Raw genomic sequence first — 288,358 nt, 5'->3', positions numbered from 1 at the left:
GCTGCGGGGTTTCAGTTTTGTTACATAACCTCTCTGTGCCTCAGTTTCATCACCTGTAAAATGGAGCTATTAATAGAATCTTCCTTGTAGGGTTATTATGAGGATTAAATAAGAGCATACATTAGAACAGTTCCTGGCACATAGGAAGCACTCAACAAATATCAGCGATTGCTGTTGATGTTACTTTTATGATCATCCCTTACTACCTCTGTAGGCAGAACCACCTGGGAGAACCACATCATCACAGTAGTGTTTCTGGGTGAGTGTGGGGTGTGCACATGGGAATGAATCCAGTGTTTAAAGACACCAGCCAAGAAAGCCTGTTGCCCCATTTCTATGGTATGGGGCAGGTTTTACCATGGGGCCAGGATAGCGTGAGTCTGGTGTGGAAAGCTTCTTTCATTCTGGTCAGATGAACACTGTTTGTGCATCTTTTTGCCTCTCTCCTCTGCTTTTCTTTCCTTTTTAATAAATCAAACATTCAAGACAGTCTTTCTGAATGGAAAATCATTGTTTCTCCTTCAGGTCTCAATCTGTCTCTGTTATGACCAGGCTGCATTGATTGTAACATTTTCCTCTGGAGGGACTGTCTTACCTTCTTCACTTCCTAGTTTGTGATGGGCACTATTGCCCCCCAACATTTACTATCTTTCATTCTGACAAATCTTTTGCCCACAAAAAAATTTTGAAAATCTGTAGAATTATCCAAAGAATTCAATTGAGATATTTCACAGGTTCTTCATAGTCTGGTTCAATAGTCTGTCTTCAGAATTTGGTGAAGGCAATTTGCCCTGAGGTTTAGTATTATTGTTTATTCCTACTTAAAATGGAATGAGGGAGAGATCATCCATAATGACTTATTTCTAAGGAGACTTGGAAATATAGGGTCATTATTATGTACAACTCTGCTAGAGCTTAGGCTGATCATGGGCCATTATAGCATAATTGCTCAAGGAATCACAGTTGAGATTAGCAAAAGCAATGGAGCAACACCAATCATAGGAGCTTTAATTATTTTTCTAATGGCATTTTTCATCATTTTTTAAAACTGTCCTTATAAATAAATAAAATGATCCAGTTAACTGTATCCAAGGGACACTTCAAGCCATTTCAGATTCCCATACCAATTGCAGAAAACGAATCTGCTTTCTCTGAAATGCCATCCCAACATAAATATAGTTGATCAGGCCAAAGATTCCTGGCTAATACTGGAAGAAACCTTTCTATGTGTCAAATACTTCATATGTATTGCAGCATTAAGTTTGTACAACAAACCTTTGAGCTAGGTATTATGTGAATAAGGCAAAGGTCCATTAACTTATCCAAGTACCAGAACTAGGAAGAGATAGAGTTGGGGTTTAGGGATTTTCTTGAGCCCATAATTTAATCTTAAAGGCAGAAACCACTCTAGACACTTCAAGTAGAGAGAGATTTAGTACACAGAATTAAGTCACAAAATTGTCAAGAGGGCTGGAGAAGCAAAGGAGAGGTCATGGTATGATCCACAGATGAGAACTATAGGAAATCACTGCCCACCCCAGAGCCTGCACTTTTCTGTTCCATGCCCCTCAGCCCCTGTGCTGCCCAGGTGGCTGCTGCAGGAGGCCATAAGCCTCCACTGCTGCCTTCATGGGTGTGCAGCCATCTGCTTGTGCCACTGCTGCCAGGACTGAATGAAGAAGTTCATTCCTCCCTGTCTGCCCCTAAATGCCCAAGCATTGTCCCATGGGAAGAGCCCAAACCAGATCTCTGCTAAGAAGAAGGTCTGGAAAATGTAGTTTACACACTTTCAACCTTTGTGGTACAGAGGGCTATGGGGATGATGGATAGAATTCAGGGTACGCATGATCTGAGATGGGGAAAATAATAACATCACCATTTTCCCTAACAACTTGCTGAAATTTAGCATATATTTCAATTATACTATAGGTCACTACTCACAGAAGAATTAACAGTATTATGACATTTTTACCCATAGAAGTTACAGGTAGGCATTAATAAACATATATTGTGGGGGAAAGAAAGAGAGATCAGATTATCGTGTGTCCATATAGCAGTTGATACTTATTCACATTTCATATGGGCAACTTGCCAGACAGGAGAAAGTACTTCCCATGTTAAAAAAGATTAATTATCTTGTTTTGCTGTAATAGGAGTTCCAGAAAAAATTAAAACTGACAATGGACCAGGATACTGTAGTAAAGCATTCCAAAAATTCTTAAATTAGTGGAAAATTACACATACAAGAGGAATTCCCTATAATTCCCAAGGACAGGCCATACTTGAAAGAACTAATAGAACACTCAAAACTCAATTGGTTAAACAAAAAGAAGGGGGAGACAGTAAGGAGTGTACCACTCCTCAGATGCAACTTAATCTGGCACTCTATACTTTAAATTTTTAAGCATTTATAGAAATCAGACTACTACCTCTGCAGAACAACATCTTACTGGTAAAAAGAACAGTCCACATGAAGGAAAACTGATCTGGTGGAAAGACAACAAAAATAAAACATGGGAAATAGGGAAGGTGGTAATGTTGGGGAGAGGTTTTGCTTGTGTTTCACCAGTAGAAAATCAGCTTCTGTTTGGATACCCACTAGACATTTGAAGTTCTACAATGAACCCATCAGAGATGCAAAGAAAAGTGCCTCCGCGGAGATGGAAACACCGCAATTGAGCACCATCGACTCGCAAGATGAACAAAATGGAGTTTCTTATGTCTACTTCTTTATACATAGACACAGTAACAGTCTGATCTCTCTTTCTTTCCCCCACAATATATATTACTATATCACAAATTTATTACTTTATACATTTTCATAGCCAATATCATTGGTTTCCTAAGAAACCTATTTTATTTTAGCCTTTTAAAAACATTACTCTCAAAGAGGTCCATGGGCTTCGCCAGATGCTGAAAGGTCTGTGGCACAGAAACATTAATTACCCTGGGTCTAGTAGGACAGGGCTGATTCTGAGAGCCAATACACAGAATCTGAGAGCTGAACCCCTGGCTGTCAGACTTCAGAATCTGTGCTTTAATCATCCCACTCTACTGGACTTAGAGAGTTAGAGTTATCCTTTTAGGTTTTCTGGATGCCACACAAGAAAAACAAAAACAAAAACAAAAAAAGAGAATATTCCCAGCTTGCTTAGCATTGACACAGCCTTGGAGAATCCTCAGTGAACACCAGAGAAGTAGTGTTTTCCATCCAGAAGATCAGTCCTTTTGCAAGGGGTGGGGTGGGTATCACCTTTCATCATCTTTGAAGAATTTCACTCTACTTTCCCACACATTGCCTTTTCATTTTCAAGGTGCCTATTGCATGACTTAATTAAGCCATCTCAGAACAACATAACTGACTCCTTTTTTCATCAGACACAGTAATGATATGCAAAAAGATTAAATATTAGATGTGCTTGGAAAAAGAAATAAAGGTGTTTTCCCAAGACTTTTACATTAAATATCCAACTCAAAATGCGTGAGTGTAGTATTTTATTTTCTGACAGGGCTCCCATCTGTGAGTATGGCTAAAAATTTGGATAATCAGTTGTCCTCATGCATCTGAGAATGACAGTGCTGGAAGAAACCTCATTTAACAGACAAAGAAACCAAGAGAAATATTGTGTAGTCATTAAGAGTTCAACTGTAGATGCAAATGGACTTGAGTTTGAAGTCGTATCTTTTTATACTGTTTCTGTGACAATGGGCCCAAACCCTGACTGGAGAGTCACTTAACCATGGGTTCATCATCTATGAAGTAGGGGGATGTTACTTGTCGACATATTTTCTTTTTAAATAATAAATAAGATAAAACATGTGAGATGACTAGCACACGCAATGAATATTATTAGCACAAACAGAGACAAGACTATTCAAGGTCATGGGATGCTACAGAGCCAGGTCTAAAACCATGGATTCTGGGTCTTTCTGAAGGTTCTTTTCTGCCCAAAGACCTTCTATGTGGCTGCTTTTTTTTTTTCTTCTAGAACTTAGCTGAGTAGCTGGTAAACTCCTTGGACCCTTTCCATCTTGTACCCAAAGAAGGAAATAAAAATAGCATGTTTATATAATTGGCAGAGTCCCCATAAGCAACACTTGCTTTTTCCATCACCAGAAAATGAATGAATAATACTGGACCAGCCAAAGACAGATGTCAACGGAGCTTTTAATATTATACCTGCTAGTAACCTGAATTTTGGACTCGAAGCTCCCTCTGATAAATTGGCTCTTCTTTTTTCACATCTCTGTCATCCATTTGCAGCACATGCTTAGCCAAGTCTTCTGTTCAAATCGTAATCATCTTTGGCAAACTCATTTCCAGGTGATTCAATAGACTTCTGAGAGATGACATGTTCCAAAGTTGTCCTGTCATTCACACAAGGCACCCTACTCCTCCCACTTGGGTACACTGACTCAGAGGAGAGCATCTCAGACAAGGTCCATGTCCACAAGAATCTCACGGTACAGAGAAGAGTACATGCAGTGTGCACGCAAACAGGTTGCCAAAGGATAAACACAGGATTCTAGTGGAATATATTGCAGCAGGTCTAATCTTAATGGAAGAGGCAGTCAGGGAAGGCTACCTGGAGGAAGCCGCTTATACTGAGGAGTAGTCTAACAGGTAAAGAAAAGGAAGAAGACACTTAAACCTGGGAGGCAGAGGTTGTGGTTAGCCAAGATCGTGCCACTGCACTCCAGCCTGGGCGACAGAGCGAGACTCTGTCTCAAAAAAAAAAACAAAAAAGAAAGAAAGAAAGAAAAAAGAAAAAGAAAAAGAAAAGAAAAAGAAGAAGAAATTCCAGATCAGGAAACAGCATATTCCAAGGCCTGGAGGTAAAAGAAGCAGAGGGTTTGAGAAACTAAAAAATATTTTTTTAAAAAATCAACTATGGCAAGAGCATAGAGACTGAGGAGAAATTGCCAGAAATGAGGTGCAGAAGTAGGTAGAAGTGAGGTCCAAAGGATGTTAGCTAAGCAGTGTGGATTTTTTCCTGAGGGAAAAGGAGTGCTATCATCAGGCTTCATGCAAATAAAAATGTCAACCTTGAGAGGAATAGAGTGCTGGGGAGAGGAGGAGCTTCAAACTTGGGCCGGTTTGGATTGGAAGGCCAACCCAACAGAGCACTTGGATGTTCATGACGGAGTCAGTCTCCCCTCCTCCTTAACTCTCAATTCTCTTCTTCCATCTACTGACCTCTAATGGTTTCAAATGGTTAACTAAGGTCCTCAGCACATCAGCTCCCTCCTTCCCTAGCATCTTCAATGATTCCCTGTTACATGCCAAATGCGTTGGCATGCTTGGCAGATGAGACCCTCATCTACCTGGTCCCACCCTCTTTTTGAGCCTCATTTTGGCTCATGAATCCTGTGCTCTTACTGAACTGGTCCCCTGTTATTTTTTTGCCTCCATGACTTTATTCCTGTACTATCTTGCCTAGAATAAATGCCAATGCTCCCAACTCTACTTGGGCCATTCTTTTTTTTTTTTTTTTTTTTTGAGAGGGAGTCTTGCTTTGTCGCCCAGGCTGGAGTGCAGTGGCGCGATCTCGGCTCACTGCAAGCTCCACCTCCCGGGTTCACGCCATTCTCCTGCCTCAGCCTCCCGAGTAGCTGGGACTACAGGCGCCCACTACCACGCCCGGCTAATTTTTTGTATTTTTAGTAGAGACAGGGTTTCACCGTGTTAGCCAGGATGGTCTCGATCTCCTGACCTCGTGATCCGCCCGCCTCGGCCTCCGAAAGTGCTGGGATTACAGGCGTGAGCCACCGCGCCCGGCCTACTTGGGCCATTCTTATCCATCGTTTAAGACTAGCTCAATGTCCATCTTCTATGAAGTATGTATCTATCTTTCTCTGAACCTTCATAAGCATACATCTGAACCTCTCCTGTAGCATGTATCTCATATTATCTTGTATATTTATTTACATCCTGATTTTTTGCCCCCTGGTAAATAGTCAATTCGTTTATACAAATGTCATTTCCTTTGGCTCAGGGCCATTTGGGATTCTCCCCAAGACTTTGGACAGACAACCTTCCCCACCAGTTTGAAATTTAAGTTCTAGGCCGGGCGCGGTGGCTCACGCCTGTAATCCCAGCACTTTGGGAGGCCGAGGTGGGCGGATCACGAGGTCAGGAGATCGAGACCACGGTGAAACTCCGTCTCTACTAAAAATACAAAAAATTAGCCGGGCGCAGTGGCGGGCGCCTGTAGTCCCAGCTACTCGGGAGGCTGAGGCAGGAGAATGGCGTGAACCCGGGAGGCGGAGCTTGCGGTGAGCCGAGATTGCACCACTGCACTCCAGCCTGGGCGACAGAGCCAGACTCCGTCTCAAAAAAAAAAAGAAATTTAAGTTCTGTGAGGTTCTGAGACTGGTGGACACTCGATAAACTCTTTCATCTTGGATTTTAAGTTGTTTTCTTTTTCTTTTAATGTCCTGAAACCCCCAAAAAGTTGTTTCATATTACACTGAAAGGGAGCCAGTTTTCTCCAGAATGAAAGGGCCATCCTTGTAGGCCTCTGGCATAGCTGAGAAAGCAGTGATGAGTGCCCACTAGCTGCTGGATTCTGTGGGAAACATAGTGAGGGCCTTTCAAGAAATTGCTGGGCTGGGCCTGGAGCTGGAATGGCCTCACTACAAATTTATTAGCCAGTGAGATTGAGCCATACAGGAAAACAACAGCATTCCCACTGATGGTGCCTCCAGTAGACTCCCAGCTGGAGGCTTTGACCAGAGTTGGGGCTAGATTTCTACTGAGCCATCCACTTAGTCTTGCACAAGCTCTTGCTCGCTAAAGGCAGGAAAGCAAGTCAGGATTTGTTGATTCATCCTAGGGTGTCAACTATTCCAGTTTGCCTGGGATTTAGGACTTTGGGGAACTTTCAGTGCTAAATGCAGTAAAATTACAGACAGACCAAGATGAGCTGATCACCCTAGCTCCACCTAATACAAATGCACCACTCTGTGCTGGGCCCCAGTCTAGGCATCAAAGACATGGAGATGGAAAGGACAAAGTTACTGCCCTTGAGAATTTTACAACATAGTGGAAAAGAGAAACATGTAAACAAAATAAATCCTGGGACCCCCATGCAGGCCTGTCTTGATTAAGTGGTGAGTTCAAAGAAATAAGTCCAATGACTAAAAGTAATTAAAACATAATTCTAATCTCCATTTATATCTTTCAGAAAATATCAAAGGGGATTCAGTTCATTACTCACATTCTTTTTTATTTTTTAATCTATCTCTCTCTCCCAACTTGTGCCCAAGGCTCTAGGGCTGTCCTTGTACCTAACTCTGTCCCCAAGCCTTCTTTGGCACCCTACCTATAAAAGATCTTCTTCCTTCTCTCATCCCTGAACATGCAACATTATTTTCCTACCACAAGTGCCTGCTAGAACCAAGCCTACTCCCGGACCATTCTGGGAAGGCTGGGGAGCCCAGCAACTCCATGGCCCAGTCCTCCCTCTCTGCCCAGAGAGGAACCCCTGGGAAGCATAGTCCTTTCTCACTGTGACTGTGTTTCTTGCAAGAGATTTTCATTGAAAGAAACACCTCGTTTCACCACACAAGTAGATCATTTCAAACTGCTCTGCTAAGTGCCATGACGAGGATAATGTCCCGTGCCCAAGGAGGTGTATAGCCACAGAGGTGGACGCTCAGCTCAGGAATAAGCAGACACTTGGTTGCAGGAATCGAAGTGGTCTCTGTTTTATAGACTTGGGCTTTCTCACTGTCCCAGGCCCACAGGAGCTCTAACTGTGGAGGAGGGGATTTTAAGGCTCCGTCCATGCAACCCACAAGCAAATAAGTTTGAAAACAAGGTGAAATGCACAAACCAAGCCCATGGTGTTCTGTTTTCTGAACCACCATTGAAGAAAAATAGTTTCTTAAAAAGAAATAAGGGGCAGGGGTAGCTAGGTCTGCAGGGGATCATGTATTTGATCACAGAAATGTGGATTAATTCTGTCCCTGAAGGAATACAAGACTTGCCACAGTAAATGCTAGCAACATTTTGGCTAGGGATGTGGGGCCTTCTGCATTATATTTATACCTCCTCACGGCCCTTGCCATTTTCATTTATAGAACATCATTATGATCATGAGGCTGCATAGACTAATATGGAGCCAGAATGCCTGGGTTTGAATCCACTTGCTAGCTGTGGGGTTCTTGAACAAATTATTTCACCTCTCTGTGCCTCAGTTTCTACCTACAGAAAACAAAGACAATCCAATTACCTACCTCATAAGTTTGCTTAGAAGATTAAATGAGGTAATATCTGCAAAGTGCTTAGAAAAGTGCCTGATACATAGTAAGAATCACATAAGTGTTTGTTAGATGACTGTATCATGTTAGGTACTGTCTAATTTGCACTTACTTTATGCCAAGCACTATTCTCACCAAAGTTTCAAAAGGCAGGCAGTTTAAAATCATTTCTGGCCTATAGCCAGGGAAACTGAGACTCAGGAAAGTAACTCACCAGATCACATGGTTGATAAATGTCATAGTCAGGAGGTAAATCCAGGTGTGTCTGGCGTCAAAGCCCATGCCCTTGGCTCTTTTGCCATCCTGGCCTCTCAACCCAAGTTTTGGAGAACTGTATCTTGGAAAGTTTGTCTAAGACCTCACTTAGTACCTACCTCCCCATAAAGTCCCTCAGATATCTGGGGCTGTGTCTTGTAAGAACCTCTGGTGCTGCAGATTGTCTGAGTTGGCCCCAGACATGGGACTGACTAACCTACATCTGGTTCCTTTCAGGCAGGGTCTCAGGCCAGATCCTTGTAAATCAAAAATAAAATTCAAAGTGTCCCTACAACCATCTGAATGGACACCCTCCTTGGCCAGGGCACTTTAAAATTTAACCTGAAAGACTGGTTCAAGCCATGACAGGAAGTGGGGGTCAGACATGCCTCATTATACCCCTCCAACTCGAACATCAACACAGACTGACAAGAAACATTTACAATCTATTCTGTCTGAATCCTGCTACCTGGAGGCTTCATCAGCATGATAAAACTTTGGTCTCCACAACCTCTTTTCACAATCCAGATGTTTATTTGTATTGATAACTCTTTCAACCAGTTGCCAATTAGAAAAATTTTAAATCTACCTATAACCTGGATATCTTTTTCCCCTTGCCCCCCACCCAACTGCTTCAAGTTGTCCCACCTTTCTGGACTGAACCAATGTATACTTAAATGTATTTGACTGATGTCTCATGTCTCCCTAAAATGTACAAAACCAAGCCACACCCTAACCACCATGGGCACATGTTCTCAGGGTCTCCTGAGGGCTGTGTCATGGGCCATGGTCACTGATATTTGGCTCAGAATAAGTCTCTTCAAATGCTTTACAGAGTTTGACTCTTTTCTATGACACCCTGTTGCCTAATAATCAGCCTAAGCCCTTATTGGAGTATCCACACGGAGCCAGCAGTGTCATTTCTCCTGAGGCAGTCTGCTGTCTTCCAGCTATGCTTCCTATTGCTCGCAAGAGGCCTCCCTGGTAAAGCACTCTCTGTCTTCACTGCAAAGTGACCAGGACAGTCTTAGGTCCTCAGAGCCTGTCCTCCATCTGGCCAGCCCTCCTCCCAAGAGGAGGGATGCCACCTTTGACTCTAAAGGCAGCTCCAAGGAAAGGCTCGGGCCCAAATAGAGGACAAGATGATGCCCCAGCTCACAGCTGTGTCTAAGGATCCACAAAAAGAATAGTAAATGTAATAATGAAGGTAGTGGTCATTATAATTGAAATAGGAACCCACATAAATTATAGGAATAACGGATTCTAGGGTGCTATTCTAAGCAATTTACACACATATATACTCCAGATACCCATTGCCACTCCCCCTATGTGTCCGGATAAACAAAGGACTGTCCAGATAAACAAAGGTCTTGTCATCTTCTCAGGCTCTACCCGGAAAGTTAAGTGCAGATACCCTCTGCTTCAGGTGGTCCCCAAACCTACCTGGATATGCTGTCCATTGCCTCACACATCCTTCCTAGAACTCAGCCTTGAGACCGTGGGACTGTTTCTAAGGTGCTCATTTCTACTGCCTTCCCTCCAACTGTCTTCCACCAGCCCAGGAAGCATTTTATGGAGCATAAAAATTTGGAAAATAAAATATTTAAATATAAAATAAAATATTTTTTAATGCTCCAAATTTTCCAAAGTTTTATGGGGGCGGAAAAAAATCTCTGACTGATATTATATTCTCTAGACCCTTATTCCCTCAAGGCAAAGACTTTTGGAGTCCCAAATTCCTAACCTCTTAGAATCCTAAGAGTCCTAATAGTTCTTAATCCTAATAGTTCTTTCAAACTATTGTCTGCAGTTTGAGTTTTCAAATATATTTTGAAACTCAAAAGCCAAGACTTGACTCTTACATCTTTCTGTGTTCTGCTGTAACAACACTTCCCTGAGGCAAAGAATGCCTAAAGGTCTGGTTTGAACAGGGAATGTTCCACAGGACATAAAAAAAGAAAAAAGTAGGAACTCAGAGTAGTAAACACATGGAAAGCGTATCCCACTTCCTCTGTTAACTTGTCTGATTTTCCGACAGACCCAGCTCTCTGAAAGCAATTATTTTGTTTCAATAATGCTTACTATCTGTACAATGAATGTAAGCTGGAAATGTAAACTGAATAAGTTACAAAATCTATAAATTTAGAAAGGAGAGCTTTATTTCTAATGGAGGGTACCACAACCTGCAGGTGGGAAATGGACCCTCCAGTTGAAACCTAAAAGAAAGAGCCTCGAGGGAGGGAAGGAGGAGGCAGGAATTTATGGTTAATGTGTTGGCTAAGTATATATATTTCAGCAGGTTATAGGAGGAGATGAATATCCATGACGGGGAGGCACACAAATGCATAGTAAGCTAACATGTATGTTACATGCATCCCGTGTTTGCTTTGGGGTGGAGACTGAACATTTCAATGTATTACAATTAGACCCTATACATTAAAAGGTGAAGCCAAAGATGCAAAGACCCTCAGTGCACAGCCTCCATAGACTGGCCAGAACTACTCCACTGCCAGTGGTCTCCTGTCAGGAAGAAACGTGGTCAGTTGCTGTTTTGAAACTGCAAAAGGGAGAGGCATTGTCAGGCAACTGGTTGAAATCAGTGGTGGAGCAAGTCTTTCAAAAGGCTAGTTTCTGTTTAACCTTAGGAAAGAAAGCTTAATGGCAGTTAGCTTAATGGCAGTTACCGAGGCGTGTCCAACCTCCCAATCAGTCGTGGCCAAGAACTCAGTTTTTTAAGGTTTCTCTGAAATCCCCTAGGTGGAGAGGACGGGCATTCAGTTGGTTGAGGGGCTTGAGATTTTATTTTTATTTCTTGGAAATAAATGAAATGATTGACTTCTGCTCACAGTGTTTTGAATTTCAAGGAATAAACAATACAATTTATGATTAAATGGAGTTTTAGTCAATATTACAAAGGGCACAAATCTCCCTGGAAAAGCTGTCAGAATGGTGAAGCCAATAGAATAATTATCCTTGATTCTTCTGTGTAACTTTTTTTTAAAAGCATTTATTAAGCAGTTACTATGGGTCAGGCACTGTCCAATGCTTTCCATACATTATCTCATTTAATTCCCATCTTAGAGAGGAAAAAATCGAATGGTTCAGGCTATAATATCCCTAGTATTTGGGGCCCACTTGTCTCATGATGAGATTGGAGGACTCTCCTCCTCCATAGAGTGGCCGCCACACTCAAAGACTTGTCACTTCAGGTAGTGCAAGACATAGGACATGAGAAGTCAGAGTAGCTGAGCATCTTTCCTGGCATCTGTGGCACTGACTCCATTAAATCTGAAAGCTAAAAAATCTGGGAACATATTTATCATTTTATTTCATGTTTTGTATGATCAACTCTTGCACTGAGATAAATTCATGGAAGTTAATTTGGGGAAACTGGTAATAATTTCAGGAAGGCTCTTGGAAATCTCATATTACATTTGCCCTGAGGCTCATAATTTGACTTTCAATCAACACAGCTGAAATACGTGGCATGAAAATTTTATAGCAAAAGAAAATGTGTGTACCGGGAGGTAACCTCCTTTTTGAGTTAACTATTTACTTTTAGAGAGCAATATTGCAACATAAATCACAGGTACATTGTTCCTAGATTCTGGCTGGAGTATGGAGATGACTGTGCTCTCTAAAGCCAAATGTAGTCATTTATTCAGATTCATACTAAAGTGATTGCTGTCCAGCTATCATGTCAAATTGGAAACTAAGGAAGAGGCAATTTGGTGCAAGGAAGTAACTGCTAGACTTAGTCAAAAACCTGAAGCTCAAGCCAGGACTCTCTCCCTCCTCACTTGCAAGGTCAAACCTGTCTTCTCAATTCTCTCCTCGACCCTGCCTTGGTCCTCACATGGTTGCTGTGAGGATCAAATCCACTGGTGCGTGTGAAAGAATGTTGTGTACTATAAAACACCATGCCCATGTGAAAGGAGAGAAGGCACCCCGACTGCCAGGCATATGCTTCCTGCCCCTCCTGCAGAAATGATGAGATTAACAGCCAGCACTTCCATGGTGCCTTCCACATACCAGCACTGCTCTGAGTGGTTACAAGTGGTAACTCTCTGAAGCCTCAAACAACCCACTGTAGAAGGTACTATTATTACTCCCATCTTAAAGATAAGGAAACTGAATCGTGGACACACTAAGTAATTTGCCCAAAATAGTAAACTGTAAAGCTGGGATTCTAACCCAGGCCCTCTGCTACAGAATCTTGGCTCTTCATGTCCTTGGTAAGGATGACTTCCATTCACCTCCAGCCTCCCCTCAGACATCTGTAACCTCTGATCTATTGTAAAACCATACTGCTTTGAGTCATTAAACAGCTGAAAGAAGTACATCACTCCAGAACCGGTCTCCCTTGGGATTTGGCGCCACTACCCCACTTAGAACTTTATTTACAGGTCCTATAGAGGTATAACTTCTGCTGCTGGTCCACTCTCTTCTCTCTGGGGTCATGCAGAGCAAGATGAGTCCCATCCACATGGGTACAGTCATGCTGAAGATAATCCTCAAATCCTCTGTGAGCCTTTCAAAGACTCAACTTTTTACCTCATGGGATGTTCCTAGGATTTTTCCAGATGTTCACTAACTGCCTCTGTGTTTCCTTGATTTTGTCACCTGGGAATGGGCTGTCTATGGTTAGACAAACAACCACAAAGGCAGTCTATCTATGACAGAGTCCAGGACTGCCATTTCCTGTAGCCAGGACTGTATACCACGCACCACCAGCACACCTAAAAATCATGCTCAATTTCACATACTGATGTATCCATTTGAGTTTAACTTTCTTCAGACCTGGTGTTTGAAGGCTGTAAGATATGGATGCCCAATTAGGAAAGTAGAGAACAACTTTCCTAATAGAGGAAGGCTCAGCTAACTTCCATCACTGAGAGGTTGATGATTATTTTTTAAATTATTCTCCCTCCTCATCCCCTGTAACCTCCTTGATTCTTCTCTTCTCCTTCCTTTAGACCCCGTTTTATCTTCTCTAGTCGTTTAATCAACTCATTTATTCAACAAATATTCATGGAGACTTCACTAAATAACTGGACACCCAGCTGATCCACTCCAGAAATCGAGGTCAGAAGACATTAGAAATGTTTAAGAGTTCTGAAGAAGGTGAAAATTCACTATATGTTATTGAATGCTTTGCAGAATTTGCATAGATCTAATTTATCCAGGCATATCCTGTGCTTATCATAGGTGTGATACTACTTTCACTTATAGTAAGAGCTCAATAAGTGCTTGCTAAATTTAAATAAAGGTACACATATGTATGATGTATATATATATACAATGATTTGTAATATTTCCAAACTCTTGTTTCAAAGACAGCAATGGAGACATTTACCCACCTTACTTTGTGGATCCTATATTTATGTTTTCATCTTGAACTTCTCTAAGAGAGAAACAGTTTATTTTCAAAGAAATGTTTAAGTAATTAAAATTATTTGCTAATCTTCTCAAGAACATCTTTTATTCTGGCTTAGCTGTTGACTTTAGGGAAATGCTGGGTATGAATGGATTTGTTTTAATAATAATTCCTTTAGATTAAGTGGTTTCTTCAATTTCCTTTGCATTCATAACATTTTTCTTTGTTGACAAATTAACCCTCAGCCAAGGAAAAAAAGTGGAATTGTTAAGTCAATTTATACTCTTAAAAAGTTATTGAAAAGTAAATCATTCTTTTAGGTTTTAATACAGCTTTCTTCTCCGTTGATGTACTGTATCCCTTATCTATCACTGCATCACACACCATCCTAAAACTAATGACTTAAAACAACAGCCATTGCTCCCAGTTATGTAAGTTGTCTGGGCTCAGTGTGGATGGCTTGTGTTTGCTCCGCATGGGGTCAACTGAGACAAACACAGTTAGCAATAGAAGATCCAAAAGAACCTCATTCACAGGTCTGGGAGCTTGCTGCTGACAGCGGGCTGTGGTGCTTCAATTCTCCTCCAAATGGTCTCCCTCTCCAAGTGGTCTCTCTGAAGCAGGATTGCCTAGATTTCTTTACATAGGGGATGAGTTTTGACAGCAAGGGCTGAATCCACAAGGCCTCCTAAGGCCTGGTCTGACAATTTCAGAACATCACTTCTACTTCATTCTCTTGGTCAAAGCAAGTCCCAGGATCAGTCCAGATTCAGGCGGTAGGGAAATAGACTTCACCCCTCAATGGGTGAACAGCAAAGCCACATTGGAAAAGGGTATAGACAAAAGAAGGCATAATTCATTCATTGCTATCCCCAATGGATGTAATTACTTGGATAAGGATAAGAGGCATTCTCCCCTCCAAATCCGGGTGAAAGGTGATCTGGAGAGCTTCACAAGCCAGAGTCTGCCTATCAGAACTCAAGGATCCAGTCAATTATATCAATGGATGTAATTACTTAGATGAGGATAAGAGGCACCCCCACCCCCTCCAAATCCTGGTGAGAGACAATCTACAGAGCTTCACAAGCCAGAGTCTGCCTATCAGAACTCAAGGATCCAGGCAAGGAGGACTGGAGAAGGCACTCCTTGAGGCACACCCTGAGTCTAGTGAGCAATGCTGGTGAAAGCAAGGACTTTCATTCAAAGCCCAGTGCATGGGCTTGGCAGCCTGACACAGCTGGATACAAATCCAAGTTTTTCTACTTCTAGTTTTGGGCAAGTTCTCAACCTCTCTGAGCCTTTTGTTCTCAAGCCCAAAAAGGGGGAAATACAGTATTAACAGTATTAGTGAAAACTATTAGCCTCACCAAGGCTTTGGTGAGAATTAACTAAAGCATTTCAGGTAAAGTGCTCAGCACCATACCTGATCAGGGGTGAGTGGTCCCTATTTCATCTGGAGTGGAGGTTTCTTCCTCTGACGAAAATCCTCCTCCTATCTTGAAGAAACCTGGTGTTAGAAGACAGGCTGGGCACTTCTTGGTCTAGAGAAGCAAGAGTGAGATTCAAAATACGTAATAGCCTGTGTAGCCCTGGACCAGCCAGTCAGAACTGAAGGCAGTACTAGGGCTGGTGGCAAGGGGGGAGCCTGAGCCCTCCTGCCATGCTGAGCATTAACCCTCAGTTGCTGGATTTGGGGGAAGTCCAGGAGATCCCAGGGGACAGGTCGGGGCAGGCTGGGTGGCAGAGAGCCTGTGAAAGGCTTGGAGCAATATCGATTTACCAATAGAGATATTTCAGTTTTATAATCCCAAATATGGCCATACATGTGTGGACCAGTGAGAACAATAACCTCACCTGCGAGCAAGAAGCAACAAGGCCTTGTGCATGTAATTTAAGTAGTGCAGCCACCCTGGAAGAGAGGAGCCAAAATCTCAACCCTCCTGTCTGAAAGAGTGATATTTAAAGAACAATTGATAATCAATGATTATTCAAACAAGGGAAAAAGAATACAATCCTGCAATGTCGTAAGCTCCCCACACCCTGCAGATGATAGCCTAAAAACTAGCATTTATGCCACTAGAATGGCATAAAACTGCAGTCAAGAAACAAGTGAAAACAGGCATCAAAGGGAGCTGGTGAGGAGTGTCCAAAGGCTCCGATATGGATAAAACTTAGGAAGCGCAAACACGAAGTACCAGAAGCCAGGTCAAGCTGAGGAGGTAGAGCTCTTTAAACTGAGTAAATGAACAGGGAAGGAAGATTCCTTGGGAAAGAGTCACACGATCGCTGCTTGGTCCAAAGATCTGTGCTTACATATGTGGAGGCCCAGACAAGTGAAACCTGAAACCACCCCTGCCTTTGAGGAGCTCCAGTGCATGGTGAGCAGAAAGCTGGCTGCCCCAGCCTTAAGTTGGGGTGTCCAGGGAGGTTGAAGGGTAGCCTCCAGTTAGGAAGGGCAGGATGGAGGACATGAAGGTGCTCTTGTCAAGAATATAGGAAGTGTGTGAGGGAGTCCGCCCTGGCTAGACCTTGACACCCTGGGTGATCAGGGCAGCTTGTCCAGCAATTAATTCACCGAGTGTCAGGGGTGAAAGTCTCCTAAGCCTACCCCATAAAGTTTATTCCCCAAGCCTAGCAGTGAAGGCCTTCCACAATTTGGCTTCCATTGATTTTACCAGCAACATCCCCCCAAAAGTGGAAATTCATGGAATAGAGAAAGGAACAGCACATACTCTAGGGAGTACTTATGAGGAGTAAGAAAGTTAATATCTGTGTGAAGCACTAACACAGAGCCTGGTCCACAGTCTGCACTTGATAAATGTTGTGACTGTTTCTACTGTCATGTGCAGTTGGGCAGTTGTACACTGCTCAAAGTTGCTCATTCCCTTCAAGTCATGTTCTCATGAGGTGTGTCTGCCCCTGGAGGTACCATTTTCTGATTTCCCAAAGCCACTGTATAGGCTAGCAAAGCTCTAGTTACATCATAAGGTTTTGTAAGAATTAACTGAGATTATGATTATTATGCACTAAGTACAGTGTTTGACAAGGATGGTGTTCAATAAATGTCCATCATCATTACTTTACTGTTGTTATTGTTAACGATGTTTGATCTCTAACCTTCCCCCACCAAAAAGTAACCCCTTCTTGTCAAACCAGTTTGCCCATTGCCTGCTAAACATGGAGTGCACATTGCCCCTCTGAGTTTTTGCTCAGCCTGTCTAGTGCATCCTCTAACTTCCTTTTGGAGTAGTTTAAAGCTTTCCCATGCTCCAAATCTCTCCTCAGTTCCTGCATGCTCTGTAAATCCTTCTCTGACAACACTTGCCTTCCTCTTTTGAACCCTAGAGTATTGATTGTCAGCATAATTCACTTGGCAATTAAGCGGGCTGTGCCTCATCACAGTTCCCTTATTGTAGTTGAACTGACTATGCCCACCTGTGTGTGCACCTGCCTTGCTGTTTTTGTATGACCCTCCTCCCAACACCTAGCCCAGTATCTGGCGCCTAGAAGCGGTGAGGTGGATTTATTTGGAGAATCACATGAGATGTGGTAGTGACTTCTGATTAAGAGCAAATTGCCTGTTGAAAGTTCTGGGGTGATTGTGAAGAAACCTGGAGTAAAAAGAGAATTCACATATTCATTGATTAAAATATCCACTTCAGGGTGCTTGCATGGGCAGAGTCCGAGTGGTGGCTCATGCCTGTGTGTTGCTCACTTTCCAGGCTGCTGCAAAATGAAATGCAGTGTCCCGTTGAGCCCCTATGAACTTCACAGTGCAGCTCTGAGGAGCTGTTTGTGAGCCAAGGGACCACAGGAGCCTGAGGCCTGACTTAGTGATCCTTTTGAAATTGGAGAAAGATGAACTCTTGCTTCGCAGCTTGTGCCCCTCTCCCTCCCATGGAATAAGCCTGTACTGACTTCTGACAAAGTACAGAAGAGAACATAGGGCCAAGATAAATGAGTTCCAGACCCCGACCTGCAGGGAAGATGTGTGCATGTGAATAGTAGATTTTTGCTCAGCCAGCACAAAGCACCAGAGCTCCACCTGCATCAGCTGCCAAATGTCAATGAGGGCACCGAGGAGAAAGATGGTCCAGGTGGACCACCTCCTCCACACCTATCCCTTTCACCAACAAATCATTCCCCACCTCCAAACTCAATTGCAACTCCTTCTGAAGCTTTTTCTGGATTTTCCAACCTCAGGAACCACGCCCTTGTTCAGATCATTCAGCACTTTCGGTCAATTCCAAACTGTCTCACAAAGTATCGTGCAAGGATGCCGCAAAAATCCCACCAAGGTTTGCTTCTAATTTCATAAGATGCTGGAGTGAATGTGAGCCTGAACATGCCACCAGACCTTCCAAATATTTGTGTTCATGGAAGTAGCCACATTGATCAACTGTATCATTATAAATGAGTAGTATAAATAGAAATGTAAGATCAATCTGTATCAACACATGGTCACTTTTGTAATTGTTTTAAAATGTGTGAGCTCTTGTTTGGAAATGAGTCCCACTGCTAAAAACAAAACAAAACAAAATACAAGTTTGAAAAACACTGCTTTCTATCATGCATCTGATAATTAACTTTAATGTCCTCAAGAACTGCTGGCACTCTTGTCCAGTATTTTCAATATATGATGACAATAGTATTAATTATTAATTGTGGTAGGTTTTTTTAATATTTTAAAATTTTAACTTTTTAATTGTTTTAATATAGGGGAATTGAGTTCAGTTCTAGAAGCAGCAAGGAACTGAAGCTGTACGCTCTGCTGTTTTGAGAGAGGAGTTCTGTCTTTTCTACCTCCTCTAATTTGAGAAATTGAGCCTGTTAACTTTAGAGGAGTGTGTATAGAAGGTGGGAAAAGTGTTGACATCATTTTCTAAGCTTCTACACAGATGATGCCCATCTGCTCTGTTCCCCTAATCCATCCTAACACTGATAGAATCAGTAATCCCAGAGAGGTCGCTGATGTTTCACCTTCGCAGCTGAGATAGTACTTTTGAATCAAGCAGGTGTTACAGATCTCCTCCTCCTAGGGAGCTTGCAGTATTTTACCCAGTTTGTGGAGTTCCATTTGAGGATTGCTGGGGGTTGTGGACCATCCAGAGTTCTTTCCATGGTAAAGATCAAGCATCGTGGGTTGCCATGATCTATTGTCAGGTACGTTTCAAATCATTAAGAAGTTGTTTTAGTAAGCGTTAAATTACCAGAAGGTAATTTAGTATTGAGGATAAGCACATTCTGGAATTAGACTGATTTTTATTCCTGGTTTCTACACTGACTGCTGCATGACCTTGGGAAAGTGACTTCACCTCTTTGAGCTTCAGTTTCACTTGTTAAAAAAAAAGATAATATTAATACCTGCCTGTTAGGAATTATGAAGATTAAATAGGACAATAGACACAAAGCACTCAGAGTATCTGGCATTCAATAAATGTTATCTATTATTTTTAATTAGTAATGTTTATAAATTGTTTACTTTTATAAAGTCAAATTAACAAGGCTTTACTTTCATAACCCACATTCTAAAATGCTTTCTACAATGATAGGGAAAGGTTGGGGTTGTAGTTAGGCAGGGGAAATTGTTCACAATCTTGGAATACCAGTTAGAATCTGTGCACACACAAACATCATTCATCATGTGCTGTTGGTGGATGGGGAGAGTCAGACACGCTCCTCTGGGTAAATCCAGAGGCATTGCTTCAGAAGGAATTCTCAAGGTATAGCAGTGATTTTCTTTCTTCCTGCCTGCCTGCCTCTTTTCCATTCTTCCTTCTTTCCTTCCATCTTTTTTTAAAGTATAAGGACTCAGAGATCATGTCTAGAGTTCAAAGATGCCAAGATGCTCAGTAGTAAGAAGATATAAACCTTGGAATCAGATTAGATATAGGTCAGAGCCTAGTTGAACCACAAATTATGTGATGGCAGGCAAGTTACTTAAATTTCATCAGTCTCATTTTTCTCTTCTGTAAATGGGACATGTAATATACTCCTTTGTGAACTGTTATCAGGATTAAGTTAAAAGATGCAGCACATAAGCTGGGGTTTTTTTTTTTCCTACATGACACTAAGCAAAATAACCTCTGAACATTGATTTCCTCATGAACTTGAGGATTAAAATCATCTCTTGGGGTTTTAAAATACTTTTATTGAGTCTAGTTGATATATGATAAACTGCATCTGCCTAAAGTGTATGATTTCATAAGTTTTGACATGTATACACTCATGAGCCATCTTTACAATCAAGAAAATAAACCTGCATACATCAGTTCCCCCAAAGCTACCTCCTGCATCTTTCTCTTACCTCTCCCCGCCACTCACCTATGAATTCAGGCAACCTTTGATTTAGTTTCTGTCACTTTACATTAGTTGAATTTCCTAGAATTTTAGATAAATGCAATCATACGGTTTGTATGTTTGTCTGATTTTTTTCACTCAGCATAACTATTTTGAGACATCTTAATGTATATCCATAGTTGATCATTTGTATTGCTGAGTAGTACTCTATTGTGTGGATATAGCACAGTATATTTCTCTTTTTGCCTGTTGATAGATATTTGGGTCATTTCCACTTTGAGGCTATTCCAATAAAGCTGCTTTACACATTTGAATTCAAGCTTTTATATGTATATACGTTTATTCTTGTCATGTAAATTCTACTGCTGAGAGCAGAATGGCTGAGTCATATAGTGTAGGTGATGTTTAACATTTGAAGATGCTACCAGTTTTCCCAAGTGGTTGTACCATTTTACATTCCTACCAACAGTGTTTGAGAGTTTCAGACCCTCCCCATCCTCACCAACGTTTGATATGGTCGGTCTTTTTAATTTTAGCCAATTATAATCAGTGTATAGTGGTACCTCATCTTGGTCTTTATTTTCACTTCCCTAACAATTCATCATGTTGATCATCTTTTCAAGTGCTTATTTTGCCATCCATATAGCTTCTTCATCAGAGCATATGATCAAGTCTTTTGCTGTATTTTCTTATTTTTGAGTTTTCAGAGTTCTTTATATAGTCTGGATATAAGCTCTTTATCAGACACAGGCTTTGTAAATATTTTTTTCTCAGATGCTTTCATTCTCTTACGGTGTTTTTCAGAGAGCAGGAGTTTCCATTTTGATGAAGTCCAGTTTATCAATATTTTTATTTTATGGCGTATGCTTTTGGTGTTATATCTAAGTCATGTTTGCTTAATCCAAGGTCATAAAGATTTTTATCTATATTTTATTCCATAAGTTTCATAGATTTAGATTTATATTTAGGTCTGTAATGCATTTTGAGTTAATTTTTGCATGTGTGAGTTAGGACCAAAGTTGTTTTACTTGTTTGTTTTTGTTTTGTTTTGTTGCATATGGACATCCAATTGTTCCAACACTATTTGTTGAAAAGACTGCTGTTTCTTCACAAAATTATCTTTGCATCTGTGTCAGAAATCAGTTCTCCATCTGTGTGTGGGTGTATTTCTGGAGTCTCTATTCTGCTCCATTTTTCTATGTGTCTATCTTTTCATTGATACCATACTAGTTCTATAGTAAGTCTTGAAATCCGTAGTATATATTCCACTGGATTTTCTACAAAGATAATAATGTTATCTCTAAATAAAGACAGCTGTACTTTTTCTCCAGTATACATACTTTCATTTCTTTTTCTTGCCTGTTTGCACTGGCTAGAATATCTAGTACAATATTGAAAAGATATGATACAAGCATGCATCCTTGTCTTGTTCCTGACATTAGGGAGAAAGCTTTCAGTCTTTCATCATCAAGTATTTTCTGGTTGAAGGTTTTTTTTGTTTTTTTGTTTTTTTTTCAGACAGAGCCTCACTCTTGTCACCCAGGCTGGAGTGCAGTGGTGTGATCTCGGCTCACTGCAACCTCCACCTCCCGGGTTCAAGCAGTTCTGCCTCAGCCTCCCGAGTAGCTGGGATTACAGGCACACACCACTATGCCTGGCAAATTTTAAGGCTGGAGGGCTTTTTGCAGATACCTTTTCAATTGAGAAAGTTGTGTTCTATTTCTACTTTGAGGAAAGCTTTTGTCAGAACAGATTTTGGATTTTGTCAAATACTTTTTCTCATATATTAGGTTGTTTATGCTTTTTCAGTTTTGGTTTGTGAATATAATGAATGACATTAATTTTTTAACATTAAGCCAACTTTGAATTCCTGGGATAAAACCAACATAATCATGATGTATTACTCTTTTTATATATTATGGGGTAACAATTTGCTAAAATTTTGTTTGAAATGGTTACATGTATATTCATAAGTAGTTTTTCTTCCTTATAATGACCTTCTTTGGTTTTGCTCTCAGATTAAAGCTGGCCTCATAAAACTTCTTAGAAAGTGTTCCCTTTTGCTTTCTGAAAGAGTTTGTGTAAAACTGGTAATGTTTTTTCTAAAACTTCTGGTAGAATTCATCAGAAAGACATTGAACTTTGATTTTTATTTATATTAAAGTTTTAACTTAAAAATTTAGTATCCTAGGTAGTGGTATTCAAGTTATCTGTTTCTTCTTGAATGAACCTTGGTAATTTCAACACTCGACTTTCTTGTTGAATGAATGTGGGTAATTTAAACATTCAACTTTCGAAGAAATTGTCCACTTCATCTAAGTTGTGAAGTTTATAGGCACAAAGTTATTAATACTATTCCTGTATTTGACTTTTAATAGCTGTAGATTCTGTAGTGATGTCACCTCTCTTATTCCTGATACTGACAATTTGTTTTCTTCTTCCCACTACCATAAGTGTGGCTACAAATATAATATTCTTTATCTTCTCAAAAAACAAGCTTTTTATTTCACTATAATTTTTCTCTATTACTTTTTTCAGTTGCAGTGACTTCTGCTTTGAAATTTATTATTTTCTTTTTTCCTCATACATTAATTTGATCTTCTTTTTCTGTTTTTTTCAAGATGGCAGCTGAGGTCATTGATTTGTAATTTTTCTTTTTTTCTAATATAGTGTTTTAGTGATATAAATAGCATTAAATTTATTTAGCAGAATCTCACAAATTATAACACATTATGTTTTCATTTAATTCATTTCAAATACTTTCTAATTTCTCTTTTGGTCTTTGCCTAATTCATGTGTTATTTAGAAGTGTGTTAGTTTCCAACCATTTTAGTATCTTCCAGAGATTTTTCCATAATCAATTTCTAATTTAATTCCATTGTGATCCTTGGAATACTTTTAAATTTACTGAGACTTGTTTTATGGCCTAGGTATATAGTTTATCTTTGTAAATGTTTCTGTGTGCACTTGAAAAAGGATGTGTATTCCATTGATGTTGAGAGACTAGCTGTATAAATATCAATTAAGTCATGTTTGTTGGGTGTTGATCAAGGCTACTATATTCTTGATGATTTGTTGCCTATTTGTTCTATTGATTACTGAGTGAGGCTAGTAAAATTCTGACTATACTTATCATTTTGTCTATTCCCCTTTGCAGTTCTATCAGTTTTTGCTTCACCTATTTTGAAGCTGTGTTATAGGTAAATAAACATTTAGGATTGTTATGTCTTCTGGATGCGTTGACCTCGTTATCATTATAAAACTACCTTCTTTATTCCAGTTAATATTTCTTACTCTGAAATATATTTTGTCTGAAATGCTAATTTCAGAGTGAAAAATATTAACTCTGTCAATTTTGTACACCAAATGGAATTTATCCTAAGATGCCTCAAAAATGCTTCCTTAGTCTCGCTAAATGTACATAATTTTCAGATGGTTTTGTTCTATTGTTTAGACTTTCCTAAGAGTTTTAGAGCACACTAAAGTAACATTAAAGCAAAAAGGAGAAAGAAAAAGAGAAGGAAAAGAAGGGAGAAGACAAAGAAGAAAAAAGAGAAAAGGAGGAAGACGAGAAGTGGGAGGAGGAGGAAAAGAAAAGCCCAAATGTTCAGGCTTTATGACTTCATTCAGATCTTGGCTTTACAAACATAGCTTCAGAATACCCCTGCAATCATTCTTGGTCCCTTTTCACAAGTCTGCATTCAGTCCTTTAGAATTGCTGAGGATGAGTCTTCAGATGCACCAGGATAGCTAACGTAAGAAAAGACTTTTAAAAATGCCTTTATTGTGGTAAGTCATCATGCAGACTGGTATGGAAATGACAGAGCTAGATCTAAAAGAGAGCAGAAATAATTATGTTTCTAAATTGTATAATTTTTCTGTGTCCTTTCTGAGCAAGAGGAACAAAGTTATAAATAAAAGAGGCCTCTAAAAGGGTTTCATGAAGAATCCATTCCTGTCTGCTGGTAGAGACAACAGCTAAACTTGGGCAAAACAACATGATTTTGGCAAAGCATTGAATCCTGCAACAGGCAGAATAGATACAGATGGCAGACAGTGGCTTCTTGTGACACTGTTGATGCAGAGAGGCCTCCTCCTGCCACAAAGTCACAGAAATGCTTGGTAAAACATTCTTCACAAAATATAAAATTCAAAGCTAAATATAAAGAAAAGAAAAGGAAATCCCCAAATGCCAGAAACAAACAGGCAGAGCAGAAGGGGAAGCTACTGCCAGAGTCACACAAGACACAGCCATTGTAGAGATACAATATCGCACAGGACATGGCCTCCACAGGAACATGGGTTCACATGAGACACCTCCATCACAGGGATATAGAATCCCTGCTGTATAGTATTCCGTGATGTACTTAATTTATTTGACTGTTCTCCAGTTGATAGATATTTGGGATATTTCTGGTCCTTATTAACACAGACATTTCTGCTATGAAAAGTCTTAAACAACCCTCCTGGTACACAAAATCAATCGTTTGTTTAGATTATATGTCTAGGAGTGAAATTGCTAGGTCATAATGTACTATAAGTTGTTTATGAAATGTGATATTTTCATGCTATTAACTGATGGATGAAACATAGTATTTATTGTGCTTTTTAATTTGTAATTGTTTGATTACTAATGAGATTAATCATCATTTCATATGTGTATTGGCCATCTGAGGTCTCCCTTCTGTGAAATACCAATTTATACCTTTTGTTCATTTTTATGTTGATTCTTTTGAGAGAGTTATCTATTCTAGGTAATAATTCTTTTTCAGAGACAAGTATCATAAATATCTTCTCTCATTTTCTTGGTGTTTATAACCTTATTTTTAACAGTTTTAATTGTTTAATTTTACTGTAGTCAGATGGAACAACCTTTTCTTTGTAGTTTGGAGTTTTTGCTACTATTTTAAAATATACTTTTCTACTTCAAGATCATAACCTATTTTTCTGTTTTGTCTCCTAAAGTGTTATGGTTTGAACTTTTCACCTTAACTTTTGGTTGGATTTTTGGAAGGAATCCAAGTATATATACTTAATATGTAAATGGCCCCAGTACCATTTATTGAAAAGCTCACCCTTTCCTCCACTGATCTGCAATTACAACTTCATCTGAAATTCAGTTCCCATGTATGTGAAATCTATTTCTGTTAAGATCCATTGGCCTATTTTTTATCCATCTATTAATACCTCACTACTTATCTCTTAGCTTTAAAATAAATCTTGATATCTGTTAGACCAATCCCCTCCATCATATTTCTTTCTTTGAGATGTTTTGAGGAGATTTATTTCTTTGACATCATCAGCCTTTTACTATTCTGCACAAATTTTAGAATTAACTGAATTCCCAAAGCCAAGCAAAACACAGTTCTTACACACAAAGACACACACAGAAATCTGCTTTTTATATTAAGTTTAGTAAGAAAGATAATGAAAGAAAATGCTAATAGAAAGGTGGTGTGATACTATTAAAGTATACTATAACAAAATGTATTTTTAGGGATAAAATAGGGTCTTAATGTTGAAAGAAAAAAATTCACCAGAAACAGATAACAGTCCTGATCCAATACAAATGCAACTACACAGTTTCAAAATATATAAGGGAAATTAGAACTGAGAGAATAAATTGATGAGACAATCACTGTGGGATATTTTAACACTTTTCTCTAGGAAACTGATAAATCAAGCCAGCAAAAAAATGTAAGGCAATAAAAGATTTGAACAAAATAAACAATATTGATCTAGCAGACATATTGAACAAGTAGAGTAAACATTCTTTCCAAGCACACATGGATAATTCGCAAAAATTGACAATGTTCTGGACCATAAAAGAAGCTTTAACCAAGCAACTGTTACCAAACACTGAACTCTCTAACTACAAGGCAATAAAATTAGAAATCAATGGCCAAATGACAGCTTTTAAAAATATATACTTGTCACTCTCAGAATTTCTCACGGCTTGCCAAGCTCTTGGAAAGAGACCCAGGAGATGACCCTTCCCCTAAGAATAAATAAAATACTTAACAATGTAGGCTGGGGAGCCAAGTGGACCCCAATGGGGATGCCAGTTCCATTACTTACTTACTGGCTGTGGGACCGTGGATAAGTGAGTGGTTTTCAGTGGCACTGTGTGCTCACATTTAGAATGGAAAATGCCTTTCTCACAGGGCTGTGTGAGGGGTAAATGAGATAATACATAGCTCTTGGCATAAAGCATGGCCACACAGAAATATCTAATATTTGGAGGTGTTTTAGGTCTTATTTTTATTTAGTTTTTTAATTTAATTTTGTTTCATTATTATGATCATATTAACATTTGTTTCTCAGCACCACAAAGTGAATATCTCTTAGGTTTTCTTTCCTAGCACATGGCATCCTTTTCAAATCTCAATTGCTAATTCCATTTCAAAGACAACATTGCAGTAGAAGTGGCCAAGCAAAGTAACTCTCTTTGAGTTTCTTACACTTGGTTTCTTTAGATCTTCATGACCCCAAGGAGATTCCTTTTTCAATTTCCCTGCTTAAAACATTTAAAGAGGTAATTCAGATTTGGCCACCTTTTACCAAAGGGATGAACTAATGATTTTTTAGTTTCTTGCTTGAAATCCTTTTTTTTTTTTTTTTCCTGAAACAGAGTCTTGCTCTGTTGCCCAGGCTGGAGTGCAGTGGCACAATCTTGGCTCACTGCAACCTGTGCCTCCAGGGTTCAAGCAATTCTCGTGCTTCAGCCTCCCAAGTAGTAGGGACTACAGGTGTGTGCCACCATGCCTGGCTAATTTTTGTATTTTTAATACAGACGGGGTTTCACCATGTTGGCCAGTCTGGTCTCTAACTCCTGAACCCAAGTGATTCACCTCCCTCGGTCTCCCAAAGTGCTGGGATTACAGGCATAAGCCATTGTGCCCAGCCTGAAATCCTTTGAAGTCTCTTGTGGATGGGTGCGGAGCTGTGGATGCGTGGAGTGCTGATGAACTAGCGACAAAGTGACTTGGGTTAGAAATCCAGCCATGCCTCATTGAGTTGCCTGCTGACCCTAAAGAAGGCTAACAGGGCAAGCCTCTTTTTGCCAGAGAAATGCTGAATACCACTAGGGGGCAAAGGAATGTGAAATGGCTTTTCCCTGTGCTGGCTGAGGCATCAGCTCCTCCTCTCCTACTGTGGCCCTCACACTGTTTTGTGCTCCCTTCATATCATGGCATAAAAATGTAAAGGGAGAAAGACAAAGAGGTGCTTTATGGAGCAAAGTTCAAAAAGATGGAAAGTGTTGCATACAATCAAATTAGCAGGAATTATGGAGGAGGGATAGCATCCAGGGAACTTGAAAAGGGCACAGATCATGAATGCACCATAGGACTTATCCAGGCACCTCTGGCAATAATGCCAAAGACACAGGGGTGAAGCGTCCAAACAGATGCCACAGAGGAAAACAGTTAAAATATAACATGCATGTTCACATAACAAAATATAGTTTTCCTGGTCAAAATCATATCCTCACTGATTTGGTGATGTGGGAGGAAAGCTTGTGATAAAATGATAACTAAAAAAACACTGTAAGTTGACAGTGGGATCTGATCACTGTTTCCTTCTTTATTTCATTCCGTATCTGTCTCATTTTATTCCATAACGATGTGCTACTTCTAGCGTCATAGGCTGAAGTCAAACTATGAAGGGTTGTGACTGTCAAGGTTAGACACCGGAATGGTCTGTGGTTCAGTCTCCTCTATAGGATCATGAACTCACTAGGGAGAGAGGTTGTGTCTCATTTTTGTCTTTGTATCCCAAGTGCCTATCACAGGATCTGGGCTTAGAGAATGCTCAGAGAATGTCTGCCCAAGAGAACAAATGATTATACGAATATATGAGTGAAGGAAGAACTGAAGAAGACCTTGAATTTGCTGAGCGAAAAGGTTCATAAGCAAGAGAACATTATAAAGAGAAACATGTTGTTATATATAAAGTTTCAGTGCCACAAAAGAAATAGCACTCGAATATAAAATTTTCTTTTTAAGGCCGGATGAGGTGGCTCACGCCTGTAATCCCAGCACTTTGGGAGGCTGAGGCGGGTGGATCACAAGGTCAGGAGATCGAGACCATCCTGGCTAACACGGACTCTACTAAAAATACAAAAAATTAGCTGGGTGTGGTGGCGGGTGCCAGTAATCCCAGCTACTCGGGAGGCTGAGGCAGGAAAATGGCCTGAACCTGGGAGGCAAGCTTGCAGTGAGCCGAGACTGAGCCACTGCACTCCAGCCTGGGCTACACAGCAAGACTCTTGTCTCAAAAAAAAAAAAAAAAACTTTTTCATTCTTAGCAAGGCAAGGTACTTCTGTAGAAGGGTGAACCCTTACAGAGGGAGCAATGGTGAGCGCACACTTGGACAAGGGAGGGGAACGGGTTCTTATCCCTGACGCTTGTGCCCCCCACCCCCCGCTTCCCGCTGTTGTGTGGTTCCCCTATTGGCTAGGGTTAGACCGCACAGGCTAAACTAATTCCAATTGGCTAATTTAAAGAGAGTGAGGGGGTGAGTGGTTTGGCGGGAAAAATGATTATGACAGAGCAGGTAATGAGTCAGGGTGGAGTAGGTAATCGGAATCAGTCAGGGTGGAGCAGGTGATTGAAATGAGTCAGGGTGGAGCAGGTAATCAAAGAAGATTGCTTTATGAGGAAGTTAAGTTTAAAAGTAGAAGGTAAAGAATTGAACATACTGACATATTCTTTGAAAAGAAATTTAGAACTCATATCTAACAACGTAAACAAGATGTTAGACAAGCACCACTGGTGGGATGTGACCAAAGAGCCCTTCACGTTTTCCTCCCACTGTTCCTCTGATTTTTTCCCTTTTACAGCCTTATTGAAGTATAATTGACCTAAACTGTACATAATTTAAATCAAACAATTTCACAAGTTTTGATATATATACACCCCCATTTAACCATTGCCACAACAAACATAATAAACATACCCATCACCCCCCAAAAAAAATTTTCTCGCCGTGGCCTCTAACAGGCTTGGTGATGGAGCTCCGTGTGGAGTTTATCCAGGAGTGCTCTCAGGAGCACCACCTGTGCAGGAGTGAGGGCAGCAGGCCTGGAGAGAGGGAAGAGGGATTGAACTGCGAAGCATGTACAACAGAGGCCCTGAGCTGGCCCAGCCCATTTGGAACACTGTAGCTGGCATTGCCTTTCAGAGTTGCCCCACATTGAGACAAAGGGGTACAGCCTTTGTATCCCCAAGTCCATTAGTCATGGGATAGGGACATTCCCCTAGGGGGACCTAAACCCTGGCAGATCCCTTTGGCCCAAGGCAATTCCTGGAGAGGGACTCAGCTGTGAGCTTCCGCAGGTGCCACTGCAGCAGCTGTGGACATAAGAACCTGCATCCTGTAGAGTGTCTGTGTGGGCCACCACAGCATCCTCCTCCAGTGATCATGTAAAGGGGTCCAGCAGTAGATGGGCCTCATCCTGGCCCTCATGGAGTGGGGAAATCAACAGCTTCTCTTTATAAAAAAGCATCCAGTCCAATCAAACCAAAGTTTATGCCTACATTGTGCGATGCACTACACTTTATGTTCCTCACCTCATTACCACAACCACCCAATAATGCCCCAGTGCAGCAGATGAGGCATTGAGGCACAGAGAGGCCACGTAATCACCCAAGGTCACATCATTAGTGAGCTTAGACCCAACAATCAAAACTCCAGGCAGCCTGGTCCTACGCTACATTTTCAGCCACTACAATCTGCTGCCTCTCTGAGCTTGCATTTCCACTCACATCCTTGTATTCTATTTTATATTGGGTATGTTATCTTTTAAAAGGTACTGTTTTTGCACGTTATATTTAAAATGTGAAGATTGGCAGTGTAGCACACACTGCTTTTATAAATCATTCAATGCCTGTATTAGAAATTACCAAAGTAACATTTGCAAAGTTATGTGGTATTTTGTCACTACATTAGGAAAAGCTATCATTATAGCTTACAATTGTTGATGGAATTAAAACACCATCCTACGATTAGTCAGACTCAAAGAAGTTAGAAATGGGAAACATATATGTACGTGTATGTGTGTGTGTATGTGTGTTACATAAACATATATAATACATATATGTGTGTGTGTGTGTGCACACTCCACCAGAAAGAAGAACTTAAAAGCCAAGATACAGAATCCCATTTCTTATTAATCAGGAAAGGGTCATCTTTTCCTGAATTAACCTAGGAACTGAGAGATGCCAACCTTGAGCTATGCAGATACTCTGATCAAACTCATTATCTATTGTATCTGACAGAATTCACTTAGGGAAGCAAAACCACTAAAGCAGATTAGATATACTAAGAGATGCATTATAGGGATTTGACTTTACACAATTGGTGTAGCTGGTTAAATAGTCTATATGAAGCTATGCCACCTGTTTCTGGTACTGAAGTCAGCAGTTCTCAGCCAAGGCCATTAGGAAGAGAAGATGGATATGAAATGGGGGAAGGAAAAAAGGGAACCTGTGAGGATGAGCTAAAAAGGACTGGTACCCATTGCCTCCAAGCCTTCTATTTCAATGGAGGTGTCCTGCAGTGGAAGCTGGCACCCTCCATCACAGAACTAAGCACACACCTGGTCCAAGAGTCAGAGAAGTGGCAGGCAAAAATGCAGCAGGAGCTGGAGGTGAGCCAGCAGATCAGCTGCTGTATAGGACAGCATGCCATGGGGTGCAACAACACTGCGTGACCTGCCCTGAGCTTCTGGGCATCTGGAATCTGGCTGCTGCTTCACTTCCATTGCTACATCTCCTGTGAAATGCCTCTTGTGGCCCAACTGACTTAGAATTCCACAGGGAAAGGAAATCTGGGCAATGCAGTTTTAGCTAAGTTGACAAATACAAAGGTATCACATCTATTCCTGAGGGCAGATCTAGCACAAGAGGGAAGTGACCAGATGTCCTGCCTAAGAAAATGTCACCTCAGATCTGCTCAAAGCAGCCATTGATATCATATAGGAAAAGACTTAGGATTTTTCCAACAAAATGGTGATCATTTACTAAGTACCTGACACTACGTTCACTGCTTTACATTCATTAACCCAGTTAACTGTTAAGGGTGGTACTAATGATTAGGTCCCCTCTTTTACAAGTAACTGCACTGAAGCTTAGAGACATTCATTGGCTTACTCAAAGCCACACAGTAAGCTGCAAATCTGAGACTGATTCCAGAGTTCCTATCTGTCACCAGTTTTCTCTGCTGTTAGTGATAAAATGATAAATTTTAAAATAGTAAATAAATAAGAGGTGTAATTTTTTTTTTAATTCCAAAACCTAAGTGCTCCTGTGGCACTAGCCACAGAAAATCTTCTCAATCATCATCACATTTTATGAGAATGTGAGATGAGCCAGACTCTTCGTTGCATTAGTGTAGCCCCACTTTTTCCTGGGTAGACACTGAGAGAGAGTCCAAGACCCACAGAGAATTAGATCTAGAAGGGAATCAATAGACGTTCTACCCTCACAAATGAGGAAGGAGTAGGGAAGAGAAAAATACTAAAAGCCCAGAAAGAAATTGAGAGAAGAGAACGACTGGCTTGAAAAAAGGAAATGTTGTGGCCAGCAAACACATGAAAAAAAAGGCTGACATCACTGATCATTAGAGAAATGCAAATCCAAACCACAATGAGCCAGTCAGAATGGCTATTATTAAAAAGTCAAAAAACCACAGATGCTGACATGGTTGCCAAGAAAAAAGAACACTTTCACATTGTTGGTGGGGGTATAAATTAGTTCAACCATTGTGGAAGACAGTGTGGTGATTGCTCAGAGACCTAGAGGCAGAAATATCATTTGACCCAGCAATCCCATTACTGGGTATAAACCCAAAGGAATATAAATCATTCTATATAACGATACATGCACATGTATGTTCATTGCAGCACTGTTCACAATAGCAAAGACATGGAATCAACCCAAATGTGCATCAGTGATAGACCGGATAAAGAAAATGTGGTACATATACACCATGGAATATTATGCAGCCATAAAAAGAATAAGATCACGTCCTTTCAGGGACATGGATGGAGCTGGAAGCCACTATCCTCAGCAAACTAATGCAGGAACATAAAACCAAACACCTGGCCGGGCACGGTGGCTCACACCTGTAATCCCAGCACTTTGGGAGGCTGAGGCAGGTGGATCATGAGGTCAGGAGATCAAGACCATCCTGACCAACATTGTGGAAGCCCCTCTCTACTAAAATACAAAAAGTTAGCTGGGAGTGGTTTTACGCACCTGTAGTCCCAGCTACTCAGGAGGCTGAGGCAGGGGAATCGCTTGGACCTGGGAGGCAGATGTTGCAGTGAGCCGAGATCATGCCACTGCACTCCAGCCTGGCGACAGAGCAAGACTCTGTCTCAAAAAACAAACAAAAACAAAAACAAACCCAAACATCTCATATTTTTGTCACGCATATCCTTGTGAAGAGACCACCAAACAGGCTTTGTGTGAGCAATAAAGCTTTTTAATCACCTGGGTGCAAGCAGACTCAGTCCAAAAAAAGAGTCATTGAAGGGAGATAGGGGTGGGGCAGTTTTATAGTATTTGGGTAAGTAGTGGAAAATTACAGTCAAAGGGGGTTTTTCTCTTGTGGGCAGGGGCGGGGGGAGGGTGTCACAATGTGCTCAGTGGGGAAGTTCTGAGACTCATTTTCTAGGAGAAGGAATGTCACAAGGTTAATTGATCAGTTGAGGTGGGGCAGAAACAAATCACAATGGAGGAATGTCATCAGTTAAGGCAGGAACTGACCATTTTCACTTCTTTTGTGGTTCTTCAGTTGCCTCAGGCCATCTGGATGAATACTTGCAGGCTTGGGCTCAAAGGCCTGACGATTTTCACTTATAAGTGTGAACTGAACAATGAGAACACATGGACACAGGGAGGAAAACAACACACACTAGGGCCTGTTGAGGGAGGATTGCTGTGGGAGGGAGAGCATCAGGAAGAATAGCTAATGGATGCTGGGCTTAATACCTAGGTGATGGGATGATGTGTGCAGCAAACCACCATGGTACATGTTTACCTGTGTAACAAACCTGCACATCCTGCACATGTACCCCAGAGCTTAAAATAAAAGTTAAAGGGAAAAAAATTAAAAAAATAAAAATCATAGGCTGGAATTAAAAAAAAAGAAAAGGAAAAGGAAATGTTCTTCAGAACAAAGGTGGGAAGAAAAAAGGTGTGTGAGCAGAAGAAAAGTACACATGCATTGTCAAAAAAAAATTGTCTAGAATCATGAGCAGATAAAATGAAAGTTAGGAATTTTACTGAAGGCCAGACACAAGTCTCACATCTCTTCAGTCAAACCTCTGTAAATGTGTATTGTCATGACCAAGAGGGCCTTAACATTCCCCCATTTCCTAAACCTTAGACAGGCTTTTTCCTGATTCTATTGCCCTCCTTCCCTTTTCTTAGAGCATTTACTTTAGAAAACTTGTATTTGTAGATCCTTTCTCTGCTCCTTTGAGATGTAAATCTTTTTGAAAGCTTCTTACCAGTTTTACAACCCTAGAATGTCTTTCTCAAGGACCCGGAAGCCATCTCTTTGAAATGTAAATACTCCCCTACTTACTAGGTTTTCTTTAGGATTTTTTGACTTCACTACAGTGGGAAAGCAATATGCATTCAGAAGAAACCATATTTCAGTACCCATGCAACCACTCTGCTTTTCACTTTCAGCACAGTATGCAACAAATTACATCAAATAGTCAACATTTTATTATAAAATAGGCTTTGTGTTAGATGATTTTGCCCAACTGTCGGCTAATGTAAGTGTTCTCAGCACATTTAAGGTAGGCTGGTCTAAGCTGTGATGTTCTGTATGTTAGGGGTATTACATGCATAATAATATTGTCTGTTATATTTAAATTTCTTCAGCTGTCCCAAAATATCTTTTGTTGCTTTTTATTTTCTAATCCAGTAGCCATTTAAGGTTCATATGCTTTCTGGATTGTTCTGCCTCTTTTGTCACTTTAAACCTAGGCAAGTCTGCATGTTTTTGTGTATTGTCTGTTTTTTTATGACACTGACTTTTAGAAAGACTTCAGGCCTATAGAATAAATCAGATTCTAGATACATCTGTTATTTTTCTCACTAGATTCAAGTTTCCCAATAACTACATAATACATATTCTTTTCAAATACACTTGGAGCATGCATGATGATAGGCCATCTGTGGAACCATAAAACAACTATCAAAAATGTCAAAATCTCCCAGCACTTTGGGAGGCCGAGGCGGGTGGATCACGAGGTCAGGAGATCGAGACCATCCTGGCTAACACGGTGAAACCCCGTCTCTACTAAAAATACTAAAAATTAGCCGGGCGTGGTGGCGGGCGCCTGTGGTCCCAGCTACTCGGGAGGCTGAAGCAGGAGAATGGCGTGAGCCCAGGAGGCGGAGCTTGCAGTGAGCCGAGATCGCGCCACTGCACTCCAGCCTGGGCGACAGAGCGAGACTCCGTCTCAAAAAAAAAAAAAAAAAAAAATGTCAAAATCATGCAAAGTTCCTCAGAAGTTGGTTATGATGCTATATTGAAGATTTTGTGAATATGGTGGAAAAAGGAATTAGTAATGACCCAACAAAGGTTGTTAAGACCTGCTTTACTGGATGCTGCTGGGGTGGCCTCTCTGATAACTGCAGCAGAAGTTGCAGTCACACAAATTCCTAAAGAAGAGACAGGCCTTGGAATGGGTGCAATGGGTGCAATGGGAGGTGGATGGGAGGTGGCATGTTCTAATTCCCAGAATAGGGCTTTACCGTTATTAATGAACTGTGGCAGGAAGCCCAAGGCAGTGTGCCTCACCAATAGCTTCAGAGAAGTCGGTTGGAGAAAATGAAGAAAAGGCTGGCTGACGTTTAAGAAATCACTGTAACCATCAGTTACTGGTTTCAGTTGACAAAATATATAATGGCTTACCACTGTCGTTGTCCATGCCTACAGATAATTTATTTTGTCTTTTTGAATAAAAAGACATTTGTACATCCCTGAAAAAAAGAAGTCAAAGGATTAAAATCTTATGGAGGATGTTCTCTGACTATATCAGTATTAAATTAGAAATTAATAATAATGGCTGAGCGCAATGGCTCACGGCTGTAATCCCAGCACTTTGGGAGGCCGAGGTGGGCAGATCAAGATGTCAGGAGTTTGAGATCAGCCTGACCAACATGAAGCCCCATCTCTACTAAAAATACAAAAATTATCTGGGCATGGTGGTGCATGCCTTTAATCCCAGCTACTCAGGAGGCTGAGGCAGGAGAATTGCTTGAGCCTGGGAGGCGGAAGTTGCAGTGAGCTGAGATCAAGCCACTGCATGCCAGACTGGGCAACAGAGTGAGACTCCGTCTCTCTCTCTCTCTCTCTCTCCATATGTGTATATATATTATATATATTATATATTATATATATTATATATTATATATATTATATTATATATTATATATTATATATATTATATTATATATTATATATTATATATTATATATATTATATATTATATATTATATATTATATATTATATATATTATATAGTATATAGTATATATTATATATATTATATAGTATATAGTATATAGTATATCTTATATATATTATATAGTATATAGTATATATTATATATATTATATAGTATATAGTATATAGTATATAGTATATATTATATATATTATATATACTATATTATATATATTATATGGTATATATTATATATATTATATAGTATATATACTATATAATATATTATGTATATATAATATATAATATATTATATAGTATATATTATATATAATATATTATATAGTATATATTATGTATTATGTATATTATATATTATATATATTATATATTATATAGTATATAGTATATATATTATATATTATATATATTATATAATATATATTATATATTATATATGTTATATATTATATATTATTTATATTATATATTATGTATATTATATATTATATATATTATATATTATATATATTATATATATATAAAATAAGGTATCTAGAAAATCTCCAGATATTTAGAAATTAAGCAACATATATAAATAATCCAGAGGAGGTCAAAGAAGTTACAATAAAAAAAGTAGGAAATAAACTGAATGATATTGAAAACATTTCAAAATTTGTGACATGCAGCCACGCATTGCTTAAAGGAAAATTTGTAACTTTGATATAGTCAAAAAGAAGGAAATGCTCAAGTCAGTGAGCTAAGCTACAAGTTAAACTCAAAGTAAATGTAAAGAAGAAAATAACAAATATGAGTAGAAATTAGTTAAGGTGTGGAATATCAAATATGTCCATTGTAAAAGTACATTTTTCTATTTCCCCCACCTGAAACAAAAGAGAGAAAAACAGCAGTAAAAAATTACTTTAAAAATTAATCAAATTGATAAACATTCACTGAAACTAATCACAGAGAAAAAGTAAAGACACAAATTACTAATATTATGAATAAAAAGGGTGCCCAACTAAAATAATCTACTTATGCTAGGAGGATGATAAGATAATGTTATGAAGATATGTCTATTGTAAAAGTATACTTTTCTTTTTACCCCCAAATAATCTCTGGGGGGATACTTTCAGACCACATAAATATCCTGTTCTGCAACCTTTCACCCAATGGTTTTGGCATTCACTGACCATTCTTGTTTGAATCAATTATTACATTAGTGTTGAAAATGCTAATTTTATAATTGTATTATTCCATGTACGTTTATCAGCTAGCATTATTTTATTAAAAGAGCCTTTCTCTTGGCTCTCATCTTATTGTTATGAATTCAGTTTTTACTCAATGTGTTGTAATCAATTATCATCATTCTTTTTGATGTGTAACTTGTCCCAAGACAGCTTTTGTATTTTTCTTTTTAATGAACCCATTAGTCTCTGTGCACTTACTTACTTGCCTTTTGACGTGAGATTTTTCAGTCTTACCTTGTAAATTCCCTGCTCTGGGTCTGGAAATAGTCATTTTTCTAAGGAGTACTTTAGTAGTGAGTGGTATTTAGCAATCCAGATCTAAGTGCCAATTGTGCTTGCTGCAATTAAAGTGGCTTTGCTTAGACGTCCTTTCAGCAGACAGAGCTAGGAAGTTTGCAGGTATGTCTGTGTTGTCTATCTCTCCATCTATCTATGTATGCAAATCTCATCCTTAACCCTCTGGTTGAAACACAACCCTATGTAGTTTGTCCTCACCTATGAAAGTAAAAACCTTGCTTCACCAAAACATCAGTATATTTACACATTTATTTTATCCTATTAAACACACAGTTTTAGATGTATACCACCAATGCCACTACCAAGAACAAACCTGCTAAGTAGATGTCAGTAGTTATTTGTGTTTCTTTCTGACTTTATAATATATTCTATTGGGCATGCACAGTCAAAGCCCTGTGCTCAAAAGTTACTTGACTCAATTATTTTCTCTGTGTGATTGTTATCAACTGGATATGCAGTCGAGTTTGTTTTTGTTTTCTGTTGCCAAGCTTAGTGGCTGTCTTTTCATCTTTGTATTATATTTTTGAATATTTAAAATATTTACATGGTCCAAAATTAAAATTATATGAAAATGTCTGCTAAGAGAAATCTCATCTATTCCTCTACCCTCTATATTGTCTTTACACACCCTGTAAGTAAATATTTTCATTAATTGCTGGTTTATATTTTCTGTTTCATTTTCTAAGAATAAGCAATTTCCCCTTGTTTCTCACATGATCAATAGCCTATTATGTCCACTCCATTGAGATCTGCTTTATTTCATTAAACAATATATCCTGGATTCACAGAGAGCTTCCTTATCCTTCCTTCTGAGCTGTATTATACACCATGGTGTGGAGTACAATATTTAATTAGACCATTCTCCTTTGGGTGATCATTTAGACTGACTGTAATGTTTTGTTATCACAAAGGATTTCTTAATGAATAACCTTGCACATATGCTGTTTCATATTTGTGAAGGTGTGTCTTCAGGGAACATTTCTGGAAGTGGGCTTCCTTGGTCAAAAGATTAGTGCATATATAGTTTTGTTAGATAACTGTCAAATCCCTTGCAGAGGGATTATATTCTTTTGCATTCCCAATAGAGTATGAAAGTATCTAAATTTGCACAACCTTGACAAGTGTGTTATCTAAATTTTGAACTTTTTGCCAATCTGATAGATGAGAAATGGTCTCTTCCTAATGTTCTAATTTGTATTTTACTATGATTAAGGCTGAATATTTTTTCTGTATTTAAGAGCCATTCCAATGTCTTTTGTGAACTATTTGGGCGGCTTTTTCCGTGTTATATCCTATTTTGCAGTTTTCTCTTGATTTTAAAAAAAGCCTTTATTTCTTGGAAAAAATAGTCTTTTATCATAAGAGAAGTATCCTGCTGTATCATTGGTCTTTTGACTTTGCATGTGGTGCTTTGTCATGTAAAAATATTTTTATTATTTTTATGTAATTAATATTATCAATCTTTTCTTTTGATATTTCTAGATTTTGGATTATAGTTTGAAGGTTTCTCCATGCCCAGTTCAAGAAAGAAATCACTCCTGTTTTCTTCTATGACTTACTTGGGTTATTTTTTTACACTTGGTTGTCTGATTCATTTGGAGTTTGTTCTGGTGATTGGTACAAGACATGAAACTACTTTTTTTCCAAATGAGTATCCAGTTGTCCTAACATCATTTACTTTTAAGCCATTTTTTCCAAAACAGATGGAATTTGAGGCCTGGAATTTGTTCTATGTGTGATGGATGAGCTGAGATGCCAAACAGGGAGCAATGGGCCAATCCACAGATTGGCAGTGACAAGAAACCACTGTTACCTCTAGGCTAAAGTATCCAAGGGAGGAAAAAAATGTTCCTGAAGTCCTGGGTTTGGGCCCAGCAAGCAAATGCTAAAATCATGGTAGTCTATCCAATGAGATCTGAAGCCATAGAGCTCCAGCGGCTTAGCTACCTATGGAGAAAGGTGTAGAGATGCCTCCTTTCCTTCTGCCCACCAATCTCCCACTAACGATTCCCATTGGCAAAACCCAGATGGAAGCCAACTGATAAGGGAGCCTGAGAAATGCATCCTAGAGTTTAGCCTCCTGGCAAAATGTGACAGAGATGTGTGGAAAAGAGAGGGGACTTCTCTCAGGGCAAAGGACCAGCAGAACACTCAACAAAAAATGTAAAAAGAGCCAGGCGCCACGGCTCACACCTGTAATCCCAGCAGTTTGGGAGACCAAGGTGGGTGGATCACCTGAGGTCAGGAGCTTGAGACCAGTTTGGCCAATATGGCAAAATCCCTCCTCTACTAAAAATATGAAAATTAGCCAGGTGTGGTGGCAGGTGACCGTAATCCCAGCTACTCAGGAGGCCGATGCAGGAGAATTGCTTGAACCCAGAAGGCAGAGTTTGCAGTGAGCCGAGATCACACCACTGCACTCCAGCCTGGGCAACAGAGTGAGACTCCATCTCAAGAAAAAAAAAAAAAAAAAAAAGGGAAGAAGAATGTTCTTTATCTTCTCATTATAGGAAATTCTCAGAAGATATCATGCAACTCATTAACACTTTAGTAGACAAATATCTCTAAGTGAATAAGAAAGGTATATATTGGTTTAAATATAGACTGTAATACAGTCTTCCCATTAGTTCCAACCATCTCTCCTGGAGATAATCTGAATCTGTAAGACTTTTATTATGTGTATTTGTTTGATGAAGGATTGAGGAAACCAAGAGTGTAGAGATAAGCTAGGAAGTTTTTTAAAAAATAGAATTAGTTCTGCAGAAACCAGAGCATCCAAAAGACTAAGACTCAAATCAAACTAAAAACAATTGTATGAAAAAATTTCAAATTTGTTTAAAAACAATTAAAGAAAATCAAATAAAATTGAAACAAACAAAAAAAATAATGAGCCATATACAGTGAAGGCAGGAGGGCAGGAGTTTAGATAATCAGGAAAAAAAAAAAACAAAATTTTCTCTTTTACCCTTGGTGATTTCTTTTTTTTTTTTTTTTTTTCAGATTGAGTCTCACTCTGTTGCCCAGGCTGGAGCACAGTGGCGTGATCTTGGCTCACTGCAACCTCCAGGGTTCAAGGGAACCTGTAAAGGAAACCAGTAGCTTATCTGTACCAGTGGCATATCTGTATAATCTCTTAGAAAATCAAGGGTTCAAAATCAAACACCTTGCTAGTTTGCGATTCAGTGATTCAAGAATGAATTCTGCAGCTGGAGGACTCTCTAGGCCCTTCAGTGTTCCACTTACTTTTTCTGCTCTTATTCCCTCTCTTCTTCTACATGCCAGCGTCCTCTTCTGCACTGGATGGTATCACGATTTTCAGGAAGGAGAGTCAAAAAGGGAAACAAGTCAGCTCAAGCAAAAACATCCTGGTGCACAGGAGGACGAGATAAATAATGATAGTATGTGGGACACCATTAGTCATTGTCATTCTGCATGCTCCAGCACCAATAAAACCATCTTAACCAAACACCCTTGGATAATTGGTTCCCATGACTAATACATAGCCACTGATCCAGAGCCTAAGGAGTGTGAATGATAAACAATAAACCTGCTTGGGATAACGTGATTGATTGTAATTCCATTTGAAATAAATGTAACAAACAGCAATGAGCCATCTAGTTAACCATGCAGCACAACTTAATTGTTAAGGTTGTTCATTTCATTACACAGTGTCCTTTCCCAGAAAAAGAAAAAAACAAAATCTGCTCCTTGGATGAGGAATCATTGTTCTTTACCTGGTCAGAGGGTTTCCACTGATCACTTGGCTTGTTTTGTTTTACTCCAGCTACTAGAAAACGTGGAGGCTGTCTATAGCCTGTAGGTAGGACTAAGAAAATATGGGTTGGCTTAAATCAAGCAATTTTATGTCCCTCTCCCTATTATTGATCTATTCTTTTTCGCCCATTTCCAATTTGTTTTGTATTTTCTACATTCCTATAAGACCATCTGCTGCAGGTTGAGTAATCTGGAAACAGATGCAGAGATGGAGTTTATAGTTCAAGTTGTTTATTTGTAATTATCACTGAGGAAGAGAAAAGGGAGGAAGTGGGATTGGGCAGAAGAAGAAGGCAGGCCTGATCAAAATTTTGTCAACCTAACAGGGCACTGTGAAGTAACCATTGATCATTAAGAGTGCCTATGTCAAGCCAAAATGCCCAGCATACACACCCTTCACTCAGTCACCGACACAGGCTGTCTCAGCAAGAATGGGACCTCAGGCAAGCTGAGTCTCTGAGCTGAGGTAGGATCTGAAGTTGCTGAACTACGGAGATGATCTGCGATGCAATTACCTTCACTGAGCAGCAGGTCCTTCCTCGCGGGGGAAGCTGGGAGGTACATCAGAGTCTACCACAGTCCCCTTCTTTTAGGCTTAGAACCATGTTTCTATATGGGATAGAAGATCAGATCCTCCAGATGTCTGGTGAGCCTCTCATCCTGAAGAGAGACTTAGAAGAGAGACGTTGGTGAGATAAACACCTAATACTCATTATCTCCTTTTTTCCCTAGGCATTTTAAGTTCCATTAACCCTCAGCTTCCACTTCTACTGGCCTGGCTGCCTTCTTGTTAGTCTGACTCAGACCTTCAGCCCTAAGGACCTGAGTCACTGGCCACCATGCTCCTTGGCTGCAGTCACTCGGCCAATCAATTTACAGTCAAAATTGGGAAAGGGAGTACTAAGTTAGGACCAAGTGGATGGGTTAAGTTCTACACAAATTCCTCTCTGCCTCTATTGTGCAATAACACCACCTCCTCTTAATGATTGGAGTCAATTACCCTGCCAAGATAGTGACTTCTTCTTGCTTTTGGTCCCTGTAAACAAGGAGATCAAAGTACCCAAGTGAAAACTAAAGCTTGTAATTCAATGGGACTTTTGCTATGTCCTCTTGGGAAAGTGTTATCCTCTTTGAAGACCAGGACTGTTAATCTAGCAGAACCCAGAATTACAGGGAAAGAAATCACAACGACCCTCAGTGAGTCATTGAGAGTGATAGTAAGCGAGCCCACTACTGTTTTCACTCTTTAATTCCTGTGTCCATGTAGTCTTCCTTCAGGGACACAGCACCATATAAAGATCATTTATATGATCCAAATACTGAATTTTAGATAATGGCAATCTGTCTGTGTAGAGTATTACCTCTGAACCTCCAATGCTCTATCAGGCTAGTAGTTTCTGAGCAGAGTATATGATATGACCAGTGAATTATCTGGTTATAGACTCACTCATGAACTTCCTTTGCTATAAAGTGCATCCCTTGGTCTGGTGCAATATTATGCAGGATCCCATGCCAGTGAATCAAATACTCGATAAACTTTTGGATACTGGTGCTGGCTGAGGTCATCTGTACAGGAAAGGGAAACTCATACTCAGAATGCATGTCCATTCCTGTGAGACACGTGAAATTAACCACTAACCCTTGCAGGACGAAATGAGCCCAGCGTCGTAAACCTGCCATCTAGAGGCCAGTTGTTCTTCCTGAGTGAGTAATGGTGTCATATTAACATTGGTCTCTGTTGCTGACATGTTAAATATTCAGCAGCGACCATAGCTAGATAAGCCTTGGTAAGTGGGAGTCCAGGTTATTTGAGCCATGCAAATCCTTCATCATTGCTGCTGTCATTTATGTATCCATTTGGCCAGCATTGGTGTGGCTGATGACAGGCCGGCTGATGTTGGCTGGGTAGGTCACTTTGTCTACTCGGTTATGTCACTTCCGTGACATATGCTATCTGGTGGGCACCAATATGTGATACAAAGATCATCACAATTTCTATCCATTCACGTATGTCTATCCGCATGCCTCTACTTCACTTTCTAGTCACCAGTGTTCCATTCTTTCTCCCTCCAGGTTCATGACCAGGTGGGCAGGCCATTCATCACTGTCCATGAGTTTGTATGAATTTAACCTCAAGTTAGCTCTCCTTCTGTGAAAGGAAATAAGCAGGTCCATCTCTCTGCCTTGGGAGTTTTTCCTGGTCTTTCAAAGCCATCTCTGAATGAGATTGATTGAATGAGATTTGAATACCTGCCATTCATTTTGACTTGTACCCAAATACTAAGCCAACCTATCTATACGCCAAACTCAGGGTTTTTGTACTCCTTTACCTGGTGTAGTAAATTCTCCAAATAGCCATACATATGAGTTGAGGAAGGTATGCTGGTGCCACAGTGGTGGGTGCCACGTGGACTGGAGCCTCCTGTTCATGCTCAAGCTTGCTTGGGTTTTCTGGTCTACCCAAGCCTCCGTCCTAGATATACCACTTTCATTTTATAACTAATTGTGCCTGGGCTTAGCTGACCTTATAACATAGTGTATCTGACAGGACCCAGCTCATAATGGACAGTTCTAGACATATAGTCACTTGGTTTCTCATGGTCAGGTGATCCATCTCTACTTGGATCCAGTAGTATGCCAGAAGTTGTTGCAAATGGTGCATAATTCTCCACTTCAAATGGATGGCCGTGCTCCAGAACCTCAAGGCCCACATGTGATTCTCTCACTAGTACTTGACAAAACTATGACTGACATCTTTGCCTACCACTGACAATCCTTTGGGGAGTGACTGAAGAAAGTATTACCATGTAAAGAAGCTAGGGTTCTTTCTCCTAGGAATTGGTCTACCTCTTCAATCCGTTCCAGGTTTGAAAACAAGATCAGATCCACAAACTGGCAAGGAATGATGACTTTTCTAATAGACTATATTTTTAGAGCAATTTTGGGGTCACAGTGAAGTTTAACAGAAAATACAGAGAGCTCCCACATACCCCCAATCCCCACACATATAGTCTCCTCCTGTTATAAACACCACACACTGGAGTGGTACATTTGTTACAATCACTGAATCTACACTGACAAATCATTACCACCCAAAGTCCATAGTTTACATTAGAGTTTATATTAACGTGTTGTACACTCTACAGGTTTTGACAAATGTGTAATGCTATGTATCCATTCTTTTTTTTTTTTTTTTTTAATTTTCTTTGAGATGGAATCTCGTTCTGTTGCCCAGGCTGGAGTGCAATGGCATGACCTGGGCTCATTGCAACCTCTGCCTCCCGGGTTCAAGCGATTCTCCTGCCTCAGCCTCCCGAGTAGCTGGGATTACAGGCACGTGCCACCGTGTGCGGCTAATTTTTGTATTTTTAGTAGAGACTGGGTTTCGCCATGTTGGTCAGGATGGTCTCAATCTCCTGACCTCATGATCTGCCCACCTCAGCTTCCCAAAGTGCTGGGATTAAAGGTGTGAGCCACTGCGCCTGGCCTGTATCCACTTTTAATTATAGTATCATATAGAGCAGTTTTACTGCCCTAAAAATCCTCTGTGATGTGCCTATTAATTTCTCCCTTCCCCTAACTGCTAGCAACCACTGATATTTTTACTATCTGCATAGCTCTCCCCTTTCCAGAATGTCATATGGTTGGAATCATACAGTATACAGCCTTTTCAGATTGGCCTTTTCATTTAGTAATACATATTTATGGTGTGGAATTACAACTTTTTATCAGAATGACATCCTCAGCCTGCCAGTCATCCTTTCCTGATTTTTCTATAGGCACAAACTGAATAATATCCTAGTCAGTTGCCTCTTTTTGTCCCTAGGGATGCTATATTCTATTAACCATTTTCATAACTCTGAGAGTCATGTTTCCTTACCCTCCAATCTTGCTCGTCATTACAATAATTGCAACAGTCTGGTTTAGGATGTTCAAGCACCTCCACCTGGCCTCTATTTTTTCAGGGTTCTCTCATGCCCATTGTTACCAGTGAGTAAGTTCTGTAACAGACTATCCCACCATCAACCTTGGCTTAAAGAGAAGAACCATGAATGAAAATTTCAGTGATCCTGGTGGACATTTAGTCAGTGCATTTATGATGCCTTTGGTAAAAAGATGTGTCCTCTGGGCCCCATGAACATGATCACCTCAGGGACCTTCTAGCCAAACGGGATATATTGATTCTAGCATCCTCACATCTATAAACTTTTCATTTCTTTCCTTCATCTTTTGCCATGAAAATTATGTCACTCCAGCTTTGTGTGATGTGAACTATTCCTTTTTTATGTTTCCAGAGACCATTCTAGGAGTAAGTTCACACCATCCCCCAGAACCATGCCAAGATGTGAAATCCTACAATTGAAGAGAACATTACCAAGTCAATAAACTCTTCACCATCTAATTTTTATTACAGGGCCCCTTGGTCAAGCATCCTCAGAATCCCATTCCAAATATACTCCCCTGGCTTTTTCCAATACATGTTGGCTAGTTCCTATAGCATTTTTGGGAAATTGTCCCTTTCCTGACTTAATCAGGTTTAGAACATCCTCTGCTATATTATGGCTCTATGGATATTAATGTCAACTCAGACCCTGAGTACAACTTAACCTTAGTTACAGGCCTTGTGGGCAGGAAGGAATGTGGTATAGGCTCTGGGCAGGCATGTGTACCTCATGGGGATGAGACCTATACAATGTATTCCACGAGGTGACAGCTGCTAGCTCTTAATATGGATGGATGGACCATGTCTTCAGGCTCAGAGGGTTCAGATGTACAGTTGACCCTTGAACAACACAGATTCTAACTATGTGGGTCCACTTATATGTATTAGAGATTTTCTTCAACAAAACATAGCTCAAAAATACAGTATTCAGAGGATGTGAAGCCCACATATATGAAGGGCTGACTTCCTATATGCAGGTTCCATGGAGATGACTGCAGGATTTGAGTATGAACAGGTTTTGTATATTTGGGGGTCTTAAAACCAATCACTATAGTGATTGAGGGTCAACTGGGAGACAAAATTTTCTGAGACATCATGTAGATATCTCTATCTCTTTAGAGTTCTGGACTTTCTTAAACATGGTGATAATCTGACATGACAGACCATCCTTAGTTGGCCATTTGGTTATCTGTGAAATTCAGTCACTCTGAATATGATTTCTCAGGCTGAGACTTTGACTTTCTATATTCTCCCAACAGAGTTTTTAAGAGCTCCTTTGCAACCAAGATGTCCTCCAGCTTTTACACCTGGAATTCTATTGCCTATTACGCATCTTCAGCTACTCATCTTTCTGCTGAATATCGGTGGCATTTAATGATAGCTATCCAAAGCCATTGTGCTTGTCATTATTATTTCTCTGGTGAGTTTCAAATGCATATTTTCCACTTACCAATGCATTCTCTTCCACAAGCATAACATCCCAATTCACCACAGGTGAAAACTTAACTGGACCATCACCTTGTTTCATGGGCCATCTGTGCTCCATTTATGACCAGTGATAGGGTCAGCGCCAACTACGTGGTGGCAATCCAGCTCAAACATCCCATTTTATCACCTAGTTTCTCAATCCATTCCTGATATCAATTAATACAGGTTAGGTTTTCCAGAAGTAGACACTGATATAGAGTTTAAGGTGGAAAATATTTATTAAGGATCAACATTTTTAAAAGGAAAAGGGAGGAAGCAGTATTGGGGAGAGGAAGAAATCAAGCTATGATAATGTGGGCAATATAGCAGCAAGCCCTGGAAAGAGTATTGCACGTAAGCATGTTCCTGAAATGGTCTGTATTCTCTCACCTTGCTCAGTCACAAAATATAGTCTATCCTGCAAAGGGTGTGGCCCTGGGAAAGGTGGCTCTTTGTACCTGAGGCAGACCCTGAAGGATATGGCAGCTGGAGGCTATCCACTGACTGCCATTCCTGCACACTTCTTTCATTGAAGGAGGATTTCCATTCTGACCACACCATCTTAAATCTTTTTTTAAAGGCAGGATACACATGTCTTAGTCTGTTTTCTGCTGCTGTAATAGAATACCACAGACTAGGTAATCTATAAAGAAAAGAGATTTATTTGGCTAATAATTCTGAAGGCTGTGAAGTCCAAGATCAAGGACCACATCTGGTGAGGGATTTTTTACTGTGTCATAACAGGGCAGAAGGCACCACATGCAAAGGATCGTCCCTTGGTGAAAGGCAAAAGAGTAAGCTTGAGAGACAGAGAAGGAAGCTGGACTCCCACAGTAACCCACTCCCAGCATAAAGGTGTTAATCCATTTATGAAGGTGAAGCTCTCATAAACGAATCACCTCTTAAAGGTCCCACCTTTTAATACTATTACAATGATAATTAAATTTCAACATGAGTTTTGGAGGAGACATTTAAACAATAGCAATCAATAAATATTTCATATGGGTTTCAGTTTGCTTTTGTAAGAAACCTTTAATAGGTTACAAGCCAATTATAGCTTACATAAATCCCGTAAAAGCATAACCATTGAAATCTGCAGTTATAGCCCAAACTGAAAGATGAATAATTTTTCATAAAACACATAAATAGGAATAGAATTAAATTGGCATCATTCTTATCATCACTTTGAGACATAGTGCTATTTCCAGTCACTCCCTGTTTGTAAATAAAAACACAATTTTTCATTACTTGAGAACAGTCTACAGCACAAAATTTTTCCCCAGATTTTGTGCTCACTCTAAAGAAGCTTTACAGTGATGCTGTCATTAATCAAAATGAGAGAGATCTACTTTTTAAGTGGGTTCAGTATAGTGGCTTCTAGCAATTTCAGCCAGAATTTTTCTATGGAAACTGATTTACATTAATTCCTTAAATCTAATGCCTAAGAAGTCTGCTCAATATATTTCTATCTAGGAGAAAGACCCAGACCTGACTAATAACCACACAAAGTTGCATAGACTTAAGGAACATTCTGAGAGGGGAAAAAAGGGAGAATGAGTCTCCTAAAAGATTCATTTATTTGAAATAAACCTTCATATTCATGGCTTTGGTTTCTAAAACAACCTAGTCATTCAATAGACAATAACAGTGTGTCCCAAAAGTGTGATTTATGAATCATCTGCATCAGAATCACTTTAAGTTCTTAAGGAGATAAAGTGCTTATTTTTCTAGGGAACGAGAAATTTGTATGTTTATATTTTTAACAGGCTAGTTAGGCGATACTGGAGCACACAAAGTCTGAGAACCACAGATCAATAGTATGTTCACTGTTCAGTCACAGGGTGAGTTGTTAAGCAATAGTGAAAGCTGACATAGGCTGAGCTCTATGTGCCAGGCTCTGCTGTAAGCTCTTCATGTGTGTTGTCTCATTTTATCTTCGCTATAATTCTACAAGTGAGAAACTGTTGTTACTTTCATCTCACAGGTGATAAAACTTAGGGACACACTTGGGGAATAGGAAATTTGGAATTAAAACACAGAAAATTTGACTAGAAGCTGTACACACTCTTAACCACTAAATTCTACTGTGAGCCTATGTCGGGTTGAGACTGGTAGATGCAAAACTCAAGTCCTTATGCAGGAAATTTAGACATCCTCTAGTCCAAAAGCTGAGCATCTTCTGAACTTTCACTGTTGATAGTGAAGTCCTAATTACTTCTGTGTTTTATATATTGAAAATGATAATTTGATATGGATGCAACATTTTTTCAGATTACAAGTATTTGCCCCATTGAACCAAATATCTGTGTATGATATGCTCTGGAAATGATAAAGTACTCTAATTATAAGGATCCCGAAGATTGGATCCTTTGCAAAATGTCATCTTATCACTTTTGAAGAGCTGTCTGGCCTGACTCTGACTTGTCTTCAATTAATGAATACATCTATAAAACAATTAGCTCATTTCTTTTCTCTCTCATACATATATATATGTGTGTGTGTGTATGAGAGATATAAAAAAAATTTATATATACATTTGGCTGTCATACCATCATTGGCACAACTTTCTGAAATATGGTTTAATTTTTTAATGAGCTTATCAATACTGAAAACAAGGACATTATTCATGTCAGAGTTTTATGAAAGTACACTCTTGGCTGTTTATTAAAAACAGAATATAATGAGACTTCAATTCCATCATTAACTAAAAGCCATAAACCAGTATTCTTTTAAAAGTATTGTATAATTAAGAGTTACCTCATTCTACACTACTTCACTAATCATGATGAGGATCCCAATCAAAAGGATATTATCACTTGTCAGAGATAATCTTCTAACTTTGTGGTTGTGTAAGACACTTTTATTGGCTTCTCATTTATATTTTGTTCCACACTTCATGGCAATACTAAAGAGCTCTTAATTCATTAGCATTTTATTCAAATGCATTAAATCTACTTGTTTCTGATTCTAATAAAAAATAAAATTTCTGTATCCTTCAAGCCTGTAATTTTTTTTAAAGAAAGCCTTGATATTAGAAAATTTATTTTTAGAATGGTATTTTATCCAATGAAACATAATTATTAATATTGAAAAACTTGCGTGGAGGCTTATAAGAATAAAATGTATTTGTTGCCAGTCTTTTTGGAGGGTTTTGTTGTTGTTGTTTGTTTGCTTGCTTTTCAAGACAGGATTTCACTCTGTCACCCAGGCTGGAGTGCAGTGGCATGATCTCAGCTCACTGCAACCTCAGCCTCCTGGGTTCAAGTGATCCTTATTCCTCAGCCTCCCAAGTAGCTGGGACTACAGGTTCATACCACCGTGCCCACAACTAGAGAACTACCTTAACTTCTATTGAGCAAGCAGAGGAGAAAGAACATTCAAACTGGGTCGAGTATTGTGGCTCATGCCTGTAATCCCACCCCTTTGTGAAGTCGAGGCAGGAGGCTAGCTTTAGCCAAGGATTTAGACACCAGCCTAGGCAACATAGTGGGACAAGGTCTCTACTAAAAAATTAAAAATTAGCCAGGTCTGATGGTCTGTGCCTGTATTCCCAGCCGCTATGGAGGGTGAGGCAAGAGGATCACTTGAGCCTGGGAGGTCAAGGCTACAGTGATCCGTGATTGTACCACTGTGAGACCCTGTCTCAAATTTTTAAAAAATTAAAACGAACTTTCAAACTTATCATGCACACCTTAAATGCCAGCTCTTCGGAGTTATTCGTACATGATTTTTCAATTAATTATCACCACGACAATTGGTAAAAGGCATTATAAACCCTATTATTACCAACCATTCACATATGAGAAGACTGAGGTTCAATAGGTTAAGTGTTATGTCTAAGGTCACACAGTTAATAAGTGAATCAAAATCCCAAGGTCTTTTCCCACATATCATGTTATCTTCAGAGAAAATACTAGTAGCATATTAATAAACCAATGCAATCTCATTTGGATGTAAAACTAGAATGGTCATGTGTACAATACACTATAAGCAACTCCTTAGCCCTAAGTATTGCATGTGCACACAGCAACAGTTTTACAGAGTGTCAGCTATTAAGCTGTGAGTTGATTTCAGAAAATAACCACTCTGATTTATTGGTAATTAACCCAGGTAGATTGTAGAAGCAACTGTGGTTTTTCATACACAGGCAATATTTCAGTTAAGACGGTTTCTTTCCAATGATGTCATTAAAGTACCTCAGTGTTTAAGAATCATAGACCATTTGGTAACATAGCAATTGGTGAGCGTGGGAACTGTTGGGGAAATGGTATTTTGGATTGAGAATTTCGTTTCAAAAAATGGAAAGTTGCAAACGAAAGCTAACCCTTTTAGTCTTGTTACTAATGTGAGACTTGTTCTACACCACTGACCTCTTCCTGATCCTAGATAATGCTAAAAGATCATGAACCAAAATAGTAAAGTTGGAAGATACATCACTCACAGAAGACAAAGTGTGGTGTGGTGATGAGACTTACGGAAGAAAACTACTTCTATCGCTCTTTAGGCTTCTCTGGTTTTAGTTTTCTTCTTAACCCCCTCCCTCTGTAAACACACAGACACAACAGGTAGGAAACCAGCTCATTCCTCATTCCTCATTTGTTTAAACCAATGAATATTCTGCCTCAGAAGTCAGAACATGCTGCCTTATATAACGAGGTGTGTGTGTGTGTGCGTGTGTGTGTGTGTGTGTGTGTGTGTGTGTGTGTGTGATGTGCTATTCTGGGGCAGAGGAAAGAGCAGGTAGAAATCCTGAGGAGCTATGGTAGGAAGAAAGAGTTGCTACCTCCCTTTCAAGCTACGTCGGGGAGAGGGGGTGGGGACTATACCAACCCATCACCACGCCGCATGCCACTCTCACACAGATGCTTCTCCGTCATGTTCTCTGGGAAATTTCCCCCCGATTAGGAAAAGGACGGTAACACGGTTCTGCCTCGGAAGGCGAGTTTTTACCATTGCAACACAAAGAACAGCGGAGCGCGCTTTCACATCGTTGCAACTCAACTCACTTGACCAGCTCTATACTTCAGCACCACGGAGAGCGGTACATCCTTGGCTACCACCCATGGGGAGCCAGCTTCTGGCGACTCAGCACCGGATTCCGGTCATCTAGAGGAGGAACAAGCCTGCGTATTACACCCTCAATGTAAGCAGCTATGACGGTTCCTTCATACTGATTTTTTTTCCAGTAGAGGTTGTGTTCTCGCTAAAATATGGAATTGAACTTTTATTTATCAGCCTTCTTCCTCCAGTGCACTGCTTAGATTTTTAGATGGATCTGAGATCTTTCTTATTTGTTGAGTTGGTAGAAGAAATTTTTTTTCTTTTATTGAATGTCTAAGTTTTCAAAGCCATTTAGAAACGGACAACTCATGTCGGTAGCCTATTCCTTTTGTGCTAGAGTAATATAGTTTTATTCCTAGATGAGTGTATAGGTGTTGTCTCTTCTTTCCCTTCACTACTGACAGCTTTCTAATGTATTTATGTGGTTGTATTTATCATAATATAAATATAGGGGTGAGAGAAGGGAGAGGGTTATATTCTAATAAGTAGCCACTGTTAAAGAACTACAGGTGGCAAGAAAGAGATTGTCATTTTTCTTTTCTTCTTGTTGAAAATATGGTCTGAGCTATATATCTCCTTTAGACATCCATTTCAAAATAACAAATATGCTCCTAATGAAAGAGGTGTAATCTAGGCAGAGCTTTGAAACTCTCATAATCTCCCCTTTAAGTTTGAAGTTGTAAATTCATTTACCTATGATTGAGCAGACACAACCAAAATGCTATTGCTATTAATTGTAATTTAGAGGCGTAATGATTCAGGGTAGACTCAGAAAAGGCAATAATGATTGACCCTGTCTGGTGGCACTCAGTGAATTTTTGCCTCAGAATGCCACCTGCTGGTGGGTCTTATTTCTGAAGCACCGAGTACACATCAAATTTATGAATGAATTCACATTAAATCCAGAATATTCATTATGGACGTGATGCAAACCCAATCTCCAAGATCTTTTTAACAATGACATTGATTCAATTATTTAAAAGCTTACCAAACTTCTATGTCACAATTACCCTTTCATAAATATTTATTTCCAAAAACACTTGCTCCTAAACTTAGGGGCATGTAGACTAGATAACTCCTTTAGGCAGTAATTAACCCAGAAAAAAATCAGAACTATGTGGAGCCTCATTGAGGCTAATTGCAGAATGCATGTGGTATCTTGGATGAGAGCTACCAGGAGCTCTTGCTTAGTAAAAGCAATCAACATTTCCCTCCATATAAATATTAAGCATGTTACTTTTTTTCAGTATTGTCATTTCATAATATAAGGGCCTCTCTTTCTTTCTCGGTAGTAGATGTTTATTTCAGACTCTTATCATAGAGGTCAGTGAAATCATCAAAAGGTTACACATATCTATTTTATTTCAAGAAAAATCTTTTTTAAAAATAAAGCTATCAAAACTTGTTTCAGCTCCACCTGGGGCTATACACAATGAGATACAGACATCCAGTTTCATAACTTCCAACTTCCAAATAGGAAAATAAGGATTTTAAAAGTAAAAAGAAAAATAGAAGCACATACAAAGCACTAGTTATATTTGGATAGGTGGTACCTAGGGCAGTTTGAAAAAACTGAGGATAACTTCTTCTCTAAATTATGTTACTTGGTAGAAAATAAATTACTAATAGAAACACTTATTAACATTCAGGAACACTAGATAATATTTTTATTCCAAGATGCAATGGAAAAACCATCCCACATTAGTAGAATTATTTGGAAAGTATATCTTAATATAAAACATTTTAATGAGTAAAAGAAGGATACTTTGCTTGTTTCCTGTAGGATTTAACTGGTAAAATGTATGAACTCGTGTATACCATGGGGTGTTAGGTATATATCTTTTTTCTTTTATTTAAAGTATATATGTTGTACAAGCAAATTATTATCAGTAGCTTAGGTGGGAACTTAAATGCCTTAAACCCGCAATTAATATATTTGTAATAAGTTAAATAGAGCTAATAATATCCAATTTCACTAGAGCACTTACAACGCAATGATAAATAGTTTACGTTCACTATCTCACCTCAATTTCAACAGAAAAAGGAAGGTGATACTTAGAAATAAGTTGGATGCCTTTGGAAATATGTAAAAATTTTCAGGAGTAGTGTGAAGAAGTGAGAATGTCTCAATTTTCTGCCTCAGTCACCAAGGGACATCATATGCCCTCTGATATTAGCTGCTTCATCTAGCAACTTATGGGCCATAATTTATAGTGGAGCTAATTAGAAACTGATTTTACTTAAGAATTCATACCTTATTTTAAATGTTGCCAGTCATAAGTAGGAAATAACAGTTATAGAATTATATGGCTCCTGCATTTTGTGAGAAGGAAGATGCTGGTAAACACCAACAGCTTCAAGGTACTGATCTTCTTAAATGACCAACCCAGATTCAAATATTTAGGAATGAATTAAGTTGATTGACCAAGCACCATATGCCAGGCATCAGGAGTACAGGGCACCAGGTGCATATGCCATATACACGAGTATTCCCTACCCTCAAGGATCTTGAACTCTAATGGAAAAAGTTATAGCCTAAAGAAACTCAGAAAAACAAAAAACAAAACAGAACCAAAAAACAGAAAGACAAAAAGAAGATGGCTGGCAGTGGCATACTAGCCAAAAGCACAAACTTTCAAAGCAGACAGACTAGATCCTTAATAGTGAGTCCACCACTGACACATTGTGTAGCTTCGGAAAAGTGGTTAATTAATTTGACCATCACTTCATCATCTGTTAAATGGGAATGACAATAGCACCTAAACCATGTAATAGTTTGTGAGAACTTAAAATGATAATGCATGTTCTCAAATGTGTCATGTTCGCTATACATTTCTAATCATTTTTGCTTAATGATTTATGTACTTACCTCTTTTTTTATATGTTTATATTTACAATTCATTCATCATTACATTGCCATTTGTCTTTACAGGCTGGCATTATTGTGTTGAGTACCTATAATGTTAAATTTCTCTTTATATCTTATTTGAAAAATAAATGAATAAATAAATATAAATGACAATGCACATAAATTACTCATCATGGTGGCTGGCACGTGGTTAATGTGAAACAAATGTTAATCACTGTGATTAAATAGTCATTCAGGAAAATAGCTAACCTTATCAGAAGATAATTTATTTAAAACAGTAATTTATGTAAAGCACTTAGGACAGCGTCTACATGGTAAATGTGTAATATATGTTAAATATAACTATTGTATAGTCATTTAGAAAAATAGCTAAGCTGAGTATATCAATGTACAGTAAAATGTGAGTCAATTCTAATAATTGTGTACTTAAGTGCATTGATAGGTAAGATTTTGATCATTATTGTCATGAACATTTGTATAAAGTGTTATGGTATCCAGGGCATTTGGTAGACATTATTTAATCTTCACTGTGCTCCTGAGGAACATGAGGAATGGGCTTTATTACTCCCTTTATTTTGGCAAGAGAACTGTGGTTTAGGAGAAGACTCCAAATGACTATTTCATCACTGTTGCTCTAGACTAATACTCAGAATATGTACTCTTGGGAGAAGATGCACAGATCAAAGCTGGGTTTTCCTGGGTGTTTGATCTGACTCCTAGATTCTGTTTGGTTCTATATCCAGTTGGGGAATATTACAGGCTGAATTGATTTTAAGCTTGGATAATTTCCATAGAGAATTTTGATGCATGTAGCATTTTAGAAAAGAGACAACAAATATCTCTAAAAAAACATTTTGATTAAGTGGCCTTTTCTTCTTCAGTAATTAACCACAATTTCTGTCTCCAAAAGGCTTTATGGCCATGGTCATCTGCAGCTGGACTTAGGGCACAAGATTTATACTTTTCATGGGTCAATGACATCTGGCTTCCTTCAGACTGGCTGATGCATCTGTAAGAGCAGCTTGATAAAAATAACAACTGAAGGATCAAGAGGGAGTTTAATAATCAATCCTCCTCTCATATATGGTTTTGTTTCCACTGGAATCCTTCTTCCAAATGACATCAAATGTTAATTGTATGCATTTCTGGAAAATGTAAAACAAAGTATCTTAATTGGGGTATTTAATCACACATTATCTCAATAATATATGCAAATAATGTATTTGCATTCAAAGTTCATTTTTAAGAAAAATACTAAAATAAAGGCAATCAAATGCCAACTGCATTTTAGGGAGATTCATTTTGCTTATCATTGGCCCTAAAACTGTGATAAGATCTCCAGAGTTCAGCAGGGCAGCACATCTGATTCATGAGTGTAAGCTTTGGCCACCAACTATTGTGAGACATGTGACTTTATCTTTCTGACACAGCATCTTTTGTGGATTCTTTCCAACCCATGTGATATGTATAGCTAAAACATGAATATCTGTGATATCAAAATTAAATAGCAAGGATATGGTGGCTGAATATATTCACAAGTGCATAAATGTCTAAAAAGCATCATTAGAGGGATATTAGGGTAAGAGGGAGTCAGAGCTAATAAAAAGGCCACAGTGAGGTTAAAAGGCCTCCATCAATATCTGCATCAATTCTCATGGCTTCATAGTCTATTGTGAAGCCCCTCGCATTGGAAGCAATTTCACTGAGCAGCACATGCCATTATCTGCTTATATGCATACATGACTCTAAGGCTCATAAGATTTCATTTTTAATGCTAAATTCTGCTAGGAAAGGAACAGAATTGATGATTTTGTGAGCATCCAAATGTTTTTCAAGGCTGAGGTTTTAAAGGCTGCGAAAGAGTCTTGTTTATTTCTTACTACATCTGGGTGTCTGCTTTCAAGGTCATTCAGAAAAATGCATGTCAAATGGTGAGGACATTTTAACGTCTGCCAAGTACTAGCTATACACATATTTTTTTTTGATAAAACATAATTATTGTAGAAACATCAATATTTATATGATGCCCTACCATTGTGCAGAAATTATTTGTCCAAAGTCTTAGGACCTAAGATTTAGTCTTTTCACTTGACCTACCAGAGTTTCTTCACCTAAAAGATGAGAATGCTAATACTTTGCTTTTTATGTTTTGTTTTGTTTTGTTTTGTTTTGTAATGAGTGGAATTAACAAACAATGCTTGAATATCCTTTAAGTTTGTAGGCTGCAGTGTCTATGATATTCACAGGGACTCTGAATTTAGATTGAGTACTTACGTGTTCCTTGGGAAATATTTCTCTGCTATGACTTGGTTCAGTAGTCATTAAATTTCCTTTGAGTTAATCTCTCCATGGCTTGTTGCTGTGTAATAGTTGGGTACCCTTGACCTTGTAGTCTGACCTATCCTCCCTCTTGAGCAGACCTCTAATGGAAAAGTGCCGTGGAATCAAGCTGTATTGCTGGCTTCTTCTCGGACAGCTGCTGTTTTGTATCTGACACACTGCTCAGATGCTCTTGAGTGTAAACTGCTTTTTCTCAGGTTGAGTTGTGATGGCTAAGAATAAAAAAAAGTGTTTCTGAGAGAAGTAGAAGGCTATCGTAGGACAGGCTGAGTATTTCCATGAAAAAGATTATTATTAGTCTTCTTTGGGCTCATCTTCTACGTGTGTGTGTGTGTGTGTGTGTGTGTGTGTGCCCAGATGACAGGCCTTGAAACTGAGTTCATTACATCTCCTGAAACAAAGCCTCTTGGGAATACAAATAGGGTAACTGCTTAGCTTTCGACTCAGTAACTTTCTCTTTCTGAAAACCCTATAATAATAAGTGCCTGCACACCATTTGTGAATCTTTCTCTCCTGTAAAGGTTTTTCTGGGACTCCTAATCCACAGTCTGCCTTTGGTACCATTGAGCAGACTGTCTCTGGAATGATGGCATTGTTGAAAGGAATGGGCTCAGAAGGATCTCATGAATTTGAATTCTGACAGTCTTTTCCCCAGCAATCTTTTATCAAAGTGCACTTGAAAAAAGTGGATGGTGGTTCAGATGCTCTTCCTAAAGGTGTACAGAGCTCTCTATTAGGATTTATCACCCACAGTTGCCTTTTGAGGGAGTTGCCGATAATTATTCTTTTTATTTTGTGCAGAAAGAAGTTGCTCCATATATAATTTAGGAGCTTTTTCCCAAGGGAAGTGTGACTCAGCTCCAGGCAGGATTAGAGTACCAAGATCTGATCTGCATTCTTTGTTTTATACCAGACATACGGCCCCCAAGGAGCTAAAACCAAAAAGGTTTGAGCAGGTCGAAAGGTACAATGAGCAGAAAACTAAATGGAGTCCCCAATTTAAACATTCACAAGGCTAATTGCATAACTTTTTAAAAATCTCAAAAAATTGGATTTAATTTTAAAGCCTTTCTCTGTGATCATTTTTGTTTGACTATTTTTAAAAATGGCTAAAGTGAAATACTGAGTATTGTTTATGCATGAAGACATAACAAATAAAAAAAAGACAAATCTCTGGGACCATGTAAAATAGTTAAAAACAAATATCCAAGTACTTACTCTTTAAAACAGATACACTCTTGTTAAAATTTATGCCATTCTAATATTCTCTGAATAATGTGAGTGGAGGTAGAGTAGGAAAGAAAAATAGAAAATACAGGTAGAACCAATTGGAGAATCAAAAAAGTTTAAGATGTCCAAGTTGGTAGAGGCTTAGGAAACACCTGGTCCAGCCCCTCTATTTCATAGTTATCTGAGATCTAGAAGCTGGGACCTGCTCAAGCTCTCAAGGCTAGCTGGAGATGGCATATCCCTGACTTGAGCTCAAATTACACAGTAGCTGTTATTGTCTCTAGTTTGCTGTTTCAACACTTTGGCAATGTAAGTTTGAGTAACTTACATTGTCCAAGACTGGCAAATGATGGAGCCCGGATTCCTACTCTAAACCTTCTAACTTCAAAGTCTGTCTTCCAGCCCCCCTACTCTTAGTATCTTCATGTGAGGATGAGGAGAATAATAGCACCTTCCTCATAGATTTGATGCAAGAATTACACAAGTTAATATATGTGAAGCTCTTAGTATAATACGTGGCATATATTAGGTGCTTAATAAATGTTAACTGCTATTATTAGTAGCATTAGTATTAAGCTCTACACTAGGCCACACTGGGAAACAGCAATAAGTAAGAAGGGGACCCAGCATGTAAGTTGAGCTATTTCTTCCATCCATATAAAAATCCAGGCTCAATCTTAAGAAGCTAAGGCTGAATTCTCTCAGAAGGGTTGCTTCAGTGGCCATCAGAAAGTGGCAGGATTCTAGTCCTGCTCCCTGCCACATCTTGCCCTTTAATAGGTGCCTAGGTTGTGTGTGGACCACAAAGCACTGTCCCCATAAAGAACAGCACAGAATGTAGAAACAGACACGTGTGATATGCATGCATGCATGCATATTGCTGCAGTTTTGCCATGGTGCAGGAGCTCATTCGGGGGAGACATCTGAACCGAAGGCAGCCATATTTGTGATGGCCAACTCTATGGCACAGCCCTTGGAGAGCTGGGCATAAAAAGAGGCAAGAGGGAACAGAATAAAACCTACATTGACTTATACTTTCTACTTACAAATTACTTCATTTAATCCTCCTACAGACTCTGCAGCACATGTAAGTTATCCGCATTGTACAGGTGGGAAAACTAAAGCACAGAGGGGTTTAGTGGCTCTCTCGACTTTATACAAACGGAAATAAAACCAATAGCCTCCTGCCTGCTTCAGCCATACCACCACCCTACGCCCCAGCCTCCAACTCTTATTAGGGTCCTTCTAAATCCATTTTTCAGCTCTGCCACCCCGTCTCCACCCAAGGCGTATAGAGGCAGACAACTGAGTCATATTCTACCACTTGAAAGAAATAGTACAGGTAACCCAGTGTGTCTGAATCTTGATGATTAAGACAATGATTTGTAAGATTGCACAATTCCTCATAAGATTCCAAGCATGATATTCTTTGTGTATCTCAAGCATTTTTGTGTGCTCTACTGCTAGGGAATCCGCAGGAAAGTAACAGGGCATCTTTGCCTTGTCCCATAGGTTGAGGAACAGCACCTTCAAAAACATGCAGCGCCGGCACACAACGCTGAGGGAGAAGGGCCGTCGCCAGGCCATCCGGGGTCCCGCCTACATGTTCAACGAGAAGGGCACCAGTCTGACGCCCGAGGAGGAGCGCTTCCTGGACTCGGCTGAGTATGGCAACATCCCGGTGGTCCGGAAAATGCTGGAGGAGTCCAAGACCCTTAACTTCAACTGTGTGGACTACATGGGGCAGAACGCTCTGCAGCTGGCCGTGGGCAACGAGCACCTAGAGGTCACGGAGCTGCTGCTGAAGAAGGAGAACCTGGCACGGGTGGGGGACGCGCTGCTGCTGGCCATCAGCAAGGGCTATGTGCGCATCGTGGAGGCCATCCTCAACCACCCGGCCTTCGCGCAGGGCCAGCGCCTGACGCTCAGCCCGCTGGAACAGGAGCTGCGCGACGACGACTTCTATGCCTACGACGAGGACGGCACGCGCTTCTCCCACGACATCACGCCCATCATCCTGGCGGCGCACTGCCAGGAGTATGAGATCGTGCACATCCTGCTGCTCAAGGGCGCCCGCATCGAGCGGCCCCACGACTACTTCTGCAAGTGCAATGAGTGCACCGAGAAACAGCGGAAAGACTCCTTCAGCCATTCGCGCTCGCGCATGAACGCCTACAAAGGACTGGCAAGTGCTGCCTACTTGTCCCTGTCCAGCGAAGACCCAGTCCTCACCGCCCTGGAGCTCAGCAACGAGTTAGCCAGACTAGCCAACATTGAGACTGAATTTAAGGTAACTCTCCCACTCAGCACCCTGCAGGCAGGTTGCCCAAGGGGCTCTTCCACGTGTGTCCAGTGTGAAATGGGTTGTCTTCAAATCTAAGAAAGAGGGAAGCTTCGGGATCTTACTGGGCAGGCCCAGGGGAGGAGGGGAACACATCTCACCTATCAGAGGTAGGCCTGAGGAAAAGCAGCCCTCTGGGTGAAATGCTTTAAACTACATAAATGCGGTAAGAAATGACTTGAGTACAAATGCATGCAGTAAAAGACAGGCGAGTGCAGGCAGGATTATGTTGTGGTTCTGATGTCAATGCCTTAGCTCTGCCTCAGGGAGCTCAGGAGTGTCGAGGACACCTAAGGACCTGTGGTTATTTCCTAGTGCAGGGCTTAGACTTCTTGATTATTTCACCTATGTGGCTTTGATTTGTCTTGTTCACATCTCTCTCATCCTGGAATGTCTTGATCAGTCTCAGTCTAATAGGAAGACCTGGCTGCAGCTTTTCTTAAACCTGGGAAGTTCTTGCCATTTTCTTGTCAATGGGCTGAGGAGGAGGTTTAAGAAAATAAGAATGAAACTGTCTCTGTAGAGTTTGTCACCCTAGTAGACGAGCTCAGGCGAAAGCTCTAATTCAATCACTCTGAGAACACCTTGACCTGCCAGGTCAGCCTAGAGGATGCATCTCCAAAGTGCATTTTTCAATAGCAGGCCTGTGCTTTTATTGTCAACTGACATTCCACCTGAAAGAGAAAACTGGGCCCTAAAGTATGAAATTCTTGTCACACAGTGTTTAATAATAATAAGAGCAATTTTTTTTTCCTTTTTGAGACAGAGTCTTGCACTGTCACCCAGGCTAGAGTGCATTGGCATGATCTTGGCTCACTGCAAGCTCTGCCTCCTGGGTTCATGCCATTCTCCTGCCTCAGCCTCCCAAGTAGCTGGGACTGCAGGTGCCCACAACCATGTCCAGCTAATTTTTTGTATTTTTAGTAGAGACGGGGTTTCACCATGTTAGCCAGGATGGTCTTGATCTCCTGACCTCGTGATCTGCCCACCTCAGCCTCCCAAAGTGCTGAGATTATAGGCGTGAGCCACCACACCTGGCCAAGAGCAAATATTTAATGGGCACTTATTGTGTGCCTAGCACTAACCACCTTATCTATATGATCTTATTTAATCTTCTCAGCAACCATATGACATGAGTACTGTTATCAGCCTCATTTTATATGACGGCACAGAAGTAGAGAGAGGATCACATAGCTAGTAAATAGCAAAACCATTTTTCTAATCTAAGCACTCAGACCCCAGAGTCAACTCTTAGCCACTTCAGGAAACTGAGGGCCAGAGTCTTGCTTGTATATTGAGCTTGTGAGGTTTCAGTTGTTTTTACCTGAATGATAAAGGATTGCCCACTGCAGAAGGTATAGCTGGAAGAGTAGGAACCACATCTGGGCTCATTATTTCTCATCCTGCCATTCAACCAGAGACTATCATGTGCTACATGACATACAAAGAGGTATTGCACACAGAGCTGTTACCGCAAGTGAAAACTTCATGATCCAAACTAGATGTCATTGGGGGAGCTGCCCCTGTATGGCATACAATTATACAGCCAAGAATGGGTACCAGCTCATACCAAGGAAGGCTCTCCTGGGACACGTTTTTCAGGGAGGGCTCAAAGGAGATGTAATTGGGTTGGGCCTTAATGAGTAGGAGTGGTTGGGTCATTACGAAGAGAGAGTAGGCATTTGGAGGAGGTAAGTGAAGATGAGTCTCAGAATGGGCCAGAGCAGGGAGGATGAGCAGTTCCATGTGACTCAAATACAGGCTTCCTGTAGGCCATTCAGGAGGAATGCTGAAGAGATCAGTTGGGGAAGGATCTCAAAGGACCCAGCAGGTCAGGCTGAGCACTTTTAAGGTTGTCTTGTAGGAAAGGGAGAGCCATGGAAAGTAATTAGGGAACTAAAGTGATGAAAACTAGAGTTTGGGAAATTAACTTGTCTGGTAAATAAGATTAATTGGAGAATTTGGAGTGTGAGGCACTGGGACTGAAGAGGGAGAAAATTTTGTTGTATGTAGGTGAGGCCATGGAAGCCTCTGTAGGAAGATGTTCATGCCATAAGTCGGGGACAGAAAGGCCAGGCCAACAGGAGGTTGCAGGGGCCCACAAATTGGGACTAGATAATAATTATTTAAAAAGTTTACTTTATGTCATCTGTCCCCCGTCTGAGACCCAACCACTAAATTGAAGCCACTTCTCTAAATCCTACATTGTATGGTCTCATCTGAAAAACTTAGTGGATGTAGAGGTAGAGATTACTGAAAGAAAGTCTTAAGGAATATAGCCTCTTTTTTGTTTTTTTCTGTACAGTAAACCTTACCTACCAACATTAAGGTCAAGGATGTGCTGAGGAGAATTGGTTGAACTTTGCTTGTTGCTCAGTCTTCTGACCTATTCTGCATTGGCCGTGTGAAAGGAACAGCTAAACCAATTAATTCAGATATTTCAAGCCAAAAACTTTTTTAAAAATTCAAGCAAAAAAATATTTTTTTGGATCAGATTATCTGGAAAATTGCACAATTCTCTACCATATGTGGGAGCATGACAGCCTTACTAAATAAAATGATACTAAACTAACATTTGGAATTACATCTGAGCCATTTTTTTTAGTAAAACTCAAATCTGGCATATTTCAGTATTTGCAATATCTAAAACTGGAAGTTCGTTTGAAAGCATCTACTATGATATTTTGATTTTAAAAGTAAATATGAAAATTGTGGACAACTAAGAACACCAGTAACGTGATGAAAAATCCTTTCTACAATTCAGTGACTTACTTGGAATAAGAGTTTGCATCAATACATTTGCTTGTTATTAACAACCACCTAGTTACCTTTATTTCAAGTAATGTCTTTTGGATTGTTGACAAATGGCACAGTATAAATTAACATAACTGTTCCTTTAGAACTTTATTAGTTATTCAGTTAGCCTTATATGTGCATTCCTGACATTGTAAATCTTCTCAGAGGAGAGCAGCTTAGCAGGAAAGAAGTCAAATTGTAATAAAAAAGAAAATAAAGAGCAAGAGAGTGTCTTCTAAAATGCGCTCTTTCTGAATCTGTTCTGCTTTCAAGGGACCACACGTTGCTGCTTGTAGTCACATATTATGGAGATGACCTGATGCCATCAGTTGTGTAAAAAACTATCAGATTCTCATTGGAAATGTCATATGTCATCCTCCACATCCCCTAAAATACTCATTCAGGGAAAAACTCTTCCTGACTAGGAAGCATCATCCATGAAAAGCCTGGATTTAGTTTTCCCAGGCTATTGTTTTTGGAGTCACTTTAATTTATCACCAGAATAGACACTAGTCATTAACAAAAATTGCAGCCAATGTCAAGGTCTTCAGCAAATTGTGGCTGGAGTTAGATGCCCGCTAGCAAGCCATTATTTTTGGTGTGGAAATCATGTAGCTGTTCAAGGATTTTCTTATGTCTCTCTAATCTTGGATCTAGAAAGATATTAAAACTTGATGTGGTCACTGGGGCCTCCCCAGTGCCTTGTGTGGTGCCCAACAAGCTAGTGAGCATTCCGGAAATACTTAATGAAGGGAATAAAGTAAATCCTAAAACAATAATCATTTCAGCTGATGAAGCAAGTGACTCCTTTTCTTTATGGTTTAAACTCTTCCTACATGGGTGGATTTAATAGCGGCGTTTGATGGATATAGTGAAATGAGGAAGCTCTAAAGAAAGTTACAGGCTGGTTGGGGGCACAAAGTCCATACACATTAAATAGCTGTTCCCAATCATTTGCTTCACTGTATGTGTATGGAGGGCAAAGTGTGTCTTCTTGATTTCCCCACAGTACCTAAAATGGGTTTTGGGAGCACTGCCAACAAATGACATTTTGGTTGATTGGTTTATCTATGCAGTAGGAGCCAGAGAAAGGGAAGATTGGTGTGAGCTGGACTTCTCAGAAGTGCTTCATCCTTGTGGAATATGCGCTCTCTGTGTAGAGGCACCTAGAGTAGCCAGGAAAAATAAAAAATTTGTCTACCTCAGTTGGGTAACAGCCACCAAGAACACAATGTGATGTCTGAAGCTCTCCTGAATTAATCTGCTTGGTTTTCTTCACTGATCATCTTTCTGATAAAATTGGTTAGGGTCCATTTTATTTTGCTAGTCTCCTTTATTTGCTTCCCAGTCAAATTCCTCAGCATTTTGTCTATGCATTTTATTTTTCTGTGGAGCTGTTATTTCAAAACAATTAGAGGAATTAATATTTCTTCCAACTGAGTTATGGAAACAGCAATGCCTGGTGGGGCAGGGTGGGGACATGGAAAGAAAGGATGACAAGGGAATATTGTAGAGTGAGGTTTAGGACTTTGGAAGGAAAGAGAAAGCAGTATGGGGTAGGGGTATCTCTCTTGCTTTCTCATCTTTTGCTTACATTTGAAAGCATCCAGTGTGCCCAAATCAGAGACTGTGGAAGCCCCACAAACACTGTGGAAGCCCCACAAACACCGTATTGCAGTTATTTAACATCTGGTGGTTCTAAAGAATAACAAAGCTACAACTAAGAAGGCTCTTCCTGTTGACAAAATAGCACGGAGGCTGTCGATGGTGTTTCAGTCACAGGCAATTTATCCTTTGAGACTTCAGAGGGGAAGAGTAGGGGGCAAGAACTAACTTTATCCTACTTAAAGTGGTGATGATTTTTCTGTTTATCAATGGGTTGCTAACCACATGTATTATGAAAAATAGATGATGAATTATGTATTAATGTTTGTGCTATCATTTTAAGACTCATGAAAATTCTCTGGGCCTAAAATACTACAAATTAAAAATGCAAATAATGATAAATCAGAACAATTTGCCACCTGCTATGATATCTAGAGAGATCCCATTGTGGAAGGTAAAGATGTTTAGGTGATAATTTGTAATCTGCTTGCAAACTTATCAGAATAGAAAGGGGAAGAGTGAGGAGAAGGAGTGACTTTGTCTTGTTGTGCCAGGGCTCAGAGTACATCTAACCTCTGGCTGTGTGCAGCCAGGGAGACAGGAAGTTGGGGAAAGGCCCCCACCTGGGCTGCCGCTGAATAAGCCTATTGCCCCAGCTTTCAGTGTTTGCACCAGTTTCTCACATATTTTCAATCATTTTAGAATTTTTAAATGTTATAGTCCAACACCCTGGGAAAAATGTTATACATTTCCTTGAAGTTTGAAAGCTTGGCTGGTAGTATAAACAAATGCCTGCTTAACATGCAGGAAATGACTTGAAAATTGTTTCCTTTTCTATTGGGAAAATATTTTTTAAGCTATGAAGGCTGCAGGTCTTAAAAGGAAGTTTTATGTGTGTGATGTGTGCCTGTGTGTGTAAGACAGAATCTAGAAGAAAAGTCTTCAAAGCGTGAGCTTATACATTTGGCTGTATCTATCCATGGTTCCACATCAATGGATTCAGCCAACTGTGGATGGAAAATATTTGGGAAAAAAAATCACAATACAATAAAAATAATACAAATATATAAAACACAGTAGAACAACTATTCACATAGCATTTACATTGTATTGGGTATTATAAATTCTCTGGAAATGATTTAAAGTATACAGGATATGCATAGGTTATATGCAAATATGATGCCATTTTATATCAGGGACTTGAGCACCCTCAGATTTTGGTAGGGGGGAAGGTCATGGAACCAATCATCTGCAGATACTGAGGGATGACTGTATACCATCCCTAATCGCCTCAGGGATCTGTGTCCCTCTAGTCCTGTGTTTGAGCATCTGATGATGCAGAAATGTGAGTAAAGAAAGCTGATGGATATCAGGTGATGAGTTGATGGAACTGCCACTCAATAAGCATACACAGGTGAAATGTAGTCAAAGCGTGCATGCCTTTCCTCAGGGCCACACTAGGGCCTGGTCACACGACCCCATACCTGAGAGCAAGACCCAGGGACTGGCTTATCTCCAGAAAAGGGACAAAGTGACTTCTGCTTATGTTAGCTTTGTTTTTTTCTATTTTTCTGCCTAAGTGTCTAGGGGAATGCTTTTCCCAGACCATTCATTAATGAGTCATCACAGGAAAATGAGTCAATTAATGTGTCCTTTAATAACAACTTTTCATTGGGTCACAAATAGTGCCTAAAATTAGATGATGTTTCTCTTCTAGGGTCTATGTCATGAGTATCTGCCTCCAAGATACAGGGAGACTGTATGCTCTGGGTGACAGTTATTTGAGTGTGATAAAAGAGACAAGCGCAGAGGGGCAGGCCCTGGAGGGCACCCATTGCACCATGCTTCATCTCCTTGAGGCTGAGAAGTGGACAGCGAGGAGGTTGGCCCTGGAACCAGACTGACCTGGTTCTCTCTCCTACCAACCATGTAATCTTGGGCATCTATTGGAAGGTAGTTTCCTCATTTGAAAAATGGAGGGTAGGATACAGTCATGTGTTACTTAATGAAGATATGTCCTGAGAAATGCATTCTTAAGCAATTTCATCACTGTGTGAACATCACAGAGTGTACCTGCCCAAACCTAGATGATACAGCTCACTACACACCTGGGCTATATGGGATAGCCTCTTGCTCCTAGGCTATAAACCTGTGCAGCATGTTACTATACTGAACACTGTAATATAGTGGTCAGAATTTGTGTATATAACATATCTAAATAGAAAAGGAACAGTAAAATACCGTATAAAATTTTTAATGATATACCTGTATAGGGCAACTCCATTATAATCTCATGGGACCACTGTCATATATACAGTCCATTCTGGAGTGAAATGCTATTATGCCATGCATGACTGTACTTCAGTTGTAACCTGACCAAACAACTGGAATGCTTGTTTTCTCCACCCAAACATTTGCTCTTACCCTAATCTGTCCAACTCTGTAAGTGACATTGCCATTCATCAAGTTGCTAGGAAATTTCTACACTTCATCCCATTTAACCTCCAGAAAATCCTGGCACATATAGTATTAAGTAAATATTAGTTCAGTAAATAGACAAATAAATCAGTGATCAAATTAATGAATAATGACCTCCCTGGGTGTTGGTGAGGATTAAATGAGATAAAAAATACATAACTTCTTAAAGAGAAGCTGATATACACAATAAGCACTATTAATTTTTCACCAGAGAGCTCCATGAAGATCTCTCTGTTTCTCAGCACCCACTGGATCTTCAGCACCACAACTTTTCCTCCCAGTAACACGGCTTAAAAATCAGCACCTCCTCTATTCAGAGGGTCTTGCTGATTTCTGTTAAGCTTCCCATTCCCATAGCAGATTTTTCCAGCACAAGAAAACAACTAGGCTGTACGTGTGAGCTCCATGGTTAAAAATAGGCCAAGGGAATATTTTCCAATTGAAAAAAATGCAGAACACTAAAACTGAATAAGCTTAGAGTGCTGCTAACATATTACTGTGGAGAGAGGCGACGTGGGCTGGAAAGATAGAGAAGCAAAAGAGGAGGAGGGAGGAAATGGGCAGGCAGCGATCCTGACAAATACAGAGATTATTTTTTGAAAAATATCTCCGTGGAAAAGATTCATCACTACACATAAAAAAATTGAGAAAAATCATTTCCTACACAAGTGCAACTATCAGTCTGAAATATCAGAGATATGGAGAAAATGGAAACAGTTCTTTGAGGATGTTAGCCAATGAGTAGTAGCACAAATTAAATCAAATGGAAATGCAGAGATTTTTCTCTGAAAAAAATAATTACAATGCTATATACATTAATCACAGTAGAGTAGCATTAATCAAGTATGCTGCACACACCATCTGCAGGGAGGCACATGTTTTATTAGCAGTAAATTCACACTCAGATTAAATACAGAAAATATTTATCAGGATGGGGACAAGATCTATAGACTCACAGAATATCAGAGGTAGGCAGGCCCTAGTAAGAGAGCCATCTGAAAATTCCCTATTCATGCAATGAATACATATAAATCTTCTAGTATGGACAAGGCTCTGAGTTGGATGCTGACATAAAATGAACAAGATAAAGTTCCTGCCCTCAAGGACCTTATTGTCAAGGGGAGAAGATAGGTGTCCTTCATGTAATCATACCAATAAACACAACATTACAATTGTGCTAGAAAATAAAAATGCAATTTTAAAAGAGTTGTCTCAATGGGGCAGCTTACAGCAATGTCTAAAATGAAACCCAATGGAATAAAAGAGATAAATGGACAACAGAGAATAGGAAAGAGGGCTCTGAGTGTGGATATGACACATGAAATAGCCCAGTGAAGGGAAGGAGAAAAAGAAGCCCATTCAGAGAATTGTGAGTAACATGGTCTGGATCTACTGGAGGGAGTAAACAGAAGTGGCAGGTGACATGGATGCTAAAGAGACCTTAGCCATGGCTTTACCATTAGTGGCCGTGTAAGAAGTTGGACTTCATTGTAGGGTGAATGGTGAGGCATCAGATGTTTTCAGCAAGTGAGTGAGTGACTCATATATGCAGTTTGGAAAGATCTACTCTACCTGCTATAGAAAATGGACTGGAGAGCACAAGAATGGAAAGAGTTGGAAGGCCTATGTAGGAAGATGAGACCCTCCCAGGAAGGGGTGAGTGGCATATGAATGTAGAAGGACTAGCGCATCTCCACCAGCAGGTGCTTCATTGCAGATGAAGCCACAGCGCAGTTGGAGCAGGTGACTGGCTCCTGGCTGCTTCCAGGACCACCGTTTTGTCTTTAAGCTCCCCAGGACCCTGCTTCTCCTATCTCTGGGACCTCTCAGTGCTTCAGTGGTGCTCCAGGCAGTGGAGAGGAATAGGGACAGGAAGCAGAACAGAGACAGCTCTTTAACTTCTCCTGTAAGACAGGAGCCCAGTAAAATAGAAGGAGAACAGGAGAGTGATATCAATTCCAATTTTTCACCTTGATCTTTGATGGAAAATTGATCTTGACCTTAGAAGAGAGTGTGTCCCAGGCTCAGCCAAATTGTTCTTTGCAAAGCGGAGGTATTGGAAAGTGGGTTCAGAAGTGATAACCCCAGAATGGAAAGGATTCCAGTGGACTTTAATCTTCCCATTGCATTTCCAAGATTCTAAAAACATCTTTCTCTCTCTGTTGGCTGCATGAACTAAGTAAATTTTTCATTAAAGTACAGGAAAATGACTGAATCTTCTGTCTGATTTATATTAAACTAAAGCTCATTTTAGCATAAATAAAGATATGGAGTAGACCTCCCCTTCTCCTTCCTTCTCTTTTCCTTCGTGGGACTTTGGACATTCAAAATGCCATGCCAAGAAGAGACTGGGTGCAATCAAGGCTTTTCTGGCCACCCAAAATCTCCTTTGGCAAATACTTAATTGAGTATGGGTGGTTGTTTGAGTTTCTGAGTGCTGCAATAACAAAGTAGCACAAACGTGATGACTTAAAACCACAGAACCTTATTCTCTCACAGTACTGAGGGCTAGAGGTCCAAAATCAAGGTATTAGCAGGGTCATGCCCTCCTTGGAGGCTCTAGGAGAGGATCTGTCCTTGCCTCTTCCTAGTTTCTGGTGGTTTCTGCCAAACCTTGACTTGTCAACGCACCACTCCAGTCTCTGCCTCTGTTATAATGCAGTAGGGTTCTCGCTGTGTGTTTCTATGTTAATTCTCTTCTGATAAGGACACCAGTCATTTGGGATTGAGGATCCACCCTATTTCAATAGGACTTCATCTTAACTAGTTACACCAGCAAATATCCTATTTCCAAATAAGGTCACATTCTGAGGTACCAGGAAGGACATGCATTGGGCTGCGGGGTGCTATTCAACTCAGTACATTAGGGTAAGCACCAGGTTGAGATAAACTGGTGAAGGCTGAGACCAGGAATCCAGGAAGACCTCCAGTAGGGCAAACTAGGCCAGAGGTCAGTGAGTCATACCATGGGTCATATATTCTAGGAAGCCAAAGATAATCCTAACTAAGAGGTCAGTCTGGAGAAAACCGGAGGTTATTAATTTCTTGGTTGTTGACCAAGCACAAACCAAGCCAGTGATATGGGAACTTCATAAATGTGTGTGTCCATGTGTGTGTTGTATGTGTACATGGTGTGTGTGTTCCGCGTATGTGTACATATGTGTGTGTGCGCACTCATGGTGTTGGGAAAAGCAGAACAGATAAAAGGAGGGAGGGCAGCCGAGAGAGGAAACTTGGTATTGGGGACAGCGCCCTCTCAAGTATGACAAAAACCTTTTAAAGTGTTGGGTTTGGGGATAATAAAAGTAAAACACTGCTGATTATAGAATTTTAAAAAATATAGAAGAGCAGAAGAACAAAAATATTAGCATTAATTCCACCATCTAAGAATAGTTCATTTTTTTAATTTAATTATTTATTTATATATATATATTTTATTACACTTTAAGTTCTAGGGTACATGTGCACAACGTGCAGGTTTGTTACATATGTATACATGTGCCATGTTGGTGTGCTGCACCCATTAACTCATCATTTACTTTAGGTATATCTCCTAATGCTGTCCCTCCCTCCACCACACAACAGGCCTCGGTGTGTGAGATATAGACCAATGGAACAGAACAGAGCCCTCAGAAATAATACCACACATCTACAACTATCTGATCTTTGACAAACCTGACAAAAACAAGAAACGGGGAAAGGATTCCCTATTTAACAAATGGTGCTGGGAAAACTGGCTAGCCATATGTAGAAAGCTGAAACTGGATCCCTTCCTTACACCTTATACAAAAATTAATTCAAGATGGATTAAAGACTTAAATGTTAAACCTAAAACCATAAAAACCCTAGAAGAAAACCTAGGCAATACCATTCAGGATACAGGCATGGGCAAGGACTTCATGTCTAAAACACCAAAAGCAATGGCCACAAAAGCCAAAATTGACAAATGGGATCTAATTAAACTAAAGAGCTTCTGCACGGCAAAAGAAACTACCATCAGAGTGAACAGGCAGCCTACGGAATGGGAGAAAATTTTTGCAATCTACTGATCTGACAAAGGGCTAATATCCAGAATGTACAAAGGACTCATTTTTTTTTTTTTTTTTTTTTTTTTTTTGAGGCGGAGTCTCGCTCTGTCACCCAGCCTGGAGTGCAGTGGCTTGATCTCGGCTCACTGCAACCGCCGCCTTCCAGGTTCAGGTGATTCTCCTGCCTCAGCCTCCCAAGTAGCTGGGATTACAGGCGCCTGCCACCACGCCCGTATTTTTGTATTTTTGTATTTTTAGTAGAGACGGGGTTTCGCCATGTTGGCCAGGCTGGTCTCAAACTCCTGACCTCAGGTGATCTGCCCGCCTCAGCCTCCCAAAGTGCTAGGATTACAGGCGTGAGCCACCGTGCCTGGCCAGAATAGTTCATATTTTGGTGTTTCCTCCTAATCCTCCCCAACCTCCAGGTACAAAAATTTGAATTAATACTATAACTCAGTTGATGGAACATTATCAACATATTTTTATTTCCCTTCATACTTTATCCCTACTTCCATTATCCTTGCCCTCCAAAAAGCAACCTTTTTGATATATTTAATGTATTTAGATATATAAGTATGTATCTATCAAAAATTCAAGAAATACGACTTTTGCATCCACTATATTCTCAAGATTCTAGAAGGTGGGACTTCTTAAAGACCATCAAAACCCTGTAGTCTCTGCCCTCATGGAGCTTACATTCTAATGGAAATTATGAAAAAATGTGGTGGTTGTTTTGCGTGTGTGCTTGCACATGTGTTTAGTTTATTGCTTCTGTCTGCTGCCTACTACTCTATTTCCTGCACCTACAGTCTTTGACTGGCTCATTCTCTTAGTGATAGACATCCAGGCTGCCTCTCACTTCTTGTTACCACAAAGGAGGCTGCGAAGGACATCCCTATACACCTTACAATCCTATTCAAGCATTCTTGTGTTTTAGACTCAGGAAGGAATACCCATGGCTAGGTTCAGTGAACACAGCAGACTAATCCCCAGAAGACCCACCCTAGTCTACACTCTCTCAGGAGATTTGATGTGCCACATGCTGCTGTCTAATGTTTGCCAGTATGAGAAATGTAAAGTCATTTTAATTTGTGTTTCTCTAATTGTTAGTGAGGCTGACCACTTCCTATACTGTCTAGACATGTAGGTTTCTCCTTTCTATGAATTGCCTACTTTGATCTTTTCTTCACCCACATTTTAAAAAATTTTAACTTTTATTTTAGGTTCAGGGATACATGTGTGTATTTATTATGTAGGTATACTGCATGTCACAGGGGTTTGGTTTACAGTTTATTTCATCATACAGGTAATAAGTACCGCGGTAAAAACTACCTGATAGGTAGTTTTTTGTTCTTCACCCTCCTTCCAGCCTTCATCCTTGAGTAGGCCCTAGCGTCTGTTGTTCCCTACTTTGTGTCCATTTGTGCTCAGTGTTTAGTTCCTACTTGTAAGTGAAAACATGCAGTATTTGGTTTACTGTTCCTGTGTTAGTTTGCTTAGGATAATGGCCTCCAGCTCCATCATGTTGCCGCAAAGGACATGATCTCATTTTTTATGGCTGCGTAGTATTCCATGGTATTTATGTACATTTTCTTTATCCAGTCTAGCATTGATGAGCATTGAGGTTGATTCTCTGTCTTTGCTATTGTAAACAGTGCTGTGATTAACATACACATGCATATGTCTTTACGGTAGAACGATTTATATTCCTTTGGGTATATACACAATAATGCTTTACCCACTTTTTAACAGGATTTCTGTCTTGAGGTATTAAAAATACCTTTTTTGCAAGTGTTCTTTATGTATTCTAAATACTAGTTCCTTCTCTATTTCAGACATTGCAAATATCTTTTCCCAGTGTGTCACTCATCTGCGTAGGGGCAAAAAGGGAGTAATGCCTTTTCCATCACCTGTCACAATGTTCACCCCTGTAACAAATGACAGATTAACAAGAGAAAAACATAAATTTATTTAACGAAGTTTTACATGACATGGATGCTTTCAGAAGTGAAGACCTTAAGACCCAGGAAGAAATGTCTATTTTTAGGCTTAGTTTAGATGAAGAACAGACAGCCATGTAAAAATGTGATTGGACAAAAGGGTATGATCTAATTGTAATAGACCAAGGCCTGTCTGTTCAGATTCTTCTCGGCTTCTCTGCATAGTATTCCTTCCCCCAAGGAATAGGGAAGGACCCTTTTGGAATAAGGATCTTATTTCCTATTTTCTAGCAAAGTAAGTCAGAGAATTTCAAGGACATCTCTCACAAAGGCTGGGGAAGGTCAGAGTGACCTTCTTACTAATAAGGCCCTACCAATCTCCTTCAGTTCAAAGTGCCTTGGGGTAGCATTTTTGAACCCCAACATCAGTTATATTTGTCTATCATTCTTTGTTGAACAGAAAACCTTGCTTTTGAAATGGTTTATGCATTTAGTCTTGTTAAGAAATTATTTCCCACTTAAGGTTATGAAGAATTATTCTATATTACATCTTTTTTTTTCTTCTATTACTTTCATTAGCTTTACCATTCACTTTTAAGTCCTTAGTACAGCTGGAGTTTGCTTTTGTATGTAGAGTGAGTTTGTTTCAGTTTTTGCTTTTCTCTGTATGTTTAGTTTCCCAGTTTCATCCATTAAATAATCTAACTTTTCCCTACTAATCTCTATCCACCTCTATCACATACCAATTCCCAAATACATGTTTCTGTTTCTTTGTTTTCTATTCCATTCCAGTGTTCTATCTGACTATTTCTCCATTCTTTCTTCCACAGTTTCATCATAGGACTTTGTTTTGTGACCTATTACGAAGTGGGGAGATCCAGTTATATTTTCTGTGCATAGATTTGTTTGTCTCAAACAATTGTTACAAGGCTGTATAGTAATTTGGAATCCTGCTTTTCTCACTGAATATTGTTAATTTTGGCATTCCTCCCATGTTTTGTCAACACTTTATAAACATCAATTCCTAGAAAATACAGTGTCACCATCAATAAAACCAAATCTCACAATCCAGTGTGTTTCCACCATAGAGCAACTTCTGCAGCCTAATATAAGGTGAGGGGAGGCCCCAGGGACTGAGGCAGGGTCAAGTCTGCAGGAGATGGGATAAGGTGTTCTGATCCCTGCCTAGGGAGAGACAGATGATGGCTGGGCCCAGACTTGGCTTCCATAGGTCAGCTTCAGCCATTCTTTCCAAAACACAACCCCTACTCTCAGGGGTCAGTGATGATCCATTTAGAAGGAAGAAGAACACTCCTCATTTTTCAAGAGGATCTTTCTCTTACACACCCAGTAGTCTGCACCCCTCAGCAGAACTGAATACAGATCCCTGGGATTCTTGATATTCTTGGCCAGCTCTCCAGGATGGGCTTGGTGAACAGAGGGAGGCATGTGAGCTCACATCTACGTACCAGCCCAGCCCCTGGGGGGACCATGCAGGACCCAGGCAGCTTCATGGCCTGTTACCTTGATGGAATTTTTACCATTCTTTGTTGAGGCTATATTTCAAAAACACTTAGAAGGCCTGTGAAAATTACACATTAGGGGTTAGAAAGGAAGTGGTAGAGTAGGGGACGGAGAAAGCCAACAAGGCATGAATAAATTACCTGAAAGGCTACTAAAAAAAATTGGTAAGGGCTGTTTTTTGTATTTCCTAAGGATCAACAAGAGGGAGCTGGAATTAAAAATCAATGAGAAGAGGGCTAAGATCAGAGACTTGTTCTTAAAACGACTTCAGCAACATGGCCCAGATATGCATAATGTATTTCAGGTGAATTAAGCCACAATATGGACAGGAACCAAACTGTGCTAATAATCTGAGATCCCATGTTGCTGCTGGATCTGTAACTGGTTGAAAAATTCATTGTCAGAAGCAGGAGCTAAGCCTGGAGCAGCCAAGAGTTTGGTTTCTCCTTGAATTACCTGAATAGCGACTGTTGTACAGGAATAAGGGATAAATGAAGAAATCATTCATCTTCTTTTCAATTTTTTAATCAAAGGAATATATGATATGAAAAATCACCCAAATAGGACCCAAAATAGACAGCAAGAAGTAAGCTCCTCTTCCTTAACCCTCTCTTTGCCCCAGTGTCAATTCCCAGACTCAGCCTTATTAATAATTTATTTTATATTTGGGCATAAATCTTTTATTTATACATAGGTGTGTGTGTGTGTATATATATATGTATATGTATGTGTATGTAAATATATGTATATATGTTAATTTATTTACTTTTTGCCTTAAAATTATTAAAATATACCCCACATTCAGTTCCCAACTGGCTTTTTTTTAATTAATAATAAAATCTGGCAGAAATGTCTGTCCACATCAGCATCTCCAAGTCTACCTCTTTCCCCCCAATAGCTGTAGTGTTCCACAAGATAGATGCACTGTAATTTATGTATCATTTCCCTATTGATGAACTTTAGGCTAGTTCCAGTTTTCTGTTTTAATAAACAGTTCTATATTAAACCTCATTAATATGTACAACTTTCTGTACTTCTGTGACCACATCTGTAAGTTAAACTCCCCAAAATGGAGTCGCTGGGTCAAAGAGCACTGGCACTGAAAACTATATAAGAGATTGATAATTGCCCTCCCAGAAGGCAGCCTCAAATCATAAATTTCACTGACAGAGAGAATGAGTCTCTTTTCCTCACTTCCTTCCAGACAGTGTGTGTTAGCAAATTTTTAAATGGTTGCTGATTTTGTAGGAGAGAAACAGTATCTCAGTGCCATTTTAATTTGAATTTCTTTTATGAGTAAGACTAAACAACTCTTATTTAATATTCATTTGTATTTCTTTTTCTGTGAATTGTCTTCCGGTGTCTTTTGTCCATTTTTTCTTGGCTCATTACTGTTTTTACTGTTTTTTATGAAAAAAATCGACATTTGTCTATTTTGTGTGTTGCAAATATTTTTTCAACTTGTCTTTTTATCTCCTTTATGGTATTCTTTTCTGAATGGAAAATTTATTCAAATTTTATGCTTTCTTATTTGTGAGTTTTTTCAGTTTGGCTTGTGGATTTCATGTCATGCTTTAAAAGGCTACTCCACAATTATTTTTATTGGTAAATAATAAGTGTATATATTTATGGTATATAATGTGATGTTTTCATATGTGTATACATTATATAATGATCAAATCAGGTTAATTAAGATATTAATCACCTCAAATACTTATTTCTTTACAGTGAAAATATTTAAAGTCCTTTTTTTAGTTTTTTTAAATATACGTTATTATAATCTATAGTTACCATGTTGTGCAGTAGATCATCAGAACCTATTTCTTCCATCTAACTGAAACTCTGTACTTTGGGACCAGCATTTCCCAGTTCCTTACCCACCCCACCCACCACCAATCTACTCTCTTCTTCTACAAGTTCAACTATTTTAGATCCCATGTAAATAAAATCATGTGGTATTTGTCTGTGCCTAGCTTATTTCACTTATCATAATTCTTCTAGGTTCATCCATGTTGTGGCAAATAACAAGAACTTCTTGCTTTTGTAAGACTAGATAGTATTCCAATGTGTATATATACCACATTTTTTAATCCATTCATTCGTTGATGGCTTTTTGGTTTTCTCCTTGTCTTCACTATTGCAAATAATACTGCAATTAACATGGGAGTGCAGATTTCTCTTTGATGTACTGACTTCAATTCCTCAAAGGTTATTTTTTTAATGCACCTGAGTTCTCTTCTAGTATTTCTATGGCTTTATTTTTAATTCCTCTGAAATTTATTCTGTTATAAAGAGGACATCCTCTTACTTTGTTGTTGTTGTTGTTGTTGTTGCAGTACAGAGAGTTTAATTATCACCAGCCTGCTGAGCAGAAGGACAGGAGATATTTCTCAATTCTGCCTTCCCAAGAACTCAGAAGCTAGGGTTTTTAAGAATAATTTAGTGGGCAGGGACTAGAGAATGGGTACTGCTGATAGGTTGGGGATGAAATCATAGGAATGTCAAAACTGTCTTCATGCACTGAGTCCATTTCTGGGTGGGGGACACAGGACCTTTTGAGTCTGTTTCTTGGTATGAGTCACAGGTCCAAGTGGAGTTAGTTGGTCACCAGAATGCAAAAGTCTGAAAAAGATCTCAAACATTAGTCTTAGGTTTGACAATAGTGATGTTATCTATAGGACCAATTGGGGAATTTACAAATAACCTCCAGTTACATGACACCTGATCAGTAAGCAGTTATAAAAAGACAAATTATAAAACAATGACTGGTTAGAATTTAACTATGCCTACATTCTAACAGAATTTAGGCCCCTACCATAATTCTAACCTTGTGGCCAATTTATTAGGTTTACAAAGGCAGTTTTGGTCCCTGAGCAAAGAGGGGGTTAGTTTCAGGAAGGGACTCTTATCATCTTGTTTTAAAGTTAAACTGTAAACCAATTCCTCCCATAGTTGGCTTAGCTTATACCCAGGAATGAGCAAGAACAGCCAGCCTGTGAGGTTAGTAGCAAGATGGAACATAATAGAAACATTCCTTTTCTCCTTCAGGTAGTTATCAAGATTTGATTCCATTTGCATAGTCTAAGACTCCCATTTCTGAAAATATCAATGAAAAGAACTTAATGTTATTAAGCAGAATGAAAATGGTTGCCAGTGGAAGTGATTACTCATTTCCCCATCAAACCCCAGATGCGTATTTTTCAGCCATAACAGAAGTCAAAATCCACATTCAGTTTATTTTTCATTTATCTTTGTGGTTTTTTTTCAAGTTTTGGATGATTTTCGTGTTTGGTTTTTAGGCTGTAGAGGGGTAACAATTCATGGTTGTTGTTTTCTCCCAACAGCCCATGAGTTATAAGAAGCTGGAAAATGCCATTGTAGCCCTGGGATCCAAGATAGGGTCCCATTTAATGCCAATCAAGAAAACTGAGAGTACTGCATTTGATTGAAAAGTGAAAAAAATCTCCATCATTCAGATGCAACAAGCCATAAATCTCACTTGGCATTGATGAACTAAGTGTGCCTCTCTTTCTTTTCTATTCATAAACTAGGTGATGAGTACCTGACATAAAGGTCACAGGCTCAAACATAGTATAGGGATAAACACTCTGAATATCTGGCTTGGGCTTTCTTTCAAAACATGTCCCGCCTGAGCGATAGGACACTATGTACTTTTTCATCAGCTCTCAATAAAGTGGATCAGGTGATGTGGTACCATCTATACTTTTTCATACTCCCTATATGGTCAAGAACTCTGGAGAGGTGAGATACAAGCTCTAGTTATTGTAGAGGCAGTATGCTGTAAGATCTGAGAAAACTAAGAAAAATAATAGTTAAAATTATATGCCTTTTTCTAAAATTACAGTGATGTAAGAATGGTGTGAACATATTCTAAGTACTGTCAATTCTCAAACAGAAAACAACTGCCCAAATGCTTAGTAGTGTGATCATCTTTTACGTTACTATGATCTCTCCATCTCCCATACCTAAAGTGTGAAATTTACAATAACGTCCTGTTTTTTTCAGCTCCAGAGTGAGACTGCTAATTACTGATTGGTAAATGCTTTGAAAATTCAGAAGGGCCACATTGAAATGCTAAGTATCGCTGCTCTCTCTCTCTCTCTCCCCACCATTCCCTCACATGGTTAGAATACAACGCACCTACTCACAATGAAGTTGTTTGGACCTGGGAGGTGAGAGCTCATGTTTGCATTCTTGGGACAGGAGCATGCAGCTGCCAGCCTTCTGCATGATGGGGATTAGGTCTTTGCCCGTTGAGTTAATAGCTCTCCCAGCTTCTTCTACATACTCTTTGAAAACAGTGGTTTGGGCCTTTTTCCATCTCATTTAGGAATGCTGGACCAAGAGTCTTTCTGATGACAACTTCTCTTCTCTGGTGATTGTTAATTTTGTTTGAAGTTTATACTCTAAATAATTCACCCAATGTTTTCTCACAGCACATTGGAAATTTGAAGTCTTCTGTCCTTAGAACAGATTTTTTTTTTTTTTTTTTGATGGAGTCTCCCTCTGTCGCCGAGGCTGAAGTGCAGTGGCACAGTCTTGGCTCACTGCAACCTCTGTCTCCCGGGTTCAAGTGATTCTCCTGCCTCAGCCTCTTGAGTAGCTGAGACTACAGGCACTCACCACCACACCCAGCTAATTTTTGTATTTTTAATAGAGACAAGGTTTCACCGTGTTAGCCAATATGGTCTCTATCTCCTGACCTCATGATCCGCCCACCTTGGCTTCCCAAAGTGCTGAGATTACAGGCGTGAGCCACCACGCCTGGCCCTAAAACAGATATTTTAACATAAACATGAAAGTGAGCTCCAGGAAATGTTCAGGAAGAGAAAATATTTTAATTAAGCTAAAAAAATCAGGAGCAAGAGTTTATTCCTCTAAATAGTATCTCCTCTAAGACTGCAAATTTAGAAACCAGATTTGAAGCATACTGTTGAGTCTGTGCATCACCCAAAGCAAATATTTGAGGAGTTTTCTCATGGTAATAAGATTTTAGAGGTTACGTAAGGGAACCAAATAGCTTGAAGCCTTGTGGACAGACTCTTCCCAGGACATGGCCTTTGTCACAGATGATATGGCATCATAAAAGAAGATCCTTCAAGGCATTACTAGTTTGGGGCCTTAATAGGTGAGCCTCCAGAATCAGAAAGGTGGAAGGAAATGGCATTGAGTCAGCGGACCCAGGCTATACAATGTGAACTGCTGTGTGACCTTGGCCAAGTCCTGTCACCATTCTGTGGTTCATCTTTCTGATGAATAAAGGCAGATGCTTAGACTAAATAATCCCTTAATAATCCTTCCTTTCCCAAGGATGAGTTCATGTCCTTTCTAGGGACATGGATGAAGCTGGAAACCATCATTCTGAACAAACTATCACAAGGACAGATAACCAAATACCACATGTTCTCACTCATAGGTGGGAATTGAACAATGAGAACACTTGGACACAGGGCAGGGAACATCACACCCCAGGGGCCTGTCCTGGGATGGGGGGAAAGGGGGAGGGATAGCATTAGGAGAAATATCTAATATAAATGACGAGTTAATGGGTGCAGCAAACCAACGTGGCACATGTATACATATGTAACAAACCTGCATGTTGTGTACATGTATCCTAGAACTTAAAGTATATATATTAAAAAAAAAAACCCTTCCTTTCCCTAGCCCTTTCTGCTTCTCATTTCTACAAAACATTTTCATAAACAACATCTGAATTGAAATCTTAAGGAGAGATTTTTATTACCATTTTACAGGTGAAGAAATAGACTGAGAGTGGTTAAATAGTTACCCACAAAAGGTAGTCTTCCTTCTGTGTGCCAGATACTGTACCGGGTATTAGGGCTGCCGGTGAAAATGAGCTCCAGACCCTGTCCTCAAAGCAAGTGGGGGACCGGAGTGTAAAGAGATTATCACAGTGGAATAGAGTATAAGCAAAATACTGTGAGAACACAGAGGAGACAGCAATGAACTGCCTGCAACGTGAGAGAAAGCTTCTCAGAAGAAACATTTTAAAGTGGTCCTTGAAGAATGAGTAAGAGTTTGGCAAGTGGAGAAGAGAAAAAAGACATAAAGGCAGAAGAATGAGGATGTGCAGAGGTGTGACCGGGCTCAGTGTCCTCAGTGGACAGATGTGGCAGGAGGGAAGTTGGGTTTGTGGGAAGGGGGTTGATGTTAGTGAGGTATGTGGAGGTTTGATAATAAAGATGCTTGAGTTTTATCTCGTAGCTTTTTTTTTTTTTTGAGACGACAGTCTCGCTCTGTCGCCCAGGCTGGAGTGCAGTGGCGTGATCTCGGCTCACTGCAAGCTCCGCCTCCCGGGTTCACGCCATTCTCCTGCCTCAGCCTCCCGAGTAGCTGGGACTACAGGTGCCCGCCACCACGCCTGGCTAATTTTTTTGTATTTTTAGTAGAGACGGGGTTTCACTGTGTTATCCAGGATGGTCTCGATCTCCTGACCTCGTGATCTGCCCGTCTCGGCCTCCCAAAGTGCTGGGATTACAGGCGTGAGCCACTGCGCCTGGCCTCTCGTAGCTTTTTAATGAAGGGAATGATGGTTTGGCATCTGGATGGAAGATGGGACTGTTGCCAGTAAACGTACCAACCACTGCAAAAGTCTAGACACTAAATGATAAGGACTTAAATTAATACCATGCCTGTGGGTATGGGGAGAAGGGGTCAGACATAAGAGACACTGTAGATTAGAATCCAAAGCTCTTGGTAACTAATTGGCAGAGACAAAGATGAACATAGGGTTTCTAGCTCCAAGGGCTAAGTGGAGGGAACTCCATTTCCTAAAACAGCAAGCAGAAGATCAGGTTTGGATGTTAGATGTAAGCCCCATATGTTCAGCTTGCAGATTTTGAAATGTCTGCAGGACTTACCAGGGTAGATGACCACTTGGGAGTTCAAATCAGCTCGTTAGAATACAGTTTGAGGTTGGAGGTAAAAGCCTGGGAATTGTCAGCAGATAGGTGTCTGTTGAAGCTGTGGAGATCAATGGAATCATGTCAAGCCTCAGTCTCTTCATTTACAAAGTGGATATCAATCTTACTTCCAAGGGCTATCCAGTAACTCATTGGATAAATCAGTTTAAAGCAAAAAACTGTAATCTGATTTTCCTGATTAGATTTAAACTTATTTAAATGCAATCACTTATTCATCTTTTACCTATGTCTCCCGGGCTTTTAGAAAATTGCTACAGTGACCTATATACAAGATAAGGGGCCTTGAACAGTTAGCCTTGGCTTCAAGGCCATCTCTTAGAGCCAAGTATACCCTCTTACCACTTCTAGATCAATTCCCTGGTAGCCACATGCTAGCACTTACTTGTTCCTCAGCTTCCTTATAAATAAGATACTTGACTCAGAGTATGTATTAAGTTGTTTCAATTGACACAATATTTATTAAGTCTTGTAGTGTGTTATTCTCTGCACTGAAATTACAAATGAATAAAGTATAAGTGTTAAAAATATGGAGAGCACTTTGACAGGGCTATTGGACCCAAAGAATAAAATGCTGTGGGAGCCCAGAGTGTGAAAGAGTGGATTTCCTCAGGGATACAGAAAAGCCATCCTGGAGTTGCTTTTGAGCTTGTCTTGAGAAGGAGTGGAGTTCTCAGAGGTGACAAAGAGGAGTGTCAGCCCAGACTTGGGAACATAATGGACAGAAGCACCAAAGTGAAATGTGTGTTGTGCTCCTTGAGCAGAGAAATCACAAGTACTGATTTGCCTAACTTGATTTGTATTTTTTGTTAGCAGGGATCTACATTTTTTAATTGCTACTTTGCCATTTAGCTGTTAGCCCCTCTTAATCAATAGCATTTTCAGCAATCACAGCAATTTTTAAAAAGTTACTTCTATACATATGGTGCTCTTTAATTACTCTTTTAAATGAGTCTCATGCACATTTCTTACTCTGAATCCATAATCAGATGAGTCATGACACAATCCTCTGGAAGGGCATGTTATCTGATGATGCCAATTCTGAATTAGTGTTTCTCTGAAATGTTTTCACAGTATAAAATTAGTACAAATAAGATGCATAGGTCACATTCACTCTGAACCTCTTTTTGGATAATTTTTCAATTTGTTATTTAAAAAAAAAATCAAATTTTCAGAGAAGACAGCAACCCTGGCCAAGAGAGCATCAAGGGTGGGTATCCCTCTCCAACATTGAAATTCTAGGGTTCAGCAAACTTGATCCAAAGGAAAATAGTCAGATTTAAACACTGTAACATATCCAAAATGTTTTTGTAATTATATGGGCAATGCATGATTACTGTAGAAAATAAATTTGTATAAAAGAAGAAAAGAAAAATCATCTATAACTCCATCAGACATTAACATATTAGGAAAATCCATTCCAATGTTTGCTGTTCCAAGCATGCCACATATTGAGCTCTCACTTTCTCCCTGTACTTTAAATCCTGCTGGTATTAAAATTTGAATGTTTCCATTTCCATCCCTGTATCCTTACCACCACTGCGCTTGACCAGATGATTCCAACAGATTCTACCTATCCTTCTGTCTCCAGGCCATGAAACTCTGAAACATTGAAGCTGTCCTCCACATAAGGCCAGAAGGATAGCACGTCAACATAAATCAGACCATGATATTCTCCTGCTGAAAAGGTTTTCGTGGCCCTCACTGCCTATGTTATAAAGTCCAATCTCCTTACACAAGAATACAAAATCCTCCATGATCCAGCTCCTGTTAACTTCTCCTAACTCATCTTCTGCCACCCTATACATCTACTTGCATAGTTCCCTGTATAATCATATATCATGTTTTTGTGCCTCTGTGCCTTTACTTATGCTGTCCTCAGCTTGGAATGCCCTGTTCCACCTCTTGAACTGGGAAACACTGACTTAGCCTTCAAGACTCAGCAACAACTTATTACCTCTGGGGCAACATCCCGGAGCACCCAGATAGGGCTAAGAGCCTGTCTTTGATGTTGATGTCCCAAAGCACTGAGCCTACCTTCCTCCCTTTATCAGTGAGTTACTGCCACAGTCAGGCTGTGTAACAAACCACCCCAAAACACAATAGTCTATGCAATTAACATTTATTTTCATGTTCACAATTCTGAGGGTTAGTGGAGGAGGCTGCTCTATGTATCTCATTCTGGGGCCCAAGATGTATAAGTAGTGGCCACCTAGGCACATTCTTCTCTTGGCAGTGGTCAGCAGCTCCTCGAAGGACAAAGAAAACTGCAAGATGCAGGCCTCTTAATACCTAGGTTTAGAACACATATGCTATCATTTCCACCCACATTTTGCTGGCTGAAGCAAGTCCTATGACCAAACCCAACATCAATGGGGAAGAAAGTGTGTTTCTCTCATAGAGACAGAAAGGGAGAGAGGAAGTATTTGCTAAGCAGTTATGAAACCTCTCCTAGTGCATGTTTTACAAATAGTAACTCTATCTTTCTAGTTGCTCAAGCCAAAACCTTAGATTCATTCTTGTTTGTTTGTTTGTTTGTTTTTTCCTTACTTAGCATTCATCAATAAATCCTCTTGGCTCTATCTTTCAAAGACATTCAGAATTTTATACTCCTCCTCTCCTTACTCAATTCCCTTCTGGTCCAAGCCACGTTTGTCTCTCCTCAGGGTAATTGCAATAGCCTCCTAATTGCTCTTCCTGCTTTTGCTCTTGCCCCTTACAGTTTCTTCCATCCTGGCAGCCAGAGGGATCCTCTTACAGCATAAATCATATGTCAACTCTCCTCCTTGAAGCCCTCCAGTCAGTGCCTCCCCATCTCGCCATAGGAAAAGCTGCAGTCGTCACAGTCCGTGCAGGTGCCTGTCAGGGCTCTGATCATTGTGCTCCTGCTGCTCCCTTAGCCTCATCTCTTCCTGCTCCACTCCTACCCACATTGCACCTAGGGCTGGCCTCTTAGCTACTCCTCGAAAACCCCAGACACTCACTTTCTCTTGGCTTTGTACTCTTCTTCCTCTTAGCACCAGGGACCCTCTGTCTGGAATATTCTTTCCTTATATATTTGGGTAACTCTCTCCTTCACCTCCTTCAACTCTCTATTCAAAATCAACTCGTCAGGGAGTTCCTGGTTCACATCTATATAAAATAGCACTCTCTCTCAATGCAGCCTCATCCCACCACGTTCTTCTCTCTATACCTGAGGAATGAGCTGCAAGTTTCCCTCAGCCACTGCATAAACCCTCTGCTTACCTCTGCAGTTCCTATACCCCCAATAAAATATAAGCTCCATGAGAGTAGGGACTGTCCATTCTGATAATGGTTGTATCTCAGATTTAGGACAGCCTTGGCACAGAGTGGGTACCTGGGGAATACTTGGTGAGTGAGTGACTTGCTCTCACTAGGGAATACTGAAATGACTAACTTGTGTGTTATCTCCCCCTTGGGTGAGCAATAACCCAGCTCACTCTTCCTAGAATCTCCAGTGCCGGCTACAGCTCTGGCGCACACAAGGCTCAGTAAGCACATGCTGAACTGAGCGGAACAACTTTGTAAAAGTGGATTTCTGGAAACCTCTCAAGCTTTTGAGCTAACAGAATTATATCCAGGTACTGCAGCTTACCAATTGGGTTTATTTGGAAAGAAATGTTTCCCCAGGAATAACTATAAAGCTGGATGTAAAGGAACTCAAGTTTAATTTGCACTAAAAGGAGAGTTCCTCATCCCACTTAACTGCAGGACCTTTATCATCTACGTGTTCCTCTGGTCTGTCAGCTCCATGAAGGCAAGACCATGCCTGCCTCACTCTCCATTGTACCTCCAGGGCCCTGGCACAGAGCTCAGCACACACTAGATGCTCTATTCATTTTTGTTGATTAAATGAGTAAATGAATGTATACTTGAGGTCTTCCATGAGCCAATCCTTGGGCAAAAGTGGCTTAGGTGTACTTTGTGGCTGAAGCTTTGGAAGGATCCAGGTAGAGAGAGTGTTTAATTCTGCAACATTGTGTAGCTGTTATGTGTGCTTCAGCTCCAACAGGGCAAAGACACCCCAGAAAATGTGCTTGTTAAAAGCCAGTGCACTCAGAGCAGCAGTCACCATGCTACCCCCTTTGGAATTTAGCTGGCATGAACAATGCAGCCTCATCCCACCACATTCTTCTCTCTATACCTGAGGAATGAGCTGCAAGTTTACCCCAGCCACTGCTGGCGGGGAGGCTCCATAAACCCTCTGCTTACCCACCCATTCCCATAACCTCTCACCATGGAAACAGTGATAGCAGCTGGGGCTGGAGGACCCATTTCAGAAAGGGGGTGATGATCTCCGGGTGAGAGTCCAAAAAGGGTGTGGTGGAGTGGACAGTCTGGCACTTTGCTAAGAGGCTTAGGGCCTTGAGAGCAATAGGAGCGGCCTGTTCCATTAGAGACAACTCCTACCCTGATTTTCCAATTGTTGCCACACACCTGCTGGTGACTTAGCATGGGGTGGACTCAGCTCCCAGAGCTCAGCCAGTCTCATCTCCTGTCCTTCCCTCGGGTGTGTAAACACAGGGTATTGCTTTACCTAAAGTTTCAGCACTTTTGCCTTTTAACAAGAGGCCCTCATCTTTCTCTTCCCTTTCAAAGAGAGGTCCTTGAATGCTCCTCCCACACCTGCCCTTCAGGGCATGTTCAGGGTTTTAGAGCACTACAAGGGCAGTCAGTGTTTCTAGCAAATGAGTACTTACCAGTATTACGATCATGGATCATGGACTCTGGAGCGAGCTATACCTAAATCCAGATCCCAGCTGCCACCAAAGTCTCTGGGCCTCAGTTCCTCTGTCCATAAGACAAAAATGTTGATAGTATATACTTCCTAGGTTTGTCATGAGAATTCAATGAGATAAATATATAAAGCACTTAGCCCAGAGCATGGACATAGTAAGCACTTGATAGATGATAACCAATGGCAGTAATAACAACAATAGTTATATCTTTTAATATTGTCTTTCATCCTAATGGGTGCACAGACCAATCAATCATGCTTTGGCCACCCCCATGTAGGGGCGGGGCAGGTGGGCAGGGGACAGGTGGGACTGCTTCCATGTATGTGAGCCACAGGGCTTCCCAAAGGTCCCTCTTTCTCTTTCAACTCACACATCCTGAAGGATTCTCTGAGTCACGGCCTATAGGAAGCACTCTACCATGGAGCACTAACCTGTGGGTGATAAGGTGGTGTGTGGGTGTGGGTGTGTGTGTGTGTGTCAGAGAGAGAGAAAACAGAGAATGCTGGGTGGCTGTGAGGGGTGGGTTGTGGGGACAAGACTAAGTTCATATAGGCAAACCTGACTCCCAGTTTTACCGCAGTTGAACCAGCAGGAAAAGCAGAAAGCTGAGGAGAGGCTCCTCCAGGAGTTCCACGAGAGAGAACCAAGCAGCATCTTTAACCTGGCTAAGGATGTGCAGAGAGTGCACATGAATTCCTTTCTTGGTAAATAAGCATATCCATGCCTATTTATGAGAAATACGTAAAATATTGAATTATGTGCATAACTTACGCATATGACCATGCTGTGGTTAAAGTCAGCTCGTATTCATCACAGTCCACACATTTGTACATGATCTCTTCCTGTTGCACTTGCTGGTCCCACTTCCTGGAATGTCCATTCCCTGCCACCTCCTCTCCTCATACCTGTTTACCCCTGCTAGCTTCTGCTCATCCTCAGGTCTCAGTTCATACTCTGCCTCCTTTTGGAAACCCCGTGATATCTGAAACTCAGGTAGCATGCCCCAACCCTGTCGCAAGGCACTTACATCACCCTGTGGTCCTCATCTGGCTACTTGTATTGTCTCTAGAAGGACCCTGAGACCCTTCAGAGCAAGGGCTTTCTTTTAGTAGGTTTACATTCTCAGTGCCTGTCATACAGTGGGTGCCCAAATATGTCTGCTGAATTAGTGGATATAATACCTGAGTTGCTAGTAAAATACCTGAGTCATTTCCTTGAAAGACAGTGTTTGTCCTCAGGCAAGCCTCTGAATCTAACAGAGGGGACTTGTTAAAAAAACAACAAGCAGAGCAATCCATTACTTCTGGGATTTCACAAATGCCATGTCAATGTGCTATGGGCCCCTCACAATGTCAGTAGCTGACAATTAAGTAAACCAAAAACCAGATTGGAGACCAATGGGCCAGCAGAAGCACTGTCAGCACTGCCTGGCTGAGGAAGGTGGTGCTCAGTGACCTGCAGACTCAGTGTTCAGCGTACAGGCGCCTGCACTTGACGGGTAAGTGAGCAGGACCCTGCCCCAATTTCTGTGCCCCAAACTTCTTCCCTGCTGCCTGCACCTTGGGACTCACACAGGGTGAAGCTCTGGAAATAAATCCAATGAGGAGGTTTGCCAGCTTTGTTAGATGAGGCACTTGAAGATCAACCCCCAAATAGACAAGTTATCTGTTCTTATGCTCTCTGCTAACCTATACACTCTAGGTCATCATAATATTGGTCAATACTTGCCACATATTGTGTGAAGCACCTTATTTGGGTTATCTTTTTCAGTTTGCTCCTTGCAACAACCCTATAAAGTAGATGGCATTATCAGCCCCATTATGCAGACTAAATTAGAGCACACAGAGAGATTAAGTTATACACTCAAAATCATACAGCCATGATGCAGCAGAGCTGTGATTTGAACCCAAATACTGACCACCCAGTCATCCTTCTCATGCAAAGACTGATCAGGCCTGTGACGAAAAATTCTAAGATCACCAATGCACAGCCATCTTTCCTGAATGCTGAAACACTCAGGACACAGAGATCCCTTTGGAAAAGCAGGGAGTATGTTTGGGATTAATAAAGGAAAGCCTCCTGCAGAGAGCATATAAAGTCAGGGAAGCAGCGGGTAACCAGTGGCAGAGCTGGAGTGTCAGACCTCTCAGGGGATCACTGAGACAAAGAGCCAGCCCTATCCTGCTCCACCTTTGGGGCAGAACCCTGGACTCTGAGGACCCAGGAGTTGCCTAAATCCCCCTGAGAAAGCTGAGGCGATAAATGTTGTCGGTCTCTGCACTAAACTTGAACCACCTTCCTTGGATCTGCATTCCTAAATGGAGATGAAATGCCAAAGGGTACTTGCCTTGATCCTTTGGAGCATGAGTTTATTGATACGGTGAAGGTTAATGAAACAATTAATTGTATCCATGGAAGCTAAAACATGGATTGAAGCTTTTCAATTTTCATCTGCCATAACGAGCACTAGGCTCAGGTTCTTACCCAGTATTTCACATCTATTAATTGTTTTAACGATTCCAGTTTTAATTAATAAAAATTCAGCCATGTGTGTTAAATTTTAACATTCAGAGCTTTCTTACCCATCAGCTGAGTTGGGGATGTGCAGAAAGAAAACACTCGGGCAAGATGCAACTTCTAAGTCCTGTGTTAGCCAAAGGGTACTGAAGGTGACTTGTGCGCCCAGCATTGGGCTGTGTGCTTCCCCACTTTACTGCGTTGAATCCTCTCAACATCCTGTAATTACATGTTTTAATCCCTCTATGGGTCCTCACCGTGGGAAGCCACTGTCTCCCAAGTCACCCCTCAGAACCTGCATGTGATTCTCCAGAAGACTGTCAGATCCCTTCCTCCATCCTCATACCTTCCTTTTCATCTCCAAATGCTCTCCTATTTCATGCTATGGAAGTCACAGTCCCTCCTCAGCAAAGCCCCCATCACTGAACCCCTTCTCTGAGTGATGTGCCACCTTCTTGCCCTCTCTAAAGACTGGCTGCCCTGAGGACACAGTGTTCCTGCAGCCCTTTCAAGTGGAGGTGGTTTTGCTCCCAATCTTCAGAGCACTGGGCTTGGAGATGGGGTGGGCATCCCCCTTGCTGTTTCTTGCCAATTCCAAGAAAGAAGTTTCTCTTCTTCTCCTTTCTCTCCTCTCTAAGAACATCTACCTTTGAATTATATTTCAACATGTTATATCACCCATTATCTCTCATTGTTGCAGTCTGCAACAATGGGTCACTCTATCACAATTTTGGTTCTTGCTGTTTAAATTCTTGGCACCTCAATATATACACAGGTCATCCTTCCAACGTGCTGGCTCAGTTTTATGGACTTACCTCCTCTAGCAGTCTTAACCTCCTCTGTACCTTAGTCATCGAGAGCCTATGTGAGCCAACACTTGCCATGACCAATAAATGCAAACCCTCCATTATCTAAGCATTGCACATCACACTCTCTGACTCCAGTTTTTCCATCTCCCTTGAATGCCTCAACTCTGTCAATCTTTCACCTCCCCCCAGGTCTTCTAACCTCAGAACTGATCAAGCCATCTTTTCACTTTCCCTCTCCCCATCAAAGTCCTGTCTTCCTTTCATATCAGCTTCAATTCCATGAACTGTCACTGTGATCACTCCCTCAGGTACATTTCAGCTCCTCTGCCCCTCTCTTGACTTGTTGCACTCTTTGGAAAAAACACAACCCTGGTAAAATATAATTCTCTATCTGCTCCATGCTAGCACCCAGGAAGGTGAATGTGGTTAGGAAAAAAAACAACCACATTAACTGACCTCATTCTAAATTTATGACCACGAACTTCAAATGGGCTCTATAGTTCTCCAGCAATCATATCCGGTTTTTCTAATCCATCTCTTCTCATCTTCTCCTAAAAGCTATTTCAGATCTACTCTCTCCTCTCCCCAAACTTCCACCACCTCTTCCCCTATTCTTACTTTCAGCTGATAATTTTTATTTCTATTGCACTGAAAGAAAAAACTGAAGCAACAGGAGGAAAATGTCTACAGGACCCCACCATCCATGCACCCACCGAATAGCATCCTCACCTACATACTGATCTTTCCTCCTATTACTGTAGCTAAACCATATGTGATTCTATATACATGTATTCCTCTACTCATACTGTTACTGGTGGAGGGTCTTGACAATGAGTTGTCCAGGTCCTTGGCATTTTGAACAAAGAATTGAACAAAATGCACAAAGTAGCAGAGGAAAGAAACACGGTAACGAAGCAGTGAAAGCAACAATTTATTAAAGTGAGAAAGCGCTCCACAAGGTGGGCATGGGCCTGAGCAAGTGACTCAAGGGCCCAGTTACAAAGTTTTCTGGGTTTTAAGCACTCAGTTTTCAGTTCTTACCAGCTGCCCCTTATCTGCATGAAGGATTTGGTCTGTGGCTAATTAAAGGCTGATGTGAATTGGTGCCCTGTGCAGATGAAGGGATGGTCCTGGCTTGGCCTGCAACCAATCCCAGGCACTCTCCCTTTCCATCTGACACTGGTGGAAGGGAGAGGGTTGTAGGGAGAGTAGCCTTTGATCCTTTGTTACTCAGGTGGGGAGATGGAGTTTTTCCTTTTGGTTTAGCTTTAAGAAGCTTTAGGTGTTCGGCCCCCAGACCCAGGTGTTTTCCTTTTGATCCAGCTTTGGGAAGTCAGCACAAATTGGCCTGAGATTTCCTGCCCCCAGACCTTGGTGTTTTTTCTTTTAGGAAGTCAGCACAAATTGGCCTCTGATTATCTGCCCCTAGACCTTGATGTTTTCCTTGATTCAGCATGAATTGGCCTTAAGTTCCCTGCCTCCAGACCCTGTTCTCCTGCCTCAATACACTATATTCAATCCTCCCTCATATATGCTTCTGAACTACTGGATTAATGTAATGATCTACTGATATCATAGACAATGATCAGCATATCTACCTACTAGAAAATTCTGATCAGCATACAAAATATCATAGTTTCTCCTATAAGGAGGAGGAAGGAAGGAAGAAAGGAAAGGAGGAAGGAAGGAGAGAGGGAAGAGAGGGAAGAAGGGAAAAAACAAGCTTCTCTTGACCGTACTTCTCACATCAGCTACTTTTCCATTTCTCTGCTCTCTTTTGCAATAAAATTCCTCAAAAGAGCTGTCGATATCAGTGGCACAATACCTGTTCTCCTGCTCTCTTAGCTCTCTCCAGGCATGTCCTCCACTCTTCCATAACTGCTCCAGTCAAGGTGATCAACGACTTCCAATTTGCTCAATCCAGTGGTCAACTTTCAGTCTTCTTATTTAGGGATAATAATACTATCAGCTCTACAGAATAGTTGTGACAATTTAATGAACTATTAAAATGTTTTAAACACTTTTATGTAAACTGTTAGTGCAACTCTTTCTTAAACAAACTCATCCTAAATGTCAAAAGCAGAAATATCTCCCAGGTTTACAGCTGTACACATCTGCTGACTTAGCTCCACTAGTATTTCAATTGGAGCTCTCCATAAACATTCTTTCCCCATAACTGCAGCCCTAAAGGGAGGGAGGGGGAGTGAATTTGAAGTCCACACTCTTTTAAAATCTAATTTCTAAGATCTCCATTAAGGAATGAGTGTTAATTATCCTGTATTGTATGGATGTCTCTACAACATCTGTCTGAGAAATTCATTTAACTTTTGACCGATCAGGATAATGAGCTTCTCTTTCTCTTCTAATTTAAGTTTGTCAATAGCTTTGAAAAAATTGAGGAGTTGAACTTTTTAATGAAAGTCAAGCAAACTAATAATTTCCTGAAATTCATGTTATCAAAACAATGGCCCTATCATCAAAAGTTAAAGGTATCAACATGTCTTGATAGATGGTTTGGAGTCATCCTCCATATTAGGGCTAGAAATTCATCTCAATAATAAATAAACTTGGGAGATTTATGGATCAAAAGGAAAGAAAAGAAATTCTCAGATAGTTGAGAACTGAGGAATCTCAGTTAATACCTCTGTTGAACAGAGAGCAAGAAATAAATAGTGAATATGCAGGGCTAGAAATTCATCTCAATAATAAATAAACTTGGGAGATTTATGGATCAAAAGGAAAGAAAAGAAATTCTCAGATAGTTGAGAACTAAGGAATCTCAGTTAATACCTCTGTTGAACAGAGAGCAAGAAATAAATAGTGAATATGCTACAAAACTGCTTACTGAATTGACTACATAAAAAGCTCTGAGCCATTAATTTGGGTTAAAAACCAGCAAAAAATTGTTGACAAAATTTTGTTCCTAGAAAGAAAACCTTATCAATCTTCAAAGCAATGTAAATGCACATTTCTGAGCATTTTCTCACCATTTTAAGAAATACATTTGAACTAGGTGTTTATTCAAGGTCAACAATCCGTATTTTCAGACAACATGTTTGTCTATGTAGAAAATCCCAAAGAATCTAAAGGCACTAGTAAGTGAGTTTAGCAAGGTCACAGAATATAAGGACAACACACAAGAATCAATATTTCTATATATAATGATGAAAATTAAAATGAAGAAAAATTTGTAAATATTTCCAATAGCTGAAAAAATGAAATACTAGATATAAATTTTACAAAACATATGTGAAAACTGTATGTTGGAAACTATAAAACATGAATGAAATAAAGAACACCTAAATAAGAGAAGTACATATTATGTTTGTGGTTTGGAGAATTCAAAAGAGTTTAAATGTCAGTTCTTTCCCAAACTGATCAATAGATTTAACAAAGTTCAGCAGAACTTCTTGTAGATACGAACAAGCTTATTTTTAAATTTATATGTAAAGGGAAGGAATGAGAAAAGCCAAGATAATTTGAAAAAGAAAAGCAAAGCTGGAGGACTCAAAGTACCTAGTTTTAAGATAACATAAAGCTACAGAAATAAAGACAGTGGGAATTAGTGAAAGGATAAGCATATAGATCAAGGAAACAGAGAGTGCAGAAATAGACTCATACAAATTTGGTCAATGATTTTTGACAGTTGTGCAAAAAAGACTACATGAAGAAAGAATAATCTTTTCAACAAATGGGGCTGGAACAAATGAACATCCATGTGCAATAAAAGATACCTCAACCTACACCTCACATCATATACAAAAAATTAACACAAAATGGGTGGTAGACCTAAATTTAAAACACAAACTATAAGACTTCTAGAGGAAAACAGGGGAGGACACATTTATGACCTTGTATTAAGAAAAGATTTCTTAATTGTAACATAAAAAGCATAACAAAAATGCAAAATAATAGATTGGACTTTGTAGTAGTCTGTTTTCACATTGCTGATAAAGACACACCCAAGAGTGGGCAATTTATGAAAAAAAAAGAAGTTTAATAAACTCACAGTTCCACATGGCTGGGGAGGCCTCACAATCATGGCCAAAGGTGAAAGGCACATCTCACGTGGCAACAGACAAGAGAAGAATGAGAGCCAAGTAAAAGGGGTTTTCCCTTACAAAATCATCAGCTCTTGTAAGACTTATTCACTACCACAAGAACAGTATGGGGGAAACCGCCCCATGATTCAATTATCTCCCACTGGGTTCCTCCCACAACACAAGGGAACTATGGGAGCTACAAGTCAAGATGAGATTTGGGTGGGGACACAGCCAAACCATATCAGACTTCATCAGAATTAAAAATGTTTGCTCTCTGAACTATACTACTAAGAGAATGTGAACATAAGCCACAGACTAAGAGAAATATTTACAAATCCTATCTCTTAAAAAGGAATTGTATCCTGAATATATAAAGAACTCTCAAAACTCAACAACTTAAAAATAATGTTTTAAGTGCACAAAGGATTTTAATATAAACTTTATCAAAGAAGATACAAAGATGGCAAATAAGCACAGGAAAAGTTGTGGAGCATTATTAGCCATTAGGGAATGCAAATTAAAATCCCAATGAGATACCATGACACAGAAAAGAAATTGACATGCAGGGCATAGTTGCCTGCATTTGTAGTCCCAGCTACTCAGGAGACTGAGGCAAGAGGATCTCTTGAACCTAGGAGTTCATGACCATCCTGGCAATATAGTGAGACCCAACTCTAAAAATGAAAATAAAAACAGGAAATAAATTAACAATACCAAGTGCTGGTGAAAATATGGAGCATTAGAATATTCATAATTTGCTAGTAGAAAATAAAATGGTAGAACCTTTCCAGAAACAAATTGGAAGCTTCTTACAAGGTTAAACATGCATTTACTGTATATTCAGCAATCCCGCTCCTAGGCATTTACCCTAAAGAAATAAAAAACTTACGTTCACACAATAAACTTGTACAGGAATATTAGCTAGGTGTGGTGGCTCATGCCTGTAATCCCAGCACTTTGGGAGGCTGAGGCAGGTGATCACTTGAGGTCAAGAGTTCAAGACCAGCCTGACCAACATGGTGAAACCCTGTCTCTACTAAAAATACAAAAATTAGCAGGGCTTGGTGGCAGGTGCCTGTAATTCCAGCTTCTTGGGAGACTGAGGCAGGAGAATTGCTTGAATTCTGGAGGCAGAGTTTGCTGTGAGCTGAGATTGTGCCAGTATACTCTAGCCTGGACAACAGAGTGAAACTCCGTCTTAAAAAAAAAAAATCTTGTACAGGAATATTTATAGCAGCCTTCTTCTTTATTCCCAAATGTCAAAAACTGGATACAACAAAATGTCCTTCAGTGAGTAAATAGATCAACAAACTAATACATCCATATAGTGGATGTGAAATAGAAAAATTGGCTATTGATGCATGCAACATCATGGATAAATCTCAAAGTGATCACGCTGAGGGAAAGAACCCAGTCTCAAAAGCTTATCTACTACATCAGTCCATTTGTAAGGCACTCCAATTTACAGATTTTATCTGGAGTGCAAGAAAGATGAATCAAGAGTTTATTCAGTATTTTTTTGTTTTCTTCCTACCCATGAGCCAGTCTTACTCCCACTCTGGTAATTATAAACCACAAATGGCAAGAGATCAGGAGTTTGAAATCATGTAAATTGCCATTTACATGCTTATTTTTATTATCAGTTTTTAAGTTTTTATCTTGTTATTTGTGTTATTTATTATTAACTATCCTGAGCATTTGACATGATTTTGGTGTTGAATTCTCTGAATGATTGAACAGTGTGTACCTTAGTACAGATGGAAAGCTGCGATGCGCAAGAGTTAAATGGCTTGCTCCACTTATCAATTTTATCAATAGGAAACTTATCAATTCCACTTATCAATTTACTGGCAAGTAGTAAAATAAGAATTCCAATTCCAGGTCCTTCTGACTGCAAAACCTGTGCACTTACTGACTGTACTATAGAATCTGTCAGGGATTCATATATCCTTATCCCTACCCACATTTTGTTTCCCCCAAGTTAGTTGAGAGTCAGCACAACTGAGCCTCGAGTGTGCCAAATAGAAGGAAACACGCTGCTCCCCAAGAGGCAACAGGATGAGAGGGAAAGATCAGGATTTGAGTCAGACCAACCTGTTTTGAATCTTGGCTATATCACTTAGCAGCTGTGTCAACTTAGGCAAGTTCACTGTTCCAGTTAATTAAACAAGTAACTTACTGAGTGCCCACCATGCTCCAGGAAATGTTCTAGGATCTCAGGATATATTTGTGAATGACACAGAAAAAAATCCATGCCCTCAAGAAAATTATATTCTAGTGGGAGACATGGACAATAAATATAAAAATAAGTAAAATATATAGTACATCAGGCAGTCATAAGTACTATGAAGAAAACAGAAAGGAAAAGCAGTGAACAGTAATGAGGAGTGGAGGAGCCACACTTTTTTAAAAAGATAGTCAGGGAAGGCTTAAGGGTTGTTCATGTAGATATCCGGAGAAAGAGGAGTCCAAGCAAGGGGAATAGCCAGTGTAAAGGTCTGGTCCACACTAAGAGTGTTTGAAGAATAGCAGGGGCACCAGAGTGGCTGGAGTAGACTGAATCTGGGGGAGACCCCCAGGAAATAAAATCAGGGAGAAAACGGGGAGGCTGGAGGATAGTGTAGGTAGTGGGTCATCTTCCAGGATTTTGAAACCACCAAGAATAGCAACAGCAGTAATGTTGGGAGAATGATGTAGGACAGGAACTAAAATCTCCAAGGAAGGTGAGAGAGTGACCCAGAGATCAGTGACTGATGACCCCACTTTTACTTTGGATAGGGAGCCTTTGGAGCGGGTGTACAGAGAAGTCCCAGGATCTGACTACTTTTTCTAAGTATTCCTCTGCCTGGTGTATTGAGAATCAACTACACAGGACAAGGACAGAGTTGGAGAGACCAGCTGGGAGTTTCTAGGGTTAGTCCAAGCAATACATTATGATGGTTTGGACCAAGGTAGAAATAGTAAAATTGGTGAAAAGAGGTCAGGGTATGGATATATTTGGCAAGTAGAACTTGCAGGATTTGCTACCAAATTATATGTGGGTTATGAAAGGAAGGTAGCAATCAAGGATAAATTCAAGATTTTTTTTTTTGTCTAGGACAACTGAAAGAATAGGGAATACTAAATAAGGTAGGAGACTAGATCCAGAGTTAATTTTATGAAGTTCAAAATGCCTATTAGACATCCAAGTGGAGATATAAAGTTGGTAATTGGATACGGAGAAGAAAGGTGGGTGAAAGATACACATTTTGGACTCTCCGGTGTGTGGGTGGTATTGAAATTCATAACACTAGAAAACATCAATAAGGCAATCAGTGTAAATAGATAAAAGAAGAATTCCAATGGCTGGACACAGTTTGGGGAATTCCAAAAATTAAATTGTAAGGGAGATGAAAATGAATTAACAAAGAATGCAAAAAGTAGTCATTTAGAAAAAAGATAAAGACAGAAGAGTATGTTATTCTGGAAGCCAAGTGAAGAATATGTATCAAGGAGAAGGAAGTGATCAGCCATGTTAAAGCACTTGGTAGGTCATGTAAAATGAGGACTGGGAACCAACCACTGAATTTAGCAACATGAACGTGATTTATGAGCTTGACAAGAAAAGTCACAGTAGTCAGTGGAGAGGAAAGCCTTACTGAAGGGGACAAGAAAGGGTACAAGGAGGGCAAAATGGAGACATGAATGTAGACAACCCTATTAAAGAGATTTGCTATAAAATTAGACAGAAAATTAGAGTAGTCATTGAAGGGAGAAGTGGGGTCAAGAGAAATTTCTTTTTAAAACAAGAGAAACAACAGCATGTTTGTACGATGAGCAAGTAGGGAAAGGGAGAAAATGAGAAATCAGGAGAAAGAAAGGAAGATTGCCACATCCTTGAGTAGCCAAAAGAGGTTGATATCCAGCACATAAGCGGAGGAGATGGTCTTGGAGAGGAGCAGGGGCAGTTCATTCACAGCCAGAGGAGGGAACACAGAGTGCAGGAGCAGAGACACATGTAGGTGTGAACATGTGGGACTTTTCTTCTGATGACTTCTATTTCTTGATAAAATAGGAAACAAGGTCCTCATCTGAGAGGAGGAGAAGGAGATATTAGAGGACTGAGGAAAGAAGAATATATGAAATGACTATTTAGGAGAGTAGGAGAGTAAACTGCCCAAGAGCACTAAGGATGACTTGAGGTTGGAGGTAGTGAGTTTACAGCACAATGATCAGCTGTGTGTTCTCAGCCACATTCACTGTGCAGAGGCAAGAACACTCTGGTAGAGAGTTAGACTCAACGAAGGTCAGGCTTTTATCCAGTGGGGACATTGGAATAAAAGAAGGACAAGAGACCATTTCATTGACCATGAAATATCAGCTCTGCAAGGAGAGAGACAGTGACATAAGGTGGGTAAAAAAAAAAAAAAAAAAAAAAAACAGTGAAAAGGAGGTACAGTCAGTGGCTGTAAGGAAGGTGGAATCAAAGGATTGCTGGAGTAGGGGTCCTAGAGGGAGTGAGCTGGACATATAGGAGGTGGTGGTTGGAGAAGGGACACTTGAAGTTGCGGTAGGGAAGGATCTGCAGTTATTGGAATAACTAAGAGAGTCAATGGCTGAGTTTGAGTTGGGAATAAGGTCATCAGAAAATGGGCTGTCAAGGAAATGAAAGAGCAGGGAATGTGAGGGTCATCTTCCAGGATAGTGAAACCATCAAGAATAACAATGCAGTCATGTTGGGAGACTGATGTGAGACAGGCTAAATATCCAAGGAAGGTGAGAGAGGGACCAAGAGATCAGTGGCAGACATAAGGAAGAGCGTAGATCTGCCTGTTACTTTATCTCTCTGGTCTCACTTTCCTCATCTGGAAGTTGGAAATGGTGATCAGCCTTCCATTGTGGGGTTTTTATAAGGACTGAACGAGATAATGCAGGTAGAGCACCTGTCACCCATTAGATCTGGCAGACCTCAGTGTTCAGGAATACTTAAAAAAAATGTAAAGGGCACCTATGAAGTCTTGAGGGTGTATGTCATCTCCTTCCAATTGCAGTGAGGAGTGTGTCTTGGAAGGCTAATTGAGCTCAGGTTTGGCTCAATGACTTATAATCATCACAATTCCCAAGAGATGTTCATCAATGGCCCTCTCTGCTTCCATTCATGTACATGTCATCTTCTTCCTGGCAGGCCTGGGTTCTCTCTATCCCCTCTAGCCAACTGCAGACAGCAGAAGGCTTATTGCCTTCCAGCCCAAGTGTCTAATGCAGAAGGAAAAATGCAAATTACCTGCTTTGGCTGCTCTGTTGCCTCTCCTATTGATGGCAGGCTGGCTGAAAGAGCCCAGGGAAGTGCAGTCTCTAATGAAGTGTCACCTTCTGTTCTGAACTGCACTGAACCCAGATATGTGAGGAAGCTCTGGGCAATACAGCCTGACTAGCTCCTAGCATGGGGAGCCTGGGACAAGAGCTGGATCAAGTCCTTTTCACTTTCTCTCCTATACCCACCCATGACTTCAGCTCTAGGCGGGAGTTTCCATCAAGAAATGAGGTATGTTCTAGCCAACAGGGCAGTGTCTGTTTTACTGGTAACAGGCATTAACGTTCAGAGATTCCTTGTTCTCAGAAAAGGGGTAATAAAGTTACGGGATGGGGGCTAGAAATTTAAGGAACCTGAGTTGCCACAGAGATGCCAGAGTTGAATGGGTCCATGTGGTGAGATGATTCACCTTGTCCATGTTGCTGAGCCCAGTGTACCTTGAGCCTCCTACCTCTGGCTTACCAGTGCTATGCAGAATATATCAGCCAGGAAAAGATCTGATCAAGTTTCACTTAGCCTTGTGCAAATCTGAGGGTGGAACTCAAGCCCCTCCTCTTCCCTCACACTACTCAGAGACTTGCCTTGTTCACCACTAATTTTTCATTGTCCGCTACATAGTAGGTTCTCAGTGATGAATGAATGAATGAGTGAATGGCAGATGGGTGAGTGTTAGGGTTGGAGGAGTGTAGAGCTCTTCCAATCCTAACACTTCAGGCCAGCTCTGTGCTAGGTACCAAAACCTAGAACCCCAAAAGTTTCTTACATGCCTGAGCCGAGAGGTCATTTTTCCACCCAGAATTTCTGAAACTCCCTTCTTCTACCTAAATTATATATAAAAATGAAGGACAGCTACTCTCACCTAAAAATATTTTCTTGATCTTTTCCCTTTTCCCAGCAAACAAGCAGTTACTTACCTCTTTCTCTAATGCAAAGTGACATTTTGATACAGCAACCCTGGAAGGAGATAAGAATCATTAACTCAGAAAAATGGCTGAGCTTCTGCAGTTTGCCAGGCTTCCAACTATTGGCTGAAAAATCCATGTTCTGGAAAAGCACAACCACAGTCTTTTTACCAACTACTATCTAGTAATCTGAGGGTTGTTGACATTGATTAACATTGAAAGTGACATTTGGCTCTTGTGTACTTTCTGAATAGACTCTTTTCAACTAAGAAACCAGCAAGGAGGCCTCTGAGGGAAAATATTTTTGGGGAGGAGAGGTAGGAGGTAACCTCAAACATTCTTTGTCCAACATTTTGGATCATTATCTAGAACGTAAGCAGTTTATTTAGGGGAAAGAGAAGTTGACATGTCACTAGGAAAGGAAGTTAGCCTCTCAAAGACATTCAGACAGGTATACCTAGGGAAAGGAAGAGAGAAATCTGGAAGCAGCTCATTAAAAATATGAAACAACAACAACAAGGTCAAGGGCTAAAAATGTTTATTCAACAGGCAGGTGATTTAAGGAGCCATGATTTGCCGTACAAAAGGATTTCTAGGAAGAAAAGATCCTGTTAAAGTTAAATTACATTTGATTTTTAAATGTATAATTTACAAGCCGATTTTCTGGCACACAGAAAAGCACACCTGTGCAATTTTGTTTTCCAATTTTAGCATATTATCCATCTTTCCAGTAAAATTCCTGTGTGCAGCAGTCACCAATATAGATCAGTGGTAAATGAGCGAAGTGTTATTTACATCAGCCTTAAAAGTTCATGTCCTTATTATTCCTCCCTCAGAACTGACTCAGAATTGGGCATAGAAAAATGCCATTTTGAAAGAGCCCAGGATGGGCTGTGGCAGGCATCCACATCATTAGAGAGCAAAGTTAAAAGACAGATTTCTTGGCCCCACCACCAGGTATTCTGACTCAGTAAGTCTAGGGTGGGACCTGGGAATCTGCAACTTTAGCATGCAGCTAAGGTGACTCTGATGCAGGTGGCCCATGGACCACACCTTCACACATGCTGACCTAGAGAAAATGTCCTTCAGGTCGCGTGTCAAGAGAAATTGCCCCGCCTTCTGCACCCAGCACATCCTGCTGCGTTCCATAAGTGCATCCAATGTGCTCCATAAGGTCACATGTGGTGAGCAGTTGCTGATCGACACTGCTATGCTGGGCAAGCCAATCTGCGGGGCTCCATGTGACATACCGCTGATTTCTCTTTATTCTGTTAGAACGATTACAGGAAGTTATCTATGCAATGCAAGGATTTTGTAGTGGGCGTGCTGGACCTGTGCCGAGACACAGAAGAGGTGGAAGCAATTTTAAACGGCGATGTGAACTTCCAAGTCTGGTCCGACCACCATCGTCCAAGTCTGAGCCGGATCAAACTCGCCATTAAATATGAAGTCAAGAAGGTAAGCTCCCCCATCTTTCCTGGTCTTCCCATCTCACCTCTCCTCTCGGGCTTGCTGGCCTTGCTTTTTGCTCATGTCTATTTTATGTTCCCACAGGGTGACCATGATGACACCCAGATTCTCTTTAGACAGGGAGCTAGCTGTCAGCTTCACAGGGCTGCTAGGATCCCCTCCACCATCCCTTCCCACCTCAGCCCCCAGCCCACCAGGAGAGAGAGCAGAAGCGTGAGTCAGTTCCTGAGCAGGCCTTGAGCCTGGACAGCAGAAGAGATCTTCAGCCTCAACCCACTGGCAGGGACAATGTCACTGCGAGGGCTCCTATCAGTTAGCAACACAGTTCCCAAGTCTTCACGAGAAACATAGAACTCAGATCTTTCAAAAGCATTTATTGAGCTTCCTCTGTGTGCCTGAGGACTAGTTGTGTAGAAAATGTATTAATGTAAAGAGCTTATGGGATCAACAGCCCTGGGAGGCTTATAGAAGAATTGCACTCCAAAGGCATATGAAAGCCGTAAGGAAGCTCAAGTAGACTTTCCCAAAAGTAAACTCATGCCACCTCCTCAATAGACATCCAAGTGTCTTTAATGGCTGTGGTCACCAGTAGCCCTCAGACCTGTAGTGGCTACTCAGATTAAGATTATAAGGAGCAAAAGTAAATTATGTTCCCACTTTGGATGTACTCTGGATTCTTTAGAATCTGCTCTTTTATTAGATGACATTACTCATCCTGATGAAAATTAGAGCATTCCAGAGATCCACATGTTTAAATATCAATGTGCTTTCCACATAAGCAAAGGAGCTGATTGGTCTTTGAGGGGTTTTAATGTTTTCAGCTTTTTCACCTGATCAAAACTGAATGGTATTTTTAAAGCCCCCAGACTGGCCTCTGGGCATTCCTTCTGTTTCCTGATTATCTTAATTTGTGTGTGTCTTAATTTGTGCCTTCAACAACCATATATATATCTGTGAAATTTATCCAGGGAGAGCTTCCAAGTTTGATAAAATCTTCCTGCCCTTTTACTTTGATATTATAATAATCACAAATTTTAAGAAAAACAACTTTGCCTAAGACTCTGAGCTCAAAGATGAAATTGATGACTCATGGGAAAGGTGGCCTTTGAGATTAATATTAGAAAGCACAGTGTTGTTGGAAGTTGGGAGAATTGGGCTGCAGTTTCAAGTACAGTACAATACTATTTACTCAGCTCAGGAAAACTCACCTTTTAGCTTAAACCAAGAGCTCACTGGGGCTTTTCACCAAAGTACGCAGTCACTCCCTGAAGCTGCTGAGATATCCTTTCCCTTGGGATTCAAACAAACCCTGCTGTGGAGGCTGTCAGGCAGTGGTAAAAATGAGCTGGAGTTCCCAGAACTACAAACATTTTCTTCCTTCCTGAAGCCAGATTATCCTCCTGTCTCCCAGCTCACGGTGAAGATGGAAGATGTCTAAAAACCACACAAAAGAAGATGCTTGGCATTTGCAGATTTATATTCACAGTTTGGGCTAATTATGCACAACTTCAACAGTCCATGGCATGTGGGCATTCACCATTTTTCTGAAACATAAATTCAAATCTCCTAGCAAAACTGATGTGGAGGGTGGAGTTACTCAGTTAGTGCAGAAGTCTGGCCGCCACCTGATAACTATATGTACTCTTTTGTCAATTACCAAGTTCAAAATGGCCCTGGGGATGAATGAGAAGGAAGAAATGAAGCCCTCCATGAACATGATAGTTTGGGTCAGAATTAAAATGTTTCATGAGGGAAATGATTGGCTCCAGTGGTATTTGCCAATTAAGGGAGTCATAAGGTCTCAGGAAATCAACATGAATGTCAAGTGTCTGCTGTAATCCATAGGTAGGAAGATGATAAATGACCGCATAAAATGTCAACCTGCTCATTTCTAAGACCTTCAAGGGATACATTTTCTCAAACCTTGTATGCAGTCATGTGACAGCAGACAGACTCATAGCTCTCCTTGACATTTATTCTTCATGAATTACCAGGAAACTAACCAATATTTAAAAGTCTTATTAATATTACAATGGGCTTCCATTTTTAATTTATGAATTTTAGCATACTTGCATGAGCACAATCTATCCCTGAGTATTCAAGTTATGAAATAACTAGCAGCAAGACCTACTTAAATGCACTGCCCTTTACAACTTAGATAGATAGATAGATAGATAGATAGATAGATAGATAGATAGATAGATAGATAGATAGACATCTCCTGAGGCTTCAGGCTTGAATATAAAACCATAAAACATTTCCAAGATTCTGCCCACATGGCATAAAATCAACCCATTAATTCAGCGACTTAAGAAAACAAGTTGTTCTTAGCAGTTCCATGGGCTGCTAATAAGTATTACCTTAAAAAAAAGATTTTGTGTTCAGATAAATTTGGAAACCTTTAGTTAAACAGTCAAACAGGTTTTGTTTTTGTTTTCTGTTTTTCTTAAAGATATTACAGAGCCTTCAATATGCATCACGCAGTGGCTTATGCCTGTAATGCCAACACTATGAGAAGCTGAGACAGGAGGATTGCTTGATGCCAAGAGTTTGAGACCAGCCTGGGGGACATAGCAAGACCCTGTCTCTATTTAAAAAAAAAAAAGAATCACTACTCTAATAGATGAAGGATACAATATGTATTACATGACCACAGGCTTCTTCTCATGGTGAAACTAGTTTTTCATGTATCAGTCTTTGGGAAACTAATCTATAATCAGCCTCTATGTCTATGAAATGCCAGGATTTGAATGAAGGTGGTGCTGCTCTGTGGCTGGTACTGCACTCTGGATTGTGTCTCTCATATGAATGTTTGATTATCTTCAGGCACCACCCTAATGTCTGGACCTCTGGCTGGCTGAGTCACAGCACCAGCCTCCATTAGATGAAGATAAGTCATCCACCATGGTTCAAGGGAGTACCTGTTAAAGGGAAGGAATCCTGAACAAGGTTTCTGTGGACCAGGTTTCTAGCCTGATTCTCCTAACCCTGTGGTCTTGGGCAAGTCATTGAAGCTCTCTGAGTTTCATTCCCCATTTGCAAAATGGACATATGAGCTTTTGCTTCACAGAGGTTTTTGTGTTTGTGTGTGTGTGAACTGCCAAATGAACTGATATGAGAGGAAATGCTCTAGAAACTATAAAGTTCTCTGCAGCTCCAAAAGGAAGCATCATTGCTGTCATTCAGTGATGACACCCTTTCTTGGGACTCTAGGGTTCTTCTAATTCCCTAGCTGGTCCTTTGTTATCTCCCCAGAGAATGCTAGAAATGTCTCCCTGGGAAAGGACATCATTCATAAAGCCTAAAATTCCTTCCAAAATACCAAAGGCGTTATGAGGACATGGTTTTACCCCCGTGACTTCTGCCTTAAGAGGGTGCTCAGCCTCCCCAGTAACCCAAGTGGGTGTGTCTTTGAAATGTCAAGCATGGTTTCTGGGAAGCAGAATTGGAGATGTAGCTGAGAGGTGCCTATTGAAGTCAGTCCCGGGTCCAAACACTTATTAATGTGGTCACTTAAGCAAATTACTCAGCCTTGCCTCTGTCTCACTTTCCTCATCAGGAAAGTTGGAATAATAATGCCTATATCATAGGTTATAATGAGAATTAAATGGGATAAAGCATTTGTGCCTCAAATATCTCCAGGCTTCAGTAGCCGATGGGTATAAATGAGGCAGTATTAACACACACATTGCTCACAGTCAATGCCTACATTACTTTAGGACATTTCTCTTACCCACCTCAGTGCATCCCAGCCCCTCTAGGCCACAGTCCCTGAAGAAGCCAAGCTTGCCTCATGAAAAATCAGGGATACGACCCTTCCCCATATTGAGTCACACCTAAGATCAGAAGGACTCTGCTTATGCTCTGCAGCTAAAGAAAACCACCCCTCCAGCATCGGCTTGCAGGCTCTCTACATAAACTGGCCTTGGCCTTCCCCTGAAGAGCCAAACACCTTGCAGTCTTCTCTAACTCTGTCTCTGTCCTCCGGGAATCATGCCTAACTATCCTTCTTAAAGGTCTTTTCATTCCACTGCATATCGACTCTAAACACATGCTGAGGAAACTTCCAGCCCCAACAACTGGGAACCAACCCAACAAGCCTCTGAATCCCAGTTTAGGCCCAGCTGGACTCAGGCTACCCCAGTGTCTGCCATGTGGTCAGTGCTTAGTGACAGGGAACAGAGACCCAGACAGAGTTGTTGGCACTCTACTCAACTTGTCTAACAGAAGACACACCCTCATCCCTCCCTCTCTCTCCTCTAGATTGCTTCCTCATCTCTGGGCTTACAGGGATGATCTTTTCCCTTCTTTCCCCTACACCATTCCCTCCTCCTTTCTGACCCCACTCTGCCTTAATGAGGATCAGGTGGGATCTCCTAGTCACTGCAAGAAAACTTTGTGCATATCAGTCCTTTAGGAGAGTGGGACAAAGAGACCCAGAGCGTCCGGTTTTGCATGAGAGAGGCCTTAACTCTACCTATAAAGGAGATGAAGCATCTTTTGGACACTACTAAGCAAAGTCCTGCTACTGGGGGAAAAAAAAGAAAAATGTGTGAATATTGTTTTCCAAAATATATTACTTCATGGCAGAAAGCACATATATTATCAGGCAGGCATGGCTGTATCACCAGCAAGGGTGATTAGTTCCATCTGACAAATTGTGTTAACCACCACCTATGAGGTCTAGAGACACTGAGCTCGGCCTTCCAAGGACCCAAGCAGAATAAAACACAGTCTTACCTTCAAAGAGTTACCAGTCTAGTGAGTGAAATGGGACAGGTGTCTCATGACTGTAATAGCAGCAGCCTTTGCAGTGGGGTGGGGGAAGTCTCTTAAGTACTTCACCAGCTGAGCAAAGTAGCGTTCACACCTGTGACCTCTTTCAGACTTGCAGGTGGTCCCGGTTCTAGCATCTTGGGATGCAGCTTGGTTTGGGGGCCTCTGCTCTTGGTGCCAGCCATCTTTCCTTCCAACTGAGGAGATCTCCACCCTCCTCAAGAGCCAGCTCCACTCCTCCTGAGCCTTCCAGACCCTGAAATGTTGAGGTGCCTTTTCCTGGCTCTGCCAGGCTCCCTGGGTTATTCCTGGCTCAGAAAGCTAGTCTCAAGTACAATAAAGACCTGGGAAAGGACCATGGGAAGGGAACAAAGTGCAGAGGGTGGAGAGGACCCACTTGCTCTCCCTCACTTACATAGTTCCCTTTTCCTTCACACTGTTGTATTTTTTTAAAAATTCCCCTATGATTTTTATTCATTCACTCACTGAAAAGTTCATGTTTGCTCTTAAAGCTAAAAAATGAGGAAAGTGAACAAAACCCTGGAACTTCAGAGGTTCCCTCTGAGGTGGGGAGGGCATTTCTGATAGAAAGGACATGTTCAAAGCATGTTCAAAAGCCCTGTGGTGAGAAGAGACATGGTGTATAAGAGGAACTGGAAGAGGGTGAACAGGCCAAGCTGGGCTTTGGGAGGACTGGGTGTGACTGAGTCTGTAAGGATGCAGGCAGGGGACAGACCATGTGAGCCTGGTAGATCTCCCTAAGGATTTTAATCTTTTTATTATTTTTCTAAAGAACAATGGGGAGCTATTGGAGGACCTTAATCAGGAGTGGTTGTAAAGATTAGGATAGATGGAGAGACAGCTCTTCCTCTGAAAAAGCTGGAAAGGAAACAGGGTGGGTGAAGATGGAGCAAGTTTTTTGGGTGAAAGGGACAGGATATTAGCCAAGATAGGCTGTTACATTGTGTTAACAAACAAAACTAAAGTCATAGTGGCTTTTAACAAAAGTAAGTTTATTTATTGCTCATCTTATTTCCATTTGGAACTGAATTCCCTCAGGAATCCCGGCTGCTAGAAGAACCACCCTCTTAAATGTTTCCTGCATGCCAGAGGGTCACTCGGCTTTGGGAAATTGCACTCCAGCAATTGCGTGCTTTCACCTGGATGTGGCACACATTGTTTCTGCTCGCCACTCGTAGTGAAGAGTTAGTCATGCCTCCCACCCCTTCACAAGAAGGACCAGAAAGCATAATCGCGGCGCTATTTGGCAGCTAGCACTAATGATTACCACAGGAGAAAAGTTGAGGGAATTCGTATTGATAGCTTCAACTTCTCTGTCAGTAGGACAAAGAATCACCCTCTGAGGTAGAAGCAGCCTGAAGAAAGTAAAAAAATGGGAAAAATTATGTGGGAGATGGGAGAGGGAGCTGAGCAGTAGGTCTGATAGGCCTGCCAAGACTGGGGATTGAAATTCTTTGGCAGTAGATTGCATTTTTAATAAAAGTGGAAGATCTCTACAAATGATGGTAACACAGAAAGTCAGTGTCCTCCATACACCTCAGTTCCCTGCCATCAACTTCAAGATTCTTTCATAGACATGGGCTGGGAGCACACAAAATGTGCCCACAGGGCACAGCACTTGGAAAGCTACCCTCAGAGCAGAATGCCAAGGAGAAAAGGGCAGGCTTAGAGAGGAGGGGATGGGGGACCATTTCAACCCACATTGCCACTAGCTCTACAGTTGGGCCAGCGCCTCTTACTCTATCAGAAGTCCCTTGCCTCCTTCTATTCCAAAAATGACCACCTTGTGCACATTTTACAGTCATGCCATGAATGGGCCCATTTTTCTACCTGGAAAAACTCCTAGCAGATGAAACTATTAATAGAACTTGTCAGGTAGCAGTATAGTGTTATGGCTGGGAGCCTGACTGCTCAAGTCCTCCGCCTGCTGATATGGGACATAAAATAAGTTTCTTAGTCTGCTGGCCTGCAGGGAGCTCACAGACACAGTGGACACTGCTCCAATCCTAAAGGGCCTTCTGGCCTAAATATGTGCTCAGAGAGAGAACAATGCCAGCCGTAGCTGCACAACTGGCTGACATCCTCTCCCTAGTGCAGTGACCACGGGTAGGAACACTCAAGAGAGGGCAGATGCCCTCTGCTGGGCTCTGTTTCATTTCCTCTGTCTGCACAAAGCACAGGCAGGGCCAGTGAGCAAAGGGGACCTGGGGACATCAGGGCTTTCTAGAGGATGTCTGAGAGGCCAGTCAGACACTCACATGCCCTGAGCAGACATTCTCCTACTGTGTTTTCCTGCTGAGGCATTGTTTTAACAGATGCTCAGACTTAAGAAGATCAGAGTTGTCACAAACACAGTCTGGCTGGTCAGGCACTACCCCAAACTGCACTGCAGGATGCCTGGTAGTTGGCAAACACTGTTGGAATCCATTGGTGTCAAAAGCATCAATCATCTTCCTCTTTGGGAATTCCTCTAAGCACTGCCGTGGATCTCGCCTGGCCACATGCCACAAAAATGATCAATATCCATTAATCTCCTGGCTCAGAAGGGCTTTTACATGAGGAAGTTTTGTTTTCTCAAGAAGCAAATCTTCAGAAGAGAAAGAATAATTCCAGCATGTATATATGTAAATATGAATCGTGATCCCTTTTCTGCCTGGAAAAACTCCCAGGAGAAGGAAAATAGAACTTGTGGGGCAGCAGTATAGTGTCGTGTCCAGGAGCCCGACTGTGCATGTTCAAGTCCCAAGTTCTTCACTTGCTAGTCATGTGGTTTAGACAAGTTATTTGTCCTCTGGGCCTTGATTTTCTCATCCATAAAACACAAACAAATTACAGTGTCTAATAAATAATAGTTAATGTTTAGAACACATGCAATGTACCTACAACATGGTAGGTGCATAACAAAGTAGCCAATGGAAACTGTTTGCCATACTGATTTCTAAGCAGAATTACACTTAAGGCTAAGTCAACATTTCTCAAGCCCGACACCTTAACACTTTGGGCCAGAGAATTCCTTGCTGTGAGGACTGCCCTGTGCATTATAGGCTGTTTAGCAGCATCCCTGGACTCTATCCGGTAGCACCCTACCCCCAGCTTGCGTTAACCAAAAACGTCTCCAGACACTGTCTCTAATGTCCTTGGAGGAAGGGTGAGGGGGGCAAATAATTCCCTGTTGAGAACCTCTTGGCTGTTTTCAGGATCCAGGCTATAACCTCTTAACTGTCAGCCCCTGAATGCAAGGATTATAGTTATCCAAGGATGTGTTGTATTGCTCTAGACCAGGGGTTCCAAAACTTAACTGATTAATGAAGCCACTTGGGTGCTTTGCATAAAACAAACCAAAAAAAGCACCATTGCCTCAGCCTCAGAAAGACAAATACCACATGATCTCACTTATATATGGAATCTAGTAAAGTTGAACTCATGGAAGTAGAGAGTAGAATCATAGTTACCAGGGGCCGAGGAGGTGGGGAGGGAGGGAATGGGGAGTTGTCAATCAAAGAGTACAAAGTTTCAGAGAGACAGAAGGAATAGATTTTAAGATTTATTGCACAACATAGTAACTATAATAAATAAAAATGTATTATATATTTCAAAATAAGTAAGAAAGTAAATTTTCATGTCTCACCATAGAAATGATAGGTAAGCAAGGTGATAAATATGTTAATTAATTTGATTTAATCATAACATATTGTATACATATATCAAAACATCCATTGTAGCCCATAAATATATACAACTATTTTCATGCGCGTCCGTGTGAAGAGACCACCAAACAGGCTTTGTGTGAGCAACATGGCTGTTTATTTCACCTGGGTGCAGGCAGGCTGAGTCCAAAAAGAGAGTCAGCAAAGGGTGGTGGATTATCATTAGTTCTTATAGGTTTTGGGATAGGCGGTGAAGTTAAGAGCAATATTTTGTGGGCAGGGGTGGATCTCACAAAGTACATTCTCAAGGGTGGGGAGAATTACAAAGAAACTTCTTAAGGGTGGGGGAGATTACAAAGTACCTTCTTAAGGGTGGGGGAGATTACAAAGTACATTGGTCAGTTAGGGTGGGGCAGAAACAAATCACAATGGTGGAATGTCATCAGTTAAGATTATTTTTACTTCTTTTGTGGATCTTCAGTTACTTCAGGCCATCTGGATGTATATGTGCAAGTCACAGGGGATGCGATGGCTTGGCTTGGCTTGGGTTCAGAGGCCTGACATTCCTGCTTTCTCATATTAATAAGAAAAATAAAATAGTGTTGAAATCTTGGGGTGGCAAAAATTTTGGGGGGGTGGTATGGAGAGAGAATGGGTGATGTTTCTCAGGGCTGCTTCAAGTGGGATTAGGTGGCGCGGGAAACTAAAGTGGGAGAGATTAAGCTGAAGGAAGATTTTGTGGTAAGGGGTGATATTGTGGGGTTGTTAGAAGAAAAATTTGTCGTGTAGAATTATTGGTGATGGCCTGGATATGGTTTTGTATGAATTGAAAAACGAAATGGAAAATGTCTAAGAATTGGGAGGACCTAGGACATATGATTAGAGAGTGCCTAAGGAGATTCAGCATAGTCCTGCCAGCAAAGATTATTTATTTACTTCAAGAGTTAAGAGTGGCAGGTTGGGGATAGCACCAGGAGATATCAGCTGTGATGGCTTGGAAAAACAGTGTAAACCGGCAGTGTAAACAAGAGCAGGGCATGTATGAGTAGTTGAGAATGGAGAATAGGAGTATGACTAGACAGAAAATAGTAGGGATGACAAGTTTTTTGGGGGCACAGTCTAAGTTGGTCCGGTGTCTGGAATGAGACTGGGGCCTAATAAAAAGGAGCTCAAATGGGCTGTACCTTGTAGTATTCCAAGGACAGTTCTGACTTCTGAGAAGGGAAAGTGGTAAAAGTATTGTCCAGTCCTTTTTAAGGGTGGCTGAGCTTGGTGAGGTGTGTTTTTAAAAGACCTTTAGTCTGTTCTACATTTCTTGAAGATGGAGGACCGTAAGGGATATAAAGATTTCACAGAATACTAAGAGCCTGAAAAACTGCTTGGCTGATTTGACTAATAAAGGCTCGTCTGTTATCAGACTGTATAGAGGTGGGAAAGCTAAACTGAGGAATTATGTCTGACAGAAGGGAAGAAATGACTGCGGTGGCCTTCTCAGACCCTATAGGAAAGGCCTTTACTTATTCAGTGAAAGTGTCTATTTAGACTAAGAGGTATTTTAGTTTCCTGAGTTGGGGCATGTTGAGTAAAGCTAATTTGCCAGTCCTGGGTGGGGGCAAATCCTCGAGCTTGATGTGTAGGGAAGGGAGGGGGCCTGAATAATCCCTGAGGAGTAGTAGAATAGCAGATGGAACACTGAGAAGTTATTTCCTTGAGGATAGATTTCCACGATGGAAAGGAAATGAGAGGTTCTGAGAGGTGGGCTAGTGGCTTGTACTATAGCATAACCTGCCTTTGCTGGTGTGTGGCGATTAGGCCTGGTGGAACTGCCATCAATAAATCAAGCATGATCAGGGTGAAGAACAGGAAAGAAGGAAATATGGGGAAATGAGGTGAATATCAGGTGGATCAGAGAGATACAGTCATGGGGGTCAGGTGTGGTATCAGGAATAATGTGGGAAGCCAGATTGAAGTCTGGGCCAAGAACAATGGTAATTGTGGGACTTAACAAAGAGTGAGTACAGCTGAAGGAGCCGGGGAGCAGAAAGTATATGCGTCAGGTATGAGGAAGAAAATAGATTTTGGAAGTTATGAGAAATGTAGAGAGTGAGTTGAGCATAGTTTGTGATTTTTAGGGCCTCTAAAAGTATTAAAGCAGTGGCAGCTATTAAAGTATTAAAGCATGCACGCAGACATGAGGGCTAGGCTAAAACAGTAAGGTCAAGTTGTTTGGACAGAAAGGCTACAGGGTGCGGTCCTGGCTCTTGTGTAAGAATTCTGACCACACTAACCATGCCTAGGAAGGAAAGGAGTTGTTGTTTTGTAAGGGATTGAGGTTTGGAAGATTAATCGGACATGATCAGCAGGGAGAGCACGTGTGTTTTTATGAGAATTATGCCGAGATAGGTAACAGATGAGGATGAAATTTGGGCTTGACTGAAGTAATGGGGGCTGTCTGTGAAGCCTTGCAGCAGTACAGCCCAGGTAATTTGCTGAGCCTAATGGGTGTCAGGGTCGGTCTAAGTGAAAGCAAAGAGAGGCTGGGATGAAGGGTGCAAAGGAATAGTAAAGAAAGTATGTTTGAGATCCAGAACAGAATAATGGGTAGTAGAGGGAGGTATTGAGGATAGCAGAGTATATGGGTTTGGCACCATGGGGTGGACAGGCAAAACAATTTGGTTGATAAGGCGCAGATTCTGAACTAACTTGTAAGCCTTGTCTCATTTTAGGACAGGTAAAATGGGGAATGGTAAGGAGAGTTTATAGGCTTTAAAAGGTCATGCTGTAGCAGGCGAGTGATAACAGGCTTTAATCCTTTTAAAGTGTGCTGTGGGATGGGACCTTGGCATTGGGCGGGGTAAGGGTGATTAGGTTTTAATGAGATGGCAAGGGGTGCATGATTGGTCACCAAGGAGGGAGTAGAGGTATCTTATACTTGTGGGTTAAGGTTGGGGGATACAAGAGGAGGACACAAAGGAGGCTTTGGATTGGGAAGAAGGGCGGCAATGAGATATAGCTGTAGTCCAGGAATAATCAGGGAAGCAGATAATTTAGTTAAAGTGTCTCAGCCTAATAAGGGAACTGGGCAGGTGGGGATAACTAAAAAGGAGTGCTTAAAAGAGTATTGTCTAAGTTGGCACCAGAGTTGGGGAGTTTTAAGAGGTTTAGGAGCCGGCCGTCAATACCCACAGCAGTTATGGAGGCAAGGGAAACAGGCCCTTGAAAAGAAGGTAATGTGGCGTGGGTAGCCTCCGTATTGACTAAGAAGGGGACGGACTTACCTCCACTGTGAGAGTTACCCGAAGCTCGGCATCTGTGATGGTCTAGGGGGCTTCTGAGGCGATCGGGCAGTGTCAGTCTTCAGCCGCTAAGCCGAGAAGATCTGGGAAGGAGTCAGAGAGCCTTGGGCCGGAGTTCCAGGGGCTCTGGAAGTGGCTACCAGGTGAGTTGAACAGTCCAATTTTCAGTGGGGTCTCACACAGATGGGACACGGCTTAAGAGGAATCCCAGGCTGTGGGCATTCCTTGGCTTGGTGGCCAGATTTTTGGCACTTGTAGCAAGCTCCTGGGGGAGGAGGTTCTGGAGGAATGCCTGGCCACTGCAGTTCAGGCATTTGGAATTTCTTGTGTGCTGGAGATGTGGCTGGGGTTTGTCTCACAGTAGAGGCAAGGAATTGCAACTCAGGAATACATTGCTACTTGGCTGCCTCTACTCTATTATTGTACACCTTGAAGGTGAGGTTAACTAAGTCCTGTTGTGGGGTTTGAGAGCCGGAATTTAATTTTTGGAGTTTTATTTAATGTCAGGAGCAGATTGGGTAATAAAATGTATTTTGAGAATAAGATGGCCTTTTGACCTTTTAGGGTCTAGGGCTGTAAAGTGTCTCAGGGTTGCTGCCAAATGAGCCATGAACTCGGCTGGATTTTTATATTTGATGAAAAAGAGCCTAGAAGCTATCTGATTTGGGATAAAGAAAAAGGAGCATTAACCTTGACTATGCCTTTAGCTCCAGCCACCTTTTCAGAGTAAATTGCTGGGCAGGTGGGGGAGGGCTAGTCAGGGAATGAAACTGTAAGCCAGACCGGGTGTGAGGAGGGGAGGTGATAAAAGGATTATAGGGTGGAGGAGCGGAGGCTGAGGAAGAATTAGGACCTAGCTTGGCCTGGTGAGGAGGGGAGAGGTCAGATGGGTCTGTAGAAAAGGAAGATTAGAAAGACTCAGCGACACTTGGGGTTGGGACGGAGGGGACAGGTGGGAGGGAAAGAAGGAAGATTTGGGATGAGTTTCATTGGGCACAGAGACTAGGAAGGGACTGATGTGTAAAAGAATGCCTGAATGTCAGGCACCTCAGACCATTTGCCCATTTTACGAAAAGAATTATTTAGTTCTTGTAGGATGGAAACATTGAAAGTGCCATTTTCCAGCTATTTGGAACTACTGTCGAGTTTGTTTTGGTGTCAAGCAGCATTGCAGAAGAAAATAAGATGCTTAGATTTTAGGTCAGGTGAGAGTTGAAGAGGTTTTAAGTTCTTAAGAACACAGGCTAAGGGAGAAGAAGGAGGAATGTAGGGTGCAAGGTTGCCCATAATGAAGGAGGCAAGCCCAGAGAAAAGAGAGCATAGAGACATGGAGGGAAGGGGTTCAGGGGTTCTTGCCCTCCAGAAAAGTCGGAAAGGGGTCGGGGCATGGAAATAAGGGATTGGGGGTTCTTGTCCCCTAGAAAAGCAGGACTTGCCACTAAGGGTGAAGGAGAAGGGGTTGAGGGGTACTTGCCCCTCCCCCAGAAAAGCAGGACTTGCCCCTAAGGGTGAAGGAGAAGGGGTTGAGGGGTACTTTCCCCTCCCCCAGAAAAGCGGGACTTGCCGCTAAGGGTGAAGGACCAAGGCAGGTGTCCCTGCGTGGTCTGACACCTTTGAAACGTGGGTGAATAATCAGAGAGGTGTCCCTGCAATGATTAAACACCAAGGGAAGGCTGCCTTCCCAGTCCGTGACTGGCGCAGGAGTTTTGGGTCCACAGATAAAACATGTCTCCTTTGTCTCTACCAGAAAATGAAAGGAATTGAAATTAAGAGAAGGGTGAGATTGAAGTGTGGTACCAAGATTGAAAGGAGAAAGAGGTTGAGGGATAGTGAGGGAGGTTGGAGAAGAGTAAAAAGAGGCTGCTTACTGGATTTGAAATTGGTGAGATGTCTCTTGGGCTGGTCGGTCTGAGGACCTGAGGTCGTAGGTGGATCTTTCTCACGGAGCAAAGAGCAGGAGGACAGGGGATTGATCTCCCAAGGGAGGTCCCCCGATCCGAGTCACGGCACCAAATTTCATGCGCGTCCGTGTGAAGAGACCACCAAACAGGCTTTGTGTGAACAACATGGCTGTTTATTTCACCTGGGTGCAGGCAGGCTGAGTCCGAAAAGAGAGTCAGCAAAGGGTGGTGGATTATCATTAGTTCTTATAGGTTTCGGGGTAGGCGGTGAAGTTAAGAGCAATGTTTTGTGGACAGGGGTGGATCTCACAAAGTACATTCTCAAGGGTGGGAAGAATTACAAAGAACCTTCTTAAGAGTTGGGGAGATTACAAAGTACCTTCTTAAGGGTGGGGGAGATTACAAAGTACATTGATCAGTTAGGGTGGGGCAGAAACAAATCACAATGGTGGAATGTCATCAGTTAAGATTATTTTTACTTCTTTTGTGGATCTTCAGTTACTTCAGGCTATCTGGATGTATATGTGCAAGTCACAGGGGATGCGATGGCTTGGCTTGGGTTCAGAGGCCTGACAACTATGATTTGTAAAAAAAAAAAAAAAAAAAAAAAAAAATGCCTGGGCTGGGTGCAGTGGCTCAAGCCTATAATCCCAGCACTTTGGGAGGCCAAGGCAGGTGGATCACCTGAGGTCAGGAGTTTGAGAGCAGCCTGACTAACATGATGAAACCCCATCTCTACTAAAAATACAAAAATTAGCTGGGCATGGTGGTGTGTGCCTGTAGTCCCAGCTACTCGGGAGGCTGAGGCAGAATTGCTTGAACCCAAGAGGCAGAGGGTGCAGTGAGCTGAGACTGTACCACTGCACTCCAGCCTGGGCAACAAGAGTGAAACTCCATCTCAGAAAAAAAAAAAATGCCTGGACCACATCCACAGAATTTGTAATCCAATTCTTTTGGGTGGGAGCACAGCAATTGGTGTTTTTTAAAGGCTCTTTAATGATTCTACATTTTGAAGAGATGAAGCTCTTGGATGGTGGACTCTTGGTTCATCTAGATCTCTGAAGGCTGAGAACAGTACATGCCCTGCATGCAATGTGCAGCCTCCATATGGAGTGAATAGATAGATGGTGTGTTCAGTGGGAAGCTGGAGGCTTTAATGCTTCTCTAAGTACCTGTAACTGCCCCTTGGGATTAAAAGCCTATGTAAACAATCCAGATGATGTTCCAGGCTGGCCCTAGAGTTTAGGGCTATCATCTCCATGTCCTTCATTGCTGACCTGTGTCCCTTTGGGGTTTGTCACTCTGGAAAAGAGCTATCCAGGAAAGCCCCAATGCCAGTTCTAGCCTGGTAGTTGCCCGGTAGTTGCCAAACACTGTTAGAATCCATTGGTGTTGAAAGCATCAGTCATCTACTTATGGTGGTAGTCCATCTCTAAAATTACCACCATAAGCCTGGTTGTATTAGAGATGAAGCAGAGAGGCGAGTAGCTTCCAGTGTGGCCCTGTACAGTCAGGGAGAAACGGGGGGCCTTTGCCTCCTGTGGGGAGCTCAGATTGCTAAGGGCTCCACAATGGGTCTCGGGAGTACTCCCACCACTCATGAGCCTGAGTTGCTGCCCCATATCCACACCCTGCCAGCTCAGCTTTAGAGGGTGGAAAAGGACAAAATGCCTGATGCTCCTCTTTGCCTTTCTTCAGGCATTCTGTAAATCACCTGACATAACTTTCCCTAATATGCAGATGGTACTGTAAATTTGCAAAAGATATTTCAGATCCTCAAAGTAAGAGTTGTCACGACAGGACAGAAAACTATTGCTTTTTGCCTGTTTTGCTACCTTTTGTTCAGCTGTTTCAGTACCTAAGTAGTTGCATGAAAGGATAATCCTTTAAAGCATTTTTCTTCTTCTTGGATATCATGTCTCCTAAGCCACATAGACTTAGCTTATATACTAATCATTATGTTCTTACTGTACTGCATTTGCTAAGATAGTCAGAGCTTGAGGATTATTACATGATTTGGGGGCTAATAGGAAGAGAGGAATTTGAGGAGCATTCAATGGCAGAACATAAATCCCCCAATGCCCCACAAGAAATAGATACAAATCAGATGCATTTACTAGCCAAAAGTGGAAAGAACAACAAGAGCCATCTTCAAATTGTCACTTTTATCCCAAAGTCAAACAGATCTTAGAAATTACAATCTTCCCCAGGGATCTGTGACTAACTCTGGTAGTTCAGCTAAAGACCATCTACACATTTCTATCTCATTATTCGATGCTCATATATGAATTTAGAGTTTTAATGAGGATTTGATCTTTCAAATATTCCTCCCAATATGTACCACATGCATTACTCTTTTATTAACATTCATCTGCCTAAGGTCACTTGCAAATTTTCTTGATGGAAGGGGAGTTTTGTAAGTATAATTGTAGTTGAAAATTTTTGCTTAATTTATGTTTTAATTTATGTAATCCAAGCCACAGTCATATCTTGCCTGGATGATTAGAATAGCATCTAACTGGTCTACCTACCTCTTTCCTCTCCTTTTCCCCTCCTCCTCCTCCACCACACACACACACACACACACACACACACACACACCCCAGTCAGTGAAATTTCTTTTTTTTTTTTTTTTGAGACAGAGTTTTGCTCTTGTTGCGAGGCTGAGGTGCAATGGCGTGATCTCGGCTCACCGCAACCTCCACCTCCCAAGTTCAAGTTATTCTCCTGCCTCAGCCTCCCGAGTAGCTGGGATTACAGGCATGCACTAGCACGCCCAGCTAATTTTGTATTTTTAGTAGAGACGGGGTTTCTCCACGTTGGTGAGGCTGGTCTCGAACTCCCAACCTCAGGTGACCACCCCCCTTCGGCCTCCCAAATTGCTGGGATTACAAGCGTGAGCCACTGTGCCCAGCCTGATTTTTTTTTTTAAGTAATCAGATCATGTCATGCCCACAGTTAAATCTTCCACCCAAACATGAACAAGCCAGGCATAGTCTCTGCCCTCAAGAAGCTCATAGTCTAATAATCATCACTGCTAGAAGCAGAGCCTGAAACAAGGGTTTTTCATTTTTTGTTTTTATTTGTTTTTGCAAGTGATTCATCAAAAGCATAATCTCGGGAGAAACCTGCATTGAAGGGGCAGAAGCAGGATGGGGCAGAAGAAGCTAAGCTAAGAGAGGGTTTCAGAAAAGTCTAACTTCAGCTTGACTTGGTGAGGAGCCTGGGAATATGAGTAGCACCACAGAGTTGTCCCATGTTAAGGCAAGGGGGCTGGCCTTTTGTACATTTACACCAGCCACTCATTAGTGGCAGGCTGCCCCAAGGGGAGGGCATCACCTCCTAGGCATTTCTGGGCAGAGTGGTTTCCTCTGGCTTTGGGGAATTTCTGGAGATGGGTGTTTCTGTGAGTCCCTAGTAGCTGGAGGTGGGTGCACCTTCTTTCTAATGATCTTGGCAGGACACTAGCATCTTTTTGCCCCCTAAAGCACTTAAAATCCAACTATTAACAATGGCCTACAAAGTGCTGCATGACCTGGCCGTTGCCTCCCTGTCTAACTCACCTCACACCAAACTCCCTCCTGCTCACTGATCTCCAGCTGCCCTGCCTGCCTCTGTTCCTTCAGCACTCCATGCTAGTTCCCGCCCAGGGAAGTTACTGATCCCTTTCCCTCAGGTCTCTGCTGGCTAGATCCTCAGTGTTTGAGTCTCAGATCCATAGCCTGCTTCTCAGAGGGACCTCCTGACCACCCGATCTGAATGTGGTCACCACATTGCTCCCTCCCTCATCAGCCACTGTCTATCCCAGTGAATATCATTTGTTTCTTTTGTGTACTTGTTTATTGTCTGTTTCCCTTAATTCTGTGGCAGCAACTCACCACTGTATCCCCAGCCTAGAGCATACCCAGGCAAGTAGAAGATTCTCAAAAATATTTTCTGAATAAGTGAAAAATGGAATAAATAAATGAATGCGTAGCACCTAAGTCTTCTTCCAGTTTTGTTTCTGGAAATACAACAAAATTCCAAATTCAAGATGAGATGCATTCCTAAATGCTGTTGAGGAAACTCACAGAGCTCTCTTGAGGATCAAAATGAGATGAATAGGAAAGCAGTCCATGATGTGATAGTGGATTAGATGTCATTTGTCTCATGCTTGAGGCCCTATGACTATTGTCACTGAGTCCGTGGAAACTCAGAACATGAGTTATGACCTTAATTTACTTAAAAACAACAACTAAAAAGAAGTCATTTACATACAAAATATAGTTTAATTAATAAAATTATTAATAATTTGGTCTCCAAATTGCATCTGAATAAATTACAAATTAATGTTTAGAAAAAGATTAGTATAATTATAATAATGTATTTGGATAATGAGTATACTTATTACAGAGGTATAAGTATTACAAATTAATATTTTATAGCTATTACATACTTAGTATATATGTATATTTGTGCAGTAAGTATACTTATCACAAATGAATTCATCTTTTTATGCTTATTATTCCCTACTAAACCCATCAGATGCCTCATTGCCTAACTGCTATGCTTACTCCTCTTCTGATAGGTGTTGCTAGGCAGATCCAAGCTTGAAGAAGGAGGGGATCATCCTGTGACACCCATTATCAGCTACATCTGTGGACAATATAGAATAAATAAGACCCAGCCCCTGTTTGTCAGGAACTTTCATCCTAACAGGTTACAGAGATCTGAATCCAACCCTTTATCAAACAAGTAAGGAAAGACTAATTCAGATGAAAATGGTGTGGGAAACCATGGAACAAGAGGAGGTTCATGGCTTCTGAGCCAGGCCATGAAAGGGGGATCAGAGCTCAAAAGCAAAGGGGGAACAAAGACATTCCAGAAAGAGGAAGCAGTGGGGGACCTATAAAGGTGCGATCACGTTTAGGGACTTGCAGGTGTCCTGGGGGTGGATTTATGGGAAGAAAGGAGCTTGGGAAGAGGAGCCAATTTGAGGTAGAACAGGAACCCCAGGCAGGGGCAGGACTCCTGGCTGGGGAGGCCAGGCCAGCATGTGGGCTGTGAAGATGGCCAAAGGGCTCGGCTCCATTCCATACGGAACACGGCCTCCAGGTTGTCTGCAGTTTGTATTTCTGATTTCACTGATTTTATTTACTGAAATAACATTATAAAAATAAGGAAGCTATTTAAAAGAAAAATGACAGTGTACAATCATGTGCCCCATATATCAATTATTTTTATTTGTTTACAGGTTTCCATTTTTTTCCCATTTGCAGACATGTATTTACGTACATACAGCTATAGGGTAAATAATTTTGTGATTTGATCCACCTGGCAGTAGAATGTAAAAATTTATCTATGTTTCCTATAATTATTTTGTTGATGCTAGCATGAGATTGAAGTACCATTGTTAACATTTTCTCTACTGTTGAGCATTCATTTTAAAATATATTTCTATTTACTTTTATCTGCATAAAGTTTTCTTTCCTTCTTTTCTGTTATTTCCTTAACTTGAATTTCTGAGAGTGGGGCTACTGGGTCAAAGGGCATAAATATTTGCTATGGTTCTTGAAATATATTGCAAAATTATTTTCCCAAAGGACTATATTATTTTTCAGTGCCACCAGTGGTATAAGACTGACCTGGTTTCATCTGCACTTTGCAAGCATTGAGTATTATTAAGATTATTAGTATTATTCCTCCCTAACTTAATAGATGTAAAATACTATCTTTGCATATTTTAAAATGCATTCCTCTGGTTACTAAGCAGATGAGTATTTTTCTGTGTGAATCCTGCCCCACCCCCAGCTGTCCACCACACCACACCATACCACACCACACCACAAATATCCTTAGCATTTCCATACCGGAGCCTTACCACTTTCCATGTCAACTTGTATGATTCTTGTGTGATATAGAACTTTCTACACATTTGTGGCCAAGTTAATGATATGCTAGGACTGTAAGTAGCTTCACTTCAGTAATACAGTTCTAGTGGTAAGGTTTGATGGCGTATACAGGAAAGGGAACTAGCTAAAATACTGTTAGAGGCATCCAGTAGGAAGTGATGAGGGCCTAAAGGCAATGGCTGGGTTCAAAGAAGGAATATGTATATCCGTCATTTTGGAGGTAGAAAATAAGGCTTTGCAATTTAGGAGACAAATTCAGCCTACATGCTTCTATGGCTGAGTATGGCCTATCAACCATAGGATAAACTACTCAGATTCTCCTCCAGAGATTGCAGAGATTAGGGGCATTCCCTAGATTACCCTAACAGAGATTTGATTTAGATGAGGGAGGGAACTGGAGGCCATTGAGAAGCCTAGAGGACGTGGTGGTAAGCTGAGGCAGACAAGTTCTAGCAGCCTGGAGGAGGCCTGGGCCACAGTGGACGGGGAGGGGACTGGGGCACTGGGGACCACTGGGGCTAAGCCAAGCTCACCCTGCCTAGCAGGCAGCCAGAATTCCCAAGATAGGGAAGGACCAGTGAACTGGCAGAGCACAGTGTTCTTGTCCAGTCCACAGATAATATCAGAGATGCTAAACCTCTCACCAGATGCACAGCTAGCCGCGCTTATACATTTTCCCCAAGATTATTTTTAATAAAAGCAACATAATACTTGTTTTTCTTTATTATTATTATTAAAGGGTACATGTGCACAACGTGCAGGTTTGTTACATATGTATACATGTGCCAAGTTGGTGTGCTGCACCCATTAACTCGTCATTTAGCATTAGGTATATCTCCTAATACTATCCCTCCCCCCTCCCCCCACCCCACAACAGGCCCTGGTGTGTGATGTTCCCCTTCCTGTGTCCATCTGTTCTCATTGTTCAATTCCCACCTATCAGTAAGAACATGCAGTGTTTGGCTTTTTGTCCTTGTGATGGTTTGCTGAGAATGATAGTTTCCAGCTTCATCCATGTCCCTACAAAGCACATGAACTCATCCTTTTTATGGCTGCATAGTATTCCATGGTGTATATGTGCCACATTTTCTTAATCCAGTCTATCATTGTTGGACATTTGGGTTGATTCCAAGTCTTTGCTATTGTGAATAGTGCTGCAACAAACATATGTGTGCATGTGTCTTTATAGCAGCATAATTTATAATCCTTTGTTATATACCCAGTAATGGGGTGGCTGGGTCAAATGGTATTTCTAGTTCTAGATCCCTGAGGAATCACCATGCCGACTTCCACAATGGTTGAACTAGTTTACAGTCCCACCAACAGTGTAAAAGTGTTCCTTATTTCTCCACATCCTCTCCAGCACCTGTTGTTTCCTGACTTTTTAATGATCGCCATTCTAACTGGTGTGAGATGGTATCTCATTTGGTTTTGATTTGCATTTTTCTGATGGCCAGTGATGATGAGCATTTTTTCATGTGTTTTTTGGCTGCATAAATGTCTTCTTTTGAGAAGTGTCTGTTCATATCCTTTGCCCACTTTTTGATGGGGTTGTTTGTTTTTTTCTTGTAAATTTGTTTGAGTTCACTGTAGATTCTGGATATTAGCCCTTTGTCAGATGAGTAGGTTGCAAAAAATTTCTCCCATTCTGTAGGTTGCCTGTTCACTCTGATGGTGGTTTCTTTTGCTGTGCAGAAGCTCTTTCGTTTAATTAGATCCTATTTGTCAATTTTGGCTTTTGTTGCCATTGCTTTTGGTGTTTTAGACATGAAGTCCTTGCCCATGCCTATGTCCTGAATGGTATTGCCTAGGTTTTCTTCTAAGGTTTTTATGGTTTTAGGCCCAACATTTAAGTCTTTAGTCCATCTTGAATTAATTTTTGTATAAGGTGTAAGGAAGGGATCCAGTTTCAGCTTTCTACATATGGCTAGGCAGTTTTCCCAGCAACATTTATTAAATAGGGAATCCTTTCCCCATTGCTTGTTTTTCTCAGGTTTGTCAAAGATCAGATAGTTGTAGATATGCAGCATTATTTCTGAGGGCTCTGTTCTGTTCCATTGGTCTATATCTCTGTTTTGGTACTAGTATCATGCTGTTTTGGTTACTGTAGGCTTGTAGTATAGTTTGAAGTCAGGTAGCGTGATGCCTCCAGCTTTGTTCTTTTGGCTTAGGATTGACCTGGCAATGCGGGCTCTTTTTTGGTTCCATATGAACTTTAAAGTAGTTTTTTCCAATTCTGTGAAGAAAGTCATTGGTGGCTTGATGGGGATGGCATTGAATCTATAAATTACCTTGGGCAGTATGGCCATTTTCACAATATTGATTCTTCCTACCCATGAGCATGGAATGCTCTCCCATTTGTTTGTATCCTCTTTTATTTCATTGAGCAGTGGTTTGTAGTTCTCCTTGAAGAGGTCCTTCACATCCCTTGTAAGTTGGATTCCTAGGTATTTTATTCTCTTTGAAGCAATTGTGAATGGGAGTTCACTCATGATTTGGCTCTCTGTTTGTCCGTTATTTGTGTATAAGAATGCTTGTGATTTTTGCACATTGATTTTGTATCCTGAGACTTTGCTGAAGTTGCTTATCAGCTTAAGGAGATTTTGGGCTCAGACAATGGGGTTTTCAAGATATACAATCATGTCATCTGCAAAGAGGGACAATTTGACTTCCTCTTTTCCTAATTGAATACCCTTTATTTCCTTCTCCTGCCTGACTGCCCTGGCCAGAACTTCCAACACTATGTTGAATAGGAGTGGTGAGAGAGGGCATCCCTGTCTTGTGCCAGTTTTCAAAGGGAATGCTTCCAGTTTTTGTCCATTCAGTATGATATTGGCTGTGGGTTTGTCATAGCTCTTATGATTTTGAGATATGTCCCATCAATACCTAATTTATTGAGAGTTTTTAGCATGAAGGGTTGTTGAATTTTGACAAAGGCCTTTTCTGCATCTATGGAGATAATCATGTGGTTTTTGTCTTTGGTTCTGTTTATATGCTGGATTATGTTTATTGATTTTCATACGTTGAACCAACCTTGCATCCCAGGGATGAAGCCCACTTGATCATGGTGGATAAGCTTTTTGATGTGTTGCTGGATTCGATTTGCCAGTATTTTATTGAGGATTTTTGCATCAATGTTCATCAAGGATATTGGTCTAAAATTCTCTTTTTTGGTTGTGTCTCTGTCATGCTTTGGTATCAGGATGATGCTGGCCTCATAAAATGAGTTAGGAAGGATTCCCTCTTTTTCTATTGATTGGAACAGTTTCAGAAGGAATGGTACCAGCTCCTCCTTGTGCCTCTGGTAGAATTCGGCTGTGAATCCATCTGGTCCTGGACTTTTTTTGGTTGGTAAGCTATTAATTATTGCCTCAATTTCACAGCCTGTTATTGGTCTATTCAGAGATTCAACTTCTTCCTGGTTTAGTCTTGGGAGGGTGTATGTGTCGAGGAATTTATCCATTTCTTCTAGATTTTCTATTTTATTTGCATAGAGGTGTTTATAGTATTCTCTGACGGTAGTTTGTATTTCTGTGGGATCAGTGGTGATATCCCCTTTATCATTTTTTATTGTGTCTATTTGATTCTTCTCTCTTTTCTTCTTTATTAGTCTTGCTAGTGGCCTATCAATTTTGTTGATCTTTTCAAAAAACCAGCTCCTGGATTCAATGATTTTTTTGAAGGGTTTTTTGTGTCTCTATTTCCTTCAGTTCTGCTCTGATCTTAGTTATTTCTTGCCTTCTGCTAGCTTTTGAATGTGTTTGCTCTTGCTTCTCTAGTTCTTTAAATTGTGATGTTAGGGTGTCAATTTTAGATCTTTCCTGCTTTGTCTTGTGGGCATTTAGTGCTATAAATTTCCCTCTACACACTGCTTTGAATGCATCCCAGAGATTCTGGTATGCTGTGTCTTTGTTCTCGTTGGTTTCAAAGAACCTCTTTATTTCTGCCTTCATTTCGTTATGTACCCAGTAGTCATTCAGGAGCAGGTTGTTCAGTTCCCATGTAGTTGAGCGGTTTTGAGTGAGTTTCTTAATCCTGAGTTCTAGTTTGATTGCACTGTGGTCTGAGAGACAGTTTGTTATAATTTCTGTTCTTTTACATTTGCTGAGGAGTGCTTTACTTCCAACTATGTGGTCAATTTTGGAATTGGTGTGGTGTGGTCCTGAAGAGAATGTATATTCTGTTGATTTGGGGTGGAGAGTTCTGTAGATGTCTATTAGGTCCTCTTGGTGCAGAGCTGAGTTCAATTCCTGGATATCCTTGTTAACTTTCTGTCTCGTTGATCTGTCTAATGTTGACAGTGGGGTGTTAAAGTCTCCCATTGTTATTGTGTGGGAGTCTAAGTCTCTTTGTAGGTCACTAAGGACTTGCTTTATGAATCTGGGTGCTCCTGTATTGGGTGCATATATATTTAGGGTAGTTAGTTCTCCTTGTTGAATTGATCCCTTTACCATTATGTAATGGCCTTCTTTGCCTCTTTTGATCTTTGTTGGTTTAAAGTCTGTTTTATCAGAGACTAGGATTGCAACCCCTGCCTTTTTTTGTTTTCCATTTGCTTGGTAGATCTTCCTCCATCCCTTTATTTTGAGCCTATGTATGTCTCTGCACATGAAATGGGTTTTCTGAATACAGCACACTGATGGGTCTTAACTTTTTATCCAATTTGCCAGTCTGTGCCTTTTAATTGGAGCATTTAGCCCATTTACATTTAAGGTTAGTATTGTTATGTGTGAATTTGATCCTGTCATTATGATGTTAGCTGGTTATTTTGCTCGTTAGTTGATGCAGTTTCTTCCTAGCCTTGATGGTCTTTACAATTTGGCATGTTTTTGCAGTGGCTGGTACCAGTTGTTCCTTTCCATGTTTAGTGCTTCCTTCAGGAGCTCTTGTAGGGAAGGCCTGGTGGTGACAAAATCTCTCAGCATTTGCTTGTCTGTAAAGGATTTTATTTCTCCTTCACTTATGAAGCTTAGTTTGGCTGGATATGAAATTCTGGGTTGAAAATTCTTTTCTTTAAGAATGTTGAATATTGGCCCCCATTCTCTTCTGGCTTGCAGAGTTTCTGCTGAGAGATCAGCTGTTAGTCTGATCGGCTTTCCTTTGTGGGTAACTCGACCTTTCTCTCTGGCTGCCCTTAACATTGTTTCCTTCATTTCAACTTTGGTGAATCTGACAATTATGTTTCTTGGAGTTGCTCTTCTCGAGCAGTATCTTTGTGGCATTCTCTTTATTTCCTGAATTTGAATGTTGGCCTGCCTTGCTAGAATGGGGAAGTTCTCCTGGATAATATCCTGCAGAGTGTTTTCTAACTTGGTTCCATTCTCCCCGTCACTTTCAGGTACACCAATTAGATGTAGACTTGGTCTTTTCACATAGTCCCATATTTCTTGGAGGCTTTGTTCATTTCTTTTTATTCTTTTTTCTCTAAACTTCTCTTCACGCTTCATTTCATTCATTTTGTCTTCCATCGCTGATACCCTTTCTTCCAGTTGATCACATCAGTTACTGAGGCTTGCGCATTTGTCACATAGTTCTCATGCCGTGGTAAAACAGCTCCATCAGGTCCTTTAAGGACTTCTCTGCATTGCTTATTCTAGTTATCCATTCGTCTGATTTTTTTTCAAAGTTTTAACTTCTTTCCCATTGGTTCGAACTTCCTCCTTTAGCTCGGAGTAGTTTGATCTTCTGAAGCCTTCTTCTCTCAATTCATGAAAGTCATTCTCCATCCAGCTTTGTTCCCCTGCTGGTGAGGAGCTGCGTTCCTTTGGATGAGGAGAGGCACTCTGATTTTTAGAGTTTCCGGTTTTTCTGCTCTGTTTTTTCCCCATCTTTGTGGTTTTATCTACCTTTGGTCTTTGATGATGGTGACGTACAGATGGGTTTTTGGTGTGGATGTCCTTTCTGTTTGTTAGTTTTCCTTCTAACAGTCAGGACCCTCAGCTGCAGGTCTGTTGGAGTTTACTGGAGGTCCACTCCAGACCCTGTTTGCCTGGATATCAGCAGCAGTGGCTGCAGAACAGCAGATATTGGTGAACCGCAAATGCTGCTGCCTGATCATTCCTCTGGAAGTTTTGTCTCAGAGGAGTACCTGGCCATGTGAGGTGTCAATCCTCCCCTGCTTGGGGGTGCCTCCCAGTTAGGCTACTCGGGGGTTAGGGACCCACTTGAGGAGGCAGTCTGCCCATTCTCAGATCTCAAGCTGCATGCTGGGAGAACCACTACTCTCTTCAAAGCTGTCAGACAGGGACATTTAAGTCTGCAGAGGTTATGCTGCCTTTTGTTCATCTGTGCCCTGCCCCTAGAGGTGGAGCCTACAGAGGCAGGCAGGCCTCCTTGAGCTATGGTGGGCTCTACCCAGTTTGAGCTTCCTGGCCACTTTTTTTACCTGCTCAAGCCTGGGCAATGGCAGGCACCCCTCCCCCAGCCTCACTTCCACCTTGCAGTTTGATCTCAGACTGCTGTGCTAGCAATGAGCGAGGCTCCGTGGGCATAGGACCCTCCAAGCCATGTGCAGGATATAATCTCCTGGTGTGCCATTTGTTAAGCCCATTGGAAGAGCGCAGTATTAGAGTGGGAGTGACCTGATTTTCCAGGTGCCGTCTGTCACCCCTTTCTTTGACTAGGAAAGGGAATTCCCTGACTCCTTGTGCTTCCCAGGTGAGGCAATGCCTTGCCCTGCTTTGGCTCACGCATGGTGCGCTACACCCACTGTCTGGCACTCCCCAGTGAGATGAACCCAGTACCTCAGTTGGAAATGCAGAAATCACCTGTCTTCTGCATCACTCATGCTGGGAGCTGTAGACTGGAGCTGTTCCTATTTGGCCATCTTGGCTCCACCCCCTAATACTTATTTTTCTAATAAGGACCTTCAGTCAGTCCTCCCAGCACTCTGGAATGACCTGCATTTTGGGGCCCATTTTGGGACCTTTATTCAAAGTCCTTATTAGAAAAGGTGAAAAGGAGATGTTAAAGTGTTGGCTAATTTGGAAGAGCTGCTTGCAGTAACCATCAGGCTGAAATTCAGTGAAATTAAAACCCATTAGGGAGGGTTTACAAAGACAAAGTTCCAACAAGCAAATCCATTAGCATCAGTTACAGATCCTTAGCTGATAATAAACCACTGCCCAGAGAAATCTGACTTTTTGTTATGAGGGCAGGGGACACATACATATATGTCATGTTCTGCCATAATTGTAACTGGTTATTATATTTACAGATGGTGCACAAATATCCTGAAGGTCCCTTACATGGTTGTTAAAGATTTCTTCCTGAATTAATTGACTCCCTCCCAGACAAGCAAAGGCTGTGTGTTAAAAACAGACCTTTCAGCATGATGTGAGCAAACAGCCCTGTGTGGAGTAGCAGTTAAGAATCATCAGCTTGGGCAAATTGTTTAACTTTGCTTTTCCCTCATCTCTAATGTGGGGATAACACTACTTGCCTTATGAAGTTCCAGTACATAGTAAGTACTGGACAAATTCTTCCAGGAATTATTCTGCTCCATAGCTGGCACTAGTTAGGGGACCAGCTATGTATCATCTCGGTGGCAGACAAGGCACAGCCCACTCCATGTTGTTACACTCTATTACTAGAAAAAAAAAATCTCTACTTCTAACCTTAACCTGTTCTGTCAAAATTAATATTTTATTATATTATTAAAATGTTATGTATAATCTATATACATGTGTATATATAGCATTAAATGTGTAATGACTGGAGAAACAGGCATAAACAGTATGAATTTGCTTTGTGCCTCTTGCTGGTAAGATATCTCACATATTAACTGCTGCTTGGTGTAGTTCAAGCTCTGAAGTAGGCGTGTCTCGGTTCACATCCTGGCTGTGTGACCTCAGATGGGTTACTTAGCCCTCTGCCTCAGTTTCCTCCTTTGTAAAAAAAAATCTAGTGATTGTGCTAATGATGGAATTGTTGCAAGGATTAAATTGATCAATACATGAAAATCATTTAGAGCAATGTCTGGCACATCATATCCAATAAATGTTGGCTCTTAGCATTTAAAAATTTTTCTGAACTATATGAAGTCTGGCTCAGTGTCTCCTACCCAGATTGGAAGGAACTTTGGTCTCAGTCATTCTGGGGGCACCTTTTTCTGTGTTGTACCACGGCCCTGAAGACTCACTTGTGTACCTAAAGGAGGGCTCTTGGTCTATGCCCTTCTCCTATGGATACCTGATGCCACTAACAAGTGCTGATCACCACAATCTGTCATAAGCTGTGGCTCCATCTTATTCATTCAACAGAGGTTTTTTTTTTTTTTTTTTTTTTTTGAGCATCCATTGTGTCCCTGACACTATAGCAGGTGCTGGGAATAAAACAGAAAAACAAAACAAAAGAGAATTAACCCTTTCCTCCTGGAGCTTCAAATGAAGCAAGACCCCTGAGCCAGGCTGGTGCTAGGGCCCTCTTCAGGATTTCCACAAAGAAGACCCTTGTCATTTGATCAATCCTCTCAGTACTGCAATGGAATGATCTGCATTTGGGGGTCCATCTACCTCCAAGGCAGGGAGTTCAACTGGAACTTATGTCTGCCACCCCATGGAAGACACTCAAACCCCACTCCCCTTTCCTGGTCTCAGGAAACATCTCTCCAACACCAAGGACTCTCCTCTTCACCAAGCCCTAATCCCCCCAAAAAGCCTGCATGTGATATTCAGAACCATTCCTAAAAACCTCAAGAAACTATTAACTTCTTCCTCAGCTGTGACCACCAGAACACAGAGCTCTCCTGGCCACCTCCTAAAGAGGTGGAAGGAAAAATGTCACTCATTCTTCTATGATGAATCTTCAGGCAAGAAAACAAGACAGGCTCATCTCCCAGGAAGGTTATTCAGACACCCAGACATACAGATGGGGTCCAGCGAGGCGAGCGTTCATGGCTTGGGGAGCGGTAGGCAGCATCTGGACTACAGTGCTGTCAAAGGGAAGGAAGACACAGAACAGATTTTTGTGTCTGACAACCAGAAAGAAATTAACAAGATTTTGAGACAGTAATTTCAGCAGAGTTTAAGAGCCAGATTTCAGATGGTCATGAGGCCATAGGTAAGTGCAGCTAACAACACAGGTAAGTGTAGCTGTTGTTTGTGAGATGCTTATACCTCTGAGAAGGGAGAGGAGCAGAGGATGAACGTCAAGGCAGAGAGGAGATGAAGACCGAGGAAGGAGTTCTTGCCCCACAGGCCCATGGAGAAGGAGACAATGTGGAGTGCTGATAACTAGAAACTGATGGGCAGTGTTCGACTTATCTTTTGGTGCATAAAACTTGGTGGTTTGGAAAAGAATCAATCATTTTAATTACTCAGAATTCTGTAGGTCAGGAAATCAGGCAGGATTCAGCTGGGATGTTCTTATGCTAACATCATTTGTTCAGCTACATTCAGTTGGTGGTTTGGCTGAGATGGAAGACGTCAGAAGGCTATACCCACATGGCAGGCACCTCAGTGCTCCTTTATTTGGTCTCTCTCCCTGCACATGGATATTTTGAGCTTCCTCACAGAATGAGGGTCTCAGGGAAGCTGGACTATAGTATGGCAGCTGCCTTCTAAGAGGTAACTTTCTCAGGAGATACTGAAGATGTCTAAGGCTCAGTCTTGGAAAGTGTCACGACATCCTCTTCAAAGTAAGTCATTGAGAGTTATCGCAGCTTCCACCACAGCGATTTAGACCCACCTTTTGATGGAGGATTGTCAAGGTCTGATTCCAGAGCATGTGGGATGGGACATATTATTGTCACCATCTTTGGAAATGCCGTTTACCTCAGGAGGAGAGAGGAGTGAGAGTTCCTACTTGTGGGAGTACGCTGTGGAATCAAAGAGATGAGTTGTGGATTCATTTATAAATTCGCGCATTCAATAAGTATTTCTTGAAATTATACTATGTACTGGACACTGTTCCAAGTACTACAGGTGCAGTGAGGCAAAAATAAAAAGTCTTTTCTCTTATAAAGCTTATGTTCTAGTACAGAGACAGACAATAAATGCTTAATAAACTCTAGTGGTTGCCAAGTGATATAAGAAAGCAGGGTTAGAGGACAGGAGGAACTGAGTGGGGGACACAAGGAAGCCTTCTACTTTGGGCAGGGTTGTCAAGGAAGGCCTTGGTGCATTTCAGGAATACTGTGGAGGGGCACTGAGGCAAGAACTAGACTATCAAAAGCCTTATAGGCATGGGAAGAAATGTGAATTTTTTTTTCTAAGCATAGTTAGCAGCCATTCATCTGGCCTCTTGTCCAGCCGGGAGATTGCAAAATCTATCATCAGCCTTGCATCCTCTGAGTCATCCTCAGGCCACTGGGCTTCCCTTCTAGATCCTTAGAGTCTGAGGGTAGTGTCTTTGCTATAGGTTTGACTTATAGTGGCTAGAAGCCATCCAAATTTGATCTGGAAAAAAATGTTTAAAAAATCCTGCATAGCTCCAGATGGCTTTGTATATTAAATTAGACCCACACTGGCCCAGGAACTTTCTCAATCATAATTACATTAGTGATCATTAACATTTAAAGAGGCTGCAAACAGAATACTGGACATTGCAATAAATTATCATTGTCCACTGGGCAGGTTCCATGAATCAAGTGCCCCTGGAACTTTTTGAGACTGTCTGATGCTGCAATTTAAATGGAGGATGTTATTCTGCTCTTTGTACATGGGAGTACAGTGGGGGCAAAAGTGAAAGCAAGTGTATGTACAAAAAAAATCCACACTATGCATATCTGGCCCATATGTCTAAACTAAAAGTCTGTTACAACTCTCCCTGGCTCCTAAGGCACTGTACTTTTCCAAGTCATGTTTAGTCTTCATCTTAGCACGACTCACAAGGCCCATTACTCCTCAATGGTCCAGCCACCCTGAGCTACCTCCATCTCTCCTAACATGCCAGGTTCTGAGGCTTCAGTAATAACAGCAACAATAACAACAATGTTTTAAGTTCTTAATCTGTGCCCTTTACCATGCCAAGTGCTTTGAATATACTCATTCAGTGTGTCATCAATATTGTCATCTCTGCTTTACATATGAAATAGACACAGCTCAGGGGTGAAGTAACTTGCTCAATCTCACACAGGCAGTCACAGGCACAGTCACAGGCAGAGGCAAGATTTAAAGCAAGCACTGACTCTGGAGCCCAAATGTTTTGCAGCTCCTTCTCCTCAGCATGCTTTTCCTGACTCTCTCAGTGGCCTTGGTGTAGCCTTCACAACTCTGCACAAAAATCCTTCCCTCAACAAGGCATTCCTCACTGTCCCTCCACATCCCTTCTTGGGCTGGGTGCCTCTTCTCTGCTGTTCCATGACACCCCTGGTCAACTCCTGTTAGGGCACTGTTGGAGCTACATTGAACTTGCCTATTTAACTGTCTCTCTGACAGGCATTGAGGGCAATGAGAGCCAAGACATTATTATCAACTTCTGTGTCCCTAGTGCCTGGCTCAGTAGATATTTGTTGAATGAATGGATGCATAGATAGATTTGAGTGTAGGTAGATGTGGCTTTAAATATATCACAATATCCAATGGGATTCAGTTTTACTTCTAAAGAATATGAACATTCTGGGAGAAAGAGATTTTATTTGCCATAAGTTGATAAAAACTAACATTCAAAGTATGACCAAAATTGACCCAACCCATTAAGAAATTTATATACGTGTGTGAATATACACACACACGTGTGCACATACACACATATCATGGTGTGGGGGTTGGCCCCTGATGACAAAGGGAGCAAAAAACAAACACAAGTGCCCAGGGTACCTTACCGTTGAATGCTGAATATTCATATCCTCATCTGACATCTGAGAATAGGGAATCAGAGGTCTCCTGCATGACCAAAACATGCCTTTTACCAGAAATAATGTTTCCCAGTTTTGGGGTATGATGAATTTCCACATTTCTTGGATAAGTGCAGACAGCAATTGAAGTTGTCCAAACTGAAGCCTTGGATGGCAGAGTAGGCACAGATAGCACCAAGAGGACAGAAGTATTTGAGGGTAGGAGTGGGCAGGGTGATAAATGGAATTAGGAGATGCCCTTTAAAAGTGCTCTGTGCACTCTACATGTGAAGAGTTACAGTGTTTGTTGGAGGAGAGTAGATGTCCATTGATAGGCACACACCATTGTTTGCGTAAGGCCCAGAATCACATGAAAAAGAACTAGAACTCTGTCTACATGGGTCTTTGTTGGTCAGGTTGATGCTGGGAAATGAAAGGGCAGGAAATAAGGTTAAAAATTCCCAGAAGTAAGAAATCTGGTCAAGACCTAAGTGTGAGGGATGAGCAAGGTTTCTAAGCTCAGCATGAGGTGGTCCTCGGACCCTTTTCACCTCCTTTCTCACAAACAAAGATGAGCTATGTGCAGGGAGCTAAGGATCTCATTCAGGATTTTACACCTCTCTTTATCCTGCCTTAGTGGGAGGCTAACTCATACTCAGATGGAGGTAAAATTAACTATGACAAGTAATTCTCGTCTTGGAATTATCAGAAGTGGACTCATGCAGGCCTGGAGCCTGGGAAAGAGAATCTGTGGAACAATGGAAGGCATTACTTCACTCTGGGTTTCACTTCCAGCAACTCTGTTGGGGGACTGCCCTTTTAGAAAAGATGGGCATGAGAAGAGACAGGCATTTCTGGGGAAAATAGATGGAGATCTAGAGACAGGAGCAATGGAGAGCAAGTGAGATAGGAGTGATGGAAAGCAAGCAACTGCCTTTGCAAAGAAAGCAGACACCCCACACACCAAGGAGGCATCAAGGTCCAAAGGAACCCAGCACCCAGCACCATGTGGGCCCCGCTGGCACATCAACAGAACTGCAGAAGAAAATTCACCCCTGAGGACACAGCAGAGGGCAGAAAACTGGTCATACCACAGCATGTGTCCCAGCAACTGGCCTGGCCCTGCCTGGGGCTCATTCAGGAAGGGAGGAGGAAGGAGCTGATGTCCTGCACTTGGTACACTGAGTGACAGGTAGAATGACTTGAGTAGGAATACATAGGAGGCTATCATGAAACAATCCCTTGTCATCCAGCCTGGAAAGACTCAGAACCATCAAGATTAAGGAATTATCAGGCTTCCCAAGGGCAGGGACCATGGCCATCTTGTTCACTGTGTCCTCCATTCCTAAAAGTTCTTGGTACCTGGTAACAATAGGCATTTAATACATGTCTGGTGGATGGATGGATCACTGTCTGCCAATGGTACTAGGTTTGTGCTCACCAGCTGCCAAGACCTGGAACATTTGGGTTACACACATGTTATTTCTAATGCTTGAATCAATGACTATGCCCTTATTTCACATTTATGTCTCACAATATCAAAATACTGGTATTAAGAATATTTATAACTTTAAGAATTCAAAGGTTAAAATTTAAAATTAGTGACCCTAAATCTTGAGCATATTTTGAGTATAAAACAATATACAAATAAAAGCATCAAGTAAAAATAAAATATGGGCAATATAGATGTTATACCTACATCAGCATTATCATATAAATTTACAGGAGATAGACTGAATTTTAAAGTGTCATTTTAAAATAATTATGTAAAAATAAAATATAAAATGTGATTTTGAAAAGTAAATAACTCATTACTGAGTTATATTCACATTTCTCTGAAAGAGAAATTTAGAAAATTTAGAATCATAAAGGGCTCGTTCTAAGTAAGCTACAGATAGTTCCCTCTGATTCCTTCATCTGCCTGCCCTGACCTAATATTTTATTTGATAATATGAGGGAATCTCTTTGAAAAATATATGACCACCACACCCCATCCCAGTTCCATCAACCTAGGATGACAATTTTTGTACTGGTCAGACACTGTGGTTTATATTTAAAGAAAGCATTCCCACTCTGTCTTTTTTCATTTAATTACAGATACAGAACCCCATGCAGATTTCTTGTATCAATATTAATACCTTTGGGTGTATGTTCTACTTGTTGATAAAGTTTCTGAACTAGAGTAAGAATTATTCATGCAAGAAAAACTGCTTTTAATGATAATCAAGTTTCTCTACTTTAGAGCCATAGAAAGTGGATGAATACTCTGTAAGTGAGCACATCTTTGGTTGATTAAAAATTTGATGCATGATATAAGTGGTTTGTATTTCAGAAATATTATACCAATCAAAAAGCAATATGTTGGTAAACAGAAGTTTGCTGAGGTTTAAAAATTGCACCATAAACCAAAAACTGGAACTGTATTTTCTAAACCCTTGAAACCTCCCTTGAGTTAGTCATCATTATGGACATTCCATAAGTAGAGAAATTGAGACCTGACGAATTAGGCTACTCAGTTCCTCACCAATCAGTGGTGGAGCTTGTATTGACACGTGGGCAGGCTGACCCAGAGCCTGTGCATGTTCCCAACCCCGTGAATGTTTGCAACCAAGGCATAGCACAGCCACCAGCAAGGCCTGCAGAGTTGCAGAACCAACTTGGTAACATTATCCAGTCAGAACTCAGCCTCAGGGAACTGCTGCTCTTCCTAGTAAGATATCAGTGTCAGGTAGGATTTTGTCATGGGACTTGAAATGCTAATTAGGTCCTTCAGCAAAGTGATTGTTTAAATGGAGTCTGCACTTTTCAAGGCTATAAGTCTGAGTTTGGGTGGCCTCCACATTAACCTGGGTCCTGGCAAAGAAGTGATCAGGCACTTGAGCCATCATGGAATCAGCTGCTTCTATTCTTCTCTATATGTAGAAGACAGAGCCCAGGATGTTATCCTTAACAGGATGAAGTTATCAAGAAAAGGGGCTTCAAGCCCTTCTTCTTGTGTATTTCTGATTTTTATCTCTACTGAGACTTGGCTGATGAATAGGCAGAAGGGCAGAGAGAGATGAGAGTTCTAAGAGCATCTCGAATGGTGAGTCCCCTGGTCTTTGGGGAATTGGAAAAATCACCATAATCCCTTGTGCTTTGGTGTTTCGGTCTGATTTTAAATCTACCTTGAGGAAATATAGGGTAAATATAGTTCAAAATGCTATCTTTGATGTCAGACTGGCCTGGGTTCCAGTCCAGGCCCTGTCGGCATAATCACTTTTGTGACTGATGGTAGACAAGTTACTTAATCTCTCTGTGTCTAATGCCTCCATATTTAAAACAGAGATTTACCAACCCCACCTTAAAGAACTGATGTGAGGGTTAAATAATAAAATGACAGGTAAGCACAGGACCTGACACAGAATAGTGCTCAACAAATATTAGTGATTCCTTATTATTAAATAAATACTTTCTGAATTGATGTCAGTTTACATGGTACATGGCATACATAAAAATTAAATAATCCTCATCTAATCCAAGAGATAATCCTCAAACCTTATTTTGGACTCATATTTCAATATTTTCTTACACAAGAAGATGAGTACCTGGTTTAGCTTTTATCCCCTCTTCCTGTCTGCCTTTTAGTAAAGATGTGAAGACACTTAAGCATTCATCAGGCCCTGAGTAACAGGATTTGTTACATTTAGAAATTATTCTGGGATAATGAGAAAATCATGGAGAAAATCTTAGGGGATTCAAAACCCTCAGTTTATCAACCACTCAACAGAAGTTTATTGAGCACCTATTACATGGAAAACATAAGGCTGCATACTCTTGGAGATACCTAGACAGTTGGTTCCTTCAAGAAGATTAAAAATAACAGAAAAGATCAAATGTAGTCACAAGAGTATGTCTATCCACAACTTGACCTACGACACATGATTGCCAAGTGAGTGGGTTACAGAATAAGACCCATAGGTGTCCAAGATGTCTTTGGGGGCTGAGGAACTTGGTGGGACTTGGAGGTAGACAGGAAGTTGGGTGTTTTTTGTTTGTTTGTTTGTTTGTTTGTTTGTTTGTTTTTGACAGAGTCTTGATCCATCGCCCAGGCTGGAGAGCAGTGGTGCAATCTCGGCTCACTGCAGCCTCTGCTTCCCAGGTTCAAGCAATTCTCCTGCTTCAGCCTTCCAAGTAGCTGGGATTACAGGCACCAGCCACCATGCCCAGCTAATTTTTGTTTTTTTTGTTTTTTTTTTTTCAGTAGAGATGTGGTTTCACCATGTTGGCCAGGCTGGTCTTGAATTCCTGACCTCAGGTGATCCGCCCACCTTGGCCTCCCAAAGGGGAAGTTGGGTCTTGAAGGCTGCTGAGGTGTTAAACCAGAGAAGAGCAGGATGGACCTTCTTTGAACATAGACAGGGGGTGGCTACATATGCCAGGTTTGGGAACAGCATGTAGAGCAACGTGGTTAGATGGTAAGGCTCAGGAAGGGGAGGAGTTGAAAATAATCCAAGAAAACTTGCTGGAAATAGCTTCCACTTCTTTGATTTCAGGTTAGGGCATAGCCTCCAGTGGGGTGGAGAGAGTTGCTGCCAGGTATAGAGGGTGGCCTCTTTGTGATACTGTGAAAGGGTAGAGGCAGTCATTTGGAGCGAGCTGGAAGCTGACTCAGCCTTCCATGGGACTCTGGCCATGACAACATAACCAGACTGGAAACCCAGTCACATCAGCACCCTCTGAGCTCTCTGCTCTGAGAGGACTTATGGTGAGTGGGGGAAAATGCTTCCACCTCCAGAAAGCCCCGCCACAGCTCCTGCCTTCACCCCCGCACTCAGGAAATGGCTTGCCTCCAGCTCTGGAAGAAGTCCAGCACCCTTTGTTTTGGTGCCTGCACCCTGAGACTGAGACATAGGTTGGTTCATTAAGGACTTTCTTCATCAAAAAACCATTCTCTGGTCAGAGAGATGCTGCTGAGTCACAGGCACAGTTCTCAGAGCAACCCAACAATTAAGGTCATTTGTGTAAGTAATCTCTCTTGGTCTAGAAAATTGGAGGTTTGTTTAAAGAGAGGTGGCAGAGAGTATTTTTGTGTCCTGCTGTCCCTGGCATACAGGAACAGAGAGCTCTCTTTGAGAACAATGGCACAAGAGACCTAACGTAAGAGTTGATATTGAATATCCATGGGAATGAAGAGCCTGCAGAGAGGCCCATCTCCTTTTGCTGCCCAGTAGACTTCCAGGAAGGCTCAGTTCGCAACTGCTTGGCAGAACCCCCAGCTGTAGAAATAACCAAGAAGCATTCCAGAGTTAGCTGGGATCAGGGATGCACAAGTGGAAGACAAGTCAGGGGAGGGTAGAATCGAGTGTCAGACGTCTATAGAGGCATCCAGATAGAATCTCCCAGCAATGAAGGAGCTATGTGACAGATGCTCAGGTGGTCAAAAAATGGGAAATTTTGAAGGCAGTGCTGCAAAAAGGTGAGTGGGGTGGTGTGCCTAGGCAGGGCATATGAAATAACCCCAAGTTGTAGCCCAAAATCCCCTTGAGCTTAGTTCCAATCCCTGCCTCCCTCGTTGGCTCTTTTCTTGGAGCATCCCCTCCAGATGATGGTATGAATTTTTTCCTGGTTCATCTCTTTAAACCCCTAGCTCAACTGCCTTTGGGAATTAAGGAAGTTGCTGTTGTTTCTTAATCTCCTGGCACTTCTACAGTGAAAATAAATTCAGCAGACATGAATTCAATCATTTATCTGTTCATCGTGTCTCCCAGCAAGCCACTTTCAGCCTTTGGTACCCACAGGCCTCTTCCAGATGTGGTGACATGCAGAAGTGCAGGGAGTCAGCCACCTCACAGGGGCAATGAGGAAGAAAGGCAACTTTGGTCCTGTGGACGGCACCAGATTTGCAATTTGAAAGCAGAGAACTCTGGCCATGCCATTTACTCAAACAGTGCCCATTCATGAACACCACGCTAAAGGCCACAGGAGCCCTCCAGGAGGAGTTTTCTCTCCAGCAGGGGATCATGCAGAACTATAACTACAATTAAAGGGAGTGACTAAGAATTACTTGAGAGAAAAGAAAGAGAGACTGTCACCTGAGTGGGGCAGAGTCAGCCTTTCCATTCCAGAGAATTCTGTCTCAGTGTCCCCTCCTATCTCTCCCTGCAGGCCAACTCCTCTCCAGTCCCTCCCTCACCCAGCTCCTTGGACAGTCCATCTCAGTTACAGATGTAGTTTGATTTATTTTCTCTTAAGAGCCTGCTCAGCCCCATGTAAACTCCTTCACAGATTCTCGGCTCCAGCCATTACAAACTGCCTACTATGATGAATATGAATCATGTCGCTGGGAAAATCTAGGCAGTCACATCGGTTCTTCCCTTCAAGAATTTTCCTAAAAGTGTGCCATGTTCTGGGCAGGAATGGCCTAGGCTTAGCTCTTGGTGACATCCATCCTCTGATCATTCTATCCTTTTGTGAGCAAGATGCCAAAGGAAATAAGCCCAAGACAACACCAATTTTCTGAGTTCCTATTCTATTCTAGCTATAAGCTTTTCTTCCATCAGTTCCTCTCTGACCCTGCTTTTGAAAATCCTGGTCACACCCCGAGTTCTTCCTGTCTTTGTTCCTTAGCTGTGTGCCCTTTTGGGTAGAGTTTTCTTTGTGTCCTGTTGGTGTGCTTCATTTGCTACTCTCATCCTCCTTGGGTCAGGGATGATATTTTTTCATGCTTCAAAATCACATTGAAAAAAATCTTTTGATACACATTGAACTGTCTTTGAAGGGCTGCCACAAGTGCAGAAAGGTACCCAGATAGAGGTAAACACCAATTTTGGCTTCAGCTATCCACAGCTGATATCTTATTACATCATAAAGTTTATCTACAAATAAATAGCATGTCTGAAGCTGGGTTGCTTTATTATAGAGATAAATGCAGCTGTGGAAATTAGCAAAGGTCCAATCAGAGAAGACAGAGCCCCAAGAGACCCCTCGTTTTAGCTGGGACCACTGTCTTCCTCTGAGGCAAGCAAGGGAGAGTGGGGAATAGTCACCACTGTGTTCTCTCTCAGAGCTTCTGCTCTTCTGGCCTTCTGCCCAATCTGTGGTGCTGACCTGTCTGCCAAGAGGCAGCAGCAGAAGCATGGGAGAGGCTCTCCTAGATATACACAAGAAGCAAATGATGGGGATTGTGACAGGCATCCTTCCCAGGCAGCAGTAGTGCAGGGAGCCATAGGGTGAGTCAAATACTCGTCTTCTATTTCACAGCATGTGTCGCGTCTTCTAATCAGACTATGAGTTTCTGCAAAGCAGGGCCATTTCAGTATCTACAGAAGGCTGGCAGTTGAAAAACAAAAGTGACTGCACCCCATGCTTACCCACCACTCCCTTTGAGACTGTGCTATGACTAGACCCTGAGAATTACAGAAATGTCTGCATGACTTTCCATTGCTTGCTCCTCTTCATTGTGAGCCAGAAAGGGCCCAGGATGTCTTATGACCTGCAGCCTGGGGGTTCCTCCCTGGGCTGAGGATAATCCACTGCTATTCTTAGAGAGAAAGCAAAGCAGTAATGCCACAAAGAAAAGCCAGTAATGCTACAAAGAAAAGCCTCATTTGCATCTAATATTTCAAGTAATGGTATTGTCAGGGGCTGTAGGGTCAAAGAAACCTTTGATAATGTCCTCAAAGATAGTTTGGCTGTTACTGTGAGTTACCGTGAGTTCACAGAAATGGGAAACATGTTGTCACTTACATTGTGAATTTTAAAATAGCTCTATTTATATTGCTCTTGTAATGAAAAGGGAATGTTTCACATTTCCCAGGAATCGTTGTATATGTCCCCTTAATACTCAGTGAGGCAAATGAGATGAAAATCAGCACATGACGTTCCAGGGTACTCAGCTGATAAGTTGTCCTTTTGAAAAATGCCCAGTCTATCTTCTCTAGTCCATAGTGTCCAGCCATGCTCTGGAAGCACATGGGTATCCTGAGTGGGGCCAAAGGGCAGACCTGTCAAAAGCAAACAATGGTTTCCTCCTGTCATGGGGAAAAAAATAAGCTAACGAGTATATTTTTTTCAAATGTAAATTTTATTCCCATAAATTTTGCTTAAATATTGCCTATTACCAGTTTCCAGTTGACCCTGAGTCAACTAAAAAATGGCCAAGCAGCAACTACTATTTGCAGAAAAGGGATGTTCTGGTGGCAACAACTAAAGCCAATATGCTGGATCAAGCAGAAAACAAAACATTTTGTTTATGAATATAAAAGTGTCTCATGGACCACATGGGTAGAGTGGAGCTGGGCCCTAAAGAGGTCAAACACTAGCTCAGCCTCTTTCAGCACACCATTCTCTTTCTGTTTTCAACAGACTTGTTTTGCTACTTAGTCCACAAAGTGGAAGATAGCTGCCCAGATCGTCCAAGGTTACATGTTAACTCTCTACTAAATAAACAGACTGCCTCTCTCAACATAGTCCTAAACACCCAGGAGAGAAAACCTGATAGGCCCAGTTTAGGTCAGGGTTCCACTCCTAGTCCAATAAGCTGAATCCAGGGGTGAGAGCAGGACATGGCCACACAATAGAAAATGGCCACAAGAGGTCTGTCTTGTAACCTAAGCATTAGGGCAGAACAGTTCCAAGAGAGAGAAGTGGTGGTAAGAAGGGTGTGTGATGTCCCAGAAGGAAGCTACTCCATGGAGGATCCAATGTGGCGGTGCTCCATCATGCCACAAAAAAACTGGATTCAAGCCCAACACCACTGGGATCCAGTGAGAAAATATTGAGGAGTTTTAACACATCCTCTGGAAACACTGTAAGCATTTTTCCTTAGACTACATAGGTAAAGAGAGGGGATTTTTTTTTTTTTACAATATCGTTTAATCCTCCAAGACAATGTGATAAGCTCTAATTTGCAGATAAGAATATTAAAGCTCAGAGAGGTTAAGTAGCTGTCCCAACGTCACCCAGCTAGTAGGGGGTAGAACAAAATTCACACCCATGTCTGACTCCAAAACCCCATTCATGCTCCATCCATTCCTCTGTGTTCCTTCCCAAGTGAACTCTGCCCAGAGATAAGTCTCCCTTGATCAGCTGAACAGCCTGAATTGAAGACAAGCATGTACCGAAAAGCTGACTTCCATTTTCTGTGCCTTAGACTTTTCTAGGCCCAGTTTGCAAAGTGTGAATTCAGCCAGTCTTGCAAGGACTCTGGCCACAGCACAAAGTTCCTTAGCATCCCCAAGTCAGAAGGCCCCCTTCCTACGCCTCACCCCCACCCACTGCAGGTTCCTCAACCACCCCCCAGGTGGAGAATTTCAGCCCCCAGCTACTCCTAGGTTGTATACTGTTCAAGTGCTATCAATGCCATTTTCCTGTTTGCGTTTTGTTTTTGTTTTTGTTTTGTTTTTACAGTTCGTTGCTCATCCTAACTGTCAGCAGCAATTGCTTACCATGTGGTATGAAAATCTCTCAGGCTTACGTCAACAGTCTATCGCTGTGAAATTCCTGGCTGTCTTTGGAGTCTCCATAGGCCTCCCTTTTCTCGCCATAGCCTATTGGATTGCTCCGTGCAGCAAGGTACAGACTGCTTAAGGTGCATGTCGTTTGCGGTTATTTCTTCTCTCTTCTTAGCATGATCTGAAATCCATTTTGTTCAAATTAGCAGCTGATTTTTTCCCATATTTAAAGAAAATATTCCTGAGATACCCGGTGAAAGTAGGAAACCACATAAAAGGAAAAATGTTAAGACGTGCTTTTTTAAATCTTTTTTTTTTCAAAGAGAGAGAGGAGCAATAAAATTTTAAACACGAAAGGCATAATTTGAAAAGATCAGTAACAGAATTGAGAACAAAGACACTTTTCTTCTTCTAATTATGCAATGTCCTAAGCATGTCCTCCAAACCCACAGTATAATAATTAGAATCATGGTAATAGTAATAGCTAACATTTGAGTAGTTTCTCTTCTCTAAGCCCTTTTCATGGAATATCTCATTTCACAGCCTCAATTACATTATGACATGTATGCTTTATGAAGTAGGTCCAGAAAAGAGAAATGACTAGTAGGCTGGGAGTCAAACACAGCTCACGCTGGGGCACTGCAGACCCATTGCAACATCTTCCTAGTTTTCCTGGCCCCTTCGATGAGGTTCTGGCTCACATGGGCAGCCAATTAGGTTGCAGGAAGGAAAAAGGCAAAGGAAAGAGAAGAAGAGCTCAAAAGGAGTGTTATTTCCCTGAGGGGGAGTGTCCAGTGCCCACCAGTGATGGAAGGAGTGGAACCTGCAGGTGCCAAGCTGCCCTACTACCGGCTCCACCGTCCCCACATCCCAGTCACATGAGTCAAAGCCGTAGAAAGTAACAGCACTCCAGCTTCGGGGAAGAGTCAGTGCTTTTAAGACCAAACCATGCAGAAATTTTGAAGTATGTTTCATGGGTTTAAGATTGTCACTAAAGGTTCCAAAGCTGCATTTACCTAGTGATACATTTAAAAAGGAATTAAGCTTAGGTAATCAACATTCAGTAGGAGAGATATGACTACAGGGAGATTAGTTCCATAGGCAATTTGATCAGGTAATGTGGTTAATAAAAGTGTCACCAGTGAACCAACCCTCTTGTCAACTCCACTTAGGAGTAAATCATACCACAATGACAGCTGCGAGACTTCGGGGCTGCTGGTGAGGCCACCTAACCAGACAGTCAATGAACTGACTGCCTCACAGTAGGTACAGGGTCACAGAGAGAGGTCAAGTCCCCAAATCCTTCTTCTGGAGAGTAGTATTAAAAATGGAAGCCCTCTTACTGAACTTTTACAGTATTCAACCTTACATCTATTGAGGATTTTGCTTCTACGGCAGTCTATCATGCCAGGCACTTTCAGATCAGAATTTCCCAAGTAATACATATGTAGGTAAAGGCAATTTTTTTCTGTCCTTCATTATGAGCTGAAAAAACACAGTGGGTGAAAAAACTAACCAGATTTAAAGCTGGCTTGAAGCTGGTCATGGGTTTTAGGCACAGTCTGTACTGTAAGTTGCCTTCACCCAGAGCCCCAGTGAGGAGGGACACTTAACTTCACTTTCTCTGAGCCCCAGAACAAATTCTAGGCTGTTCAATCATTAAAATAACAGCAACTTTGTGGAGAAAGTGCTGCCAATCCTCACTTTTGCTGCAAAGCTAAATGTGACAGCTTCCAGGAACCTGGGACTAGCCAACAGGAGCAAACTGGCTTGCCTCTGACTGCCTAGTGGCCTGGGAAAAGACTCAGAAAGAGTAGTTGCTGACTAAATTGTTTAGATTTCTGGTAGCTCTGAGAGGAATCTTGGTACATATGCAGATGTGATCCCATTAAAAAGTGTGTGGTTGCAGAGAGGGATTTCTAGAATTTCTTGGGCCTAGTAAATCCAGGAAGGTAACAGCACCTGAGATGTAGGGGTCAGACCTATGGCAGTTTTCTGGAACACTCTGGAGGAAACAGTTGCAGGGAAGTTTGGTCCATAACAGGGGTTTCCTCACCTCTGTTTAGTTACTCATGTGATTGACATTTGGTGCCCCCAGAAGTTCCATTAAGACTAAAAAAAGAAAAAAGAAACTCAAGATAGACATGAGCTGATCATTAAGCCACTTGTCACTTCTGTGCACTTTCTAGATTCCAAGTCTGAGCTCAGTGCAGTAGAGGGCATGTCGATAACTGAGTCTGTGGCATGAGATGACTCTTGGTGGCACTGCTCATTACAAGCAAAGATTCCCTCATTAAAGAGCTGTTGAACTTGCTCTGAGGCAGCCAAAGGACAGATAAAACAGTCAAGATATTTTTAGTCTTTCCTTTCACCATTTAGAAAGAAATCTTTTCAACTTTGGCAGAGATATTACTGGGAATTACAGAGAGGTCACATCTGCCATGTGACAAAACCAGCCCCTCTAAGGGTTCCTGATGCCCAGAAAAACCATGTCTTCCCAAAAGGAGGGCAATGGCGAAGTCTGTTAATGGGCTGGCAGCCCTCCTCCTGAGGGGTCACTGACTTTACATCTGTCTATATCTGTAATTCCAAGAAAAGGACAATGTCATTTCAGAGATCTCATTCTAATGACATTATTACGCCTCTTTCTGAAAACTTAGACCTTGATATTATTTTATAAATGTATTCATAAAATGTCACTTGCAAACTTCGTCAACTAACTAATGCCCATCAATGTCTAGTAAATGTTGAGATTTCTGTTTCCAACCCAATGGTGCATTTACTTCCTAACAGTTGTTGCCCTAATTTAGAGACTATTAGGAGCATCAAAATTACTTGATTAGCCAGCCATAACGACTGCATCATATCTTTCCTATTGAATTATCAAGGCTGTCGAGTCTATTTTTATATTGTTTCTGAGGGTCCCTAAGAAAGACAGTTAAATAAGGAAATTACAAGGTGAAAGGTGTCAACAGAAGTTCAGCTTACTAATATGTTGGTTGAAGAGGATAACCAAGTCACAGATGGCTACATATAATGATAAATGCAGGCCTGGAGCATGGGACAGGTTCATCTGGGTCAAGAGAAAGAACAGTGATTCTGTTTATCATTTCTCATTGTCATCACCAACTTAGTTGAGCTCAGGCAGCCCACTGGGAGACCAGTGAATTCTAATCCCCATGGATGCACGGCAGTTAGGTCTCTGTTTGCCTAAAGAGTTCTTTATTCTCTCAACAAGGACTCCAATGTCAAAGGGTCTTTATAGCTGCCTAAGCTGTTTCCATCCTTTGCTATCCTATTCTGATTTGTAATTTAGATTGTTTGCCTGTTAAGATCTCAGAGCCAAAAGAATAAATAACAGTCATCTTCAAAGGTTCAAAGTGTCTCTATATGATGTGGCAGAAGCCAGCATCATGAAAATGCTGAGGAACTGCACCAGTTTTAATTATAACAGGGAAGGAGAAGCTGACCTTGTCTATTACCTGTTAACTATAACTGTTCCAATTATCTTCAAAATTTGCCCCAGGACTCAGGCAGGAGGAACTGTAAACAACTTTAGAATCCAACCTTATATCTTTGTAGTGTGCAATCTATCAGTCCTTACTGCCATAACCCTTGCTCGGAGAAATATAAAGTTGGTACCCCCTCTTCACCATCCCAAACATGAATATCTAGTAAGGAAGGCATGAGTGAGTGGGCAGCTTTGAAAGATCTCTGCTTTGCCTTACCAAAGCTGAAATGGCTTGAAAGGGGTCCTCAAACCATGTGGTTCAGGGGCCAACCAGGAGAGGAGAGCACCTCCAGAGACCTCTGTTTCTCCACATTTATCTCTACCAGAGAGCTACACTCGATTAAAGAAAATCACAACACAATTTTTGAAGCATAGCCATGGAGAGGAAATTTGTGTCAGGAAATACAGCATCGGTGCTCTTATGTCACCAATGCTTCTGTTCCCAAGTCCAAAAGGCTAGTCCAGCACCTGTCACCCTGCTGAGATAGGATTAAAGAGTGCCAGAAGCTGATCACTTTCAGACTTGGCCCAGACTGAGCCCTGCAACATTTCTCCCCATCTCTCCATCTATTTCCTATCACACTTTTTAGCCTGTGTCTCTCCACACTAGAAAATCAGCAACTTTGAAGGGAAGATCCAACTCTTACAGCTTGTTTTATCTCTTTCACCTCCAGTGCCCAGCATTGTGTTGCATATAGATAGCACAACAGGCTGTCTATAAGAGATATCCCAAACAGGCTCGTGGCATAAAGACATAAGGACTCTGTTTGGGTCCACCTTTGTGTGAAGTTTATTTTAAGATTCCTCTTAGGAGAATGCCCTGAGACCCTCCAGTGCCATATATTGAGTACTTCCCATACACCAGGCACTGTTCTAACTGCTTTGTGTGTATTAAATAATGCATTGCTTACATTGACCCTATGCAGTTAGCACTATTTTTATCCCCATTTTATAAAAGAAGAAACTGAAACACTAAGGGATTAAATAACTTGTTTTTAAAAAAATATATGAAGCTGTGGTTTAAACCTAGAGTCTCTGGCTCCAGAGATCTGCACTTAATGGCTGCATGCAAATGCACCACCCACGTGTGCGCGCACACATACACCCCTCTAGTTACACGAGCACCATTACAACCTTCAACGCCTAACATAAACATCTTAGCTGCTGACTAACCAACCTTGAAATGGACTTGATTTAGATCTCAAAAGTTGGTAGGACTTTTTTAGAAAGAAGTCAAAACAACCAGATGACAAACTCTGTCCCTTCCTTTTCTTTCATCGGAGTCCTACTTTGTAAATCCCTCTTCAGCCCCCAGGACAAAGTGTGGATTCACATTGAAATGTGTGGAGAAATATCAAGTCGTTACAATGTGTAGATTGACATTGTAATGTAAGAACACTGATTACAGGCACCCAGTAAACACCACCACTATCCCACCCCATCATAAAAGGGAAAAATCCTGAGCCCTAGGTTAGACATTTTGAATAAGAGTTTCAGGGGGAGCATCTTGAGGATCTGCCTCTAATTTAACCAGGATCTCGCTAACATTTGAGAATCACCCAACCCCGAAGCTGTGCATGATTCTTTTGGGAATGATTAATCCAAGTTTGCTTTCACTCAGTTTCTAACTTGTAAACCAGGCCCTTGCTTAAGACCATGGCACCCAGTGGAAAGCGAGAGTGGCATTTGGTGAAGGAGACTCTGTCATAAAAGATTAGGAAGATGCTGGAAACCTTTTCTGAGTGATCTACCACAATCACAGCCACAGGGCTATATTTTTGGGATGTGGGGACTCACACATCCAGGTACCACTTAGGTGCTTACACTTGTGGGGGCTAAGAGCCCAGTGGCATGGAACACAGAGTTGGTGCTGACCAGTAAACACAGGTGCCCACCCCAAAGGTCCATGAAGGCAATTTTCTTGGAGCCAATTCAGGGGCACTATTCAGTTGCTTTGACATTCATATATTTCTCAGAACCAAAGAATAGTGGCCAGGAAGCTTCGGGTGAGCCAGAGACTTCAGTTCTACAAGCTTTAATTTCCTGATGTGTTCTCAGCTCATAAGGTCCTAGTAATGACTGAACTGCTTTAGCCCACATTTTTTGGGCTCCTCAGTTCTGCACTCCAGGCACAGCAGGCTAAGGCCCACATCTTCATCTCTTTTTACACCTAACGCTGATACCTGACCCAGCTTTAACGATTCTGCAGCTAAGAGCTGCTGGCATATATTGGTTGACTTTTCTCCTTTCTTTTGGCTCATCTGATGTCCTTGCAAATAGAGGAAATTTTCCCCAAAGGTAATTTACTTCAAAAATTATCTGTGTGAGTCAAATAGGGAATTTTACAAATAAAGAAAAAGGAAACCATTGAAATGACTGGATCTCATTTGACCTTTATCAAAGTTTTACCAGATAAAAAGATGCATTCAAACCCAGAAGTATAGGAAAAGAATATCAATTCCCAACCTCACTTTTCCTCCCTATGACCTAGATCAAGTGGGAACTGAGCCCAGGGTAACTTTCCATCAAATCACCAAAAGGCATTATCAGGACTTTTTATTATGGTTTATAGTAAATATAATAATTTTTGCAGATTCATCTTCTTCTAGAAAATAACAGCTTGAAGGAGGTAACAAAACGAATATTAAATTCCTTAAACCAGGTCTTCTGGGGAAACCCAAAGCCAGCTTGGGTGCAGCTACATACAAATTCCAGCAATCAGGTGCCTCACCTGGGTGAGAAGTTGGAGAGGTATACCCCATATCCTCATCCAGATTATCATTGAAGATATTAGGTAGAGCCCACAGATAAAGGATGGGGAAAATGGACCCCTTAAGAGCTGTGTCTATCTCAGAGTTCCCCAGCTTTTTCTAACATTCTTGAAACCTTGCTGGGATACACAAGACCTGGTATCCCTTGCCCTCTCTTCAGTCTCCCCTCTCCTCATGCTCTATTCTCCTCCCTGCAGTCATTCTCCATCTCCCCTCACCTCTCATCACCAGTTCAGTTAGGACACAGTGACAAGAAACAACGTGATGACTACCTAAGGCTGTCTCCTGGATATGCCAAAATATCCCAAGGTCCTGGTTGGGAAATGGGGCTCCAAGATGCTAACACCATTTGCTAAAATGTCAAGAACTTCAAACTAGCTATTTAATATCATATAAATAAAAAAGAGACATGGTTTAATTCAGTTTTTTACTGAATTTATATAAAAATGTTTTATTTGTCCTTACATTTTATCTCTATCTCTATCACCTTCAGTGCCCTATAGAATGCCACTGCATTCTATAACTAGCATGTCTGTCTATTGCCAAAAATAATCTACAGTCCCTATTTTTGTAAGTAATAAACATTATACAGAAATGTTATTGTAAAATATTTGTGGGCCTACTGTCAGATAAACATCTCTTTGTATTTCTGAAGTTATTCCTAGTGTCATATGACAATATGCAGATGAAGTCTAACACAAGCAGGGACTCCTAATGCTTGGATATTTTTTAAAACCTAGATTTTTAAAAAAGATAAAAACTAATACTTTATTTTAATAAATGGGCTCTATAGCATCAGAATCATAATAATGTTATGCTAATAACTACAATAATTAAAGTGGATGATTAACATACTGAAGCACATTAAAAGAACATTATCAAACCATCTGATTTATAAATGTTGTGCTGAACATATGTGACTAGGAAAATTCTACTTAGAGAAGGCCCTGTAATTGATCTTCTGTTGAACCAACAGTCTATCTCCTGGGTAACATTTCACTCTAGGACTCCTGAATGAGGCAGAATGTGAATGTCAAGTAATCAGTCACTGGTTATAATTGAATATCTACCTTGGAAAAGGAACTGAGCTTCAGAAAAGATGTTCCTCTTTGTTCTTGCCTTATTATTGTACCTGGATGAGGGGTAGGGCTTGGTGCTTAGATGAGGGCAATGAGCTGGAAGAGTCCCAACTGAGTTCATTAACAGGAGGTTGGCAAGTACTCAATGTGCAGCCCTCAATTCGATCCCAAAGGTCCAAGTGGCCTTTGGATGGGTTGCCATGAGATAAAGAAGATGTGACTAGTATTTGCTCCTAATAGGGCATCTTTTGGACCATTTCCAGCTTGTGACATTTCAGGCACTAGGCCAAAAGGAAAACCTTAATGAATTTTAGAATACCATCATAGAGGCTATGTTCTATAAAGATGCTGCAATAAAATTCAAATTTTTTAAAGCAGGGAGAAAAAAAGTCCTCTATGTCTGGAAATGAAATAATCCTTGAGTTAAAAATGAAATCAAAATATAATTTATAAAATATTTATAACAGAATGTCAATGAAAATGCTACAAGTGAAAATTTAGGAGAATACAGCTAAAGCAGTACCTAGTGAGAAATGTATAGCTTTAAATAAATGTATCAACATACAAGAAAGGTTGAGAACAAATACCCTTAGAATGAAGCCCAAGTGAGTAGATTAAACAAAAACCGAGCACTCAAAGTGCATTTTTTAAAATTGTGAACTTTATGCAGACATTATTTTTTCATATCCATGCAGTTGGAGGTATCAGTGCAATTAGATGTAGCATGATGATTATGTCAGGTGTGTTCTATCAATTTCTCTTAGCCCTCCCACTGAGTCTTCTAAATAGGAAAATATTGACCAAATAAGTTTGGTCAAGCAGCATCTCACATAATAGTTTAGGAAAAAATGTTGTATGGGTTCAGTTAGCAGTTTCTGTCCAAGACGAAGGACTCTCTGGTTAAACTTTGGTGAAAGCGATGTTATAAAGAAAGACCTACATCCACCTAGAGCCAGTTTAACATGTCTTGCACTCGTTTTCTTTCCAGCTAGGACGAACCCTGAGGAGCCCTTTCATGAAGTTTGTAGCTCATGCAGTTTCTTTTACAATCTTCTTGGGATTATTAGTTGTGAATGCATCTGACCGATTTGAAGGTGTTAAAACCCTGCCAAACGAAACCTTCACAGACTACCCAAAACAAATCTTCAGAGTGAAAACCACACAGTTCTCCTGGACAGAAATGCTCATTATGAAGTGGGTCTTAGGTAAGCAAGTCACTCTATTTTTATACTCTCCTTGCTAATTATAGTAGGACATTATTAAACTCTGACTTCTGAATTTCTCCCTCCCCTCTTCAGTGTACTCCTGATAGACAAAATGGTGAGTGGATGACCAACAAGAAAGTCAGAGTCAACTTCTGTCTTTAAGATACACAGACCTGTATACAAATTCCAATTTTGAAAGGAAATGTTTGGGGCGGCGGGGGACAGAAATTTTTTAAGTGCATATATTGAACATTCATTATACATGTATTGAAAGTAGTTTCATGGGGAAACATATTATTTTGATCATTTAAATATAGTCTACCGGAAGCCTCAAGAAAACAAGCTCAGATTCTAAAAAAGGGCACAAAATTTCATAGCTTGAAAGATATTTCTGTTATCATTAAATATTCATATATAGTAGAATTGTGATAATAAATATACATCTAAAATTTTACGGGAGTAACATTTTCTTGTTATTTGTGTAAGTGGGTGTACTAAAAGGCTACGAAATTCCTCTTGTAGTGGTATTTCATGCTGCCACAGTCTGCCACTGGAGCTGCCAAGGAAATTGTTCCCAATTTCCTCATTGATTAACTAAGAAAGGCTGTCTTTTACCCAATTTACGAGAACCATTACTAGAAGGAATAATCAAAACAAAATAAAACTGGCAGTGACTGAAATTGAACGTGGCAAAATGTGTTATAGATTTTTCCAACACTGAAAACTACAAAACTGGTTGGTTAAAAAAAAATCAGTCTGAGTAGGAAAAAATTAAAAATTGCAAAAACTAAAATCAGTGACTCTGTATATAAACCTTATCAATAAATTTTAAGATTTACATCAAAAATATGTGAATTTGATGGGAATATTTTAAGTAAAACAAGCAAAACAAGATAAAAAGACAAAAAATTAATACAGTATCAAGACTTGATCAAATAATTCAGTTGGCTTAATGGTATTCACCTTAGATTTTGCTTTCTGAACAAAAATTTTAATATTGGTATAATTTTCATTATGTTTATATTCACAAACAATGAGTCAAAATGTATTCAGGGTCAACGTGTCTGTGCCATCAATCAACAAAATCACAATAGAACAAATACTTGAAAAGGTAACCTAACATATGGCCTATGCTAATTAAATAATATAGCCCAAGAGTGCTACAAGAGTAGAACCACTAGAGAACATCCTATGGATGCCTAAGCTGAGACCAATTGGAAAAATGCTCTCTAAATTCGATCTCTAAATAGGCAAAGGAAGATGAGATGAATGGTTTTATCCAAAGGGCATAGGAAGGACAACCCACAAGGCTCTCCAGGAACTTTATAAAACCAGCAACCCGGCCAGGCACAGTGGCTCACACCTGTAAACCCAGCACTTTGGAAGGCCGAAGGGGGTGGATCACGAGGTCAGGAATTCGAGACCAGCCTGATCAACATGGTGAAACCCTGCCTCTACTAAAAATACAAAATTTAGCCAGGCATGGTGGTGTGCGCCTGTAATCCCAGCTACTCAGGAGGCTAAGGCAGGAGTATCGCTTGAACCTAGAAGGCAGAGGTTTCGATGAACCGACATTGCACCACCGCACTCCAGCCTGGGCAACAGAGCAAGACTCTGTCTAAAAAAGAAAACAAACAAACAAACAAAAAACAGCAACCCTGTGACCAAAGGCTCATTTAGTACAGTCACTGGCACTAAAGTTGGGAAGGGACATTAAAGTTTGTTACAGAGTGAGTTCTGTGGCCTTAACTTCACAATTCAGAATCTATCCCAGTTCTCCCTCGTACATACGCCATTGTCTAACTAAATTGAGCATTTTAACACTAGGCACTTAGAAAAAATCTCACATGTTGGATTTATGAATAAAATTTAAAGTATTTACAGCACCAATCACCCACCCACCCCATTTTCCCACTTGGATCCCAGGTAGAAGACTCTGGTAAATGCAACCATACTTTCCCTTGAACAGGTGTGGCTACTGTTAATGGAACCTCTTGAATGAGGACTTCCTCCTGAGTCCTTATATTTCTCTTCCCGGGTGTCAGAGCATTATTCCAATATGAGGATGTGTCTCTAGCTATAGGAACCCCAACTTGTATAGCTTAGTCCCTGCTTCTGACCCTCAGAGCAGAATTCAAGACTGTTAAATCAGAGGTGTTGTAGAGGGAAGGACTTATTTATCATTGGCCTCTTTCCAAAAGGAAAATTCTAATTACTTTTTCTTTCCTAGAGAATGTTTTCAAATTTTTTATCACAAATAATTTTAAGGAAATGCAAAAAATCAAGAGAAGAGCATAATGAATTCCCTGGACCTATCTCTCATGTTCAACAGTTAGCAATTCATGGCCAATCTTTGCTCCATCTATACTTCCCCCACCTCCCTTCTCTCTAACCTTGAATTATTTTGAAACAAACCCTAGCTATCATAAATTTATTCTGTAAATATTTTTGTGTATATCACTGAAATGTAACATGTCTTTTTCCTTTTATCAATCTTTTTTCTTTCTGTGCTTCACAGTCGCTGATATTTTTTCCTGTGGTTTTTGTGATTTTAGTTTCAATCAGTGGGTTTTTCATTTCAGATATTATATTATTCAATTCTTAAAATCTTATTTGGTTCTCTTTTATATGTCCCATTTCCTTCCTCATCATTTTTGTGTTTTCCTTTAAATCCTTGGACACATTTACAATAACTGTTTTGAAGTCTTGACTCCTAACTCCATCATTTCTGTCATTCCTGGGTTGATTTCTATTGACTAATCTTGCTTCTAATTATGGATGACCTTTTCCTGCATCTTGAAATGTTTGGTAATTTTTTGGTTGAATGATGGGCACTCTGCATGTTACAGTTGTGAGCCTCTGGATTTTGTCTTCCTTCAAAGTTTTTGGCATTATTCTGACAGGCTGTTATGCCACTTGTGATGAGTTTGATCCATGTAAAGCTTTCTCACAGTGGATCTGGAGAAGCCTTACTGTAAAGATTGTTTATCTTTGTACTATAGAGACACACTTCTGGGGTCTCTATTGAATGCCCTGGGTAATCAACAAGGAATGTCAAATCTGGATGATCAAAGCTCGAATATCTCCCCACTCTGGGTGAGCTCTGAAAATGGTTCGGCTTTTAGCTCCTTGGCAGTTGTTTGTGGAGTTTCACTCTATGAATTCATGACTTGGTATTCAACAAACATTCAGAAGAACCCCTGTTTAAATTTCTGGTGTCTTTTGTTTGTTTAGTTTTGGTTTGTTTGTTTCTTTGCTTGCTTGTTTTTGCATAGTATCCTTCTCTCTGGAGCTCTGCCGCACAACATCTAATCACCTCAGCCTTCCAAAACCCCATTCTGTCTCTTCAACTCAGTGAGACTGCTGCTATGCTTCTGGGATCCCTCTCCGTGCACTACAGACTGGAATGTGCCTCCAGAAAGCAAGCCGTGGTGGTCATATGGTTTGCCTCACTTGTTTCCTTTTATTTAGGGATCACAGTCCCGTGCTGCCTATTTCCAATGCCTAAAAATATTATTTATGTTTGCTTTTGTTTTGTTTGTTTTTTAACCTGTTTGTTACTCCATCCTGGCTAGTAACAGAAATCAGAACACTTTTTCTAAAAGAGAATCAGAAAAACATTATCAAGCCTAAAAGAAAATTAATAATTTCTTAATATCTTCAAATATCCAGCCAATAACCAAATTTCTTTCATTGAGAGAGGTAAGTTGAATAAATATCCACAAGACTTGCTTCCCCTCCTCCTTCAAATCACTGTTCAAATTTCACCTTATCAGAGTAGTTGAGCAGGTAAGAGCATGCCCTCTCATCCCTCTACTCTGATAAGGTGAAAAGCATTCCAGGCAGAAGGAACAGTATGTGTTAAAGCTGGATTCAGGAGCAAGCTGGACGTGTTCAAGGAACAGCAAAGAGACTAGTGTGGCTGATGTAGATGAATGAGGAGAAGAGAAATAGAGATGAAGTCAGAGGAGGCAGCCTTTGGAGAGTTTTCAGCACAAAAGTGATATCATATGCTTCAGTTTTTAAAGGATCACTGACTGCTATGTAGAGAACAGATGATTGTGGGATACGAGCAGAAGTAAGAAGACCAATTATGAGGCCACTGCAGTAATTCAGACAGGAAGGAAATGGCTGGTTTGAGGAGGTGGCAGATTGTGATTACATTTTGAAGGTAAAACCAATAACACTTACAATTGGATTGTATATGGGATGTGAGAGAAAGAGAGCAGTCAAGAACAATTCCAGGTGTTTAGTTCAAGCACTGGCATATTAGAAAGCCATTTACTAAGATGGGAAAGACCCAAGGTGGAGCAGTTTGCAGGGGGAATAGAGATGGAAACCAAGACTCTAGTTTGAGACACACATTTAGACATTCATGTGGAAATGCTAAGTAGCAACTGAATATACATGCCTGAAGTTCCAGGGGAGACAGGCTGAAAACATAAATTTGGACATATCAATGCATTTAAATTATATAACATCATTGTAACTATGAATGTGGGCAGAGAACTGAGGACCAAGCCCCAGAGCACAACAATGTTTAAAGCATGGGAAGATGAGAAGTATCCAGCAAAGAAGGCTAAAGTAAGAGAAGAACCAAGAGAGTGCTGGCCCAAACGCCAAAGTATCTGTGGCAAGAACCAGGGAGTGATGACAATGTCGAATGCTGCTGATGAGGCCAGAGACATGACAATCAGCTTTGGAAGCAAAGTACCTGAGTAGGCAACAGGGAATGGGATTTAGTGTGGAAGCAGAGTACTTGGCCTTAGCAGGAGTGTGAACACTTCACTCATTGTAACGGGAGAAAAGGTGGAGTTGACAGCACAGTGCAGGTGGACTGGGAGATGCAGTAGCGGGAACATGTAGAAGTTATTTTCCGATATTTCCTATTTTCTCAATTTTTTACTCAATAAATATTTTCTAGTTATTAGGCACTATGTTATACATCAGGCACCGTGTCAGGTACTAGGGAAGCAGCTATAAATAGAATTAACATTATCTTGTTCTAAATAGCATCTGGAGCTCTTTAATTATTATAAAAATAGTAATAACTGAGAGACAGATTTGAGCACTGTGTTTATGAGAAGGGTCTTTGTGCTGGTGCACCCTGAGATCCAGCATGTGATTCACTCTCTGCTCAGATGTTGAGAGGTATGAGGTAGCATCAGGCCCCTGCTGATGAAGACTGGGAATTCTGCTCCTAGGCACCTCCAAGAAGGCCTCGTATCAGCTGGAAAAAAAATAGCACAGTTCTTTTCTCCCATGACATACCACACTCACAAATAAAGTACTTTGAACAGACTGATTATAAAGACACCCAAACCATTACTCCCTCTTTATCAGAAGCAACTCTAGAGTTGAACAGAACCTCAGGACCCTAACGAGTCCAAAGTACTTTCAGGAATGGAGAGTTTGGCCACAAAGGGCTGAATGACCCTTGTCCAGGTCTCCTTACTGCTGCCCCTCCCACCCCCATGACTCAGTCTGTTCTCAATGCAGGCGCTAGAGTGATCCATTTAAAATGTAATTGAGTCTTCTCATTGTTTGCATCAAGACTCCAGTGGCTTCCCATTTCCCTCAGAATGACAGCCAGTGTCATTATAGTGGCCTATGATGCTCTCACCTCTCCACTCCATCTCTATGACCTTCTCTTCCACTGCTTTCTACCTCACTCACTCTGTTTCAGCCCCCTGGGCTCTCTGCCTTGCACTGCTTCTGCCTAAGAACGCTTGCCCTGGCTGTCCCCTCTGCCTGGAGAGTTCTTCCTGTACGGATCTACATGGCTCACTCCCTCACCTCCTCAGGTCTTTACTCAACAGTATCCTCTGCAGAGTGAGGCCTTTCAACCCAAGCTATTTAAATTTGCAAGTCCTCCCACCCCTACTGTCCTCCTAGTCCCTCTTTTTTGTTTCTCTGCATAACCATTAACGCCTCTGACAATACTATATGCTCTATTTTGTTTCCTGCCTGTCTCAATTAATACTGATATTTCTGTAATCACATAGATTTGTAGCTGACTCCTTTCATCTTCTGTTTAACTGTAGCCCTCTCTCCACATGGCCATCTGGTTTTCCCAATCACCTCTTTCAATGGCCACTTGTGTTGACAACAACTTACTTCCCAATCCCCTCATCCTATGGGGCATGTAGGTTGTTCCTCTTTTGATTTACAGTTCTATAGGAAGGCCAAACCCAACTGGAAATACCTTCTTCCTTTCCTCCACATACTTTGCCCAGTTCTCAGCAGAATTTTTAGAAAATTCTAGATTATCATTCCAGGATATTTAAGGTATGGGCAGAGAAAGTGAAAGCCACAAGAAGACTAAGAAGACAGAGCCAGAGAGGCAAAGAAACTCCAGGAGAACATAATATCAAGGAAGCCAAGTGAGGAGCAAGGCTGAGGAAAGAGGGACAAATTTGCTGGCAGACATGTATGTCCTGGAGAGCCATCAGATGAGGAAAAGACTAAATGAACCAGTGACCATTGCTCCTTCCAGCCTGGAGAATCTCTAACATCCACACATACCATAGGAATCTGTCTTCGTTGCTTGCATTATAAGCAGTGATTCTGGGGTAGATGCAAGAATAACAAGCTTATAATAAGTTTTTTGACTAGAGATTATAGCACTAGAGATGTTCATCTGAGGACTGTGTAATAATGCTAGTAGTTCCCAGAAAGTGGTCAGAGGCTTGGAAGCTAGCAAGCATCTCCATAACACATGAGATTTCTCCATCTAGGAGTAAATGCCCGGTATGGTAATAAAATACGTTTAAAATGCTAGATAGGAGAAGAGCTTGGGAGTGTGTCCCTTTCTCTTTGGTGGTTTTGCCTCTCTTAATGGTGGCTGGCACAAAGGTGGAGCTCAACAATGTCTGTTAAGTGGGTGAATGAGTTCCTAACCAGTGAGAGTAAGCTTGTTCCCAGTGGAGGGCATGGCAGGAGACAGCACAGTGGACAACAAGGCTCCTGGGCTGCCTGTGTGGCTTTGGACAACTTACTTGCCACCTTCATAGGTGAGCTTCTTCATCTGTAAAGTGGGGATAATTGTAGTAGCTATCTATCAGACTATTATGAAGACTTAGCATTTATTAAGTACTTACAAAGGGCCTGGCACCTAGAAGGTACTCAATAATTGGGGGCTACTATATTAGAAAAGAAGAGGAGGATGAAGAGGAGGAGCTTTGTTAGAAAATTTTTGATCTATTAATATCATCCTCTTGCCTGAAAAACAAATGAACCCTGAATGTGTCTGAGGCCAACATTTGTTGCAAAGGACCACCTGTTGAGATAGTGTTTTGATGTTAGGACTTGTGGGTTCACAGCCACTAGGCATATTCTCTCTCCTGCAAGTTCAAACTGGGGACCAATGGTGAGAAGTTGGCCTGAGAGAACAGAGAGGCAGATGCAATGCCCTGGGACAGTAGCCCCTGGGGGCCAGGACCATTTAAAGAATGTACATACTTAAGTCTCACAGGACTTTGAAGGGGGAGCCCTTCTGAATATCATCTGAGGCAGGGATAGGAGTGAACTGCCTTTTAGCCTTTTAGCTGTCAAGCTCCATCTCCACAGCCTGCAGGACATTACTCAGAACCTGCCTATAAGAAGCTACTCATTTCCCTTGAGGCTTCCTGGCACTTCCCAGCCTGTTCCACTGCCAGGCACCCCTCCTTAATTATTAGTGACCTTGTTCTCTAGGCTCCAGGCATCCCTGAGTGAAAGAAATTTTGCCTGAAGGAGGCTCAAGTGTGGGGAGCGGGGTGGGGGCGCATGCTTACCCCTTGAGCCCTGGGCTCTAAACACTCCTCTGATTGACATGCTGGAGGCAAAAGGCCATGGGGCTCAGCTTGGATATAAAACGCTGAACTATCCTTGGCACTGTGGCGGCAGGGGGCCAATTTCACTCACTAAAATACTTAATTTCACACAATTCCTTTTTCATTAAGCATTCCTGCTGCCCAAACCCTTGGGCCCATGTTACTTTTACTTATGGCCCTGGAATAATTTAAATTCATCTGGGTGAATTAATATTTAAATCTAAGAAGACTCATGCAGACATCTGACCATGGAGGAAGTGATTCCCAATGTCCAATGAGAAGCTACTATATGGGTCAGAAAAGTTAGTTTTCTGAAAATAATTTGCATTTCAGATTCATAGAGCTTTTAGTACTTGAAGTTACCTCCAAACTCCAAATTCATTCATTTCAAAATATAGAATCTAAGACCCAAAGCAAATCAAGGGACTTAGCCCAAGTCATACTGCTAATAGGTAGCCAAGCTAGAACTTGAACCCAGGGCTTCCTGAATTAAAGCCAATCACTCTTAAGTTACAGCCTGTGACTCTCCTAGTGCCATGCTAAAAGCAGTTCCACTCAGATGTTGAGAATTTTAATTTGGGGGTAGAGGAAAGCAACAAACACTATTTTTCTATCCATTAAAAAATTTATTTTTAAAATCCATTTAAAAATACCGGTTGCACAGTCACAGATGAAAGTGTATTTCAGTGTTAAGAAATTACTTCACTGAATTACCACAAAAATTTTGATACGGTATACTTGAGACATAGCTTTGTTAACAAAAAAGGAGGGGGCTGGTTCTGCCCTACCATTGTAGGGTAAACCTACCTGCAATTTTTTTTAATATTTCCTATTGTGGGGATTCCAATTTGATACAAATATGCAGATCTTCATTAAATAAAGCCATGATTCTTCTCCAAACAGCTGCTCTCAAATTACTTTTCTCCTTAGGAAAACATTTCAGGCCGGGAGTGGTGGCTCATGCCTGCAATCCCAGCACTTTGGGAGGCCGAGGTGGGAGGATCACGAGGTCAGGAGTTTGAGACCAGCCTGGCCAATATGGTGAAACCTCGTCTCTACTAAAAATACAAAAATTAGCCAGGTGTGGTGGCGTGTGCCTGTAGTCCCAGCTACTCGGGACGCTGAGGCAGAAGAATCGCTTGAACCCAGGAGGTGGGGGTTGCAGTGAGCTGAGATCGCACCACTGCACTCCAGCCTGGGCGACAGAGTGAGACTCCATCGCAAAAAAAAAAAAAAAAAAAAGAAAGAAAAACATTTTAAATCCTTTTATTTCATGGGCCATTTGCAACAGAAAGGGAAATTTTCTGATTAAAATAGTCCCTGGGCATAGTCCCAGACAAGTAAAAGTGATCAGCTCATCACTCGAATGTGCCCACATGTGGGCCTGTGAGCAAGTCAGCCAGGCTCTGACCAGGGAAGAGCCCTCATTACTGTCTACTCCCAGCATCATCTATGACACCAGGCTTTTTCAGCATCTGGACCCCCAAAGGCCATTGTATCATGTAGGCATCTGTGAGTGTGCTTGGGTTAATGTCTGGGAAAAAGAAAGGAAGAAACACAAGCAAATGCTTGGGTGGAACTGCTGGAGGACTGTTAGGTGGGCCTGCTTTGCTAGAGTACAGGGTGTATGAAAACTGTGGAATATCATAGGAATGACAGCCTAGCTTTGGAGTCTAGACTTTATCTTGGTATTATGAGGAATACACCACAGGTATCTGAAGACAGAAGTGACCATGATATGACCCAAACTTCATGAGGTCAGAGAATAGAGTTGAAGACTAAAAGAGCAAGATGGATCTGACATCCACTAGAGGAGGATCTGCAGAACTGCAGTGATCCTTGGTGACAGCCAGAAGAGTCAGGGGTGCAAGAGTGGGAATACTGGGTAAGGATATGACACAGTGAGGGTGGGAGGGATGAGGAGGCCAGCTTGAGGGATATAATATTGGCACTGGAAAGACATCCACTAACCCACTAACAGCAGTCTCTCTCTATGGGGGGAATTCAGCTTTGAAGTTCTTAAGGAAAATTAGGAAGATATTCATCTGTGAGACATATGCAAGGAAATGAAGGACAAAGTTTCAGGGCTAGATGCACTAACTTGAGGTCAGAGGGAAGAATGGGAATGGCCAAAAACCTGGAAAGCTGCAGCCCTTAAGGAGTGGGCAGAGTTAGAAAAGCAGCAAAGAAAACTGAGGAGGAGCAATGGGAAGGGCAGGAGGTACCAAACAAAGCAGGCCATCATATCTGATGAACAGGGCCGAGGGACTGCCAAAAGAGGCTATCGGTGTTAGCCTCTAGGGAGTGTGTGGTCACTGAGCTGGAATTGTTTCACTCACTGACCAGCTGGTGATTCTTTTACCACATGAATCCCTCTAAATATACAGGTTAAGTGTAGCATTGTTCCACAACAAAGCTCTCCCAGGTCTGAGTAGTCGTAAGACTCTTTGATGACATAAAATGTTCAAGAGTCTTTTCTAACTGATTTGAGCCCAATTTTATTTCCTGGAGAGCCAGAAGAGTATAGCGGTCAAGAACATGAACTCTAGGGGCAGACCTTCTGGGTTCAAATTCCAGATCTCCTGCTTCCTAGCAGGGCACATTACAACCATCTGAGCCACTGTCTCATTAGCTGTAAAAATAGGATAATAACAGAACGTACTTTATAGGATTGTTGCAAGGATTTAAGATAATACATATACACATATGGCAGTGCCTAGCACATAGTAGGTGCTCAAATTGAAACTGAATAGTTACATTTTAATACAGGCATACCTCAAGGATATTGCAAGTTCAGTTTCAGACCACTACAACAAAACAAGTATCCCAACAAAGAAAGTCCCAGGAATTTTTTGGTTTCCCAGTGCACAGAAAAGTTGCATTTACACTATACTGTGGTCTATTAAACGTGCAACAGCATCATGTCTAAAAAAAGTGAGTACCATAATTTTAAAATTACTCTATTGCTAGAAAATGCTAACAATCATCTGAGCCTTCAACAAGGCATAATCTTTTTGCTGGTGGAGGGTCTTGGCTCAATGTTGATGGCCACTGACTGATCAGAATGGTAGTTGTTGAAGGTTAAAGTGGCCGTGGCAATTTCTTAAGACAATAAAGTTTGCTGCATCAATTAACTTTTCCTTTCACTAAAGATCTCTCTGTAGCATGCAATGCAGTTTAATAGCATTTGACCCAAAGTAGAACTTCTTTCAAAATTAAACTCGATACCCTCAAGCCTTACTGCTGCTTTGTCAACTAAGTTTACAGAATATTTTAAATCCTTTGTCATCATTTTAACAATGTTCACGGCATCTTCACCAGTAGACTCTGAAGAAACTATTTTCTTTGCTCATCCATAAGAAACAATTCCTCATCCATTGAAGTTTTATCATGAAATTGCAGCAATTTAGTCACATCTTAGGCCCTACTTCTAATTCTAGTTCTCTTATTTCCATCACATCTGCAGTAACTTCCTCTACTAAAGTCTTGAACCCCTCAAAGTTATCCGTGAAGGTTTGAATCAACTTCTTCCATTTAATGTTGATATTCTGACCTCCTACCATGATTCTCTAATGTTCTGAATGGCATCTAAAATGATAAATCCTTTCCAGTAGGTTTTCAATTTACTTTGCCTAGATCCATCAGAAGAATCATTATATATGGCAGCTATGGCCTTATGATATGTATTTTTTAAAATAATGAGACTTGAAAGTCAAAATTACTCCTTGATCCACAGGCTGCAAAATGGATACTATGTTAACAGGCATGAGAACAATGCTAATCTCCTGTACATCTCGATCAGAGCTCTTAAGTGACCACATGCATTGTCCATGAGCGGTAATATTGTGAAAGAAATATATTTTTTCTGAGCAGTAAGTCTCAACAGTGGGCTTAAAATATTCAATATACCATGCTGTAAACAGATACGCTGTCATCCAGGCTTTTTTGTTTCATTTACAGAGCACAGGAAGAGTCAATTTAGCATAATTCTTAAGGGCCCTAGGTTTGGAATGGTACATGAACACTGGCTTCAACTTAAAGTCACCAGCCGCAGTAGTCCCTAACAAGAGAGTCAGCCTGTCCTACGCAGCTTTGAAACCAGGCACTGATGTCTACTCTATAGCTCTGAAAGTTCTAAATGGCATCTTCTTTCAAGATAAAGCTGTTTAATCTACATCAAAAATCCGTGGTTTACTGTAGCCACTGTTATCAATTATCTGAGCTAGATCTTCTGATAACTTGTTGCAGCTTCTACATCAGCACTTGGTGCTTCACCTTGTACTTTTATGTTATGGAGATGGCTTCTTTCCTCAAACCTTATGAACGAACCTCTGCTAGCTTCAAACTTTTCTTTGGCAGCTTCCTCACCTCTCTCAGAGTTCACAGAATTAAAGAGAGTGAGGGTCTTCCTCTGGTTTGGGCATTGGCTTAAGGGAATGCCGTAGCTGGTTTAATCAATCACTCATGAGTTCACTGGAGTAGTACTTTTAATTTCCTTCAGTAACTTGTTCTTTGCACTCAGAACTTAGATGTCTGGCACAAAAGGCCTAGCTTTTGGCCTATCTCAGCTTTTGATACACATTCCTCACTAACCTTAATCATTTGTAGCTTTTGATTTAAAGTGAGAAATATGCAACTCTTCCTTTCACTTAAAAGCTTAGAAACCACTGTAGAACTATTAATTGGCCTAATATCAATATTGTTGAAATACTGGGAATAGGGAGGCCCGAGGGGAAGGAGAGACAGGGAAACAGCAGGTCAGTGGAGCAGTCAGAACACACAAAACATTTATTGATTAAGTTTGCCATCTTATATGGGAGTGGTTCATGATACCCCCAATCAGTTACAATAGTAACAGCAAAGATCACAAAGACCACTGGTCACAGACCAACCATAATAAATATAATAATGAAAAGGTTTGAAATATTGTGAGAATTACCAAAATATGACATAGAGACAAAAAGTGAGCACATGTTATTGGGAAAATGGCATCAATAGACTTTCCCAACACAAGGTTGCCACAAACCTTTAATTTGAAAAAAACACAGTCTCTGTGAAGCACAATAAAGCAAAGTGCAATAAAACAAGGTATGCCGGTAATTTAAAATAATTTAAATAGTAATAATTTAGTAATCAGTAAATGTGAAGGTATAGAATAGCATTATTCAATAGAAATACAGGGCAAGCAACAACCATGAGCTATATAATTTTAAATGTTCTAAAAGCCATATTATAAAGACAAATAGGTGAAATTAATTAACAATATACTTAACCTATCATATCCAAAATATTAATCACTGCAACATGTAACTGATGCAAAAAATTATTAATGAGATACTTTACATTCTTTTTTCATAGTAAGTGTTTGAAATCTGGTGTGTACCTTACATTTACAGCACATCTCAAACTGGACTAGACACATTTCAAGTGCTCAGTATCCACATATGATTGGTGGCTATGGTATTGGACAGTACAGGTCTAGAACGATACTCATCAACTATTAGCTCAGGCTACCTTACATTGATGGCTTAGAGCAGCGGTCCCCAACCCCTGGGCCGCCAACTGGTACCAGTCTGTGGCCTGTTAGGAATCGAGCTGAACATCAGGAGGTAAGCGGTGGGCAAGCCAGCATTACTTCCTGAGCTCCAGCTCCTGTCAGATCAGCAGCGGCATTAGATTCTCATAGGAGCCTAAACCCTATTGTGAATTATGCATGTGAGGGATCTAGGTTGCCATCCTATGAGAATCTCATGGCTGATGATCTGAGGTGGAACAGTTTCATCTGGAAACTATCCCACCCTCCACCCCCACTCCAACCCCACCCTGTGTTAAATTGTCTTCCATGAAACTGGTCCCTGGTGCCAAAAGGGCTGCTGGCTTAGAGAAAGGCTGGGGAAACTAGTAACATTTTGTTTATATACTTCTATATTGTTTAGTATGTAACAATGAGGACATATATCTTTAAAATCCAATAAGTTATGAAAGGGTAAGAAAAAATCTAATAACCCTAAATTAATGCTCATGACACAGAAATACAGAAGCATTCTAATCTGGGATTTAAAAACAAAACAAAACAAAAAACTGGGTTCTATGTCCAAAAAAAACCATAGTTCTAGGTTCTTGGGGCATTTCTGTAGAATTTGGGGCATGGAGGGGGGGACCTTCAGAAAGCCCTTTACAATTCCTGGACCTCAGTTTCCCTATATTTAATTTAGGACTAATTGATTCTTTAAGTTCTTAAAGTTCTTAAAGTGTATAAATGTCAGCAACTGTATTTCTCCTATATTCCCTCCAAGAATCTATCAACGAATGAAAACTCTCTCCTCACTTCCAGAGACAGTGTGTTCGTAAGCACAAGGCCAAGTCTCTGAGTCTCCTGGGTCTAAATCTGTCTTTGAAAACACGTTTCTGCCTCTGGCTATCGACGGTCCCAGCTCCAAAGAGCTGATATTTACATTTGTACTCTGGTTCCCTCCATGACCTCATGCGGTCACAAATGCCAAGAGAAACGAAAAATGAGCCTGGCCTTCTCCTTCTCCCACAGGAATGATTTGGTCCGAATGCAAGGAAATCTGGGAGGAGGGGCCACGGGAGTACGTGCTGCACTTGTGGAACCTGCTAGATTTCGGGATGCTGTCCATCTTCGTGGCCTCCTTCACAGCACGCTTCATGGCCTTCCTGAAGGCCACGGAGGCACAGCTGTACGTGGACCAGCACGTGCAGGACGACACGCTGCACAATGTCTCGCTTCCGCCGGAAGTGGCATACTTCACCTACGGTGAGTCGGAGGGTGCTTCCCCTACTCCATTTTGGCGCTTCCGGGACGTGGGCCTGGTGCTTCACTGTGGCTGGTGAATTTGTAACGCTATTTGTAATCAAGTGGCCCATGATTTGTAACACAGCCGACTTTGGCAGTTCTACTGTCAGTGCAGAGCATCCTTTCCACCTCAAAAAAACCCTTGGTCCTGGAAGTGTAGCCAGCAGAATAGAACGTGGAATTAGTGACTTTGAGAAATGAACCTTTTTCTGTTAAGGATGAATTTGTTTCTGAAAGGCCCTTGGGAACATTTCTGTAGTTTGTTTGTTTTTAAGAAACGTCTTGTTTCTGATGTGCATCCAGGAGCGCTAAAGGGATATGTATATGCGGAAGAATTTTCCTTCTATATTGGATCCCTGGGTTTTGTGCAAAAATAAATCCTGCTTTCCTAGTTATTGCATGGTGGCAAGATACATTCTTAGAAGATACCTTAATTACCTTAATTCTTGCAAAATGCAAAGCCTTACAGTTTGATGTAGTAGATTGAGACTTTAGGAATACTAATAATAGTTATAACATATGTTTATTGAGAACCTACTATGTGCCAGGAACTGTGTAGACATTTTATACACACAATTCTAATTCTTGCAAATAGCCCGGCAAAAAAGGGTCCTTCTTTTGTCCCTATTTTAAACATGAAGAATCAGGTTTTTATAGCAGGGCTTATAATGTTTCCAGAAAATACAGGATTGCCTTGTATAGCAGGGAATCCTGGCCTGACATGATTTGAAAATCATGCTGAATAGCATAGTGGTTATGTCCCCAAGCTTTGGAGTAGAAGAGACCTGGATTCAAATCCTAGTTCGGTAGTTTACTGTGAGATCTTGTTTACTTAACTTTTCTGAGCTCTTTTTTTCTCACGTGTAAAACAGAGATAATAATACCTACGTCAAAAAGTTTGTTTTGAGGGTTGAATAAAATAGTGTATGTGAAGCGCTTTGCACTCTGCTGTGAAAATAGTAAATGCTCACTTAATGGTAGCAGCTATTATCTGCTTACTTATTTTAAAATAAGTTATGTCTTACTACTACCTTTTGGGTCATTTTCTTGTTCAAACACTGTAATTTCTGTACTGAAACAGAAAGATGTTGAAAGTTGAAGGAACAGTAGATACTTGTTAACAGTAAAAAGCAGCTGGACACTTAGTAGGCAATTGCTAATGGTAGCTACAACATCTTGAAGGGATTGAGTGTTGAATGTCCCTGTTACATGAAGCCAGATGGCTCCGGGACCACAGAATCTTTGTGGTAAGTTACAACAATGATTCTGTGGTCAGATACAGCAATGATCTGCAGAGGGTTGTTCGCTTAACGCAAAAGTTGAGTTACTGCCCGTTTTCAGTGTAGATTATGTTACATGTAAATGTGGTAGGGAAATCTCCATTGAGAAATGGAGAGTCTTGTAGTATTACAAGTCATCCACCCACCCACCCTCTGCCATTTTGGGGTTTGGCAAATTCAGACTTTCTTAAAGCAAAATAGCTTGGATATTATCCTCTGTCTTGTTCAGGGTTCATCAAGGAAGGAAGAGAGAATATTGATACTGCATTATGTACTTTTCTTAATGCCAGGATTCAGGCTGCAGTATTGTCTACTTCTGACTTCTGTTGCTTTATGGGTTGTATTAAGGTCTCACCCAACCCAAAGCATAGTACATTATTGCTCTTGTATTTGCGGTTCACGCTGTGCCCTTGGAAATCCTTTGGATTTCTGGCTTAACTTGTGCTCCAGTTACAGGGCAGGAGAGCCCTCTTGTGGCCAGCTGGACGGTGGCTCCTTCCAAACTCTACAGCACCAAATGCGCAGATATCAATTTTTCAGGTTGTGATAGGGCAATTTTTCTCTTGGAAATAGCTCTAAGGAGAAAACCCCTTTGTCCAAATCATCACAGTGCTGTTCATTCTACGCTCATCACAACTCTTTACAAGTCAGTTGAAATATAATATTTTTCAATATAAGTCCTGACCTAGTCACCAGGATCTGACAACAGCTAAATCTATCTGAGTAGATTATAAGAGTGTCTTGTTATTGTGACTGAGGTTTAAGATGGTGAGCTAGAGGCTGCAGAAAAAAAGAATTCCTTTTTGCCTTCTGTTTAACGGGAGAAGTTATGTCTTATTTTATCTTATCCAAATATTTATCCATAGAAGATGACAGATATACTGGAAAACATGTAATTTATTCTGCTTACTAGTCTTTCATGGATTTTTGAGGTATGACCTTGATGAGAACATAGAATCTGTAATGTTATTATATTTCCAAATGCAATTTAGAATCACTCCATGAAACTTTGTGGCCTGGCTTCCTTTACTAAAGGTTTCTTACTGCTCTCTATTATTATAATTATTTAACAGAGTCTAGTTTTGAAAATAAAGAATAAAAGGCTTCCTCTTCAATCTCGCTTGGAATGCCACGAATTGCTATGTAATATCCTTGCTATCTGCATTTACCGGGCTCTGAAAAGGACCCCATACCCTAAATCCAATCTTAAAAATGGCAATAATGATATCTACTCTACAGGGCTGTTGTGAAAATTACAGCTAATGTAAGTGTAAGTGCTAATTTAGGTTTCTCAATGTTTCTCAATTAATATTTCACTCAGCATTTCTCAATAGGGACACTATTAGCTTTTCCAGCAGGGCAGTTTTCATTGTACAGATCTGTCTGGAGCATTGCAGGACATTAGCATCCCAGTAGTACTCCTATTCAGTCACTTTGACAACCAGAGACACCCCCACACATCCTCCATGAGAGAAGTGCTGCCCTCACTTGAGAATCACTGACATGTAATAGACAGCTGATTCGTGATAGGTGCTGCTCCTTGTACCATTAGAACTGCAATAGGAACACTTTGCAGGTTTGCTCTGCTGCAGAAATACCCATAGGAGAGCTCAGGCCCTTGCGGTCACAGTGACCACAAGCAGAGCCTTCCCAGCTCAGGATCAGTCCTAGGACCCTTGCCTACCTGGAACAGGACTGTCGTGGCAAACCTGCCTGACTGGTCACCACTTTTGGGGCCTTAGCTTAATCAAGGAGCAATATCCCAGCACACAGTACCTGAGGAACAAAACCCAAGAGTATTTTTTCAGGCAAGATCCTTTAGATTCCTGGTCCGCATGTGAGCTTATTTGTTCTGACCTGTGTCTGGTCTAAACTTGTGGTTAAAAGTCTATTCAGTCATTTGACAAACACTTATCTGTACCTGCGGTGTGCCAGACCCTGTGCTGAGCACTTTACGTGTATGATTTCATTTCATCCTCTCCACAGTCCTGTGAAATGGATAGTATCCATAATTTAGAGATGAGGAAAATAAAGCTCAAAAGGTTAGTTAGTTGTCTCTCAGAGTCATGTGGCCAGTAGGTGGATGGGCCACATTTGGCCTCAGGGCTGTCTGACTCCCAAGTCCATGCTCTTGCCCATCTCGCTCCTCGCACTGCCTCCCCAGTGAGTGGGACAGCATCTGAGCATGGAGCTAAACACTGGTGAGGGAGACAGAATAGCAAGTGGCCTGGTGAGTGCCAAGACATGGAGGGTGTACAGGATACAATGAGAGCACAGACGGAAACTGGGAACCTGCCCAGCCAGTGGTGGGGGTAAGGGGGATCACAGAAGGCTTCCTGAAAGAGGTGATGCCTGAGCAGAGTCTTAGAGGAGGATTAGGAATGAATCATACATCGAAGTGAGAGAAGAGTGTTCCAGGCAGATGGTCCAGCACATTCCAAGAGGGAGGGTGGCAACTTCTGGATATTGGGATTAATTTAAGGACAAGGACAAGAATGGCAAATGATACAGTTGGAGACCTCTAAAGATGCCTAACTGGTTTCTCTTCTAGAATAGATCCTGTGGCCTAGTGAGTAACCCAGATTGTTTTCTTTTAGCCAGGGACAAGTGGTGGCCTTCAGACCCTCAGATCATATCGGAAGGGCTCTATGCGATAGCCGTCGTGCTGAGCTTCTCTCGCATTGCATACATCCTGCCAGCCAACGAGAGTTTTGGGCCCCTGCAGATCTCGCTAGGGAGAACTGTGAAAGATATCTTCAAGTTCATGGTCATTTTCATCATGGTATTTGTGGCCTTCATGATTGGGATGTTCAACCTGTACTCTTACTACCGAGGTGCCAAATACAACCCAGCATTTACAACGTGAGTATCTGAGAGCTTTCCCCTGAGGTTCTCCCTGGGCTTCCTGGGAATCCTTGGGAGTCTCCTGAAGGTGGCTTCTTGCAGAGACTGCTGTTTCCTTGCTATCTCTCAAGGTTAAAGGCAACTTTATTCAAGGGTGGTTTAGAGTTCAGGTTCTGGAGTTGAACAGATGAGTTAAATCCTCACTTTGCCACTTACATTTCGTGTGACCAGAGCGTGTTCCCATTTAGAAAAAAAAAAAATCACATGTAGGAATGCTACGTTTTCTAGGATTTGACATTCTCAGCAATCAGGAATTATTTCATAAATGGAAATTTCATAAATGGAAAGACCACTACTAAAAACAGAATGCCATTAATATAATGTTGTCTTTTGTTTCCAAAGTTGATAGACTAGAGTGATGTGAAAATAATAATAAAAGCGAGATATTTTGTGGTAAACTTTGGGGGTACAGTTAGGACTGCAATCCATGAGTTATCTCAGGGTAAACAATGCAGCAGCAAGCATGCTGGCGAGTATTCTTGGGGCCAAGGGGAAATGGGTTAACATCTCTGATACTTCATTTTCTCATTTTTAAAATGGTGATAATAATAGTACCTTCTTCATAGAGATTGTGCAAGGATTCAGTGAGATGATGTAACTCACGTAGTAAACTCTCAATATGTGGTAAAAAAAAATATTCTTACTATTATTATTGTCTTAGCCTGTGTTACCTAGAAAACAGAACTCTGGGTAAAAGTTGCATGCTAACACTTTATTAGAGTGAGGGAGTTGCAATCTAAGGGAAATAAAACTGAAGGAAAAAGGAAAGTGAAGAATGGGAAGAGGGGAAGCAAGTACAAAGTGTTGCTGCATGAGAGGTGTGTGAAGTGAGGATGGGGAAAGCAAATCCAGGCAGCTCCCTGGCCACTGCCCACCAGAATACACAGCATGGGCATGATGGACCTCTCCAGGGGGACTATCTGGAAAGACCACATCTCAGAATAGCCCATCAGGCTGAGAATAGAGAATTTATCATCCAGATCAGTCCCATCTGCTGTCTCTCATTAGTCACTCCATAGGACCTTAACTCACCTACACTTCCAGGGCAGCCCTGGGGAAGCCATATCCACACAGCATGGGAGGCAGGTCTGCGAGCGGTTGCAGGTCACAGCTCTCCATGCCTGGCTGGGCAAGCCAGGTCTTGTGTGTGGGCACCCAGCAAATCCTGCAGCATCATGTGCCTCTGCAGCAGGAAGGAAAGCCCATGTGAGAGAGGCAGGAGGCATGCAGCCTGAGCATGAGGCAAGACACTGAAATTGGGGTCCAGAAGTAGCTGCTAGGGGTGCTCCAGAAAGCTGGCAGAGTAACACAATGGCATGCACATCCCCCACCGTGGAAGTGGTGATGGAGCTCTCTAAGCCTGTGTCCACAAAGATCCAAAGCTCCTCCCCTGGGGATGGGGGCGGGGCAGGATGCCAGATAGTCTCCTGGAGGGCCAGCCATCGGTAGCACCGAGAAGGGTCTAGTGGAAGAGTGTGGAAGAGTGTGGAAGACCTGAATATACTTCCTGACACAGGCATATACTGGCTGGTGAACTTAAGTCATTTGATTTATCTGAGACTCTGTGTCCTCGTCTATAAAATGAAAATAAGATTTCCCACCTTATTCACAAATACCTTTATGGATAAATGAGGATGTTTACATAAAGTGCCTGAAACACAGAAGTGTTTCCAGTCCATGTCCTGCCCCAGACCCACTCAGTTCCAGAACTTCTCCTTGCCTTCACCAAGCTCTTGCCCAAAATCTTGAAAGGAGGATAGTCAGGTTTTCAGCCTTGTGGAATCCCAGCACAGCAGCCAGGATCAATGGGGCTAAGCACTTCCTGACACTTGTCCCCAGGAAGCCCTGAGTGGCCTAGAATGTCAGTTTTCCAGCTAGTAGAAATGGCCCTGAGCCCTGCCCCTCAGACTCCCTGAGCAATTTCCAGGTTGCAGCAGGGCCTCATCTTACTCTTCTGGAGAAATCACCCATTAAGGTAAGATACTTGTCTCTGAGAACCAAGTACAATGAATTCTGTGCCACTTAGCTCAGAATTATGGACTGCGCTGCCCCACCCAGCTGAAACTACCTAAAAGAGTGGGACTCTGGTGCTGCTGAACTACAGAAGCTGTTACTCCCTGAAGCAAAGTAGTTTGTGTGTCACAGAGAATAGGTGCCAGGCCCGGTGCTAAGAAATGCACCTGAGAGGTGCTTGGCTCTGCTCCTCGGCCCACAGGCTATGTTGGAGCCTTGGTACCCCATGGACCGACAGACTAGGTTTCAGTCTGAGCTCGGCCTCTTACTGACTTTGTGGCCTTGGGCAAGTGCTTAAATCCCTTGGGCCTCAATTTCCCCAGCTCCAAAATGAGAATACTAAGAGAGCCAATTTCACAGGATTGTTGTAAGGATCCAATAAAAAGAAATATGATCAAATGCAATGCTTGGCATAAAATGAGCCTTCAATAAATAGTAATGATGATAATGGAGATGGTGAATAATTTATCCTCAGGGGAGAATAAATTGCAAGAAAAGACACCTGAGTACTGAATTGGTCTATAGCGCCCTTTCTGGGCAGTGGTCTAGCTTACACACTGTTCACCAGCACAGGCCAAGCACATTGTTGAATCAGCTGGACTACTTTATATCACTCCAATACTTAGTGATTAACTGCTGAAGGAATAGAATAAGTTTCAATCACCCAAAAGCAAATTTGCTCTAGATCTGCTAAAGGTGAAACTAAATGTATCCACTCCACATGGGATGCATTGCTACTGAACATGGAGAGGATGTCAGCCGACAAACGAAGGCTCTTACTTTCTGTGATTAGACCCTGGTGTCCCTCCTGTGTTTCTAGCCTAGCATGGTGCCTTGCAAAGGTTGTTTGCTCATTAAATGCTTTATGAACAAGAATGAGGGAATAAACAGGAGAAAGGAAGCCAGAGTCAAAGTAGTCAAATAAACAGTAGACTGGGCATTTGACAGTGTGCACTTCTATCCTGTTCCTACTGCCCAGAGTATTCTGTGCAATCCCCCTCTTCCCTCCTCTACGGAGAGCCTGTATCACCAGCCCACAGTCCCTCACTCCCTCAGAAGATCAGTGCCATGACACACAGAAAAATGACAAAGGGGCCAAGCCTGGTAGCTCATGTCTATAATCCCAACACTGGGAGGCTGAGGTGGGAGGATCCCCAAGAGTTTGAGACCAGCCTGGGCAATACAGTGAAACCTCATTAAAGAAAAAAGAAGAAGAAGGAGGAGGAGGGAGAGGAAGGAAGGAAGAAAGAGAGGGAAGGAGGGAGGGAAGGGAGGGGAGGGGAGGGCGAAAGAGAGAGAGAGAGAGAGATTATGACTTTAGAGTAGGGCTGACCTAGCCACAATTCTCAACTAGATGCAGCACAGCTAATCCATACAGGGAGGAAGGCAGGTGGCCTGGGTTGGGGTCTTTGGGATTAGGAAGAGTGATGGGGAAAGGCAAACTGAATGAAGATTTCCTAGACACGAGAGACCCAACCAAGAGGACCCCAGGCCTTCTAGGATAGGGAAGAGGAGAAAGGGTGGGGAGGCGGCAAGCACAGTGAAGAAAGGATAGGAGATTTATCGCCGTGGCAGTTCCTGAAATGAGATGTGTAGCTGTGAATAGGATTTGATTGAACAGAAAAACAGTCAATAGAGCAATGAAGTGGAGAGAGAAAAGAATGGATTTTTGTAAATGTCATCTTTTACCTTTTGACTGCTCTCTGGAGCATGTCGCCCCCAAGAGATCTTCTTTGTTAATTAAAAAAAAAAAAAAGCCATGTGAGAATAAATGAGACTCGTGCCTTAGGATACTCAAAGCTGTTCTGAGTGCCAGCCATGCTGATGATGAAGTCAAACAACCTCACTCAGGTGAATGTTTGCTCCAGAGCAGCCCATCCCCAGGCTGCCCTGCCCAGCTCATAATCTTCCCTTTGACCTACCCACAGGTGAGTGGCCTGTTCTCTGTGGAATTTTGAGCTTGTAGGGTAAGGCAGGAGTCTATAGAACTCAGCATCTGTTTCTATAGACTCAGCAGACCCAATCCTACAGAAGGGAAATTTGGGTTGGAGCACACTGCAGGTATCCCCCCAGCCCCACTTTTGACCTCCCCCCAACCCCATTCCTGCGACGTCCAAGGGCAATTGGAGTCTCTAAAGACTGTTCAGGAGTCCACTTCGAAAGTCAGCTGTTAGAAACCTACAGGGAGCTTTTTCATATGAGCTCTGCTTACCCTAGGGGTGCAGTCCCAGGCCAGCTCACAAAAACCAGTCTCACCATGTTGTAGCACTGTCCCAAGGGGAAGAGGAAGGGCAGGCATTCTAAGACAGAGGGAAAGAAGAGAAGAAAGACTTCTCTACCAACTGGAGCCCCAACCCTCAACCAAGCCCTGCCCTATCGCCCAGTGTATTCCAGTTCTAAAATCACATACCGCCTCCCTCCGGCCACTCCCAGATTCTCATTTTCTCCATCTGGCAGACCTCAATGAAGAACCTAGAAGAAAATGGATGGATTAAATTGGTTTAGCCCAAGGTGTGAATAAATACACAGTATGAGCAGCCTTAACAGATCAGTGGTTTTCAAACTACATCAGAGTCACCTGGGGAGGTGGCTAAATGTGGGACTTCCCAGGCTCTTCCTCTTAGAGAGTCTGATTACAGTAGTTCTGGGTAGGACCCAGAAATCAGCATTAACAAGCCCCTGGAGGATTCTGGTACAGATGGTCTAGGATCACAGTATGAGAAATGCTAATCTGATCCAACCTCATCATTGCACCAATAGGGAGATGGAAGTCACTCTCAGCTCTTTGTACTTCAAAAACAAGGAGCTTGTTAACTTAAGTGAATATCTTATTAGTAGGATTTCAGCCTCTATGCAGGCAATTTTTTTTAAGCACAAGCTACTGAAGAGGTAGCCAGATCCAGTGGGAGCAAGCCCCAAAGTCAGATCCTATTAATAGTTCCCAATTTTTCAGCCTCCTTCCTCTTCAGAACCAAGAATTTTCTCAAAGGTCTGGGTTGTTTTTCATAGCCACTTCTGTGTCCAGTGCTGGCCTAAGGGGAGGAGCATGGGTCACTAGTTGGTGAGCTGGGGCCTGTCTGGGCATGACAGATAGTATACCTGCTGGCAACTCATTATCTCCAAGCCACTTCTATTAGAAACTGAAAATGACCACAGGCGAGGAAAGGAAAAGTGTTCAGACAAGGTTTATGCTCTCAGAGTACAAAATCGAAGTATCCCAAGACATGGGTAAGGAAGTGGAGAGAAAAATCGCCTGAGAACACACTTCCTTTAATAAAGTCTTTAAGAAAAGTTCTCAGTTCAGACTGTTAGGAATTTTGTGACTGGGGACATATTTTTAACCTTATCATAGAACTCAGACAAATAGGATTTGCTTTTGGAGGTTCGTTTTATAGCCAACTTTGCTGAAATGCACATATTCCATAAAGTGAAGACTTTCTGCTTATGTTGTGTGGAACTCTTGGGGTCCCAGCACTCTTGTTACAGGGTTAGAAAAAGAGAAATAAAAGGTCCATGCTCATAGATGAAATACAGCTGAGTGACAATGCATAGAAAAAGGGTGCCTAGGCTGGGCGCGGTGGCTCACACCCATAATCCCAGCAGTTTGGGAGGCCAAGGCAGGTGGATCACTTGAGGTTAGGAGTTTAAGACCAGCCTGGCCAACATGGCAAAACCACATCTCTACTAAAAGTACAAAAATTAGCTGGGCGTGGTGGCTCGCACCTGTTTTCCCAGATACTTGGAAGATTGAGGCAGGAGAATCACTTGAACCTGGGAGGCGGAGGTTGCAGTAAGCCGAGATTGTGCCACTGCACTGCAGCCTGGGTGACAGAGTGAGACTACATCAAAAAAAAAAAAAAAAAAAAGGAAGGAAGGAAAAGAGTGCATTTCTCACACCCTAGCTGGTGACTGTGATGGGACAGCTACACAGAGAATAGGAGGGGCCGGAGGCAATGAGGTGGTCCAGAGTAGGAAGTGAAGGGTGCTCTAACACAACCCATGGTGGGCCCCTGTCTCCCCTTTGGGTGAACTTGGCCTTTCAGACTCAATCCTGATTGGAGATGAAATGTGTGTTCTGTTTCTCAAAAGATCATCTCAGCCCATCTTTTCTATAGGCTGTTGTGAAGTCAGCTTCATAGCATAGCTGGGTTGAGAGTTTTCTAATCAAAATAATACCTCTATTAAGGTTGTTCTGTCTCCCCAGGAATCATTTTAATGGAAGTAGCTTCAGCAATGCTAGGCAAGATTAGAAACTTGTATTTTCCGTGACACTTATGGGAAATTTCCATACTTTATGAGGGAGGGATTCAGGAGGCACTGATTCAGCCCCACCCAGCTTGTCCTTGCCATAGAGAAGCCAGATTCCCCTTCCAGCTATGGGAACTGCAGCTGAGGGAGAGGATCCTTAAGACTCTGCCCACACACCTCCACCCGCCACGGACTGTCCCAGCTTCAAGGCTGAGCTTCACATACTCAGCTTAGAGCTGAAATTGAGGCTTCAGATGATCCTTTTGGAGTCGGTAAAGAGCAGCAATAATAATAATAATAAATATCAAATTGTTGACCAACTCATGAAAAATATGCACCTGCTTTCTCATTTAATCCACAGTGGAATAATACAAATACTATTACAAGAAACTGAGGCTCAGAGAGGTACCAGACTTGCCCAAGATCATAGAGCCAATGAGAGAATCTGAATCCAAATCCGCACGAGTCCAAGCCCATCCTCCACCTTAGGCCTAAAATTTCCATCATTCACACTAGGGCCTACACTTTGAGATGGATGCTAAGCCTCTAAAAGTTGAGTTGCTCTCCTATAGTAGTAAATTCTGAAAAAGAGCATACTAACTCCAATTTTGATTACCATTGAGAACCTGCTGATTCTACATATCTCAGCTTTAATATGCAGACCATGATTCTCCCCTGGATAAAGCAGGTTTCTATTCCAAAGTGAGCTCCCTCATTTGACAAACATGTATGGAGCAACTACTCTATGCCAAGTGGTGTTGTCCCTGAGGCCATAGAGATTAATAAGACAATTCTGTTCCTAGGAAACTCACGGATGAGTGGGGATTTTGCAGGGGGCAAAAGCAACAGCTACAATCCCATATGATCATCATCAAAGGGTACTTGAGTAGCACAGGGAGGAGGAAGCACTGAGCCCTACCTGGCAGTCAGAAAAGGCTTCCTAGAAGGGGTGGCTCTAAACAGAGAGTTTGGGAGGATGACTGGAAGGGCACTCTGGCCTGTGCAAGGCATTTTTGGAGAGCTTCACGTAGGAAGGCATTTGGGTAGATGGCAGAAGATTAAATCAGAGCATCAGGTGGGAGCTAGATTGTGAAGCACTTCATAAGTCCTGATAGAGTGTTAGAGTCTCCGCTAAGGCCTTTGTAAAAGGAGGAAGATGTAATTGGGTCTGCTTTCAGGAAGAGTGCTGTGGCAACTGCATGAAGGGTGGGTTGGAAGGGGTGAGAGTGGAGGCCCAAGCTGGGTGCTGGGATTCTACTGTGAGCAAAAGCAGATGTGGTCCCCCCCTCATGAAACTTGCAGACTGTTTGAGAAGATAGATGTTAATCAAATAATCACAGGAATGAGGGCATGTTTACAAATCGAGAAAATGTTCTGAAAGACAGGAATGTGAAAGAAAGGCAGCTACAAAAGGAGCTGAGCTAGATCGCCTGGGAGGCTCTGGCAGGAGCCCTGTGAGAGAGGGTGCATTGCTGCATGCAGGGAATAGTGGGATGGAGAAGCAGGGCAAGGGGTAGAGTGGCAGGCTATGGCTGCAAAGGGGATCCTGCTGAGGCTGCCCAGGCCGAAATACGTCATAAAACTCATCAGAACCAATGATATATTGAGAGAAACCGAGGGAGAGGTCACCCTGAGGCACCCTAGGAGCTTGGCCTACTGCCGGTTTACCTGTGCAGTGTGCTGAACGTGTTTGCAGGTGGGGAACAAGGAATGGCATCAGCCTACTGGGCTTTGTGAAGGACCCGTTTTTCCCAGGATCCTGGGTCGGTGTTGAAATATGGGCATCTCTGATTCAGAAGCTCCATAGGCTGTTTCACCATCAGACTTTATTACACTGTGAAAGTTACAATCTCCACCTTTCATGTTATAAATTCAAGTCAGGACCGGCTGGGCACGGTGGCCCACGCCTGTAACCTCAACACTTTGGGAGGCCAAGGTGGGTGGATTGCTTGAGCCCAGGAATTCGAGACCAGCCTGGACAACAGATTGAGACCCCATCTCAAAAATTAATTAATTAATTAATTAATGCAAGTTAGGCATAGGGTGTTTGGGAGGGATGAGAGAGCTTACTGCACTCACTTTCAGGTGGAGAAACCAGCACAGAAAAGTTCTAAGGCTTGATGGAGAAGGCAGCTGAGATCAGTGTGGGGCTCAAGTCAGGCTCAGAGAGGCTGGGGACCTGGAAATGACCTTTATGTGTCAAAAAAGATCATTTGGGTCTAATATAAGGTCTTTTTCTTTGTATAACTCTCCAACAAGTGATAAAAATATAGATCTTTTCCTGGGCTACTTTAGAAGAATAATTGTTACAACAGACACTCTACTATCGTAAAATGTTTATGAATACATTCTTCTCATGTTTATTTGTGACCTGGATTCTAAAAGCCTGGGACCTGTGAGCCCCTGGAACAGTCTGAGAACCACCAAGTTTTGAGGAAAAAGACCTGACGACACACAGAAAATGTGCTCCTGAGGATGCTGGCTTCACGGCACCCTCTCAAGCACTGCCCGGGGCCCTCCATCTGCTTCTCAGGCTGACGGTCACTGTCTGACAGGGGAGAGGGTCCCACCTTTTTATGCACTAAAATTCAGTTCTAGGAAGATAATATGGTTTAAGCTGCCATTTCTCTAAGTGACAGTGGCAGGAAACTGCAATGTCCAGGGTTAGCTTGAGATGTTACCAGCAGGGGCAGGTCTGAGGCAAGCTGGGTAAGGCCAAGTGCCAGATCACCTTCTGCCTCAGTTTCCCAGCATTCCATCGTCCATTGACAAAAATGTTCACTGACCCCTCCCCCCCAACTACAAGCTGGACACTATTCTGAGTACTGAGGACAGAGTGACGAAGGATGTCAGCAGGCCCTGTCAGCATGGAGCTCACATTTCAGAGGGAAAAGAGGCAAAAAGATAAACAAATAGGCAAGTAAGATAGTTATAGATTAAGAACTCGGAGCTAGAGAAGTAAGACACTGTACAGAAGAGTCATGAGAGAGGGCCTCCTTCAGACAGGTCGTCAAAGAAGGTCTCGTGGAGCGCATGCTGACTGAGACTGAAGCCTCAATGAGAAAAAGAGGAGGAGCAGCCAGGTACAGAGAGAGGGGAAGGCATTCCAAGAGAGAGCTCAGCCAGTGCACCCAGGCAGAGTGCAATGAGTGAAGGGAGAGCCAGCCTCGGGCTCCAGGAGGCGGGAGGAACCAGACTACCCAGGGCCTTGAGGGCCTGCACTGGGTGATGATGGGCTTTGTCAGCCACAGGGAAAGCCACTAACAGAGAGGGGCAGGATCTGATTTCTGTTTTCCAAGGGCTTTTCTGAAAATTAATTGCAGGGCTCCATACTCTTTCAGCCAGATATTGGAGCCTATTGCAGTTGATGCAGATTATGTAAAAAATGAACACTAGTAATAAATTAGTAACATTAATTGAGCAATTAGTATGTGCCAGGCAGTAATTTATGCATGTCATAAGCATTCCATTAACTCATTCAATCCTCACAACAATTCTATGAAGTGGAGATTACTGGTTTCCCATTTTACAGCCAGGAACAAAGCAGCACAGAGAGATGAGGCTATTTGGCCAAAAACGTATACTCAAACCAGGTTTGCCTGGAGTCAGAACTTGCACCTCGATTGTTTCATCATCACCTGGACTCAACAACACTAGGATCAGGGAACAGGAAGTCAAAACATGCATTAGGGATTCATTCATTCGTTTATTCAGCTGACTTTGAATTTGTTGAATGCCTCCTGTGTACCAGGCTCTGAAGAGGTTTGCAGTTTCGAAGATGAAGAAAACACAGCTTCTTCCCTCCAAGAGTTCCCAGGCTGCATGGGGTACAGTGAAACCCCTCAGTATAAATAAATCTAGGCTGCACAGGCTTTACATATCCCAGTTCTTTGGCATCAGTTCTGTGGCCCCAGACTCTTCTACTTCTAGACTGTCTAAATCAAACTCCTTGTTTAGGACCCAAGGTAGAACTCAGAGGTGATTCGGAGGACAGAACTTTGCAGGGCCAAGGAAGGGATGAGTTCAGACTTTCTCAGGCATTTAACCATCCTCAAACCTGGTCCAACTGCTTTCAGTCTCTGGGTCTGGGCATTAGAGAAACACAGCCTCTGAGAAGATCTTTATCCATTCCAAACACCTTCCTCCATCAGCCCAAATTGGATGATAGGTGAGCATTATTCTCCTTCAGCAGAACTCTAGCAGAGTGCCAGCTATTGTCTGCTGAGCTTGGGAAACAGCCTTTTTCAATTAAAGGCTGATCCTCCTGCTTAATTTTAGCCTGCTATATGATGATTTGATTAGGTAACTGAACTGAACTATTCAGTGGTAGGGGCTAGGAGTCCTGGCAGTGGCGAGAGAGAGATATGGCATTCTGAAGAAGCAGCAATTTTCCTGTCACCCTAAACCCTCTCCTTGTTGATCAGTTTGCTCTCTGAGGCCCGTATACAACTGCCTCTTCAGGCAACCTGTTATTAAAGTCCTGTTATCCAGCCAAGACAGACCTGGTGGAGAACTGATTACCTCGTCCCTGCTGTCTGCATGACAAATCAGCCCCAACCTTCCCACACACCCGCACTCCCGCCCAGAGAAGGGTGAATCGTGGCCTATTCAACATCACTCATGGGCACTTTTCCTCCTTTACTTCATTAGGAGTGCTTCTTATGCTGGGGTGGCCTATTGACTAACTTCAGTCCCTTCCACTGCAGGCCCAGAGTCAAATATAAAAAGACAGCATGGGCTGGAATAATCAGAAAGAGTATTTGCATGAAATCAAGGGTCTGTGATGATCTTTGAAGATTAGAAGAAAAACAAGTCTTGTTCAGAAAACAAGCAGCTGAATTATTGACTCCATTCAGCCCTGTGTGGAAGCACCTGAGGGGCTGAGGGGCTGTATGTATACTGGGAAGGGCAGAGGCAAACAGAGCCTCCCTGCTTACAGTCTCATAGCATTCTCTTATCTTACTGGGCTTGCTTGTAGACTGGGACCTCCAAAAGCACAGAAACACATTTGATCTGGGCACCTGTGTATCCTCATCGCCTGGTACGGTGCCTGGCACATAGTTCAATAAATATATGAATCAAAATAATAGCTGCCATTTATTGGACTTTATATTTCACATAGGTTGCCCATTTAATCTTCATGTCAGCTGAACAATAGAAGCATCATTATGCCAATTTCATAGTTGGGTAAACTGAGACTCAAACAGGCTTTGTCCCATGCCCAAACTCATATAGCCACTACAAGGTGTTGCTGAGATTTGAACCCAGGCATGCACCCTGGATCTTCTCACTCCTCCAGCTCTGTGTCATCTCCTGTGATTGACACAGTTGAAGTAATCTATGGCAAACTTTGTAACTAGCTAGGGTGGATGGAAAGAGGTTGTAGAGCCAGTAGTTGCCATTCCTATCAGTAAAGAACCTCATATCTAGTCTTAAGACCAGCTAGTTCACAGTGGGGCTTTCTGTGAGTCAAGCAGCTTTATGGCAAATAGTAACTAGCCTAATTCCAAGATATTTTCTTCCTGAAAGCCAGCCCCATTTCTCCCAAATGACTGGCTTTCCACCCCATGCCCTGGGTTCCAGAGCTCATGAAATTGTGGATGATGATTAATATATAACTCAGAGAGCCTCATAACCTCATGGGGCATTAGGGCCAGCTCCAATACCTGAGTCCTTGGGATAAGTGATTTACTATTGACTCATTCCAATGCCAGCCTTCTCTCTGAGAATATATTACTATGGGTGCCCAAGGTCAAGGCAACAAAAGTCATTTCCCACTCAGGGTAGTGAGGTCAAGTTTCATTTATTTCCTGCCACATGTTAAGTTGGAAGATGACACTAGCATGGCATCTTAAGTTCATTGTAGAGCTCTAATCACCATAAAAAGCATCAAGTTTTCACTTAAAATTTTTTCCTTTTTTTCCTACCAGGATGTCTGTCATTTTCATATTGATTTATCAGCTCTTAGTGTAAGGATATCATCCATTGTTTGTCTTACGTTTGCAAATACCAATTCTTTTCTCAGTCTTCTGCCCTATGTTTTTACTTATTATGTTTTTCATGTGTACAAGTAAAGTTTTGTGTGGCCAAATCTCTCAAGCTTTGTAGTTTCTGAAACTTCCCCCAGCCCAGAATTATGTAATAAATTCTCACCAATACTTTATTCTAGTGTTTTTACCATGAAATTTTTTTTTTAACATTTAACTCTTCAATTCCATTCAGAAGTTATTTAGTTATATGGTTTGAACTATGGATAAAATATTGTATTGCTTACAGTTTAGCCCAGATAATTGGACATAACTCGGCCCATAAGGTGCCCTCTAATAACAACAACAAAAACAGCAACAGAATTAGTCTATTCAGTTAGTCCACTTATCTTCATGACAAGAACATGTGGGTACAAATGAAAGACCCAAGAACCTCAAATGGTGAATCTAGCCATATTGGGTGAATCAAACCAAGGCCCACCTTTCTTTAAATGAAGATTTTATTACCTCATTCATTTTGCCCCATGAAAAGAGAAAGCAAGGGTCTTAACAGCTTAGAAGAGATCATTAGAAATGCATAGTTTAGGGCCAGGCGCGGTGGCTAACTCCTGTAATCCCAGCACCTTGGGAGGCCAAGGCGGGCAGATCACGAGGTCAGGAGTTCAAGACCAGCCTGGCCAACATGGTGAAACCCCGTCTCTACTAAAAATACAAAAATTAGCTGGGCACGGTGGCGCGCGCCTGTAATCCCAGCTAGTCTGAAGGCTGAGGCAGGAGAATCACTTAAACCCAGGACGTGGAGGTTGCAGTGAGCCAAGATCGTGCCACTTGCACTCCAGCCTGGGCGACAAGCGTGAAACTCTGTCTCAGAAAAAAAAAAAAAGAAAGAAAAGAAATGTATAGTTTGTCTAAGACCCCGTCCTGCCTAGACAGGTGCAGCTGGTTTTTGCTCTGGAGGTGTGGCTCCCACTCTGGCAGTCCCAGTGAGTTTGGGCGTTTTGTAGAGCCTGTTGGAGAAATGGCCAAATCCAAGCCCAGGAGTTACTCCTTAAACCACAGCATAGAAATAAAACAGATGTGCAGTACTGAAGATTGTCTGGAAGACAGACAACAAATTGAACATATCAGCATTCCAGGCCAGGTTAATTGTCCTGAGCTGCGGGGGTCAGGTAAAGGAGGGACTAAGGCAAAGCCTCGAGATTTGTAAATATTACCTTGCTGGAACACATACTGCTTAATAAGCCAGGCCTGTTTCTTCAGATTATTGATATAGAATACCTAAGAGAAGGCACCAAGGATAAATCAGGGCTCAGTGGCAAAATTTATGGCAAGATGCAAATGAGAAAAAAATGGAAGCTGAATGTAGGCCTACTTTCCCTAATCGAAATTCAGAGGGTTTTCCCTGGATGTGTTCTGTAATCGCTCACTTCATTTGTGTCAGCCAAAGGTTTCTGGGTTGTTCCAAGGTAAGAAAGGGAAGATGAATTTGGGTAAAGCCTTTCTCTATGGCAAGTATGATCCATTCCTTTTTGGTCCATGACAAGTGTATAATCCTAGATCAGCCCTTGTCTGCCCAGCCTCCCCTTCAGACACTGTTCTCCAGTTTTCACCTGATCCTGCCAGGAAGGGAGCAACTCTAAGAGAGATCACGGCCTACTGTCTCCTTCTAGTTTGGAATTTAGGGTTCATCTGGTGGTTTTGAAATCTGTCTGCCACTGTTCCCTTCCACGAGTGTGATAACTGAAAGATTGCTTCATAATGGGACACAGTACTGCAGTGAATCATGACACAGGGTGGATGACATCTTTTTCACACAAAATGCTGCATCTCACATGAGGAAAACAGTTCTCCCCCCTTCCAGAATAGCACCAGGAGCTGGAGCTCTGCAATAATGGCTTACTTAATACCCTGTCGTTGCTTATAAACACCCAACTAAATTATTTCTCGCTAATGCTAAAATGAATTAAATGTTTCAAAATCACAGTTTTAAAAGAAACTAAAAACAAACACTGACAATACAATCCCACTTCAAATATCAGTTTTTCAGACTCTGAAGAGTGTGCATAGGGAATGAGCCAAACAGCTGGGTAGACACACACACACATGCACACGCACACACAGATACACACACACCCCCACACAATCACACTCGGGAGAGCTGTAAATTCATGGGAGTCAAGAGTTGGATTTTTAGCCCAAGTGACAAGTACCAGTATTTTTGTACATCTTGTCAAATAAATACCAATCCTTGAGAAATGCTGATATTTTTAAAGATCTAGCTAATCCTGGCCATTTGTGGGTGAGTGTTGAAAACCTGAAATGTTAAAGAGGAAAAAAAAAAGTGCTTTCTTACAGTGGTACCAAAAATCTGGATGAAAACTAAAAGAACTGCACTTAACCATTCAGATGTTACCAGATATACATGCACAGTCTAAACCTCCCAACCAAAATCCAGCTTTCTTATTCGATTCTAGGTCATCAACCTGATACAGGGTCATGCCCATAGAGTATGGACTACGAAATGCACCTGGGTCTTATTCATAACACAACTGTATTTCAGTTACTTCGTAGTCTCAAAAGGGCCAAAGAGCAGTGTCGTTAAAGCTGAGACTAACCTGAACTGCCTTCAAGGCACATGCAGCATCTAACCTAAGTGAGCCGTAGGGTGAGGTTTGGGCAATCACCTGGTGATTTTGAACCATGTGGGCACACCAAAATCCCCACTCTCATTCTTGATAATTCAGCCCCAGTTTAGAAAGCTTAATACATGTGGCTAGCCTCAGCTCTGTAACAGGAGGTCATATGAGAGCCCGCCACAGAGCTGGTCATGAGGCTTAAGTGAGCTGCTCTTTGTCGAGTGCCTAGAAGTGTCAGACTCCAGGGATGCCATCCTCCTGTGTGGACACTGCCCACTTTCCAGGTGTCTGCCATCACTCCCCTTCACGTGGGCTGTGGAGTCTGAGAAGAAATGGTTAGGGCTTAATGGAAGGAACAATGCACTTTCTGGGGCTCATAATGCACAAGAACAAACATTTACCCAGGTGTTTAATTTTAAATGTTTAAGTTATAGTAAGAGAAAAGTGATACCACAGCCAGGAGTCCCAATAAATGGATTGAATAAAAAATAAAGAGCTTGCCATTTTTAATATTCTTTCAAAGTCTTCTTAGAAATCTGAATATCACATTATCTCACAATGCAGGCACCACCAACCAGCCCAGCCCCACTCCAGGGTAACAACTGGGCACTCCAGGGTAAAGCATGACCAATGGCAACTTTCATTTTAAAACTTCAAGCTGGCCAGATGCAGTGGCTTACATCTGTCATCCCAGCACTGTGGGAGGCTAAGATGGGATGATACCTTGAGCCCAGGAGTTCAAGACCAGCCTGGGCGACATAGTGGGATCCTATCCCTACAAAAAATGAAACAATTAGCCAGGTGCGGTGGTGCACAGCTGTAGTCCCACCTACACAGGAGGCTGAGGCAGGAGAATTGCTTGAGTCCAGGAGGTCAGGGCTGGAGTGAGCCATGATTGAGCCACTGCACTCCAGCCTGGGCAACAGAGTGAGACCCTGTCTCAAGATAAATGAATGAATAAATAAAAGTTCAAGCTGATGCAAACTGCGTAAAAGGACCGTCTGTTTCTTTGCAGGGTTGAAGAAAGTTTTAAAACTTTGTTTTGGTCCATATTCGGCTTATCTGAAGTAATCTCAGTGGTGCTGAAATACGACCACAAATTCATCGAGAACATTGGCTACGTTCTCTACGGCGTTTATAACGTCACCATGGTGGTAGTGTTGCTCAACATGCTAATAGCCATGATCAACAACTCCTATCAGGAAATTGAGGTAAGGCCAGGTCACTGAAAATGCTTGCTCTCCCTCATCTAATTTACATTGCTTTTTTCAGCAATGAGGGGAATGATGTTAGAAGCCCATGTGTTGTTAAATGTGCAGCCAGAACAACAAAGAACAGGCATTCTTCCTGGATTGCTTCTAGAAATAGAAGCAGTCAAAGTCAATCTGCCCCATGGCATTGCTGGTACCACCGTGAGGCCCAGCGAGAGCAGAAAGAACTGGGGTCATGAGTCTTCTCTCTTTTACACTTGTCTTCTCAGGACCTCGTGCAGATGACCCATGGCAATCCATCAGAATGACTGTCTTTCAGCCCCCAGGCCCCTTTTGCCTCTCACGTGTTATTTATTAAGTACCTACTGTATGCCAAATCCGCACTAGGCACTGGTGATACCAAGATGACTAAGACACAGTTCCTGCCTAGAGAAACTCATAGTCCAGTGAGGAGATCATACAGGGCCATCAACAAATTCCAATGCCCTGGGGCCAGTGCAGCCAGGTTGTGGGGGGTGGTGTGGGGACAGAGACAGAGATTGACTATGGGGGAAGCTTCCAGAGGTGATGCTGGAAGGCCATTTAAAAAGAGAACAATTTTGCCTGACAGATAAAGGGGTTGAGAGAATGTATCAGGAGGCAATTTATCAAAATCTAAAAGGCATGAACCATAAGCTATTGATTGCAGCTTGTTTGGAACAGCAAGAAATTAAAAACAAACTGAGCATTAATAGGAATCTAATTAAATAGACTACAATGCATCTGAAAAATGGGATGCTGTGCAATTCTATTTTAAGAAGGATAAATATGTTCTCTATATGCTGATGGGGAAAGACCTTCAAGTTACAGTGGTAGGAGGTAAAAATCAAGGTCCAGAACAATGTATATAGTGGGCTCTCTCTTGTGTAAGAGAGAAAGAAAAGGGAATGTGATTCATTTGTGATTGTATAAGCAAATGAAAAGAACAAACCTCTGAAAGGTCCACAAGAAAGACACCATGGGGTGCCTGTTGAGAGGTGGGAATAGGGGGCATGGTGGGTGGAATTCCTTTTTCTTTATACTTTTTATCCTTTATAAATCATGTTGTTGTTTTACCTACTACATGATTAAATAAATAAGCTAAAGTTAAAATAAAAAGCACTGACCTATTGACTCAACAATTCCAATTCTGGGAATAGATCCAATATCATTTTACATAGATGTTCGTTAAAGGAAAAACCTGGAAATAGTCCATTGATATGAGAATGTTTAAATAAACTGTGATATAGTCACACTTTAGAATAAGGTGTAGGATACTGTACATCCAGCATGAGAAAGACCGTTTTGTACTGACATGGGAAAATCCCTAACACATTATTAAGTGAAAAAAACGCAAGTTATAGAAAAATACAAATAGGGGAATCTAATCTATGTAACAGTACAAATGCAAACATAGAGAAGAACTCCAAGGAGGCTACAGGGCTTTTGACCGGGCGTCCTCTGGGGAAGGGAATAAAAGGAGAGAGAAGATCTGAAATGGGACTTTCACATTTCCTGGTGCACCTCTGTCCTTAAATTATAAGAAACAATTGTTTATATACTTCTTATATAGAAAAAGTAAAGATCCCTGTGTATTAACTCGCTAGGGCTTTCCTAAAAAATACCACAGACTGTGTGGCTTAAACATTAGAAGTTTCTTCCCTCACAGTTCTAGAGGCCACAAGTCCAAGATCAACATCAGCAGGGTTGGCTCCTTCTGAGCCTCTCTGCTTGGCTTGCAGATGTCCACCTTCTTGCTGTGTCCTCACACAGCCTTGCCACCAGTCCAAGAAGATCGGGGCCCCATCCTCGTGACCTCATTTAACTTCAGTCACCTTTTAAAGGCTCCATCTCCAAATACGGTCACCTTCTAACTTGCTGGGGGTTAGGGCTTCTACATAGGAATTTAAGGGGGACACAATTCAGTCTATGATACCCTCCCCAAAAAAGAGTACTCTATGCAGTAGGGAGCACATGTTACCAAGGCAGGGAGGGATGAAGCAGTGTGGTATGCTCAGCGCTGCAAGAGCGTAGATTGAGCGAGGAAAAAAGGCAAGAGGTGAGAGGAAGAGGTGAGCCTGGCCATGAAGCCTCAGCTGCTGCCCTCCAGAAAAATACAGCACATTGTGGATGGACAAACAACACATATATTTTTAAAGCATTTTACATACTTAATCACCAGTGTGGATAATGAGCTCTTGTCCACTAGTCCTTCCTGACCTTCTGGGCCTCACTTTCCCCATGTGTAAGAGAAAACCAGATGGTGCCTGGAAAAGCTGCAGGTCTCTGCACCACTCCCCCCAGCAATCTGCCATATCCTAACAGGCATGTAATGCTTTGGTTGAAATGACAGTAGCATGGGAAGCCTTGCAGTTGGCTGTGAGGGATGCCCACTAGCTGAGGGCAGGAGCAGGCAAGCCCACGGCATGTGATGTCAAGTTATCCCACCACAGAAAGGGGCCGCGACATGCAGAGAGTGTATTACAGCCCCACACCTCCCTCTGGGCTCTGGTCTTCTGTCTTACTGGACCATGGAAGGTACCACTGGAAAATGCCAGGTGTTCATGATCACATGTAGTTTTGATGATGCAAATATTTGTAAACCCTTCCATGAGAACACTAATTTATTGGGTCAGTAGATCTTAAGCCCCTGCTGTCCAAATCCACAACTCACCTGCACCTGCCTCTCCATTCAACTCCCCCCACCCCAGCCCCCTGCCTCTGCAAGCAGCACAGGCTTCTCCAGCAGAGAGCTCTGCCCTACTCCATTCTGCTCATCCCGCCTCCCCAGCAGCCGCCACTGCACGGCACCCTGCCTGCCTGCGTCTTCACCCCCTCTTGCTACCTAATCCTTCCTGTCAGCATTTAAATAAGTCACTTGATCTTAAAAAAAAAAAAAGAACTATAAAAAATCCTCCCTCTAGCTTACTTTCCAGCTCCCAACCTTTCTCCCCTGCTCCTTACTGCCGGCATCCTCAAGTTATTTGCACTTCTCGCTGCCTCTTCCACAAGTTAATTCTTACAAATTCTCTACCCCCCACCCCACTCACTCTTGACCTTGTTGAGAACTGCTCACTCCTCGGATCTGAGCCCAAACACCAGCCAGCCTTCCCTGACCCCCAGACTGGGTCAGTGGCCTCAGCACCTAGACCCTCCTCCAGCTCTGGGTACAACAATAAGTAAAAGACTAACTAACTAGCTGTTGAATAGCTGATTATAACCCTGTACTCTTGTGGGCCTCTCCTGGGCCCTTGCTGGGTTCACATCATCGGCCAGACTGTGTATTCCACCACGGCATGGATCGTCATGCCCAGGGCCTCCCTAGCACATGCCAAGTGCATAGCAGGTGCTCCATCAATGCTAAGTGACTGAAGGTTGACTACCAGGCCTATGCTAGGCTATGGAGATGCAAATCACATTTATTGAGGGCTTACTAAATATCTGGCACTGTTCCGTGTCATCTATGTATTAACTCCTTTAATTCTCACAGCCTATTCAATAGGTATTGCTATGCTTATATTACAGATGAGGAAACTAAGGCCCAGAGTGGTCCATCACCTGCCATGGTTGCATAGCTAGTAAGGAGCAGAGCCAGGATTTAAACCCACACAGGCTGCAGAACCCATGTGCTTTGCACTATACCACACTTCCTCTCAGGACGGATGTCCCTGTTACAACTCTCTTGTACAGCGAGACCAGGAGTGAGCCCTGCCCTCACAAAGCTTCCAACCTAAAAGATCCTTATAGGATGTCCCCAAGTAGACCAGGCCCAGTGTTGATCCTCAACAAAAGCAAAGTGGTCAAGCCTGCTGATTATAACCCTATACTCTTGTGGTATATCCCAGCAGCCTCTCCTGGGCCCTTGCTGGGTTCACAGCCCCTCAGAGTGTAGTCACTGCCTGTGGAAAGAGGAACCACTGCTCAGGGAGCACACACGCACTACCGACCTCAGGGCTGTGTGAGGGAAGCAGTTTTATCTCCATAAGCTCAAGACACCTGCCTAAAGTTACACAGCTATAAGGGGTTTTGAGCCCAGGTCCAACTGTTTACAAACCCCATGCCTCTTTCCTGGTCTCAAACTGCCCTCCTAGGACAGAGGTTCAAGGAACCTGTCTAGACAAAATACACCTGCTACTGTCAGGCCCACTTAGCATTCTGGCATTGACACAATGTCAGAAAGAACAGAACCTGGGTTTAAGTCTACCCCAGAAGAGAACACAGCTGGATCACCTCCTACAAACTACACTCAGGCTTTGCTCCCCTTGAATTACATATGCGAGATCTATAAACATCCTCCCTGGCAGCACTCTGACCAATAAGAAATATACTGTCTAATAAGTATACTGTGCTGTCCAGTGTGGTAGCCACTAACCACGTACGCCTATCAAGCACTTAAAATGTGGCTGGTCTAAATAGATGTGCTGTAAGGATAAAATTCACACTGGAGTTTGAAGACCTAGTATGAAAACAATACGGTAAGCTATCTTAATATTGTTTTATAATGCTTACATGTTGATATTTTTGATCTACTGCATTAAATATATTACTAAAATTAATTTCACCTGTTCAATTTTACTTTTTAGAATGGGGCTAGTAGAAAATTGAAACTTACCTATGTGGCTCATCTTTTTGGCTCACAATGTATTTCTAGTGAGCAGCACTTCTTAGAGATTAATAAATACAATAATGCTGTGGTGGCTGGTGAATCAGCTAGCAGAGCTATAAAAATTAATGAATAACAAGATTAAGTGGCAGTGAGAAAAGTTCTTTGGTTAGCTGCAAATGGAGAATGTTGGTAAATATACCCAGTGGAGGGTAGGGGCGGTTAATATGAACTGGTCGAGGCTTTTCAGCCATGAGTCCGAAGAAGACAGGCAGAAAGTGACCATTGTGCATGGTTTTAGTGAGAGTAAACTCCCCTTCTCTGTGCCATCTGTAGAAAAACTACACGAAGTCCTGCTTAGAAGTCTGCTTTCCGAATGTGGGGGCTGTGTCTCTGCTCCTCAGGTTGGGCTCCGTTGTTAAATCGTGGCCTTTGAGGGTGTGTTGTTGTTTCCCTTGTTCCACAGGAGGATGCAGATGTGGAATGGAAGTTCGCCCGAGCAAAACTCTGGCTGTCTTACTTTGATGAAGGAAGAACTCTACCTGCTCCTTTTAATCTAGTGCCAAGTCCTAAATCATTTTATTATCTCATAATGAGAATCAAGATGTGCCTCATAAAACTCTGCAAATCTAAGGCCAAAAGCTGTGAAAATGACCTTGAAATGGGCATGCTGAATTCCAAATTCAAGGTAGGTAGCATGTGGTTTATGAGGCTGGAGAAGGCAGCAGGAGGGGGCAGGCGAGTCTAGAGTGTATTTGAGTCGTATGGCTGCCCTCCCCCACCCCATGCAAGGGGAGCCAGGAGCTGGGAGGGCCGGTACTCTGTAGAGTCTACCTGGACACATCTGAAAGCTCCAGTGCCAGCAGAGGCTACTGTGATACCCTCCTTTGTCCTTGCAACCCCTTGGAGAGGTGCCCTGCTGGGGACATAGTAAGCTGCCTGGCTAAGCCATGACCCCAGTGAAGGGAACCCCTTAGTGGACTTGGAAATGGAACAGCTTTTCTCAGAAAGTATCTGGAAAATGATCTCTGAGAAAAAGATTTCCTTCCCACTGTCTGGCTTTCCTGGGGATTCTCAGTGTTTATTAGTATGTTAAAACCCCTGGAGAAAAGACATCCATCTAACCTTAATTCAGTGCTTTACAACCAAGTTGACTAAACAATATTCTGTAACCCTTATTAACATCCTACAGAGCTAAAGGTCCTAGGAACAATGTTCTAGGAAGCCAAGCAGCACCAGGTAAATCAGCTTTCAAAAGCTGCCTCACTGAGACAGCCCTGTATGTGGATACTGTTCAAGTCCTACAAGATATGTAGGGATGCATGTATGTTTTTCTGTGTGATGTGTGTGGGTTTGTTTGTTTTATCCAGAAGACTCGCTACCAGGCTGGCATGAGGAATTCTGAAAATCTGACAGCAAATAACACTTTGAGCAAGCCCACCAGATACCAGGTAACCACCCCTTTCCCAAGCATCCAAGCATGGGCAGAAGTAGACTCCACTAAGACACAGATTTAGTCCCATGACTGTGTCATCCCCCAAGAACACAGCTTCATTCCTTCCTTTATTGTACAAATATTTATTGAGTACTTACTATACGTCAGGCACTGTGCTACTTCCTGGGGATACAGATATAGATGTGGTTCCTCCCTCAGTGGCACCTCCGGTCTAGTGATGATGGACAATAAACAAGTCAACACACAGATAAGTGTATGCCCTTATACTGGTAACAGTGACAAAAAGCAAACAGGAGGACTCAAAAACAGAGAAAAATAGGGAGCTTCAGCCTAGATATAGTTTTCAGAGAGGACATCTTCAAGGAGAGAACAGTCAGCCAAGACCACTCGGATGCAGGAGGCAGCCATATATGGCCTTCCAGGCAGAGGAAGAGAAGGGTGGCAGGTCCAGGGCAGCTGGGCCCTGTGGAAGCAGAGAGTGGAGGGAGGTGAGGTCAGAGGGCCAGACCACTGTCAGGATGGGGGAGAGGGTAACTTTGCCCAGGAGGGGAGATGATGAAATTGTATTCGTGCTTTAAGAAAACCACCTAACTGCTATAATGAGAGGAGACAGGTGGGGACAAGAGTAAAAGCAAGGATACCAGTGAGAAGGATGTGACAGTCATTCAGGTACAAGGCATGGTTGCTTGGATTGGGGTATGAGCAGGGTGATAGAGAAAAGCAGACAGATGCTATACACTTTCTGGATATATAGCTGCTGGGCACATATGGGGAGGGCAAGGCACACCCAGCATGGCTCACAGGTTTCTGTCTTAAGCAGTCAAGTAGATATAGGTGTCTTCAGACTTGGACTGCCAGCCTGCCAAGTCTGTTGTCAGAAAAATTAGAAAAAGAACTTTTATGCTTCCAATCCTTGCATTGCTTTTGGAAATGAATGCCAGATCTCTGTATCCGTTTGGATCAGCCCATGCGCCAGTGATAAACGATAGCTACAGATGATCAATTATAAAAGGGCAGGCCACTCCTTTCCTGTCTTCCACTTCTCGATGATCAGCAGTTTCACCTATGCTGACCATTTCTTATCAGATGTAAATTTTAAGCTGTCCTGAGCATTCCTTTGGGTGGAGGTGATGTGCCCCTGGTGCCACCTTCCCACGGGGAGAATTACAGACTTAGATCTTTTAGATACACGTCTCTAATTGAATCTCTCCAACCATATTTCAGAAACCAGCTGTGCACTTAGGAGAATTTAATTGCACAATTAAGAAATGGCTCATCCCTCAAAGAGCTTATAGTTCTATCAGATGACAGGCAAAAAATTAGCAATGGGCAAATCTTGTGTTTAATCGCGCACAAAATTGGCACTGACTGGTTTGATCTGCTTTGAGCTATTTTACAGACCAAAGCCTTTGGTCAGTGAAAGTATTTTTATTTCTCAGCTTTTCAGAGAGAAGTGTAGATTATCTGTGCCACAGAAAAGATAGATACCCAATGGGTTAGGGCCAAATCTCTCCTAGGTTTTGAGCAGAATCAGCTCCTGAGATAAAGGAAGATCAATTCTGTGTGAATGTCCCATTCCAGAATGAATCCTTTCTGAAAGAGACCATTTTCTTTTGTTTTTTTTTTTTTTTTTTTACTTTATTTATTTATTGATTTTAGACAGATTTCACTCTTGTTGCCCAGGTTGCAGTGCAATCGTGCGATCTCGGCTCGCTGCAACCTCCGCCTCCCAGGTTCAAGTGATTCTCTTGTCTCAGCCTCCCGAGTAGCTGGGATTACAGGCATGCGCCACCATGCCTGGCTAATTTTGTATTTTTAGTAGAGATGGGGTTTCACCATGTTGGTCAGGCTGGTCTCAAACTCCCGACCTCAGGTGATCCACCTGCCTCGGCCTCCCAAAGTGCTGGGATTACAGGCATGAGCCACCACGCCTAGCAGGAGACCATTTTCAAAAGCAGTCTCAGAGCAGTCCCATCTCTGTCTTCCATCCTCGCTGGTTGAGTCCATACTGCCTTGAATCTCCCCAGGAACTTCCTGCTGTGATTACAGAGATTGGTCATCTACAGCTTCAGGCAACTGATGACCTTGGAAAGCTTTGCTCATTGTGTAATTTGTGACTCCACAGAAAAAGCCTGAGGCGACTTATTCAAATAGTTGTCACAGAAAAGAAACAAAAAGCCAGCCAGTAGGCATCAGAGGAAAGGGGCTGAGAGAAAGCAGTCTTTGCACATTGGCTCTTGGCTCCACCCTGCTAGGCTGTGTGGCATCGTCCTGAGTCATCATCTGCTCACAATTGGAGTAAACCCTGAGATGTCACTAAAAGATACCTGGATGCAGGCTGGACACTAGCTCACGTGTACTCTCCCATATTCCTTGGAGATGGGCACTGTCTTCAACCCCATGTAACAGATGAGGGAATTGAGGCTCAGTGGCCAAGGCCACACAAGTGACTGAACTGAGATCTCTCTGACTCAGAGGGCCCCCCTTCTCTCACCACGTCATGCTGCCTGGACACCTGCCTATTATTTATCTTCATAGTTTTGCACAAGCACCCTCCTCAGAACCTTTCTTGCCTGTGTTTGACAGTCACCAGAAACAGACCTATCTGAGCCTTCCAAGCACACAGTGAGGAGGCAAGGAGCAGGAGAAGGCACTGGGGCACTTTTGCTGTCAACGGCAGCAAGGACAATTTGAGTGGGGATCTGAGTATGGTTCCTCTCTTTCCTTGGGCCCACCAGTGGCCTTCCAAGTAGCATTGCTTTCCTCCCACAGCAGCTTCCAAATGTGCAGAGAACATGAGCAGCCCAATTCACCCCCTCCTTCTTACAATCCAGGCCCTAGGCAGAGCTGCTGTCACTGAGCACATATTCCGTCAGCTTCTCACATGTTGTGGCTCTGAGAAATCACTTAGTGTTCCCAAGAAGATAAAAGCACCATCGTTCACACACATTTAGTTACTAAGTTTGCTGCTTTTTTATCTCTTCATTCGATTTCTCGACTCTTAGCATTTCAGGTGTTCATTCAGCTGTTTGTTAATCCTTCTGCTTTTGTGAGGTCTTTGTTGTAAGGGAAGACAGCTCCTTCAGACTTCAGAGGCTTTCTGTGTTTTTCTTCCTTAGGCTCCAGGGTGTCTGAATTGTTATTTTTCACAAAACCATTTTTTTAATGTGTTTTTCAGTCTGGGCTCTGCAGACCTGAGACCAAACAATGGAACAAAACCATGATAACTGGTGAGATGGCCAAAGTATGCCTCATCCCCAAGCTCCCTGTGATCTGTTCCAAGATCCATCTTGTCAGTTTGTTGGGGCAGGAAGTATACAGACCCATATACTCACTCTGAGAGGCATATTTCTTCATGGTCAAAGTAAACAAGCGATATCCCAAATAAACCATAGAATCCAGGCACATCCATCATTCACATACACTCCAATCTTTATGCTGCAATCTGCTCCCCGAAACCCCGTGGGGAGTTCTCTTCTCCATCTTCTAAATGGCCTTTACCGAAGAGATCAAAGCAAAGAGGATGGACAACTTGCCAGTGCCTATTTCTTCTATTGTTGTGTCTGATAAACCTCAGTTTAACAAATGACTTTTCCTGTGATCCATTTTGTCCACTCTCTTCCAAATGTTCCTCAATTTCTGTTTTCCTAGGTGACCACATTTCTTCCCTCTGGATCCTACCTCATTGGCCATCATCAGTGTACAGTATGTGTTCTCTTCCTTGCTTCCTTATCTGTGTCCTCATCTGCCCTGGCTGCGCAGGGAGAGTTGTCTCTCCCATAGAAAGATGTCCTGTGTTCCCCTTCACCATCAGCGGCCAGAGGCCATTTGGCCTCTTGTAGTCTGGGCTGGGTCTGGGCTGTGGGAACTGTGTGCCTTCCTCTCCGGATGTAGGGCTCTGCATGACAACTGCTCTTATCCATTGTGCATCTCATCTTCATCCTCTTGAGTATGCTTTGCCTGAGTGATAGCACTAAATATACTCATCTCCAGTATTTGCTAATTCATGGGGCAGGGCAGGGAGAGTTGCCACTACCAGGGACATAGTAACTTGGAGAAAGCTTATTATCTCCATGAAGTGAAAGAACTCTATGGAAGATAGCAAGGAGGTATCTCAAACTCATCACAAAACATACACACACACACACACACAGACACATACACACACACACATTTCCCCCACATAGTGAAAGAAGGGAGGCTTTCTATGTCCATCTTTTCTATATCTATTTTCTATATCTATATCTATTTTCTATATCTATTTCTAGAATAGAAATAGATATCCTATCAGGGGAACCAGCCCCCAGTATTTCAATGTAGGTTCTTTCTATTTTCCATAATTGTCGGCCATCTGAGAAATAAAGAGAAAGAGTTCAAAGAGAGGAATTTTACAGCTGGGCCTCTGGGGGTGACATCATATATCAGTAGGACCATGATGCCCACCTGAGCCACAAAACCAGCAGGTTTCTATTGAGGATTTCAAAAGGGGAGGGAGTGCAAGAACAGGAAGTAGGTCACAAGATCACATGCTTCAAAGGAGAACAAAGATCATATGCCTCTGAGGCCAATAAAGATCACAAGGCAAAGGGCAAAGCAGAGATCACAAGGCAAAGGGCAAAATCAAAAACTCCTGATAAGGGTCTATGTTCACCTGTACACGTATTGTCTTGATAAACATCTTAAACAACAGAAAACAGGGTTCGAGAGCAAAGAACTGGTCTGACCTCAAATTTACCAGGGTGGGGTTTCTTCTCCACCCTAATAAGCCTGAGGGTACTGCAGGAGACCAGGGCGTATTTCAGTTCTTATCTCAACCTCATAAGACAGACACTCCCAGAGCAGCCGTTTATAGACTGCCCCCCAGGAATGCATTCCTTTCCCAGGGTCTTAATTATTAATATTCCTTGCTAGGAAAAGAATTCAGTGATATCTTCCCTACTCGCATGTCCATTTATAGACTCTCTGCAAGAAGAAAAATATGGCTCTATTCTGCCCGACCACACAGGTAGTCAGACCTTATGGTTGTCTTCCCTTGTTCCCTGAAAATTGCTGTTATTCTGTTCTTTTTCAAGGTGCACTGATTTCATATTGTTCAAACACACATTTTACAATAAATTTGTACAGTTAAAGCAATCATCACAATGGTCCTGAAGTGACGTACATCCTCAGCTTACAAAGACAACAGGATTAAGAGATTAAAATAAAGACAGGTGTAAGAAATTATTAAAGTATTATTAGGGGAGTGATAAATGTCCATGAAATCGTCACAATTTTTGTTCCTCTGCCGCAGCTACAGCCGTTCCCTCCATTCAGGGTCCCTGACTTCCCGCAACAATATCCTCTGTGCCATCCATGTTAAATAGAACTTTTGGCCATTTCTCCAACCATTTCAGGCTTTCTGGTGGCAAAACTGGTTTTTGCAGATACCAAGTTGTGCAGCATGCACGTAACAGAAGGGAAGTTAGGTCTCTATGAGGACATGAAGTTTTTTTGGTTTTTGAGACAGAGTCTTGCTCTGTCACCCAGGCTGCAGTGCAGTGGCACCATCTCGGCTCACTGCAACTTCTACCTCCCAGGTTCAAGCAATTCTCCTGCCTCAACCTGCCAAGTAGCTGGGACTACAGGTGTACATCAACATGCCTGGCTAAATTTTGTATTTTTAGTAGAGATGGGGTTTCGCCGTGTTACCCAGGCTGGTCTCCAACTCCTGGCTTCAAGTGACCCACCCACCTCAGCATCCCAAAGTGCTAGGATTACAGGCATGAGCCACTGTGCCTGGCAGGACATGAAGTCTTTAAGAACTGGCAGGCAGTCACACTGCTCTCCCTGAAGGTCCCTGTCACTCTGGGAAGTGCCCTGGAGGTGAGGAGGAAGGCTAAAGTGTCCCTGCACATCTGCAGTGCTCATCTGATTCTGCTTCCACAAGAAGACTTTATAATCCTAATGCATACTGAGAGCTTCAAAGTAAACCTTTGCTTTTCTACCCTCTGAGCCCTAGGTCTACAGAAACCCTGGCTCAGATCGAGCATGCCAGTGCTCAAGAGTGGGCCATGAGCATTCCTGCCAGTGCCAGAGCAGAGACCCCCTTCTTCAAGGGATGACCATTGTATGATGTCACCCAGCCTCTGAAATCTAGTGAGGCTTCCCCCTGCATAAAATGACTCAGTACCCAGACATGGCCCAAACCCTCTTTGACTAATGGGAGCCAGTTTCCCACATCTCATTTCCTAAACCATCTTGAGACTTTGTTTTGGTGCTCAGATGAAGTCCCAGCCATGATTTCCATGCTGGTTAAATCTCAGATCTGCCACATTCCAGCTGTGTGACCTTGGAGAAGTTACATCAGTCTCTGAGCCTCAGTGTCCTCATCTGTAAATGGAGATGACAACTCCCATCTCACTGAGTTTCTTGGAGGAGTCAGTAAGATCACTTTTGTGAGAGGCTGACACAATCCTGGTCTATGGAAGCACTCAATGCATTTGATTCTTTGCGTCTTCATCCTTTCACCCTTCCTCCTGAGGGGCTCCTCTGCATTGAAGGAGACTGTGAGCAGGATCTCACCTATCCCAGCCAAATAGAGTTTGAGGGGCACATTTTCTATTATTAGTAAATATATGCTATGGAATGTTCTTAAATACAAAATGTGCACACCAAACAGGAAGGGCTGTAATTCCGGCTGCACCTATGAAAGAATTTTCCTCAACACCATTTGACTGCCAATCTCTGGCTTATCATTTTACATGAGAAACAGTAAAGCTCTTTAATTGTTGGATCCAGAAACTGAAGAACCCTTAATTCCTGAGGTTTGCCTTGAAAAGGCAACCAACTTTAACTAGGTCCCTTTAATTTTGTGTCAGCCTGAAAGTTTGCAGTGGAAGAACACTTCTGAATTTCTTATTCAGCAAGAATGACAGATACCTAAGTGTCTGTTTTGTTATTTTTTTTTTTTTCATGAGAACTAGTTTAGGACAAAGTTTTTGTCTTGTTTTTCCAACTCAAAGTGAAAGCAGCATTACTGAGTCTCATGGAAAGGGATACATATATTTTGTACATATATTTTATATAATCTCAAAAAATATATTTTTTGAGATATATATTATATATTTTATATATATCTCAAATATATATTATATATCTTAAACATATATTATATATTATATTATATATTTTTTTTTCTTTTTTTTTTTTTTTGAAATAGAGTCTTGCTCTGTTGCCCAGGCTGGAGTGCAGTGGTGTGATCTTGGCTCACTGCAACCTCTGCCTCCCAGGTTCAAGCAATTCTCTCTGCCTCAGCCTCACGAGTAGCTGGGATTACAGGCGCACACCACCACGCCCAGCGAATTTTTGTATTTTTAGCAGAGACAGGGTTTCACCATGTTAGCCAGGCTGGTCTTGAACTCCTGACCTCAGGTTATCCACCCACCTCGGCCTCCCAAAGTGCTGAGATTATGGGCATGAGCCACTGCGCCTGGCTTGAAAGGGATATATTTTTTATAACTTAGATAACTTACTTTATTGACTAGACTATGTCCATGAGAAATTCAGCGCTGCAGTTTAACGGCTAGTAGGATAAGACCCAGGCTTCTCTGAGAAGGAGCAGCAGGAAGGCAACTGCCAATTAACTCTTCAGCCTGAAATTAGATCACAACTCAAACCACACAGCCAGTTGGCCCATGAGCCTGAGGGCTGAGGAGGGGCAGTGCTGGCCTGAATGAGCTAAACCCAGTGTTATCCTAGAGAGCCTTTCGGGTTCAGGTGAAGTCTTAGAATCACAGGCCAGGAAGCATCTCTGTGGCAAGCTCTTCATGGTTAAAGGGATGGAAAGAACCATAATTGATGATAATGAGTAAATCCTGCAGCTCTTTGCATCCAGTTCACTTACTTTTTATTTGCAAGATGCTTTTCCTCAGCCTATGTAGCAAAGCTAGGAACAGAATCAGGTTTCTACAGGTCTCTTCAAACTGGAAAATGCTGCCTCTGTCCTCTTGGTCCTCAGGTGTGGGCAGGTGAGAAGGCCACAAGAAGGGAGGACCAAGGAGCAGGGAAATCCCTTCCTCTCTTCCACACTGCTCATCTCTTGGAAGATTCAGAAGTCTCGGCTACCCAAGTATTTTTAAATCCTGTGATTTCGCAGGAACCCTGGACCAACTAGCTGGCAAAATCCAAAGTTCACCTCCTGCAGTCTTTCCTACACTTGGCTCTATTCTTGGTGTCTCTTAAGTGTTTATTCATGCCTCGCCTGCTTAACGAATTCAGTATCTTCATAATAAACGGAACTTGAGGACCAAATCCTGCTCCAGTGTGACTCCGGCAGTACAGTGTCAGGCCTGTGGGAAGTGGTATCTCTGTAAAACCCCAGAGGCCCAGCTGTGTCTGCTTCTGCTTCTGGTAGGAATTTTCCAAGGTGCAGTGGACTTGTCCTCCAAGCCTGGTCCTGACTTCTGTACCCAGCGGATCTCTTCATGAAGGGCACACTGCTCACTGTGACCTCTGAGGGAGGCAGCTCCACCCAGGCAGGCCTGCTAAGTCTTCCCCAGCCCTCCATCCTTAAAACAGAACTGAGGTCCAGGAAAGATGACTTGACTGAGCAGGGCAGAGCCAGGCCAAGGCCCCTGGAGCAGAGACGTGGATCCAGTATTTCTGCCACTGCCCACTCCACCCTTTCTCTCTGTCTCTCTCTCTGCTTGGCTCAGCTTCCTGCCATTGAGAAGTATTCCTGTTACATCTCAGGTTCAGGTGGACATTGCATCCTGCGGGGGAGGCGAAACAGAGGCTAGCCAGGTACCCGCACTGTGCAGGGCACCCCTCCAGAGTGAGGCGCCAGGCATGGGAGGGTCGCCATGGTTGCTGAGGCTCTTCAAGGGAGGGAGGGGTCCTGCTACACCACACAGGCTGCCTCTGCATTAGGCCAGCCCTGTCTGATCCCTTCCTTGCTTGGCATTTCAGAAAATCATGAAACGGCTCATAAAAAGATACGTCCTGAAAGCCCAGGTGGACAGAGAAAATGACGAAGTCAATGAAGGTAAATGACTGGATTTCCACCCACGTGGTGATTTAAAACAACACAGGTTCTGTGGGTCTCACCGGGCTACGGCCACAGTGTTGTCAGGGCACTGTGCTCCTTTCCAGAGGCTCCAGGGAGGCTCAGTCTCCTTGCTCATTCAGTTGTCGGCAGAGTGCATTTCCACGGGGCTGCAGGCCTGTCCCCGTTGCCTTGCTGGCCACAGCTGGGCTGACCTGAGCTCCAGCACTTGGTCTGTGCGTACAGCCCCACCACCTCAGAGCTGGCAGCAGGCATCAGGCACCCTCACACTCCATTTGCCCTGCCTCATCTTCCATTGTCCCATCTCTGACCCCGCTCCTCTGCCTTCCTCCTCAACTATTTTTTTTTTTTTGAGAAGGAGTCTCACTCTGTTGCCCAGGCTGGAGTGCAACGGCACAGTCTCGGCCCACTGCAACCTCCGCCTCCTGGGTTCAAGTGATTGTCCTGCCTCAGCCTCCTGAGTAGCTGGGATTACAGGTGCTGGCCACCACGCCAAGCAAATTTTTGTATTTTCAATAGAGATGGGGTTTCTCCATGTTGGTCAGGCTGGTCTCGAACTCCTGACCTTGTGATCCGCCCATCTCAGCCTCCCAAAGTGTTGGGATTACAGGCATGAGCCACTGCGCCCGGCCCCTCCTCCACTTTTAAGGACTCATGTGATTGAATTGGTTCCACCAGGACAATCCAGAATAATCTCCTTCTGTTAAGGGCAGCTGATCAGCAACCTGAATTCTATTTGCCACCTCAGTTCCCCTTTGAGGGGAAACATAGTCATGTTTCCCACAGGCAAAACATCAGGGATCAGGACGGGGACATCTTGGGAGTAGGGGACATTCCTCTGCCTCCCACAGCAATGGTGGCCTTGAGCCAACCTCATGCCTCTTGAGTGCAGGATGGTTCAGAATTCCAATGCTGTACTTCATTCCATGGTGCACATCCACTGAGCAGATGCACACTGCGTTTAGGGTCTGCTGCCGCTTGCTTCTAACTGGCCCTGTCCAGTCTCAGTGGGAGGTTCTCAGCATCTAACTGCCAGTCGTGTTTCTCAAAGTGTTCCCCACCTCAGAACTAGCGGTTAAAACTACAGATCCCAGACCCCACCCAGACCTAATGAATCAGCATCTCTGGAGTGGGGTCTGGGGATCTGCTTTTGGAAAACTGCACCAAGGGTCTCTGATACACACTGAAGTTTACCAACTATATTATTTTCACTGTTTGGGTTGTTTTCCAGTCTATTTTAAGCAGTTACTCTTAGATGAAAAGCAAATTACTTTATACCAGGTAATTAATGAGATACCTATGATAAATATTTGCCACCTAGAAACAGCCTCATCCATGATTGAAGTTTCTGTTCTCCTAGCCTGGGCCACAGGGAACTACAGAAAGAGCCTGGTCATTGGGTGACCCTCTGCTTCATCCTGGGGCACCCAGCATGCAGCTCGAAGCTCAGCCATAACTGAACTGCCCCTGAGCTGACATGGTTTAGGGGCTGACAACAGCCCACCTACCTACTTGTAGGTCTCAAACAAACAATGGCCAAGTGTCAGGCCAGCCAGCCTCAAGCAGTATGTAACTGATTCATGTGAATATCACTGATCATAGAAGGTGGGGGTATCCAGGTGTCATGGCACCTAAATTACACCATGAAACGGGGGCTCAGTGAAGCATCTGATAAAAACAGGGGGTGTATCCATTTGTCAAAATGGATCAAACTGTACCTTTAAGATCTCTGCCTTTTATGTATATAGACCATACCTGAAAAATAGACGAGTAATGTTTCCACAGACAGTGGACTCCCACACGAGCCAAGTGCAATATCTACGGTATTAGGAAAGATCCTTTTGACATCTGTTTGTGGTTAATAAGAAGATTCCCACAGCCTAGACCCATTGGACTTCTAACCACAACGTTCTCTGTGGAAATAAAAGTGAAAGTCCCTGCTAGGTGGTCCCTCGTTATGGAAGGAGGAGGCGGCAGGCATTGACGCAGCTCCTGTCAGTGAGGTGGTGCTGCTGCTTGTGTGGGCTGAGTGGACCCTGCTCAGGTGGCCGGCTCACTCCCAAGAGGCTGGTCAGCTCCATGGCCACCATGGCTGCATCTGCTGTGCCGAGCCATTCTCTCCAGGCTCCTGGGAGTTTCTCCTCCCTACAAATAACAATGACAGAACAAAACATAGCATCATCAAAATCAATGCTCCGGTTAATGGGGTTGTTTTCCAGAGTCTCGAAATCTGCCTTTAGTGACTCTGAAACAAACTTTCTAACAAGTATTTTATGAAACAGGTGCTAGACACAATTCACAGCCCTGATCTTGACTCCTCCTTCAAACCCCTAAGGGAAAGGTTTTCCTGGAATGGGAGGAGAAGGCCTTTCTATGGATCGATGTGTCCTTCAGTGGTGGAGCTGGGTGGTTCTGGGTTCAAATAGAGCCCCCCCTTGCCTCACCTTCAACCCTGGTGGGCTGGCTCAGGACCCGACATTCCACTGGAAGGATGCACATGCCCACATGTGCATAGGACAAGCCCCCAGCTTCCACCTACTCAGACTCAGCAAAATCTCCTCTGTCCTTGCAGGCGAGCTGAAGGAAATCAAGCAAGATATCTCCAGCCTGCGCTATGAGCTTCTTGAGGAAAAATCTCAAGCTACTGGTGAGCTGGCAGACCTGATTCAACAACTCAGCGAGAAGTTTGGAAAGAACTTAAACAAAGACCACCTGAGGGTGAACAAGGGCAAAGACATTTAGCAGCCCACATCGGCATCTGTGACTTCTACCAGCATTCCAAGGCCAGGTTGGATGCCCTCACCCCCATCCTTGGTGGGGAGGGGTCCCCAGCCCACTTCTCTAGGACACGAAGGGGATCTCCTGGCTCAGTCTCTTGCAGCATGACTGACATCTCCAGCCCGCTGGCCTGCCTAGACCCAGAACTGCTGTGAATCTAGGTGGTTGGGTAAGAAAAGCTACCACGGGAGGAGGGGAGGAACAGCCCCCTGACGAGTGTGAGACCTTTGGTCCAGCCACAGTGAAACCCATCCCTGTGGCCAGAGCAGGAAAAGGCCATCTTGGGTGCACACCTGTGCCCTCCCACTGCAGGTGGGACTGCAGCTCTGGCTGTGTCCTGGGAAGACAAACACCTCAACCCACAAACTCCTTCTCACTCCCTCCTTGCCACCCCCAACACATCCAAACAGAACCAGGAGGTGACCTGTGATCTATTCTTAAGTGCCAGATGAGAACACAGCCTAATAGCAAAATAGTTCTATTTGTTTATATAAAAAAAAGTTTCAAAATCCTAAATTGAAAACTGTACTGTAGGTAGCACTGTTTAGAAAACAACAACAAAATCCAAATGATGTATTTTTACCTTTATTAAGATTATCTTGTATTTACTATTTTTACCTAAAATGGAAAGAAATAAAATTACCTCATAATAACTTCTGTGGATACGCTACCAGGGCCGCCCCACTCGCGGGCCCAGTCTGGAGGTGGCCTTGGGAACCTGTGGCCCAGGGATGCTCCGGGAGGAGTATGGGCCGATGCGGTGGGGGTTGGGTGGGAACGAAGGCACCACCCTCCTTAGAGTCATGCAGCCAGGACCCCCAGAAGCTCCAGCCTCCACCTCCAAGCCCCGCCTCCTGTGCCCAGACCTAAGGTCAGGAAGGAGGTAAAGGAAATGCAGAACAAGTGGAAAGTTTTCTCCCACCCCATTCTAGAACTTTCCTCCATGTGAAAGGAAGGGGAGGGGCAGGAATGAGGCCTCAAAGTGTCCCCCCCACCAAGGAAGAGGCTAAGTGTGAGTAGGGAGAGCAGCCACCAGAGGGCGCTGAATCCCAAACAATGCCTGTTCGGAGCAGGTGTGCGAAGATGCCATTCATCTTCCAGAAGCTTCCAGAAGAGCCCTCTGGTCCCAAGGAAATATTCCTAGGGCTGGCCAGAAGTATTCAGCTTTTGCCGTGTACCAGGCACTGTGCTCGGGGCTTTGCACGCATCAGTCCACCGGATCCTCACAGCAACCCTGTGAGGAGGGTGATGGTTACAAATTCACATGCCTTGCAGACGTTCTAGAGGGGGGAAAATAAATATATAATAATTATATATATATATGCATGTGTGTATGTGTAAATGTATATATGTATGTATATGTAGAAAGAGGGAGCTTATGTTTCAAGACATACGTCTTTGTCTTCAGGGGCAAACATTTTTTTACTTAACTCTGCTATAAGAAACAGCCGATCAGATGAGGTGATAAATAGAAGTGAGGTTGGTGCCAGCATTGATGGGAGTGACGAGGTACGATGACAGACTGCACAGCCGTGCCCTGCCTAAAGCAGGCTGCAGACACTCAGCCCATCGTTGCCATAAGGAATATAAGTCCTGTTTTGCCACATCTTCCCAACTGCTGAAAAAAAGAAAAAGTCAACATTTGTTGGGCTCCTGGCAGCCAAGATAGGCAGCAGAAGATGAGACATGGCTCCATGCCTGGGCCTTCCCAACCCAATCTGCACCATCACCTAGTATTCAAGCAAGACAGAAACAGGCATTTGACAGGTACTGGGCATACTGCACATGCAGGGGCACTTGACAGACATAAACTCTGGCCCAGGAGGAGGACCCATAGAGGACCATGGATGGATTTCAAAGAGCCTGCAAGTCCTAAGGTGCCCTTCAGGCTGTGTGCTTGTCTTTGCAATGGGTGCATTGTTCTGGAGAGAACACCTGTAGCTTTTTGCAAGCACTCATCTACACGCCCCCGGCAAGTCCACAAATGAAGAATGACTTTACTCAGCAGCTATGTACTAAGCCCCTTGCCAAGTGCTAGGGACAGAGCCACATGCATCCAGTGTGGCTCCCTTTTTAAACCCAGACTCTGAAAAGGGAGGCTTAAGTGCTTTGTAGGAAGAGCAATTGATTCATCCAGGGGACAAATTGCTAACACTTCTGGAAGACTGCCTTTCAGATCCCTCATTTATCTTTATCAGAATGCTAATAAACACTTCTGAGATGCATTCTTCAATTTCTCTATCTGTCTTCAGCCAAAGGCAGTTAGCAACCCCATTTTCAAACCATGGGGCACACTTTTCCTATCAAACCTAAGTCTCAGATCTACTCCTTATAGAGATCAAGGAAAACCAGTCTCACTGAGTGATTAAAAACTGGGAAAGAAAACTAGTACCATCCATTAGGGTTTTAATGCCATGTCTAGGAGGTAAAGGTAGTCCAGGAATGAATTCATGGCTGTCAGATGGCTATGGGGAAGGGCAGAAGAGAGCCCCTTTTTGGTGGAGAGCTGTTGGAGAGGCCTGGAACTGAGGGCTGTCAGAGATCAGCAGCCTGGAGCAGGGAAAAGAGCTCAGTCATCTTCCAGGCACTACCAGTCTCCCTCACTTGCCCCATCTCTTGGGCCCATGCTGAATTAGCCAGGCAGGGGAAGCAGCGGTTGAAGAAGCCAAACAGCAGGGTGAGGAATGGAACCTGAGAGAGACCCAAGGGCAGATGGGGAGAAAAAAGGACCCAGGTCCTCCCTGGAAAGTTCACTAACACTCCTCAAGATGTGCACGCTGCCAGAGGCACCCATCTGTCCCCTGCAGCTCTGCACACTTGCCATCATTCTGTCTACAACTCTAATGTATACGTTCAGCATCTGTCTCCACTGCTCCAGGGAAGCTCCATGAGGAGGTCAGGTCTGTTCCATTTCCCACTGAGTACTGGCACAGGGCCAAAGAGTAGCCACTCTTGCTGAATTCCTCGTGAATTACTGCAGGGCCCTTCTGGTCTCCAGTTTTCTGAAGTTCCTTCAGACAGCATCATCTCGGGCCCTGAGAAACTCGGTGAATTTGCAGAAACATAAGCCATCCTCTGCTGTAGCTCAAGCCATTTCCCTTCTAGTTACAGCCTGGAAGGAGGCCCAGCTCCTTGCCATAACATGGCACACTGATGCGGGAGTTGCAGCCCCTGTCCAGGCTTCCTGGGTAACCAGTGGTTAAGCAGTGAGTTCTCCAGTGACTTGTCACCTTCCAATGGCTACTAATAGGACTCGACAAATCATAGTGACACTTCCCATGCAGAAGTCCCCAATTAGTCCTCCGAGCTGTTCCTAAAGGACCATGCTCACACACTTGAGAAAGTGCAGTGACCGCCTCTGCCCATCAAAGGCTGTCTCCTTCCCTCCCAGCAAGGCCCAAAGACAGAACATTGGCCCACACAAGCCAGGCAGGGGGAGATTCCCCAGGGCAGGAAAGCTCTGACCAGACACCTTCATGGGGAGGCTGAGACACCCTGCCCTGCTCAGGAGCATGCAGCATCTGGTTACAAATAAGCGGCCTTGATCCCATCACTTCTCAAAGTGCCCATGACTGCGTCTGTAAAGTGCAGAGTCTGAGAGCCCCAGAGGCCGGCAGGCCAGAGAAGCTTCATTTGCAGAGGCAGGCAGGCACGCCTCCACGCTATGCTTGTCCCGGCTCTTCTCTGCATCCCATGAAGGGTGAAAGTACTAGAGGGAAGGAGCTCCAGGAAAGACACATAGATGTCAATCAACTTAATGATGATTAACACAGGAGTGAAGCCACTTCCGGCCGTGGTCTCCCAGGCACAGCCAGCAGGAGCTTGGCTAACGCTACCTCATCCTGGTCCTGGGAGCGGGGCCCACATGGACTGGATGGCATTGTGGAATGGCAGGTCCAGACACTCACTGTGACCCAGTATTTCACCATTGTTTCCCCAATGCCGTCAAGCAGCTAGGACAACCCATGCCTTTTGCTTCAGCGAAGGAATGACACAGAAAGCAGGAAAAAATAAAGGTGTGCTCATTTCCCAGACCTGAGGCTTTAAAAAAGGGAGAGGTCAGATGAGGGGAGAATCGAAGTTTGGAAGAAAGGATGGCTGAGGAGCATGGGTTCTCCCCTACCCAGATTGGAGCAGGAGAGGAATGGGCAAAGTGGTGAGAGCAGAGAGGTCAAGGTGCTGGACAGAGAGAGTCAGACCCCAGAGGAAGGGGCGTGCTCCCATGCCGATAGAAACCGGGGCCTGGCTGGGTCTGCCTTCTGCACTGCCTGGCCTCCTCTAGAATGAGCAGGGACCAGCCCAGTTGCCTCCTGTCAGCCTCTCCCCTGCACTAGGAGGGAGAAAGAGGAAGGAAGAGGCTCTCCAGGGTTGAGGCAGGGGCAAAGTGTCCTCTCCTTACAATAAGTTTTAAAAGTCCTGATTTCATGTCCTCTGAGTATCTGAGTCAGAAATAACTGGGCAAAACACAGCCCGCTACCCCTTGACATGGATGTGGCATAGCTGTGCCACTGACCAAAGAGGCCTGAGTGTCCCGTGGAGGCTGACGTGCGGAGGCTGCTGCCAGGCACTGACCCCACACCCCTAAGGTCAGCAGCCCCCACCCCACCCAGCAGACAGGCAGCATGCTGGGGAAAGAGAAGAAAAAAGAAGACAATTAAATATGCTAAAGAAAAATTTAACAAGACACTTTTAGGTGTCTGAGGGCAGGTCCAGACACTGGTAGGACAGACAACATTTTTAACTTTGCCACTTCCACCCCCACCACCCCAGTGATGGCGAATATACAGGCATAAGGCAGAGAGATGGCCAGCACAGAAGCCAGAGAGGAAGGGTGGGCTATGGAGCATGTAGGCTTGGTGCTGGCTGTGACCCCCTCTTTGGCTGGTAACAGATCTCACTGTACCCCAGACACCGTCTAGCACCTAACCCCAGGACAGCCACCCAGAGTGCCCACCTCCTCTAAAATCAACAGCAGACCCAAACAGAGCTGATCTTAGTCTTTCCTTGGTTTTATATATAAGTAGCCACTGGGAAAGAAAAGTCCTTTGGCAGGGTTGATGAAAAGGAGAATGTGAATTTGGGACACCCCTCTGCCACATGGAGAGGGACTGTCTGCAAATGAAGTCAAAGAGAGGTGAGAAATAGAGACAAGGGAGAAGAGGAGATGGGGAAGGGGGATAGAAGAGAAAAGGAGGGAAAGAGGGAAGCAGAAGGGGTGCCGTTGACCTTAGGTGGGGCCCACCCCGAGGCCCTGCTTCCTGCAACTCTTCCTTAGGGCTGTTCCAGAAGCCTTCGTAGCTTCCCCGCCAAATGGATCCCATTTTTGTTTAAGCAAACTTGCTTTGGGTTTCTGTCATTTACATCCTCAGAGTCTTGATGAACACAGAAATGGTGCACTGACTTCTCCACCCTTCCCAACCCTGGGGCTGGTTTTGAGCTTCTGTGGTTGAAGGAGCGAGGGCCAGAAACTGCCAGGACTGTTTTTCTTGAGATGTGGTGTGGTTCTGTTTAATGAGTGAGGGCCAGAAGCTGGTTAAACTGTTTGGGAGAGAAGCTTCGAGGCCGTGGGGCAGAGCAGGCCTGCTTCGCGGCCCAGGGCATGCATACACCTCAGGACCAGGGAGAAGTCTTTCTGCTCTGCCCAGCCACCAGCTTTGGGAAGACCTTGAATTGGCACATTGGGCGTTTCTGTAGGGACAGCGATCCCAGTGAGACATCTCTCAACATCTATGGAGGCAGCAGGTAGCAGAAAGGTGAAGTGGGAGCAAACCAGAGAGGGCGACAAAGCAGCCAGCATGGTGACCACCATTACCAGCCTTGTTTGTGGGGTCACCCCTCGGAGACTCCAGAAATAACCAGTAGACACTGTGGGCAGGTCCAGCTTCTGGCTGGTGAGGATGCTGCTATACATAGGAAATATAGAGCCTTATTCTGTAGGTAGAGTATGGCGAAGTGGACTATTCAAGTTATGTAAATACGACTTGATATTGGTTTTGGGGACTTCCGCTGCTTCCCATGAGCATAGATCATTGAGAGCAGCATGAGCCCCAGTGGCCGTACAACTGACTCAGGATTTCCGGACCACTGATGCCGGCAGGGAGCAGTGACTGCCCCAGACCTGAGCAGGGTCAGTCACTGAGAGAGAGGAAGTGACTTTGGATCATCTCAGTGATAGAACAGAACACAGCCCCAGAGTATCACGCTCAACTCCAATCAATCGCAGAATAGGCACTCCAGCAAAATAGAGCCATTGGTGCCTTCCTAACCCGCAGAAATCTATTAGCTGCCCCCAGAGCCAGTTAAGCCCTGGTGAAGGTGAAGATTCGATCTGAGAGCCGAGGCTGCCTTGTAGACTCATCATTACATAAAGATGCTTGCAGCATTATCACTGTCTGTCACCACCAGCGTGAACAGAATGTGTATTCTGTGCTTCAGCAAAAGCCATTGGGGTGTCTTCTCATGATATTTTTCCTTCAAAGAACACAGATGTTTTTGCTGTGTCCTGGGACTTCTGAGCCTAATGTCCCCAAGCCCCAGCTCAGAGGTGAGCTGTTTTCATTGTGCTGAGGCTGCAGGAAGAGGATGGTATGGATCAGTATTCTAGTCACTCTGGACAGATTTTCAATCTTTCTCCCAAAGGGTAAAAACAGCATTTTCCTGATTCTTGAAGACCTTCCAGTCTGTACTCCCCCTGCATACATATGACATGAAAGACTCAACCCGAGGTGAAACATAAGGGATACTTTCTGAAACAGGGATCTAAGGGTGTGAGACAAGAACACAGATATATGAGGAAATCAAGGGAACTGTCACTTCCCACACAGCCCGTGTGCACCCACCCACGGGGTCGCGGTTCAGATACCCGGGTAACTCTAAAGAGACTAAAAATGTGCCCTAAGCCCACCCACGGGGTGTTTCTGGTCATCCTTGGTGCTCCACCACATAGGCAAAGACGAGGGGGATTTGGAGGTGAGAATGGAACCTGGGCAGAAGTGCCTAGGCACACAGACACAAGGAAAGAAGAGGAGTGAGGTAGAGGACCCCATACTTGCTCCCACATGGGTCCACTTTGTGGCAAAGACTTAGAGGCAACCCAAAGAGATGTGAAGGAGATGTCGGTGTCTTCATCATCAGGGATGTGCAAGGCCTCCCACAGGCCTCACAGAGGCCACCATCAGAAACCCATATGCAAGAGTCAGCATCTGCAGGAAGCTACTCTACTCCCATGGAAAAATCAGAGAAACTGCCCTCCTGCCAGGCCTCGGGGTCTCCTCTTCCCGAGCCGAGGTCACCCAGGGACATAGACCACCACTGACACAGAGCAGAGGAGTCTGGGTCTGTGTGACCTCCCCCAAGTCACAGCACAGGCCGCCAAACACAGGAAATGGCAGGGCCAGTAGCACTGGGTCCCAGTGGAGATACATAGTACTGGGCAGATGTTCCATTTCCCAAATAGACACAAATGCCTGGTAAGGCTGCTGTTCTGTCCTGTAAATTGTTTGGGTGACTTCCCAAGAAAGAAAGGAAAATATGGTTGTGGTGAACTATACCCCATGGCCCCAGTGAAACATGCTTCCCAGTACTCAGGCCCTTGTGTGTTCCCCTTCCCCATTGATGCTAGGCTTGGTCATGGGACTTGTTTTAGCCAATGGAGCATTAGCAAGTATAGCACAAGCAGTGGTTTGATAAGCCCATACCCAGGGTGGCTTGTCTTACAACAAGCCAGCCCTTGTAAAGAATCTCAGCTAGGATGCTGAATGTTGAGAGGCTGTGTAGAGAGAAACCCTGGAGGTTGAGAGGCCTCTTGTATTTCCAGCCTAGTCAAGCTCCCAGCTAAGTGCAGCTGCATAAGTGATTCAGCTATGTAGAGCAGAAGAACCTCCCAGCTGAGCTTTGTTAGCCACAAAATCATGAGAAATAATAAAGTGTTGTTGCTTTAGACCACGAAGTTTCGAGGTGGTATGTTACCCAGTAATAACTAAAACAAAGGGGCTGAGGAAGGATCCAGGAACTTTTCACACCATTTTTAGCCTATCTGCAGGAGAGTAATCAATCCCACCCACTCATCCCAAAAGAATGATTTACTTCTGAATCATAAGGCCTGGTGCCTCAAACAACAGAAGCCTATGAATGCAAATCAGCAGTTGTTTAAGAAGCCACAGTTAGGGTTTCCAACCTCCCCAGGTTGGCTTTGCTCCACTTGAAACCCAGTGTCTGGACACCGATGGAACCGCCCCCACCCCCCAAAAGTAGTTCTGGCCATCCTACAGAAGGACGCATGTTTTGTTGTACGAGCTAAATACAGCCAGTCGACTCAGTCATCACCTCAGCTCATGTATCGTAATGTGCGATGAGCTGGAAGGATCCAATGGACTCCAACTCAGGGGTTTGCTGTTTCACTGAAGAGAAAAGGGACAAGCCTGGGAACAGGTAAGCAGATTTGTGAGATTTTTAACAAGAGTGGTGGGCAATACAGAGGCGATGTCACAAGGCAGTTGGTGAATCGTTGCCTGATGGACAATAACATCCCTTTCGATTTCTAATCTTACAGCTATATGATGAGCACTTCCGCATCCCTTATTTCACTTATTTAAAACATCAGCCCAGTGATGTGGGTAGGGCAGGATTCAAGATCCCCTTTTCCTAGAAAGAGCTTAAGTAGAACATGAACTGGAAGTTCAATTCCTGGGTTCCTGGGCCCATAAACTGGACTGAGCATAGAATGAGTGGCAATGAACAGAACTGAGTGGGAGGAATGCACTTAGGCTAGGCAGCAAGTGTAGAGGCACTGTCCCCAGCAGGCAGCCTGGGGAGTAGGGACATTCCCTGTGGGGTATTTCTCAGCACAGTCCTGGGACCTCCTCCCTCAGAATCCCTTGACACAGATTGATAATGTAGATTCAACAGTTGAGGGTTGGGCCTAGGAGTTTCTATTTTAAGAGGCCCCCAGGCAACTCTGATGACCAACTATATTTGAACACTTGCCACAGAGTTCCCCTTTCCAGATGGCATGGTTATCAGATCACCTGACTGGTGGGCACTAGAGATGGGACTGGCCCCCAGGCCTGGGCCAGTGCTCTAGCTAGTTCTCTGATCTTCCCTAAGGTGGAACTGATCCAGTTTTAGAAGGATACATAAGATTTGGGGCCAGGCACGGTGGCTTATGCCTGTAGTCCTGGTACTTTGGAAGGCTGAGGTGGGAGGATCATTTGAGTCCAGGAGGATCACTTGAGTTCGAGGCTGCAGTAAGCTATGATCTCGCCTCTGTCTTCCAGCTTGGGTGACAGGGTGAGATCACATCTCTAAAAATAAATGAATACGATTTGGGCATGCAGAAAGATAAAGGATAAAGCATTGAAGGCACCAAGGAAAAAATAGGGGTGAATAGCTTAATTCCACCCTTTCCTGTGCTGCATCTCCGTGACTCAACAGCATTGTTATTACGTTAAAAACTAATAGTAAAGGGACAGCCAATGCTAACAAGGGTTTGGGGTAATAACCCCAACTCCAGGGATTGCCCAGTCTTGATTTTGTCTCCTGTTTCTTGGAGGTAAGGAAATGTCATTCTTGAACTGGGGCATGGGCAAGGTCCGCTCCTACTCTGTCCCCAGAACTGAGAACTCACCCGATGTCAGACAGCAGAGCGCTGAGGGGGAAAACCTGCCTAGGACAGCAGGCTTCCAGGGTGTGCTGCCATTAGAGCCCCAGAGTGGGGCAGACAGGGCCTCATCCCACATCATGCCAGCAGGTTCTGTGGACAAAGGTGGCAGGAAGAAAAGCCCCAGCCAGGCTGAGCAAGTAGGGAGTGTGTGTGTGTGTGTGTGTGTGTGCGTGTGTGTGTGCGTGTAAAGAGAGAGAAAGACAGACCGTTTATTAATTTATTAATACAGATAATATTAATAGTATTAATATTAATATAGATATTATATATTAATATTTATTAATATAGATAATAAACAGAGCCAGAGAGAATGAAAGATGAGGTGGGGGTGGGGGGTCCACTCCTCTTCCCAACCAAACCAACCTGCAGTAAGGGCAGAGAGGGAGGAAAAGACACAGGGCACTGTGTGTGTGCGTGGGAGGGGGGGGTCCCTCACATTTGAGATTTATCTTTTATTTCTCTGTGACTGAAGCTGAGCCACTTCCGATTTGTATCAGGAGGAAATGTGCTGCTTATGCGTTCATAATTAGACCCAGGTAATTCACTCTTTAATAATCAGCAGGCTTCTCCCACCAGCCCACTAAACCTCCCCCTCCTGCCTGCTCGCTTCTATTTTCATCCCTGTCCCCTCCCAGGTGGGGATCCCTTAAAGAGGCCCAGCTGGTTTGTTATCCTTTTCCTTTCTTTCCAAATGGTCCTACTGGGGCCCTCGCGGGCCGGCCTTTCCCTTCGTTGTGATTCAGAGTGAGGTTCTGAACCAGGGCTCTAAGCAACCAGAGAAGCCGATTCTGGGAAAGTGCATTGTTTGAGGAGCTTCGACGGTGAGCAAGCCCAGCCCACTCTCCCTCTGGCTCAGCAGAGCCCAGCCGGACCCTCCCACCGTGGGGAGGAGACCACCACCAGGAAGCCAAAAATGATGAGAGGGTTCTCTTCCTCCTGTCTCTCAAGTGGGCGCAGGGAGGATAGAAAACTGTCCTTTGAGATGTTATTGCCGCTGTCATTGTAAATAAGGGCTCAGGGCTCCAGGACTCCCAACTGAGTACACTGCCTCGGTCCCCTCCAGCCCCCAGCCCACCTCTCAGCCAGTGCCCAGGCCTCTGCAGAGGGGACTGAGGGGAGCAAGATGGATGAGGCACTTAAGGAATGAGGGCCCAGGAGACAGGGGAGAAAAATTAAGATGCAAATTACTTTTGCTGTTTTGTTTTATACTGTTTCTTTAAAAATATTATTCTCATTACAAAAGTAAACCATGGTCACTGGAGAAATTTCCAAAAACCTCAGCATTCAGAAAAGAAGAAAATGAAAATCACTCTTAATCCAGCCACCTAGAGATAATTACTAGGAGGTATTTGCTTGTGGTTCTCTTTACATATTTATATAAATCTTAATCCACAAACTCAAGTGGGTAAGAAATGAAAGATTACTAGTCAGTCTCTGTTAGGAGCCCCCTGTCCCTCATTCCTCAGAGGTGGTAGAAATCTCAGCTCAGTTCTGAGTCCCACAGTTCTGAGTCCCACACCCACTTTCCTGACCCTGTGATAAATTCCGCAGGCTTAAAGCAGGCAATCATCCCACCCACAGCCCTCTCTGCCTTCACTGACGTCCACCAAACCTCTGTTGTCTATCTGCTTCCTAAAGGTCAGTCCTGTGGGTCGCTGCTGCATGGAACCTCATTCCCATCAAAAAGACAGCCTCAGAACGCCTGCTTGCCTCTTTCATGCCCTTCTCAGAGCACTGACTCAGAAGCCCTTCTGTCTCCAAATCATTTTGGAGCTGGAGGCAGCTTGCTGTGGCCCCTCATCACTTCATGTACACTGAGGTGAACTTGCAGGCATGTATGAGGTGAGCTTGCAGGAATGATCTTAGGGCTTCTGCCTCCTTAGGGCTCCCTAAGAAAGGTATTTACCATATCCCTCTGCACCCCAATCCCCCAAACTATCTGGTCTTCTGTCATCTCTCTCAAGGCAGAACACTACTCTACCCCCTCTCAGAGACCTACTCACATCTAAGGTCTCCTTGTGTCCCCATGAACTCTCTTCTCCTCACCTCCTGCTCTACCCTGCCCCAAGATCAGGGATATTCTTTTCTAACTTCAGAGATGGGAAAATGTGCTCTTATGCAGGATTGCCATATAAAGTTGAGCAGTGTGTGCACTGCACAACAGGGAAGTTTAACATGCCCAGGGAAATGGCACCTTTTTGTAATTTGCCCAAAGGTACCATGTGTGTGAGCCACAGTGCTGCCCTCACTCATCATGTCTTGTTCCAAACCTATACCTGGGCCAAGATTTTGAAACTCAAAAGCCAATAATTTGACTCTTTTGTTAGCCGAGTTCTGCAATGTCCTCCCTTCCCTGAAGCAATTAATATTGAGCAGTCTGGCTGCTGTCTGGCTGCAAGGAAGGACCACAGGAGTCAGGAAATGCAGGGGGATGCCTTGGTTAATACTTGACAATAGCATGCCCAAATGTATATGCCCATTTGCAGCTCCAAATGCTAGGTTCAAATCTTTGGGCTTGGGGGGCAAAACTTGAATTTTTAAAAGCATGCCAAGTAATTCCGAAGGGGTTGGGAGAGAATTCCCATGAAAAGAAATCAAGACCAGTCCCTGGAGAACTGCTGTCCCCAGCCCTTCAGCTCCCACTGGGGAGCTGTGGGTGAGGCTGCTTTTCTCGCCTGGATGGGTGAATTCAGGGGTGGGACGGCCAAGGCTGGATGACGGCTTTTCATATCTTAAAATGCCCTGAGCAACCTCGAGTATCTTCTTGTTTTCCCTGTTTGGTTCCAGCTAAGATGTTGAGACCATCCACTTACTAGTGAAGCCCAGCACCACTTCTGGAGGAGTGTCATCTTAAAGGCTTTCTCCAAGAAGGGGCCAGATGACTCCAAGCCATCCAGTCTACTTCTCCCATCCACAGGCAGCCCAAAAGCAGCCTCCTAGTGGGAGGGGGTGGGAGAAGCCCCTTCCCCAGCAGAACTGGGGTACAGAGAACCCCATATGCCTCCCCAAAGGAAGGCTTGAGGATGGAGACAACCTCTTGTCTGACCTGGGAGCCTGAGAGGAGCATGTTGAATTTCTATTGCCTCAGCATAAAATGGCAATGCTAATGTAGTTTCCAATTTAGGTTTTAAAATGCCACTTTAAAGGACAGCTTCAGTTCTCTCACTTAAAACTTTTTAAAAATAATCACATTTCCTCATGAATCAGGACATGTGCATATTCGTCCCTTCCTCCCCATCAAGGACTCACAGAACATAAGGCATCCTCTTCCACAGACTTTTGATGACCACTGTGCGCCTCTTCTTTGGACAGGGGGCTTTCTCTGCCCCAACCCCACATCCGTAGCCCCTTCTGCCTGGGTCCACTGAGCAACCAGTGACAGTTCTGCCACACTGCGTGAGAGAAGACTTGCTGCCCAGTGACAGAGCGGGAGGGAGGACTGGGAAAGAAATAAGAGCTGCCCGGGCAGCAGCCAAGGGCAACGTTTGAAGCAGGGGGTGCTTGGTTGTAGCGAGGGACTTATCCAGACAAGAGAATGGAGATCCCTCATAGTTTTATCAAAAAGAAACCAGGTAGTTGGGTTTTCTTTTAGAACTTTGGGAGGAAAAGAAAACATAATTTCACACCCTGAAGAAATATGTGCCTGAATTTTGTAAACTTGGATTTTCTTCCTCTTTCTAATTAAGGGTAGAGGTCCTCCCTACCCTTTCAGTGCATGTGGGGGGCAGGGATGGGCATAAAGAGTGAACGTTGTCCAAAGGATGTCTCTCCTATCCCAGGCTCCCATTAATCTGGGAAGCAACCTCAGGATTTGTGCCCAGGAAGACAGAGCCCCTCATAGGAAAGAGCTTTCTCTAGAGAACTGGATTTGTAGGGTTGACCTGGTGTTTGGGGAGGGATGGGGTGAGTAGGAGGGGGTGCCTGTCCTTGCAGGGCCAGGAGTAATCCCCTGAGAGGGAAGTCAGGCTTCTAGCTGCCCACCTAGGTCCCCAGCTCAGGAGCAAAATCTACAGGCAAAGAGCTCAAGCCTGCATGACCTGCTGCTGGCTCTCCTAGCCCCAGTCCTTCATGGGCTGGCCCAAACTGCTGACTCCTGAGGATGCAGAGAGCTCAAGCCTGCACCTCCTGCTGCCCACTCTCCCAGCTTCAGCCCGCCGCAGGCTGGCCCAGACCGCTGACTCCTGAGGACGCAGAGAGAAGGCAGGTTCCCAGTCCTAGAGCTTATTGCTGACTCAGACCAAGTCTTTCTAGCTGGTCCTGCCCTCAGCCATGGGTGGGGGTTACAAGTCAACGGGGCCATTCCCTGGCCTCCCAACCGGCCTGCTCCAGAACCCTAGGAAGGTAGATCCCAATGGCCCTTCCCTGTCCTTCCTTTGTGGCCAAAAGCCAATCTGGATAGTTTTGTTTTGTTTTGTTTCATATTTTGAATCTTTGTCAGATTTTTAAACTTTTCAATTCATTTTGATTCCATTTTTCATTCTAAATAAATATTCACTTTAAAACCTAATTATTTGCTCTTTCTCAGAGACAGCCCCCAAGATGTAAAAGTTCCAGATTCCAAAAAACCTAGAACCATCCTTAAGGATGGACCACGGGGTGAGTGAAAGGCAAGAGGCTGCTATAGTCTCAGTGTCCAGCAATGGGGCTCTGAGCCTGGGCAGTAGCCAGCCCTGTGGAAATATTGATGGCAAGGAGAGGGAGAAGGCCCAGCAGAGACGACAGCCCAGGACACACGTGGGCCTGACATTGCTGACCACAGACATGAAGCTCCAGCCACAAGGGGGGTCTGCTTGACACCCTGGGCTCCGACTTCAGCCCAGACTCAGAGGCCTAACCCCAAGAATGAGGTTCACTCATTCACTCTCACCCTGGGAAGACTGAATATGAGGCACACAGTTAAGACCAGCAGTAATCAGGTGGGGACTGCCTGGGTCTCATCCACTAAAGAGAGGGCAAAAAGGCAGGGTTAGTTGGGACCAAAGGCTGGGAGAGGGGGCTTCCTCGGAGGGCTGAGTCTTGCTGGGACTTCAACCCTGGCACCCACCCCTTCCTCTAGGATCTGACAGCCTTTTGCAAAGGCTCACCAGCCCCAACCTCAGCAGAGGAAAGATGACTCCATGCTTGGCTAGCAAGGGCAACAGTGCCACCAGCTTCATATGTCCCACCTGGCAGGGGGCTCCTAACAGGTGAGGTTTGCTTAGGAATTCCTTACGGCCTGACTGAGACACTTTCAGCTTGAGGCTCTTCTTACCGAATCCTTTCTTCCCTCTCTCCTCTCAGGGGTCAGAGCAGTACTGTGACCTGAAGCTCTCCCTGCTGCCTCTTCTTCGTGCCCCTTTTTTACCCATCACAGCTGTTTCCCCTAATACATCTTCTGCATGTGCTTCTTGGAGGATCTGAGATGACACTGAGCCAGACTGAATTTTTCTTCTTGCCATAATCAGAATAATTAAATAAGATTAAAAGACAGAAACTTTGTCGTTGTGTGATTCATGATGTTTAATGCTGTACCCATGCACTACACTTAAAGTAATATGGCATCCCACTTGAAGTATTCTTGCCAAATTTTAGAAAATGCAATCCTAGACAAAATCAAACTTTTTCTGAAGGAGCTCTTTTGCCCTGGCCTCACTACCAAGTCCCAGACCTTTCCATGAAGCAGTCCTGCATCAGTGCCACAGATGAGTCGGGGCCTCTGAAGTGACTAAACACACCTGCTCCCTGCCTTGCTACCTGTCTCCATTTCTGGGACTAAGGCACTCCTTCTGGCTCCCAGTCTCTCCATAAGTGTAACCACAAAGGCCAGGCCCCCTATCCTGGAAGCCTAGGGACAGGGACGTGAGGATGCTAGCCAGACCACCAGGGGCCCCTGAGCCTGGCAACTGATCCCAAACAACAGTCCTGTTCCCAGTCTTTGGCCATATACTGGCTCTATCCCAGCTTTAGCCTCCTTGCCGGTACTTGGCCAGAGTGATGGCTCATCCCTTAGCATGCAGTGACCCCACCATGACCCCATCCAACACACCTAGTTGAGCCCAGGCAGCAAGAGGAATGTGGTTTCACCACCATGCAAACCTCTGCCCCTCCCAGAGAAAGCAAGATGATTGGGTCCAGGGGGTGACAATCAGTCTATCAATCCCAGGATCCTGCAAGCCTTGGGACGCCATAACCTACTTGGCTTGAGGTTATACCGCTAAAGGGACCTGGAGAGGCAGATGAGGTCACATGTCATTGGGACCATAGAAAAAAATGTTGAGGTGCTAACCAATGAGTGGTGAGACCTGATTCAAAAATAAATGGCACAACATTCACCAGCCTGGTGAATCTCGAAACTGACTCCATCCCATCGTCTGATCTGACCAGAGACCAGCAGGCTGACAGGACCACGGGACAGAACTGGAGACACCCTTTCTGGGATAGGAGACAAAGCCCTTTCAGAGCTCTCTCCTTGCAGAATCCTTTCTCCCTCACACCCCATCCTCTCTCCAGTTACCCCACTCCACTAACCAAACTGCAGCCATTTTGAAAGCCCTGGCAAGACCATTCTCCAACCCTCCTACAGATTATTCTCATTAGGAAAGCTGCTTCATTCCAGAGTCTGGGCTTGGGCTACTTGCTATTTACTTCTTAAAATGGTTATTGTAGGCTGGGCGTGGTGGCTCACACCTGTAATCCTAGCACTTATAGAGGCAGAGGCAGGCGAATCACCTGAGGTCAGGAGTTCAAGACCAGCCTGACAAATATGGTGAAACCCCATCTCTACTAAAAATACAAAAAAATTAGCTGGGTATGGTGGCTGGTGCCTGTAATCCCGGCTACTTGGGAGGCTGAGGCAGGAGAATTGCTTTGAACCCGGGAGGCAAAGGCTGCAGTGAGCTGAGATCGTGCCACTGCACTCTAGCCTGGGCGACAGAGCAGGACTCCATCTCCAAAAAACAAAAAATGGTCATTCTAAAATGTAACCTTAAAGTCACCAACCACTATGGTTGCCAAAGTCATCTAAAACGAAGAAACAGAAAGCCACTAACAGGGGCAATGATTTAAAAAACAAACAAAACAGTTTTGCAAGCAAGGGCATCATCAGCATTCACATAGGAAGTGGCCATTCCATTCTCCAGCAGACTAACACCCACACAGGGAAAACCCACACCAGCCAGTCTTCAATTGTCTGAACTCCAATCTTCAGACAGCAATTTTTCACCTTTGATCTTCACCCCCAGCTTCTGCGTGACGCTGAGTAGTTTAATAATAATTCCCTTGGCGTGTGGAAGAAACAGAAATAGCTCCACCAGGCACCACAGGCCTGCGCGGCACAGTTTATGAAATCCCGGGGCTCTAATGCTCCCAGTCTCCTAAGTTTCCATTAAACAGCTGCCAAATGGCTCTTGCTGGCAGGAAAGGCACCCTTGCCTCGCCTCTCTTGGTTTCTCTGCAGACAGGTCAGCAGGGAAGAAACGTGTGTCACTCAACAACTACGTAATGGGAAAGAGGTTGCCCTGAGGTCCCACCCCTGTGACCTCTGCCTGTCAAAGCCAACCTCTAAGCCCCTTTTTATAATCTTTTCCAAAGACTTAAATGTATGGGTACACAAAGCTCCCTTAATGGAAGGTCGCTCTGGCTTGTATAAAGAGCTGTGTAAACTTCATCTCTGCATTTACTCAGTACCAGCCTTGTTTAATTTCCTGCCCGGGGATGTGCAGGGAACGTGACTGCCCTCTCAGGGCCCTGAACATCTTTCAGAAAAGAAACAGTACCCTCCCCACTTCAGGGCCCCCCAAAAAGCAAGACACCTCCTCCAACTGTACTAAAAGGGAAGGCAGCTTGACCACATGCTCTCTGTTGAGTTTCTCTTTAGAAAAGACAGCTTCAGACTGAGTGGACAAGCACAGACCACAGCAGGAGGGTCCCCTGCACCATGACCAGCTATGTGATCTTGGCAAGTGACACCACTTCCTGGGGTTCTGGCTTTCTCCTTGAGAAAATGAGGGTGATAGATGTGCCTATCACAGGTTGCTGTGGGGAGAAAGATGAATGCTAAGCCCCCGCCTAGTGCTCAGCTTGTGGTAAGAGGGCCAGGAATGGTAGCTACTAGAATCATTCTGCCATGGCAGATGGTTCGTTATAGTGGCTAAGTGCATGGACTCTGGAGCCCCACTTCCCACATCCGAGCTCCAGCTTCTTCATTCACAGGTGGGAGACCTTGCATGTGTCATTTCTATAAAATGCCACATGGGAACAGCAGCAGCTGTGGGGAAGGAATGAGCAGTGTTGGGGACATCAGGTTCAAAGATTTCCCTGCCCACCACCACCACCATCCCTGTTTCACCACCATCCCCATCCTGCCACCATGACCAGCGGAGCTGCAGGTACCTTCCATCCACACCAAACCCTTTGCAGACACCCTGCTCCACACCATTTCCTGGATAATCACAGCCTGTTTCCAGAGGAGGACCAGAAAACACTTATTTACCATTGCCCCTCATTTTATAGCCCAAAGGGCTGAGGGCTGCCCCAGATTCCACTCCACTTAGAGCCTCCCAAATGAGCTGCCTTGTGTCAGTAAGCCCCCCTCCTGGGTTCACACCTGGGGTTATGGTGGACCTGAGAGAAAGTGGGGAAGGTAGGCCATGCCACTTCCCATATAGACCCCAGGAGGAAATTCCAGGCCAAACCCCAAACTGAGCTACCCAAGTCCCGCATTCATGCCTTCCCAGGACCTAGAAAGTTACTGACAGCAGGAGCGTCACCTCCATCCCAACCCCCTCCATCCAACTCATGAGCTGAGTCTCCCCCTGGTTGAAAGTCCTGGTGAGGCGGCCTGTTCTGGCTTCACATAATGTTCTCTAGCATGCTGCTGGCCGAGAAAAATGCTGTCTGAAACAGGTCAGGTCTTCAGAGAAAGGGACTCCCCCCATCTCCTGAGTGGCCCACTGCCACTGCTGCTGCTATATCACTGATATGTGGTGGCTGTCCTGTGCTAACACGGATAAGCCCTGGCCCCTCTCAGAGCCAACTCTGCCATCTGGAAAATGAGGCATTGATGGCAGCCATGTGGAGGGGCTCAGCATCCTGCGCCCTGGAAGCAGACCAGCAGCCCTCTAGGACCAAGGGGGGCTCTGTCTGGGATGGTGATTAGTAGATGGGGCAGTGCTGAATCCTGTCAAGCCCTGCTAAAACCCCCACAGGTCCATCTATGGGACTAAGTGAAAAACACCAAAGAGGGCATTTTTGTACCTCATTTGGCAAACACTGTAGAGTCAGGACTTGGAACCACAGTTTCAACTTCGACAAAGAGCTCACGGAGGTGATTCTGCCGGGCTGAGCAGGGATTTGTGGGTATGAGCTCTGGCCAAGGTCTGCCTTGCACACCCTGATTGTTCTTGTTATGCTGGTGGCCAGGCATGAGGTGCAGTGGGAAGAGAGAATAACTAACTCATCTTTCTACTAGCTCTCTCAGCCAATGTCATCAAGCTCTCCCCATGTATTGCACCCCTGAATGGGAGATGAGGAAAAGAGGAGAAAGACACGGATGTGAACTTGGTTGACGCTTTGAGGGTCTCTGACAAATGAGCAGACAACAGGGCTGGGACTAGGGTGAGGGATGAGGCATCTAGGGGCAACTGAAGGAGACACCTACTCCCAACCCTGCACTTGCAGACTCTGAGAGCGAGTGTCTCATTCAGTATTGTGCTCTAGGCTTCTCACCCACCTCCCCCTAATTCTGGCCCTGAAAGAAAATGACAGACCAGAGGTGAGGGGTGGGTGCTTGCTGAGAAGTGCAGGGGCTGTGGTGGTCCAGGGTGGTTGTTCCCACTCTAGTCTGGGGGTCCTGGAAGACTTCGCAGAGAAAGTGAGCAGTTCAGACTCCTGGGAAAGGAGACACCTCCCCACTCAATCCAACTGATTGCACACCTCTGTCCTGGCCACCTCGCCTTTCCAGGGCTGCCAAGGGCAGAGGGGCAACTGCCAGCGCCATGTCCTCCTTTTGCCTCTCTGTGCCCAGGCAGAATAGGCAAAAGGGAGCTGAACATTCTTGCACACGGTGCGGGATGCACACAGACCGGCAGGACGCAGCCGGAGAGGACACGGGGCCCATAGAATCAGTCCTGGCTTGAACATGCTTGTCTGGGAGCGCGTCTGCACACCCTTGGAGGTGGTGTGTCCGGCCTGCGCTACCCAGCAGCCAGTGGGCACTCGGAACAAACCAGGCCATGCCTGGAGGGAGCCTGTCAAGGAGGATAATGAACGCAGGTGTGCACGCTCGGCTGAGCTTTGTCTCTGAGTTGGTTTGCTTACCTTAACGGTTTGTCCCTGTTTTGCGTGTGGCTCTGTTCATAGGTCTGTAACTGTGTCTTTGCCCGTCAGTCTTCCTGTGACCCTGTGCTTTTCTCTCTTTCTCTCTCTCTCTGTCCCTCTGTCCCTGAGTGATGTGAGGCCGGGCTGGGGGCAGTCGCAGCCGCGTCCTCTCTTGCCCTCATTGGTTCCCAGCCGCTCCCCCGGGCAGCCGCCGCCAGTCCCGCCCCTCCCCCGAACCCCCGCCCGGGACACGAGCGCGCTCAGAGCCGCCAGAAAGCTCAGTCTCCTGCTCAAAACAGGAGCGCAGCAGCCAGAGGGAGTGGGGACAAGCTCGCTGAACACCAGGCGTCTCGACAGGGACCCGAGGCTGCAGGACCGTTCCGAGACGCTGCGGTGGCGGCGGCGCCGGAGGACGCGGAGGACTCCCTGGCCACCCGCCCTCCGTGCGCTCTGCCACCGGGCGCTCAGCAGAGACCCCGGGCTGCGGCTGCACTCGCTGAGTGCCTCTCCCCGCCGCCGCATCCCAGAGGCGCCCAGCACCTGGAGCTCGCTGGAGCTGAGGGTCCGAGCTGAGCGGGCTGTTGTAAAGCCGAAAGGCGAGTCAGTGACTGGGACCTCTGTCCTGGTGGCGACGGCGAGAAACGGTGAGCCCGAGGGGCGCGGGCACAGAACTGTCCAGCTCCGAGCACTGGGGTCCGCCAGCCGGCGGGGAAGGCAGCTGAGCGCGGAGGCGAGTGAGCGGACGCTTCCCGGGGTCTTTGCAGTCCCCGCCGGCCCCAAGGCACCGACTCTCGGTCAGTTGCGCGCGGCAGGGCGGGAGGGGCGCGCCATGGAGGCGCCAGGTCGCGCCAGTATGCTCCAGGCCAAGTGAAGCGGTCCGGCTGGGGTCGGCGGGACCCGCGGGCCATGTACGGCGACATATTCAACGCCACGGGCGGCCCCGAGGCGGCGGTAGGCAGCGCGCTGGCCCCAGGAGCCACGGTCAAGGCAGAAGGCGCTTTGCCGCTGGAGCTGGCCACTGCGCGCGGTATGAGGGACGGCGCGGCCACAAAGCCCGACCTGCCCACCTACCTGCTGCTCTTCTTCCTGCTGCTGCTCTCGGTGGCGCTCGTCGTTCTCTTCATCGGTTGCCAGCTGCGCCATTCGGCCTTCGCCGCGCTGCCCCACGACCGCTCGCTGCGCGACGCCCGCGCGCCCTGGAAGACGCGGCCGGTGTAGCTTAGGACTGAGCCACGGCCGCCGGGCGCCCCGTCCCGACCTAGCCAAGAGCAGCCAGCTTGAGCATGGTAGGGAGGGCATGACGCCGGAGATTGCTGGCCCCTGGGAACACTGCGCCCTGACCCTAAGACCCTTCCTGAACTAGAGTGGCAACCCGAGAGGAAAGGGAGACCGAGGCGTCGGGAGCCTGTGTAGGGTCTCGATCCCAGTACCTGTAGGTACCGTGATTCTGATCCCCTGGCCAAATCTTTCTTCCTCTGGACAGAGGGTCCAGTCGGGAAACCTTCCCCAAAGACGGCGGTCGGGTCGGGAAACCTTCCTGAAGGACGGCGGTCCGGTCGGAAACCTTACTGAAAGACGGCGCGCCAGCCCCGGGCGCAGGAGGCTTGCTCGCCGCCTGCTGACTTCCTTACTTTGCACACGGAAGGGGCAGGAACCGCGAGCGTGCAACTAGCCTGGAGCTACCTGTCTGGACTCGCAGGCCCTGTGGCTGTTTCCCACAGCTGCTACGGCCTCTCTTGCTCCTTGACACCGAGGAGGACCCCACTAGGATCCGAGCGTCGTGAACTCACCTGAACTTTGGAAGGTTGGCACTGGGGGGCCGCATCCCCCTGGGAAATGACTGAACGCGGGGTTTCAGTGGGTCCCGCCTGGGTCTAAGGACCCAGTTTCTTCTGTGAGCACGGGCAGTGGGAGGCCGGTGGAAAGGCGCAGGGGCCCACCTACGCGTCTCACATCTTCAGGGGCGCATTTCTACAATAAAAACTCACCCAATTAGACCTAGTGCTGAGAACGTGCTGGTAATTGTTTGCGCCGCTTTGGAAAAGGGGATAAGGGTAGATCGATCCCGAGCAGGAGACCCAAGCGAGAGCCACCTCCCCGCCCAGGACATTTTGATGATACTACCTCCTCTTCGGCTTTTTCCCAGGGTCGGTCAATTACTTCCTTGGGGAAGTTTTTCAGGATGGTCTCCAGGGAAAATTGCTGCCTGACCTGCTGAATAAATTCCCATTAACAGGGCTCCTGGGGACCCTTTCTGCAGGGCAGTTCCTTTCACCTGGCATCTTCCCTTTTGCTCTGAGCTTTCCTGGGCCTGAAACCCCTGAAGAGCCATATTTGGACCAGAACCGTCTGGTGAAGGAAGAGCCTGAAGGTCAGGTGGTGGGGCAGCTGCCCAGCACTTCCTCCCAAAGGAGATGGGGGCCTGCCCTGGAGAACCTGGCAGGAGGGAAATGGATGCATAAACCCAGTTAAGGGGAAATCAACTTCAAAGAATTTGAGAGGGACTAGAAAGGCTTGTAATAACCTTAACCAAAGTTAACCCAATTCTAGGGAGTCTTTTTACGGGGCTTTAAAATAGTTTCAGGAGTCACCTGGCTCAGTGGAGCACTAGAGCTTAGAGAAGGTTTGACTGAAAAAGAATTTGACAGACTGTCTAATCCAGTCATTCTAACACATGCTAGGGTCACTTGGGCTTTTGGCAATCTTTAGAAAACTAAGGACTCTTGGCCCTGGCCAAATGCATACAGGCACAAAATTCTGCAACAATTCTATGAGTGCTGACACTGAAACTGGTTCCTGAGACCAGACTGAGGTTGAGGAAAAGAGACTGGCCAGGTCTCCTGAGACCCAGCCCAGCCCAGCCCAGCCCACCACTTCTCCTCAGTCAGTATCCAAGCACTGGAGACGAAGCATAGAAACCAGAAAAGCCTCCCTGGGCTTGATTCTTCACGCCTTCCAGAACTAATACCCACCAGGTCCTAACGATGCCAATTCTATGATCACCTCACACAGCATTTCAGTTTAGTCTTCAGAAAGGTAGCCAAACCTCTGCAGCCTATATTAAAGGTAACCCAAGCTAATCTGCATGAACCTTGGACTAGATGGAAATAAATGTGAGAAATATGAGGGCCCCTGGCTAGCATACAAAATCACACGCTGCTGAAATGGGGGACCCTTCAGCCTTGGTCTGAGGGCTTCTGAGGGGGTAGGGGGACCCTTCAGCCTTGGTCTGAGGGCTTGTGACAGGTAGAAGACTAATGTAGAGGCAGAGTATCCCTCCACCACATGTCCTGATGGCCAGATCTGAAGGTAGTATGCAGAGTGGTCAAACTTACAAGCTCTGGAGTTCAAATGCCTGGCTTTAAATCCCAGCTCCACCTCTCACTAGCTGTATGACCTTGTGCAAATAACCTATCTGAGCCTATTTCCTCATCTGCAAAATGGGCATTATATCACCTAGCTCTACAAGTTTGAATAATAGAGTATAACCAAAGTTATTATAACCAATAACAACATGCTAGCATAATGCTTGCACAAAATGAGCGTCCAAACTATAGCTATTTGTAGAACTGAGCTATAGGCGTGAAGCAGCACTGCTGCTGGGAGGAGACCCCACCAACAAGATGTACTCTCACTACGGCCCACTGTCTCCTGTGACCACAAACAAATGCAAGGACTGGTTCCTTCATGGGAGAACATGAGTAGATGACTGGCTTAGGATTCACCTGTAGTTCCTGGGCCAGAATCAGCTCAAGCCAGAGTAATCCAGGAGGCTTTTGGGCTCTCTCTGATGTCTCTACAGGGTTGCAGTGGCCTCAGCCACCTAAGCCAAAGGCTTGGCCACTTCAAATGAATAGACACTTTGGGAATAAGTTTCTGGGTAATTGAGCCTGCATAGACCTGGAATCTAGAAAGCACACAGGGTCAGTAAAGGTATTATCTGCCAGCACTGCGAATCCGAGTAACTTGGTTCTCTTTTCTAGGATAGTATTAGACTGAGGGGTAATGGGTTCTTCCTCATGTTGAACCCAGCCCCAGACTCTCTTCTGGGAAGCAGGGATGTGGCTGAATTCAAATCTGTCCTCTACAATATTTAGAACAAGTGGACTACAACATGGTGATTGGATATTTAGGTGGTGTTAAAATTGAACGCATATGTCTTCCCAAAATTCATATGTTGAAGCCCTAACCCCCAGAGTGGCTGTATTTAGAGTAAGAAAGTTATATGAAATCATAACGGTGGAGCCCTGTTCTGATAGGATTAGTGTCCTTGTGGGACCACAGATTGCTCTCAACTCTGGCCAGGCGCAGGCACGGAGAAAAGGCCACGTGAGGACACAGTGAGAAGATGGTTATCTGCAAACTAGGAAGAGGGCCCTCACTAGAAACCGACTCAGCCGGAACTCGAATCTTGGAGGACTTCTAGCTTACAGAACTGTGAGAAAATAAATTTCTGTTTAAGCCACCCAGTCTATGGAAGCAGCCCAAGCTAAGAGAGATGACTGTCTGGGTGTAGACCTGTGCATACACATCCTCCTGCCCTTTGCCCTCCCACCAGTTCCAAGATGTCTTGAAACCACCTTTGGAGAGCAGGGCATGGCAGGCTAAAAATAGGAATAGGGCCCATGTCACAGGTGTTTGGGTTCCTCTGCTATAACCAGCCACAGTGAGCAGCCAGAAGGGTTGAGGTAAACGCATTTTTGTTGGTGGGAGTTGGGGGAGAGGCTGGAGATCACGGTGGGGAGGTAGCTGCAGATGCTAGGAGCCAAGGAGAGGTAGCATAGTGGTGACCAAGAGTCTGAGTTCTGGAGCCAATGACCTGAGCTTGATCATCCACTCCATGCCTTCATCGTTATTTCTGTATTTCTGATAGCCCGTTTCATCATCTGTAGGATAGAGATGACAATACCTTCTTCAAAGGATTTTCAATATGGAGTGAAACATTATCAGTAAAGTGTTCAGCTCATGTTTGCTATGTAGTAAATGCCCTGAATGTGAGCTATCATTATTAACCAGGATGGCCATTTCAGAAGTGCATGCAGTGGTACAAACTACCTTTTGTCAGTGACCTGTCCTTTTTCAGCCATGTGCTATTAGGAAACAGTAAAGAGGTCTGTACTTCCCAACAGGTATGCCCAGAGTTGGAGGACAGCTATTCTGGGTCTTTTCTCACTTTGCACTTTCCCCCTAAACTATCTCATCCGCTCTCATGGCTTCAGTTGCTTTTCAGATGACTCTCTCCACACTATCCCTGAGCCCACTCAACACCTGCATTTGGGTATCTCATGGGAAACTTCGAACTCAACAAGCCTAAAACTCATCTGTCTAAATTAGATCCTCCTTCAGTCTTCATCTGAATAGACTGCACCAGCGTATGGCTGCCCAAAGTAAAAAATGCATGGTGGTCATTCTTGACCCTAAACTCTTCCTCATCCTTCAATATGTAACTCATCACCCCCTAGGCACCACTCTACTCCATCTACTCCTGTCTATGTCCACCATCACAACCCTAACTCAAAGCCCTACTTCCATTTTTGTCTTTCCTCACTCAATAAACACATCTGCCGCCAGCCCCAGCACATACACCAATGGCTTCTCTTTGCTCTCAGGATTAAACACAAAAGCCTAATAAGGACCAGAATCAACTGGTCCCACCAGCCTCGTCTTCTCTCACTCCTCTTACACTCCAGTGGCCTTTCAATCCCTACCTCTGCCTAAGCTGTTTGTTTCTCCTCCTTCCTCTGGCTGATGCCTTCTCATCCTTCAGGTCTCCAGTTAAATGTTTCTTCCTCAAAAAGGACTTGCCTAAATCCTCAGGTAAGATTATATCCTCTCATGACCCCATATTGCCTCCCCAATCACAGCTACTAAATAACTGCATAATTAGTAGCCCAATGCTTCTTCCCACTAGTAACATGTAAGTTGTATGAACAGAGAACAGGGACAACATGTGTCCTGTTCACTGCTGTTTCCCAATGCCTAGCATAGTTTTAAACAGAAAATAGGCAATAAATATTTATTGAATGAAATACAGTGGGAAAACGGAGCTAAAGTAAATTTAAAAGGTGTATTTACATCTGAGCACATATCCTTTGATTTTCCACCTTAAACTAACCTTGTATCAGGTGAAATATTGAGTTCAACACTCCTTTATTGATTGGTCTTCCAAGTGGCTGGTTTCCTAGCGGTGGTAATCCAAAGTTCTTAGCAACTAACGTTTCCCGTCTCCACCTGTGTAACACTTCAGTTATTACTATATCTCCTGCAGAGACTAAAGAACAAGCAATTTAATAAAAGTTTGTACCTTTAGCTATTTCTGCTTCAATTATTCATTTTCTGCAGAAAAGCACAGATCATTGCAGTAACATTCACATGCCTTCTGAATTGCCTTGAATAAGAACTGGTTAAATCACTGCTTCACATAACAACTTCCTCATCTTCCTGGACTTCGATCAAAGATTATTTACTCAGTGAAACCTTCCCTGGCTACTATATCTAAAATTATAATTCCACCTTGTTCCCCAACCCTGGTATATTCCTTTCCTGCTTTATTTTTTTCTCTTTGGAACTTACTAGTAAACACACCATATATTTTATTTACCTTGTTTGGTGTCTTCATTAACCAGAATGAAGATCCTTAAGGGAAAGAATTTTTGTTTTAACCACTCTTATTCCTCAGCCTGACACCTAACAAGCCCTCAAATATTAGTCAAATGAATGAACAAGCTCATACGGCTCAGGGCCAGAAAAAATAAAAATATTCAGAAACACAGAAGTAGAGTCTGTAGTTTAAAATAACCCTCATTTGTGGGTCCTGCTTCTCCACCCTCCAACACTGATTAACCTAATGAACTCGGAACTACTCTGTTATAGCTTCACTTTCCATGAGGGCAAGAACAATGATTCCAGCCCTACTGCTTGCCATAAAGTTGGACCTGTAGTAATCACTGAATTGGCAAGTTAGTATTAATTAGGTTACAGTCCAAGCTGCTATAACAAAGCCATCCGCCACTCAAGTTTCTTTCTCACAGTACTCTTTCAGGGGTAGCACAGTACTCTTTCAGGGGTAGCACAACTGTCATCCTCATCCCTCAGCTTCCATGTCCACTTCAAGGTATCTATGCTAGATCCTGCCTTCATATCTGCATTCCAGCCACTGAGAAGGGGAAAAGAGCAAGGGGTGCATTCCTCTTCCAGATATAATGCAGAAGTGGTGCCTATCACTTCTGCTAATATCCTACTGGCCAAGCTTAGTCACATGACCATACCTAGCTGAAAAGAAGCTAGGAAATGTGGTATCCAGTTGGACACAGGTGTTCTGCAATGAAAGGGCAAATGGGCATTGGTAAGCTTACAGCAGTTTATTAAACAGACAATAAAAGGAAAGGACCTTCTTTTCATATGAACATCATCTCTCCAGCCTTACTAGTTACACATTACTAGTTTGTGCCTGCATTCTTCACCTTCACTGAATTCACTAACTTGGTCTAAACAATTCTAAGTTAATGAAAACCACATTTCACAGAATTTTATGTAAACAAAAGGCAATTAGGGAAAGTTTACTGTTAATTACACTTCTGAACTAATGTTGGCAAAACTATAAAGTGGACAAAATCTAAAAAACCCTCCAGACCCTGTTGTTTCTTCTTCCTGAACTTCTCCCCCTACATCACCCACACACACTCTTCAGCAAAATTAATCTTTTATTCTGAAGCACAAATATGGTTCATGTATTTGTTTTATCATACGTTCTCTCTCTCAAAGGTATTCCTTGTTCCCACTCCCACCTGAGTGCAATGAAAGGCTTGCCCCTTATGTACAACAGTTAGGGAAGGATATTATGGGGTCTAAACCAGGGCACTAAAATCACACTACAAAATTTGTAACACCCCAGCTTCTGTAAGCTCTGTAATTAAAAGTACACTTTTTGGGGTTATTTTCTCTTGTCAAGCGTATCAAGGAAACTATGCCCTTCCTACTTTCTTTGGGAAAATATTAAATGTTAACAGGTTAAAGCTCTAACTTGACTATTAATTTTGCAGGTTCTACAAGCAACAATTCCAAGAATTTGATAACTTTGGAGCAAAAGTCCAAAAGTTCAAAGAGAAAGGATATGAGTGCTTTCTTAGCTGAATTTCCCCTTCTTCTCAATTATACTTTAGCCAGCTCCCTCAGTACCCCACCCCACATCAAACCACTTCTCAGGTATAAAGAGAGCTAATAAAACACTGAGCTAGAAGCAATTCAACTAAGAAGTAAATATTACATTATTTAAAAGGTAAATTCTAATACTTAAAAAATTCACATCTTGCTTCAGTACTCTCATTCATTCAACAAATATTGGTATGCTTACTTATATCAAGAACTGTTCTAGCACTGGCAACACAGGTCTGTCCTCACAGATCTTACATTCCCATGAGGTAAGACGGTCAATAAACAGGGTAAAGAAATATATATGTTGGATGGTGATAAACGCTATGCAGAATGAAAGGCTTTCTTAGGTACAAAGAACTCAAGAAACACTTTGGAACCAAACCAATTTCTCTGAGAACCCTTTCAAAAAGAGCTAGAGCTCCATCTATAATCAGCAAAGTATCTGTCAAAGAAAGCCAAGGATCAATATACAGTGACTACCAGAACAGGTTAGAAGGGCACACTCATAAACCTTTCCTACTGGTTTGGGGGTTTCAGTTTTTACTTTTCTCACTGTTAAAATTCTCAGCATGTATCTCAAATGAAAGTATTATTTAAAATGAAATAATGAAGGAGGTTTATTAGATAGGAAGGGGTAACTGATTAAGACAAAGTATAAGGATCTTTTCAAAATCCATCTCTAAACATCAATAAACTGCCTTCAGAAAATCTCTCACTAGGAATTATACACACACCCATTTGATACAATATGGATAAGTCTTCACCACCAGTCTAAATCCCTCTTCCCACCTCCCATCCAACATACTTTAACATGGAGATGGTTAAGCAAGCTGCCCATAGCTCTTCTTTGAATTTTCCCTATAGCCCCATTACCCTTTTTTTAAACAGAAAAACTGATTTAGATAGAAAGAACAAGTTTTGTTTTTGCAAAGTTTATGATAGACTTACAAATTCAATGACAAAAATCAGTAATATTTAAAATGTTAAATGGGAAGGGTGTTTTAAAAATGCTTCCTTCTTTCAATCATAAATACTACAGAGCTCGAAATAAATCTTCCTTATAAGCATTGCTGCAGTCTACTGACAATCTTAAAAATGTTTATAAAACGATACCTGCATCAAAACCGCTGTAATACAAAATAGTATTAGCCACTGTCCCAACCCCTCATCACCTGAACTGTTTTGGCTACAGCAACCTGAAAACTAATTATCTTAAACCCAAGAGAAGCCAACATCCTCTTAGTGCTCACTGAACCTTCTTCCGCCAGGACAAGTGTGCTTTTTTAAAAAATACACTTCTAAAACAACCAGTGATGTTGCTACAAAATACCTTACAAAATGCCTTTTAAGTAAAAAGACATAGGAAGGAACTGATTCTCAGAAATTGGTAGGAATGTCCAATCTTTTGGCTTCCCTAGGCCACAGTGAAGTATAATTATCTTGGGCCACACATAAAACACACTAACAACAGCTGATGAGCTAAAAAAGAGAAAAAAAACTCACAAAACAATCTCATAATGTTTTAAGAAAATTTACCAATTTGTGTTGGGCCGTATTCAAAGCTGTCCTGGACCACATGCAGCCCATGTGTGCAGGCTGGACAAGCTTGAATAGAGAGTCTTTTTTATCTAAAAAAAAAAAAAAAAAAAAAAAAGAACAAGTGCTTTTATCTTTATCCTTTAGGGTTAATACGTAGTTTGGGTTTTTCTACATTTCTGGCAAGGGCACATGATTTTTCACCATTCCTTTTTTTTTTTTTTTTTTTTTTTTGAGACGCAGTATCGCTTGTTGCCCAGGCTGCAGTACAATGGCATGATCTTGGCTCAGTGCAACCTCCACCTCCTGGGTTTGAGCGATTCTCCTGTCTTCAGCCTCCCAAGTAGCTGGGATTACAGGCACGCGCCACCACACCCGGCTAATTTTTGGATTTTTAGTAGAGACGGGGTTTCACCATGTTGGCCAGGCTTGTCTTGAACTCCTGACCTTAGGTGATCCACCTGCCTCGGCCTCCCAAAGCTGGGATTACAGGCCTGAGCCACTGTGCCTCGCTCACCATTCCTTTCTAATTAGAATGAGTTTGCATGTCTTGTACATGTAATTCAGAGGTTGGTAAAAGTATGCAACACAGTGACAATGATGCAAAGTCAGTCTGTGATTTAAAATTTTTTCAAAAAAGAAGACAAAAGGAAATAAAAAATTGTAAATTCACAAAGTGGATCATCAAAGGTTGATACACCGAGGTCAAGCAACATAAGAAGTAATTATTCTGAATCAAAGAACTAGTGGAAATGTAAAAGATAGTAACAATTTTAAGATTTGAGTTCTTATGTTCTAAGTACTGTTCTAAATACTGTATTTGTATTACACTTCAATTAATCTTCCCTCAAATCCTTCCTATGAAGTAGACTTTTCCTTTACAGGTCAGGAAAGTGAGGCATAGAGTGGTTAAGCAACTTGTCTAAGCTATGAGGCCCATGACTCAAACGCAGGCAGGCCAACTCCAGAGCCAAAACAAAAAAAGACACATTAAGCAGGTTTTGAGGTTTATTAAAGCAAAGAACTAGCAAACAATATGCAAAAACAAAGTTCTTAAGAGTTATGGCTTTGAAAAGCACAATATAGTAAAACCTAATACATTTTTATAAGTATCAAAATAACAGAATTGAAGCATGTTGCTAGAATTTCAGCTTCTACAACATAAACAGAAGCAAAACAAATACAAATAAGCAGCAGACCTACAGTGTAGCCACTAGCTTGGTCTTCATTATCTGTATATGAAATATCTTTTTAAGAAAATGTGGGCAGGTAGATACAAACATTCTATTTCCATGATTACAATCCTCTTCGATTTTAAAATAAGTGAATTTCAAAATACAACTTACGCCAACCATGTTTAAAAAAAAAAATCACTTGCCTAACCATTATCTTCAAGAGTTCCTATAGTGAAAATACTTTACGAATAAATCAATGCAACATCTTCAATGATATTAGAAGGGAAAATCTGACCCTAAAAGATTTTTTTTTTTTCCCACAAAGAACTTGGGATTCTTTGGCCTTACTGGAGTTTTGTTATAGCTAACACCAGTCTGTATTAATTAAGAAGGCACTATTAATGAGGGATGGAAAAATCTACCTGTACACCAAATTCTGTACTTTAACAGCATCTTCAAATAAACCTTTAAAGGATAATGGTTTACGATCATTTTAAGAATTTCAAGAACTGAGTTATTTGGACAAGAACCATACAAACCTTTTTCACTCTGCCATGAATGATTGAAGAATCCTGCTCTAGGACTGGATCTTTTCAGAGAAAATAACTTATCACCTGTTTTACTGCAATTGCTACTAGCAATTATTATACAGCATGTGCTCTTCAAAACAGAAATAAAAATTGATGTGTGAAATCCCTTTCATTGGTTTTGGTAAACCATCCAATTTTGGGCTGTCATTTCAATTATAATACAGTTGTATTTTAAGAGATAAGATAATCCAATATAACAAAGGCTTGATAAATATTGTCACTCTGTAATCAGGACATACTAAACTGTAATTCAGCGAATTCCAAAGAACTTTCCAGGTTTCTGTCCAGCAGGTAGAATTCTTTGTTTATGTAGAAGAAATGCCTTCAATTCTCACATTCGATTCATGCATCTTGTGCGATAAGAAAAGCTCCTAAGAATCTTACTTATATCAATGAGAAAAATGCTGCTGCTCTGGGAGACCTGAGATTACTCCCCAAAAAGCTGCCCTAATAATATCTGATACCACCTATAAACCACCACTTAGGAAAACTCTCTCCATAAAAATCACCAAACACTTCTAAAACCACCAAGGCTACCTACTACCCTAAGATACTTGCTCATCTAGCTGAACAATATAACGATGACACACATTTATATTCATACCCAAGAGATTAGGTGAGGATTTAACTAGTAAGACAAAGAAGGGATCTGACATTCTTTAAAGTTAAAACGTAAGTCCAAAATATAAGTCATCACAAAAGGCTGAACTCAGTAATTATCAAAAAATTCTTCCTTCCTCATGAAGTAAAAAGGATATTTATATATTTTAAGTGGCAAAGGTGATAATCATCCAAAGTACTATTAAGCAATTGACTAGAAAAAGTATAAAGAAATAGATCTAAATTGGTACATCAGATGTTCTCTATCACAGAAGTACAGCACTTTGATAGGTACTATCAAACTTTTTAGAGTTTCTCTGCTGTTGGAAGAATTTCATTTTTCGTATAAACTTTCTCTTCCAACAAAATACTACCACACAGGGGAAGGAACTGTTCCCCACAGGTACCCTCAGGTAATATGGAAGGTTTTTAACATGAACCCCAATTCTAATCTTCACAACAGATTTCAGGTATGAGTACTTAATAATCACTTCACATCCTGAAGGATATCTTACTCTCAAATGTTATGAAAGGTATAAAATAGCTACATCCTCTATCTGTGCCATTAGATGTGGCTTGTTGAACTGTCTAGTACTCTTACTCTGGATTTCACCTCAGAAACCCAACCAATTCTATTATTTTTTTTATATAGCAACAATACAATGTGAAAAATTATTTATATTCTGACACACATATTTGACATTTTGATTGACGTCTTCCTTAAATTTCCTCTTAAAAAAAGGGTTAGTTTCAGCAGATCAATAACGTGCCTACTATTCCATTTCACATCAGCCAGGCAATACTGGCCAGACCAATACTGACCAGACCATAAATATTATGTAGAGATGTTAAGCAAATGCATCTCTTATATCTTGCTTTTTGCCAATCAATATCTTTTTGTTGCTTTAATTCATTACTGAGATTTCATTCTATTCTGCTGTTTGCATTACCCAACTGGTTGCAATTTTATTATTCCCAGATTCTGTCTTTTCAGCCAGCATAAATATATTGTACATGCTATGTGATTATTCTAGTGGTGCTAGAATTTTACTATAAAACATTCTGTAGATTAAATTAAAACATATAACCGTAATTTGCTAAAATGGTTTCTTTCAGAGGTACTTTCCTTTCGCTAGCCAGTTTTTAAAAATCTTACTAGCAAATTTTATCTCCTATACATAGATATATGAAAATCCTTAGGGACTGTAAGAATAGCTGGACTGAATAAAATTTTCATTTAAAGTCCAAGGGTGGGGAGTTGACAACTTTTAGGAGATACAACAGGCTTATAGTTCTCTGTCAAACTCTTTGTTGTTAATAGCTTTAGTACTGTCATTCATGAGACACAACTCCTAAGAGAAAACAAAGAAAAGGCCAACCACGTAAGATCTTGTTAACTCAAGACTGTGACATAATGACCCCAAATAAAAACAATTTTTAATTAACTCACAGAAGAAAACACCAATAAAACAACTCTCTAATTTCCACTAGTTTACTGCAGCCCAATGAAGTTGATTACATACATCCGTCATTCAATTGGAGTAATTTTTTTCCTACAAATTTGTTCCAGAGATCATGCCATAAGCCTGGTTAAGTAAAAGAATCATGAAAATGCCAAAGTTCTATCAAGTAAGCAAATATTCTCTTTCGTGTGGCAGACAGAACTCTGGAAGAAACAGAATGCATGTCATGTAATACTTACATTTAAGGCTCAGGTGACTGTCAGAAAGTATTTCTTTTACCCAGCAAAGAACTGTGAGCTGAAACACAAATGGCAGTTCATCTGAAAGAACTAAAACCATCCACTGGCTGCACATTGAAAAAGCAATAAATAATGACACAGAAAACAAAAGAAATTGCATAATTCTTTCCTCGAAAATGCTTTTTTTTTTCTTCACAAGAGCAGAAAGGACAAAGTGGAAAGTCAAACCAAACTAACATTTTAAACAGAAGAATGATATGACTCCATATACTTTCAAAAGGCACCAGAAAAAAAAGCTTTCACTGATAGGTAAATTAGGTCATTTTTTTTTTTCCAAAATAATTTCTTCATTCTCATGTCATAACTAAGTGTCCATTTGACAGCTCCTGAGAAAAAAACTGGTTCAAAGTTCTTTATCCAAAGCCAAAAACATGATTGATTAAATGGATATTTTGGAGTTTGTTCATGTCTTTTCTCTCTAAAGATTGTGTTCTGGGAGACTAGCTTCCACATAAGTACTTAAAAAATGGAAAAAGAGCATCGTCGATAAATGAGAGAAGAGTCTATATTCGTTGATGGGTGAGTGTTTTGTTTTGTTTTGTTTTTTGAGACAGAGTCTCGCTCTGTCGCCCAGGCTGGAGTGCAGTGGTGCGATCTCGGCTCACCACAACCTCCGCCTCCCAGGTTCAAGAGATTCTTCTGCCTCAGCCTCCCGAGTAGCTGGGACTTCAGGCACGCACCACCATGCCCGGCTAATTTTTGTATTTTTTGTAGAGACAGGGTTTCACCATATTTGCCAGGCTGGTCTCGAACTCCTGACATCATGATCTGCCTGTCTCAGCCTCCCAAAGTGCTGGGATTACAGGTGTGAGCCACTGTGCCCAGCCGAGTGTTTTAAAATCAGCTATCCCTACATCCACTGCTGATTCATTTAGTATCAAATCAGTAGCCTCATCCTTGGGGCCCAACTGAAGAGCCTCCTACGGCTCCAGTGCATAGGTCCTTGCGTAGGGAGGCTGATACAAGTAAGAGCAATGGGATTAACTACATGATTCTCCAGCACTGATAACACCCATAAAACTGTAGGGAATTAAAAAGGCACCTTAAGTTGGAGCTATAGAATAACAGTCTTATAACCTAGGTTGAAAGTAAAACAAAAACCAGAAAAAAGCATAACTTCCTACAAATGTAACCTATAAATTGCAGTGTTTGTTAATACAAAAAAGGTACCAAGGACGTAAGGATAAGCATCTAAGTCCAAGTCACTTGAGTGTATTTTATCAAAGGTTATGCTAAAAACTGTCACCCATAAAAGTGCAAAATAAAAGATTAATGCATGTCAAAAATAGAGTTCTTGCAACATTGTCCAAAAGCAGCAAACATAGTTGAACAAGGCTGTGCATGCACTGTCACTAGCTATAAAGTAATGCTTATGACAGATTTTGAGTAAATGACGTATACTTGAGATCAGTTATTTGCAAAAATTTTTTTAAAAAAGGAAATGTCTTACAAAAGATATATATCATGAAGTCACATTACACTGAAGAACACTTATCTGTATTAAATGTAAATTTTATGTCATCTAGAAAACTATCATTTTTCTTTTACTGAACACTACCAGTTACAGCAGTGCATAGTGTTCCTTCAAATAAAACTTTATAGTTTCTTTTAAGCCCCTACCATACACTTTTGCAAAACAATGAATTGTACTTTTTTTTTTTTTTAAGTTGGTGGGACAAAGAAACTGGTAAAAGTACAGCTTCTGGAAGATCGAGAGTAGGAGGGAAAACTTACTCTTCACTGTATATGCCCTCTTATAAGCTACTATAATTTTTCATCATGTGATGCATTTTCAAATAAATTTAACAAAAAATTGTTAGGGCAATAAAGTAAAAGCATGTTCCAGTTTAAGATCAATGCCAAATTTCTGAACTGGGGCATAATACTTACTCTGCATCTTTTACAACACTTCTGAGAGTTAATCACATGAACATGAATACAAACAAATGTAGATTCATCACAAAATACAAATGTATTGGTCACAATTATGTAGAAAAAAATAAGCTGTAATATCTGTTTTCAATGTAAGCTCACAGTATCTGTACTCAAAGTTCTCTAAAATTAAAACAAGTCCACTAACAATATAATTGAAAATAATACTTCTGCATTATGAAACAGAAGATATGGGGTTCAGAGGGGAGCCCATCTGAGTAAGGACTTTATCCAGCCACTGAAGAGGCCCGTGAAGATGAATCTCAATCCAACATGGGGTGCTGGTTACATCCTGCCGGTGATATTCTGCTCCCCAACCCTATGAAAATGAACAGATATCATCACAAATCCCTCTTTAAACTGTCAACCACTCTAAACCAATTTTACCATAACAAAAAGATAGCTTTTAACAGTAGAGATATGTAGAATTTATATAAAGAGAATAACTACCACAAAACCAGTCTTAGTATTCACCATGAAATTAAAAGACAGCAGCTATATTATTTAAAGATTTATGAATTCTAAAATAATATATAATTCCCTTAAAAGAAACCCTTAGAGCCAGTTATAGTTCATAATTTTTTTTAATCTTAGAAAGGTAACACAGTACAGTATCTCATAATTAAAACAAATATTTCTGATCTGAGATACATTCTCCCTTAATGGGATAAATGCAAAATAGAAAATCACCACTAGAACACCACAGTAATAATTACTGTAGACAAGATATATTGAAGAATGCAAAAATTGTGGGTAAAATATAAAGGAGAAACAGTGTATTTACATAGCCCCAAAGAATCTGCCTGCAAATATTTATAAATACCATTTTCTCTTAATTTCTTTGTAAGACTTAATGACTATTTAAAGGAAAAATTTTAACTGTATTATAAGATATACAACGTGCAGATGTAAAATTTATGAATAGCGCAAAGAATAAAAGAAGGTAATTAAAACTCTTCAACAGCAAGGTTTTCATATTTTACATTTTAAAAATAGTACAATATTAACTCTAGGTAGATTGGGGTATGTTAAAGATAACATGTGGTAATTCCTGGAGAAACCACTAAAAAACGTAAAGAGATGTCATTTAAATACTAATAAAGGAATCATATATAAAAAATAAGAATAAAAATAAAAATCATAAATAGCCTCATGTAAGATCATGTCAGAGTTTTTTTTTTGTTTTTTTTTTGAGACAGAGTTTCTCTCTTGTTGCCCAGGCTGGAGTGCAATGGCGCAATCTCGGCTAACTGCAACCTCCGCCTCCCAGGTTCAAACAATTCTCCTGTCTCAGCCTCCCTAGTAGCTGGGATTACAGGCACCCACCACCATGCCCGGCTAATTTTGGTATTTTTTAGTAGAGACAGGGTTTCACCATGTTGGCCAGGCTGGTCTCGAACTCCTGATCTCAGGTGATCCACCTGCCTTGGCCTCCCAAAGTGCTGGGATTACAGGTGTGAGCCACCTCACCCGGCCCAGGTTTTTTTTTTAACCAAAAATTTTTTATTTTCAAGTTGTTTGAATATCAGATAAGGCATTGTAGATATTGATCAATACATGCATGTATAATTTAATGTGGCAGTCACACAGTGATTATCCTTTAAGGTGAGAAATTACTGGGATGAACTGAGCTGAAATCTTTAGCCTAAAACTGCAGATAAAAATTAAAATATAAATTTTTCACTTTTATTTTCCTGGATTTATCAAGTTCTCTGGTTTACTGCTTATGGTAGTCCTGGCCCAGGAAAACTGGGTGGGGGAGGGAGGGCGGTCAGGGGAGTGAAGAAGATTGGGGAGTGGAGATGAAAATAAATATGCAAAAGTCACATTACTGTACAAGAAGGGAGGAATACCTTCAGGGTAACCAGTAAACTGATGTATACAATAGATCTACAGCAAAGTATCATGAAAACACTGGACTGGGGCTGAATACCAAAAAGAAAAAAACCCATGCACAGCGTGTGACAGGTGCTCTTCTTGTGCTAAATTCTTAAGAACCATGTAGATACAGTACAGATTGCTTAAATACATGACTAAAATTCTTTTCAAATTTTAAGCACAAATCTTTGGAATGTCAATACAGTCAGGTGAAGAGAGTAGATGAAAAACTTGAAAAGTTCCTTTGAACTTTGCAAATCCTTAATATTAAGGTTGGTGGAAAAGTAATTGTGGCTTCTGCCATTACTTTTAATAACAGTACTTAGCTAGAAATGAAATAATTTTAGTATTCTAAAGAATTCTGCCAAGTCACCCTAATGAAATCTAGTAATAATAATCAAAACTGTTGAAGTTAAGAGACTCAAATAGCAATTCTAATATTAAATGCTGATGTGATTTGGCTGTGTCCTCACCCAAATCTCATCTTAAATTGTAGCTCCCATAATTCCCACATGTTGTGGGAAGGACCCAGTGGGAGATAACTGAATCATGGGGGCAGTTTCCCCCATACTGTTCTCATAGTAGTGAATAAAGTCTCGTAAGATCTGATAGTTTTATAAGGGGTTTCCCCTTTCATTTGGCTCTCATTCTCTCTTGCCTGCCGCCATGTAAGATATGACTTTGCTCCTCCTTCGCCTTCCGCCATGATTGTGAGGCTTCCCCAGCCACGTGGAACTGTGAGTTCATTAAACCTCTTTTTCTTCAATAAATTACCCAGTCTTCAGTATGTCTATTAGCAGCATGAAAATGGACTAATACAAATGCTTTCTAGAAATTTAGTCTCTTAACTAAAATTCCTTATAATTTCAGCCCCATTCAATATCAAAATCAATATCAATCATGCATTTTATAATGTCTAGATTACAAAATGAAATCTTAGATCTATTATGTAGTTAAAATTACAAATTCAATAATTTTATTTAAAAGCCTGTTAAATCAGGCCAAAAGCAATTATCAACTTTCATTTAACAAATAATTTTTAAAAATTATAACCTAAAGTCATAATATACACATTTATAGTGACTCAAATTATGTTAGAGGTCACAACTCACCTTGACAAAACTCATCCGAATGGTACACATTTTGGTGAGCTCATATACTGCCTCAAACCCATGGTTGACAGACTGAGCCAGAAGCTGAGCAAACTCCTGATTGTTAAAAATTTTGAGGCTGCAGCTGCTGGGAATCTTGCAGACAGTGGTGGGATGAAAGCCATGATGAAAGTTGCAGTTCCTACTCTGTACAAATATGCTGCTGTCACTGAGGCATTCCGCATACACCTCCCCACCAACATAGTACAGATGAACACCTTAAAAAGACAAACATCACAAGAGTCAGCTTAAGGAATCATTACAATGAAACCAAATAGACTGTACTGTATGGTGCAACAAAAGTACCCATTAATCCACAGCAAACTTCCAGCAGTCTTTAGACAGAAATTACCACTAGATGGCCTTCTGCTGCCAAAGATAATCAAGAGGTTAATGTCTGCCTGCATCTACAAGAGAAGCCTCAAATAGGCAGCATATTAAGTTATCCATTTTTAGGTTGTTCTCTTTTTCCTTTCCCAACAATCATTTATCATCTCTATGAGAGAAAGAGAGGGCTAAAAAAAAAACCCCAAATCATCTTTTGATGAGTCCTTTCAAATAAATGCTCACTGCTATCAACTATCATAAACAGTCATTTGACAGACTTGCACTCTTTGTGCTAACAAAGAGGACAGCAACACTAAAAAAAAAAACCAAAGTTACATATATAATTTCAGGTCACAAGAAGAGCTTTGAAATGGCAGATTTATCTTACTTAAAATTTTTTTATATTTAAAAATATATATGTTCCTTTGCAAGATGTGAGGGCAAAAAAAAGAAAAATTTTAAAAATATATAAATATGTGGAAATAGTTTTAACATTAAATATTCACATTATATAACTAAAGCTAGTCACCTAGTATTTTCCCAACATATCCCTCCACCACCCCAAAACTAACCCATGAAAGAAAAGGTCCTAGAACTATATGCTGGGGAAAAAGAAAAAACTGATTCTAGAATTTCAAAATTCACAAAATAGATTTCCCTTAAATTACTTCTACTGTGATGGAAGAAAAAAAAAATCAATGCCTAGAAGTGAGGCACTTCACTGAAAAAACTAAGGCAAGTTGGCAGTAAACTCAAAAGACAATGAAAACTTTGTTTCGTAACTTATTTCTGGCCATAGGATTTTTTTGAATCACTTCTATAAGAAATCCTATCACAATTATATTTATTTACCTTTTATTCCTATTTTGGACCAAGATGCCCTCAAGTTAAAGAAGCAAAATGCAGCAAGGGGTAAAAACAAAACGTCTCAAGAAACAGGCAATACACTTTACCTGGGATGGGTTTCCTTCCTGATCACTTGATGCATGAGACTTTGACATTTTATTGCAGTATGAAAAGGGCCCGGTTTGTTATGGCAACTATCTTGCAGGATGAATTATTAATAAAACCTTATTGCCTAAATTTAAAAGATGGGAGCAGTGGTGGTGAAGGAGTATCATTCACACTAGATTTCCCATTTCTAATTCCACTCCTCTCACATCATGGTAACACTTACAAGTCATCTCAACCCAAAATACTCCACAAATACCTTAATTATAAAATTCTAATCCTTCACCAGCATTCATACACAATATTCCATAAATATGTGTTGTGTATTTACAATGAGGCACTCTTCTAGCTACTGGGGATACTGCTGTGAACAAAGCAAGTTCCTGTACAGCTTATGTTCCAGTCAGGGTAACACTCAAAAAACAAAGTGGTAGTACGATTTCAGATCCTTAGCTCTGGGAAGAAACACTAAGCAGGACAAAAAAATGAGGGAACATCATGTCTTTATTTGATTACTACATTCTTCAATATCGGCAACTTAAGGCAGAGGCCATGTGTCAAACTTCTTTGTATGTTTCTAGCACCTTTCACAATGTATGGTTCATGGCAAGTACAACAAATAATTGAATTCGATTAAATGTAGGAAAATGACAAGATTACCTTTTCCAATATGTCGCCTAGTGTTTTCAATTGTCGAATTACGATTAACGTTTGACAACAAACCCAAGCAGAATCTACTTTTGTTATTTGAAGGATCTGTGAATCCATCTACTAACACACTAGTAGAAGATGCATGAAAAGCTTCTCCAACACGATTGTTTAATTCATAGTAGACTATTGAACACCAATGTTTAGGCTCTTCATAGGCAACAGGCTGAACATCTGTGAACAAACCAGACAGAGAAAGAGTTTAATAAATATCAGAAACTCAGATTGTCCATGTGTTTATCTTTTAACCCAACCCAAGTATTACATGAAAAAGAAAATTTTCAGATATTTCACAAGTCTCACTCTCCTTCCTAGCTGTGAATCTATATCCGAAAACAAGCACTAGAAATCAGCTTGAATATGACAATTTAAAAAATTATAGAAATACCAGGATCGGCAATAGTCGTAGCTTGCTCAGGCTATAAAATACCGTAAGGCTGAGTGGCTTAAACAACAGAAATTTATTTCTCACAGGTCTGGGGGCTGGGAAGTCCAAGATCAAAGTGCCAGAAGATTTGGTAACTGGTGAGGACCTACTTCCTGGCTTGCAGACAGCTGCTTTCTCACTGTGTGCTCATATGGCCCCTCCTCAGGAGTGCATGCTCTTAGAGAAAGATCTGTTTCTTTTCCTCTTCTTATAAGGGAACTAATCTCATTATGACAATCCCACTCTCAAGCCTACTTATTTCCATCTTCAAATACCATCACACTGGTAGTTAGGACTTCAACATATGAATTTTAGGGAGATTCAATATGGTCCATTAGCATTCCACCCCAGCAACCCAAAATTCACATCCTTCTTACATGTAAAATACACACATATATTCTATCCCAACAGCCCCTGAAGTCTTAACTCATTTCCGCATCAACTCTAATGTTGTAAACCCAGTATCATCCAAATATCATCTACATATGACATACGAGACTTGAGGCAAAATTCCTCTCCAGCTGTAAACCTATGAAACCAGGTAAGTTACGTGCTTATGGTGGGACAGACACAGGATAGACGTTCCCATTCCAAAATGGAAAAACAAAAAATAAGGGAGTGATGATGGGTCAAGGAAGCTGAAAACCTAGCAAAGCAAATTCCATTAGGCCTTAAGGCTGGAGAATAAACCTCTTTGGTTTGATGTTCTACCCTCCCAACCCTCTGGGTGGAGTAAGGGGGTGCCCAGGCCTTGGTTCAAAACATGAATTTTGGGAGGACACAATTCAGAACATAGCAGCAACAACACATTTTTAATTGTTTTTCTAACATAAACTAATTCAGGTTTAAATCTGAGACAAAAAATTCTTTTTCAGAGACCTGAAGGATTTAACTATAATCAGTATCTGTAAAATTATTTTAAACAAAAAAGTTAAACTAAAAAACTAAGTAGAGACTCAGCAAATTAGGAATAGAAGGGAACTTCCTCAGCTTGATACGGAACATCTGCAGCTAACATCATACTTAATGGTAGGAAACTAGAAGGTTTTCTGCTAAGATCAAAAACAAAGCAAAGATGCCTCCTCTCTCACTTTTCAACATCATACTGGAAGTCCTTGCTAATGCCATAAATAAATAAAAGGTACACAGATAGGAAAGGAGGAAATTGTCTTTGTTTGCAAATTACATGATTGTCTATGTAAAAATAAGAAAGAACTGACCAAAAAATTCCTGGAACTAGTAAGCATTATAGCAAGGTTGCAGGATACAAGGTTAATATGCAAAAGTTGATTGCTCTCCTATACAGCAACAATAAACAAATGAAATTTAAAATAAAAAAATTATAATTTACATTAGCATCCCCCAAAATTAAATACTTAGGCACAAATATAAAAAAATAGGAACATGCTCTATGAGGAAGACTACAAAACTCTGATGAAAGAAATCAAAGAACTAAATAAACGGAGAAATACTGCACATTCAAGAATAAGACTCAATATCGTCAAGATAGCAGTGTTTCCCAGCTTAATCTATAGAGTAATAATACCAATCAAAATCCCTGAAAGCTATTTTTTGGATATAGACAAAATGATTCTGTACTTTATATGGGGAGGTAAAAGCCTCAAAATAGCCAACACAATATCAAAGGAGAAGAACAAAGTCGGAGGACTGACACTACTTAAGACTTACTATAAAGATACAGTAATCAAGATCATGATAAAATAAAAGAACAGACAAACAGATCAAAGGAGCAGAATAGAGTTTAGAAATAGACCCAAGTAAATACAGTCAACTGGTCTTTGACAAAGGAGCAAAGACAATACAATGGAAGAAAAAAAAACCTTTTCAAAAAATGATACAGGAAACAACTGGACAGCTACATCAAAAAAGTAAATCTAGACTAGACCTTACACTCTTCACAAAATTGACCCAAGATGGATTACAGACCTAAATGTAAAATGCAAAACTATAAAACTCCTAGAAAATAATACAGGAGAAAATCTAGATGACTTTTGGTATGATGATGCCTTTTTTTAGGTACAATTCATGGAAGAAATAATTGATAAGCTGGCCTTCACTAAAATTTAAAACTTTTGCTCTGAGAAAGACATTGTCTAGAGAATGAGGAGACAAGCCACAGATTACGAAAAAAAAAAATCTGAAAAAGTTCTATCTGATAAAAGACTATAATTCAAAATATACAAAGAACTCAAAAACAATCTGATTAACATACGGCAAAAGATATGAGTAGGGAGCCCACCACAGACTCACAGATTGGTCAAGTAAGCATGTGAAAAGATGTTCAACATGTTATGTCATTAAGGAATTGCAAATTAAAACAACTATGAGATACTACTACACACCTATTAGAATGGCCAAAATCCAAAACAATGACAACATCAAATGTTGGTAAGGATGAGGAGCATCAGGAATTCTCATTCATAGTTGGGAATGCAAAATGATACAGCCATTTTAGAAGGCACTTTGGCCGTTTCTTACAAACGTAAACATACTCCTACCATAAAATTTGGCAATCATGCTTCTTGTTATTCAAATGAGATGAAAACTATACCCACATAAAAAATCTGCACATGAATGTTTATACCAGCTTCACTCATAATTGCTCAAACTTAGAAGCAACCAAAAGGTTCTTCAGCAGGTGAACAGATAAACTGTGGTACAACCAAGACAATGAAATCGTATTTGGTGCTGTGATGGTTAGTATTGAGTGTCAAACTGATTGGATTGAAGGATGCAAAGTATTGTTTCTTGGGTGTGTCTGTGGGTGTGTTGCCAAACGAGATTAACATTTGAGTCAGTGGACTGGGAGAGGCAGGCCCACCCTCAATCTGGGTAGGCACCATCTAATCAGCTGCCAGCGTGGCTAGAATAAAGCAGGCAGGCAGAAGATGGAAGAACAGACTTGCTGAGTCTTCCGGCCTTCATCTTTCTCCTGTGCTGGATGCTTCCTGTCCTCAAACATCAGACTCAAATTCTTCAGCTTCTGGACTCTTGGACTTACACCAGTGGTTTGCCAGGGGCTCCTGAGCCTTTGGCCACAGACTGAAGGCTGCACTGTCAGCTTCCCTACTTTTGAGGTTTTGGGCTTGGACTGATCCACCCCTGGCTTCCTTGTTCCTCAACTTGCAGATGGCCTATCGTGGGACTTTACCTTGTGATCACATGAGTCAATTCTCCTTAATAAACTCCCTTTCATATATATTACATATATCCTATTAGTTCTGTCCCTCTAGAGAACCCTAATAGAGATGCTAAAAAGAAATGAGCTATCAAGCCATAAAAAGACATGGAGAAACTTAAATGCATATTACTAAGCGAAAGAAGCCAGTCTGAAAAAGCTACATACTGTATGATTCTAACTACGACATTTTGCAAAAGGCAAAACTATAGAGACAGTAAAAAGATCAGTGGTTGCAAGGGGTTGTGGGGAAGGAGAGGTGAACAGGCAGAGCACAGAGAATTTTTAAGAGGTAAAAAATGATTCTGTATCATATCATAAGGGTGGATACATGTGTTAAAAACCCACAGAATGTACAAAACCAAGAATGAACCCCACTGGATAATAATCATGTGTCAATGGAAGCTCACTGACTATAACAAATGTACCACTCTGGTGAGAGATGCTGATAACGGAGGAGGCTGTGCCTGTGTGGGAGAAGAGAGTATGTGTGAACTTTCTGTACCTTCCACTTAACTTTGCTGTGAACCAAAAACTGAACTAAAAAATAAAGTCTATTTATAAAGAAAAACAAAAAAAACAACTAAATGAACATTATCTTTGGGTAAATAGAGGTATATGTTTAAATTTTACATGCCAGAACTGCCTACAGAAAAAGGTTTATACACAATATAAAATACTGGCCAGACTCATTAATATAAAAGTCAGTAACTCATAATAGACACAAAGCATAGAAGAGATACATGGAAGCTCTACATCCCAGCACCCTTCCTGGAGCTGAAATCAAGCAAAGAAATCACAGACCCTCAATTCTCTTTCAAAAAAGGCAGGAATATGGCCGGGTGCAGTGGCTCACACCTGTAATCCCAGCACTTTGGGAGGCCAAGGTGGGCAGATCACGTGAGGTCAGGAGTTCAAGACCAACCTGGCCAACATGGTGAAACTCTGTCTCTATTAAAAATACAAAAATTAGCCGGGTACGGTGGCACATGCGTATGATAATCCCAGCTAGTCGGAGGCTGAGGCAGGAGAACTGTGAGCCGAGATTGTGCCGCTGCATTCAATCCCGGGTGGCAGAGCGAGATTCCGTCTCAAAAAAAAGGGGCAGGAATAAAATAACACCAAGGAAAATGTAAGAGTAATCACATGTTCTATGTAGGCAATTTAAAATAATTGGTTAACTTTTTTTTTTTGAGATGGAATCTCGCTCTGTCATCCATGATTGAGCACAGTGGCATGATCTCAGCTCACTGCAACCTCCACCTCCCAGGTTCAAGTGATTCTCCAGCCTCAGCCTCCCAAGCAGGTGGGATTACAAGTACCCACCAGCAAGCCCGGCTAATTTTTCTATTTTAGTAGAGATGGGATTTCACTATGTTGGCCAGGCTGGTCTCAAACTCCTGAGCCTCAGGTGATCTGCCTGCCTCGGCCTCCCAAAGTGCTGGGATTACAGGAGTGAGCCACTGCGCCCAGCCAACTATTTTTTTAATAGAGTACTTTAACTTTTAAAACTTAATTCTGAGTTTTATATGGCAAAGAATTCAGATGAGAAGAAAGAGAGGAAAATAAATCAATTCTGAGTATTCAATGGCAAAGAATGCAGATGTGAAGGAAGAGAGGAAAATAAACCACTCTAAGCCCAAAGAAGTCTTAAGAGCTCAGATTTTAAAGTTTATACAAAGTTTATACATGTAGAGGTCCATTCCTAAAGACAGGTACAAATGAGTCGCATGAAGTTATAAGAGTAACATCAGGAAGATTAGAGCTAAGAACGAGCAGAAGCTTATAGAAAAAAAAAAATGCTAGGCAAAACTAAAAAGGCAATTTTGGTTAAAAGGAAAAGAGGAACCAGAAAAGCACTGCCTCTCCTCAAGGCAGAAGACGTATTGTTGCTAACAGGTGGTTCCAGGCATTGCTGTTTAACTTTGATTTTCTTTTTGTCACTTTTTTGTCAAAAAGAAAGGAGAAAATACATATAATCTGACTGAAATGAGAAGAAATTCTAGTGAAAAAGGTATCTACAAAGTTGAGAAAATGTGAGTATCAAGTTCCTCTAAAGGGGCTCAGTTGTTTGGCTGAGACAAATTACATTCCAATGGACATCTAACATATAACACTATTAAACAGCACTATGATCTCTGGAAAATCAGGAGAAAAGAAAAGGAGGTTAAGTGGAGTAAATACAGTCCATATTTTCAAAAGGAGAATAAAGTGGAGTAAATACAGTCCATATTTTTAAAAGGAGAAAAATAATACTATTTATTGTGTACGGCCTAATGTTGTGTGCTAAGATCATTACATGTATTGTCTAATTTAATCAACATATTAATAATTCCAGCATATCATCCCTATTTATTTTGTAAACAGGGAATCTCAGGCTTAGAGATTTAAAAACTACCTATATTGCAAAGCAAATAAGTAGAGAAACAGGAATTCAAATCCAGAAATTCATGTTCCATTTTTATGGTAAATGAAGGTAGATTTTATGAATTATAGGCAAATTAATATAATGAGATTTCTTGATAAATTCTAGACATTATACAAACATTAACAAAACTATTAGGGGTCTGGAAATTTAACTGCTCTTAGAATACAGAGCGCTCAATATAACACACATTCAGTATTATCACAAACATAGAAAACACATAAAAACACATTGTTTTAAGAAACGTATAAAATAGCAGTACATATTTCTAAACTTGGGACAAACTAAGGAGGTTAAGGTCTCAAACCAAAGTGGCATTAAAGCCACAATGACACCATAAAGATATACAATTTTTCATTTGTCAATTATCAAAAAAAAAAAAAGACAAAAAAAATACAGAACAACCCACAGTGAGATATCTCTTCATACCCATTAAAATGGTCAATATCTAAAAAATAGAAAACAAGTGCTGGTGAGGATGTGAAGAATACGGAATCCGTGTGCACTGTTGCTGAGAATAGAAAATGGTACATCCACTGTGGAAAACAGTATGGCTGTTCCTCAAAAAAGTATAAATATAATTACCATGTAATCCAGTAATTGTACTTCTGGTATATACTCAAAAGAAATGAAAGCAGGATCTTGAAGAGATATGTGTACGCCCATGTCCACAGTAGTATTATTCACAATAGCCAAAAAGTGAAACCAATCCAAGTGTCTATCAATGGATGAATAGATAAACAAAATTTGGTATATACATACAACGGAATATTACTCAACCTTAAAAAGAAATGAAATTCTGACGTTGCTACAATATGGATGTGCCCTGAGGAAAAATAAGCCAGTCACAAAAAAAAAAAAAAACAAAAAAACAAATATTGTATGATTCCATTTATATGAAGTACTTAGAGTGGTCAAAATCATAGAGATTAGAAAACAGAGTGGTGGTTGCCAAGGGCTGGGGGAAAAGGAGAATAGGAAATTTTTATTTAATAGGTATAGTTTCAATATTACAAGGTGAAAAGAGCTATAGAAATGGATGGTGGTGATGGTCACACAACATTATAAATGGATTTAATGCCACTGAACTGTACACTTAATAATAGTTAAGATGGTAAACTTTATGTTATATATAGTTTGCCATAAAAAAACAAACAAACAAAAAAAAACAGGGCCAGCCTGGGCAACACTGTAAGACTCCATCTCAACAACAACAAAAAAATTGGCCAAGCATGGTGATGCATGCCTGTAGTCCCAGCTACTCAGGATGCTAAGGTGGAGGAGCACTTCAGCCCAGGAGTCTGAGGCTCCAGTGAGCTATGATCACGCCACTGCACTCCAGTCTGGACATGACAGAGCAAGACTCTGTCTCTGAAATAAATAAATAATTTAAAAATTAAAAATAAAACAAAACAACAAAAAAATAGGGGGAAAAACCTTTATAGGAAAGCTTTAGCAATCAAGACTATGAGGTATAGATATGTATGTCAACAGAGTCCTGAAATAAACCCTGGCATTTACAGTCAATTGATTTCTGACAAAGATGTTAATTCAACAAAGAAATGATACTCTTTTCAACAAATGACAAAGCCAACTGGATTTCTATATGCAAAAAACTTAATGTAGACATTTACCATCTACCACATACAAACTTAACTCAAAAGGAACCACTGACCTAATGTAAGAGCTAAAACTATAGAACTTCTAAAATAAAACATAAAATAATATTTTCATGACCTTGGGATAGACAAAAATTTCTTGAATTCAACACCAAAAGCATAATCTAGAAATGAAAAAACTGACAAAATGGATTTCATCAAAATTTAAAGCTATTACCCTCAAAAAGACGTCATTAAGAAAATGAAAAGAAATCCACGGACTGAGAGAAAATATTTGCAAATCATATATCTGATAAAGGATTCATATCCAGAATATACAAAAAATTCTTACAACTCAGTAAGACAACCCAATGGGCAAAAGATTTAAAATAAACACATCAAAGAAGATATATAAATGGCCAACAAGTACATTTAAAAAATGCTCATCATTACTCATTAGAGAAATGCAAACTAAAACCACAATAAGCACTTTACACCCACTAGAATGGCTATAATTAAAAAGCCAGACAATAACAGGTGTTAGGAGGATGCAGAGAAAATAGAACCCTCATACTTTGCTGGTGAGAATGTAAAATGGTACTGCCACTTCAGAGAAGTTTTATAGTTTTTTTAAGTAGTTAAACTTACCATGTTATTCAGCAATTGCACTCCTAGATATCTATCCAAGAGAAATAAAACAATATCCACAAAAAGACTTACATGCGATTTTTTTTTGTTTGTTTTTTTGAGATAGAGCCTCGCTCTGTTGCTCAGACTGGAGTGCAGTGACACTCCACTCTCAGCTCACTGCAACCTCAGCCTCCTGGGTTCAAGTGATTCTCCTGTCTCAGCCTCCAGAGTAGATGGGATTACAGGCATCTGCCACCACGCCCAGGTAATTTTTTATTTTTATTGTATTTTTAGTAGAGACGGGGTTTCACCATATTGGCCAGGCTGGTTTTGAACTCCGGATCTCAAGTGATCCACCCGCCTTGGCCTCCCAAAGTGCTAGGATTACAGGCGTGAGCCACTGAGCCCAGCTGCAAATGTTTATAATAATCAAAATACGGAAACAATTCAAATGCCCACTGACTGGTGAATAAATGTGATATATTTATATAAAGGAGTACTGTTAAGCAATAAAAAGGAACAAACTATTGATACATGCTACAACATGGATGAACCTTGAAAAAACATGCTAAGTGAAAGAAGACTACATTATTACATGATTCCAATTATATAAAATGTTCAGAAAAGATAAAATCTATAGGTACAGAAAACAGATTAGAGGGTATGTGGAGCTGAGGACAGGAGTGAGGATAGACTGCAAATACACAGAGAAACCTTTTTAAAGAGTTATGGAAATATTCTAAACCTAGACTGTGGTGCAAAACTTGGTGTATTTACCAAAATCTTTGAATCATACACTTAAAACAAAAAAATTTTATAGCATATAAATTATACCTCAATAAAGCTGTTTTTAAAAAAGTAGCCAATAAGTTAAAAACAACTACTACTACAAAATAAATGAAGTGAGTACTTCTCTTACCCCTGCTGGATATACTGGGCATAATCTGAGGAATCATATTATTGCTTGTATCCATAGGCTGGGAATTATCTTGACCCATCTGATCATCAGGTGGCATATAGGCAGGAGGAGGCGTATCAGCTAAGAGGAAAAAAATAATAATTAAAATCTTCATTCTGCTCAAAATTATTACTCTAAAAGCTTTAGAAAATTCTTAAGATTACCAGCAAGCTTCATTACTGAACATCACACACAAAAAAATGTAGGATACTATCCTAGGGCAAGGGAAAAGGAGAACAGACAGCACACCTAATGGCAATTGAAAACCTACTACAAATCCACATTTATTTAGCCCAGATCCCTGGTAATCCAGGATACAAGGATCAGCCCTAAAATTCACTAAAACAGAATTCAAGGTCAAGAATTTTGCCTTTATTTTTATGTGTTCAGAGAAACTGCAGCTATTACATATCAATCTGAAGTACAGATTTTCCTCATTTGGGTATACATCTACTACAGAGACACTTTTAAATTATTAAGATCAGCACATACTGTGTACTGTCATTTAAAACTTGAAAGTAAAACTATGTCCCTTCAAAATTTGCCATCAACACTAACAGCAATTGTCTAACGCTTCTGCAACATCCAAACATGGCTGTTGTGTCCTATTAAATGGTTAGGTAATTCACTTAGGAAACTAAATGTTAACTAGAAAATCTTTGAGTTTCAACACTCATAGTTGAAAATTTTGCAAAAGCTACAGCTATACTTTTTTGTCTCAGTAACTATAAATAAGAACCGAATTTGTCTTTCATCCCAATGTTTTGTACAGGATGTATTTTGAGACAGAACTACAATCAGCACTGAATCTAAGACAAACTATGAAAATTTGTTTTTGAGCAAATTCCTAATAGCAAGTTAAACAGCTGGCACTTAATTTCTCTTCAAAAGAAAAAACTATACCAATTGATATTTTGCTGCAGTAGAGAAATCACAAAGAATATACTGTAGGTCCTCGAATAATGTTTTGTTCAATGGTGTTTTGTTTAGCATCATTTTGTTATGATGCTGATGAGAAAAAAAATCCATTCCCAGCCAGGGCCACGTCTGTGTGAGTCTGAACATTCTCCCCATGTTTGTTTGAGTTTTCTCTGGTTACCCGAGTTTCCTCTCACATTCCAAAGATGTGCACATTAGATGAACTGGCATGCATGTCTAAACGGTCCCAGTGTGAGTGACGGGGTGTGTGTGAGTGCACTCTGTGATTTAATCACGTCCCATTCAGGATTGGTTTCCACCTTGTGCCCTGAGTTGCTGGAATGGGCTCTGGCTACCCATGACCATGAATTAGAATAATTAAGTAAATAACAGTCTTGTTTTTATTGATCTTTCTTAAAGATATGCACAGCTCACATTTATTTCAATGTTTAATATTAGAAGAGTCTTGGGTCTTTATTTATAAATTTAGTGATATTTTTGTGACCAGAAATATACCACAAGAACTTAACTCTTGTTTATATCAACTAGCCTATGATAAAACTGGCTTTGTAAAATGCTGTTTCAGTTAAAGTCAGTTTCCAAGAAGTTATCAATGACATCAAGTGAGGACTTACTGTACTTATATATGACTCTGCCTGACAACAGCAGGTGTTCAAATATTTCTTGACAGTGACATACTGATATGTCCATACATGACATGCCATTAACAAAATTTAGAACTTTACAAAATCTACTTATCTTTCTCCAGTGAAATCAGTTCATCAGTTATCTAACTAAAGATAACCAGGATTCATTTTAACTTCTAAAGTCTTAAATAATTTGAAAAGCCACACAGTAAAGTTGAAAGAACATAACTTTAGAGTTAGACAAACCTGGGTCTGAACCTCTAGTTCTTAGCCCTACCCTAGGTAAGGTACTTAAAAGTTTAAAATTTACTTTAGAATTTCTTTTTCCATCTGTAAAACAGGAATATCTATCTCACATAGTCATTCTGAAGATTAAATTGAATGCCATAGCTTTCATCACAGTATCAGTTGTATAAAAGACAATAAACGGTACTGAGTGTCATAAAATAGAAGAAAATATTTAAGTCAAATAGGGCTACTTCCATTTTTTAAACATATGGTAATTGGCAAAATAAAATCTAAACTCTTCTGGAAATCAAACAATTACCTAAAGAATAAAAAGTCAGAAACAGCTATACCTTGGCATGTAACAGTTCACCCAGAGGGCCCACAGTAAGAACAACTGTGATTCTTAGGAATTTTTTTTTTTTTTTTTTTTTTTTGGTATCAATAAAATAAAGTCTTACCTGGGAGCTGAAATGGACTTCCTGGTCCAGAACTTGCTGGGGAGTTGGGATATGTGCTGCTAGCAGGAGAAGGGGGATAAGGGCTGTTTGGAGATAAGGGAAAAGGAGTGTTGTTGGGCTGGTGGAAAGAATCTGGAAACGTGGCATTTTGTGGCATGTGTGGTTCATTGTGGCTCAGGTTCCTAAACTGAACCAGAAGGCTGTGTTGTGGATTGAATTCATTATGACGAGGCACTAATACTGGAGGTAAGACTGAAAAACAAAAATCAAAAGTCATTTGTCAGGAATGACTACACAAATGCCCCATCCACACTAAGGGGTTGGTAGAAAGGATTCATGTAAGACTGTAAACGTATTAAAACAATTTACTTTTAGAAAAGGCTGTTTTATAGAGCCCTGAATCTCTATTTACATAAAAACTGAATCCAAAACTCTGTAAGCATTTAGCCTGCATAAGGTACCCTGGAAGACAGAAAATCCAGAGAAAGATACCACTCCTGTTCTATGAGATAAAGGATATTAAAAAACCATAAAACAGAGAATTTAACACAATAGGAGTTAAACAGAGGTGAGCGCTCCCAGCTAGCAGAGAATCAAACAAAATGCTGTAAGAAAAAAACATACCTGACTGAACCTTAAAGATACAGGAGGATTTCACATGGGAGTACTAGGGCTGGGAAGAGGTAGAAGGGGAGGGTGGCAGAGGAGATGAGAAAGTCAGTTGGCCTACGCACTGAACAAGGAGTTAAGACTACAGAGTGAAGTTGGAACCAGTTATGTGAATGCCCTAAAAACTTCCACATTTCCAATTATGAACACTTTGATCTTTCTTAGTTTGAAAGATCTCATGTTTTACGTTGTTCAGTACGGTTTTCCATATTGAAAATGGTAATATTCTCTAGGTAAAAGCCTTCCAATCAAAATCAGTCTTCTAAATATGACCATAATGAAAATATACACAACAAAGTCTAAACATTTTTAACAGATACATTTTTAAGAGATAAACTTTATTCAAATATTTGCTTTCTCTAAAGACCCAAGTGACCAATCACATTCAAATATCTGATTACCTTTTCATGCAGGAAACTGAAACAAACCTGATTCTTCAAACATTTACAACTCATCTCATTAACAATTGTCCTGTATCTGTCAATGTAATTTCACTTAGAAAAATCTGAACTTAATTCTGATATCATTCAGCATCAACAAAATGAGTTTGTTTTTAAGCTACCTAAGTCACACTTCACCTCCCTGAAGTAGGGATGTACACAACAATCCAGTGTTTCTGTTAAGTCAGTATTTGTGCTATTTTTGTCTATTGTTTCATTTCATTCTACTGCATTAGTATACTAAATATGTGGTTAACGTCTGACTGCAATCGTTTTGTTCTACTGTGTGTTAACAACTGCTATTCCCCTCGCAGAACAATGAGGCAGCTGCCACTGGAGAGAAGGGCATTAGGCAGCAAGAATTTCTACATTTAGCAGGCTAGCAATCTGAGAGACTTAGTGAAATAACTACTCAGGAATTCAGTTCAGTAAGAATTTCTTTGCTTTTTTTTTTTCTTTAGTGGTATGCTAAAATCACTGGCTTCTCTTTCACTTGTACATTATCTATGCACGATTTTTAAAAAAATTATTTTATATCATCCAAAACAATGTTAATATGTGGACAGTTTAAAAAAAAGACATGCTATTAGAGATTATAACAAAAACTGCAATTCCTAGCCCCCTCCCATTTACTGTTTCTATAGAAAACAACTTTAAACTCTTAGCCATCTCTTATAACATTCACTTTGTGTACCGCTAAATAATATGCTTATATTGCTATTATTAGTCTAGATATTATTTGTAGACTTGCTCTTAGGGCAAATGAGGCAGCTTTCTTTTATTATTCTATCCCACTCCCATCCCCAAAATAGAGTTAAATATTACATTTTGCTTAAATCAATATCCAGTATTCATATATACATACATGTAATTCATTGCTGAATCAAGTGTACTATGAGTCTACTTTTTCTTGAACAGTGTTTTTACTAAAGTTAACCATTGCCTTGTTTCTTCATTTGTTTAATTTTAAGTACATTCCACTAATATTTCCAGAATTCCAACAGATCTGTTAAACGCCTATTATTACTATTTCTCGGATACAACAAATAATAAAAATAATTTATTCACTCTACGTTTTCCCTTGGATCTTCCATCTTTTTTTTTTTTGAGATGGAGTCTCGCTCTGTCGCCCAGGCTGGAGTGCACTGGCGCCATCTCGGCTCACCGCAAGCTCCACCTCCCGGGTTCACGCCATTCTCCTGCCTCAGCCTCCCGAGTAGCTGAGACTACAGGCGCCCACCACCATGCCCGGCTAATTTTTTGTATTTTTAGTAGAGACGGGGTTTCACCATATTAGCCAGGATTGTCTCGATCTCCTGACCTCGTGATCTGCCCGACTCGGCCTCCCAAAGTGCTGGGATTACAGGCGTGAGCCACCGTGCCAGGCCCGGATCTTCCATCTTTTTGTTCCAACCTATATTGGTTACTGCTCAAGTCTCCTACAAGTCTGAAGTCCTTGGACTTCCCTTCTCTACTGCTGGATCACATTTCCTGGACCTCATCCTCTATTAGTGTCCTAAGAGAAAGTAAAAAGTTGAATTTTCTTGACTTCCTGCATGTATAAAAATTTATTTTTTTTGCTTGTCGGCAGGCAGATAACATTTCCTTCTGAATTTTGACGGCACTACTTTACTTTCTTCTAGAATCCGGAACTGCATTGAGAAATCCAGTATTCTGATTTCTAGTCCTTTATATGCTTCCTGTCTTTTTTTTCTGGAAGTTTTCAGAATCTTTTTTTTAATCTATGATATACAAAAATTTCATGTGGGGTTTTTTTATCCTTTGTTCTGATTACTTGGTCACTGAGCCCTTTCAATTTTCAGTTTGGGGAACTGTTCGATATTTTTTCTTGGAAAATTTTCTCTCTGCCGTCTTCCTCAATGCTCTATTTCCAGAATATATTATTCTATTAGAATTGATATTTAATTTGAAACTGATTCCAGGCCACTTAATGTTTTAACAAGTACTTTTTAATGCACCAACTCATCTAATGCTCATAACAACCTATTAGGTAGGTAGTATTATTACCATTTTACAATGAGGAAACTAAATCTCAGAAAGGTTAAGGCTTGAGGTAGTATTTGGTAAAACCAGGATTCAAATCCAGAAAGCCTGGCTCCAGAACCCAGTCTTAATCACTAGACAATACTGTCTATTAGATCAGGGGTCCCTAACCCCCCCAGTTCATGCTCTCTTATGAACCAGGCCATACAGCAGGAGGTGATGGTGAGAGAGAGTGAGCGAAGCTTCATCTGTATTTCCAGCCACTCCCCATTGCTCTCACTACCGCCTGAACTCCGCCTCCTGTCAGATCAGTAGCAGCATGAGATTCTCATAGGAAAGCAAATCCTATCGCCAACTGCACATTTGAGGGATCTAGGTTGTGCGCTCCTTATGAGAATCTAATGCCTGATGATCTGTCACTGTCTCCCATCATGCCTGGATGAGACAACCTAGCTGCAGGTAAACAAGCTCAGGGCTCCCACTAATTTGACATTATGGTGAAATGTATAATTATTTCATTACATATTACAATGTAATAATAGAAATAAAGTGCACAATAAATATAATGTGCTTGAATCATCCCAAAACCATCCCACAACCAATTCTATGGAAAGACTGTCTTCCATGAAACTAGACCCTGGTGCCAAAAAGCTTAGGGTGCACAGTATTCAACTAAACACCTAGGACCACCTAGGTTGGCCCTCTATTTTTCTTATGTTCATCATCTCTTTCTAACTATCCTCCATCTTTTTATCTTTTTGCAAAACTTACTCCACTATATTCTAACTGTGTGAGCGTGCCTAAGTTACTTCCCTTTTAAGTCTTTGTTTCCTTATCTATAAACCCATAAGTAAACTGAAAGGGTTGTAAAATGTCAGTACCCTTTTCTAACCCCATGAAGGAATCACTATTCCATCAGTGCTCAATAAATATTAATTGCTATCACTGTTACTACTACCACTACCACCACCTTCTACTACTTTATTAATACCGGTAATATGAAGTGATCCATTCTGCATCATAGCTGCTTAATCATGGGGGGTCAGCAAGCTAATCTAGCTGGGTAATCTGCCCCTTCCCCCAAGAGTTTGGGCTCAGGGCGAAACATGAGGTCTCTATAGTCTCTTTCCAATAGTTGAACTAGTAAGACATGAAATTTTCAGTTATTTAAAAGTATCAGAGCTATGCCCCAGTCTTTTCTATAGAATGAATCATAGCTGAGAAAAGTGTATACAAAAAATAAGACACTTCTATTGGCTGGCTGATTACTAGTCACACTTTGGCTATAGGGGAATACATAAAATTCCTAGACTCACTCCTAGCAAATAGCAAGCTTGGGAGTTTTTCAGCCTATACTTCTCTATTAAATCCTCTTATCTTCCTGTCTTCATCAGTTCCTTCAGGTATCAGCTTTCCTTGGACTCAGTAAGAAACTGAGAATCATATCATACCAACTGTCTAAAGAGTGTCTAAAGACACTCTAAAGCTCTTAAGTTGAACTTTCACAGGCAGCATAATCACTGCTATCTGCTATCCTTTCTACTAGTCTCCACATCCAATGTTATTTTCAGTCTTTTTACCACACATCTCCACGTGAAACCCAGATAGACTCTAAGGTAACCACTATGATTCCCACCTCCAGGTATTCAAACCATTGGGTAATTCTCCCTGCTTGAGTATGAGTATGACCTATCACTTCCTTCTAACCAACAGAATATGGCAAGGGTGACAGGGTATGTATGATTACATTCCACAAGAATATAATGTCCTTCTTACCAGAAGACCCTCTCTTCCTTACTGGCTTTAAAGAAGCTGTCATGAATGTGAACTACCTATAAAGAAGGCTATGCGAAAGCAACTAAATCTGTCAACAATCACATGGGCTTGGAAGCAGATCCTTCCCTAATTGAGCTTCTGATAAGACCTTGGCCCTAACCAACACCTTGATTACAGCACCTTGCAAAGGACCCAGCTAAATGTGACTGGACTCCTCACCCAAAGAAACTGTGAGGTAATAAACATGCATTGTGCTAAGCCACTAAGTTTGTGGCAATCTGTCATGCAGCAATAGATGACTAATGCACTCAGCTAGCAGCTCAGCGTATAACATTCATTATAAAAAAAATTTACTGAGCATCACCTACCAAGTGCCAGACAACAATATACTATTCTAAGCACTAAGGATAGAGTAATGAATGAAATAGAGGAAGACTCTGCTCATGTCAGCCAATAAACAAAATAAATATCTAATATAGAGTCAATTAGTGATGCGGATATTTGAGCAAGGACTGAATGGAATGAGAAAATGTGCCATGGAAAGATCCTGGGGGAGAATAAGTAGACAGCAAGAGTTAAAGCCTGGAAACAGGAGTATGGCAAGTCCAAGGAACAGAGAACTCTGAGGATAGGTCATACAGAGTCTTACAGAAATCTCTTAAGTGTGACAGCCTTGAAAGTGTTTTCAGTAGGAACTGACATGATTTAGTATGTTTTTAAAAAATCATTCTGGCTGTTGTGTGGAAAACACAATGGGTTAAGGGGAAGAAGAGACGCAGAAAGACCAATTAGGACACTACTTAAGGTGAGTGATGATGATGATGTACGGTACTAAAGTAGTGATGTCACAAATGATGAGAGGTGACATATTTATTAAGAAATATTTTGAAGGTGCAGCAAACAGCATTTGCTCATATTTTAAATATAGGATTTAAGTAAGAAGAATAAAAGATGACCTTGCAGTTTAGGGCATTAGCAATTACATGAATGCTGTTGCCATTCACTTCAATAGGGGAAACCAGAGAAAAAAAACTGCGCTTAGACATATTACATTTGGTATGTTTAATAAATAAATATTCAAGTGGAAATGTCAAGTAGGCAACTGGATACACAAGTCTAAAACTCAAGGGAGAAGTTGACTTGAGTTCAAAATGTGAGCATCAGCTTATAGACAATCTTAAGACATGTGACAGCATGAAAGCACATAAAGAAATAATATAAATGGAGAAAAGGTCCACGGACTGATTCCTGTGAAAACAGGAGAATACGCCAGCAAAGAGGGGCAAGAACAGTCAGTGAGGTAGGAGAACCAGGATAGCATACTGTCTTAGGGGCCAAACAGAGAAAAAGTTTTGAGTAGGATGGAAGGAGATCAACTGTATCAAATGCAGTTGAGCAGACAGTAAGATAAGACTCAAAAATGACCCCCTGACCTATAAAAAGGCAGTCACTAGTGATCTTGACAAGTTAAATGGTAGGAAAGAAAGACTAACTAGAGAAGTCACAAGAAAAAAATGAAACATAAAGATAATAAAAATGGAGAATCCTCTAAAAGGACCAGTGGAAACAGTGCAGTGACTGGGATTGGGTTATGTGAATGAAGTGAAAAGCAGAATTTTTTTTTAAGTTTTATTTTACGATGGGTAGTATCATGGCATGCTTGTATGCTATCAGAAATACTCTGGTAGAAAGGGAAAATATAATGCTGGAGAGAAGGATGATAACTGTAGGAACAAAGTTCTTCATTTGACAAAAAGGAATGGGATATAGTACACACTTGGAGCTTAGGCTTTAAATAAAACAGAGACAGGTCATCCACAGGAAAAGGCAGAGTAGATATATGGGTGCTTACAGTGAATAATGAATTAGAGTAAGCCACCTGAGAATTGTATCACCTACATATAAAAAGCTAAACTCAAAATTCAATAGTCCTTCCAAGATTAGAATATTTAAGATGGAAACACAAAGCTAATACAACCTTTTCATTACTAAATCTAGTTACATGCATATCAGGAAGAGAGGTTTTTTGTTTTTGTTTTTCCAAATTCTTCTCAGGAATAAGACCTACCTGGACTCTCCACTCTCTTATAGTGGTATGGGTTGATACAAACTTCTTTTTGCTTAGATCCAAAAGGAAATTCACAAATATCCAACGGCTTTAGCTCATGATGACTCTGCAAATCCGGCCAGCGCCAAACACGACAATATATAACATGGGGTAAGCCTTTTCTGTGAGAAACCTGCAGGCGTCCATCTAAAGATCTGGGAATAGTGACACATTTACTCGGCTGTCCTGGACTGCTCAAGGCTTTCTCCAGTTCCTCCATGGCACCCTTTTTCTTTTTTAGTTTCTTCACCAAAGCATCAACTGCCTTTTCTGCCCATTTCTCCTCCTCATCACCTTGTTTCCAGCCCAACAATCGCTTTACTGCTGGACTAGTAAAAGAAAACAAGCTGGCCATTGACGTCATTTGACACAAATCTTCAGAGACCTTCCTGTAACTCAAAGTCAGTGGCTACTGAAAGAACAGATCACAGGTGAAACGTCATACACAGGTCCTAAGCGGAAGTTCCAATTAAAAACGGAGGAGTAACATTTATCTTCACAAGTGCCATATGCTTCTTTCATTGGGTCAAGTCCTGAAAGAGAAAGGGGGAAAGGATCCTAGTTTAAATCAATTCAATATATACAAATTTAAATTAATATAATCGAAAGGTATATTTTATTAAATAAGAACAGAAAAGCATTACAAAGTAAACAAAAAATTGATAAATTTTCTCCAAAAGTTCTGTGACCACTCGATTCCTTCCCCATAATATGAACAAGTAAGACACTGGCAATGTCAAATGATAACCAGAGGCAAAACCAGGTTGCTCTACCTCCTATGTATTATCCAAAAATAGCTTCTGGACTCCCTTTGATTAGGCCACTAAACCCTAAAACACTCTTCTAAAATTTGATTCTGAAGTACTTTTCTTCACTGAAATCCATGTTACATGCTATGTCAGTTTTGAACGTGATTATGTCCTGATCTGAATAGAAGTCTTAAAAGAAATCCAGCTCTTCTCTAAGGTCATTATTCTCTTTAAATGTTTCCCAGACTGAGAAGGTTTGGACAAAAATCATGATACTACTGAAGTCACATTATTAGATGCAAATTGTATTCACAGTTGTATAAGATGTACCAAACCCTCAAATAAATCATTATAACTGCCAGTAAAATGGCAAGTATCTATTTGTAAAACTAAGTATGTTGAATAAATTTAAAGAGAATAAATTCATTTAAAAAGGGTCAGTTTCTAATTTTATAATTCCTATTGGCTTATTTTAAGTGATATTTTATATTGGTTAATGAGCCTGCTCCAGGTAAACCACTGTTCTGCACCATTAAGAAGCTCCTGATGATGACAGGAGGAAGTGACAGGCACTCCACCGATAGGAGCTGGTAAAAACCAGGCTCAGTGGCACACACCTGTAATCCCAGTTACTCGGGAGACTCACTTGAGCCCAGGAGTTCAATCACGTCCAGTCTGAGCAACATAGTGAGATCCCATTTCTAAATAAAGAATAAAAAGAATGTGTAAGATCTCCTGCAGATCGCTGCACAGCCAACCACAGACGATAAATACCTACTAAAGCAACAAGAATAACGTTTGGAAAAATGGTGTAACAAAAGATGCTTCCTTTCTTGTGCCTACAATTGCCAAATGCTATACCTTTGTCTTTGAAAAATTCTAGCATCAATATTATTCTGGACTGGGTTGCATCCTTCCAGAAAAGAACATATGTGCTCAGCTAAAGCCCAGACAATAACATAAAGTAAATAAAGATAATGTAAACACAGAGTAAAGTAAAACTGACATACATTCAACAAATAATTATTGATTCTTTGTTACGTCCCATGTATTGTGAATAGCCATGATGGTGCTTTTTAAAAAAAGTTATGCCAAGTAGGGTTTAATCTCAACAGTCAATAAATTGATTCATTCAAAATATACTTACTGAGAGCCTACTAAAGTACCAGATACAGTTCTGGATGCCGATCAACTACTGGCAGCTATCCAGCCTGCTATGCTGGAACCATGGTGGGGAAGGGTACAGGGAAGTAAAGATATCCTCCTTATGTATGGATATGCCTTGTGCCTTGTCTTGCCCAGCCCTATGTAGGATGATTTTTGCTAGGCAAACAAAACTGGCCACATTAAAATAGAGAAATATAACAAAGAGAATGAAAGCATAATTGTCACTAACAGGTCACAGAGTATAAAGTGTTATGTACTAAATGAACTGTAAGAAGGGCTGACCTCAGTTGCATCTACATCAAGGATGTATGATAAAATCCATGTGGGTCAGGAAGTAAAACCATGGTTTGGTTGTCTGAGATGAGATGGGAAATGTCAAAGGCAAAGGGACACAAACAAAAAAATATATATATAGGCAGACATGAACACAGCATTTCCTAGGCTAGATAAGAGACAGGCCTGGCTGACTGATACCTTATTCATGAACACTAGAATACAATGGGGGGCTAGATAGGGTAGTGTACATATGTGTGAGAGAGTATGTGTATGAGCAACAGAGAGACAGTTAAGCAAGAGGGAGGCAAAAAGAAAGGAGCTTCAAGACCAGAATTCTGAATACAATATCATACATGATCAGGCCCTTGGCTTCTCCTTACTCATTTCTTAACCATTATCCTACCTAATTGCATTTAACCACACTTGACTTCTTTCCATTTCTCAAGTATTCTAAGGTTATTTCTACGCGAGGCCTTTGCATCTGATGTTCTCTCCCCTAAATTCTCTTCTCCCGTAACTTAACGCAGCGTACTCACTCAAATTAATTCAGTTGTTCAAAGGTCACCTCCTGAAAGAGGAATTCCCTGACCACTTGATTGAAAACAGCATGACAGCCCATTCTCACAACATTCTCTATCCCCTGACCCTGTTCATTTTTTATAGCATTTACCCTAATCTGATATTACATTATCAACTTTGTTTATTTACTTTATGTTTTCCCCAATGCAATGTTAGTATGCAGGTAGTCTCATCTGCCCTCAAAACCAGTGGATGCCCTGGACCTAGAATAGTGTCCATTTATCAAATAAATGAGTAAGAAAAACAATTTGTAAAAATATATATACCTTTCTAAGGATGTCTATATCAAACTTAAAACAAAAAAAATTGTTATTTATGGATATCTATGATATCAGAGAATAAAAATATGCCTGGAAATGAAACACACCAGACTCAGTCTCCCAAGATGATGGCATTATAGGCTTGAGCCACTGTGCCCACCAGATTCTGTTCTTTACTAGTATCACTTTTTCAAAGCCTATTAACTTTTCTGTAAAATAGAGATGATGGTTCCTAAGTCACAGAAATGTTGAAGTAATAATGTCTATCTAACACAAGCTTTACAAACTCAACAGTACTATTCAAACATGAATTCTAATCATTAGCATTCAAAAAGAAGACGAACCAAGACTTAAGAGACTGGCTAGATCTAGTCCTAATCTAATCTTGCCCACTACTCTTCCACTATACACACCTTCTGATCCAATCCAAATCTCTGCCCCTCTGCCCATCTGTGTCTTCCAAGAGAAATCTTAGTCATTCTTAATGATGAGCTCCAATCTATCCCCTTTTGTGAAGACTTCCTTTACCACCCAATGCTGAAGAGGCTACGGTCACTGAATATTTATAATAAAAACTAATTAATAAGACATAAATAATATCATAACTTCCCAAATACAGTACAAAATCCTTCTAAGAAGTAGTCTTCAGCACCTGGACCATTCCATGTGCCATACCACACACTATGATACTTAATGAATGGTCACTGATTTTTCTATTAACTGTACCTTGAAATTAGAGATAAGTTCAAATTTTAAACCCACGTTGACTAAGATAATGATAAAATGAGAATTCTACCCACAGAATTAAAAACATTCAGAAGGTAGCTTTGTCAGTAGAGATAATGGTAAACTCCACTGGGAAAAGGTCATGACTGGAGATACAGGTTTAGCCAGGTAAAGATGAGAAACAGATTTAAGATTTTCCACAAAGAGCTAAAAAAAAAAAAAAAAAAAAAAAAAAAAGGTTTTCAACAGAGTGAAAAGAACAGTAAGTAAACACCTAAATATTACGAAACATTCACTGTTAGGAAAGAGTTTCCTGATAGTGAGTTACTGATAATGCACTATTAAAAAGACAGAACTAGATACAATGGTACTGCAGAAGATTAAACATATGGGAGAGTTTAAAGAGAATGTAAACAAAGAAAAGGCCAGTGACTTTGGTGAATGGGTATGCCACTAAACTTCAAGAGATTAGTTTCAAAAAGAACAATAGGTGTCAGTTTTAAAAACCTAGAACTCTTACTAGTAAAACTAGCACAGGGAGAGGAGCAAATCTCACACTCAACTCTTTAAATATGGAATGACTAAAAAATTTAGCACTTTTGATGAAATTATTTCTAAAAATGTTTTCTATACTTCCCAAACTGGTAAAGTGGTATGTGCAAGCTACCCGAGTACTTGTTATCCACGTCTCAACTTACAACATTACAAAAGGAGAAAAATTCATCATAAAAATTAGTGAATAGTCAAAAGATCTGAACAGATCCTTCACAAAAGAGGACATTAAAATAGCCACCGGATGAGAAAATGGGCTCAATATCATTAGTTATCACATGAATGCAAAAAGAAAACAAAAACTACCACAGTAAAATCTCACTCGGTACCTACCAGAATGGCTACACTTAAAAAAAAAAAAAAGATTAACTGTTCATGATAATACAGAACTGGAACTCTCATATATTGATAGTAGGAACACACATTAGTCCAGTCACTTTAGAAAACTGTTTAACAGTATCCACTAACGCTAAACATAGATCCCTATGACCCAGCAATTCCTTTCCCAGGTATATATCCAACAGAAATGAGTGCTGTGTCCACCAAAAGACAAGTACATGTTCCTAACAACTTTATTTATAATAGTCCCAAACTGGAACCCAAATATTCATCAGCAGTAGAGTGGGTAAATACTGGTAGTAAATTCATAAAATGGAATACTTCACAGCTACAGAAAGAACCAGTATGTGTAAAACATGGAGAATTCTCATATATTCTGAGGGAAAGATTACACATTATTCCATCTATACAACATTCAAAAACAGGCAAAAATAACCTATGCCATCAAGGCCAGAAGAGTACTAAGAAGGGTCATGAGACAGCCTTATAGGGAGCTAGAAATTTTCCATATTTTGATCTGGGTGATGATGACATGGATGTAGACATATGCAGAAGTTCATTAAGCTATACACTTTAAATTTGTGTGCTTTACTAGATGATTATTTCAATTTTTAAAAATATCTTTAAAACATACTTGTGACTGATCACTTATAAAATCAGTCCCTATTCACAAGTGTCTCCCTCACCATAATGGCTTACGAACCATGAGTGAGACTACAGATTTTGCAAAAATTCCAAGATTTCCAAAGTTTATAAAAATTATGGCAAACAATGTAGGATCTAGGATTTGATTTTACCCCACTTACAAGTTAGTCTGTTACTGTCTTCTGGATGTTGCCAAAGGACATGAGACTCCTGGGTTAGAGACTCTGTTACTCGGGGCACAGCAAGCAGCATAAGCATTGACATTATTTGAGGTTTTGTTTGTCCCCCCCAAGACCCATGGGGATAATGTGATGTATTTTATAGTTTTGCCTTTTTGTGAATGTTGTATAGAAGGAATAACACGTAATCTTTCCTTCAGTATTATAAGATTCTCCATGTTTTATATGTACTAGTTTGTGCTTTTTTGTAGTCTTGATGCATGGATGAGGAATACTGAGCTCGGGGAATCTACCACTTTTATAGTAATCAGTAAGCAAGACATTCTTTATTGGGGGGGGAGGGTAAGAATAACTTGACTATCAAAGAATTTAACAGAGGTCCTTGAAAAAAATGTATATATATTTTAATCAATATTTTTGCAAAAAAAAAAAAACTTAAAGCTAATGCCACAAATGTCAAATTGAAGGCTGTCATATAATGATACTGAATTATTTTGTGGGAAAAATTGTTTACCCATTCACACTTGATCCATTATTTGTTCATTATAACAATTCATGCATGTTTACAGTTACTATAAGCTAATGTTTTCCCAGAATTTTAGTTTCATTCTTCAAGATAAAATCAGACCTTTTACTCACCATTTAGTATAAAATGGTGATCTACATTTTTCAGTGGTTTCATTTTAAGTGAAATTCTCTATAGAAGGCATAGAACATGGGCTGCATTATTACTGACTAAAGAAACAGAGGGGCATGAATGATCTTAAAAGGTTACTTACAGAGGCAGATTTCTGGACATTTTACTTTCTTAGAATATAGCAACAGGTACTTCAATAACTTCAACAGCTTCCTTTCTAAAAAAAAATCAATTGCTTAAGCAAAGGAATCATAATACTCCTTTGATAATGGTAATAATAATAAACGACTAACATTTATTGAGCACTCACTATGCCAAGTACTGTTAAGGACTTTACATTTAGAAACCAAAAATCATTAAATTTCAAAACAGCCTTATAAAGTAAATTCCATTATTCTCATTTTACAGATGAGAAAACAGGCAAAGGGAAATTAAATGTAACTTGCTTAATTATACAGATAGCAAGAAACAGAGCTGAGAATTGAACCCTGGCAGTCCAGCTGCAGAATCCATATTCCAAACCACTGTACACACTGCCTCCTAGAAAGAAACCCTCCTGCCAAGGAATTTTCTTCCCTTAAAGGTCTGTATTTGTTCTCCATATTCCTGACTTCTCCAAAACATTCAAATTGTTAAATATTATCATAAGATTGTAAAGTTTAAGAGATCAAGAATAATCCAGCTTAATTTGCTCATTTTCAAACTTATTTTTATACCACTTAACGTATGTCATCAACCTATCAACTTTAACCCAACCTTCTCACATTCGTGCTAGGTCAATCAGCAGGAATGAAAGGTTTAGCTTTATGCTTACTACCACTGCATAAAAATTTTTTTTATGGTGATCTTACTCCAAAGCCTTTCTAATTATCATTAGGACATTTTTAGCACACTTATCACTGGAACACAATGATCTCAGAAATGATGAGACAATGTACCACTTTTTAAAAAATATTTTTCCTAAGTATACTCACCTATAATCATACCATTAACATATGGTATGCTTATATTTGTTTCCTCTGCATATATATAGTCTTGCCCACAACTGCCCGTAACAGGATATACCATGATACTACTTGGTATTCTGCATTTTCTATTTAACACCACAAGCATTTGCTCTTCCCTCACCCCAATATATAGATTTTTTTAAATGCCTTTAATGGTGCAATCATATTTTACTCATCTATTTTCTTAATATTTAACACCTAGGTTTCTAAAGGAACTAAACCACCTATAGTAAAAGTAAAATTGTTAAACTGAGATTAAAACTTCCTTATGGTACCCATATAATGGATGCATTTTGTCCTATAGTCTTTTCTGCAGACTATACTATATTCAAAATAACACCTTGGTCCAAAATTTGAAATAAAATGATCAGAGAGCTTGGGTTACAGCAATAGATTTACTTTAGTATCCTCACATAAGTACTCGGTTATGAAAAAATTTCTCATTATGTATACAAAAATAAAATACGTTCTGATTTGCATATATTAGCATATGCCACATGAGCCACAAGTGAACCTGCAACACCTCTGAACATTTTATGAGTCTCTTTCCTGAAAAGTTGGTTCAATTTTTCATGCCCCCTTTGCCTTTCACTAAATAAAACGAATTTAGAAACACTGAGAACACCTATCTTCAATTTAAATCAGCTGTGTATCTAACACCGCATAATACTCTTCTACATCATCTCTACACTTATTCCAGTAATAGAGAAAATCCCAAAAGACTGTACTTAGCAACTGCAACAGTCTTTACACATTACAGATTACTGGACAGCTAAATTTTGGTCCTCTATACTCCTAAATGCTTTCAGAGTCTACTGAGACACAAATATACATAATAACCAGTGCTAAACTTAAGCTCACACTTATAGCCTTATTTATACAACGCATATTTACTGAGTGCCTATAAAAGGCAAGGCACTAAGCTAGATAATAAAGAGTTGAAATATAAATCACATCCAGACTAACTCTAAATAGTTACAAATTAATAGAACAACTGAAACGTGCCCATAACTATCTACGATACACAGTGGAGAATGGAGTGGCCCTAAAGATATAAAGGTCCCTAAAAGAAGTCAGGATATGACCCTTTGGGAAGAAGGATGAAGGAAGACAATTTTATCTTAAGCATAAAAGCTTCTGTGTCTTTCACAAAGTAATACTTTATATAACAGGATGAGGAACTACAGCACCGGATTTGAAGCCTAATAAACTTGGGTTCAAATTCTGGATCTAACACTTACACCCAAAATCTCCATTTTTTCCTATTTTGTATTGTGAATACTATGGCCCTAAAAGGTTCTGAGAATTAAGTGAGAAACACTTAACTCGGTACACAGTGCATACTCAATAAAGGGCAACTGTAGTTATTATTGTTGTAATAATCATGAACATTGTTGCTATCAGGCTGAGGATTTTAAATAAATGGTTGGGATCCTTTATTTCAATAAACATACAGTCATGTACTTTAAGAGTCCGCATTATTTTATGAACCCTGAAGGAAGAAAAAGCTGCAAATTAAATGGCATAATGCTTTCTTATAACTTAAAATTTTTCTTCACAGTATCATCCTTCTGCCACCAAGAATGTAAGTATGAAGAATGTTCCGACACTGCTCCAGGACTGTCTTTCAAGCCACTGACAACCATCCTGCAAATTTTGATACTGGTGCCTGTTTGGTGTTCCTAGAGGATCTAAATGAAGATGTGAAAACAACAACTAAGAAAATATTTTAAATGGCAATTACTCAACACGAGAAGTTAAAACAATGTCCACACTGAGACTGAAATGACAGCAACAGAAACAGCAAGTCAGAGCCATGCCTGTACAATGACAACTAGATCAAAACTGCCACCTGGCCAAAAGCAATACTCAGATGCTATTAACTGTAAGACAGTTAATGTTATGTTATGAGGTGAAAAAAAAAATTACATCTTAGAAGAAATATGGCAGCTTTTTCTTTTGTCCTCTCTCAAAGTCCTTTCTGATGCTCCCCATCACTTGCCACCAGTATCTGTCATTCTACCCCCTCCTTTGTTCTCATTCTTTTAACTCTTTTTTTTTTTCTTTTCTCTTTCTGCATTTCTCATAGCTTCTCCTATATTCCTCAGTGTTGCTTTTGGAGAAACTTGATAAACTACCTAATGAAAATGAACTTTCCTTCTGTCTCAAAAAGAACCCAATTAGCATGGAATACATGATTTGTATCCTTGGTACTTTCAGGTGCTCCAGGGCTTGCTTACTTCTGAGTTCTCTAGTAAGTCAAGGGAAGATGCATTTGACAGTCCACATAGGTGAAATAATGCCCTAGACAATCTGGCTTCTGAGCAGATTCTATTTGCACCTCTGTAATCCTCATCCTGAGCCACCTAACATACCTATCCTAAAGTACACCAGTGGGAATAATATATATTAATATATACCAATATAATAAAATATATTTATATATATCTAAACATATTAAGACGTAATATATTTAGTTCCTAAGAAAACCAAAAAGTCAATAGGCTTCAAGGAACTTAAATCATCAAGCTATTTTCTTTTGCAATAAACCTCCATAGAAACCTATTGTAAAACAGTTGTTTATAAATGTTAATCTTATTTCAGTAACATAATCAGGGATAGAAGACAAATTCTGCCTTCTCTTTTTTGCTCTTACTAGGGCCGTATTAAACCAAACTTTCAGAATGCTAAGTGTCAAACAGCCTTTTCTTTAAAAGCCAAGTCTTGTTACAATAATTCAGAACAGGCTAACCATGAGCATCATAAAAGAAAAACACAAACTACACTGAACAGTGTCCATGAAACCTTTCAGGGAATTTCTACTTCTAGCTTGAAAACCAGAGAACCCCCCAAAATCTAAATCTAAAATCTCATTAGGAAACCCACGGGACAATTCGTGTTAGGTGAGACAGTCAATTTTCATCAAAACTGCCGTATGAATGAATGGAATTAAATCTGAGTAATCAAACACTTTCAGACTCAGATAATGAACCCATTATCTGCTATTATCTTGGCCTTTCATAGTATACCTCTGGTTTATGAGGTATTTAGAGTAAATACATGGAACAGAAAGAACAGTATAACTGGAAAGAGGAAGAAGAAAAAAGTGAAAAGATTATATACTGGTGAATATGACTGATTAAGAAGGAATTAACTGTGTTGTAAATGGCCAGTAACAGACAAGAAGTTGGTTGAGGGGGTTTAGCAACTGTGCAAAAAAAACACCTGGTTTGGACAGATTCTACCCCTCCCTTGCAAACTCAAACACACTGCACCTAAGTGAATAGAAGCTTAAGGATGAGGCAAGAATAACTGCTTGTCATATAAGCACAAATTTTGAGAGTGACTACCAAAATACTGAATACGAGATAGAAATATAACAATCTATCATTCACAGTCCACTTGGCAAGAAAGTACAAGGACGAGGAAAACCAAATCACTCAGCCAAATGAGGAAGAGAGGCTAGGAGGTGACAATCAGCTAGTCTGACTGTGAAGAAAAGGGGAAAGGCACAACCACAGAATGAAGGTCAAACAGGGAAAGACTGTGAATACAAGGCTAAGGAGTCAGACTGCTAGAAGTAATTCTATGTGCAGTGTAGAGTTCTATCTAAGCCGAAAGGCATGTTCGAAGAGGTATTTCAAGAAGACAAAAATTCCAGCAACACAGGACCAAGTAAGAGGCTAACTAGGGGGACAAAGGGTAAATGAAAACCACGGTAGTAACCTAACTGAGAGGAACACACACACACCGTGATTAAATAAAAAAAAAAAAAGAGATACGAGGGATGTCACAAATAAACAGAAGCCTAACTAGAAAAGTTAAGGTTTAAACCCTGAATAATGAAAACATCACTTACCAAAGGGTAACTCTAGTTATGGCCAAAACAAGGCAAGAAAGTGACAGTGGAGGGACATAAGGAAACAAATACTGGCATGCATCCAGGAAGATATAAAATTAAAGCTCAAGGAGAAAAGGAATAAATATGTAGATATTGAGGATCATATGAATTGGAGAGATGAATTGTGATATTAGACAGAGAAGACATTTGATTTATTCAAAATTTACCGGGTGCCCACTAGTGTATGTCAGGAATACTCCATGCTAGGAACTCAGGCTTAAAAGACACTAATCGTAATCTCTGTAAGATCTTAGAGAGTAATGGGAAAAAGAACAGGTGCTATAAAGAGTTTCATATGCCATTTAGCCTATCACTAAGTTTTATCCTAGATTTATTTCCATATGATAGCCAACAGAAATAGTGCATTAAAATTGAGTTTAAAAAAATGTACACCAAGCACAGAGAGCCAATAATTGAACAGACAGGCATGTATGTTCCTTCTTACACTAGAAACTGGAGGGACTTAACAGCTATGAACCCATTATCTGCTATTATCTTGGCCTTTCATAGTATACCTTTGGTTTATGAAGCCTTGACTTGATAATACCCTTTTATTGATGTATTTTGTCATTTCTTAGAGAAATGACCTCAAAGCTAGAAAGAAAACCAAGGTAATAATAATACTTAGAAATTCCTGTGTACGTGAGGTTCCCTGATTCTTCTGAAAAACTGCAACCACTGACTGAACACAGAATGTCACTAGTGTATCAAAAGAGATGCAGTGGTACCTCAGCCATAAATGAAAACCTTATAAAATTACGGTATATCATGAATTACAAAAGAATCTATCACATTACAAAACACACACACACCTCACCTCTCTTTCAGCTCAAGCATCCCTTCTTCGGGGAAGTCTTCCCAAACCGTCCTGGCTAGAAGTCCCCCTCTTATATGCTTACATACTCCTACTTTGTATCACATACTCCTACTTTGTAGCACTTACCACACCTATGTTTTTACATTTATCTTTCCAATCTGTCCCCACAAGAATGTAAATTCCACGAGAAGAGCTGTATCTGTTTTCACTCATCACTGTAAGCCTAGTGATACATATGCTCAATAAATATTTGTTTAATGAAAGAAAGGGTTTGTGATATTAGCTCTGGTGGTGGGGTTAGGTGTACTTTTCACTTTCTGCTTCATCTAATTCTATATTTTTTAAAATAAACATATTTCTTGAAGAGTCAGAGGAAAAACAGGTTTCAAAATTAAAGTGCAGCTATACCTCAGCCATATTATGAACCCTTATTAAAGAGAGGATTTACATTATCATGAGTCATTCCTGCTTCAAAACAATTCTCTCTAATATACTTGGGCTTATACAAATTTGGAGGTTGAAACTAAGAAAAATCAAATCAGAAACTAGGTACAAATACTTCCATAACTATAGTACTCTAGGTTAATCAACAGAAATACAGAAATGATTATCATAAAGTACACCTACTTCTTTAAGTACATGTGCATTAACTGACTCAGCAGCTACAACAGCCATGAATCATTAAACACTTATTGGGCACCTACTATCTAGCAGACATTGTAGGACACGCAGGGGTTTATCAGCACTAGCCAAGGGTGAAGGAATAAATGAGAAGGCCTTTTTCTAAGTCCCATACAAAGGTACTATATGAGTGAACAGTGGGAATAGCAAAAATGCAAACGGGACAGAATCTCCCTTCACAGAATAACGTAGCACGACAGACACCAAACTATACCCCTATATGTAAGTACAATGAGATACACTCAAGTTATTAGAGGAACACAGAGAGACAGAGAAAGGGCATGTAATCCAGGTATCTAGCACTTTTCATAGTGTGTCCTATTACTACAAATGAGCTGTTGCTCCTCAAAACAATGAAATAAAACTCCAGAAGCATTATTCCTGCTCCCAATAAATATTAGTAAGAATTCATTCTTCAAAAGCATTTATCTTCCTATACTGGAATGTCTTTTGAACCTCAGATATTACAAATGCCATTTTCTGCTTATACCACTTTTCTTAATCCCTGGCCACTAATTTTTAGCTCTATCGTTATTTAAGTCTGAGCTTTAGCTCTCATCCCAGATACCTTCCCTGATCGCCCCATAATCCTATATAAAGTAGAGTTTCCCTAATCTCTAATCCAATACTATGTTCATTTTCTTCACTGTATTAACTGATTCATAATAATTTGTTCATTTACTTCTGTCTCTCGCACTAGAATATAATCTTTAAAAAACAGTACCACATACATTACAATAACTTGTCAAATTCATTCAAGTCATTCATCCAAAAGAATATTTATTAAGATAGCATTTTAGGAGCTGGGAATATAGAAGTGAATAAAAGGGACCAAAACACTTGTCTTCATTTAGCTTATATTCCAGCAGAAGGAGGCCAACGAGATATAGTAAATGATATGTTTGTTAGGTGAAAAGTGCTAAAGAGAAAAATTAAAACAGGGGAAGGTGGACAAGAAGTCCTGGAAGAGAGGTGTAATTTTAAACAGGGTGGCTGGGCTGGGTCTCACCAAGAAGGTGCCAACTGAGTTAAAATGTTAAGGAAATAAAAGAGTGAGCCAACAGGCATATATCTAAGGGAAAACCATTACAGGTAAAGGCAACAGGCAATGCAAAGATCCTAAGGTAGGAGCATGTCTGGCATGCTTCTGGCATGAAGAGCATATACTGGCTAGAAGACCAGTATAGCCTGAGAATACAGTGTACAAGGGGGAAAAGCTAAGGAGTGGGGTCAAAGAGATACCAGAGAGCCAGAATGGCCATGCTGGATATAAAGGCTTTAGCTTTTACAGTACTCTAAGGAAACTGTGAACTCAGTGGAGAGCTCTGAGCACAGACATGATAGTTCTCGACTTACACTATTAAAGAATTATCCTGGGCCGAGGTGGGCAAATTACCTGAGGTCAGGAGTTCAAGACCAGCCTGGCGAACATGGTGAAACCCCGTCTCTACGAAAAATACAAAAATTAGCTGGGTGCGGTGGCACGTGCCTGTAATTCCAGCTACTTGGGAGGCTGAGGAAGGAGAATTGCTTGAGCCCGGGAGGCAGAGGTTGCAGTGAGCCGAGATCATACCACTGCACTCTAGCCTGGCCAACAGAGCTAGACTTCATCTCAAAAAAAAAAAAAAAAAAAAAAGTTATCCTGGGCCAGGCGTGGTGGCTCATGCCTGTAATCCCAGTACTTTGGAAGGCCAAGGCAAGAGAATCACTTGAGCTCAGCAGTTCAAGCCTAGCCTGGGCAACATAGTTTTTAAAACTCCATCTCTACAAAAAAAAAATTCTTTTTAATTAAAAAATTAGCCAGGTGCAGTGGCACATGACTGTGATCCCACCTACTTAGGAGGCTGAGGTGGGAGGATCACTTGGGCCCAAGAGGTCAAGGTAGCAGTGAGCCAAGATCATGCCACTGCACTCCACCCTGGGTGACAGCACAAGACTCCGTCTCAAAATAAATAAATAAATAAATCCTGGCTGGTATGTTGAGAATAAGCAGGAGGAGGGGTAGACAGCAATGATAAAAGCAGGGAGACCAGTTCAGAGATGCAGTAATCTAAGGGAGGGGAGAAGATGACGATGGCTTACAACCAGGGTGGTAGCACTGGGGTGGTGAGCAGCAGACATATGAAACAGAGTAAGCTTCCTGATGAAGGAGATCATGGGGTGTATGAGAACAAAGGCGTTAACAATGATTCCAAGGTATCAGCCTGGACAACTGGAAGAATGGGGTTTGACATCAACTGATTTGGCAAATGCAGATAAGAAAGCTAAAGGAAGATTCAGGGTTAAGTTTTATACACATTAACCATATGAATAAAATGTTGCTAAGCTTCACAAAGCTTCTATTTCAAATGAATCCATGTTGAATCAACAACCCAAAGGTCCTGTTCTTACCTAAGGTTATGGAAGTACTACATCCTGACCAACTTTCATAATAAACACACACACAAACTGACTTCAATACCCACCCCGAGACACACATACATACAGACAAACATACAGAAAGACACACACACACACACACACACACACAGAGAGCTCATAGCTAGATTTCTAAAGTGAATTCACAGAAACAACTCTTTCACTTTGTGCTCCAACATCTCTATGACTGCTGCAATCTGAAATAAAAAGGCAAGCAAACCAATCCCCCACATTTTCCTCAACACTATTGGCCAAAACAAAATCTCCTGAGCACATCATCCCATGAAAATAAATGCCCATAATGGGTCACAACCCATTGTATTCTAATTCAAACCTGTAAAAAATAATTGGACATGGGGTTTTTAAATCAACAAATTCCTTAGAACCATTCCTCAAAATTCAGATTCACTAAGCTTGGCAGAAGGGCCTTACCGCCCCCATTTTTAACAAGAATCTCGGACCATGCAGGAGGCTTGGGAACCAAGGTGCTCAGGATCCCCTGCAATGGAAGAAAGACACTTGCATACTTACAACCTAAGGGTAACTTTTGGGGGCAGGGGGGATGTGGGGGTAAAGCTTTAAAAATCTCTTACCCTTGTGGTTCTAATTATCAATAGTAGTCACCAAGCGTCAGCAAGTAGACAACCACCACCACCACTGTCAAACCATCCCTAGATCCAGGTATACAACTGCTATAAAACTTGTAAGCCACATTCACAACTGCACGCAGAGAGGAGAAGGAAACCAAAAGCATGTCTGCTCACAGCTCTTCTAGATTCAGAAATCCTATTCTTTATAAGAACATCTACAAGAAAGACAGGATACAATTACATGGGCGCCAAAATTATTTTCACAGAGAAACATTTAAATCACCACTTTCCTCAACTGTGGCTCCCGATTTCCAAAGACATAAGAAGTTCTCACGGCAGATTTCAAAGCCCTTCAGGAGCTGAACTCATGATTCCCAACACTTCTCACTGCATAATCTCCTTGCCTATTCTGTGCCCACAGAATTCTCTACTTTATTATCTCCCACAGCCAGACTTTTGTTTCCCAGTTTTTAATCACTCTTTAAGCTTCACCTGCTCCTCTAAGTCCCCTAATTAAACAGAGCCTGATCTAAATGTATCACTCACCCCCACAGAGCCTGCAAGATTTCCTACATTGCTACCAGATGTGTTTGAGTATGCTTGTACAGGCGTGTAGGCACAGGAACAGACACAGAGCTGGTCAATCTTTGTAGTGATTCCTTTAAATTATAAAATCAGCAAGTGCAGATACCAAATCATGACTGTAAAATGTGTCTCTGGAGCACAAAGAGCTAACCTGTGTACACGACATATATTACAGTGCATTATGAAGATGTTCTCCAGAGAGCTCATGTGCACCCAGAGTTCAAGTTCCCTGCTTAGTAGAAAAGGGAATAAACATGACTCTGGGTAACTTTTCAGCTCTAGTGTCATCATTCACTTAATTTACACTTTCATCTCCAAAGAATGAGAAATGGTCAATGAGTAAAGTAGACAGAAGATGTGACTAAGAAGAAAACAGAAGAAGACTGGCTTTTAAATATTTTTGCAGAACCCCCTCTTCCTGGGAACACACAAACCAGAATAACTAGAACTCAAGTTGTACAGCCTACCAGATAGGATACTAGGCAGATCCTAACACATCATGAAAACAAACCTGAACAAAACAAAACTTGCCTTGAAAGCACCAGCCATATTCTGAGATCATAGTTAAATTTGAAAGATGTAAGCCTCCTCCCAAGACTCCAGTTGCTATGCTCAGAGAAAAAGTGGGAATGGGACACTGGTTTTTTTCTATTATTTTTGGTATAACAAAACAACATATATGGATATCAAAAGAAAAAAAACCCTGCTAAAATCTTAACAGGTCAAATCACTTTCAAACTTCTATATTGTACCAGTCTATAAATTACATATATGCTATAGGAAGAGATGCGGGGGGGTCCCAAAAAATTCGAGAGCAAAACCTAGTTACAAAATGTATGTTAATAACTAGCTTCCAAAAGTGAATTACAATTATAGTATTGCACACACAGAACTGACTTAATAAAGAACTCTTTCTTGCAAAATATCATCTCAACCAAGTTAGGATACAGTAAAAGGAGGAAGAAAAGTCACTGAAAACACCACTCTACTAGAATTGGGCCAAAAACTTCCCCCCTAGCTGCCCAAGGCAAAAAAAAAAAAAAAAAATCAAAACTAAATAAAGAGCCCAGCCAGGCACAGTGGCTCACACCTGTAATCCCAGCACGTTGGGAGGCCATGGCGGGCAGATGACTTGAGGTCAGAAGTTCGAGACCAGCCTGGCCAACAAGGTGAAACTCCATCTCTACTAAAAATTCAAAAAATTAGCTGGACGTGGTGGTGGGTGCCTGTAATCCCAGCTACTCGGGAGGCTGAGGCAGGAGAATCGCTTGAAGCCGGGAGGCAGAATTGCAGTGAGTTAAGATCGCGTCACTGAACCCCAGCCTGGGCGACAGAGAGAGACACTCTCAAATAAATAGCCCAGAACTAGCTGATTATTTATGAAAAACCTAAGAACTCTGTAATTACCCCATCTTTCCAGGTTAGAAAACAACAAAGGCTGTTAGAATATTAAGGTGGCCTATGAGATTAGTCCTAACAACAATCTAGTTTTTAACAATTCTTCCAAAAGAGTTCTAAATCTTTACCTCCCATTTAGTAAACAAACTTCTCAGATTCAGAGTTCTGGTTAGAGGTAAAGGGTATGTGACAACACCAATGAACTGCAAATTCCTATGACTATTATTCTATTAACTTCAGAAGTGGAAAAACAAGGTATGTTAGGAGTTCAAGACCAGCCTGGCGAACATGGTGAAACCCCGTCTCTACTAAAAACACAAAAATTAGCAGGGCATGGTGGTGGGTGCCTGTAATCCCAGCTACTTGGGAGGCCGAGGCAGGAGAATTGCTTCAACCCGGGAGGCGGAGGTTGCAGTGAGCCAAGATTGCGCCACTGGACTCCAGACTGGGCGACAGAGCTAGACCCCAGTGGTGGGGGGATGCCATGGGTCAGCTTCCAAGGGTCCTTCATCATCTGTTTTGATGGGAAAGCACCCTATATTGCACCCCAGCTTCCTTGGGCCTTTTCTTTTCTCTAGAATATGCTTTTCTCTAGAATATCCAGGTATTCTTTTCTCTAGAATATCCAGACTGGTGGAGATAAGAATCATTCCTCAGGCTACTAGTATCCCTTATAAAAGGGAATCTTACTCAATGTCTTTGACCTTATGAGTAGACTGGCAAACCATAGGCTATAAGCTGCTTGTAACATTTGAAGAAATAAACTATTTGCCTTCTTTGTGGTTAGTGTACAGAGAGACAGAGAGAGACAGACAGGCAGACAGATACAAGGAATATAGATCGTCTAGAAATAAAAATAGGGAAGACTGATAAACCAAGAGAATAGACACCTGTATCCTCAAGCATACTCAAGTCAGCTCTGAAATTCACCCAGATGTGTGGCTCATTGCCTAGACCAACATATACATCTGGTAATAATAAACACTGATATGTCATAAACAAAAAGAGTTTTCTTAACTCTACAAAGTACTAGTAATATTAAAATTTACATAAAGACAAAGAATATACATGAAATAGATTTTTTTAGATGGTATTTCAACTTAAGTAACTGTATTAAGAAATGAAAAACTGGTATTTTACTGCCTAGTTTCCAAAACACTAAAATCTTCAATTTGACCAAGTTACAAATCTGTTTTCAGTAGAGGGAGAAAACACACTGCCTCCGTTCAATGCAAAGGACAAAAAAGATCATCACTGCAAATCATAATGTTTGGGTTCATGATGAAAACAGGAAACAGACAGGCTGCCCAGGTATAATTATGGTTGTAGTCTAATGTGCCTTCAGGTTCAGCCAAGAATTAAAACCCAGTGAAGAGGGTAAGCAGAATTTACTTGCCTCTACTTTGCTGCAGAATGCAACTTTTAATAATACTCCCAGCAACATGTTACATAACCAACAGTAAACAACAATCTGATTCAAACCTCATTAGTAACAACTTTCTGCCACTGTCTCCCACTGAAATTAATAGCTGACTTTGCCAGAGGGAAAAGAAATGCAACACATTATCAATCTACCCATTTCTGTGGCGCCTACCACAGTGAACCAGACACGCAGATAATACTACCAGATCTGTACAGAACCTGCGAAAATATTTTATTCTTTTTTTCCAGTTTGCTGCTCTCTTTCTCCTTTTAACTAGACCATATCATGTGGATGCCTTTAAAACCTGAGAGTAAAGTCAGTTGAGAAGGTTCATCTAACTTTTCTTGCTTATTTCAGCTATGATCTGAAAGGAATGGAAGCACAAAATGATGAATGAGGTATTTTTAACAAAGATACATGGGTAAATTAACAGCAGTAATGTAAAAAAGACTGAGGGAGCAGCAATGTGGAGAGGGAAGGAAAGGAAGATGTATAGGAACAATCACACAAATAATCATCAAAATTAAACTTTATAAATCTAAACATAGTATCTACAACCTTTATGAAGGTTAAGTTTTGTTAAATTGTCTCTTCTAAGTTTTGCATTTTTACAATTTTCACTGTAGAGAAAAAAAATTAATAGTTACCAAAGGAATAAAAGACTAAAATAATTTGTTATACATCTGCAAATAGCTCCTTAAATTTGGAACACTAATTTCATAATGATATTTGGATCAATAAATGTGAAACTGTCACACTGAGTGTAGGTACTGTTTTCCCCACAACGGACACTACTGCATTGGCATCTAGCAGAAATTGTAAGCTATTTGGAATGTTACTAAACCTACTGGGACTAAGGTTTTCAATCTTTTGTCTTTCAAATTAAAATTAAAAACTAATTCACTCTGGGCAATTCAGGTACTCTAAGGAAATTCAAGTACTCTAGTTTTAAATATGAATTTTCAAAAACGCAACCCAAGTACCCTTTCCTCTCAACTTCTGTGAGGCCAAGCCACGACCTCCACCTATTCAATTTTGCTGCTAGATAAGAACCCTTTTGGTAGTGCTAGGCAACAGGCATGATGTGACAAACCTAGACATCAAAACTTTTCCACAGAAAGATAAGGTAAACAAGATATACTTAGCGCCACACCCATTTAAATGCACAAGCAGCCAAAATTGCTCCCTCCCCCCCGTAACACTCTCCGTCCACCCCTGCCAAAGCTCCAGCTGGTCAGGAAACATTGTCTTTACAATCAAGATAAACATCTGGCTCAGGGTGTTCAGCCATTCCTCACCTACAGGCTTGCCTAAGCTCCATTCTCCAATGCCATCACCACCAGAATCGGAACATTCTGTTAGGAAGCCGGCAAACGTCCAAATACCCCAAGTATCCTCGCCCGAGTTCTGCAACCAAAAATCTGTTTTGGCTACTGAGCATGCTCAGACTTAAGACGGGCGCGCCACATGGGAGTTTTCAAAGCTTAGGCTCCAAACTCCACGTAGTAACAGCAGCTGAAAGGGGGAGAGGGGAAAAGGGGAGGGGAAGAGACTGGAATATTAATTTGAGCCCTGATATTGAAGTATAGGACCCGGCCAGCGGCTGAATATGGTGAAGGCAAAAAGACGCTGCTTTGGCATTCTCTTTGCAGCACAGAGAAGTTTACATGAAGTAGAAGAAATCCTTGCAGTGGTGAAAACTGATATGGCAAGTGGCAGAAACCAGGTCTAACTACCAGCTGATTGCAGTAGCCGGTCACAACTGCCCAGAGTGTAATTCCCACCGATAAGCGCGGATCCTTATCTTTGAAACACAAAGCGACAGCGGCACGGATTCATCAAGCCACTGGACAGTTTCGCAGTGCAGCAGCCCAGGCTGCCCGGCCGAGCACCGCAGTCCTATCACGGGTGTGTATCCAGGGTGGTACATCCGATGAGTTAGGAAAGCAAACCGCTCCCCAGGACAGCGCGGGGTCAGGGGGTCCCCTCCAGGGCGTCCCAGACGCCTCCCTCCAAAATCTGGGCGGTAACGGCGGGGCTGGGACGAGGGCCAGCCCCGGCCCCGCCTCAGGACGCCCCGGGCAGCCGGTGAGGCCTCCGCAGCCGCTGGGCCGCACCGTGTCCGCCAGCCGGGACCCCGGCAGGCCAGGACTCGGCCTACCTCCCGCCCGACAGGCCCCGGGTCGTTTCCGCTCCGTCCGCGGCCGAACGCCCCCGCCTCGGCCCGAGTCCGCCGGGGCAGAGCCTGCAGCCCCCGGTTCCCCTCGCCCGCGCGCGCCGGGGACCCTCACTCACTCCCGAGCCGGCTGGGCGCGCTCTCCCGACGCCGTCGCTGCGCTTCCCCTCACTGCAACTTTATTAGCAGCTCGGCCGCGGGACACGCGCACGGCGCCCGCTCGCCCAGGACCCGGATGAGGGAGGGAGGGAGAGGGAGCCCGGGAGGACGCCCGCTGGGGTCGGCGCATGCGCGCCAGAGGCCGAGTGACCGTTGCGGGACCGAGGGAGGGGTGTCTTGCCCGGGCGGCTGAAAGAAGCCTCCGCGCCGGGCTCTGCGCCGGCCAACGCCGACTTCCGATCAGCTGGAGGCCTTCGCGTCGATGGCCAGGCCTGGGAATGGGAATCAGATAGCTCCCACCACCACCACAGTAGGCGCTAGAAGCTTCCACTAACCAAATCAGTATACATTGTAATAAAATTAACTAATTGTCCTTGACACAGACAACTGGAGGTTTTCTGTCACATACAAAGTGTAAACAAAAACATCTTCAGATACGACTTAGCTACTTTTATTGATTTGTAATACAAATCTGAATGAAGAGTCTTCTGTCTGTGCAAAGTAGCTTCAAAACGTGTTTCTGAGCATCTTACAGCTTCTTACTAGATGCAGCACTAAAACCCCTCCCACGGGGCAATCCTGGAACCCTTGAGGGCCTGTGGAAATGGAGCGAGTGCCCACCCTGGAGTTCCAGGAGTGGGACTGTCCATACACTGGATCGCAACCCCAGTTGTTCAAGACACATAGCCTCTCCACCTCCTTGTGGGGAGGGAGATCCCGTGGGGACCCAGCCCCTGGACAGGCGGGGCCACTGAGGTGCAGAGACGCCATCCATAGGCTTATATACAACACCCCATCTCCTGGACTCTCTTTTCTAAGTAATTGGAGCTCTTCTCGATGCTTTTTCCTCCAAATTTCCAAAACCGTCAGTATTTCCCAGAATATAATATTGGTACCACATAGGGTACCCGATTTGAAGAGTACTAGTAAGAAAAAGCTTTTGAATAATTTTGTTTTTATTTTAAAAGGTCAGTACTGGCTCTCCAATGTGCTATTATAGGTTTTCTTTTTAAAATAAGTAAAAATCAAAATCGGGGTCATTTTGGAATGCTCTTTCACACCCTAATCCAATCCATCAGAAATTCTACTGACTCTTTCTTCAAAATTTATCCTAAATCTGACCATTCCTCACACCTCAATTGCCACCTCCATGGCCTGAGCCAGGGTCATCTCATCTGACACACAAATGGCGCAGCCACTATTTTGCTCCAGGCTCTAGAAGTTTATTTCTGTGGAGAAGAAACTAAATAAATGTTCCAGAAGTCTCTGCATTAGGGGTGGCCATCTCAAATGGTGACAGAGGCCTAGTAAAGGAGTGAAGGGGAAGTGGGGGAAGAGACCAGAGAGTGAGTGTCTAGTTCCAGAGACCAAAGGGGTCACTGCTATTTCATTCCAGCCAACTGTTACCATAGGGAAATGTGGGAATAAGGACCCAGTGTTGGCAGATATTCTGATTTTTCAAGCAAAGCTGGAAATTTAGATTTTTATGTGAAAATCTCAATTATATCTGTTTAGCAACTTCTTTCTATTTTTCTCTCTCTTTGCCTGTCTCCTTCCCGCCCCCCACCCGCTCCCTTCCTCTCACCCTGTTAGACATTCTGGAGGCCAACTACATGCAAGCCAAACAAAACAAATCCATGGTCCCGATTTAGCCTACTGGCCACCAGTTTGCAATTTCAGGTCTCCATCTTAAACTTCTTTACTACATCATAAACTTTGAGAAAGTAAAGTCTGTGTACTTTAACTCTTTGTCACACTCACTGATTATTTGTTGTTAATTCAGAAGTTTCCAGCCCTTGGAAGGCAAATATTTCTGGAGCCTGCATGGGTTTACAACTCCCAGAAGTGCATATAATCCTGCCTTGGAGGATACGTTTTTTTTTTTTTTTTTCCAGAACTGATGTTTGCAGAGTGCTTTGTTGAACATTATAGGACATAACAATTTGGTTTAAATATTTTGTATAGTGGAGATACTCCTCACTTCAAACAGCCAATAAAATCCTTCCCGAGACAAATTATTTGCTGTTTTGCAGTCACTGTACATATGTCAGAAGATTTTGTGATTACAAGATTCCTTTTCATAATCACATATGTAATCTCATAGCCAACAGTTTTGCTTCCTAAGTTATGTGTCCACGTACTGATCAAATCAGCCAGAGACTCCAGCCTCTCCAACTTGCTATTTGAGCTCAGTTTAGGTCTAAAGTTGGAAGAGATAACATAGAAGAGAGGAATGGAGATTTTAGTACCACACCAGCAGCCTTCCGAAGGTCTAAGAAATTACCTAGACCTCAAAGGCTATGGAAAATCAGAGGGATCACTAAATATCTATACAGTCAAAAACACTATGAAACAGCAAATGAACAGGCATCCCAGAACCATAAGAATGAAGTAAGGAAGTCCCTGTTTTTGGCAATCAAATGGGATCTAAGAACAAATGTAGAACAGGATGATCTGAACAGATAGACATAGTCAGTGGGGCATCAAAATAGACAAACTGCTTTTTTCATTTAGCCATTCACCTGATCAAGAAGACCAGATAAAAGCAACTCCAATACTCAATTTTACTTTACTTGTAGAGAAATCTATTTCTGGACAATTTAGTCCTATAATTCTCAACCAGGGGTGACTGCACCCCCAGGAAACATTTGGCAATGTTTGAAGATGTTCTCGGTTGTCACAACTAGGAGGGCGGTGCTACTAGCATCTAGGCGTTGCAGGTCAGAGACACTGCTGAACATGCTACAATGCACAGAACAGCCTCCTTCTACCAAAAATTAGTCAACCCAAAATATCAGTTGTGCTGTGGTTGAGAAACCCTGATTTAAATCCCAAATAGTTTTTCTTGGGTTGGGTTGATGTTTACAGAAGAAATGATCCTTTCCTTTGAATTTTTTCAATAATCATTTATATTATCAATTTCATGTAGAGAATTAGCCTAAATGTTTAGCCCATGACCTACTCCCACCTTGAGTTTTTCAGGTCTAAGAAGGAGGCAACTTTTGGGAAAGGTGAGACAATATATGGAAGATGAAGAACTGGAATAATTTAGAAACATTTCTGTATTTTTTAATTTTAAAATGTCTGGTAATTGAGGCAAATTGTTTTTGGTTTGAAAATCATTAATAAATATCTTAATTTTGTAGTTTGCTGTAGCTCAGAAGGCTCTGCCTACATGACTACTGCATACCCTACTGGGAGAATTGGAAGAATGTGATGATGGTAGGAGTCACCCAGCACAGAAGCATGAGTGAATGACATCCCAGAGATCTGCAAAGGATCCTGGTAGCCACTTCAAAGACTTTTTCTCCCTTCCTCAGACAATCATGGCACCTGGACATCAGAGGAAGAAATGGCAAAGTTTGTATGACTCCTCCAGCAGAGTCCTTGGAAACAATAAAGCTTCCTTTCCAAATTCTGAGAATTCTGTGTTATTCTTTAATTGGCAGACTGCCCACTGCACCCAATTCTTAATATAGGAAACAGTGCAGAAGCCAGAACTCAACTGAGGAGTTCTGGGATGAGTGAGGTTCCAAGGATGTGCAGAGGCACACCCCACAATCCAGTAAGAAAAAGTTCATCATGTTTGTCAGAAGAGATTTCATGTCAGTCTTTAACAGAATGAGCGAACCTTCCATGCTGACCAGAGAATATGCAAAAGTAATTTTATCCAATATTTGAAAGGAGTTTTTTCCAGTAAAATTTTTGTGTTCTGGTGTGAAATGCTTCTCTTATAATCCACAGACCCTTTATTTTCATAGCTCAGAAGTTGAGATCATAATGTATTGAAAAATGAAAAAGTGAAAGAATGACAGCTGCCTCCACTCAAAGCACAGGAATCTGGCAGCCACAGACTCCTTGAAGCTTCAGGGACGGATATCAGAGAATGCGTGACCCCACCCCCCGGGAATTAATGTGCACATTTCTGTGTATATACCTACATACAAATTTTCTGCAGAAAAAGCCTATAGCTTTCATCAGATTCTCAAAGGTTTCCTGACCTCCACATGTTTGCAGATGCTTAAGACAGTGGTTACTTTACACGTGGTATAAGTTTAATGTGTCCATTTTAAGGTATCTCTTCTTCTCTTTTTCAGAGCAACATAATTAGGAGACTCCTCTCTAGGGAAGGCAGCTTAATGTAGAGTCTAGAAACCTGGCTTGCCTGTCTCCAGCCATCTGCCACATTAAAGAAGGCCTCCTATGGCTGGAATCCAAGACACAAAATTAAAAGGGTTGCTTGCACCCAGAGTCATAAAACAAAGAGGCTTTCTGAAGCAGGCCTTGGAGCGAACACTCATTTCTTCCTGACTTAAACAGCATCTGTTTCTCCTGATGGCGAACACCCCCCAAGTTAACCTGAATAACCTCCGGGGTTCTACCTTCTCAACTTTCATCCTCA

At 41.8% G+C, this 288,358-nt stretch overlaps 3 protein-coding genes and 1 long non-coding RNA gene across 11 annotated transcripts; 3 read left to right on the top strand and 1 right to left on the bottom strand.

Moving 5' to 3' along the window:
• The first annotated feature begins 51,253 nt into the window (after window positions 1-51,253).
• TRPC7 (transient receptor potential cation channel subfamily C member 7) lies at window positions 51,254-204,140 on the top strand. Of its 4 annotated transcripts, XM_063706789.1 has the most exons (12): window positions 51,254-51,546; window positions 59,416-60,193; window positions 101,177-101,359; window positions 142,070-142,234; window positions 150,463-150,679; window positions 165,038-165,271; window positions 169,188-169,452; window positions 185,394-185,589; window positions 190,677-190,898; window positions 191,581-191,661; window positions 200,613-200,688; window positions 203,282-204,140. In XM_063706789.1, coding segments are annotated over exons 1-12 (2,589 nt in total). In that variant the 5' UTR covers window positions 51,254-51,544; the 3' UTR covers window positions 203,452-204,140. The 4 variants fall into 4 exon arrangements, with proteins under 4 accessions (XP_063562859.1, XP_063562861.1, XP_063562860.1 ...); XM_063706791.1 differs by lacking the exon at window positions 101,177-101,359; XM_063706790.1 differs by lacking the exon at window positions 142,070-142,234.
• A 20,206-nt stretch (window positions 204,141-224,346) lies between these two features.
• SMIM32 (small integral membrane protein 32) lies at window positions 224,347-225,437 on the top strand. Its single transcript, XM_055387246.2, has one exon. It carries the CDS (start codon window positions 224,351-224,353, stop codon window positions 224,660-224,662), a length of 312 nt encoding a protein of 103 aa, XP_055243221.1. The 5' UTR covers window positions 224,347-224,350; the 3' UTR covers window positions 224,663-225,437.
• Window positions 225,438-234,129: 8,692 nt separating this feature from the next.
• Window positions 234,130-284,236, bottom strand: SMAD5 (SMAD family member 5). Of its 5 annotated transcripts, none has more exons than XM_004042548.5 (8): window positions 283,917-284,034; window positions 268,944-269,018; window positions 262,654-263,225; window positions 255,697-255,948; window positions 253,407-253,526; window positions 244,161-244,382; window positions 242,184-242,440; window positions 234,130-239,512 (listed from the first exon to the last, which is right to left on the bottom strand). In XM_004042548.5, exons 3-8 carry the CDS (start codon window positions 263,054-263,056, stop codon window positions 239,369-239,371), a joined length of 1,398 nt encoding a protein of 465 aa, XP_004042596.1. In that variant the 5' UTR covers window positions 263,057-263,225; window positions 268,944-269,018; window positions 283,917-284,034; the 3' UTR covers window positions 234,130-239,368. The 5 variants fall into 5 exon arrangements, with proteins under 5 accessions (XP_004042596.1, XP_055245512.1, XP_055245513.1 ...); XM_055389537.2 differs by lacking the exon at window positions 268,944-269,018 and adding an exon at window positions 264,059-264,142; XM_055389538.2 differs by lacking the exon at window positions 283,917-284,034 and adding an exon at window positions 282,920-283,736.
• LOC134758589 (uncharacterized) lies at window positions 284,106-287,380 on the top strand. The gene is made up of 2 exons (XR_010133940.1): window positions 284,106-284,266; window positions 287,103-287,380. It is a non-coding gene; the product is annotated as an uncharacterized lncRNA (long non-coding RNA).
• Window positions 287,381-288,358: the final 978 nt, after the last annotated feature.

Source organism: Gorilla gorilla, chromosome 4, assembly GCF_029281585.2.
Source record: "Gorilla gorilla gorilla isolate KB3781 chromosome 4, NHGRI_mGorGor1-v2.1_pri, whole genome shotgun sequence".
Lineage (NCBI taxonomy): Eukaryota > Metazoa > Chordata > Mammalia > Primates > Hominidae > Gorilla > Gorilla gorilla.
The sequence above is the reverse complement of the archived record's forward strand: the minus strand, read 5'-3'. Positions and strand labels throughout refer to the sequence as shown.

Coding starts and splice junctions, on each gene's coding strand:
- TRPC7 (XM_063706789.1), top strand. Junction 169,453..185,393: donor TACAACCCAGCATTTACAAC/GTGAGTATCTGA, acceptor GTTTCTTTGCAG/GGTTGAAGAAAGTTTTAAAA. Junction 191,662..200,612: donor GCAAGCCCACCAGATACCAG/GTAACCACCCCT, acceptor TTGGCATTTCAG/AAAATCATGAAACGGCTCAT.
- SMIM32 (XM_055387246.2), top strand. CDS start 224,351: ATGTACGGCGACATATTCAACGCCACGGGCGGCCCCGAGGCGGCGGTA.
- SMAD5 (XM_004042549.5), bottom strand. CDS start 263,056: ATGACGTCAATGGCCAGCTTGTTTTCTTTTACTAGTCCAGCAGTAAAG. Junction 255,949..262,653: donor TAAGAGAGTGGAGAGTCCAG/GTAGGTCTTATT, acceptor TTTGTTTTTCAG/TCTTACCTCCAGTATTAGTG. Junction 253,527..255,696: donor AAGTCCATTTCAGCTCCCAG/GTAAGACTTTAT, acceptor TTTTCCTCTTAG/CTGATACGCCTCCTCCTGCC.